This window comes from Pinus tabuliformis, chromosome 9 (genome assembly GCF_031772625.1).
Source record: "Pinus tabuliformis cultivar Carrire ecotype Pingquan chromosome 9, CPIR1, whole genome shotgun sequence".
Lineage (NCBI taxonomy): Eukaryota > Viridiplantae > Streptophyta > Pinopsida > Pinales > Pinaceae > Pinus > Pinus tabuliformis.
Window position 1 is genome coordinate 1,323,602,893 of NC_142307.1, and position 288,358 is coordinate 1,323,891,250.

Sequence of the window (288,358 nt, forward strand, 5' to 3'; positions counted from 1 at the left end):
TGGACCCCAAATGTTTCTTTTGAATTGGCAATGACATAAAACTAATATTTTGCATTATTTTCCAATCTTTGGAACATACAAAGGCTGAATATCGATAGTTAGGGTCAAGAATAAATGAAACAATGATATAGGACTAACTTGAGATAAAGCATAAGGTAAAGCAAAGTACAATCCTACAACCTTTATTTGTAGAACACAATTCTCTCTATTGCAAACACATGTTGTATAGTTGAACACTCATTAGGCCCTAATAATGTAGTAACCACTCCATAGAAGGCCCCTGCAACAATAAAAATATCAGTGATGTTGTCCCTGATATCGTATATTCAGTCAAGCTCTTTCTTCATAGTTGAGAAGATGAGTCTTAACCATAAAAAATAACATAAGAAAACATTTTTGTAGTTAGTAAACCCAAATAACAAAACATTTTGAAAAGTAATCTTTCTTACATAGTTATATCTTAGGTACACACCATTTTGTGCCAGCCTTCCAAAACATTGTTCCAATGACCAAAGCATAATCAATGTGAAGATGAATCTAATAGTGTTGTAATCAAGACTTTGGCAGTGAGTCCACCCTTGCTTCCAAGAAAATACATTGAACTATCCAAAGAATGATTTTGAATATTGGGTTGCAAAGTAAATATATTTTACTTTTGGATATGTAGTGATGAGCTCATTCATCAATGCGTTGTTCTGACTTTATTGCCAAAGAAGGGATGATTGTTAGAATGTGAGTTTGAATCTTATATATTTTATATTAATGCTATAAATTATACGCGTAAGGCTTCTAGTGGCAAAATATCGATGTGTTTAATGCTTACTTATAAATGGAAAGAGTTATTGTAATGCTCTGCAATAGAGGTAACTTCCAACATCCATATAGTTGGGTTGTATTTATCTTTGATCTTTGGTACCCCTGGAATAGTCATATAAGTATTCCCATACAGTAACCTGCGGAGAACACATATCATTCTATTCACAGTAACCTGAAACACGAGAACGTGTTTTTTTTTTTTTTTTTTTAGGGAAATCCAAAGATTCAGATATTACCCTCAATGTATCCTCAAGTCTTTCTTCTAGCTAAGATATCTGAGAGAGTTGCCTTACTAGTGCCACTAACTCCCATTGGTGCTATAAGAACACCAGGCTTGAATTCCCTAGTAACATCTTGGAGCAATTGAAGTCTACCTCCAGTCAATTTTTGTTCCCCCCATTAGATAAGCATCCATGGTTTCCTTGGGGATATAACATCCAAGAAAGTAAAGGGACCAACACTCTTTGAGGACATGACAGGTATCCAAGATAGGAGTGGGTGAAGAGGACCAATATTCTTTGAGGATTCAAGGCCAAGAATCCAAGATAAGAATAGTCCTAAAAGGAAATACTTTTTGGACATCTGTATGGGGTATGTGCCTTGTAGAGGTCATGCACTATCACGTAAAGCCTCCCAGCATAATGGTGTTCAATGAAGTAGAGCTTGTCCATTTAGGCCTCAAAGACAGTGATGGTTGATCATAATGTTGATGCTTACAATTGGCTTATCAATCTGACACTTCTTATGAGAACTTTTCAAGGGGAGTATTGTCCTTATACCAGTTGGACAATTATGAATACCTCCCTAGTTAAGAGGGAGCGTTGAAGAATGTAACTAGTTTCAGTATTCATAATTGTCATTTGAATCATGTAATGATGTAAATATTATTTAGAGAAAGAAAATGATGTAAATAATTAAAAAGGTTTTTTTTTTGGAGAATGGGTTTCATGCTCAAGTCATTTTTTCATTAGGTCAAGCATTCATTGAATGCTCGTAGGGATTTTCATGAGTCAGGTGTCATTCTCACTTTATAAAATACCCTTGTGGGAACTTGTATCCAGAAGAAGATAGTTTATTTTGTATTTAGTAGTGTCTAGAGGGATCCAAAGAACAAGTCGGCCAACCAAGTAAACTCGACCTAGAGTGGGCTTAAATAACCACTTGGAATGCTATATAAAGGAGTAAATTTGACCTCCTTGGACGCATATCAAGCATCAAGTTTGGGTTTGACCTGCAATTAATAAGAAGTGTGAAAAAACCTATAAAAGAAGGAGAAGGAAAACAAAAGAACGAAGAAGCTTTAGAACAAATCGAAGGTCTGAAATTTGTCCCTTGTTGACCACACATGTGAGTGCCCTAGGGTTTATAGGGTCTGAAATCACATAGAAAGTTGGAGACTGATTGGGTAAGGATGTAAGACTAGAAGATGTTGCTTCATTATCCTTGGAAGAGTCTTGTCTTGTTTTGTAGAAGAAAGGGTGGTTAACTGGCTTAGTTTTTGGTGGGAGCCCTGGTCTAGGGTTTGGTCTTGGAAGTCACCTTTGAAACTGATTCTATAAGAAGATAGGTCTTTTGGGTTTTCCGCTTGGAGGGGTTTTTACATGACTTGGAGCCTATATCTTGTGTTTATGTGATATTCATTCTTTTTCTTTTGGCATTGATTTCCTGATAAGAACATAAGCATAAACAAAACAAGAATAATATAATGTCACAAACAAGGTCAAAGCAAGGAAAGGGGAATTAATATGCTCCCCTAATGATTTTTCCAACAAATCTAGGGGCTCCTTTATCTTTATCCAATGATCCCTTTAAGGGGATATCATTTTTTATTTTATTTTTACTTGTCTATTCACAATTTTTTCATATTTAAATCTTAGCTATGTAATAGAGTATATGAAATAAGGGAATAGGTTCAAGCAAGTGCAATGACAAAGTGAATAAATGGACATATTTTCAATATTTGGTAATAAAACAAATTCCTAATAACAATAATAAAAAATTGAATGCTAAATGTAATGTTACCATTTTGAGCTATTTGCTTCCGATAGTTGTTCCACTTCAACATCTGAATTGATACTAGTTGTCCTACACATATTCATGAGACCAATGAGGAAAACTTAGATTAAATTTGACCAAATATTAAATTTAATTGCATGAATAAATAATAATTAAAAGGAATTGATTGCATGAATACCTGAATGAGCTCCTCTTAGTTTCGAGAATAAAATTTTGAGTAGTTTAATCTTAGAGCAAACCACCCTCCACTTGACGAAGCAACAACGAAGTCAACATTGACTTTGTTGTTGCTTTGTTGGATTGAGGGTGTTTTTCTCCAAGGTTATCCAAATCCTAATTTATTATCTACTGAACATGGCTAACCTCGTGAAGGTGGAAGATCTCATGGCCCCTCCCCCCCTCACATCACTCTCAATTCCCCAATACCCAATCTATGTACTAGGAAATAGTTTAAATCAAGACATTAAGATACATAAAGAAATAAATAGAAAACATTCATTCATTCGTAGATCCACAAAATATTTCATCTCAACAAATTTTATGATAAAAAATATGTTTACATAATATGAAACAAGATTGTGTACATAAAGAAAGATATAACAAGTATTCATAAACATATAACATTCATTCATTAATCATAGACACAAAATAATTCATCTCAATAAATTTTATCATAAAAAATATGTTTTCATAATATAGTACATGATGTCTCTAATGATATAACTAGTAGAATCATTTCCTTTTTTATTTATTTATTTTGACGACCTAGCCATGTTCTCATGACGTCGTCGAGGCTACCGCAAGAGGGGTGGATCATCAGTTGTAACAAGATAGAAATGTTAAATTGATATGTTTTGTTTTATTATTACAAGTATTTCATTAATAAAAAGAGCATTAGAGTTTTCTTTACCTTATGCACTAGTCGACACTGGTTGAATGGTTTCCTTGTGCTCCTCTTCTGGAACAGGATCCTCATGTATCACACTCTGTGCCATTGAAAGCTGGCTCGTGGTGTTCGTATGTTGTGGTGTGAACTCCATCAAAAAATCCTCTATAAGAAAGAAAAATTATTTATTTATTTATTTTATTTTATTTATTTATTTATTTTATTATTATTATTATTATTTATTTTTATTTTTATTTTTTTATTTTTTTATTTTTTATAATGTAAAAGTTAAAAAATAAACATTCATAATTGAACGTATGACATAAAAAAATCACTTTAAAATATTGTTATTACTTGATATCTCTGAAGATGTTGGTTGAACATGTCGATCCTATCTTTAATCTCATAACTTTTATTTCTAATGTGAATCAAATGAACAAGTTCTTTGTTCATTCTAACCACAAGCTTATTCATTGTTACGATTGGGTCGGGAGAAATGAACACGATCATCATCATTAAAGAAATTAGGATCGTTGTCGTCATGTCCCCTAGAATACATATTTCAACAAAATAAAAGAGTTTTCGAATATCTAAAAAAATAAACAATCTCACATCAAGTTATTTTAATTATTTAAACAAATAATTTCCTACCTTCTTCTCAAACCTTACCAATATTTCTGAAATATATATTTAACGAAAGAAAACATTTTATTTTCTTGTCGTAAACATTCATGTAAGTAGTGAAATAAAGAAAACATTTTATTTTCTTTTCATAAACATTCATTGAAGTAGTGAAATAAATAGATTGCAATAGCCTATCTTGCATATAGTATAGATATCAAGGAAAGAAGTAAAGAAGAGATAGAAATGAAGCGTTGTTAATTACTATCAAACAAATTCTACGAAACAATGGCCATTAAACCTCACTTTTAGAACTTTGATCCCCTTAAAGGAGGCACGACTCCCATGCATTACTTTTGAAGGACAATACAACTAGAATAAGATCCGATCTAGAAAGGGTAATTTATGGGCTACCTTTGTGTAAATAGTTGATGATGACAAGATGAAATAGTTGAAAGAAAGATATTGAGATACATAAAGAAACAAATAGAAAACATACATTCATTCATTCATACATCCAAAAAACATTTCATCTCAATAAATTTTATCACAAAAAATATGTTTACTTAATATGAAACAAGCTCTTTCTATTTTTTTTCCAAGCGAAAAATCACAACTTTTTATTAAGATAGTAAAAAGTTACATGTGCACATGCCATGACGCATTCAATTTGTCAGTAAAAAATGTGGCACTAAAAAAACCAAGTTGTAAATAAACAAGTAAAGTCATTTATTACTCAGTATCTTTCTATTTTTTAGGTATTTTTCAAGGATGTCATCTTTCCCTTTAGTTTTTACGAGCTTTGTATGCCTTGCTCCCAACCTAGTCATACGTCTATGCAGCTCCAAAGGGGGCAGAGCATCAACTGCAATAATTAATAAATGTTAAATTCATATTTATAGTTATTATTATTACAAGTGTTTTATTAATAAAAATATTAGTAGAGTGTTCTTTAGCTGCTTCGGTAGTGGAGGGACACAAAGTATTTTCATACGTGGCCATATGTTCCTCCTCTTGTATGTCCTCATCCCATAGATGATCTGGAGTAGAAACAAGAAATGTTATAATTAATACACCATTTGCATTTAAATATTTTTAATTGCAATCCATACTACAATTTTTTTATAACAATACCTCCAGTACTGAGCTGGACATCGGTTTAAAGAGGCACTCCATTGTCACTAGTCCCATGTGTTGTATCTATATTGCTTGCTTGCTTTTTACAATTAAGCACATTACTTTATGGAAAAAAATAATAACCATAATAGATTGTACAAGTGATAATTTATAAATTCTCTTTGTTGCTTTTATTTACTTGAGTATCAAGTTGGGTGTCGGAAGGATGTGTAGACCCCAAGCTTGTCCTACATTCAACCACGAATTGATAGCCTTGCTTGAAAGCAAGATTGAGGTCTTCCTTCGTGGGAGCATCTCTGAATTGTGACCCCTACAATTTTTCATGAGAACATGAATTTTTCTTCTTCTTCGATATTAAATTAAAATTGTTGAGAGTTTATAATTTGGATGTAAATTTTATTTTTATACTTACAATTTTTGCAGCTAGTTTTGAGTAATTTCTTGGGCCAAGATGATGCTGCCCATGTCTAGCTATTATAGTCATCGTGGCTTTGGATGTATCTAGGATCCTCTATTGAAAATATTAAAAAACTTAATTAGATGTCGCAATGATGATAACACATCATAATTACATTATTAAAAGTGCCTCATACCTTCCTGGTCCGAGTGATGTCTTCCCTACTTTTCGAAGCACCTTCTCGATTGTATTTTCCATGAGGGATTTCCACTCCCTCTCTGGAATCACTGAAGGGTGCTCATATGAAATTTTCCTTTCCAAATGACTGGTCTTGACGATGTTTTAATTGTAAGCCTCCCTTGGAGGTAACTCTAGTTTTGTTAAAGGTACCCTCACTAAAGAGGCCAACCATATTGCTAATAAGTTGATCCTTCAAATTGGAACTTTGGGATTTCCAGTTTGTGCGAATGGTGAGCCCAAAGAGTTCCAAGGTTGGGTTATACAAGTGCCTATAAAATACATCAATTCCTGCAAAACCATATTATCATTAGTTTAAAATAATCCCATACTATACGCAAATTTCAATTAGATTGTACTTAATATTGAAGACACTCCTTAAGTACTTGGAAGCTTCTCTAATTTCATAGGGACATAGTGATAATCTACCAAAAATTTAACTGGTAGTGTTCCCATGCTAGTAGCATGGGAAGATCCAAGAAATCTCGCTTCAAAATCTACGATGGGATCACGCTCTGCATCCACAACATCATGTGCAGATCCTAGCGTATGTTGTTAAGGGGGTGAAAATCCTAGAGTGTGTGGTTCAACGAGTGTACCAGGATCAATTATTAGTGCATCACTCACAGATGGAGCATCAACACTGCTACCAATGTTGAACCCCATAGTCACACCATGAGGTTCGTACTCCCTCAAAAACTCCTGTAAAATAAAGATTTTTTTATAAATGACGAGATAATTAAAATCATAAATAAATAAATGGGATAATTAAATGAGTTTCTTACCCCATAGTGTTTAATTTGGCCCACCAGGGTTTTGATTTGGCCTTTTGTCTCTTCTGTTTATGACTAAATCAAAATTAAAGAACTTAGTTTCTTGTTTAATTTCATTTGAAGCTTCCTTAATCTTTGGATCAAATCGACGGACAAAAAAATTGCTTCTTTACTAAGCACTTCCTCAGGAGCATTTGTGGGCTGCTTTAAGGCTGGTGCCTTCCCCTTGTTACCCTTTTGATCAAATAAGTGTAATTTGTAATTTTTTTCCACCATCCTCAACTATAAATATTCAAAGATTTGAATTTGAAAAAACATTTTAGATCAATTTTTTTTTCCTTGTTTTACATAAGAGGGGGAGTTTAGCCAATTAAATACTTGCTCGTAAATATTATGATATATTGAAATTTCATTATGGCACATTAAAAAAATCAAGCAATTCATCCAAAATTAATCATCATTATATTAATAAGAAAACCACTACTGGCATATGTCTAAAGTTGGGTAAAATAGAATACATACTTCCCCCATAATAGCAATATTTGTATCTATTCAATTCAAATTGTAATCTTCCTCTGCATTTATTGATTTTATGGCACGTACAAATACATAATTTCCTTCAATCCCCTCAAATATGAAATTGGATTGCTTATTTGTGGTCACATGCTGTGTACTATTTATAAACCCTACAATATTCCCTATTGCTTTTGGCCTTCCATCAATATACATAATTGCGCCTTTATTTTGATCATTTTATTTTAAGATTATATAATTTGCAACCACACCATATCTTCACATACTTTTGGTATATTGTACTAGTTGTACCCAATCATTATAGACATAACAGGGTCCGACATACTCCATCAATTCAGTTAATCCGCCATAACATACCTTTACGCCATCCATGGAAAATAACCGCAAACCATGTAATGACTATGGGGCAATGCGGTATATCCCTTCATTGACAAAAAAACAATGTTTATTTGAGGAAGATCCTTGGGTACCCATTGTTTCACTAGATGTTTGTACCTTAAGGGCACCTCAATGTCATCTATGCTCTCATTATCATAAGAAAATGACTCTCCTTTAGCGAGAAAAAATTCCATGCGCCTATGGATTTTTATTCTAAGATTTTCACCTCTAGTTGATCTTTACCTGCTAGACAACGTAGCCTATGTTTGGTCAATGTTTTCTATCCTAACTGAACTTCCATCACTCAATGAAGATATATTTGACAAATACTTATTTGTTTGAAAGTCTTATAACAATCCATCAAAGGAGAGAAACTGTTGGTGAGTGTCATAAGGGATGTTGAGAAATGTCTTGACGAAACCCCAAGAACATTATAATAGTACAAGTGAATGACAAGGAAGTTCTTTGCGTTTAAAATATTAAAGTAATATTTAAAAACTTGAGAACTTGAGAACCTATTCATCCTAACCAATGAACTCACTCGATAACTTGAGAACTCAACATAATATGAAATAGGCTAAGGCAGGGAAATTTTTAATAAAGGGGACTTAAATTTGCCTAAGGACTTCGATGTTGAAACTAGAAACCCTAGTTTGGATTTAAGAGTGAAATGACTCAGATTTCATCATTAAGCTTGAATGGAGCAAAGCATTTTCAGTGAATATTAAGGTATTGAGCTGTTATTAGTTGATTTTATTCATTGATTTTGTGTTTTTCATAAATCTTCTCTTACAGGTGATGGCCATGGAAAAATAAGGAATTTTTGTGTATAAAAGGAGGGACCATTAGAGCTATAGGCACCAGAACCCTGGGAGGAAGAGTTCCCTTGATTCCAAGTTCAAATATGACAGAAGATAGTTCAAGTTTCTTGTGCCTAAATGCTGGAAGACTATCTTCGTAAGTGGAGAGTTTCAAGGGAAGGGAAATCAAGAACCCTCATTTTTGCTACTGAACGAGACAAAAAACTCATGGGATGTAACTTAGTTATGGAGGTTTCTTGCCACAATATATTTGATCATAGTGAAAACATGATATACAACATGTGACATGTAATGTCCCCGACCACTTAGGAAGCTTATGACGAAGTTCGCTAGCCTAAATTGGTTCCCATAGGCTAAAGCGGGGAAATATTTAATAAAGGGTACTTAAATTTGCCTAAGGACTTTGGTGTTAAAACTAGACACCACAGTTTGTATTTGATAGTGAAATCACTCAAATTTCACCACTGAGCTTCAATGGAGCAAAGGATTTTCAGTGAATGATGAGTTATTGAGGTGTTATCAGTTGATTTTATTCACTGATGTTGTGTTTTACATAAATATTCTGTTACAGGTGATGGCCATGGAAACATATGGAAGTTTTGTGTATGAAAGGAGGGATCATTAGAGTTATAGGCATCAAAAACTGGGAGGACGAGTTCCCTTGATTTGAAGCCGGGTTTTTCACCCTTCTGGGGTTCGAATATGAGAGAAAATAGTTCAAGTTCCTTGTGCCTAAATGCTGGAAGACTGTCTCTGCAAGTGGAGAGTTTCAAAGGAAGGGAAATATTTAATAAAGGGGACCTAAACTTGTCTAAGGACTTCATTGTTGAAACTAGACACCTTATTTTGGATTCGAGAGTGAAATCACTCATATTTCACCACTAAGCTTCAATGGAGCAAAGAATTTTCAGTGAATATTAAGTTATTGAGGTGTTATCAGTTGATTTTATTCACTAATGTTGTGTTTTTCATAAATCTTCTCTTACAGGTGATGGGCATGGACAAATTTGGAAGTTTTGTGTATGAAAGGAGGGACCATTAGAGATACGTGCCCTAGAACCCTGACACGAAGATTGATCTGACAAATACTTGTTTGGCTAAAATTCCTATAACAATCCATCAAATGAGAGAAACTATTAGCAAGTTTAAATCTTTTTGTTTCATTTTAATGTTTAGAAGATTCTAGAAAGACCCGAAGATCAAGTCAGCCAAAAAATATGAAGTCGGCAAAGGGAGGCCTAGTTAAGCCCTTGGAAGACTATATAAAAGGAATATCCTAGAAGAGAAAATAAAAACACACACGTATCTAGTCCAATCTGTGAGCAAGAGAAGAGTGCGAGGACTTAGAAGAGGAAGAGGAGTCTAGCAAAGAAGAGAATTACTCTTGGGAAGTCTCAAATCTCTAAATTTTTTCTGTAGAACGCACACATGTGAGATATCTGAAGCTTCTAGGGTTTGTACAGGTCTGAGAGGTGCAGGATGACTATAGGATCTGTTTGAAGGCCAAAAATCTTATTGTGAAAGAATATTCCTTTGTTGACATTGGTGGCATTATCTTGTCTTGAAAGAAATTGTTGGTGGCTGGCTTAATCTTGGTGAAGGTGTATGTTCTTGGGTCTTGGGTCTTGGAAGTCTCCTTTGAAGTTATTTTTATAGAAGAGGATTTCTTTTGGGTTTTCCCCTTGGAGGAGTTTTTCCCTAGCTTGGAGCATATCTCTGGTGTATCTTTGTTTCGTTTGTGATCTTCATTGTTTGGAAATTATCTTGATGATAAGAACATAAGAATCAAAAGAAGAAGTAATAAATAATCACAAGTAATTTTCAATAATAGAGTAATCAATTTAATAAGAAACCCTAAATGCTTCCCTAATGATTTCTTAACATGGTATCAGATCTAAGGATAGTGGCATAAGGCAACTAGAAGATCATTGTTTGAAGGACAAAGGGCTTCAAAATCTATCAAAAGAGCATTCTTCACTCTTTCCTTAAAGATCGAGCCATATTATAGCAATACTGAGCTTAATAACATAATTCTAGGTTTGATTACAAACCAAAATTACAGTGTTTAGGCCGCAGACCTAGGCTAGAAGGCTGAATATAGTGAAGGTTCCAAGAAGCATTATCTAAACATTAATTGTCATCACTTTCAAAGAATCCAAGAAACCTAGACAAAGTCGAGGGTCCTATAAAGAAGTTTGAATTCATGAGCATAAGAACAAGCTTCTTGACATCATCTCAGATATTCGAGCATCATAAGGTGACTGAATCAAAAGTTCAAAGTGTCTCTAGTAGACCATAAGTAGTCCTATAATCCAACGAAGAAGTAAGTTATTCAAGACCAAGAGTACTATGCACAAATTGTAGTGCCTTAAGATCAGTCTCATAAATCCGAAAATATAAGGTCATATGCATGCTTATATAAGGAAGACCGAGATATTACAGTGACATAGAAGCCGACCTTAATCCAACGATAAAAGTCTCCTAGAAAATTGAAAAGAATATCAGTCTTTGAAAAGCGTATTAGGCTTATTTTCAAGGTCTACTTTAGTAAGTAAAAAAATATCTAAACAAAGGAACATTTTCGGTCATTACTAAGGCTAGTAACAACCCTATCATTCATCTTGTGATGGCATGTTGAAAAGGAATCAAAACCACAATTTTGAGGAAGCATTTCAAAATCATTTGTGACTGTTGAAAATCTTAGCTTGAGGATCAAAGTAGCAAAAAAAAGGCTATAGGTTTCTTTGATATTTAGTAGGTACCATACCTATTAAAAAAGTCCATTAAGACTTGGAGCCATAGTGAAACAAGGCTTGAAGACTTGTAGTAGCATCTACAGGTAACACTAACTAGATTTGGAAAAAAGGAAGTAGATATTCTTGTTTGGAATTGGATGGTAGTATCTAGAAATATCAAGTATCTTGGAGTATAAATATCTAAGACCCATGGTAGAATTTGATAAGAATTCAAGAAAGAAGAGAAACATAATTATCTCATGGAAAAAGTATTCTTGTTTAGATATTCAAAGAGTCATTGAAAGGCAATCTATGTTGGAAGCATCAAGAAATATCATCGATAGGTTGATATAACAAGCTCCTGAGATGCTATACACCCCTTTTCTCTTAGGACCTTACAAACCCTAGCCTCTACAACACAAGCAATGAAATTCCGATAGGGTCTAGATCTGGGAGACTTGTGTTAGGTTTCCTACTCAGATCAACCTATCCCCATTATATTGAAATACTGTGACCACATCTAGATTTCAAATCCACTCTTTACAATAGTGTGGATTTCACAGCGCAAAACCATCAAGGTGTGGAGCCGTCCCATCCTCTTCCATTGAAATATCTACATCATTTGCATCATAATTCCTCATGGTTGATCCCTACACTATTATGGTCAAAATTATTCTTGTCATCATGCCTTACCTTCTTTTCACATCCCTTGGTGATATTTCATAGCTTATTATCATTTTCCTTAGTCCTTATGCCCTTGACTAAGTGAAACATCATGTGAGTACCTAGCCGTGGGAACATGTCATAAATGGCTATCTCTATGGTGAGATGGAGTTCCGTATTAGGGTCCTTTGGTGTGGAGGTATTGGTGAGGATTCAAGCTAGAGTTCCTACTTACCCAATGACCTTTGTTACCTTGGACGAGGTGTGTGTGTAGGTGATTATCCTGCTCTTCGTATCAGGGAGGCTTGGGGGTGATTCTATGAGGGTAGGAAATTCCCATTGGTATCTCATTTGTTTTCATGGTGATAAGAGAGAGAGAGTGAGATGTGTGGGATGAATGTGAAGGTATTTGACCAAAATCATTGTCATATATTTAAGTCTCAATACAAAATGAAGCCACAGGAATCTTACTACCATATTTGTTACCTGTGAAGTTATGTGTCTCTGCCACCACTTGTGGACTCACTGTTGCACCGCCTGCAACCACCTACTCGAATACCCTCGTTCCCTTGACATACCACTTTTCATGCCCTCAAGTGCTCTTACTCCACATACATGATAGACCGATGCTTTTCAAATGCTTGAATGCCCTTGTGCTTTCGACAAACCACCTCGACATTTCTCTCGAAAATTTCCTCGACAAACCGCTTGCATAATGTTGAAATGTTTGGATTTTCAAATTCTCTTGCTAAATAATGCCCTCGGATATATATATTATATATATATATGTAATATATATATTGTATACTATATATAAATATATTGTATATTATATAAAAAAAAATATTATATATTATATATAATATATATTATAAAGGTGTATATATATTATATTATTCTCAAAGGTGTATGGTAATAGTCAACATGTGTTGTTCTCATGTTGTGAATTCATCAATTAAATGGCCAAGATGAATTTCTTACTATGATCTTTAGGCTTTATGAATATATCTTGGTCAAAATTGGGTAGTATCCTATCAAGATGTTTAGAAAAAAATGTATTACTTCAAGGATTGCAATTGTGTCCTTGGCCAACCAAGGATGATTTAAATCTCCCATGTTATCCCCAAAATGAAATCTCCTTTTCAACGTCCTGGAAATCAATCCTATATCCTTTTGATTAGATTAGTAATATCTATTGTTTTCTTCCTTTGATTATATTCATAATATCTATTATTTTCTTCCTCTCTGGAACATTCTAATTTAAATGGGCCTATATGCAATGGAGGGATCTAATTCATAGGGTAGTGTATATTAAAGAAAAATATATCTACCATATATTTGACATTGCAAAGCAAGATCTAGCCTCTCTATGATCTCTTAGGTACTCTTCTCCTAATCTAGTGAGGGAGGAGAGGAGTGATGGGAAGCTTTCCAAGTGTCTTGGCATATTAGCATGTAACTTGTTGAAATATATTTTCTTCATGAGTTGGGACTTCAAATTCATATTCATTTCCTTGCAGTCTTAGATGAACATTGTGAGTGTCAAAATATTCCATAAAAAGTTTCATAGGTTTATCCCTCTTTCTAGTGCCAGAAGAACTATTGAAGGGAAGGATGCACAACCAAGTAGTTCAAGTGACTCAACCCAAAATAGAGGCCCAATTAGACTCTCCCATATTTGGGATAGTTGAGTATTCTAGATGACGTGACCTAGAAACTAGTTTTGATGGGATATAATGATAAGGAAAGAATAGGAACAACAAAAAATAAACAGGATTAGTCCACATTCCCTAAAACACAATTCAACAATTGATATACAAAGAAACAAAGTAAGAGAAAACTATAAAAAAAGTTGTAATTCAAAAAATAGGATGAGTCAAGGTATAAATGATGACAACTTATAATTCTAGATTAATTGTAGAAGGGAAAATAACTAATCCATTATAAAAAAATAAATCCATACTAAATTGATAAGGAAAGTTCATTTAATCTAACATGTGAAGGAACATGTGCTTGTATAGAATAGTTTGTTGACACACAAATTATTATCACATGGGTTTATTGGATTCATATTCTAGAATAACCCTTATGTGGAATCCAAGGACTAATGTTGATTTAAAGGAAAATAATAAGAATACATATATATATATATATATATATATATATATATATATTATATATACCATACAAAAGAAATTAGTGTTAACAAAATAATCCAAGGAACATGTAAATCTCTTAAGCAAAGCAATTAATATAAGAAATATAAAATTGAACCAATTTAAATTACAGAATAAAACCATACTATTCCTAGAATAGTCTAGATAGAATTCTTCTACAAATATTGGCCAAGAAATTGGCTTCTTAATATTAATAATGGAGAAAAAATAGTTACTATAGTATACTTAAGTTCCCTTGAATGTGAAATTTCCCGACCCCTAATCCATGGGACGAACCCATCTATATAGAATTACAAAATATCCCCCCTTGTCAAGAATCTAGGAGGTCTAATCATGACACTAAATTTGGTTCCTAGGTTTGTCATGTAAATGTGAAGAACAACCTCAGTCAACTAGAGGAAGTCAGGTAGTTGTGCTATGCATGTTGGCCATGTGGCATCCATAGCTCCTTTAGGTAACTTACATTGCTTAGTCATGATGAATGCATATATGATGTGTCATTGATTGATATTTCATCATGCCTCAAATGTTGAGTTCTAATCCTTAGTCCACTTCCTTTATAAAGTGTGTCCATCAATGAACTCTCACATTGTTGGTCTTTAAATTCTATTTTCTATGTTGTCATTTTTTGGTCACCATCTTCACCTAGTCTTTTTTTTTATTGGACTACCACTTTGAACTTCATGATGCTCAGTTACTCTCACTCATATGGCACACTATTTTCATGTCCTTGCACCTAATCTTGTTGAAGAATAGTCATCATAGTTCGAGCTTGTTATGCTAATAAATAGGTGTAATACTATTTCAGGGTGTATAGTTTTGGTAAATAAGATATATATTTGATTGTGATTATGGAGGTTATAGTTAGTAATGATGGGGATAATAAGGGTAAAAAAGTGATAATGACAAGAATTATTTGTGATAAAGGACGTTGTAACCAAAATGGTTAGGGCTTAAAGATGTGTTCTATAAGGGCTAGGGATTATATAAGTTACATGATTAAGAGTTTCATAGTTTTACATTATATGACTTAGTGATCAAATCAAAGGGTCAAGGAACATCAAGGTTACAATAAGAATGGTTATAGGTGATACAATTTATAATGACTTGGGTTATAAGGATTAGTGGTATAGGGGTAAAGGTTGACAATAGTTTAGGGTTAAGGATCATTATACATATTCTAAGGGTTTAATTAGGCTATTTGTGTTAAGGGTCATATTACATGTGATATAATTAAGTGTTTAGGGTTAGAAGTGCTATGTTTTCTAATAGTTAATGAATACAAAGGTTAATGGTTGCTAATTAAGGTTATTGATGTAATTCAAGGGTTATGAGTGTCAAAAATGTATTTTTTGAGGCTATAATAAATGTTATAATTATAAAATCTCATAGAGGTAATAGGTAAGGGGTTATAATAGTTAAGGTTAAGGGTTATATGATTTTAAGGTTGAGTGTTAGTGCTCAATGGCTATAAGAATAATGTGTTAGTAGTTAAGGTTAAGGGTTATATGATTTTAAGGTTGAGTGTTAGTGCTCAGTGGTTATAAGAATCATGGGTTAGAATTTTAATGAAACTTAGAATAACTATTCTACATGATTAATAGAGTGAACACTAGAATTAGATATAACATGATAATACGTATAAATATTTATACAAGATTTCATACCATGAAATTTTTTATGGGACATTGTTAATCAAGTCTTAGTTTTTAAAGCTTTGTTAAACCAAATTTTAGAGAGTTGTTTCCTTACTAGGATGTCCTAGGTGCTAGTCTTTGTTATTAGGAACTTCTACATATTATCGACATAATTAGGATAACACAAAGCATTAAAATAGAGAATGTTTTTATACCTCCTTTAATGAGTGTCAAATATCATAGAAGCCATTAATATCAACCCTATTATGTTTTAAGAAGTGAAACACCGCTCCCCCCCACCCCTCAAACACTAATAAGTACCAATCAATGTAATATGATATCATCTCTCCCTCCAAACAATTAACAAACAATAATTTCTCAAATGCATTAGCTTGTAAAGCTCATAATTAAGGGATAATATGAAATATTAGTGTTAATATTGTAATTTTAAATAAACAACAAATCTAATATGGCATCCCAAGTAGGCAATTTTCATTAAAGACATTTACATCTGAAATATCTAGAATCTACACAAAAAAGAATTGGTTTCAAGCATTGTTGATCTTAAAGGACACTCAAATATAAGATTTATTTGGTAAAAAATGTGTTACATCTCTAATGGAGATACATTCCCTAATATACAAAAAATAATGTACAAAAAACATCACTATTTGTAAAGTGAAAATTCAACATAAGATCATATGAAAGTAAATCATGAACCTAGATAAACTAACATAAGCATAATTATGAAGAAAAAAATGATTAGGAAAAAAAAAACACGAACAATCTAAAAGCTTAATAACATAAACCAATGAAATTGAAAGGATCTTTGAACTTCTCAAATGGAAGGGTACCTTTGGACTATGAAGTACATAATAAGCTAGTTGCTTCCATTATGTAAAGATGCATAATATTATTAGTAGAACCATTATCTATGACGACGACAGCGATGACTATGTTGATGATGACAACAAAAATGAATATGATTATGATGATGACAATTTTGACGATGACGACGATGATGTTGACAATAATGATGATGATGATGACGACGACGATGATGATGTTAATGATAATGTTGATGAAAAATATGATTATTATTATCACGACAACGATGATGTTTATGAAGATGACAAAGATGATGGCAATGGTGATGATGACGATGATGACAAAGATGACTATGATGGCATTAATAATGATGATGATGGCGATGTAAATAATGATGATGATGATGACAATGACATGGACGATGATTGAAATGATGATGGTGATGAAGATAAATATGCGATTATATAGTGATGACGATGATAATGATGATGATTATTTTCATAATGATGTTGATGAAAAACATGATGATGATGATGAAAAAGACGATGGCGATGATGATGATTTGAACGTAGGTTTGTCATGTCATTTTGATTTTAACTTAGGTTTGTCATTTATGAACTCTACAAATTAGTCATTTGAACTTAGGTTTGTCTTTGGCCCCATTCATAGGTTACCCTATGCAGGGTCAAAGCATAATTTATACTAATTAGTAAATGGAAAACCTTGGAAATTATTAGATGAACAAAAGTTAAAATTGGAGATGATGGTATAAACCTAAATGAGCTTCTCTTCATTTCAAGAATAATATATTCTCTACTGAAAAAGATCAACCATGTGAAAGTGGAAGATCATATGGCCCCTCCCCCCCACATCACTCTCAATTCCCCAATACCCAATCTATATACTATAATATATTTGAAAGAAACACATTAATAATCAAACATAAAAACTAGGAAAATAAAAACCTTAAAGAGAACAAATCAACTAAAAAATACATACCTCATACATTTTAACATTTTGATATCATTAATATTCTTCCTCATCCAACTCATCATCTTTACCATCTGGTTCAGAATTCATGTTCAAAGGATTCACCATATCAACATCATCATCGTCTATATCATCATCCAGAACATGTTCTTATACATTTGGTTTGACTTCTTCAATTTCTTCGTCCGCCACAACATCAAATATATCATCTAATTCGTCCAAATTGACATTCTCTCAATTAACATATCCTTGAAATTCTTCGATGTCTTTGTCTGGCACATGAACCCCCTGCTCCTCTACATCACATTCTTCTGCTACATTATACTTCACTGACCTTCCTCTTGGATCATATCTAACAACATATGACCAACTCGCTTTACTTGGAACCTCTACGTAAAATACCTGTTTGCATTGGATTGGAAGAACATAGGGCTCTGATCCTAGCTCAACATTCTTTGTATCAACCTTGGTAAATCTGTTAGCATGCTTAATAACATTTCTATCATGGCGACGTTCATGGATTCGTAGCCTAAATCATTTGACATCGAACAAAATTATTTTGAAGGATTCAAAGTCAGACTCAAGTATATCATGCAGATACCCATAGTATCGATTGTCAAAGACTTCTAGATGCTTGCCACCTCTAGAGGAAACATTGATAACCTGAAATACTGTAGTTATCCATTTATTAAAAGTTTTAATCTTTTTATCCAACCTTTTCATGCGAAATTTGTGGCCATCAAACCACATTTTGTTAGGGTGTTTCAACTGCAATATGTCAAACAAATAAAAAATGCATTGTCAATTGATAAGCATATTTATACTTGGAAAATTTACAAATTAAGAAAAAAACATGCCATATGCATCAATATAATTGTAAAAAAACTAATTAGTATGGGTGAATATGCTTTCCTGATAATCTTTTAAACCATATGCTAAATCAATTCTCCTTTTTGGAAGATTGGTATCTCCACTACGTTCAACTTCTTTGACCAATATAGACACAACATACCATGATAACCTACCATTATTGTATTATTTGCATCATTCAATTCATACCTTCATCCAATCAAGGTTGTTCGAAATGTATAAATGTATTGCATCCCACTCTCGACCGACTGTATTAAAATAAAACAATTCACACATATATAATTAGTTACCATGTTATACCCTCATAATAATGGATTATGCAAGAAGACTAAAAATTAAATATGTATGATATACACAAAAACAAAAAAGTCAAATGCACTATAAATCTCCACTATCTACTCACATCTCACTTTCCTCATTCTACCTTTCTCGAATAGGTTCTCCCCTTCAAATTTGTTCATGGAGTTTATGTCCCAAATGTGACCCAATACATTAATACTTTTTCCTATTGCAGGACTATATTGATGAATATAAACCATGGTTTGATATACCATAAATCCCTCTACCATATAACCCTTAGGGCATGTTCTTTTTCTGACCAAAGCCTTAAGTGATTTCAAGTGCCTCTCAACCATCCACATTGATCTTGTGTGTACATGTCCACACTTTTCAGTCTCCTTGACTTGGTGTATGAGGTAGTGTTCTTGTGCATTGAAAATTCCAGAGGTAGATACTTTTGCATTTCACACATTAGACGAGTAATTTGTTTCCTCTAGTACTTTATATCTTCTTTATCAATTTCTTTAGATGACAACCATATACAAATGAAGTAAGAAAATCATAGGTAGTTTCAACCAAAAAATATATAGTACATTATGACAAGTAAAACTCATGCAATCAAATATAATTTGTACAACAAATTTCTGAACAAATTACAATGTGCACACAAATCTCCACTTAGCTCATGTATTTGCCAATATCATATATAACTTGTTTGACATTGTTGTCAAAGTTGTCTGGGAGAGATAGAGGTAGAACATACTGTAACAAAAATAATGAGCGATCATTATTCATTCCCAAATTAGTAGAAAAAAAACACTAGCAAGTTGTTTCACCAATGTTAGCAAGTTGTTTCACCAATGTTTTATTAATTTGTTATATTATCCGATTTCACATCTCTTCATTATAATATTTAATCAGCGGTGTAACATTTCACAAAAACAATGGATAACACAATAGGATAAATTAAAATGTATTTTTATTAGATATCAACAAGAGGCTCTTTGTCATACAAAACGATCTTGTTATTGGTAACCCCTTGTCTTTAAATTGGGACACTATGTCCATTACATTAAACAAAAGTTCTGATTTTCACAGACAATTATTTCAAAAAATACAAGAAGTTGCATTGGTATCCAAGTAGATCATCATTATTCACTAGATCTGTTGTCAATGCTCGAGCTACTTCCATGAATTGGATTATTTTGAGGAATGTTTTGTTGATTGCATCGATTTTTTTTGTATTTTTCAAGTTCCATTAGCAAACATAAAAATAAATAGTAATGAGTGTATCTACATCGGTGAGAATAATTAAAATTGAAATAAATAATACACATTAATCTAAATTGAATAGAAATGTACCATACCAAAAAGTGACTCATAAAATGTGCACATGGTTTCAAAACCAAGTCTCATGCCTTGTTGCAACAAGTCTTTTGCTGGCGTAGTTCCATGGTTTGTTTCATGCATGTTTTAAACCCCATTATAAATCATAGATTTAATATAAAGGATTTTTTTGTTCTATTAATTATAAAATCAAAGAAATAAAACAACATAGATACTTACAAATTCCACAATTAATTTTTGATATGCCAACATATACTCACAACCCTTATTTAACCCAATGTCAATTAATTCCTCCAATGGCTCTTCTTTGTATGTTAACACCTATTTGAAGACATTCAAGGGTGGTTTCTATAAAAAAACTTAAAATATACAAAAATAAAACCTTGAGTTGTTATAAGGAAATATTAACAATTAATCACAAACTTTGTAATCAACTGTTTTCTTCCTTGTCGTACTGTTCTATGCTGAATGAGTTCCATTTTGTTTAATTTTCTGCAAGAAAATACTTGAAAATTAATATTTAATGTTAAATTATTTTTTTATATCTACAAAGTCAATCATGATTACATACATTTGAAGCACGTTGTTGAGATGGTCCCTCCTGTGATGCAATTGTGGCCATTTCTTTAATCATCTTCTTGTACACTTTTTTGGACATTCATAGTGGCATGTTTTGCATATCAACTCGTTGATCATTTGGGATTTTCATAATTTTCCTGAAAAATGTAATAAACTATTTTTATATCATTATATATGAAAATTAAATATAACAAATCGATATTAATAATTGAATGGTTTGTAGTAATATATACATATAATTCTATCAAATCATTTTAATTAGGAATATTGTTGTTGTATGTTTTGTCTATTGCAAGTCTGACATGTATCATTGACCATTGCTCTGGAAACACTTCCCATAGTTTAGATATAATTTGGTACCTCTATACATTCGTTCCACTAGATTTGCCATAGTTTTGTAAATCCCCTCCACCCCCCCTTTATTTAACCTACAACACCACTTCAGATGAGCTAAGGACCAATTCATCGTCATTTACATGTTCTATAATTTTTCTTTTCTTAGAATGACATTAATCTGTTCGTTTGTAGTTGCTTCCTGTAAAACATTAAACATATATGAATTAGTAGATTGTTTGAAACATGTTATCTAATATTCATAAGTATATTATTAGTGAAAAAAAACTCATATTGAATAGTATTTTTTCATTCACTTGATTCATCTTTCTGCAATTTTTCTATCAGGATTTTACATTTTTCTGCACTTAGATTAGAAATAATCTTACTGACCTTCTTCACTTTGTGGCTCTGCATGACACACGCTTACTAGTACATATTAGTTAAACTTACATATAGTTCAAACATGTTAATTTTGTAAGTAATTTACAAAGAACTTGCCTTCTCTGCTTTTGTTGATGTGCTATCATTGTGTCAATTAATATTTTTGTTGATTGACACCTTCTGAGGCATTTTTTTTATTATCAAAATACAACTTGTATCATTCAATACAGAAGCCATTAAATATATTTTATAAATAAATCAAATAATTTTCATCCAAAAAGAGCTCTGGTAACTGATGCATTTGTCTAAATAAACACACATGTGCATTTATCCCATTAAACACACTGGGTGTTTAATTGTTTAACACCGTAATGGAAACTTTTTTAAAAAATGATTTTAAATTATAACGGTGGGATTTGTCAGGCTAAACGCTCTATAATGATTTAGTGATGCTATTTGGAAGAGACACGCTAATGTGTTATATTACACCAGGAGCAACAATGAACATACTAGACATAATCAACAATGCTATAATATACTGGTGTGTTGCATTACACAGGGTGCACCGGTACATTATATTACAGAGGGAGCACCACAGAACATATAGTTGTCTTTTAAAAAAGAGAGAGGGTGGACAGGGTTTGCATCTAATTTAATAAGTGATTCCCCTACTTTAGATGTCCAATGCCCTATATATAGTAAGTACACAAACCCATTAAATCTAAAATGCCTTAAATGAAAAATCCTAATTGTGAAGCGGTAGAGGAAGTTAAACCCCAAGGTGAAATTTTGCAGGAAGAAGTAAGGGTTTAAGGTAAACATTGGATTTTTTTGTTTTTTTTTTTGAATTTTAATTAAATTGAAATAGGAACAGAGACCGTAAAAATTTTTACTAGTAAAATCTATAGTAAATTTTTTATTATACAAGGTTTTAATTTTTTTTCCCGAATTGTGAATAAATCTAACAGAAATTGTAAAACAATTTAACAGTAAAATCTGAAGTTTTGGCTATCCAGGATTTTGAATGAATCACCATACCTTTCAAATTATGATCTTTCTGTTGTTCCAAAATATTGAATCACCATTACTTTCAAATTATGATCTTTCTGTTGTTCCAAAATATTTTTCTACTCCACAGTGCTCCTAGTATGTCTCTTTTGCAAATGATCTCTCTTTTAATAAAACCCTAACAAAAATTGCAAATTTTTTTATTAGTAATATAAATAATAAAATTTAAATTTTTTAGTATGAAGGGTTTTGTGTGAATCACCATACCTTTCAACTTCTGATCTTCTGAATAGTTCCGTTGCTCCAAAGTATTTTGTTGCTACACAGTGCTCCTAGTATGTCTCTCTTGCAAATCATTCCCTTGAAACTTTGGGTAAAATAATGAAACAATGAATACATTTTTACTATTTAAAAGACTTTATGAAATTAGATTTCGAAAATGGTTGTTTGTTTTTGAATTTTAAAAGATGAAAAAAAATTGTGTGTGTATTTTTTTTTTCAATTTCTCTGCACATCGGTGCGTTTACAGGAAAATAGCACCGACATTGGCGAGGCACTAAATTTTTTCAATGCACTAACATGATGCCATTTTTTTCCATATCCTGAACAATTAATTTTTTTAATGCAACAACGCGGTTTCTATTTAAAAGCATCGGTGCTCTAATTGTTATAAGAGTACCAAGTTGGTTGAATTCATTTTTATTTTCTAAAGTCCGGAAGTAGGTGCGTAGAGGTGATGTTTTTTTTGAAGTGCATTGATGCATTTTCATACAAGAGCACTGATATGATAACATATTTTTTTTCGGAATACTAGAAATCGGTACGGGTATTATTTGAATGCCCCAGTACTGAAATTTTTTAAATGCATCAGTGTTCTTTGTTCTGACAAGTGCACCAGTAGGGTTTAAAAGCTATGTATTACAGTAGTTCATAGTATACATTATAAGAGCATTGAGTTGGTTGAATTCATTTTTATTTTTTAAAATTCAGAAACAAGGGGCATATCGATACTATTTTTTTTGATACGCATCTGTGTGTTTTTGTACAAGAGCACTGATATGATAACATTTTTTTTTTGGAATGTCAAAAACTGGTGTGGGCATTATTTAAACACCCTGGTGCTGATATTATTTAAACGCATCGATGTGCTTTGTTCTGATAATCTCACCGATCTGGTTTAAAAGCTATTTGAAATTTTATTTTCACATAAAATGGCATATTAATCTCAAATTATCTTTTACGATGCATCCACATGAATTAGAATAGTTCATAGTATACATTTTTTGCTTAAATTCGCCTTATTCTTGAAAAATGGCTTGAAAACTATATTGAAATTCAAATTGTGGTTATATGGTTCTTGAGATTAATTTTTGATATGCACACAAAATTTTATTTCTATTTTTCTCAAATGCAGGGACAAAATCTCAATAATATCAAATTACCAATTCTTTAAATTCCATCTCGTTCCATATTGTTGATCAAAGTCCTTCACGGAGTTCTCCCTTTCCATATCTAGAAAGTTCATATTTGATTTATATTCCGATTATGTAATTGATTTTTTTTTTAATCCATGTCAATTTGAATAAAAATGTATCCAAATTTGTAGGATCCTGATACAAGATCGAGTTTAGATGACGAAAATATTCCTCCATTTCAAAAACGTCAGAAGCTCTTATCAAGAGAAACATATTGCAAGTAGTTGGTAGATGAAAATGGATAGCCTCTTCACCTTGCCCATTAGAACATGACATCTTCCAGCCAAAATCATGTATCAACGATGGTAATAATTGTTTGGTATAATGTAATTTCAAAAAACCAATTGCATTGAAGTGCTTACTAATATAATTGATATTGTACTAATGACGTTTAATATTTTTGTAAATTAGGATTGTAGTGATGATGAGCGACCCACCTACCATATTCCAGTGCACCCCACTACAATTTCAACTCAAGAGAAGGCTACATTAAGATTAAGAATCAAAGAGGAAGCATACAAAGAATAGTTGAATCAACCACCTATTCAATTCCCACTACATCCAGATTCACTAATTAGGAATAACTACAACAATTATAGTTCTTCATCACAAGTTGGCAATGGAGGCAATCAAATAAAGGATGGTATCGATGATTACTTACGGGATACGAATGCCATGGAGGAAATGTTGTTAAATTAATTCCAAAATGATGAGCTAGGGGATGATGCTCATATCACTGATACCTTATTTGAAAGCCTGAAATTTGCTTCCACCGCCCCTCTCTTTGGACCTGGCGGAAAGTAAAATTCTACTCAACTAGGGATAACGATGTTGTTGTACAACGTGAAAGCAAAATTGGGCATGTCGAATGCATGTTTCTCAACAATATTTAGTTAATTGACCTACATGATCGATTAAGTTCCTTATATTTTGCCACACAATCAAAATTAAAAATTGTCAATTTTATGAATGTTAAATATTGACATTGTACAACTATATGCCCCACCAACTAAATGATATTCAAAGATAAGGTTCTTCCGAGTCATAATGTATTGCCAGGTAGTTGCGAAGAGTAAAAGAAATTGTTGAAAATGTTGTGTGTTCAATACATATCATATCATGCATGTCCAAATTATTGAAGTCTATATAGAGGAGAATATGCAGACAAAGAGATATGTTCGAAATGTGGGCATGACAGGTACCATAATTAAAAAAAACGGGTAAATCACATGTCCTCCTTATAAAGTATTGAGACACATTCCTATAATCCCAAGGATTCAAAGACTCTTTCGTTGCCAAGAATTAGCTATGTTGCAGGGATGGCATGCCTCACACAGAAGTGAGCTTGGATTTATGCGAATCCCAATAGATTTAATAGCCATGAAGCATATAGAGGATACATGGACTGAAAAATTCAAGGATGAAGTATGAAGTCTACGACTCAGCATAGCCATGGATGGCGTCAACCCATATTCCCTTAAAAAAATAGCTATTATATTTAGCCTGTAGTAGTGATCAATAACAATATCCCTCCATGGTTGTCTGTGAAGAATGAACATCTTATGTTCTCTCTCATAGTACCTCATAGAAGACAAGTGAAGAATATGGATGTCTACTTACAACCATTAGTAGATGAATTGAAGGAACTATGGGAAGGGATACATGAGTACAATGTATCAAGACCCATCAAAACAGAGAGGAGTTTCGCATTGTATGCCATATGTGCTTACACCATACATGGTTATCCAAGCTTAGGATTTTGCTCTAGTAAATTACATTTTTATTGATTTGTTTATATATGTAACAATGTTTTTTTCGCATATCACTTTAATTCGCTACAATTGTTCTGATCTTCATGGCCGCTAACATGTCATCTTGTATATAATAATTTCGCAGGTCTTGTAACAAAAGGGTATCATGGATGTAAATGTTGTGGACCTTCTCTAAAGGCTAGGTGGTCCGACTGCCTACGAAATCCAGTGTATGACTACTCTAGGGCATTCCTCCCAAAATATCACCCTTACAAAAGAGAAACATCCGCTTTCAATGGTAAACTAGAGAGAACCCAAAGGCACACAATAATGCCACCAACTGAATGACTTAGGGCATATGAGAGAGAGAAGGAGAAGGAGTTTGCAGAAATGTTCGATTCAAATGGGGAGCCTATGTTCAATGATCCAAAATTCATCAACACTTATGTTGAGAAATTTCCCATTAGGATGAAAAGGAATTCTATATTTTATGAGCTCCCATATTGGGAGCATATTAAGATTTCCCACTTACTAGATCCCATGCATATATTTAAAAACATTTCATCTTCTTCATGGAGGCACATATGATTAAAATAAAGTGACACATTGGCTGTTAGGAGATATCTTATTTCTTCAAAACCTAAAAATAAACATTGGCCATGATAAGAAACTAGAGGAGATGCTGATCCATCTTGGACTTTCAAAGAAGGTGATGTCCCATGGATTTAAAGAAAGATGATCTTTCTTTGGAAAAGGAAGTTATAATGAGTGTGAAGATGCCTTCTCTATATGGGTCTTCACTACGATGTTGCTTCACTGTGGAAGACCGTTTGTCGGGGTTGAAATCGCATGACCATTTGAACCTTCTAAGAGTACATATGTCAAAAACATGATTTTATTATTTATTATTTATTATTTTTATGTAATGGGATATTTATAATTAATTTTTGCATAATGTACTATTTATTGTGCATTTTCATTACCCTTTGCTCGTGCGTGGGTGTGTGAACCATAAATTCCCCCAAGACCTATGGCGTGCCATATCTAAATTATCTGCGTTTGTACATTGGATTACATCAAAGGAGATTGATATGGCTAACATTCCACAATGACATCAATATATAGCTAAGATTTTTTGTATGTTTGAGAAGGAACTTCCAACGAGTTTCATGGAACTGCAGGTTCATCTTCTAATTCACCTAGTAGATAAGGTTGAATTAGTTGGGGTGGTTTCTTGTCATTGGATGCTCTTCTTAGAGAGGTGCATGAAGAAATTGAAGGGTTTTTTGTTTGACAAAGGGAAAAACCCAAGGGGTCTATGGCAAAGGGGTATATATCGTATGAGTCTTTCTATTATGCCAATGAGTACATAAAGAAGATTGACAACACACTAGGTGTGATGGTTTGCGATGACGAAAGTGATGAAGGCAAAAGAGAAGAGGAGCTTCTCGAAACAAATGGAAAGAGCCAAATGATAAAGAGTAAGTGCAAACTTATCATTTTTCAAATTACTACACAATAACTATTCACACTGAACTTCATGTTAATGCATATTTTGATATCATATGTATTATATCTATATATATATATAGATATGTTGTTTGAGTTCATCAACGAATTAAAAAATTGAAGCCATCTACAAATTCATTCTTTACAATATGGAAATGACACAAACATGGGTCACATAGTACAAACATAAGAGGAGGAAATGGGATAGTGACAATAAATATTTCAAATGGTTGAATGGTAGAAGCGTGCCTTACCCTAATCATTTAAAATAAAATATTCCAATGAAATTCCCTAATAGTTGGGTTGCTGATCAAGTCAGAGAGAAATACGGTGCATCTGGTCGCTACCCTCGTGCTGAAGAGGATGCACTAAGCATAGGGAATCGGGATTGGGTGTAGAAACTCGGTAATTATAATCTCTTTCTGTACAATTTTAACTTCATACTGCACCTTTGAATTGTAACATACTGCACTTTTTTTGTAGAAATTCCTTATAGATTCAAACTACTAATTGTAATTTACTAAAACAATAAACTTGAATCTACTCTACATATCAGCAGAAACAACTAAACGATCGCGAAATCACGAAGCATACAAGAGAAATAATTCAATCAACACATTACACAATGATTTTCTTGGGGAAAGCCACAACTAAAAATCCCTGCTATCCATATATTGCATTAGTAAAAAAATATGAGAATATTACAATCCATTGCTCAAGCCCAAGCAACCTATGCACTATCTCTATCTGTCTCACAACTTCCTAGATAAGCCTAGTCCAATACTTAACCAATTTATCACTTGCCTAAGTCCCTATTTCCTTGCATCGTTTCCTTGGGAGTTAGCCCCCTATTAATTAGGGAAATTCTTCAATATGAATTGCACAATCCTCATAGGCCTTCCTCTGACTGCATGCACCACCTGTACAATTCAGATGATTATACAACTAATAGTACACTACCCTTGAACTCCAAACTCAATTGGGGAACTCTCAGATTTGGCATGCATGAGTTATTTATGAGTGAATCATTAGTTAACTGGTTGAACACATGAAGTAACACCCCATTGTCTGACCTTCTACTAGTTCCTCAATTAGTTGGAACTAGTTTAACTAACTTTAACTCAGTTAAACTGAATTAATTAATTACAACTCAAAATAAACTGAACCAGGATCCTATAATGTAGGAGACACTCTATGTGGCTCTAGTTAGACCCTCAACTTGATTTAACTGAGCCAACGAAGTCAAATTAACTTAGTTAACACATACAAGTTGTCTTGTGATGTGGAATTACAATTTTGTTCCTAATTTAACTCAAGGAAAAAATTAAATTAGGATTTTCATGTTGCATTTTCAACACTCCCTCTCAACAAGAAAGGGATTATTAGATATCCTAATCCTACCTCTATGGAACTCAAATTTTCCTCTTGACAGTGCCTCAGTCAAGATGTCTGCATCCCGTTCCTCTATAGGAATGTACTCCAACAACATGATTCTCCTCTACACACAATCTCGTAGATGGTGATATCAGATGTCGATATGCTTGGACCGATCATGAAAAAATGGATTCTCAGAGAATTTGATACAACTCTGATTGTCACAATAAATCACTATAGGATCCATCTACTGACCAAATAACCCAACAAGGATATTCCTCATCCAGATAGCCTACCAAGCTTCTTGACTAGTAGCCATGTACTATCTTTCTTCTGAACTGAGTGCAAATGATCTCTACTTCCTATTGTACCATGAAATTGTTATTGACCCAATACTAAAGAACCCCCCTGATGTGCTCTTCCGATCGGATGGAATCCCTGCCCAATCTGCATTTGTGAAGCCTTGAAACTTCACTCCCTCTATTCGTTTGTACCAAAGACCAAACTGAGTGATTCCTCTGCGGTATATCAACACATATTTAACTACCTTCCAATTAATTTTGGTTGGCTTAACCATTTCTTGACTAAGCTGGTTAACTGAAAAAACATATGTTTGGTGATGTATTCACCAAATACATAAGTGAAACCACAATCTGCCTATAAATAGGAGCCTCCACTACTTCACTTGAAGTATCCTCTTCCTTCCTCCAATTTCCTGCTAGAGGAGTCTCCATGGGTTTGCTGCTCTCAATGTGGAACTTCTTTAGTATCTCGTTGGCATACTTTCCCTGACAGATAAACAATTCCCCAACTCCTTCCCATATTTCCATACCAAGGAAATAATGCATGAGCCCTGGGTCCTTCATCTCAAATTATCTTGCAAGATCCTCTTTGCAAGATTTTACCAGCTTCTCATCACCTATTAGAATCAAATAATTGACATATAATACTATAATCAATAATTTACCTTCAACCTCAATGCTACAGTGCGTAGAAGAGGCGAACAGGCTAGGTCATGCTGCTGCTGAGCGTCGACCAGTTCTTATGGCCTTCGGCCCTCTGCCATGGCCCCTCCGGATGCAACCCCGGAGGTGGCTGCTGCCCAACAGGCCTTCTCTGCCTAGTTAAATCCTTACCACCTCAGCGCCCTCACCCAACAATCTCTAATTTTGTTAAGAAGTTCGATGTTCTGCAAGAGGTGATTCTTCCTCTTGCTCTCCCTCGTATGATAGCACTTTCTCTGGCGAAACGAGGTCTCATCGGACAATTCACTGGTCTCTGGCCCTCTCCAAAGACAATGCAAAGGTGGGTCGAATGAAATTGGTCTGATAAAATACAAGGCAAAATTTCCATCCGCTTCTGTGGGAAAGGGTATTTCACCTTCCACTTTGAATCAAGAGAAGACAAGGATCTAATCTTTAGAAACAAACCATATTTCATGGACTCCAGAGGCTTATAACTCAACAAATGGACTCCAGATTTTGACCCTGAATTGGATGTCCCTAGTGCAGTCCTGGTCTGGGTTCAGCTCCCTCACCTCCCTCTCCACTGTTGGGGAGATGAATCGGTTCGAGCCATTGGGAATGCTGTTGGTAGATTTATTGATCACAGTGAGCCAGAAGACAACATGCAAGCTTGCGCCTGCATATGTGTTGAAGTTGATCTCGGCAAAGGCATCCCTGAGGCCATCAAACTCAAAGTGGATGACTAGACGCACATCCAACAGTTGGACTATGAGCAGATCCCGTTTAAATGCAATGTATGTCACGAATATGGCCATTTTGCCAATCGTTGCTCTAAATTAATTGATGTTGAAAATGCTTCACAAGATGATCAATGGGAAACGGTCAAGAAAAAGAAGACTGCTTCCAACCCCAAGGCAAACCCTGAAGCTGTCCCTCCCAAGGCTAACACAGCCTTCCCCTCCACCTCTTCACCGAATCCTCCTCTCTTTATCTCTTCCACCCCCTCCCCTACCCATCCGCTCCCTCCCCCTACTTCATCCAACCCTTTTTTCGCCATTTCCCCCCCTAAAGATAACCCCCCTTCCATGACCCAAGCTGATGCTATTGATCCCACCCCCCTCTGCTAATCTCCTCCTCCTTTTCCCACGATCCTCCCTCCTCTAGATCTACCAGGAGTTCTTCTAAAGAGCACGGTGTAACTCTGGACACACAAAAAAAACAAGGGCCAGGAAGGAAGTCTACAAAGCAATAGAGAGATGAAAACGCTCAAAAGGATATTGCCATGGGTACGCAGAACCCCATAGAGACCTACATTATGGGGCAAAACAGTAAAGAAGAAGTGCATAAGGAACAAGGAGGGCGAGAAACTCTCCGTACCCCTCACACTCAATGATGAAAGTTCTATCCTGGAATAGCAGGGGACTAGGGCACCCCTCCAAAATTGTTGCCCTAAAAGATCTAATAATACATGAGAAACCAGAAATCCTATTGTTACAAGAAACAAAACAAGGACACCAGGAAATGAAAGAAATCATTGGTCAGCTCAAGCAGTATAATGGATGCATAAGCGAATCAAGGGGAGCCTCCGGGGGAATTGCAACCCTTTGGAACCACAGCATTTGGAAACACATAACAGATACAGTCAGCCAGTACTGGATTAATGTCACCCTAGAGAGCTCAATAGAGAACAAAAGGATTGTTATCTACAACATCTATGTGCCAATACACTATAGAGACAAAGAGCAGTGTTGGAATTCCCTCAAAGCAGACATAGATGAAGAAGGAACCAACAATATTATTCTTGGTGGAGACCTCAATCTCATACTCCACTCCAACGAGAAAAGAGGAGGTCATTTTTCTCATGACCCTTGCAGAACACAGTTGGAGATCATCATGCAGGATTATGATCTAGTTGATGTTGTACCGAAAAATTGCAGATATACTTGGAACAATCACAGACTGGGCAAAGGGAATATCATGGAGAGGCTAGACAGGATTTTGGTGAATGTCACACTCCTCTCATCTTACTCCACCGCTTATGCTGTTGTTCTCCCTTATTCAGCGTTTGATCATTACCCCACAAATCTTGTTCTCGAAGCCCACTATCCCTTAGGGCCCATACCTTTTAAATATAGTCCACTGTGGAGTAGCATCCCTATTGTTGAGGAGATTGTCAAAACCACATGGAGTCAGCACATAGAAGGGTCGCCGGGATACATATGGGAAAACAAGTTAAAAAGGATCAAAAGTGCCTTGAAGGAATGGGAAAAAAACTACTATACGGAACCTGAGAAGGACAAAATTGAAATAAAAAACAAATTGGAGAAAGTTCACATCATAACAGAGGCATGAGGGCTTTCACAGGAATACAAAGCACTCGAAGGCGATCTCTACTTCCAGCTATATCGTGCCAATAGAGCAGAGGAACAAAATTGGAGAATAAAATCAAGGCAGCTATTGTTGCAAGGAGGTGATAAAATTTTTGCTTTCTTCCATAAGCAGGCCACTGTCAGGAAAATTAGGAACAATTTTACCTCCATCATCGATGCTGAAGGAAATCTCCAAACCACTCAAGGTGCTATTAAAAAGGCAGCCTCAGATCATTATAGTGCCCTCTTAACTGAAATGAAAGAGGTTGAAGATTACTTAGATCTACTGCAACACCTCCCCATTGAGATCAGTGAGGAAATCAATGAAAACCTGATCAAGGAGATTGAAGAAGAAGAAATAAGAAGAGCTATATGGACGCTTCAACCAGACAAAGCTCCTGGCCCAGATGGTTTCCCCATCTACTTCTACTGAGCTTATTGGGGAATAATAAAAAAAGACCTTGTCAAGATGATAAAATGGACTCAACGCAAGGGCAAAATTGGAGGTTTCACTAATGCCACCCATCTTGCCCTCCTCCCTAAAGAGAATAGACCTTCATCCTTCTCCCGATTTCGACCCATTTCACTCTGCAATTCATCTTACAAAATTCTGACCAAAATCCTCGCTTCTCATCTTAAACCTCTTCTCCCCTCGCTCATCTCTGAAAATCAAGGAGGCTTCTTGGCCAATAGACAAATTTCTGACTCCATTCTCCTTGTCCAAGAAGCTATACACTCCAGCCAATCTAGAAAAGAAAAAGGCTTCATTCTAAAATTGGACTTAGCCAATGCCTTCGACAGAGTTAGACACTCATTCCTCTTTGTTGTTCTAAAGAAAATGGGATTTGCTGCGCCCTTCCTTGACCTCGTCAAAGCTTGCATTTCAGGTCCTTTGATCTCTCCTCTCATTAATGGCAGACCAAGGCCTTCCTTTCAATCCTCTCCAGGGCTAAGACAAGGCTGTCCCCTTTCTCCTTACCTGTTCATCTTGATGGCTGAGTCCTTCAATAAGGCCTTGGACTATAATTGTCGAATTGGTCTTATCACAGGTATTAAATTTGGGAATGGAGTCAAAAACATAAATCACTCCCAATTTACTAACGACACACTGTTAATGGGAGGAGCCTCCAATATCATAGCTCGTCGTTTCAAAGCCCTCTTAGACAAATACATGAGCTACTCAGGAGGTATGGTCAACCATCTCAAGAGCTGCATCTATGGTTGGAACACTTCTGCTCAAGTTCTTCATAATATCGCCAGCACATTTGAGGTCCCTTGCAAGTTAGACTGGGGACATTTCACTTATCTGGGCATGCCAGTGAGTGCTAGTCCTCCGAAAGCTGAAGTAAGGGATACTATCATAGATAAAATGAGAAGGAAAGTGCAGCAGTGGGGCTCCTCTTGGCTTAATCCAGTAGGCCTCCTAGTTCTTATAAAAATAGGTCTTTCTTCTTTTCCCTTATATCAATTCATGCTTCTGCAAGCTCCTACCAATTTTCATCACAAAATGGAAGCCATCCTCCGTCATTTTCTCTGGCAAGGAGGGAAAAATGAAAAGAAGAAGTACAACATTATAAATTGGAAATAGGTCATTCAAGCCCAGGAATGTGGAGGTTTAGGAATAAGATCACCCAAGCTCTTAAATCTGGCGTTTGGTGGCAAGATTGTTTGGAGACTCATTAGTGGCCAATCTACTTGGTGGAAAAATGTGCTGGAAGCCAGATATCTTAAATATCCAAGACAACACCTCTTGGATTATGATATCCCTAACAGAGCTTGCTCTAAAATATGGAGGTTGTGCAAGAAAGAAATCCCCTTTATTTCCCAAAGCATTTCCAAAGTTCCCGAGGGAGGCAACAATATCAGAATCGGAGCAGACAGAATAATCGGTCAGTAGCCCATCAGCAGCAAACCTGGAACTGGTTAGATTCTATCCTTCTTTGACAGCATAGGGCTTCATTATTTGGACCAAATATCTTAGTGGGACACCCAATCACAGATTTGGATAGGATGGATCTTTCCTAACATACCCATTGATCTCGAAGCAAGTTTTGCTAATCTCCAAACCCATCTCCATAGCATTGCCCCAATAAAAAAAACAGTAACGATGGCTTCCGTTGGGATCCCTCAGGCTCTAATTACACAGTCAAAGTTGCCTACCAGCATATCTGTAATAATGAATATCCCGTGCCCATTTGGGTGCATTGGAAAAATGCCTGGAAATAAGAGACCATTCCAAAAATTAAATTCTTTATTTGGGTCCTCCTAAAAGGGAAAGTTCTCACATCTGATAATTTGCAAAAATGAGGCATTATTGGTCCATCCTGCTGCCCAAACTGCCAAGCAGCTGAAGAAACCATCCAACACCTTTTCATCGATTGCCCCTTTGCTACTGCCTGTTGGAAAGAAATCTTTCTAAACACCCATCTCCCCTGGAGCTCCCATAACTGCATTGCTGAAGTTTTGCATCTTTGGAAGAGGAACTATCCATGGCAACGAAAGAAGAACAATATTGCTAGAAGAGTTTGGGATGCTCTTCCCTACTCTCTTTTGTGGAACATATGGTTGGCAAGAAACCGTATGGTCTTCAAAGACAAAGAAACCAACATCAGGAAATTATGTAGCAAGGCAAGGAGCCTAACTTTGGAAGCTATCTCAGTCAAAAGTCAAAAGAAAATTGACATCGCTGATCTCTGTGTTGAAGAAAGGAATTTCATAGGGTACTTGTTGGATAAAAGTAACAGTGGCCAAAGCGGGAATGACATTAGCAGCTAGCGCAACAACTCTAATCACAGTTGGAAAATAAGAATGAAAGATGAGGAGTTTTCCATCTGGCTCAGAAACTGTAACATTCACTATCTCTTCTTCGATGGGGCCTCCAAATCTAATCCAGGAATGGCAGGGGCTGGTGGAATCATCTGCAATGCCAATGGAGATATCAAAATGGCTTATGAATGGGGATTAGGCCCCCTCTCCAATAACAGGGCTGAAGCTCTTGCACTATACCAAGGGCTCATTCAGCTTCAAAAACTTGGCATAAGCACTGCAATGATCCTTGGAGACTTGGCCATTATCATTAGTCTAATGGTTTATAATCAGAGAGCCTCCAATGTGCTCCTGCAACAAACTATTAATCGTTGTCAAGCTCTGACCCAGAAAATGAAAGAAGTCTGTTTCTTCCATGTTCTTCGCTCCCTCAACAAGGAGGCCGACACTCGTGCAAATAGAGCCTGCTCCAAATCCATAGGCAATCTCCTATGCAACACCATCGAATCACAAAATTACCTGCCATGATCAGAAGCAAATCAATTCTCAGACCGGCCGCAGAATTTTTCAATAACATTGGGTACCTTTTTACTGTTGCTCGCAGCGTCTCCAAGCGGAATCTGATCCTTGTTGCAGCAAAAATCTTCATAGAAATCTATAATGATGATGACTCTACCACCATATCTCTGAATTCGATCTACCAATCCCACTTCTGTCCCATCATCCAAGGTGCTCTGGTTCTCTCATCCCTTTCCCGTGATTTATCTCTCAATATACCCGTGACTCCCTCTCTGCTCTTCCTTATCCCCCCGTTGGAGCCTGCCTACATATTCACGCTCTCATTAACTCAGAATCGCAACTCTTCCTTTCCTTGGTTGCGTTCGCTCCATCCCTCGTTTGTTCTCGACCGATCCTATATTGCTCTGAGCCTTCATTCTCCTTCCCTCAGGTTCATTTCTGTTAAACCTCCACCAAGATTTTCTCCCCAAGCTCTTTGGAACAGCAAGCTTGCAGCACTCTACCTTCACTGCGCACAGAGGATTTAGTTTGGCCATACGCAATGGCGAGAAGCAAGGACTGCTTACACTATGCCGATCTGCAAGCAGAACTGGAGCAAATCCGAGCTTACCAGAAGATTTTGGACACCAAAATCGACACCCATGCACGGATAACTAAGGAGAAGCATGAGACTGACCTCAATCTCTTTCTTCACTGAGTTTCTTCTCCTTAGGAGCAGTTCAATGACCTTTCAAATAGATGCAGTCATGTCCAAAAGTCCATTGACATCTTGAAGTTCATCATGGAAGAAAGTAACGCTCCTAGCACCAGCTCATCCAATTTAAGGAATGAAGGTGTTGAAGGAAATCCTGAAGAATCTACAACCCACCAAATCAATCATACGAACATTCATCAAGCATGACTTGCAAATTCTGTTTCCTATTACTTCAGTTTATTAGAATCTATACTAGTTTAGGTTTTCCAAAAGTCAAGAATGACAGAAGCAAAGGGAAATTTTGTCCCTCCTGTAATATTTCCTTACTTTGCTTCCCAGGCATAACGCCTTGTAACAATGGAGCTTAGCCTCCCCAAACTTTTTTGGAATACAAACAGCAACCGATTATGTAAAAAAAATAATTTACCTTCAACCTCAATATTGTAAAGGTTCGCATTTTCTTCACTTTTGGTGAAACCCGAGTTGGTGAAATAACTGTCGATGCTAGTGTACCAAACACGGGGTGTTTGTTTCAATCCATACATCACTCACTTGAGTATGCACACATGCGAATCTACGTTGAAGGTATCAAATCCTTCTAGCTGCTAAATGTACAACTCTTCCTCAGTCAATCCATTGAGGAATGTTGTCTTCACATCCATCTGATGTATCTTCCATCCCATCCACATTGAAAGTGCTAGAATAGATCTAATTGAAGAGTACCTTGCTACTAGAGCAAAGGTCTCCTCATAATCAATTCCCTCCACCTAATATAAACCTCTGGCCACAAATCCAACCTTGTGTTTCTCGAAACTCCCATTTTATACTTGCTTTACCTTGTAAATCCATCTGGAACTCACCACTGACTTGTCTACTAGTCTTGGGACCACTTCACAAACACTGTTTTGAATAATGGAGTCATACTCCTCTACCATGGTGCCAATGCCTAATGGTTGTTGCACTGCTTCCTCGAATGAGGATGGCTCAATATGTACACTCTCGCTCATCAGAGCCATGTAGCCATTGTACCGATCTAGTGACCTCCTCTACCAACGCTGTGATGCGATTGCTCCCACATTCTCTCTAGCATCATGCATCAATATGCCAGCTTCTCCAGTGTGATTCCTTCCGTCTCTTGAAGTCTATGCACGAGTGTGCGATTCCACTCTCTGCTCCTCTGCATGAGTGTGTGATTCCACTCTCTGCTCCTCTGCATGTGGCTACTCCACATCATACTGAGGTTCTTCCTTTGGAGCTAAAAGCTCCTCATCTACATGCAACTGAAGCTCCGTCTCAAGGGATCATCTCATGGGCTTCTCTTAATCAAAATTCACATCTCTACGAACCACTGTCATCCTTTGAGATGGCAAGTACACCCGATAGTTGTGAGGTGTATCAATGTACCCCAAAAATATGCCAAACTCAACTATCAGTTATAGCTTTTTCCTTGCATCCTTGGTAACATGATAGTAAAATGATGAACCAAATATCTTGAAGTGTGCCACATCTGGTTTCTTACGTGAAAACGCTTCTTCTGGTATACTCATCCTGATAATCCTATGTGGACTTATGTTCTACACATATACAACTGTGTTGCATGCTTCAGCCCACAAGTGCACCGATAGGCCCTGATAATTTAACATGGCCCATGAAACTCCCACAATACTTCTGTTCTTCCTTTCAACCACCCCATTCTGCTGTGGGTTATGGGCTGCTATTAACTGCTGTCGAATGCCTTCTAATGCACATAAGTTCTTGAATTCATTCGACACATATTCTCCATCATTATCGCTCTCGAGAGCCTTCACTTTCCTGCCAGTGTCTTTCTCAACAAGTTCTTTAAATTCACAAAATTTAGAGAACATTTGATCTTTCTTATACATGAAGAAAATACAACACTTACGTGAGAAATCATCTACACATATTACATAATACCTGTGCTTGGCTGTGGAGGTTGTTGAGAATGGTCCATGCACATCTGAGTGAATTCTTTCAAGGATCACTTGTGCTCGAATATCCTTATCATGAAAGGTGGCTTTGGTGTAATTCCCCAGGGTACACCCTTTTCATATATCTCTCTGCTCTAGTGCATCCTTGGGAAGTCCTGTAGAAATATGTTGCATGATCTTCAAAGCTCTGTGGTGCAAGTGACCCAATATTTTATGCCACAATTCATCGATGTCTCGACTTTACACCTTCTCTACTTTTGTGCTCAATGCTGCACAATCTTCTACATCCAATTTTTAGATTTTCTTCATCCGAACCTCGATCTACTTCACTTGTCCTGTGGCTATGTGACAAAGGAAAGCCTTTCCTTTGCTAAATATCACATCATACCCACGACCTTCCAACATAGCAACTGAAACTAAATTCTTCTTCAGACCTAGAACATACATGATATCTTTTAATGTGAGAGGAGAACCAAACTCCCTCTAAAAAGTAACCTGTTGGTCACGCTATACCTTCCATCATCTCCCATATTGATGTGCATCTGGAGGTCCTTCTCCTCCAAGTCACTGAAAATTTTGTTGTCGATCATATGGAATGAGGCTCCACTATCCAGATACCACACACTACCCATCACCGATGTCACCATGCAAGCAATGAGGGTGGAATCCAACTCGAATTGTGAAGAAAGAGTTTCACATGCCGCTCCTCCTTAGGGATTCTTGTCAGCCTTATTGTACGGACACTTTGTGGCATAGTGTCCCAACTCATGACAATGAAAACATTTAATCTTCAGAAAGTTATTCTTCTTGCCACCCTAACAGGAATCTCCTTTGGATTTGAATTTCTTTCATTTCCCTTTCTTCTCCATTCTAGCTAAGGCACAATTCTCCTCATCATCATGCTTTGGATGAGGTTCCATGTCTGGTGCTTCGCCTGATCTCTTCTTGTACCAAGTCATACCACAAACACTCCCAATTTGGTAGATGCTCCCTCCTATTCACCGTATCCTGGTAGTTGTGCAAACTCTTGGGAAGGCCTAGAAGTGCTAGGTTGACCATCATCTTCAACAACTGTAATATCGAAACTCCCAATCTCATCTCGACATTGTGTGAATCTGCTAAATTATTGTGGTATTGTGTCGCCCTTCTCCATATTCATCTTCCGAAGCTTGTCCTTCAGTGCCAACTTCCTATGGTCACTGATGTTCTAAAGCAAGTCGACCAAGGCTTACCACATTGCATATGGTGTATCCTTCCCATGGAGGTTCGAGACAATATGATCTAGAACTCCTTCTAGTATGATCCTTCTCGCCTTTGCAACTCATTTCTTCCACTCTGCCAGATCTTGAGCATTTGTTGTTGGGGGCCTATGAATATCATTGTCTATGAATTGATTTAGCCCATTTTCTTCCAACACTACCTCCATCCTATCCTTCCAAGCAATATAGTTCGAACTACCCTCAAGGGAATATTCGAATCTCAATTCGTAGAATGACATCTTGCTGGCTCTAAAGAATGATATTGAAAATTCGATTTCACCTGAAAAATACAAACTCGTATTCTCCTCTTCTAGAGTGATTTCTACTCCGATACCATGTAGAAATTCCTTGTAGATTTAAACTGCTAATTGTAATTTACTAAAATAATAGACTTGAATCTACTCTACTCATAAGCGGAAACAATTAAACAATCGTGAAATCACGAAGCATACAAGAGAAATAATTTAATAAATACATTACATAATGATTTCCTAGGGAAATCCACAACTAAAAAACCCCCGTTATCTTTATATTGCATTAGTCAGAAAATATGAGAAGATTACAATGCTTTTCTCAAGCCTGAGCAACCTTTGCACTATCTCTATCTATCTCATAGCTTCCTAGACAAGCCTAGGCTAATACTTAACCAATTTCTCGCTTGCCCAAGTCCCTATTTCCTTACATTGTTTCCTTGGGAATCAACTCCCTATTAATTAGGGAAATTCCTAAATATTAATTACACAATCCTCATAGGCATTCCTTTGACAACATGCACCACATTTACAATTCAGATGATTGTACAACTGATAGTACACTGTCCTTGAACTCCAATATCAACTGGGTAACTCTTAGATCTGACATGCATGACTTATTTATGAGTGAATCATCAGTTAACTGGTTGAACACATGAAGCAACACGCCACTATATGACCTCCTACTAGTTCCTCCATAAGTTGGAACTATTTTAACTAACTTTAACTCCGTTAAACCGAATTAATTAATTATAACTCAAAATAAACTCAACCAGGGCTCCTATAATGTAGGAGACACTCTACATGACTCTATTTAGACCCTCAAATTGAATTAACTCAGCCAACTAAGTCAAATTAACTTAGTTGAATTGTAAAAGTTATCTTGTGATGTGGAATTACAATTTTATTGCTAATTTAATTCAAGGAAAAAATTAAATTAAGATTTTCTTGCTGCATTTTCAACATTTTCTTACCTAGATGTGTTGGATAGGGATTGATGGTTCGTATTAAGACATGACCCTAGATCAAAACATATTTTTGAGAGCAACAATGTTATCGTTCCAAGCAAGGAAGATAATCAAGGTGATGGCAATGAAGAGTAATATGTACTTGTGTTATTTCATTATTTATATTATTGTTTTATGTTTTTGTTTTCTTTATTTTTCTAATTATATTATTTTTTTATTTGTCTTGTTGGTATTTTATAACATAATTGGTAAGATTTACAAATGTTTTTATACTATTTTTTGCAGTGGAAATGTTTTTACACTTAAAACTAAGTATTTCCAATTGTGTACAATATCTATGATAGTAAGGATTCAAGGTCACAACTCTTCTCAAATAGGAAAATGAGAACAAAATAGTTAATTTAGAAATAACATTGAATCTTTAGTCTCGATTTATTAATCAGTTCACATGTTTTTTCTTCTTGTTTAGTTCAAAATAAATAAGAGGCATTTGTTTGACTTTCAAAAAGACTCGGTGATGCATTTTTCATTACTATTTAGATTATGTAAAGTAAATATCTATTTTTATGTATTTATAAGTTAATTATATAAAGTAGATGTATTTATAAGTTCGTAATAATAAGAGATAAGGCTACATAATAAGGTGTTGCGTGTGATATATTATTAAAATATATCCTACCCAGAATGATCATTGAAGGTCACAAGCCCAAGCCATATACATCATGTCATTGAAAGTCATGAGCCTAATCCATATACATCACGTCACCGGTTTGAAGGACATCAACTGTACGATACGACAATGGCGTGAAAGGCACGCCTACAAGTTTTCACGGTGTTTGGTGTGTGATTGATAAGACCCATGAAACCTTAATCTAATATCTTTTCTCCATACCACTGCCTTCTAATTTCACTCTTATTTTACCATTTGAATCGACAACGTTTAAGAAAGTATAAACTTTTCACAGTTCCATTTCTGAAATCCATGGCGCCATGGCGGTTTGTAGCAGGGACCTCTGAGATCCAGGTAAGACACCTAGAGTGTGTATTGTAGGACAAAAATTAGGTGTTCTCCCTCTCTCTGGCCTCCCATGGTTGGACCATATTGTATGGGTCCACCATTTTCTCCTGCTCTTGCTACTGCTCCCTCTGCTGATGTCTTTGCTACATGATTGACACATAAAATACATCAACCTCATACATAACATATAATTTTTTTTTATTAAATGAAAAATGTATTTATTAATATGGAAACATAACTTTCAATTAAAAAAAAAAATCATCAGTGCGCCAAAAACATAGTCATGCACCATCTCTGGTGCGCTATCAAACATAACCATGGCAGCATTGGTGCACACACACGTATGACGCACTTCTGTTGGTTCACAAATTATAAATTTTTATAGCAGTGTGTCAAACTTACGCATCGATGCGCAGGTATAACCTTAGCGCATCGATACAGAATGTTCACATTATTGAACACACTAAGTTATAGCTATATTTTTAAATATTATTTTTACGATGTGTTTGGTAAATATGATCTCTCCGGTCCGTGCAAAACATATCAAGCACACCACATTTGTGATGGCGATTAAGAGGCATTTGTTTAAATTTCAAATAAACTTGGTGATGGATTTTTGTTTCCTATTTAGATTATGTAAAATAAGTATCTATTTTTATGTATTTATAACTAAATTATTTAAAGTAAACATATCTTTATGATTGTGAACATGATGTAATATTAGCTAGGATAAATGTGAAAGCATGAATTTTAGTGACTATCTCATGATAAGTATGTGAAAATATAGTATCAATTTTGTATTATATTACTCATATTTATTATTAGAAAGAGTTAAATTTAAACTAATACAATAGCAAATAAAGAACCAAAATAACATCAAAATGTTATATCTTTATTATTACAAAGAAATGCACTTGCCTCTTTAAGGGAGAACTTCCAATAGAGAAAATCCCCAACTACAAGTAACTTCACAAGCCTTATTTTACATTTCTTGATCCCCATCTTTAGAGAGAGAAATTTCTAATTTAAATTGGTAAGAGTTGCTATAAATATTAAATTTAAATTGCTTGAAAATCTCATAACTTTAAAAATAAATTAAATTATATAGAGATGAGAGATGTCAAGTAAGTTACTTTAAAAATAGTAAAACAATAATTTAAATTAACAAATTAAAAACAATAACAACAAAATAAATTAATGTCTACCATAACTACAATATTTAAATTTACACTTTAATCTTATATAACTTTATATAGAGATATAAAATAACTGAAAGTAAAAAAAAAAAATTTAGCTTTTCATATTACTAGGAAGAAATGTAATGAGTAAAAAATTATAATTTACTTTTTACTAGAAGGAAGAAATGTAATTTTTTCACTTGACAGTAAATAACATTATTGTTATTACATTATGTGTAACTCATTTTACGTTCCATTTACATGTGATATTTAAAACAAAAATATATTTATATCAAAAAATATTTTATTGTCAACCATAAGTAAAATATTTCAATTTCCATATTTAATAACACAATTTTATAGATACTTTATATAGAGAAAAATAAAGTAATTTAAATTGAAAATTTTCTTATATTTTCACTTTAGTGAGAAAGGTTGAGAGAATTCTTATTCCATTAATAGTTGCTTTCTAATTCAATGCACGAGGCATATTTGGAAAATTTTCAATGTTTAATATAGATTTGATATGTAATATTTTAGAAAATATTAATAATAAAAATAATTAAATGTATACATACTGGAAAAAATATGAGAAAGCATAATTTAACATTTTAATGTGGAGAACGAGAATTATAAATAAAATATTTCAATGTCAACTACATATATATTATACAATCCTAGATCCATCTTAACTCCATATCTACCAAGGGCCTAGAGGGATCAAATCTCTAAACTTTCACTCTAAAAGATGTTTGCATCTCAAGAGATTTGATCCCTCTCGGCGCTTGGTAGATCCAGAGTTAAGATGAGTCTAGGCTGGTTATAATTTTTTTTTGACTTAAGTTTTTAAAATTTAATACTAACTAAGTTAGATTGAATATCAATGAATTATCTAAGCAATATAAAAATATTTATCGTAATATTACAATCATAGTATCAACCATACTAAACTTCGCAATTTATAAAAAATCTTTGCATTTTTTTTTAAATAAGTAGTTTTGCATGCAATTTCATATATAAAAGTTTGATATATGTTCACTAATACATAATCTATAATAAATATTATTTCATAAAAATAAACATCATGATGAGAACCATCTAACAAACATAAACATCCTCTAAGATACACATTCAAATTCACTAACATCATTTAATTATATACACCTCTAACACATATAAACGTCATTAGCTAGCACACAAATCTAATAATCTAACAAGGCATCATCATTGTGATCACATCTAACAAAACACAAACATTGTAATCTAACATCATCACCACACATCCTCAAATTAATATAAATCTCATGTCAAATAATTGCTATCACATACACATCTATCTACAAGCACATTAAATGAACATATCTAACATGACCTAACAATATACACATCAACACCAACATATAAATTAAGTACATAAACATGAACAAAAAAAATGATATATATATATATATATATATATATATATATATATATATAAGTCAAATAACTACATCAAGTCAAATAAGTGCAATAAAAAATCTGTCGATACAAAAGACATATTAGTGCCAGACTGATTTGCAATAGAAGACGATGGATGCTCAACTACTCCCTCAATGTCTGTCGAACTCAGCTGAGGTGAATTAGGAGGAGGTGGCTAGTCTGTAGTAGAAGATGGTGGGTAATCAAATACTACCTCAACATGGTTTGTTGAACTTTGAGGTGGAGGAGATGGCTACTCTCTGCTCTGTCAAGGGAAACATAAGGCATATCCTTTAGCTTTGGCATCTCAACATCAGGTGAATGAAGAGGAAGTGTACTGCTCGAAGGGTCACCTCTACCTTAACAACCATGATCTGATGGGGTGGTACTACCAAAAGCATCATGATCACCACCCTCATCATCATCATCACCACCCTCATTTAATGTATCTGTCGTTGCATGCCTTGCATCCCTTCTCGTTGCTAGTATCATACTAGCTTTGACGATATGACGCATAAGAGTCATCGTCTCTCGCAGATAGTCCCTCAAGAGATCCACGAACCTAGGATCTGGCTTGATATCTTAAGCCCTTGCAGGGTACACTCCCTCGTCAAACAAAACTCTGGCTAATCTGTTGCTGTAGTCCATCCGAAATCACAGACTAGACCTACGACCTCGGATGCCCATTACCCCTTGAGGATGTGCCTCACCCTCTTGGGACTCGCCCATCTCCTCACATCCTCCATCTAGTGGGGGAGGAGTCATGTCCCCATAAAATGTGTTGATGTCTACAAAATATATTGTACACAACAATAATTAGACAATTTCAATATTAAAAAATTTAGTAAAACAAGTTAAAGAATGTGCTAGAATAAATTTTATTCTAATTAATTAAAATAATAAAATAAACTAGATTACTTTAAAGAAAACACTAATATTACCTTTATCATCTGGAGGCTCAGCCGTTGTGAAGAGGATGTTGGGACACTATCTCCAATCAATCCCCGTGTATGGAAATACCAACGTAACAAACACATGGTCATCCTCACTGGCCATAGTACTAGTGCCTTGGAGGAAATCCTGGCCGGATACTTCGGTAAGCCCCTCTTAGGAATCATTTGCCCCACATGTGCATCTGGACCTCAGTGATCGACCTAGGAGGGAAATGGTCAAATGTGGGCCTCATCTTTGGAAACCTCTCCAAAAATAAACAAAATAGCTTTGAGGCGAAAGGGAAGGTTGCCCTCCCCTGTCCCAACGCACGACATCTATCTAAAGCCATGCAAAACTGTCTCAAAGAAATGGCATACCATCTGATACAACATGGCTCCCGAATGAAAGAATCAACATAATACGAAAGAGGGAAACTAATGCACTTCCCATCACTACTAGAGTGTGAAATGGTGGTGACTAATAAAGAGAGACACCTAACTTCATGTGCAACAAAAGAAGAAATATGTAGTTGTCCACCATGCACCTAAAAATCTGCTGAACATACTGCATGAGGCCCACCATATCTCTGAGAGTAGGAAAGTTGACTCTCAGCTACAACCCCATGGGGGACATCAGGGAACTGGGGAAAATCCTCCCCTCTCTTGGATATGCCAGTGATAAAGTATATGTCCTCCTTAGTGGGCCTATACCACACCCTAGTACCAACATGGAAAGTCTGCTCCTAGGCACTCCATCGGCGGATCAAATGCGCCAATAAGACATAGTGCACCTTCAGGGATGTAGCCTCCTCATAGTACTTGAGGAGGCCTACATTAATTAAGAGTACTCAAGTCACTGCAGTAATAGGGTGAGGGTATAAATCCCTCTCCCTCTTTATGGCCTCACATGTTCAGTACATATTGTATGGGTCCTCCTACTGCTCTTTCTACCTCTACTAATGTCTCTGCCATATGATTGACATATAAAATACATCATGCTTATACATAAAATACAATTTTTTTATATTAAATGAAACATGTATTTATAAATATGGTAACATAACATTCAATTAAAAAAAAAAATCAGTGCGCTCAAAACAGAGTCATGCACTGACTCTGGTGTGCTTCCAAACATAACCGCACCAACATTGGTGCACACATAAGTATGACACACTGTTGTTGGTTCACAAATTTAGTTCTTCACAGCGGTGTGTCACACTTGTGCACCGGTGCACACATATAACCTTTCCACACCAACACAGAACATTCAAGTTATCAAATGCACCGAGCTGTAACTATATTTTTAAATATTATTTTTGTGGTTCATTTGGTAAATATAAATGCAGTGGGAATAACGCACCGACATACAATTTATCGTATTCCTGGTGCATTTTTTTTTACGAAATGCATTGCAACAATCATGGGATGTTATGTTCATGCACTGAAATGCAATGCACCATGTAAATTTACAGGGTGCATTGCTATCGGTGTGAGACGAATATATCGAACGTACCGCAGAGGGAGATTTTTTTTCTAAAACAATGGAAAATTTAACCTAATTTTCAATTCTAATTTGCTAAAAAATTAAATTAGAGAGAAACGTAGACATTACCTGGACATTTTTTCATTGGGGAGGCATTGTAGATATATAATGGAGAAAAACAAATTTTAGCAGGGTTTGAAAAAATTGGAAAGTCAAGGAGTGACCATGGTACGAAATGATGGTGAGCAAGAGAAGCACTAACGCCAGGGTGCTTGCATGAGCCAAGATTGGCACCGATGCTTCAGAGATCTCCAACACTATAGATGGTAAAATGAAATTTACAGTCGGGAGGGGTTTTTTTTATTTAACCCTCCTCCAATTCATGATGCTAAACACACTGGTGCGGAAGAGATCCAAGATCACCATATTTTTTTAAAATAAATAATTATTTCACGGTTCTTTTCTTAGGACACCCTGGGGAATTCTAATACAGGTACCACACCGATTCTTCATCTGACTACAATACCGCTCTATTTTAAAAAATAAAAAATCACCTAGTGTTGCTATTTCGTAGACGCCTCAAGGCATTTTAGTAGCTCTACTACATCGGTGCGTCGTTGGCACATTTTTCTGAAATTTAAAAACTATAGCGATGTTACTTAGTTGTATGCACTGAGATGCTTTACTACATGAAGGGAACTAGTTCTATCGATTATTCAAGCACCGAGGCATTATGTTATTTAGTGCACCATGTTTTTTTATTTTATAAAAATAAGTTTTCCACGGTGCACCATGTTATATACAACACCTGTGCTTTTATGGATAGTAAAGCACCAATGCATTTGTATATTTTAGATGCACCATCCAAAAAAAATCTGCTAAAACATCCGCTCGCCCACCTATGCTAGTGACCTCTACTACAAACAAATTTTTGGGCTATTTTTATAGGGGATTTCGTAAAAACCTCCACTAGAAGGTCTTTTCCTTATAGTGAAGGTGAATCATAGTTAAAGATATTATAACAAAAAAATAACCTGTCAATTAGTACAGTGAAGAGAATGCCATAAAAATCTAAAATAATCCAAACATATCATGTATATTGATACATAGATAATTCGATCCATACCTTGAGAGACTTTATTATATTGCGACTTCCATGCATGAGGTGTCATTCTCTGTGGCCTTAATCCAGTCTCTTCTTTCCCATTGAAAATATGTTTTTTGATACTTCGATACCCATGGTTCTTAGAAAGAAAGTTCCTATACTCATAAAACACCTCCTTTCTTAAGCTTCTTGAATGACGAGTTTTAATCTTAGGATCATAAACAAGACAAGAAAATTTACCCTTTGTTTGAAGATCTACAAGAGATGGAATAATTTTTATATCAATTATTTTAAGTATGTACAATGAAGGGAGTATTTAAAAAACATACATGAAATGAAATTCATAAAATTAAACATTATTGAAGCACGGGATAATGTTATAACATACCACACAAATGTGTTAGCCCTGGGGCATCATGAATTGTCCATACAAGCATTGCATGGAATTAAAATTCCCTTTGTGCATATACTAGTCTAGAGATATCATACATAGTGATATCGTTCCATAAATCCAATAAATCATCGATAAGAGGTTAGATACATACATGCATATCTTTGACCTGGTACTTACCTAATTGATTGAACATACAATACATAATTACTACATATAAGAGTAAATAAAAAAAGTATAAGACATAATTGAACATATATGAGTAAACAAATTAACTCTTAGAACAATATATTGTGTTAATTTTTTTATTCTAAACAAATCAATACTTGGAACAATCATTGTCAACATTATGTGCTACCTCTTTATTGACTTCCACAGAGGAATGTTATTATTGATAACACAAATGGGAAAAACTGAGTAAGTAGATCTAAGCTCTCCAAATGGATTGACATCGTCAGTTATTAATGAAAGCCTAAGATTATGAGGTTATGTTTTAAACTTTTGCCACCTTTCCTCTATATTTCTAAATGTAGATCCATTTGTAGGCATTCAAAGAACACCATCTTCACTTCTATTCGTTGCATCGTAATCCATAAGTTGTGATATGCTTTTGAACCCGAACAATTATCACAGATGTGGAATTGTGGGAATCTAATGAAGAACCTTGCGAGGCACCTTTTTTGTTACTTTATCGGTTTGATATCTACTTTCATCACATTTTGGGCATTTGTCTTTCGATGCATGTTCTTTATAATGGAGAATAGCATCATTAGGACATGCATGCATAACTTGATACTCCATTCCAATATCTTTCATAATGGCATGTAAATCTCGGTATGTACGAGGTAAAACATTTGACGGTGGTAACATAAATTCACCTAACAATCTACAACACAAAAAACAATTGTATTAGTTATCGTACTAAGCAATATTAATCATACATATTGCATCAAAATGTTACAAATTAATTAAATGATGATCAACATACTAACATTAAAAACAAAAGAAAAAATAATTGCTTTAACATGTATATAGTACTAAATGTCATGTTGTAACATTTTTTGACCCCAATTATTTTATTCTAAAGAAAATTCTAAAAAAAATGGGTTCTTTTTATGCACTTTGTAAATATATGACATAAATTTATAAATTCCATATACAATAAATATTTAATTTTCAAAATAAAATATAATTTATTTACTTTTTCAAATAAAAGGCGCTTGGTAAGCATCGTGCATATTCCAATGGTGATAATTGCACCCTCAATGATCTATGGCCAATATTCAATTAGGGGATCCCCTTGTATGCCTAACGTTTATTGGGGGGTGTTGACGGTGTTGGACCCGCCAACATTTAGGGGATCTCCCTGATATGAAGTCCCAACTAGACCTCACACCATTTGGAGTAGGAGTCCTAGTGGTGGGTTGTGATGTTATGCCTTGACTGCATAAATGCGTAGAGGGAAGTATGATAACTTTGGGTGAGGGCAATTGTGTGACCCTGTGGAGAGTCAAGTGTGATGCATGAAGGTTCCAACAAATGAAGGGAAAAGGGAGTGCGCCCCTTGGAACCCTATAATAGTACGCAACTTGAAAGGAACACATGAATGAAATGACATCACAAAGTAAGATGCGAAATAGTCCACAAGTTAAAGTGATGAGTTGATACAACAACACGCATTAAAAAAGATTCATATAAATGCAAAAGAAATAGTTCATAAGCATAAGCATAAGTTAAATAATGTACATTTCAAATACAACAAGAATAGTCCTACTATATTCACAACATATGCATGAAAGCATGTTGGCTCTGATTTTATTATTATAAGTTAAAGTTCCATTCATACATACACCATTGACGACCACTAGCCCTAATAATGGAACATTACAGTCAAGAACACTTTCTCCTCCAAAGAAGTATACTCACTCTATGCTATGGAGAAGCCAAGACTATTCACAATACTCCCCAGCTCTTTCTAAGCCTAAGCTTAACCAAAATCTTGGCTCCCAAAATCCCATGACATGAGTTATGATGTTCTATTTATAACAAGATGGGTTGACTCTTCAACTCCCCTTTGTGACATTTGGACTACCTTCATGACTCTTCAACTTCTTTACAAAATGAAACATTATATTACATGATGACTCTTCATATTCCAATACACTTGGAATTTCACTTACAACATAATTACAAATAATATTACATTTTACACTTGTACCCATATAAGACAAAATAGGGTAGAGACAACTTGACAGCCTAACAAGACACAACACTATGATGCTTGAGGTTGGGTTAAGTCTAGCTCAGCAAGCTCCACTTGTTACTTCTCGGTCACATATTAGTGCTAAGCTTGGTATTGTGTGATGGTGACCTAAAAATGCGTGATGGTGTCTGGATAGAAGTGGACTCTGGCCTCCATGGCATTCGGGTACACTGTCTTGGAACATGTGTCCAACTCATTCTGAAGCATGATAAACATTTTTATGACTTTGACAGGACCAACGATGAAATTATGCATGTTATGTCTGTTGAGGTCCAAGTCTTCCTTGGTGGCATTCTGTCTTAGCTGCTCCAAGTACTCTTTGACCTCCTGCTAGACCTAGTTCTTGGGTTTAGCTTTGTTGAGTGAACTGAGTGATGGGATATGGTGTGTTCTAACCAGGACATCCAAACTACTAAATAACCGTACATATGAGGCCTCAATGCTACTAATGAATGAGGCGAGATTCTTATTGTTATGAATCAACATTCGGACCTTTGCCTTCTTCAGCTCTACATGTGGCTTCATTTTCTTCACTAAGTCAAGTGGTGCCCATTTGTATCACAATGTCCACTCTTGTACATAAGCAATGACAACTTGTATGTTCTTGAGAGTTTTAACAAACTCTTTGCTCTGTTGTTATAGGCCATGCAAACGGACAACTGCTTTATGTATGGTGACAAACCCCTCATAGAGCTTCTACATGGTTTCTCCAAGTGTTGATACTTCATAAAGTATCACTACTCTCATCTCCTCCAAGTAAACCTGTGCGAAAAGGGTGCAGTAGAATATTTTTTTAAATAAAACCCAAAAGGATCTTTAAACCCACAATCACCCCTCCTCACTATCGGGACCAAAACTGTAAGGACCTGCGGTCCTTAGGCATCACCGGCGAGATGTGCGACGAGTTTGGAGGCAAACGAGCTCGCGGTTGAGCGAACAAATAGCAGAACGATCACTTGGAGCATGCGTGCGAAAAGTGAAGGAGCGAGCATGTTTATACGATGGATAGCGTGGGTGTTCATCCTTGGTGGCCAACGGTGATGAAAGGTTGTGTTTGGGGTGTTGGCAATGGGCCGACCGAACGATGAAGCAAACGAAGGGCGTCGGTTGGGAGAATAACGCAGGTCGGCCATGGAGATGGCTTACTATGTGTGCAACGTATATATTGGCACGTTGGAAACTCATTTGATCATCATTCAAACTTCGCTCAAGGCACTCAAGCAAGAAGAAGAAGTGCGTAGTTCAAGAATGAAGCCGCAACTTGAAACGTGAGCCACAGTTCTATGCGCCCAGCTTTGGGCAAGGCCGCATGGAGGTGAAACGCATGAGTCTTTAGTCTTGGGTGAGAGCGCGGGCAGGAGCGCTCGTCGTTCGGACGAAGGAGCGTGGGTGAGACTTGGTGAAGTCACCCGGTGTAACGTGGTGGTGTTGGTGTGACCATCGTGCGAAGGAGACGAGGGTGTCTTGGTGACTTGGTGGAGTCGCCCGCCCATCGTACACAAGGTTCGGTTGTGAAGTGCGGAAGGCAGCTCGTGTGAGGGCGCGCTCGCCTGACTTGGGTAAAGGATCTTGGTTATCACACGGAGGTGTGATGAAGTTGTAATTTTAGCTAAGTATGAAACTTGGTGTTTCTAAGTATACTTGTAAAGCTTTGTAATATTGAAAGATTGCATAACATATTATTCGGGCAGACTCATTGTTCAGGGAGTTGCCCCTCCCTTTATACTGTGCAATTGTTTTCTTCATGTATAATTGCTGATGATAATGAATGTGTATGGGTGTTCATTGGTATAAAGGAAACATAATAATACTTGGTTGTGAAAAACAAGCTAAGTAGACAAGTGGTTAGGCGTAGTCCATGAACATAAGTATTGGTGAAAAGAAAGTGTTTGGTGGTGCCGCACCTCGCCAAGAGTGGTTGAAAGACTACCACCGGCCTGGGGGCGTGACAAAAACGCTTTAAAATAATGCTTTCCCCTTTCTCGGGACCGAACCAACCCTTCAACGTTTAATTGGCGCTTTAATCCTTTTCGGGACCCAAACCTTTGCAAAAGGCTTAAAGAAGGATTTTTCTGCCTTTACAAGCAAATATATGTATTAACACCACACATCCGGATCTAACCGATTAGACGGTCAGGATCCCATCGCAATATCGGCGGTCCGCTCTCACAAGGTTTCCGCTATCGGCACTCTCCCTTGGTCCGATGTGATATCTCTATCGCTATTGGTAGTTTACAAAGGTCGCTTTAACACATATGTCATCTTCACTCTGAAATGCCGATGCGATATGTTGGCGTTCGCATATCGCCAAGGTTCGGGGGCAGGACTCGCCACTCGCTGAACGGTTTGAGCGATGTGATAAATATAGGAATTACCGGACCCGATAACATTTGACAATCGATTACATAACCTTTCAAATCCGCTAAGTGTTTTAGAGTGATTTCCTGTGTAAATGGGATTTTTGCTTGCGGAACCAAACTACACAAAATCATTCTTAAATGCGGAGATTTCCACTATGAACTATGAAACCACATGCCAACATTGGAGTGCTTAAAGACAAAGAAAGGAAGACAACATTTAAAGCCTCCATGGGCTACTCAGATGATAATGCACGCAATAGTGTTTTATTCATAATAAAACAAAGAACAGAGTCTCGGCCTTCGCCTTGTTATTACAATAAAGACCTCTGTCTCCAAAGGAGTGCAAACCACTCGCTCTATCCTCACTCCACTCAGCAATCCTCTCTCCAAGCTCCCGCTCATTACATTTTTCCTTCTTTTATTACTCAAATAATATCTCTAACAATATCTAACAACAATCTTCTATTTTTAAGAGATCTAACACCAATCTTCTATCTCTTAGCTCTCATGCACACCTATGCTAACAACTCTATTTCTAAATCTAAAATAAGATAATCTCTAACTTATTACAATTAATGAATTATAACAAATTATTTGAGAGATCCAACCCTCTCAGTAAAACCGATTTTGACCCAACAGTTAATGAATTTCACCTTGTTTAGCCACAACATGTGAACAAGTTTTCACATTGATGGCTAATCCCGATGCTCCTGCATCAGACTCCCGGGGAAGAAAAGACTTGTCCTTCAAGCTGTCAGGACTTACTCCATATTTCTATAGTTTAGCTGCTGTCAACCAACTGGAATCTTCCACTGGCTACTCCTTCCACTTGAATAGATACTGGAAATATGTCTGCCCTCTAGTTTTCTTGGATATTCTTTGATCCAAGATAGCTTCAACTTCCTTTTTAACTGCTTTTGGTACCTGTTCCTCCCAGTTCACAGGTTGAACTTCATCATCTGTAGCTTCATTTCGCAACTTTGTTTCTACCTCTCTGAATGGGCATAAGTCTTCAACATTAAAAATGGTAGATATGCCCATCCCTTATGGTAACTCAATTTCATATGCATTGGCTAAAAATTTCCTTATAATTTTACAAGGTCCTATCTTTTTCATTTTCAGTTTGTTATAATTTTTTGTAGGAAATCTCTCTTTCCTCAAATGCACCATCACTAAGTCTCCCACTTGGAACTCTTTCTCTCTTCTTTTCAGGTCTACTCTCTGCTTGTATCTACTGCTGCTTTCCTACAATTTACCTTTGACTTCTTCTTGTAACTTCTGCATTTGTTCGGCAAAATATTCAGCACTTGCACTCCTGGCTTCCTGTTTTCCCAAATCTCTAAGCTCATACACTCCTCTCAGATGCATTCCAAAGACAATCTAAAATGGACTCATTCCAGTGCTTTGGTTTGGTGTATCATTGTAAGCGAACTCAGCTTGAGCTAATGCCAAATCCCACTATTTGGGATTCTGATATACTAAACTCCTTAATATATTCCCCAAGATCCTATTCACTACTTCAGTTTGTCCATCTGTCTGAGGATGGTATGTTGAACTAAAACTGAGGTTAGTTCCCAGTTTCTTCCAAAGTGTCCTCTAGAAATGCCCCACAAATTTGGTATCTCGATCTGATACAATACTTACAGGTAAACCATGCAATCTTACAATCTCTGAAAAGAATAAATTAGCTATGTGTGTTGCATCACTAGTTTTCCTACAAGCAATAAAATGCGCCATTTTAGAAAACCTATCTACTACAACATAAATAGAATCGTTTCCTCTATGAGTTTTTGGTAAACCCAGAACAAAGTCCATGCTAACTGCATCCCACGGTCGATCTGGTATGGGAAACGACTGATACAGTCCTATATTTTGACTCCTTCCTTTGGCATACCCTGCATTACTCAACAAACTTTTTAACATCAGTTTGAATTTTAGGCCAGTAATAAAAAGCATTCACCTGAGCGAAAGTTTTATCTTGTCCAAAATGACCAGATAACCCTCCACTGTGCTTTTCCTTGATGATGTTCTCCCTCATTGAACATTTGGGAATACATAACTTGTTGCTTTTAAATAACAGGCCTCCTTGGATGAGGTAGTCCATCCACTGATTTCTGTTATGGCTTACTGGATTTTGAACTGTTGTGTAGATGTCTCTAAAATCTTCATCATCCTTGTACATTTCTACCATCTCCTCAAAACCTACAACACCCACTTTATACTCTTGCAAAAGAAAACTTACCTTGCTCGATGCATCTGCTACTTTATTAGACTTACCACTCTTATGCTTTATTACAAAAGTGAAACTTTGCAGAAATTCCACTGCTTCTGATTTAACTTTGGCTGGTTATTATTAAACTGTAAAGCGTGATTGTTTGAATATAAGATGAAGGCAGTAAGTAATGCCTCCACTTTTTCAATGCCTGCACAATAGCGTAAAACTCCTTGTCATAAGAAGAATATTTCTTCTTCGCATCATTCAGTTTCTCACTGAAATACGCTATTGGCCTTCTCTCTTGACTCAGTACCGCACCAACTTCTACTCCACTTGCATCTGTTTCTACTTGAAAGATTTTCTCAAAATTAGGCAATGCTAGAATTGGCTCCTCTCTTATCTTCTTTTTCAACAGATTAAAGTTTCTATCCGCTACTTCTGTCCATCGAAATGGCTAATTGACCTCCTTGATTGTCTCAAGGATTGGTGCACAAACTTGACTAAAACCTCTTATTAACTTCCTGTAAAAACTAGCAAGTCCATGGAGCTTCTTACCTCAAATACGCTTTTGGTAGTAGGCCAGTTCCGCATTACTTGTACCTTCTCCGGTTCTATCTTCAAGCCCTCTTTGGAAACCACAAATCCTAAGTACACCAGCTCCTCTTTCATGAAACTACACTTCTTCAAATTTATTAGTAGTTTCTCCTTCTGTAGAGTTCTCAGGACCAACTTAAGATATTCTAAATGCTCCTCTTTACTTTTGCTAAAAATCAAAATATCATTAAGGTAAACAATAAAAAATTTACCTGCATACTCCTTCAACACTTCGTTCACTAGTCTCATGAACGTGCTGGGTGCATTAGTGAGCCCAAAAGGCATCACCAACCACTCATATAGTCCACTATTTGTTTTGAAGGCAGTTTTCCATTCATCGCCTTCCCGAATCCTTATCTGATGATATCCGCTCTTCAAATCTATCTTAGTAAAGTATCTGGATCCACTTAAATATTCCATTAAATCATCCATTCTGGGCAAAGGAAATCTGTACCTGATCGTTATCTTGTTGATAGCTCTGGAATCAACCCCTCTCTGATCAGCCTCTCTCTGATCAGCCCCTTGTCCATCAGTTCCTGTACTTTCCTTGCAACCTCCGTGTTTCCCTGAGGAGTTAGTCTATATGCAGCTTTATTGGGTAGACTTGCCCCTGGTATTAAGTCTATATGGTGGCTAACACTTCTAACCGGTGGTAATTCATCCATGATGATATCCATAAAACTATCTAACACAACTTTAATTTCTTCAGGCAAATCATTTAAATTCGTAGAGGTTAAGATTACCTTGGGCCTCCCTACGATAGCAAAATGCAACTCCTCGCTTTTGTCAACCTCCTGCAACCATTCTTTCCCGCTTATCAACATAATACTATTCTCAGGTGTTCCTTTATCAGCATCATTCTTCAATGGCAACAACGTGTGCTTGTTCCCATCCTTCTCTATGGTATACGTGTTCCTTCTCCCGTCATGAACCGCTTTCCGATCAAATTTCCATGGTCTCCCTAATAGTATATGACATACATCCATGGGCATTATGTCACATAGAATCACGTCTTTGTATGTACCGATCTGCATTTCCACCTTACATTGCTCCGTCACAATGACTTGATGGCCCTTCTGTAACCAATACAATTTGTAGGGAGCAGGATGTGCCATCCTTGCTAACCCAAGCTTATCCACCATCTCTGTGGACACAAGATTGTCAGTACTCCCACTATCAATTATGACCTTACAACACTTACCCTTTGATTTACATGTAGTTATGAACAAGTTCTTCCTTTGCGCAGGTTCTCCACCCTCCTTTTCTGCTCTAAGAAAATTTCTTCTAAATAGTAGTGATTCACCTTCTTCAGGGGGTTCTTCTTTCTCCTCAAGTCGAGGTGGTTCTGGCTTTGCCTAAACCAAATTTTCACCCCTCTGGCTTGCTGATTTGTTATGAGGATAGTCCCATGACATGTGTCCCCATTCTCCATAGGTATAACACCTAACATCTCTTCCTCACCCTCTTCCTCTGGGTGCGAATCTTCCTCTACTAGATTCACCCCTTTGTGGTGATCTGCCACTCGAACTTCCTGCTTCATGCTGATGCTGTGTTCCTCTGGATCTGGCAGCTCCTCTACCTCTCACTGAGCTCTTTCCTCTATTCCTTTGACTCTGTTTCCTCAATATTTTCTCCTCTGCCTTTAGACTTGCTTGATAGGCATCCTCAACAATTTTCAGACTTAACAAGCTAATCTCATCTTGTATCTCATACCTTAACCCATTTATATATCTAGCTATCTTTTCCACATCATCTTCTACATGTCCTGCTCTAATACTTAGTCTATAGAATTCTTCTGTATACTCCTTAACAAACATTCCTTTTTGTTTCAAATTTTGCAATTGCTTAAAAAGATTCAAATGATAATCTTTAGGCAAAAACTTGGCTTTCAGTTTGCTTACCATTTTATCCCATTGCTTGATCTTAGATTTCCCTTTCCTCGTTCTTGATGTCTGTACCTCGTCCCACCAGATGGCTGCATGACCCTTCAATCTGGTGACTACAAACTTCACCCTCTTATTCTCCTCAACCTCTTCATAGTCAAAGTATTGATCTATGGATCTGATCCAATCCATAAGCTCCTCCACATTCAGACTCCCTTCATACATAGGGATCTCCATCTTGGGTTTGCTTCCTACTTTTTCCAGCATCTTGAGGACTTTGGCAGTTTCATTGTCTTCTTCTACTTCTCCCACATCTGTAGCAGATTCTTCTGAAGAACTCTCAGCTCCATCATCAGGCGCTCTTCTTTGGGCTGTCTCCATTGTTTCCATTCGTGCATGTAAAATTCGCACTTCTTCCAACAAAATTGCATTTGGTTATGGTCTTCCTCGACCAATTCCTCTCCTCGGTGGAATCTTCGTTGCAAACACCTCTTTCTTCTGCTCTGATACCAAAAATGGTGTAGACGAGACAATGGTCTTGATAAAAACCAAAAGGATCTTTAAACCCACAATCACCCCTCCTCACTATCGGGACCAAAACCCTTTAAAACAATGCTTTCCCCTTTCTCGGGACCGAACCAACCCTTCAACGTTTAATCGATGCTTTAATCCTTTTCGGGACCCAAACCTTTGCAAAAGGCTTAAAGAAGGCTTTTTCCGCCTTTACAAGCAAATATATGTATTAACACCACAGATTCGGATCTAACCGATTGGACGATTAGGATCCCATCACAATATCGGTGGTCGGCTGTCACAAGGTTTCCACTATCGGCACTCTCCCTTGGTCCGATGTGATATCGCTATCGCTATCGGCAGTTTACAAAGGCCGCTTTAACAAATATGTCATCTCCGCTCCGAAATGCCGATGCGATATGTCGGCATTCGCATATCGCCAAGGTTCGGGGGTAGGACTCGCCACTCGCTGAACGATTTGAGCAACGCGATAAATATAGGAATTACCAGACCCAATAACATTCGACAACCGATTACATAACCTTTCAAATCCGCCTTTCGAATCCGCTAAGTGTTTTAGCGTGATTTCCTGTGTAAATGGGATTTTCGCTTGCGGACCCAAACTACACCAAATCGGTCTTAAACGCGGGGATTTCCACTATGAACTATGAAACCACAGGCCAGCATTGGAGTGTTTAAACACAAAGAAAGGAAGTCAACATTTAAAGCCTCCATGGGCTACTCAAATGATAATGCACGCAATAGTGTTTTATTCATTATAAAACAAAGAACAGAGTCTCGGCCTTCGCCTTGTTATTACAATAAAGACCTCTGTCTCCAAAGGAGTGCAATCCATTCGCTCTATCCTCACTCCACTCAGCAATCCTCTCTCCAATCTCCCGCTCATTACATTTTTCCTTCTTTTATTACTCAAATAATTTCTCTAACAATATCTAACAACAATCTTCTACTTTTAAGAGATATAACACCAATCTTCTATCTCTTAGCCCTCATGCACACCTATGCTAACAACTCTATTTCTAAATCTAAAATAAGATAATCTCTAACTTATTACAATTAATGAATTATAACAGATTATTTGAGAGATCCAACCCTCTCAGTAAAACCGATTTTGACCCAACAGTAAATGAATTTCACCCTGTTTAGCGACAACATGTGAACAATTTTTCACATTGCTGGCTAATCCCGATGCTCCTGCATCAGACAACTACATTTTGTGCTTCTACGCAGATTTATTCTGCCTATTTCCTAGAAACCCGCAAGTTCTATGCCAGTTGCTCATTCTCGGCCGTCAAATACTGAATGCTTGATCTTGTTGCTCCTGCATAGGCCAAGTTGGCTTCGGCAATGGCATTTGGATGCTTCCTGGTGTCTGACACTATCACCCTTTCTCTAACGCATCCAGGTGATGCATGATCATCCAGAAAGTGATTTCTCCATGCTTTTATAATCCTCCTTTGGAATTCATCGAATGATAGATTGTACAAATCCATTATCGGATCATCATTAAGGGGAAAAACATCCCCTTTCTTGCTTGGGAATGACTCTATTACTGTAGGTGGTGGAGACTGAGGAATGACCCGTGGTGCTCTCGGCATCAAATCAAGATCTTCATTCTACGACTCTTGTTCCATATCCATGTCTGTCACTTCAATCAATTGCTCAATATACTGAGGAAGCTCCCAATCCTGCATCTGTTCACCTTCCTCCTCAGCTATTAGTTTTTCATGTTCCTGTTCTTCAACTTGTATCGGTGTTGTTTCCTCCGTCATCACACCTTTCCTTTTTTCTTCTTCCTGCTTTTGCTTCTCTTCTCGTTCTCTCCTCCTCAAATCATGTTCTTTCTTTAGCTTATTATCTATATCATGCAGCTTCAGTTATTCTTCATGCAATCTCTACTTTTCTCTCTTCCTCTGCTCTGCTCTCTATATCCTCTGCTTCCTCTTCACTTCTGTTTCCAAAGCTACTTTGATGAGAATAGGATCTGCCTTTATCTTGCAGCTTTGTTCTCCCTCTGAACTGTCAACAATCTTCATCTTTACCTTGACCTGCATGGGATTGATGTCTTTTGCTGCTGCTACTTACAAAGTTGCTATTGTCTGTGGAGCAACTTGCAAATTCCCTGCTAAAATGACCAGCTCATGGAGTTTGGAGGCATTGTAGCAGTACCTCCAAGGATCCTCCTCTGGCCAATGGAACTCCCCATCGATCCACGAAAAGTAAACTCTTGCACAGTGTGCTTTACAAATACTGCAAGGATCATACAAATTAAAGTCCTAAGTGCCGAACTCAAATCTCACTATGTCCTTTTCCTTGACATCTGCAAATTTCAAGTTCCTTATTTCATATAATCCAATTTGCAAAGGAAGAGTGGCTCATGGTGCTTTCTTGTTCCTGTGCAGCGCTGCTGATAACCCTGTGGCGAGATGGTATGATACTTCTTGCATGACAAGTTTGTTAGTGGCATACCTTGGTAAAACACGCAGAGGTTTCTCTCTGCCAAACACTTTAATGAAGGTGCCACCTGGTGAGGAATACCAATTTGCGATGTCTTCTATCACCTCCATTGCTTCTCATGACATGCAAGGTGGATATTCTTCAAAGATAAGCTTGTACAACGGGATGATGAAGTGGTCAGTTAGTCATGCCATTACTCCTCGATAACTGCATTCTGAAAGCAAATTGCAATAGATGTTCACGACAATTTCTCATGGTGTCCATGTCCAGTTCATGATAGGGAACTGCTGTTGTGCACAAATTGCATCTAGTAAGTATGTGGACATATAGAATCTTTCTCGCTCACCCTTGGGAGGATTCCGAGCCTATGCTACATGGGACTTTAACTGTCAAGCCAATAGATCTGACCAGTTGAACGACTTCCCATCATTCACCACTTGGTATAATAAGACTTACCACCCTTCAGGAAAGGTTTCCATCCTCTATTGACCATGGATCCTACAAGAAAAGATAACCAAGAGTTGGTAGGCCTTCCTGAGGGACTTTGTCTTGTACACATGGGTGGGTGTTTGGAAATTTCAATGACTCTTTCCCCCGACCTTTGACAATGTCTCTTTTATTCACATGGCTATGGGTGGCACAAAAGATTGAGTCCATGCGCTCTATTGGCTCGGGAAAGTGATACATTTGCTAAAAGTCTCCTGCCTGAAAGGTGGCAAGCTTATGTCCGCTGAGACTGCTCAATGTCATGGTTTTCTCATCAATGTGTGAGATAATCTAGCTGATGATATCTGTGCATGGGAAGGATGGATACCTGCATGCAGCCTTGCATAACCCTTACTTCTGGATGCTAAGATAAACCTACCAGTCCTCTAAGTCTGCCTCAAAGTCCTTTGCAAAAGCAACTTTAATTTGCTACCATCTCAATTATGAGCCCTTTTCTATAAACAACTGAGTATCTACATACACTGGAAAATCAACTAATGTTTGCTCAACTTCTTCCCCAGTACTTCTCTGAATGGTTTCCTTTGAAGTAGCTCTCTTAGGTTCCATGGTAACGGTCACTGTTGGAGAGGTGCTAAAAAACTGCTATACCTATGGGACAAAAAGGACACTCATGGCAAACAAATTTTAGTCTTAAGAAAATATACTTACAACACAAGTTCAAGCAATAAATTGAGAAACTGATGGGGAGGATTGTGTAATTTTATCTTGAAAGAGGGACTGGATTCCTTTGGGAACTGTGCACTGCACAATCCCAATAGCGAAGATGGAAGCTTGTGGCTTGAAACTACGCAATGGGCAGTTCAACCTGGGGAGAGGCCTGGGAGAAACTTTCTCCTCCAACTACATAGTGTGCAATTGGAGCCAGCTTGGACTATGCACTACGAAATTCTAGAGGCCAAGCTTGTGGCCTCAACCTTACGATTGTGCAGTGCTAGCTTACAAAGTGAAAATCAACCAAGGGGAATGCAAATCTGCCTAAGGGAAGTGTGGAAAATGAGAAGATCTGAGAAATAGTGTGAAGATGAGTGAAAATATGACTAAGTGTAAGTAAATGCATGTGAATCAAGTGCATCACATAATCAAACAGAAGGAAAACAAAGTATGTGAGGAGAGTTGCTGCAACGACCATCATAGGTGCAAAAATAGAAAAACTAATGCGACACTTAGGAAAGACAATCTAAAACTTAAAAAAACACTTCTACAAGTTAAAAAAAGTTAAAACACCAACAAAATTGAAGAGAAACAAGTGAAACAACACTCGCACAAGCCAAATGACAAAAAGTGACAGAAAAAGCAACAAAGGATGGCAAAAGAAAAACTCACCCAGAAAATTGACGACGATCGCACTGAAGGTTCCTTGATCTCGTCAAGAATGATAGAGCTCCAAGATCGAGTGTGCAAATGATATCTGTAAGTGTAGATTAAATAGATTTGGGAAAATTATGGATTATGATGCACATGCCTAAAATCAAGGAAAAATTAACACTTGGCTGAATTTTCTAAAAATAATGCAAGTTTCTCCTTTGGGATACTAAAATAGATCCCTATTTTTTAGGGATTCTTTTTACTTTTTTACTTTTTTTTTTTCATGGAAACTTTCCATGCACCATGTCGAGAAATATTGCGTCGTTCTCTAGAGATGGGAAACTTTTCGGCTTAGTGCATTGCGCAGTTTATGAGCTTAGTGAGGGTTACATAATTTCTGGGCTCAGTGTTGGGTTTCCTCCCATGGATGCACAATTTTTGAGCTCAAGGATGACTGAAAGTCAAGACTGTGCAATTCCTATCATCAATGCTACTTTCCCTCAAGGATTGTGCAGTTTCTAGAGGTAAGCCAAGAACTGTTGTGAGACCAAGTTGGGAGATCATATTGTGACTTATAAGAATCAGCTAAGTGAGCGAACACAAGAAAAACCAAAATGATAATTCTCAGTCGAAGCATGAATACCTGGATCAGTGCAAGATGAGCTACTGTGGATAAGAAGTGAGGCTCCAAAATCAAAGCATAGCAAAAATTTTGGAGGGTGATTGTAGCCACTACAACACTGACAACACACTAGTAAAACTCCAACTCTCTATATGGATCTTGTCTCATGCAAATCAACTCTAACTCTTCTAGAAGTATTGTTCAATTATTTGATTATCATAACTTCTTCACTTAGCTTGAGTTAAATATGTAGTCCCTACCATTCTCTTAATTGGCAACACACATACCAAGCCAAGTCAAACTGATTTGTTTCGATTTGGGATGAGGAGTATTAGATGCATAAGTAAAAGAGATTGTTAGAGTTTTAGTTTTCATATCTGGTGTTGCTCTGCTGCCAGCAGGCCTGGACGGTACCCCGACAGGGTCACTTTAGGAACATAAGCATTGCTTCACTGCCAGTGAGCCTGGACAGTACCCTGGCGGAGTTACTCGCTTCACTTCTCTGCTTAGAAACCCTTTCTCATTTTTCATTTTTCATTTTTCATTTTTATTTGTTCAAAGAACTGTGCATAGGCACTTATTTATTTCATAGGGCGGAAGAGGGATCTTGACTTATTGAGAGAAGAAGACGTTTTCCCTTCAGAGAAGGATGTTTATATATAACTCTAACATATGTGTTAAGGTTTTCATCCCCTCCTTTCTCTACATGACTTAGTTGACAAGGGTTAACCGAAAATAGAAGACCAATTAGAGTAGGCGATACTAGTTAAAAATGCAAGTATTGTGATTTCACCATGAATCTCTCTAAAAGGGACGTATTTTCCATCAGATTATTATCTACTAAAAGAAATACAAGATTCCCATAAAGAGAGGGAATATACAAATAACCAAGTGTTAACAACAGTACAAATTTCTCTTGGATTTCACCGAGCTTGTTTGAGAAGCCAAACACAGTTCCATGTGGAAAATAACCTATAGCTGAAAAGAAAACAAACAAAGGAAAGAATAATAGTGAAACCAAAAAAAGGTAAAGCAAATCAAAAGAAACAAGAAAGAAAGCAAAACTACTCCTAAGAAATACAAGATTCCCATGAAGAGAGGGAATATACAAATAACCAAGTGTTAACAACAGTACAAATTTCTCTTGGATTTCACCGAGCTTGTTTGAGAAGCCAAACACAGTGCCATGCGGAAACTAACCTATAGGTGAAAAGAAAACACACAAAGGAAAGAATAATAGTGAAGCCAAAACAAGGTAAAGCAAATCAAAGGAAACAAAAAAGAAAGAAAAACTACTCCTGCTCCCAACCTAAATAGAGTATAGGCCAAAATTACGTAAAGTGATACTTCCAATGCAGCCACCGATGCATTGGCTATCCTATGTAGGCGAGAGAATGCATGTCAAGAAAAATAGAAAAGCATACCAACAAAAGAGAAAGATAATCCAATACAAACCAAAATGTCCGAAGTTTGAATGAACTTGCAGAAAAGAAAAAACAAAAAGTGCATGAAAGGCACTCTGTGGATATACCATGGTGTTCAACACATTACTAGCTGAAGACATGCAGGCACAAACTTTCGAACTTGAAAAATGAGAAAACATGAAGAAAATTATAAAATAGATTGATTTTCAATGTGTACAACCGAGTGATGAGGAGCCTGAAAAGATTCAACACATTTATGATTGGAAGTGGAACTGACCTCAAGGCTACGAGAACCTGACATAACCATCAACTCGGGCTGAAGTGCCTTGACAACTTGGGGATGTTCCAATTCATTAGAAGATGGATCATCGAAGACCAATGGCTTAGAAAGATCGATAGTGGAAGAATCAAAATCGTGATCAAGTGAATCAATGAAAATATCATGACAACCACGATCAGAAAGTTCAAGATCACAAACAGAGGCATCCTCATGATCTGATGAATCATAAAGAGGGGATGATGGAGAACGAGAAATTTCACCCTCTATGTTCCTAGAAAGATAAGATGAGATATTGGGAGGATCAGGTAGAAAAGATTTGTCCTCTCCACATTCAAATGAAAAAATGGCATTCCACGATTTCTATGAATGATCGAAAGTAGTAACATCAGAAACTGAATTTTCACAAGATTGAACAAGAATGACAGAATCACGGAAAATTTTAGGATAATGCAGAAGAGGTGTGGAAAAAAGGAGGCCATCCTTCACTGCAAACTCTTGTTCAGACTCCCACACATACTCATAAAAAATGATATCTCAAGTTGGCTATTCAACACCAACTCCATCCAGAACTTGATCTTCGTGGACTTCAAAAGAGAGACCTGAGAGCGGTGAACACAACACATCACGATCTAGAGGACCAGAGGGACCAAAGGATGGAGGTCGATGAGATAGCACTTCATCACAACCATCAGAGTCGCAGTATAAACTTGCACTAAAATTATGAGTAAGTGGGGTAGGAGAAGATGGTGGTAGATCAACAGATGAGTTCTCAACTTCTCCCACCTCAACCTGCAGAACTAGAGCTATTTGTTGAGAAGGTGATGAAGGGTCACTTGGAAAAATGACCTTGTCCATCTAAAGTTTAAAAGCTCTAACACTGAGGTATGTTGGGATAGGTTCAAAATATTCTAACTTGTGTGGATTTTCTAAAATGTGAACAAGATATATAAATCTATCTACCAAGAAAGACCATTCAACTTCATCTTTAGGAAATTCAAAGCAATAATGGATCAAATGATCATGAAAATCCTAAACGGATTCATTAGGTGCTTTTCACAATTTTAAAATTTTCTTATTAACCGCTTTACGTCATAGAGATTGAAAGCACAACATGAATCTATGAAAAGTTGTTCGAAAGAGTGAATGGAGTCAGTAAGAAATGTGTTACACCATTCTTGCACGTGCCCTTCAAACATGAGAATGAACAACCTACAAACAACATCCTCATAGTGGATATTGTGCTATGTGCATAAATAAAGAAACTGTGCGGTATGTTCAAATAAGGTTATTTCACCCTCGCCATTGAATTTCAGATTGGATAAGTCATCAATAATTCTTGTCAACACTTTCAGATATGCTTGTGTGGAAAAACATGTCAGGTTATGATTTGATGAGAAGTCATTAAATGTGTGCAGAAATTCAAAACAAACTTCAAGGGCTTAGCTTGTCATTTGGTGCTCCTTCTAGCGCCAGAAATGTTGACGGTGCTGGACCTACCAACATTCAGGGGATCTCCTCGATATGAAGTCCCAACTAGACCTCACACTATTTGGAGTAAGAGCTCAGTAGTGGGTGGTAATGTTATGCCTTGACTGTGTAAACGCGTAGAGGGAAGTACAATAACTTTGGGTGAGAGCATGTGTGTGACCCTTTGGAGAGTCAAGTGCGATGCATGAAGGTTCCAACACATGAAGGGAAAAGGAAGTGCACCCCTTGGAATCCTGTATTAGTACGCAACTTGAAAGGAACAAAAGAGAGAAATGACATCACAAGCTAAGATGCAGAATTTTCCACAAGTTAAAGTGATGAGTTGATACAACAACACAAATTCAACAAGATTCATACAAATTCAAATGAAATAGTTCATAAGCATAAGCGTAGGTTAAATAACATACATTGCAAATACAACAAGAATAGTCCTACTATATTCACAACATATGCATGGAAGTGTGTTGGCTTTGATTTTATTATTATAAGTGACAGATACATTCATACATACACCATTGACAACCACTATCCCCAATAGTGGAACATTACAGTCAAGAACACCTGCTCCTCTAAATAAGTATACTCACTTTACGCTACGGAGAAGCCAAGGCTCTTGAAAATACTCCCAAGCTCTTTCTAAGCTTAAGCCTAGCCAAAAGCTAGACTCCCAAAATCCCATTACATGAGTTATGAGGTTCTATTTATAACAAGAGGGGTTGACTCTTCAACTCCCCTTTGTGACCTTTAAATTACCCTCATGACTCTTCAACTTCTTTACAAAATGACATAGTGCATTACATGATGGCTCTTCATATTCCAATATTGACACTCGGAATTTCACTTACAACATAATTACAAATAATATTACATTTTACAATTGTACCTATATAAGAAAAAATAGGGTAGAGACAACTTGGCAGCCTAACAAGACACAACACTATGATGCCTGAGTTTGCGTGAAGTCTAGCTCAACAACCTCCACTTGCTTTTTCTTGGTCACATATTGGTGCCAAGCTTGGTACTATGTGATGGTTTCGCCAAACTGCGTGATGGTGTATTGATCTGAAATGGGGCACTTAGGCTTCTTGTCTAACTTGCAAGAACCTCTCCCACTTCCAAAGCTTAAATATTCCCAAGTCTTATTGATTAACCAATGTGGAATTAAATGTGTGCTTGACAATATAGGTGTATGCTTATGCCTATTTTAGAATTGTTTATGTGCTGTGAATTAATTTGCTTAAACTGATGTATAAATACATATAACAGTAAATAATTGCAGCAGTAAAACAAACACATACAACAACAATTTAATGAGGAGTTCACCCAAAACTCTTGGGCTACATCTCCTTGAGCTCTAGTCAACTCGACTATGAGCTCTAGTCAACTCGACTAGGCTCTCTGGGATTATGGCAAAGTCATTTTACAAGCTCTTAACTCAACTCCACTGTTTTACATAGGAACAATGGGCTCAGAACACCATCTCTCCCTGGCTCTGAAGCTCTTGGCTTTTTGGCCCTCAGCTCTAGCTCTGGCTCTCGGCTTTGGCTCTAGCTCTAGCTCTTGGCTCTGGCTTCTTCGGCTCTCGGTCAGTTTACAACCCTCTGGCTTTCCACTTGAACTCCAAGTGACTCCCTTGGCTGCTCTGCGCTTCAACTTTTGCTTTCTGCGCTGCTTGTTTTCGTTCCTTCTCTCAATTGAGTTCTCTGTCTCCTTTGAGGCATTTTCTAGGATTTTCAGCTTCCCTGGCCGTTTCTCTACGTATCATCTTCCCTCTGCAACTCTGCGGCTTTTCTGCTCCCTGTCTGTTATGAACCATCTCAAGAAAAGATAGAAAAGAGAGATCAACGCCTTAGAATTCAGCCTCTCGAGGGGGCAACCTCCTTTACATTACATAAATGAACAATTCTTTGATGATACAAATGAAAAGGCCTCCTTTCTATATATAGGAGTCTAAGGGGTCATAACATAATCAGAGTCGACATAAAAATAATAATGTAAGGGCACAATAATAACAATAGTGGGCTTCTATGGGGCACAATAGTAACAATATGGGCACTACATGGGTACATCAATATAATAAGTGGGTTATACTAATAACAATAAGGGGTTACACTAGTAGTATAGGGGCCTAACGTGCCCCTATCCTTCAAAAAGCATTGTCCTCAACGCTTGAGTAGTTCTTGATGCTTCTGTATAAAATTCTTGTCCTCCCATGTGGAATCTTTAGTGGGTAAGTTCTTCCACTTGATGAGATACTCTGAAATTTATTGATTTCGTAGCTGTCGGGTTCTTGTTTCTGTGACTACTCTAGGTTCCAATATGATTTTTCCTTCCTCTTCAATTTCTGGCAATATTGTTTGAATTGAGATCTTTTGCAACTTTTGAATAAGTGACCATACTTCTTCGTCCTTCTTCCATTCATCCCTTGCTTCTTCTATCCAATCTGGTTGGATAATAGAAATAGCACAAAACAATGCTTCCACATCCTCATCCTTGAAGAGTCTTCCCATTCGGTAAGGTCGCCATTTTTTAAGTGCATGTAGTATTGCCAACATTTCCTTCTCATAAATAGCTTGCTTGAGATGTAGCAGTAAAAATACCCAATCACCTACATCAAAACATTTTTCACTACAATGTTGATCTACCTGTTGTTTCGTTTGATTTTGCATTGAAGTGGTGTTATCCTTTAAAAGTTGGAGAACTTGTTGTTGATGCTCGATGTGATCTTTCACTACTTGAACCTTTTTCTTCTTGATATGTCCTTCTATCTCTAGAGTTTGAGGAGTGGTAATTTCTTCCAATCCTTTACAAGATATGGTTGGATTCATTTCTTGATGCTCGATGTGATCTTTCACTTCTTGAACATTTTTCTTCTTGATATGTCCTTCTATCTTGATAGTTTGAGGAGTGGTAATTTCGACCAATGAATTACAAGATATGGTTGGATTCATTTCTTCTTTCTTGATGTGATCTTTCACTTCTTGCACCTTTTTCTTCTTGATATGTCCTTCTATCTTGAGAGTTCGAGGAGTGGTAATTCCTGCCAATGCTTTACAATATATCGTCTGATTCATTTCTTCTTTCTCTGGGGTGGGGTCCTGGCGAATATCTTCTTCTTTTGATTTTTCTTGATCCTTTTCTTCCTCCTCTTCATATTCTATGTAAAATAATTTCTTCTCAGCACACTTATGACCTTTAGTGCATTTGCTATCACAATTGTAACAAAGCCCTTTTTCTCTTTTTTCTTCCAATTGTTGTGGTGTAACCCTTGTAGGTTGTTGAAGGCTAGGAGAAACAACACTTCCATCTTTATAGTTGTGAGGGGTATGCTTCCTGGTTTCCATTATTTTGCTTTCCAATATGTCACAAAGCCCTTTTACTCTTTCCAATTGTTGTGGTGTTGCTCTAAAGAAGGTGTTGCTCTTTGTATCCTCATAATGTGCTATCATTTCCTCCGTGAAAATTGACCAAGTAACAAGTTGTTTACGAGAACAAAGCCCTTCGTACCATAAAAATTGATCTGGTTCTAAATATGAAGATGCAATACATACCTTTTGTAACAGTTGTACACCATGTAGATCAAAATATTGCTCCATCTGAAGTATCCAATTTACCGGATCCTTGCCATCAAACTTCCTCATCTTGTTTTTTCTTGATTTTAGGAGCTCGACCTTGAAACAACTATAACTCTGTACTTTTGGATCTTTAAGCTCTAAAATTGTGACCTATAGTAGCCCTCTATGTCCTCTTTCCAATGCCACCAGTCTTATTCAAATTGGATTCTCTAAGAAATAGTTATGCACAACCTCCCACAGTGACTTGATTATAGATTAGTTCAGTAGAGCGAACTTGTACGATGTGCCACGAGTCACTGGTTCAACCTTTGGATCTGAAAAATGCATACAAGAAACTACAGTTCGTCCTCTTTCTGTACCTTCTTATGAAATTTCAATCCGATCCTCAGAGAGAAAGTTATGACGATTTTCCCCAGGTCACCTGTTTTGAATGTAATTCAAGAGTCTGCAAAAAGACCAACTTCCTCAGATCATATCTCCGAAAATATCGCGCTAAAAGCTCTAAAATTCGGACCCAAGGTTCAGCGCAATTTCTTCTCAAATGGGTTTTTTTTGCAACTTTTGAAATGTCACAGAAAAAAAGTTATAGTGAAAATTCCACGATGACCTGTTTGGAGCAGTGAAACCCTAGAATCCAAAGCTCTGATACCAAATGTTATGAACCAGCTCAAGAAAAGATAGAAAAGATAGATCAACGCCTTAGAATTCAGCCTCTTCGAGGGGGAAACCTCCTTTACATTACATAAATGAACAATTCTTTGATGATACAAATGAAAATACCTCCTTTCTATATATAGGAGTCTAAGGGGTCATAACATAATCAGAGCCGACATAACAATAATAATGTAAGGGCACAATAATAACAATAGTGGGCTTCTATGGGGCACAATAGTAACAATATGGGCACTACATGGGTACATCAATATAATAAGTGGGTTATACTAATAACAATAAGGGGTTACACTAGTAGTATAGGGGCCTAACACCGTCAGTTAGACTGACCACCTGGCTCTGTGGCTGTAGAATGCCTGCTTGTAGCGTGGCATGATGATTAGGAGCTGTTACAAAGGGATCGTGGTCGTTTCTCTGGAAAAACCCAAAAATTGGGAAAATCCCATTACATAGAGAATTTCTGAAAATACACTATCGGGCGTGATTTCCGGACCTGAAAATCCATTAAATCGCCCTTATAACCCTATCAGGTCTGCCATTAGGTGTAATATCGCATCGCTTAAGCATATGGGCTAAATTCCAAATACACAGGAAATACATTGAAAAATCAAATTCCTGGACTTCAAAAATTATAGAATCTGCCCTATAATCGTATCGGGTCTGGCTATCGCTATCGCAAATCGCATAGCCCTGCTATCGGGGATTGCCGATTTAATCCTGGCCGTCGATCCGATCCCGCGATCCGACGGTCTAGATCATATCACATCGCTTCGGGGCCTTCTTCCTTTGTATTTTGGTTTTTACACCGAAACGCGTTAATACATGGAAAATCCCTTTTTACCAGATTTCAAATTTTATCAAATCGGGTTTATAAAACCCATCGGGTCTGGCTTCCGCTAGTCGCTAGTCACATGCATTATCGCCCCTTTTATATCGCCGCGAGGTGACATTGCAATGCGATATATTGCAATCACTCGTCGCATAGCCCCGGGGGTCCGTCCCTTGTCTTATGCCGTCGCTGATTGTGATCCGTCGATATTAGCGATCGCGATATCGCATTGGCCCGGGTTTCGCCTTAGGTTATATACACACAAGCCTGCCTCCAACCCGATATGTCAGGGATTGGCAATCGGGGGTGCTTCCCTTCTCCGCTTAAGTCCACCTTGGACCTCCTTCGATGCGATTTTTCTTCATAAATCCTTTTAGGCCATTTTAAAGAAGATTTGCCTCTTTTTCCAAAGAACAAAGGGCATCTTCTTTCTGCCATAACTTTTGCATCCTAACTCCATTTTTTCCCATTCAAGTTGTAGTAGATTCAGAATGAAAATATCTATGCAATGGGGCTATTTCTAGGAACTTCCTTGGAATTTCATTTTCCTCAGTGGGGAACACTTAGACTTAGGAGTCTATCCAAAATCCATTTTTGATCACGCCTTCCCACTAAAAGAACTTTTGGTCTCCAAAAGATTGATATACTGATCTAAACAGTACCTGAGAGTAACAACACCCTCTTCTTTCAGCCTCCATACACTTTCATTTCATAGTGCCTCCGAACCAAAGCCTTTGACCACTTTCCCTCCTGGATATGTTGGTCTTGCTGGGAAGAATTGCCTTCCTCCTTGCCTTCCTGCAGAACTCCTGCTTAGATGGTCATAAAAGGTAGGTTGAACTTCTCTGCCTTGATCATTGATCCAAGGTGGCTCAAACAAATGTGAAGTACACCTGCTCCACAAAACTTTCATTTGTACCTGTTTGAAAAGCTATCAACAACAACTGTTAACAACAATAGGAATACAGACAACAACTGGATGGACTAAACTCCTGCTTCAAGAAAAGAAACAGATTTCACATCTTGTGAACACCTCCATGTCTTACATCTGCATACAAATGATGGACTAGATACCAAGCCCACAAAACATGCCTTTAAACAAATGACCCTTCAAGTCAAGCATGTAGAAAAAGACCATTAGGACTCTTTTTCCAAAAGATGAAACACTTCATCATTATCTCCATTTGGAGGCCAAGTTAACTTCTCCCAAGTCAACATGGCATCACATGCATGTCAAAGCAATCAACCCTGCAAGATAATTACACAAGCATGTTCAAAAACAAGGAAATCATCAACATCCTTGTGTTCATGCATCTCATGCTCATGCATGCACTTCATCCTTCAACTTTCACTTAAGCACACTGTACTCTCGAAGCTAAAATGAAATATAATGTTGCAACAAGAAATGCAAACAGATGCATCAATAGACATGCAATATTAATCGGATAAGAACTCTAACCGTTTCTTACCAATCGCTTTCAAAGGTACTACCTTTGTCTGCACATCGACATCATCATGTGAATCATCCTGAGACACATCATCCATGGAATCTTCCTTTGCATTTCTGCCATCTTCTCTTTCCACTTTCTTCAGGTTTTGTGGAAGCATTGTTGGATTCAGAGTCCAACACATTTCAGCAAGATGCCCTTGCTTATGGCAGTAAGTGCAACACATGTGCATCCTCTTGTCAACATGATTTGCCTTATCCAATGTACCTTTGGCTTCTTGCTTCCTTTCCTTCAAAAGTTTCCTATATGTGGCCATTCTCTTCCAACATCTAGAAACATGATGGTTATCCAAACCACAAAAGGAACATGCAATTCTTTTCCCATGCTTATGTGGAAATTTACCATGCTTTGCAAAATCAAAAGGAATGTGTTTAGAACCAGATTTATACCTGCCTCTTTCACCTTTATTGCCTTCATGAGGAGGTGAATTGAATGAAGAAGTGGCTCCCTTTGGAACACCATCAATCTCTTCAAGGCTGTCAGAGTCTCCCCATCTCTCTGGTTCAAGTGTGTGCCTCTGAACACCTGGATCCTGCAAATGATGTTTCAAGCTATTGCATTCTTCCAGAATAGACACACTCTGCAATGCAACCCCTTCTTGGAGCTGTTTCAACGACCTTCATGGCAGCTTTGGAACTCTCTCCATAAGACTGTCCATAGCCAAGACCCAAATACTTAGGCCTTTCCTCAACCACTATTGGTTCAACAATACCTTGTGAATGCTTTCCCAAGCCCTTCCTTCATAGCCCATCTTGGACATTAGATTGGAACCTATGCCTCTAGTATGTTTTTCAAAAGAACTAATATAAACATTCTTAGAGGAATTTGAAGAGAAACTGGAATGGTTTACCTCTTCTTCAAGCTGATACTTGACCAAGGCTTCTTTGGCAACAAAGATCTGTGACTCCAACTCATGCATCCTTTTTAGGTTCATATTTGCAATATGAAGTTGCCTCTCCATTTCCTACAGTCTTTCAGCAAGCAACTGCTTCTCTTCCTTCATGGAATTCAACTGCTCTCTAAGTATGCTGCTCTTCCTTCCATCCTCATACATTTCTCTCACCTTGTCCATCATGATGAACAAGTCTTGCTTCATGTCTCCATTAAAGAGTCTTGTGATGGAGGAGGAATTTGAGGATAAACTTGTAGAAGTTGTCATTATACCAATGAACAAAAGAACTTCAAACAAGATTATTAAAGAGCTTATTTAAGCAACCTTTTGCAACAAACCTCTTGTGCTTCAAGGATTGCTTTGGGGTCCTTTGGGATAGAAGAATTCCTTTAGCCCTTCTTCCTTCTTGTCCTTCCTGGACTGAGCTATCAATAGCTTTCCCTTCACCTCTGCAAACTTAAACAATAGTCAGTCTGCAAACCAAGCATACAATCAGCCTCTTGCTGTTTAAACACCTTTCAGACAAGCAATCTTTGCTTTGTTAATCAAGCATTCTGATATAACCTTCTTTGAAGGTGGGGTTAACCAAACTTAGGCTCCGATGCCACCTGATATGAAAATGGGGCACTTAGGCTTCTTGTCTAACTTGCAAGAACCTCTCCCACTTCCAAAGCTTAAATATTCCCAAGTCTTATTGATTAACCAATGCGGAATTAAATGTGTGCTTAACAATATAGGTGTATGCTTATGCCTGTTTTAGAACTATTTATGTGCTGTGAATTAATTTGCTTAAACTGATGTATAAATACATATAACAGTGAATAATTGCAGTAGTAAAACAAATACATACAACAACAATTTAATGAGGAGTTCACCCAAAACTCTTAGGCTACATCTCCTTGAGCTCTAATCAACTCGACTAGGCTCTCTGGGATTATGGAAAAGTCCTTTTACAAGCTATTGGCTCAACTCCACTGTTTTACACATGAATAATGGGCTCAGAGCACCATCTCTCCCTGGCTCTGAAGCTTTTGGCTTTCTGGCTCTCGGCTCTTGCTTTGGCTCTCGGCTCTCGCTCTGGCTCTCACTCTTGGCTCTAGCTCTTGGCTCTAGTTTCTTCGGCTCTCGGTTAGTTTACAACCCTCTGGCTTACCGCTTGAACTCCAAGTGACTCCCTTGGCTGCTCTGCGCTTCAACTTTTTCTTTCTGCACTGCTTGTTTTCGTTCCCCCTCTCAATTGAGCTCTCTATCTCCTTTGAGGCATTTTCCAGGCTTTTCAGCTTCCCTGGCTGTTTCTCTGCGTATAATCTTCCCTCTGTGGCTCTGCGGATTTTCTGCTCCCCATCAATTAGATTGGCCACCTGGCTTTGTGGTTCTGTGGTTGTAGAATGCATCATTTCTTGTAGAATGCCTGCTTGCAGCATGGCATGATGATTAGGAGGTGTTACAAAGGGATCATGGCTGTTTCTCTGGCAAAAACCTGAAAATTGGGAAAATCCCATTACACAGAGAATTTCTGAAAAATACACTATCGGGCGTGATTTCCGGACCTGAGAATCCATTAAATTGCCCCTATAACCCTATCAGGTTTGCCATTAGGTGTAATATCGCATCGCTTAAGCATATGGGTTAAATTCCAAATACACGGGAAATACATTGAAAAATCAAATTCCCGGACTTCAAAAATTATAGAATCCGCCCTATAATCGTATCGGGTCCGGCTATCGCAAATCGCATAGCCCGGCTATTGGGGATCGCCGATCGTCGATCGTTGATTTAATCCTAGCCGTCGATCTGATCTCGCGATCTGACGGTCCAGATCATATCGCATCGCTTCGGGGCCTTCTTCCTTTGTATTTCGGTTTTTACGCCGAAACGAGTTAATACATGGAAAATCCCTTTTTACCACATTTCAATTTTATCAAACCGGGTTTATAAAACCCATCGGGTCCGGAATTTCACTTACAACATAATTACAAATAATATTACATTTTACACTTGTACCCATATAAGAAAAAATAGGGTAGAGACAACTTGGCAGCCTAACAAGACACAACACTATGATGCTTGAGTTTGGGTGAAGTCTAGCTCAACAACCTCCACTTGCTTCTTCTTGGTCACATATTGGTGTTAATCTTGGTACTATGTGATGGTTTCGCCAAACTGCATGATGGTGTATGGATGGAATCATACTCTGGCCTCCATGGAATCTGGGTAGACTGTCTTGGAACCTGTGTCCAACTTGTTATGAAGCATGAGAAACATTGTTCTAACTTTGACATGACCACCGATGAAATTTTTCATGTTATGTTTGTTGAGCTCCAAGTCTTCCCTGGTGGTATTTTGTCTTAGCTTCTCCAAGTAATCTTCAACCTCCTATTGAACTTGGTTCTTGGGTTTAGCTTTGTTGAGTGAACTGACTGATGAGATCTGGTGTGTTCTCACCAAGACATCCAAACTACTGAATAACCGTACATATGAGGTTTGAATGCTTCCAATGAATGAGGCGAGTTGCTTCTTGTTCTGAATTAACATTCTAACCTTTGGCTTCTCCAGCTCTACTCGTAGCTTCATTTTATTCACTAAGTCAAGTGGTGCCCCTTTTTATCGCATTGTCCACTCTTGCACATAAGTAATGGAAGATTGTATGTTCTTGAGAGTTTTAACAAACTCTTTTATTTTCTGCTGTAGGCCATGCAAACTGAAAAATGGTTTATGTACGGTGACAAAACCCTCATAGAGCTTCCTCTTGGTTTCTCCAAGTGTTGATACTTTAGCAAGTATCACTGCTCTCATCTCCTCGAAGTAAACCATTGCAGAAACTACATTTTGCGTTGCTGCGCAGAGTTGTTCTCCCTCTTTCCTAGGAGCCCACAAGTTCTGTGCCAGTTTCTCATTCTCGACCATCAAATACTGAATGTTTTATCTTGTTGCTCTTGCATAGGCCAAGTTGGCTTCGACAATGGAATTTGGATGCTTCCTGGTGTTTCACTATCACCCTTTCTCTAACGCATGCAGGTGATGTGTAATCATCCAGAAAGTACTTTATCCGTGTGTGTACAATCCTACTTTAGAACTCATCGAATGATAGATTATACACATCCATTATCAGATCATCATTAAGGTGAACAACATCCCCTTGCTCGCTCGGGGCTGGCTCTGCTACTGGAGGTGGTGGAGACTGAGGGATGACCTATGTTTCTCTCGGCATCAGATCAACATCTTCATTCTATGGCTCCTATTCCATCTCCATGTCTATCACTTCAATATTTTGCTCAATTTGCTGAGCAAGCTCCCAATTCTACATTTGTTCACCTTCCTCCTCAACTACTGGTTGTTCCTGTTCCTACTCTTAAACTTGCATCAACGTTGTTTCCTCTGTCGTGACACCTTGCCTTTTTTATTCTTCCTCCTCCTTCTTCTATTCTCGTTCTCTCCTCATCAACTCTTGTTCTTCCTTCAACTTTTGCTCTATCTCCCACAGCTTTCGTTTTGCTTCCTGCAACCTCTGCTTTTCTCTCTTCCTCAGCTCTGCTCTCTGTATCCTCTGCTTCCTCTTTGCTTCTACTACCAAAGCTTCTTTCATGAGAATGGAATCTACCTTCATCTTGCAGCTTTGTTCTCCCTCCGGACTATTAGCAATCTTCCTCTTTCACTTGTCCTGCATGGGATTGTTTCCTTGTGCTGCTGTTACTTCTAGAGTTGCTACTATTTGTGGAGCAACCTGTGAAGTCCCTACTAAAATGACCTGCTCATGGAGTCTGGAGGCACTCTAATAGTACCTCCATGGAACTTCCTATGGCTAATGGAATTCCCTGCCGATCTACAGAAAGTAAACTCTCACATAATGTTGTTTACAAATACTGCGGGGATCATACAGATTAAAGTCCCGAGTGTCGAACTCAAATCTCACTATCTCCTTTGCCTCAACATCCATGAATTTCAATTTCCTTATATTGTATAATCCAATATACAAAGGAAGAGTGGGCCATGGTGATTTCTTCTTCATGTGTAGCACTTGTGGCTTCAAACTGCGCAATGTGCAGAGGCCTGGGAGAGACTGCACATTGTGCAGTCTAAGTGGCCAAGGATGACAGTCTGACTCCTGGAAATGCGCAGTGCGCAATTGGAACCAACTTGGACTACACACTGCGCAATCCTAGAGACCAAGCTTATGACTTGAGCCTTATGATTGCGTAGTGCCAGCTTGGCAAAGTGAAAACTGGCTAAGGGGAATGCAAGTCTACTCAAGGTAAGTGTGGAAAACAAGCAGATTTGAGAGATAGTGTGAATTTGAGTGTATATATGACTAAGTGTAAGTAAATTCATATGAATCAAGTGCAACAATTAATCAAATGGAAGGAAAATGAAGTATGCGAGGAGAGTCGTCGCAACAACGACCATAGGTGCAAAAATTGGAAAACTAATGCGATACTTGGGAAAGGAAATCTAAAACTTAAAAAAACATTTCTACAAGTTAAAAACCAGAAACCATGAAGAGAAATAGGTGAAACAACACTCACATAAGCCGAACAACAAAAAATGACAAAAAAAGCGGCAAAAGACGACAAAAGAAAAACTCACCCGGAAAAGCGACGATGATCGCACCGAAGATTCCTTGATCTCCTCAGGAATGCTAAAGCTCCAAGATTAAGTGTGAAAATGATCTCTAGAAGCATCGATTAAATAGATTTTGGAAAATTATGGTTTATGACATGCATGCCTAAAATTAAGGAAAAAACGACACTTGGTGGAAGTTTCTAAAAATAACGCAAGTGCCTCCTTCAAGATACTAAAATATATCCCTATTTTAGGGATTTTTTTTTTTTAGGGGAAACTTGCCATGCACACTGGTGGGAAATATTGCATAGTTCTGGGGAGCTAGGAAACTTTTCGGCTCAGGGCACTACGTAGTTTCTGAGCTTAGTGAGGGTTTTGAAATTTCTGGGCTCAATGCTAGGCTGCCTCTCATGATTGCACAATTTTTGAGCTCAAGGCTGACTTGTAGTCAAGACTGCGCAATTCCTATCATCAAGGCTGTTTGCCCTCAAGGATTGTGTAGTTTCTGGAGGCAAGCCCTTGACTTCCGTGAGACCAAGTTGGGAGATCAAATTTTGACTTAGAAGAATCAACTAAGTGAGCTAGCAAAAGTAAAATGAAAAAGATAAGTCTCAGTCAAAGCATGAATACTTGGATTAGTGCAAGATGAGTTATTGTGGATAAGAAGGGAGGCTCCAAAATTGAAGCATAGGCAAAATTTTGGAGGGTGGTTGTAGCTTCTACAACAAGGAGGTACACAATGAATGCCCAAAACCTGAATAAAACAAATGGTGCGCAGGAGAATTGCGAACCCCCCACTTAATTATGCTTACAACCCTACCCCCAACAAACTACCTCCAATTTTCATCATTTGCTCTGCGAAAGTTTGCTTTCTGCTACCTTTCCATCATAATTATCCTCTGCTAAACATATGGCATAAATTTATAAATTCCAAATACAATAAATATTTTATTTTCAAATTAAAATGTAATTTATTTTATTTCCAAAAATAAAAGGTGCTTGATAAGCACTGTGCAGATTCCAACGACGAGAATTGCTCCCGCGATGATCTATGACCAATATTTAGTTGCTGAACCCCCCCATGTCTGACGTTTAACTTGCGAGGGGGGGGTCCACAATGAATGGTTTCCTCGAAACCGGGAAACCTCATGTGGCGCACACGAGAGAATTGTGCACGCCCTCCACTTAATTCCGCTTACAACCATTACACCCCAGCAAACCGCCTTCGATTTTCATAATTCTTTCTGCCAAATTTAGCTTTCCGCTACCTTTCCGTTATAATTATCCTCTGTTATAATTCCTGCTACCCAATTGTATATGATGTCGTTTAGTTCTGTTGCCATCTTCAACTAGCTATTACGGGCAATTCGATTGCATTTATTTTACTTGCCAACGATGGATTTCTGTTATCTATTCCCATCCATTTAATTTGAAAATGGATAGCTACCCCCGTATAAAACCATAACAATTCACAATTGTCATACAAGCCATTTGTATCTATTCAAACCGATTATCATAAACGATAGTTATAAAAAGCAACAAGGGATATTAGTTACAGGTCTGCACATCATCTATAACTATTCTGGTATTTCAATTTTCCTCATTTCTTCGCACTCAGAAAGGGAAGGGGTAGTCTCATTCTAAAAACCCTGTGTCATTTACAATTTTGAAAATTAATGAATTACCTTTGGTAGATTTAGATGCCGAAATTGTAGAAACCAAGTGTGAGTTCGATTTGTATGAGTTGCACAATTAGGCATTTTAGAGATTTGAAGATAACAATGATGAATTTAACCTATGGGAGTCTATGTTACCGCAATTCAATTTTCCTCATACACACTACTTCCCTGAATTTGTAACCTCGTGTGTAGATAGGTATCTACCTAGTGAAAAAGAAATTATAGCTAGGAATGGTGAACCCCTGTTCTACATAATCCTTGAGTCTATCCTCCAAGATTTGAATATAAATGTTCCAAGTTATCTACACGTATTTTCAACTGAAGCCTTATTGGAATTTTATCAAAAGCTCACATTCCAACAAAGAGCTTCCATTTTTGAGTTTTTCCTGTCAGAGGGAGTTGAACTTCCTTACCACAATCAACTCTACTCTTCAACTATGTTTCATGAGATGTATGGAAAATTATTTCTATCCTTTGTTTCCTATTAGGATATCATAGTGATGAATTGGTCGATGAGGCTATTTTGGGTTTTTTGTCATTTTTTGCATCTAGAAAGATGCTTTTTTATTTGGCTTTAGTCAGTTTATTTCTAATAACATACATGAGAAATTTTTAAAAATTGGGAATGAGAGGGCCTTTAAACATCAATCTATATTGGTTTAATTATTCCTATACTATCAATTAAAAATATTTAGGATGCCACTACATAAATAGGACATGCAGGGTAAACATAAGTTTGTCATTCACTAGGCTTCAATGGTCTAGAAGAATTCAAAGGAATTCTCTTTAAGTGACTTTGTTGATCAATTATTGCATGTTTCACTTTATCTTGTCAACACTGATATAGTTCCACGAATTCTAGTTGAAATCAAAAGAATTCTACAATTGAGTGAACAAATCAGAATTGGAGACTGGTACTTGTACAAAAATTCCATAGAGATCAGAGTTTATGGTTGTGAACTGCCACCATATAAATTACCATTATTTCTCCCAATGCAAATTTTTTCCCTTGAGTACATAAGACAAAACTTAACTGTTGATGAAATTCATTTTGTGTCAAGGGAGAAAAAAACTCAGTTCAAACTCAAGGCTCAAGTTGGTCCTTTTGTTGTTAATACTAGAGCTGCTAATAAAGAGGTAGATAATTTACTAGCATAGATGAAGTTCAAGTTGATTTTCAGTTTTCCCTATGACCTAATAAGGAGAATTTCAACACTAAGAGTTGAGAAAAAATCTTCTCCTTACATTAATGTGTTTAAACTAGAAATAGAAAAGTTTGCCAACAAGGAAACCTGGGAAGAAAACGCACTACACGAGTTGAAAAAAGAGAAAACAATGGAACAATCAATGGGACCAAAGGTATTAACAACATCTCAATTGAAAGAAAAGGAGATTAAGAGGACAATTCTAAGTGTATCAGAGTCATAAGCGGATCAATTCAGAGTATATAAGAGGCACAAAACAAGGAATGTGGAGGGAACAATGTCATAAATTGTATATTCTGATATTTCTTCACCTGCTACAATGATGCTTTCAGGCGAGCCTGTATTAAGATTGCAAGAAAGAGAAATAATAGAGGAAAAATCATCTCCTTCTTCTTCTAACCAAAACATATTTTCTAAATTCTTGGAATTGAAGAAAAATAATGAGTCTCTGAAAGCAATAAGTTATACTCAATTATAGAAGCAGACTTCTTCCACAAAAAATAGGTTGCTTTCAACTTTAGATATTGAGAAAGGTGAATTTAAATTAGCATTTCTTGAAGGTAAATTCCCTAGAGCTAGAGTTGCTGAAGATTTTAAACCTTTGTGCTTTATTTTGATACTAAACGAATTCATCCAATTGATCAGATAGATTTGCACATACAAACTAGTGAGATGATTTACTCCACTCTCACTAGTTCTTCCAGCAACATGTCCAAATTACATAATTCTTTAAATAATACTCTTTTAGAGCTTAAAATGGAAAGAGCATCCTATCTTGAAAAATGTACTAGAATTAAATCTCTTGAAGATATTGTGATAAAATTAGGCTTGAATCCTAAAGATAGTAATGCAACTTAGGAAATTATTAAAAAGAAGAATGAAGACATCTAGGCTCTCCGAAAGAAATTGAGACTTCCTACAACAAAGCGTCCACAAACTCTGGAAGTAGGGGAATTAGAAAAGGAGAAGGAATATTTATTATCCATTATAATTGAATGAAACATGAAAATACAAAATATGGAAACAAATATGGTGGAATTATTAAAGGAGAAAGAACAAATTGGCAGTACATTGATTCCAACAATGGGGACGTGTTCAACAAGATATGGTACTACAAAAATATTGACTGAAGCATTATCTTCTCTCACATTAAATAATGTAGAGATTGATAAATTGAAAGAAAAAATTGACAAAGCAAAACAAAATAAGATCAAGTCAGATAATGCTTTAGTGGTCGAGTTATAAAAAACTTATAATTTGCAAAAACAACTAGAGCATTATTTGAGTAGTTCTAACAGTGTTCAGTGTTTGACACAAACAAAAGAGAAAATCTGGATGGAGATTATGTCATGTGTGTCTGATCTATGGCATTATATTGAAATCATTGTGGAGCAAGAAGACTTATTGGAAAGAACAAAGGAAGCTATTGATGAAATAAAAATTGAACTAGGAAATAAACCTGGATTAACAAGTCAAATCATTAAAGCTTTGATGAGAAAGTCAAGAGAAAAACTGGAACAGTTAAGGATTGAGGATAGAACTGACAGAGTCATTCAAACCATGAAAGTTCTTATGAAGAAAACTCTTATGCTTAAGACCAAAGAGAAGTGTGAGAATTTGCAGGTAAAAATTAATAAATTTTATAGAAAATTTTCTTTTCTATAGCAGGAAAGTCTTCCCTCTTTCAAGAATTCACAAGGCCATATGCTAACAGAGGAGCATTATCAAATATTATTGAACAATGAAGTGTTATACATGTCAAAGTTTGTTGGAATAAAGGGGGAACGAAGTGGTCAAAGCTTACTTTAGATGTTCGTTGATGATCTTTTTATTTTCTATGAAATCAAACATTTATTGGCAGTAAAACACTCTTTTGAAAAATATGCTAAAGTAGATGAATAATACAGGAAAATGATTGATATAGGTTATCCAATGGATGAAGAATGGGAACAGTTAGTTAAATTGATTAGATAAGTTCAATCTATGAATCGAGTATATCAACAACTAACCAGACTAGTTCAATATTTCGAGTGACAAAGACAGAACAAAATCAGATACATCGAACCCAAATACAGTCACCAAGCCACAATAGGAGACATTAAAGGAACAATTTCTATTTTAATTCAAGTTGTTATGAACATTATCCAAAGTTTTGGATAAAGAAATATATATATATATATATATATATATATATATATATATATATATATAGATGATATGATATTTTTGTATCACTCTATATATATTATTTTTCTATAATGAAAAAGGGTTGATACTTGGAGTAAATTTTTGTAATATTGTTGTAATACTTTCAACTTGGAGATAACCAAAGGGTTTTGGTTTCTACTTATGACAACATTGTGTACATGTGAGTGTTTCAAGTGATTTCATAATCATTTTTTGCATATATTTGAGGTAATATAGATATTTGGGGAAGGCTAGGTTGAGTATCAACCTCCTTGACATCCTTCTACAAAGTTGTGTTATGCACTGAGTAATACATTGAACAATATGTTTAATTGATTATCCAAAAATCATTAAATTGTTTCTTCTATGCTATACTTAGATGCATTAATTTTCACTACATAGGTTCTTCTATACATTTCTTCTCTTCTTAGAGGATTAGATATTTAGGGAGGATGCTTGATCTTCAAGTTCTTCTTAATTCTTCTTTCAAAGAACTTGCAAGAATTTCATGTTGTTATCGTGGGATACCAAAACTTTGATTGATATTAAGTAGTAAGGATTATAAGAATAAAGAAGGTTTTGTATCTTTGACTCTTTTATTCAATACACACCCCTCAGATTGATGCTTTGTCATAGTTCTTTAGTCGGGGACTATCTACAAAGATACAACATGTCACAAAATATATTACATACCTTATGAGTTGTGTCACACATGTCATTGAAAAACCATTCACCACCTTTAATTTGGCCAACAAAAATACAACAAAGGGAAGAGATGTTTTTGAGCCTTCATAAAAAGGTTCAATTTACCTCTCAAGTACATGTTTATCAAAAGCACGGACATCATACTGGTTGCCATCGTCATCCATTCCAACATTATTAAATGTCTCCTGGATCAAGCTATTTGTCCCATCTTCTTCAACTGTGTTATCAACCTCATTATCTTCTTCCATAGGATCATTAGCTTTATCCTCAATATTTTCTCCATTTTCTTAAACATGCACTTGTACTACAACCACCTCTTCCTCGTCAAGAAATTCCCTAGGGGACTGATACTATACAATTCCAATCAATAAAGTTATATTAGTATATATATATAAAATATTTAAACGTCGATACAAATGTTTACAAATATAATATAGGAAAATAAAGACAACAAAGATAAAGTAAAAGACAACTAATTAGGTGAGAGCAAGAAACAAAGATAACAAATCAATGATGATGCTTGTGCAATTTATCAAGATATTTAAGAATATGTTGAAAAAATATAAGAAAGATGTTACTTTTCTTGACATGTAGTAAGAAAGACACTTTCTTAGATATATAGTGACAACCATAATAAAAAACATATTTATCTTATTTTTCATTCATCATTATAATGTCATATTATTTCTTGATTTCACTTAGAGACCAGAAATTTTAAGAGGAGGGGTGAGCAACCATGAGCTTGGGTGAGAGCAAGAAACAAATACAATAAATCAATGTGATCATGAAGCTTGTGCAATTTAGCAACATGTTTAATATTATGTTGAATTTTTTAGGAACAATCACCTGAAAATCATCAAACCCTTTTCATTCCATCATATTTACAAATGTACTCAAAGTACAAGACTCAAACAATAATACCAATGAATCCAGGAAATACCAATTAAGTTCAAGAAGGAAAACCTCAAGGTAAATACTACAATATTGTTCATAATGGCTTCCATAAGACAAGAGAATGAGAGGGGAAAGGACACAAAATGTATTTTATCCCCAGCTCCTCTCAAATCTTCGATTATGACAAGTGGAGGGTGGATCTTATATTATTTTTTTAATCATTTTTTAATTAAAAAAATTATTTCTAAAGAGGATGTGGACTTTTAATCTTATATGAAAGGTATTCTCACAATGAAAGTTACTACTAAAATTAGTTGGTGGCTAGATGGATCTATGAATGTACGCCAGGAAGATAAATCTTTCTTATTCTTTATTGTTTAGTCTTGTGTTTGTCTCTAATTATTCTTTCTATACCCTTTTATTCCTATTTTTTGCATCATTGCTCCTAAATAGGTAGGTCTCATATTGTCTATGTTATCTTATCAAAATCAAGGCAATAATGTGTTTGTTGATCTAACTTATTAGTTGCATTTTATTTTTTATTTTCATCATATGTTTTCACTTATAAACTTTGAAATCAATAACCTATGTAAGAAAATTAGATAGGATCCCCTTTTTTATTTAGGCAAGTGGTAGGGAACCCACCAAAGACATTTTTCATAGGAAACCATTTTTTACTAAGGCACGGCGTCAATCTCTCCTTCTACACAAAATGGGGTATTATTTCTTTTTGACTAGTTAGTTGATTTGATCAAAATGTCAAAAACTCACTCCTTTGTACTTAGTGGTAAGTGAATGTTATAGAATAAAAACATTGTGCCTACTTCAAAGGACATTCAAAATTGAATGTTCTACTTTGCATGAGTGATAGCAAGTAAGATAAATTTGGAAAAAATAACCATTAATGATTTAGCAAACATTTCATTGATACACCCTTTTCCTAGAACTATTATAACTATTATAGCTTTGATATTACTTCAAGTTTTCTCATAATTTATAACAATAAATGATCAGACCCTTTACTTATCACAAAAGGAGACTTTATATAGAGAATTATTCACTCTATATCATCTGGGCTTTAAAAGTTCATTGTCACCTAAAACATTTTTAAACACCAAGTGCAAGGCTTGTGTCCCGTACTTTTTTCCTTAAAAAATGATAAATAGCCTCTTTTACAAGTGAAATACATTGTGGTTAGAAACATAACATTTTAATAAATTGTGGTTTATAAATTTAAACTTTTTAATAAATAAAGTATTTTTTTTGTATAATCTTTTTCATAAAAAATGGTTTTTTTTATTAATTATCATCTTACCTAAATTAATAAAATGGACTCCTTTTATCTTCATTCAATCATCCTTTTTTTTATAATAATTTTATTTTTAATAAATTTTTATTTAATTAAAATTTTAATGATATTTATATTTTTAACTTTTGTCTTATATCTTTTTATTACAATATATTATTTAATTATTTTCTTTTTTCTTATAAAATTGTATTCACTATCTTCATCTTTTAAATGTGCACAATGTACTTTAAAATATTATTAATAATTCTCCCTAAAAATCCATTAACCTCTAAATCCTCTAGGTCCAAATTAACCCCATAAATATACATTAATCCCCTAACACCTTAACCCCATTCCCCTAAGCCCTTAAACCCCTAACCCCTAACCCCTTAACCCCTAACCACTAAATCCTTAAACAATAGCCCCTTATCCCTAAGCCCATAAACTACTTAACCCCTAACTTGACCTAACCCCTTAATCAACCCTAACCATAATAATAAAATAATATTTCTCCACATCAAGATGATACTATAGGTCAAATATCTCCTAAAAGAATATAAACATTCACAATAGAAAGACAATACAATTTACAAAACAAAGACATACAATCTAAAATACAATATACATATAAACATTTACAAAAAAATCTACAATACAAGACGTATAATGAATAACTTACTAATGGATGATATTCATGCCCGCCTTCAGAGTGTCCATAGTCTCTACAATGCCTTTTGTTTTTATTAGAAGTCTCCTTATCTTCAAGCCCTTGAATCTTTTACAAGCACAATAACATTTTTGACCCTTCGAAGCCCCCGATGCTAATCCCATGTCTCCTTTGCCTCCTTGAGGAATGTCATGTGACATTTTGCTCGCAAACTTCCAGTGATGATTTTCTTCAAAAATTAACCTCAAAATAGGCCTACAACTTTTCAAAACAATCACAAAATAATATAGAAACTATGTTGATGTTATATGATATTTGGGACTATATATATTATAATTATAATAATATATTATATAACTTTATATATATAATTTATATTATAATTATATAATATTATATTAATAAATATATTATTGATATTAATATTAATATATATATTAATTATATATTTATAGCATTATATATAATTATAATATTATATTTATTATAATTAGTTAAACTCAATGTAAAGTGGTCCCAAATTAGATGTTGTCCAACAAAAATAAGTCATTAATGGTGGAATTGGCCATAGTGACAACAATTCTCCGACATTCATTGGATATTCGACCAAACGTCAGATATTCAATGGTAAAGGAACTCTCGTCGAATATTTGATGACCATCAAGATATATATATAACTTCCGACAATTTTTTTGATTTTATCCCTTCCGTTGGATTTTCCGCCCATGTGTACTAGTACATCGAGTAAATTCCCTTCCATTTAAATTTTAGATAAAAATATGATATTTTTCTTTTTGTTAGATCTAAGACTTTTGTGATCCATAATGTAGATAAATGTCTTTCAGATTAATCATATTATTAGGATTTGGTCGACATTTCGAATCAACTAATGTGTTTCATCGTCAAGACAAGGTGAAAAAATCAATCGATCTTTAGGAATAAATAGCATGGATGCATCATTGCCCATAATTAGCCGTTGGAAAATTAGTTAATAAGGTAAGTAAACTACTATTTAAAAACCGGTAGTTAGGAGTTATCTATTAAAATATTATATATTTAGTTAAAAATTAACTGTTAGGAATAAATAAATATAAAATATTTATTTTAATATAGTGAGAGAGAATTGATATTATCAATTTATATGATATTATTTGTTAGGGGTTAACTTATTCCAATTAAATAAATATATAATCATGTTGAATTATATAAAACTAGAGTTATATGTTAAGAATTGTATCATAAAATGATTAAAAAGAGGTTACATATTATTATTTATATATAAAGAAGTTATTAAGCGTATACATATTTTAGTTATATTAACTAACTACTGAAAATAGCAATAAGAAATGCTAAATATAGAAGTGATAAAATTAGCATTACTATAAATAGCATTCCGGGATACATTCCAATTTTAGTTAGTCCCTGAACTAAAATTGAGAATCAAAATTCAAATTTGATCTTAGCAGCTATTTGAAAAATAATTAATTAATTCATATTGAGTTAATTAGTTGGAGAAAATTCCCGGATGCGGGTGCCCATCAAAGATATTAAGGTGAGGGCAGAACAGGACAGCAAGTGGCCATGCCACTTGGCCCTCCGTAATCTTGCACATCAGTCTATAAACTGTATTAATGCTAGCCATAAATGGCATTTAAGTTGGCACCATCTTCAACCAGCCTACAACTACCCGCCTCGGTTCTGCGAAATGATGAACTCTGGTGATATTCACTCCACCGCCCTTGTCTCTTATCCCCTGCCTCTGCAATGTTTATGCCCTCAGGCAGCTGTAGCACCTAGCTCTCGCACTGCTACGGGGAGGCGCTGCAGCCTCCTTTGTTGCACTGATCTAGGCCCGGGAATTCACTTCACACAAAGCTTGGTCTGCAATCTCATTTTCCACTCGGCCTCTACAGCTAATCCCTCCTCTGAGCCGGTCGCTGAACCTTCTGTGCCTAATCCCGACAGAAATTCTCATACTTCTGGTGTCAACATGCCGAGAACACACCATCGAATGCGTAGTCACAGAGGCGGCAGCAGAGGAAGATTGACTCGTACCCCTCCTTCTCCGGCCTTTGAAACCACCTCATCTTCGGCTCATATGACTACAGGTAGCTACCCAAACACTCGTAGTGGTAGAGGCCGCTCATGACCTCTCTGCCTCCATCCAATCCCCCCTGCTTCGCCACCCAGCAGAATTCCCTCCAATCCACAACTGCCCCTCCATTCCACCCATTTCCTCTACCACTGCTCCCTGAACAAGCCCATCATTACTGCCACCATATCCATTTCCTTTCACGAGGAGGAGCAAGCTACAGAGGGCGGTCGCCATTCCAGAACAACGCTAGCCAGAGTCGCCGGAAGCTCACATTCCATCGCCTTTCATGAGGAGGAGCAAGCCACACCAAAGCGGAGCTAGCCATGGTCAAGAAGAGCACTCACTACACTGGGATGAAGCAAACTAGGAAGGCGATGGACCAAAACCAGCATGACGACAAAGACATGGATCCTTACCGCTGTTTTATCGTGGAGGAACAATCGACGAAGCAGGCAGACGACACGGAGGCTTCGAAGAAGGCAGATGTCAACATGGAGGATTACAGGTGCTTTGTTGTTGAGGAACACCCGTCGTCTCCGCAACGCACCTGATCGGCCACACAACCTGCCACGTGTCTGCTATTCTTAGGTTATGGGAATTATGCTTTCTGGTTTCTTTTAAGGGACTTTCAGGAAAATTTGCTGTTATTTGGTTACTTGGTAGTTTTTTGTTTTTCTCTGGAAAACTGATTAAAAACTCTGCATAATTGCTGGTTTCCCATGCGTGGGCAGCAAGATAACATTGGTAATCTTATTTTGATTCGGACTGGTTTCCCATCTTGGGCAGTCTGGACTCTGTTTTTGCTGTTTTTGCCCTACACTCAGGCATGGACATGCACAAGCTAAAGCCTCAGTGTACTATATTTCCTCAGTAATAGAATTTAGCTTAATTTAGAAAAAAAAAAATTAGTTAGAGAAAATCAAACATGAAGTCTATGTGAAGACATGCAACAGTTTTCCCTTTGATTGAGGAAGTTATCCCTTAATTAAAGTGATCAAGATGAGTTGTACTTTGAGTTGTAATTAGTTAGCTCAGTTAACTGAGTTAAGTCCAGTTAGATTAGTTCCAATAGTTTGTGGAAATGATTGTGAGTTCAGTTAGTTAATGCATGCATGCATGTAACTACTGCACTTCAGATAACCGAATATTCTCTCATAAATAACTCATGCATGTCAGTTCACTTAGAGACCCAGTTGAGATTAGATGATGGGACAGTGTACTATCAGTTGCAGGAATATTCCATTGAGGATATCTCTTGCATGCAGAAGGAATTCATTCCTTGGAGAATACGTAGTTACTTCTGAGTTTGGTGAGTTGTGTGAGAGGTGAATTCACACAGGTGGTAGCCAGAGGACCTAGGAGAAACTGCACAAGGAAATAGGAGGCTTGGAGGACTGAAGGAAGGCATATGTGTTGTCTATTTTGTCTATGAGCAGTAGTGAGGGATTGTACTGAGAGCTGGATAGCTTGTGAGCTAAAGCTTTGTGTAATCCTGAGATATTTCCACTTGTATGATAATACAGATAGCGGGGTTTTTAGCTGAGGCTTTCCCCATAGTATTCTTCTGTGTTCATGTGTGATTGATTTCTCATTCTCTGTTATATGAGTTCTAATTGATCTTGCTCAAAATTGATTAAGCTTCCGCAAGTTTGTTTGTAGAAGTAGATCAAGTATTTTGCTTTAGTATATTGCATTATTAGGTGATCTACAGTGAGAATTTCTACACTAACTTAATAATAATAGTGAAAAAAATAAATAGTAATGAAGGACTCAACATTTATATATATAAATGTGGAAGTGATTGACTCTAGAGTCTTTAATGCAGACATGGTGTTTAGATTTCTCCGCATGTTCGGCTAGGGCTGATGAGCATGAGCGATTGTGCCTAATGTCTGCTGCACGTTCATGGATTCTCTGTTTAATAGACCACCCCATTTCTCCAATATAAGGAATACCACATGAGCAAGGAACAAGGTAGACACCCTTCGTGTCCTTAGCGTCAATAGGGTCTTTCATAGACCCAAGAAATTTTTTAATGGTATTGAGAGGCCTAAACGAATAAGATACATTAATATTCCTAAGGATAGGGGAAATTCAATCTATGGTTCCTTGGATATATGGGAGATGAACCTTGGAGATAGGATTAGCACGAGCACATTTAACTCCTAACACTTTGCAAGCCCTATGAAAGGCCTTGAGGCCTTGAGATATGCTATACCCATTATTTTTAAAAACCTCAAGAAGATGTGATTTCTCCTATTCAAGGAGGTTTTCATCATAGATTCTTAGAGCACGGGTAGCAAGAGTGCTGAGAACACTGAATTTCTGAGGCGAATAAATGATGAGAACTAGAATGGAGATACTGTTTCGTGTGAGTTTACTTTCAAAAAATGTTGAGTCCTTCATTACTATTTATTTTTTGCAGTATTATTATTAAGTTAGTGAATATAACTAAAATATGTATCCGCTTAAAAAGTTCTTTATATTTAAATAATAATATGTAACCTCTTTTTAATCATTTTATGAACCAATTCTTAACCTATAACTCTAGTTTTATATAATTCAATGTGATTATATATTTATTTAATTGGAATAAGTTAACCCCTAAAAAATAATATTATATAAATTGATAATTTCAATTCTCTCTCACTATATTAAAAATATTAAAATATTAAAATAAAATGTTTTATATTTATTTATTCCTAACAACTATTTTTTAACTAAATATATAATATTTTAATAGATAACTCCTAACTACCGATTTTTAAATAGTATTTTACTTACCTTTTTAACTAATTTACCAACGACTAATTTTCAACGGCTAATTCTGGGCAGTGATGCATCCATGCTATTTATTCCTAAAGATCGATTGATTTTTTCACCTTGTCATGAGGATGAACCACATTAGTTGGTTCAAATCATCGACCAAATCTTAATAATGTGATTAATTCGGAAGACATTTATCTACATTTTTCCTTTTCTCTCTTTCTGCAAAAACCCTTCTTTTGATCTAAATATGCAGTCGTATCTACATGGATCTCGGATTCGGGAGGTGGAGAGACGTGTAGATTTGTGCATGTAGGACTAGATCCACCCTCAGAAACTTGTTGTGGGTGGATATGTTATTTTAATGTCCCCGCCAACCCCAACGAGATGGGGAAAAAGGTTTTTACAAACAGATCGACTTCGATTTGGAGGCAATAAGGTGATAAGTCTTGAGGAGATCCATATTTGATGAACTAGGGGGTTTTTGGTGGTGGATTTGCAACATTTTGAGTAAAAACAACGCATCTGGTGCATTTTATCTGCCATTTGTGACCTTCCATAGCTGCAACATGTTGTATGGACTATCATAACTCTGTAAACTTGAGCCAAAACGGGCCTCTTTTAATGCCATTGGTGGAAGTAACCTCATCAACCTTAGACCTTAGATCCCTATCTGTGATCCATGGCTTGAAGTCAATGACAACATCCTGCAAAGAAACTGCACAGTAAACCCTATCACCACTCATAACCTCCATCACTCCCAATTATTTCTTCTAGTGATCCATTTTTATTATATATATATATATATATATATTTTTTTTTTTCATGAGAAATATCTTTATATTCCATGTGAGAAACATAAATGTTGTGGTCCTTCAAGGAATGCTCACACAAGAAGGCTTGAAGTGATTATGAGAAATACTCATCATGAGCTCACCATGTCAAATATAGGAATTTAACATGGGTGTGGATGATAACTTTCTCCCAACCACCCGAGCTAAATGTAATTGACAAATTTTCACATTGACATATAAAATGACATGGTATTTTCATATAGGAATTTATACAAAAAGCTTCAGGATTGTTTCCTCACTAAACCCATAGTTCATATTCTTTTTCTTACAAACATGCTTTCTAAAGTAGAAGTTATTACTACACCGTGTTGGTATCCAAAACTTGCAACGTAAGGATGATCTGGTTTAGTGAAAATAAATTCAATCAAGCCATATTTCAATGCATAATATTGATATTTTTTTGATACTTTGAATAACGTAGAACTATGACATTATTTAAGTTTTTTTTTTTGCCACATCATTGTTTTGCAGACTTAATTAAAAATCATGACTCTTGTGATCATGATTCTCTGACATGATGTAAAGTTGGAAATATAAAACTCATGCAGACTTAATTAAAAATCATGACTCTTGTGATCATGATTCTCTGACATGATGTAAAGTTGGAAATATAAAACTCATGCTATTTTAGTTTAGTGTCTATCCAAGCTAACTTTCCCCATATTCATGAAAGTCTAGTCAAGAATAAACGACTAAATGAAATAAGCAAATAACCTTCAATATATATATAATTGTTGTCAAAATAGTTCTTCAATAATAACTTCTGCTCAACCAACCAATGTTGATATTATTGACTATAGGGAAGCTGTTCCTTGTAAAATATCATAGGTGAATTTTGGAAACATCATTTTCACTCGTATTTTTCCCTCTCTTTTTTAAGCCATGAAGAGTACAAACAAGATAGCGAGGTTTCTTGATGCGGTAGCTAAAACCAACAAAAACCTCTCTCTAATTTCAATCAACAACTTTCAAATGTACCATCTATTACTTGTATTTTGCAATCTATATTAAATAAAATTTTGAGTTCTAGTATATTCATTTCCAACATGCTTATATCCCCAACTTTTGTGTAATAACATTGTTAAAGAATGCATCATAATTTTTTTTTGTTGCAACCATAACACTTGTGATCATAAGAAGGTCAACATTCAAGGAGGGCACATGAACCTCTAATTATTGATTGATGAAGATATCAATTTACTCATAAGAAATGTACTAACAAAACCTTGGAATTTCAATGAAATATCTATTATTCCATAATGATGTGTGTTATATCGTATTCAAATATAAGTTGTATGGAACACAAAGTCATCATGCCCAACAACATCTCTATTTGGGTAGTGCCATTGAAATCATAGTTTGAGGAATAGATGCAATGTCCATTGCTCCCTATACTAATAAATGATGAAGTATTTTGTCAACTGATTTTTTGGTTAATAGCGAATAGAAATATCAACAATGACAATTAATAGGTATTTAGTAATAGCATAAACATCATTGGAAGCATAGAACCGATATGCACATCTGTGGGTTATCAAGGTCATCATGACTCCATCTTTTATGGGATGCAATAATTAATTTTTTTGGCCACATTGATGAGGTGAAATACATTCATTCTGTATGTACTATTAACCTAGGTCTCAACATTGAAAGTACTTTGATTTAACCTCTTCACCAAAACCTTCTTGACAGTTATAATTCCTATTTACATGAGCATATACCTATTTTTATTTCTAATTTATAAATCATAGATGTGTAATGGAGTGGAATCGTCTCTAGTCTATTCCTCAAGATTTGCATATTTGTTATATAGTCTGTCGAACTTTTTGACAAGTAGCGATCTCTTAAAATTATTCTTTCCAAGTCCAAACCAAGGGACGTTGAGATTACATTTATTCTCATCAGCTCCAAGTATATGCACTCGATGAGGCATATTCTATCTATATTTCTCCTTAGTTTCCTTGCCTTAGTTATCATTGCCTTATCGATCTCAACTAGATTTTAGATTTGTTAATGGTTGATGATTACCTAAATCCTAAACCACTTTCCCTCTCTTCTCTCAACTTCTAAATCTATATTATTATATAAGAATTCCATCAATTAGTTTTCAAAGCATCACATTTCTCTTGCGATGTATTATGTTGCTCCCATAGTTATAATGTAAGTTGGAAAGATTATGTACATTGACCCCAAATCCCAACCCGCTATACCTCTATGAATTTCACTCTCCCCTTACATTATTATGTCATTTCTGGATCACAATGCACATCACATAGTAAAATAGCTAAGAGTTAAATTCAAAATATCTAACAATGATAAACATCACAAGATAATTCACCAGAAGCACTCAACTTAATGATCATAAGCAACTCGTGGATTAATTATATCCTTTTGCGGTGGGCATATCTTATCACATTCGTGACCTGTTTCCAACTTAAAAGATTGTATTGTCAACACCATCTAACATATCACTACTCTTTTCGATATTGAAGAAGCCTAGACCATTGGATACATCAAAAGGACTAGTTTGTTAAAAGGGCATACACTACAAACAACCCTGAAATTTGATTAGCCAAATTTTTAAAAGAGACATGATCAATTGCACAAAATTTATGTTTGGTATGGTTACAAGATTGGGTTATATCATCAATAGTAGATCCAAGGTGCAAAAAGCTAATCGTTGGACCTTAAGTAAGCCTTTAGTGAAAATGAATGAAACTTGCAACATTAATCTATTTTTTTCAACTATGGCATCAATGATATTTCCTTGTATTTATTTTAAATTTAAAATCATAATGAAAAATTTCCAACTTATTTGGAATTCGCTAAAAAGACAATCACATAACCCATTATGTTACAACAAGATCGATATAAAATACTTTGAGTTGCAGTGCTTGTACTTCCATGAGTTAAACTGCTTGAAAAAACAAATAAACATAAAATACCTAACATACAACCCTCTCTACAACCTTTTGTTGCAGATTCATTTCACTACTAAACCCTCTCCCAAGGGAAAAGATAATTCCTCAACAAAATACCCTCTCTACAATTTTTCGTTGAGTCATTTCACTACCAAAGTCTCTCCCTAGTGACCATAAAATAACTCAACTATCAACCCTCTCTATAATCTTTTGTTAAAGTTGATTTCACTACCATACTTTGCCAAATAGGTTAATCTGAAATACAAAATTCATCCAAGGAATCTCATCTTTATAGAACTGATGAAGAGAAAAAACCTTAGGATTCTTGTAGTGTTATATTATACATCAATTTGCTAAAGTGGGCATAAATAATACTTACAAGACCATCCTATACTAAGAAGCTGCGCCAAATGTAATGTATCTAAAATTAACCCTTTGCATTTGTTTAATTTTTTGTAGAAAATCATCAAAAACATAAACATAAAGAACCTCTTATGCTTGCAGAAACTTAAAAAGGCTCAGCATGGCAAAAATAAAACTCATTCTCTATAATATGCACTATGTCCATAACATACACTATGTGATTGTGAGACTAGTAGGTTGACATGTTTGGAAACCTCCATTCGACAAAAAAATCAACTCCATGCAGACTCATCATCTTAGTTGAGAAAGCTTTGGACACATGTCCTCAACGATTACTGTGTGTTAGCTAGAGACTTCATTGCATATGATAGCTTGCCTATGCACAAATCCTATAGTTTTTGTAGTGTTTTCTCTCTTGTGGTAATCTGAACCTTAATTGACATGTTTAATATTTAATTTAGCGGTCTATCTTCATATGTGGCACATTAATATATGATTTAATCATGTATTGCTTACTATTTTGTACATGAAATATAATGCACATGTCTACAATTGTATCAATCTAATGCACAAGTCTACAATTGTATCATTGATACGATGAGTGGTAGGATTAGACTCAGTGTTTTTAGTGAAGTTAATCAATTTAAAATGATCCCTTAACTCATGTGATTTTATTTTTCATAAAATTTATAATGTATCCTCTAACCCAATGTGATTCGGTAAGGTTACAATGATTGTTACTTAGTTGGATTTAACTATTTAATATGCAGACCATTGTATCCTTATATATATATGTATATATATATATATATATATATATATATGTATATATATATATATATATATATATATATATATATATATATATATATCTATATATATATTGATATTTTACATCGTGTTGTCAGTCTCATGTAACGATCTCGTGTTTAAAGAGTTATGAACTATAATTAGGAATAACTGGACCAAAATCTAGCCTGTATCATTCCCAATTGAAGTGTCAACATGTAATGAGGTGTTCAAGCACCTACTCAGGCTTCCAATGACTTATAGGTAACCATATGTTAGTGACTGAGTAATATCATTCAATAACTTGATACTAAAATAGTGAACCGATCATTGTATTATGTTAGTGGTGGGGTTGTGACAAGATTTTACCAATAGTTGTGGTTTATCAAATACATGCTATTAGTTATAATCAACTTCTTAACCCCTCCGTGGAGTCTATATAGATGATAATTGTATACTGACACTTCAAGGCGATCAATCATTGAACTCTTCTAGCTAGAATCATTACAAGTTCATACTAGTCATAACGACGATTGATATCAGAGTTAGCATCACAAGTAATATCATGATTTAGATTGGGGGTAGAAAGCCTAGAAAAATGGTTAGTTAGGTAATTTCTTGTTTCTTTTACAATCAATTTCAGTTAATAATATAATTTTTGTTTAATTTGACAAATACTGCAACCAAGCATGTCATACTAAATATTGTCTAACTCTATTTTATGTTGATTTAACATTAATAGTTTTAAGACATTCAGAAAAAGTCCCCTAGAGTTTTGGGTCAACACCCTAGTAGAGCGGGGGTTATCTACAGTAAAAAACAAGCATTCCACACAGCCATGATACTTAAATAAGCAAACTACGCGAAGAGAGGTGCACCTAGGGGTCCTTCGTTTGGGTAGATCCAGCCAGGGTTCAAACCCTCTTGGAGTTCCTCTTGATCCTTGAACCTGCAAAACAACCAATTCAAAGAAGCATAACAATATATGGACCAAGTATCATATAGAAATCAACTTCATAACATATTGAAAGATGGTTAGTTATACAATTGAAACAATTATTCATATGTAAACCATAACAATAACATCATATGCATAAAGAAGATTGATTTCGGGAACAAGACAAATGTTTCTTTATTGTAGATAACTAAAACAAAGCAAGGAATGATATCACCTGAATCTTCCTCTTGCTGGCTCCAAGCGGAACCGTCCTCCGGGTCCGTCCAATCCCAAGTCTTCAAAAGGCTCCTTCCATGACTCACACAAAGATATCTCAACTAGTGAAATGACATCATAACTCAAGGAAACAAGGGTTTCCTGTAGTGGGGGAAGTGCTAGAAGCACAAGGATCTTCAGACCTGATCAGGGATAATCTTAGCAAAGTAATTCTCTCTCTTCTCTCCTCCTTAAGGCCTTCCCATTGAAGCCTTTTTATACTTCTCCCAAAGTAGTTTTTTAGTTGGGAATTCGTTGGGAACAGTTGGGCCACAGGCACTAATAGGTAATCAACAGGTAAAACCCGTGATCTCCACCCGAAATTAAGGAGATTTAATTTTTTAAAGTGTTTTAAGACATATACGCGGGTTGGGTATACACTGACCCGCGTACACACGCGTTTAGCTCAGGGCAATGTCGCGTACAGGGAGTAAAACACTGTTTTTTAAGTATTTGGACCAAGTTTGGAAGGAGGGGTTGCCCTAGGCCATAAATGCAGCATCACAAATATCAAGGGTGAGATTTGGAGCTATAATAGATGCCCCCTAATATATGAGGTTAGAAGGGGTACATGATGGCCGAAATGTATTAAGTACATGGAAAGGAAACCTGTCAAAAACTGAGAAGGACTTCACCAGATTTCAGCCTGCCAAGCCACAAAAGGAGATCAGAAAGAAACACTATCTAAGGCAGGCATACCCATGCTCAAAGAAAGTAAAGCATGTTCGCATATCAAGTACAAGTGGATCCACTAAGTATACAAGTATAGAAGACTGGAAATACATAATGGATCATCTGATCATGATCGAACAAGTACATGTCTGAATATCACATATAAGAATGTCAATGATGTTGAAGGATGAAGCTGATCACTGATATCAAAGACTGATCCCAATAGTACCAAATGAACATGATGGAATAAGATGGTACTACACTACAAACTCGGGTGCCAGCATATAGAATGTCACCATGAATGACTGCAACATATAAGGTGGAATGGTATCAACTAGCAGCAACAAGAGCAACTGTCAAGTGAACCAATGAATGTTGATGCAACCCGAGGTCTTCACCGACCACCGTGGTACATTTCTACACAATGGGAATGAATGAGCTGAAGTTGACCATGTGAGAAATCGTTTGATTACCGGTCATTGATGTATACCGTTAACAAATGCGAGACTACTCACCGATGATGATAATGAGAGTCAAGGTACCCCAGTACAATCTAACAAGTGTGAATAAATGATCTGAAGTTGAACACTTGGAAGAATCTATCGATCAGGAGACAATGATGGTTTCCCACTGTCAATAGCAAAGGATCTGCCACTAATGACTGCAAACCCCAAGGTACTGCCAAATGGACTCTAGACCTTTGCCCCAGAGCAATGAGTCGTAGTCAATGGGGAAAGATCTACTAGAAGGAAGGAATTAAGGCATCCTTCATCAATCTAGTGCGAGTGTAACCCGCAGGCCAATAATGTGGAAGGAATCAGACGAAAAAGATGTAGTAACCCAACCGAAGCACGTTTCTGGCGTACACAAGATGTGGCTAGCGTACGATAGAAACCCTCTGAACCAACCAAAAATGAAAGTTGACACAGAGGCGAGGTATCCACCAATAGGGTCAAATGGAAACCAAGGTACTGCACGAATCCCAATGTGTGATAATGTAAGCTGATGTAAAACACAAGGGAAACCACTCAGTCAAAGACCCATGATATTGAATGATGCTGAGCACAAGGTAACCTATCAATAATGAAAATAGGGCCAGGGTGCGACTCTAGGCCTGTCCTCAGAGCAAGATGTCGTCGTCGATAAGGACAAGACTTGCCAGCAAGAAGTCAATGGAGACCTTCTCAAACTAGCACGAGTAAAGGACCAATATAACTGGTGTGATGATAGACAAGACATTGAAAATCAGGGATGGCCAATCGAAAAATGAGTTAAGAGATATCGCAGAGAGGCTGACTCAGGCTAACTTCCCTTGAACAAAGGCACGATTCAATGATGACCATGTGGCAGCATATGATGACTCTGTATAAGTTCGTCATGTAGGAGGCACGAATGAACTCTCCATATGATTGGAAGAGATAACCAATCGGAGGAGAATTGACTCAATAACAAGGTTAAGGCGTACCTAAGTCAAACTAAATCCCGCCCAAATGGAGGAGAGACTTTCTTTTGAGTGCTTTGTTCAAGGGCGACACGACTGACTCTAGCTGCCAACAATAAATGGAAATATTGTCCCGTTCCCACTCTTTTTTGGAATATATAATTTTTTTGTCTTTTTCTTTAAGCTGGAAAAAGAATAAAAGAATGCTATAATACAGTGGAAATAACGAGTGTCGGTGAAGCAGATGATCTAGTTCCTGGGATTGGAACAATCCTATGCTCAATGAAGGGAGGCGAAAACTGGTCAAAGACACTCAAAGGTATGTTCCTTCCATGGGTCATAGTGTGTCAAGTTGCAGAAGTTAAGGGATTGCAAGTTTGATTTTTGCATAAGACATGGTCAAAAAGTGGCTTAAACATGAGTCCAAGTGAAACCGGCTCAATGCCAAAAGGTGAAAATGGTCAAAATGCAATGCAGTAGTACAACTCAACACAAAGGAGCCTCTAGGGTATAACGCCGGAAGGAAATGAAGAAGCAAAGAGGAATGCGTCTTCAACGCACAAGTCATGGCGAGACTAGAGAGGACTCCTGAGCTTAGGAACAAAAAATCAGCATGGGTGCCAAGTGACAAAAAGGTACTATCTAGGGCACCCATGATAATGTAGGCTCTACCACACAAGTCATGATACTTCTAAACAATGAGAAGGTTCCGCACCATAACTTGGTGGGGTCGATCCTAAGGCCAAAATGGGAATGGAAACTGATAAGTGCACAATGCAGGTGAAAACCTAACCTATATGCCAATTTTGAAACCAATACCTTTCCGAACGGATCAACCATAACAATTTCCAAAGGAGAAATCTTCCAAGTTCTGTAGACATAAATAGGAACACTAGAAAAGAAGTTAATACATCCCACATATAAACTTCCTATAAAATCTTGTGTTATAGAATACAAAACTTGAAAATGCGTAACTTATATATACAATATGGTATAGGGAACCACACAACCATACGACTTACGCATAATAGTTCTTCTAGACAAACCCCTTGTAGGGCTCAGGCCAAGGACTCCTTCGGTAGTCAAAACTCATGGCTTCAAAGAGTTCCCCTTGTGAAGGCAAATCAAGTTCTGAGAAATCATGAGAACTACAAGGATCAAACAAGGGAATTAAGGGGTCCCATGTCCCTATAGGAAGAATCTCTTGGTCAACTTCTGGGACCAAGTCCCAAGAAGGAGAATGATAAGTCAAAGGATCCTTCTCCGAAGCGATTGAAAATTGAAGATTTAATGCCACATAATTCACTCGTGGCGGGGTAGAGTCTACTTGAACACTTGGAAAAAACCAAGGGGTATTCTGTAGTAAATTCGAATTAGGGTGGTAATTATCATATGCAAGCTGATCAATAGTGACAATATTCCCTTTATGAGGAAAGAACATCACTCGAAAGAGTGAAGACACCACAACATTCATAGCATAGACATAATCACGCCCAAGTAGCATATTAAAGTCTAAAGGGCTATCAACCACCATCATATCGATTAAGATAGTCTTCCCACCTAAAGTAATAAGCAACTGAGGAAGAACACCCATAGATTCACCAGGTCTTCTATCATAGGCTAACAACTGACTCTGAGCTGTCAACAACTTTGGGGAACCCAAAGCTTTCCAAGTCAAAGAGGATATAATACTTGCAGAGGATCCTTCATCCACCATACATCGATAAATGTTTGTGGAATTAACTTTGACCTTTATTTGGAAAGGTGTAGCGGAAGGAAGACGAGGCTCGAAAAGACTATCCCAATCAAAGGAGACACTCCTAGAACTTGGAGGGGGAACATTCAAAGAAACTGGAATGCCCCCTATACCAGAAGACTCTGTACTAGAAATCAAGCAGACTCTTTTGTTAGGCACTTCACCCCCCAAAAGAGGAGTGTAATCGGCCAGAGATTGCACTGACTCTACCACATTATCAACGAATGGTTGATGGGATTGATGAGAAACCATATCAAATCTGGGAGTAGAAGAACTTTCAGACTCGGACCATATCCTTTGTACCTCTGGAATACCAGGGCATAAATGAGTAAGATGGCCTCCCTTGCATATCTTACAAGGGAACTTCGGTTTAAAACTTCTACGTCCAGGTTTCTTATCAACCTCCATTCCGCCAACATGACAAGCAGTGGTTTGCGATGAGTCCTGAACATGACTTGCAGAGGTCGGTGACTCTTTGCTAGTATGACTTGTAGTGACTAGACTTATGCCCCCAGCATGACTTGTAGTGGCTGAAGGCTCATCTTCAACATGACTAGCAGAGGTTGATGATGAATTGCTAGTATGACTTGTAGTGACTAGACTTGTGCCCCCAGCATGACTAGCAGCGGCTGAAGGCTCATCTTCAACATGACTAGCAGAGGTTGATGATGAATTACTAGTATGACTCGCAGTGACTAGACTTGTGCCCCCAACATGACTAGCAGCGGTTGAAGGCTCATCTTCAACATGACTAGCAGAGGTTGATGATGAATTGCTAGTATGACTCGCAGTGACTAGACTTGTGCCCCCAGCATGACTAGCAGCGGCTGAAGGCTCATCTCCAACATGACTGGCAGAGGTTGAAGATGAATGGATAGAATTATTCTTCTTCTTTGACTTCCTCTTTCTCCTCTTTTTAGATTTCTTATTACAAGAAGGAGGAGAAAGAGGAATCCCAGATTTCTCTTTGAAAGAAGATGAACAATTAGCACCCATGTGATGCCCCTGAAATAAAGCATTCATCTGAGAAGCTTCAAGAACATCAGGAATATTCGGAGTGGACCACAGCCAAACGGGTAGTCCAACATTCAATCCAGGAATATTCAAAGTGGCCATCAAGGGAGTACCAACGTTTCCAAAGAAAGGAAAAGCACAAGGATCCCCTTTTGGGAGGGTACCTTGGTTGGTTTCCACAGGAATATTGGCCATATCTAACTAATTTGCAGACCCTTCCCTTACGGGAATGTAGAAATGACTTTTCAAGGAAGATAGACACACAATCAAAACCTTTGCCCTTGAGGAGGCAACTCCACAACTTCCGAAGAACGACCAAAAGCCTTTCAAGATCGGTGGAGTGGTAAGTCAGTCACTCAGAATACAAAGTCCAAAAAGTGACTAGAAAAAAATACCTAAAGCCAACTATATACAAGGAGCAAAGAGCACTCAACTATAAAGTCCCTAAAAGAAGTCAGCCAGTCAAACAACTTTCAAGTATTTTCACTCCGGGTGATGAGGACTGGACACCAAAATATAAGAAAGTGAAGTAGGGGCCTTCCAAAGATAGTCTAGGATAATGACGACCCAGGCCTACTAGTGAAGGTATCAGAGGAAGTTACGCTGACCTCCAAACAACAGCTTGTGCCAGTGCAAGCCCCCGAGCTTTGCAAGGGTGCCCTCCAGAAGTACTACTGAGAGTGATACAACGTCGACCTCAGGTGCCACGGGATTCCCCTCTGCAGCCACCTGTGTAGATCCCTAGGATAAGCAACTAAGGTTACCAACTCGTGTTAGAAGCCAGGCGGAACAGTCTTGAGGTAATATTCGACAAGTAGGAGAGGGGGTATCTCTCTTCCTTATCTTCAAAAACACTCATGCTTAACTCCCAGATCCAGAGCTTTCCTAGTCTCCCTAACGCTATTGGATTTGCACTTGTTATTCAGACTTCTATGTTTGACAGTTTAAAATGGCCTTGGAGAGTTTTCTCTCCACTTGCCTAATCCAAGGCCCTAAATATCCTAAAACTTGTTGTTGTTTTTAAATGCTGTTCTTTTAAGTCAAGGGTATGGGAGTGAAACTGATGATGTGTGTATGACTCAACCAAAATCAAAGAAAAAGTAACTACATGAATGCAATCATTTTTCTTTCAATGAAAAGCAACTTCTACTAGGTTCTAAGGAACTTCTAAGAAAGCAATAAATTTCTCTTTTCTTTTCTTTCAACAAGCTTCACACTCACAAAAACTAACAAAAACTATGGATGCCCTAAAAGATGCACAAACTATCCTAATGCAATGAGTATATGCTGATGCAAAAAACTTAAGATTATTCTAAAGCAAAGAATGAAAGTACATTTTTTATCGCTTCTATGTAGCCACTTTAGATGTTTAGATAGAATATAAGTTCCTAATGCTCATTTTCGTCCAAACACTAAAAGCAAATCTCAAGACAAACAAAATTCACTTTCACTCGCAAAAAAAAACCAAATCAAAACAAGGCAAAAGAAAGCAAAAACCAAGTTTTTAAGAAGTTTTCTTTAAAAGTAAGAATTTTTTTTTTCAAAAGCGCTCTAAATACTATTAAAAAATTTGAGACCGAAGAATAGGCAACAAAAACACTTTGCAAGTTATCAACTCAAAATGGGCGAAAAATCAACAAAATAGGTGTTTCAAGATGCCCTTAACGACCAAAAAGTAGCAAAAAGAGCTTGGTGACAATGATCAAAAGACCAAGAAAGACAACTTTCAAAATCGTCACTCAACAACTTTCAAAAAGCGAGAAAAGCAAATGGCCACAAGATGCAGTTTTGACACAAAGCAAGAAGATCACAAAGATAAAGTTTGTCACAAAGATTGAAACCAATCTTTCTGCTCTGGAAGACCAGAAAAACCAAGATTCTCAGAAAGAAATCTCGTGTGCTCAAACACAAATGATGACACTTGCGACAAAAAAAAAAAACAAGACCAAAACTTTCCACAACAGGAGAGAATTCGAAACCGGAAACTTGCTGCAAAACCAAAGACTGACAATAAAAATTGACTGCTTAGGAAATACTTAGACTAGCAAACAAATCTTGTGAAACAAAAAGACTTGACAAAATCTTGGAAAATTAGGGTATACGCGACTGTGTCAATACACAGTTGCGTGTATACGCGATTCAACCCAAAGAAACCTGCGTATACACGGGTTCATATGGGGAAACTTGCGTACATACACTACTATAACTTGACAAAACTGCGTATATAACGGTTCACAAGAAAAATAAAAAAAGAGGTCTGAAGAAACTGCTTAGACTTAAAGTCTGAGTTCCTACAGGAACAGACAAAATAGTTACAGCAAGAACACCAATGGTTGAGCCCTGATTGGCTTAAATTAACCCAAACTAGGAACAACGATACTGTTGTCCCCAGTGGGGTCGCCAATTCTGTTGAGGGGCAAAGTCCCCTAGGGTTTTGGGTCAACACCCTAGCATAGCGGGGGTTATCTACAGTAAAAAACAAGCATTCCACACATCCATGATACTTAAATAAGCAAACTACACGAAGAGAGGTGCACCTGGGGGTCCTTCGTTCGGGTAGATCTAGCCAGGGTTCAAACCCTCTTGGAGTTCCTCTCGATCCTTGAACCTGAAAAACAACCAATTCAAAGAAGCATAGCAATATATGGACCAAGTATCATATAGAAATCAACTTCATAACATATTGAAAGATGGTTAGTTATACAATTGAAACAATTATTCATACGTAAACCATAACAATAACATCATATGCATAAAGAAGATTGATTTCGGGAACAAGACAAATGTTTCTTTATTGCAAATAACTAAAACAAAGCAAGGAATGATATCACTTGAATCTTCCTCTTGCTGGCTCCAAGCGGAACCGTCCTCCGGGTCCGTCCAATCCCAAGTCTTCAAAAGGCTCCTTCCATGACTCACACAAAGATATCTCAACTAGTGAAATGACATCATAACTCAAGGAAACAAGGGTTTCCTATAGTGGGGGAAGTGTTGGAAGCACAAGGATCTTTAGACCTGATTAGGGATAATCTCAGCAAAGTAATTCTCTCTCTTCTCTCCTCCTTAAGGCCTTCCCATTGAAGCCTTTTTATACTTCTCCCAAAGTAGTTTTTTAGTTGGGAATTCATTGGGAATAGTTGGGCCACAGGCACTAATAGGTAATCAACAGATAAAGCCCGTGATCTTCGCCCGGAATTAAGGAGATTTAATTTTTTTAAGTGTTTTAAGACATATACGTGGGTTGGGTATACACTGACCCGTGTACACACGTGTTTAACTCAGGGCAATGTCATGTACATGGAGTAAAACACTATTTTTAAAGTATTTGGACCAAGTCCGAAAGGAGGGGTTGCCCTAGGCCATAAATGCAGTGTCAAAAATATCAAGGGTGAGATTTGGAGCTATAACACCATGGTAGTTGCATGCTTCATGTAGAGAATCATCATAATAGAAGGCTTACTGGAGAAGCCATAAAATGATGACTATGATGGTTGTGAGTTCATCATTCCAAGCATAAGAAAGAGAGTCTAGGAGAAAAAGAGTAGAAGACCCTCTTCATTAGATAGTGCTCTGAAAGAGCTTTCCAATGGTGTGTGGAAGTCTAAAAATGGACTCTTGGATTAAAAGTGATGGCCTGTCGAAGTTCAGAGACTTGAAGTCCTAAGAAGGCTATATCGAAGGTTGGAGCACCTCGAGCCAGATATCAGAACCCCAGAGACTAGAATATCGGAGCATTAAAGCAGGCTGGATTAGAGAATTAGACCGAATGATATCGAAGGCTGAGATATGAGAATATCAGAGGTCATTGGAATATCATAAGTCTTGGATATAGGAATATAAAAAATTCTTAACAGAGGTATTTTAAAAAGTTACGATATCCAGTAGGGTTGATAAAAGGACCGAGGAAGGCCGAGCCAAATTAACAAAGGATTTGATGCAAAACTAAGGTTGATTGGGACTCTTTCTCTCTCTTCCCGTAGGACGCATGGCAACATGTCATTGGATCCGAGAAACTGAAGTGTCTAATGATGTCAGCATGACATGACCGTACATTAGACACATGGCATCTTGTCTTAGCATTTTCAGTGGCCCAATGGGGTAAATCAGCGTGACATGTATCACCTCTCAGGAGTTGCCACATGTGGAAGTGACATCAACATACCAAAGGGTGCAATATCAGAGGATAGGATATCATAACTCCTGTGCAAAATATGGTTGAGAATTTTCGATATAGGGGGCCTCCAATATTTCCTGGCACATGGTCATATGGAGCTTAAGGGGACCAAGGGATGAATAAGGGAGCTAAGGATATCAGAATGAGTAATATCGTGTAGTGTCCCACCTTGGAAAGGTTAGTTTTGTGACACTTAGAGAGGGCTATTTTGATGTAATAATATAATATTATGCATGACAAACTTATATACATGCTTATATGCTATAGACCTGGTTTGGGTCACCTGATTGCTATGTGCTTATGATAATATCTATGTTTGTGTGTATAAGAACTGATTTTGGTTCAGAGCATATTATCGATGTTTTCTCTTTTGGTATTTTAGTTTGTACATAGGTGTATGAAATGGATGGTGATCTAGTATTGAGACACGTAGATCCATGGATGATCATGGTTATGTGGAACATACAGTTAATTATGATTTATAGATGATATATGATTTGTATAATTATACATGCATAATCGTATACTAAGCAGGATGTGCCAGGGGACTTGATTATTTGCAAACAAGGATGCTCAAATTATAAATGATTGTGGAAGTCATGATACATGATTTGTATGATTATATATGCTTAATCTTGTATTAAGAAAGATGTGGCAGGGGACATGATTATTTGCAAACAAGGATGCTCAAATTATAAATGACTGTGGAAGTCATGATACATGATTTTTATGATTATATATGCTTAATATTGCATTAAACAGGATGTGACAGGGGACGTGCTTATTTGCAAACAAGGATGTTCAAATTATAAAAGGCTGCAGAAGTCATTTCTCTAGAACCAAAATGACTGTGGAAGTCATGCACAATCTTTGGTAAAATATGAATAAGTTAAATATGAAATTCATTTGATTCCTTTGATCTATGAGATTGTGTTGTGTGCAGGTCTTGGAACAAGGCCTTACCAACGAACCATCAGATGGGTAGGAGCTCATAATTAGTACCTTAAGGTGAAGCACGAAGTTTCAAAGTAGAGTAGATGATAAGCCATGGAAAGTAGGGCGTGGAGTCCTAAATCCATGAAAGATAAATACGTGGAGTCTTGGATCTATAATAAAAGGATTGGGATGCAGAGTCATAAATATTTAAAAGATCAAGGTGTGGAATCTTGGATCCTTGGAGTAGATTAGGGCGTGAAGTCCTCAATCTACTAAGGCACGAAGATGTATGAAATAGGGATGCATAATCCCTATTCTTCGGAAGAAAAATACCACTCGTGGGTAGCTTAGGGATGAATTTCCTTAATAAAATTTCATTTCTGACAATTCTGGAGTGACTTTCTAAAAATAGAAATTCATGTTAGAATCTCAAGTACGACTTTCCAAAAATAGTAAATCACCTTCAATCAATGGGTAATCAAGTATAGTTGAAGGAAAATCACTTAACTTATCATTAATCAATCCTAATAGCTTAGTCTCGACTTAATCCTCAATATTATTAATACTATTATTATCTTTTATGAGACTATGCTATTATTATTAAAAGGGAATTACAAGTCACCTTCATCTCTTCAATCTCTTCACACCTCTATCCTTGATGACTCTCATCACTCTATGTAAATATCTCTCTTTTAATAATATATTACACTCTCTTTTATGAACTCATCAAAGAATGGCATATTCCTCTTACACTCATTAAAGACATGTCATAAAATATTCCTCTTACGCTCTATTTGATGAATAAGTTACACTCTCCTTAACTAAGACACACATACCTCTCCTTAATGGCATGAGTTACACTCCTCTAAATGGAATACAAGGCATGCATATTACTCCTCCTTTATGAAAATAATTTGTTTCTCCTCCTATATATGTGTCTCATGTGTTCTCACTTAAAGGGTGGGAGGTGCATTGTAATACCAAGAGTTGGAGAGACTTGAAGAGAATTATGCGAGGGAGAGTCTTGGACAGTAGCCAAATGTTGTTGAAATGAATATGAAATTCCTAACCTAAATTACTAAGTAGTTCTTCTTGGTGGAGTTGTCCATGAGTGGTATTGAGAGGAAGTGAAACTAATCTTCCTCAGTTTTCCTTGTATATCTGTCTACTGCTATATTTTGGTACTTCTTAGGAGCTCTTATAGTTTGGTGGTTCCAGGGGGAGAAGTTCTCCATGGATACGGTTGGGTGGAAAACCGGATGGTTCACAATGAGTTGGTAAGGATATGCATACTCTCATTAGAGCTGAAGCATATTCCCATCTTTTTGGAGTTGTATAAATACACAACCATGTATGTTCATAAGCATTCTTGAAATTTTAGTTATTATTAGTTTGAAGTGTTGTAAAACTTTCAATTTATTGGAACTTGCTACTTGTGAATGTTTATGAGATATTTACAAAGTTAATTCTAAGCTAACCAATAATGAATGGAAGCATAGTTGAGAATGTTTATGAGATATTAGCATAAATTTGGGTTTTCTTTCTCTATGTACAACTTTAGTTGAAATTTGCAAACTAAGTGTTTGACAAAAGTGATAAATGAGGTAGTAGGAATTTTTGTTGTTGTTGTTTTAAGAAATCGCATCCCTGAGCATTTCTGTTACGATTCAACTTAAAATCAGGGGCATCCATACCATATGAACCTGTAACCACCAACTTGATTCCAAAAAAACACTTTTTAGAACCCAGATCGTAAATCTGGGCGATTTTGCAGATTGTTGTTGCCAACTGTCTGCGCATGTTATCAAGTTTTGTGTGAAAGAATTAGATGATTTAGTCCATGTTTTAATATTTTGTCATTTGAAGAATTAATTTATAAATTTTATGAGCTAAATAGGTTGAGGAAGAATCTTAGATTCATGTCAAATTGCCTTAAGAGATTGCGGCTTCCAAGTGTTTGACAAAATGCCTCAATTGTTGTAGATTGCATGCTTGCAAAGTCTTTGTCAAAAAACATCCATGGCTGTAGATTGCATGCTTGCAAAATGTTTATCAAAATGCCTCAATAGCTGTAGTTTGTAGATTGCATGCTTGCAAAGTGATTGTCAAAAGGCCTTAATGTATGTAGCTTTTGTGCATATAAATTGTCAGATAAATGTCCTACTTACTGTAACTTTTATGTACTAGAAAATTTATGAATATATTATTTAATGGATGTAGATTCCTATGTTTGCAAGTTTTTATATGAAAGTGAAAATGACTTTAATAAGTTGCTGAAGTGTGAATAAAGAATATGATAGTTGTTACTTTTATTATCTAAAGCTTTCATTTAAAAAAGAGTAGTTGTTGAAAACATTTTTACAGTGACTAATTCTGTAGGATTTTTTGCAAGCGAGCATAATAAGTTTCATCTGAGCTGTATGTATTCATGGGTGCAATCTTATGTTTTAATGGTTGTAGAAAAAAACTAGTGTGCCCAATTTTAGCAACTCTATTGTTTTATTTGGCACTTTTTGAAGAATAATATGCTTCTGAATTTGTAATAGTGGTTTCTCTTACTGCAACATTCATTATAAGAGTCTGATGATTGAAGCAATGCTATTGGGAATTTCTAATTGATGAATCAATACACATATCATATTTATTAGATTTACTGATGAAGAGAGGCATATTCCTCCTTTAGTTATCTTGTTACAAGTAGGTTAATACTCATACCCTTATATGTGATTTTTGTGACAGAAGCATAATATCTTAGGTTCTTGTGGAATACTTTTATGGTTATGATGTCAAGAGTCAATAAGTAGAAATTATTTAGCATAATCTAGGAGATCAAATAGGTTGATCTAGCTTAATGCTCACACATGGAATTATGGTGGAATTTATTTCAAGTCTTACTTAGAGCTCACATATAAGTATGAAAAGAGCACATGCTTCTTAAACTTGAGGAGAAATGTGTTTTGGAATTGGTTTTAAGGGAAAGTTATCCCCAACTTCTTGTGTGATATTCTTATATTGAAATAGATGAAGGGACAAGATTACATGATAACTAAGTCAGTAATGTTACAAAAAAAAATGAGTATTAGTGATTAATGTGAACTCTACTTCTCTATATTAGAGATGGTTGGTAAGGTGGGACCTTCCATATGGTATCAGAGCCAAGTTAAAACACTAGGGCCTAATGGGCCAACATTTTTGCTTGTAGGTTGATGCATCAATGTTGATTTTGCATGCATGTTGAATTATTGTGTATGTTGTCTTGGAATCATATTGGTTGCATAAATGAAATTATTATTATTATTATGTCAATTAGAAACTCATTATTGTTAAGACAAATTATTAGAAATATGATAAAGGACTTAAAGACATGTTAGGAAAACATGTGCTTGATAAGTTGTGGTTAAAACCAAGCATGTGAATGGCTTGATTGTCAATGGGTGAGTGAGATATGTGGAGTTGATTCCTAGTTGCATATATGTTTAATGCATCATTATCAATGTGATATGGGCCTACTAACCATCTTTACTAGTTGAAATTGTATCTACCAAGAAAAATATTGGCCTAATCTAAACTATAGTATGATGACATTGGTGTGTATGATTTGGGAATGTGTAACGAGTGTAAGGCCAAGATTCAATTAACATGATGATTGAGTTAATCATGTTAATTTTGACTCTTTTCTTACCTACACTAATGGAAACTTAACAGAAGCTACCTTGAAGGATGCCACTTTTAACTGTGAATGTAGATTCAAGAGTAATGTATGTGCATTAATTTGATGTGTTAAAATATGATTTGGGAATACATTCTTGATGAGTAAGAATGGAATTCCTATGATTTATTTGACATGATTTTGTGTAGTTTGGGTTGACATTATACATCAAATAACTTGAAATTACTCAAATACTAAGTTGAGGTATGACCTTCCTGATAAACAAAGGATTAAATGATTGGTGCATGAAGGGTTGTGGAAGCCATTTTAAGGAACACTTGAAGGTTATGTTTTCCTTAAGTTATGTATGGGTTTGGAATCCATACTAGCATATATCTATGAACTAATGTATGGGTGTGGAATCCATAATAGCATATATCTATGAGCAAAATTATGGGTGTGGAATCCATACTAACATATATGTATGAGCTAAGTAATGAGGTAATGTATGGGTTTGGAATCCATACTAACATATATCTATGAGCTAAGTAATTTTTTTGGTTAGAATTAACAAAAATATTTTGATGGAATCTCATAGACATGATTAAGGAGGATTGATTATGTGTAATTAAAGTTATTTGGATAGAGATTCATAACATGAATTTGCTTGAGATTTAAATCCATTATTTTATTTTTATTACAAATGAAGATGCTAAGATTGGTATATTGAACATCAATAGGTGATTTAGAATGTTTGGGATAATTGATTTTGATATATGGAGTCAAGTGTGAACTAGGTATCTATCCTATAGTATTGTAATTCTTTTGTATGTGTTGGATTTAGGTAGAATTAAAATGATTTTCAAATGCTTGAAATTTAGAAAAAGACTGTTGTGATAAGTTGATGAAATATTTTTTCTAGTGACTTAAGACAAATTAGGTCTAGGAAATCCATAATAGTCTCTTTAATGATTTTATCAGTTGAATATTGGTTGAATTATATTTAACCAAATTAATTAGAGAAATTATGAGGATTGAACTCATGAACTGCTCTAAACTATTGTTAGTTAGGTGATCGAGTCAAAATTCATATTGTTTATGAACTTGATGAACTGCTTTCTTGGAATTTGATTAACTTGTAAATTGTTAAGAGAATAACATGTTTAGAAGATAAACATTTTATGTGGTGAGAACTTTGTTTTATTTGAACTTAAAGAAAAATGTATGTGATTAATGAAAAGCTTAGTTGAGTTCTTGTTTTACAAGAATATGTGCTTGTGATATTTTTTAGGGAGAAATTGAAGGAGAGTGAGATCACATTTTGATGAATTGGAATTCTTGCATGATTTAGAAGCCTAAGATGATTGTATTATATGTGGAATGGAAGAGATTGATGGATTTAGGAATTTTGTGCTTGGATGTATAGTTGTATGAGTAGTTAGTAATCTTGCAAAAGGTTATAATCTTTTGAGAGGTAGTAAAAAAAAAACTTATCTTTAGGCTAGAAATGCCTTTATGATAGTCTAAATATTATTTAAAATCAACAAGATTCTTCATAGTTTGAGAAATGTATGGTTTTCATAGCTTGTTTTTGTGTGTATTAATAGTAACGAGTAATACATGAAACCAAATGAATTGATTAATTATTGAATATAAATCATGAGTGATTTTATAGTGGGAAAACAAGTTAACTTACAATTATCAAGATAGATTAAATAATATAGATATTGTATTTGTATAATTACGAAAGTTGTTCTTGATTACAAGCCACTTTTGAAAATATATATTTAATTGTTTTTGGAATGAATATCTTCCAATTGAGTCATTCATAATTGATTCTCAAGTAAGAGAAGTGAATAATAATGAATATTATGGGAATTAAAGGAATGGTCTATACTATAAAAGTGGGTCAATGAGGACTGTATGGAACCTTCGTTTGTTTCGAGGCATCCCGGGAGGTGAAGACAAATTTTGAAGCACATATACAATATCAGCATACCAAGGAGAAGAAACAAAGATGTCAGATACTTGTAGTGCTGAATTCTCCTCGTCTTCATCGGATAGGGCAGCAATCAAATTAATGTCTAGGACATGGAGATTTGTTTCAGCCATCAATTTAGCGAGACCTTGACCCTTGATCAGCTTGGTAGGCTTAATTTCCACATCATATTCTAATAGTGCAGCAATCCACTTACCCCGCCTTCCTTCCGGTTCCGCTTGTACCAAAACATCTTTAACAGCTGCGTTAGGAACATATGCCACAATGTGAGAATTCAATATGTACACACGGAAATCTTTCAAGGCTTTTACCAGCGCCAATGCTTGTTTTTCAATGATATTATACTTCAGCGCTCCGTCCCTTATGATACGACTGAAAAAAGCAATGGGCTTCTCAACTCCATCTCTCTTTTGCATCAACATAGCTGCCAATGTATGCTCAGAAGCAAATGAAAATAAAATAAAATCTTGTGTATAATCCGGGCTGATTAGAGTTGGGGCTGAAGATAAAATTAACTTTACCAAATTGAAAGACTTTACCGCCTCTTCGGTCCATTTGAGTTGGCTGTCCTTTTTTAGCATGCTAGTGATTTCTCTGAGGTGTTCGGCAAGATTCAGAATAAAGCGACGCAGAAAATTCAACTTACCATTAAAGGACTGAATCTCCTTCTTGTTTCGGGGCTGCTCTAATTGCTGAATAGCTTCCACACGTGCAGGATCTATACGAATGCCATCTTTGGAAATGATGTGGCCCAACAGCTTGCCTTCACTCATGGCGAAAAGGCTCTTCTTCGGATTCAATGAGATACCATATTTTCTGCACTTTTGAAACACCATTGTTAAATGATACAAATGTTCTTCATCAGATTTAGAAAACATAGTTAAGTCGTCAAGATAAACGACCAAAAAGACATCCTTCTCATTAGCAAAGGCCATGTCCATAGCCTGCTGAAACGTAGCACCTGCATTTTTCAATCCAAACGGCATCTTGGCATAATGAAATGTCCCCCATGGAGTAGTGAATGCAGTCTTGTCGCGGTCATCCTCATGCACCAAAATCTGATTGTACCCGGAGTACCCATCAAGTAACAACATCCTAGATGCCCCAACTACCCGCTGCAATATATGATCCATCTTGGGCAGCGGATAATTGTCCTTTAGTGACACCTTATTCAGATTTCTGAAGTCTATACACAAGCGGATCTCACCGGTCTTCTTTCTCACGGGCACCAAGTTGGAAATCCAGTCGGAAAATCTGATTGAAACTATAATTCCAGACTTGTACAACCTGTTAACTTCTTTCTCAATCAAAGGCAACAACTTAGGATTAATTCTTCTCAACTTTTGTCGGAAAGGCTTTTGATTTGGCTTTATGGGAATGGTATGCTGAATGATACTTGTGTCATAAGTTTTCAAATCTAAATAATCCCATGCAAAAACATTAGAAAACGAAGACAACAATCTGATATATTCTTTCTTTACCTTTGGGGACAATGCTTTCGATAGTTTCACCATCTTTGGATTTTCAACTGTTCCGACATTCACTTCTTCAACACCTTCTTCCGTTGGCCTCAAAGTTGGTTTGCGGGCCACGTCATCTTGATCGAACAACTCCTCCAAAGGAATTAATCCTTTAGGAATGAAATTATCTTTAAGTTGCAATACATCCATTTGATTTACTTCCTCAGGTTCTGTGTCTATGGAGATGTCTTTGAACTCACCTTCAACTTGCCGAAAATCCTTGATTTCTTCGTCATCTTGGAAAACTTGCCAACATATTTGATTGTCTGGAACCGTAGGACGGTGCTTCACATAAATCTCAAACTTATTGTTGGAATTCATGGGGATTTTTAGATTGCTTGCTGCCTTAGCCAATGCATCCGCAACACCATTTTGGATACGGGGCACACATGTCAAAGTATGTTATGAAAACAGCTTCAAGATATCTAGGACAACATTTCGATATGCTCGCATACGAGGATGCTTGCCCTGGAACTCACCTTTCACTTGCTTTATAACCAACTTGGAGTCGCCATATACTGCTATCTTCTTTGCCTTCAACTTCCGAAGGATTTTCAGGCCAGCAATGAGAGCCTCATATTCCGCCTCATTGTTTGAACAATCGAATGACAATTTGTAAGAACACACTCGTACCTTGCTTGGGACTTTGTTTCGGACAGAAAATGGACTTCGAATCCACACACCTATACCAGCACCATCGCTGCCCACATCGCCATCAAAATCCATGGTCCAAAGACCATCCTCATCGTCTTCTAAGTGCTGAAAATGTGATGTCTCTGCATTTTCTGTTTGCTGCCCATTGATTTCAGCTGTTGGCTCCATGACAGCGGACCTCTCTTCACTTTCCTTTCTCAAAATTTCTCTGAAATTTTCTGTAATGTCTGGTATATCTTCTGCTTGAACTAACTGACTATCTATCTCATTAAAATTATCCGCAAACAAAACAAATGACTCTAAATCTGTATGTACATAATTTACATGATGATTAACTGGCTTTTCCTTACTAGTGATAATGTATTTCATCTTTTGTTCCCGATATAATTTCCTCATTTGACCGAAGACCGGGATTGTAGCATAAGAAAAATCGAGCTGAAGTGTACCTTTGAGCTTAGCTCCCCAAGATCTCGAAAGCAACATTCCGAATCACGGAGGAATATCCGCCACCACCACATCCATCAAAACATTCTTTGCTGGGATTTGATCTAGGCTCACTACCAAGTGCTTGATCAAACCAATACATTTTACCCGGCTGGAATCAAACGAATACAAATCATGATATTTCCTCGTGATGTCTAGTCCCAGCTTTTCCATGATTGCTTTTGGCATCAAATTATGCGAAGCTCCCGAGTCAAACATGGCATTATGTAAAACATACTCATGCAATCGCAAACTGATATAGAATGGAGGAACATCACTTTCGGGAGACTCACCATTTAAAGCGGGCCCAAAAATCAATTCCGGCTGATCATCTTCTACATTCACCGTGTCTAGCATTGGATCAAAATTCAGCATCTTGGAGATTTGGCCTCGGTAAGTGCTGTTCTTCATGATTTCCGTCAAAGGAATGGACACTTTCAACTTTGAAATTTCATTCTCCAAACTGAAAGCTGAAACCTTCTCACCTTCTTTGGCCGGAACTTCTCTTCTTTCGATTTTATCCTTCATTGTACCTGGTAGCTGATTTATCTTATCTGCTGAAGATGATTGACTTGCCAAGGGATCAATTATGTCTTTTCCTTTTGTCTGTGGGGAAGCTGAATCATTTTTTGCTGAAATATCTTTCCTTTTCTGAATGGGATTTATGGGAACAGCTCGGTTTCTTAATTGTCTCTGCTGAGCGGACAAAGAATTGAGATATCCTCTTTGGTATTCCTCCGATTCTTCCTCAAGTACTGCCTCATGTGATAAGATATAATTCTCATCCTGATGTATGACTGAATTTCTCACAAATTCTTCTTCTTCTGTAATATAGGTAGGTAGATCATCAGGAGTGAAAAAGTGATTTTCCTCTCCTATAGTATCACCTTCATCCTCAGATTCTTGGCTAACAAAATTTTGCTGAAAAGGAGGTTTAATTTGCTGCTGAACTGCTGCCTCTTGTGCCCTTGTTTCACGCTGCTTGATTCTGTATTGTGGCTGCTGTGGACCTCGGAAATTAGGATTACGGATCTGCGGTTCCGGCTTGCTGAGATGAGTATGTTCAAGTGCCCTTTCAATCTTTTCAACCTTACGGAGGAGCTGATCTGATGTAGAAGCTTCCTCTTTGATTGTGACTCGCTTTTCCGCCTTCATCCTTGCTCTTTTATCATTCAAATTCGCTTCAACACTAACAACAATTTTCTGCATATCCTCCAAGGTAGGCGGATCTCTATCTCTCAATGAATAAGCCATCTCCGGATCAAAACCATCCAGGAATTTGAGAAGTGCTGATTTTCTAGATGGCCTTAAATCATCTGGAATAGCATTGTAAACTGTATTAAATATGATTATGTAATCTTGAACGGACTCACCATGATTACGCTTGAGGTTGTTGTACTCAGCATTAATCTGAAGTGGATCCTTTCTGATTTCCCATCAATCTAGAAACTGCCTCTGAAGTGCTTCCAAGGTGGGTATGCTTCTAGCTGTCAAACCTCTGAACCATTTTCTTACTTCTCCATCAAATGTTTGTACAAACAAACGCATAGTTACATCCTCTTCATCTATCTCATATAGATCAAAGAAAGTCGTAATTTTGTCTATATGTTGCTGAGTAGAGATACTTTGTGGAGTGCCATCAAACATGGGAATTTTACTCTGATAATCGGCTGGCATATCATGCAGATTTTGGGGAAGAGCAAGGGGAGCAAATCGGGCAGCCATTGCTTTAGATAAATTGGGTCTAGGAGTAGCAGGTGGAGTAGGTGTAGCTGTAGTATGAGGAGTATGAGGAGGAGAAGTGGTATGGGATGTAGAGGGCGGACCAACTGTAGATTCTGGATAAGTGATTATAGGAGAAACATAAATAAAAGGAGGATTGCTCTTCTCATGCGCCGTGATAGTGGATCCAATATGAACAGATATAGTTTCAACGAACTCAGCAAGATTGGTAGCGTGAATATCTGACTGAAGAGATCTTAGGATGAAATTGGTAACCAATTTGTTGTGTCTCTCAATGTCAAGGGCAGCTGCAAAATTAGGGTTGGGAACTAGAGAATCAAGTGCACTTTCAGATTTGGTTTTGAACAAGGACAACTCAAAACTCTCGTCAAAATCAATATCTTCAAGATACTCAAAAATAGCTGGACATGAATGAGATTTGAATATATGACCAGAATCAGAAGCCAGTTTGGATATCAAGGAACAAATAACCAATAAGCCTGTGAAAACTCTTAACTAATCATCCAAAAGTTCAGAGTTTGCAAATAAACTCGGGTAAAATGCAATCGAAGTGGCCGTATTCACAAGCTCACGGAGATTGACTGAAGCAGCGTTTATCTACTTGCGCTTATGCAAAGCAAAAGCGTTTCGAAGGCTACCTGGCATAACTTCAGGCTTCGTCTAAGACTTATGAAACAAACACATCAATCCACAAACAAGTTTGTTCTCCCCAGTATGGTCGCCAATATGTTAGCGCTTGAAATTTCACCTCAGGCTGAAAAAGGTAAACTCCAAGGCAACATCAAACCACTTAGCCTCGTAGCTAGCCCTACGGGGCAGGAGAGGGCTCTCTTCGGTCTATCTCAGCAAAGATCTTCAACGGGCAGAGATAACCAATAAAGAACACTGATTTTAGGCTAGTAAACTGATAAAAAGGTTTGATTTGGGATTTTTAGGGTTTTGGTGGAAAATTGGGGAAAGGCAATTTTGGGTGCGGGGATTGGACACAGTTTTCGCAGGGGGTTCTTTGGGGCAAGGTAGGAGACTGTATTGATGCCTTTGAAAGAGTCAGATGGGCAAGAATGACTGGTGAGGAGCTAAGGAGAGCAAGTAAACACCTTGAGTTCTCCTTAAACAGATGAAAACATTGATATTAAGCAAACTTAAAAGCAGAGCATGGCAATCATGAATTCTACTTTAACACTTCATTTGCCTAATTTGCAGAAGGAAAAGTAAGAAGATGATTCACATAAAAAACTTACAAGTACAAAGAGAAACACACCATCAATACATGTAACCACAGGAATCCCAAAAAGGACTGCAAAACCCTGGTCTTTCTTCCTTTGCCAAAATTGCAGAGATGCAATGAGTAATACAATAGAAGCTTTTCTCCCTCAAGAGTCCAACCATGAAAATGACCAAGAAAGTACATAATATAGGAAATCTAACATCTTTCCTTGCCTCTAGGGGTCGAGCTCACTATCCTAGGAACTTCTTCAACCAATTCCAAACTAAGCACTAAAATCTAGGCAGTCAAAACAACTTGCCTCTATAAGCTAGGAAACCAATTCATTCATTAAATTTCTGCTATTTCATGAATGAATCTTCTAGAAGAGATAAATAAGTGTCAAAGTATCATAAAATTACATCATTTACATCAAGGAGGATGAAAATCCACTCCAAAAAGTCAAACCTAGTCAAAACTGCGTTTTGCTGAGCTGTAGGTGCATTTCTGTGAAAATAGCCTGATGCGTAGCGCCCTAAATCTCAACGCGTAGCGCGCCTTTGGGCCTGCTTTTGATGCACTTCCCGGTCTCCAAATGAGGCAAAAGTGGGCTTGTTGGAAAGGTCTGGATGTCTACTTTCGAACCCAAGTGGAATTTTTGAATTTGGTGACCATTTGCCCCTCCAAAATTGCAATCTCCCAAGACTGCTTCCTGTGTGTCAAAAAAGTGGCAGAAAGTCATTTTTTGCATGTTTTTCGACCTTCTGGAGGCTCAAAACTTGATGAAATCTCTTGGCAATTGCTGAGCAAGTGTATTTTTGCATGAAAAATCCAAAAATGCTGAGTTTTCATGAAAAGGAGTTGCCCATCTTCAGGGTAGTGCGCGGCGCGCTACGCGTTGGGGAAGAAAACCTGTTTTTGCCCAAAAAATTCACAAATGACCAAAAATGCTCAAAATTTTTTGAAATTTGTGTTGTAGGTAAGTCATTTAGCACCATGCTCCTTCAAGGAAGCCTCAGCCAAGATGTGGAGGGGATCGGGCCTTTTTCTTCGTTTTAGTGCCTTGGCCAACCGTCCTTTGAGCACCTTCATTTTTGCCTTACATACGTGCATTCGAGCCCAATAATGATTTTTCATGTTCCGGAGCATGTCCTATATTTGTTAGCCTTGGCCAGCAACCTCTCCAAATGAGCATTGACTTGGAGAAGCATAGCCTCTCACTCAATGGGTACCAAATCACCGGGTCTCTTACGAGCCAAGTTGCGGTCTTCATGGATCCTCCGCAACTCATCGAGAGTGTGCTCATCCTCTAATTGCTTGTTGCGTTGTTATAAATATGTGATTGTCCATTGTGCCATCTCTAATTTTTCTTGCAACAAGCGATTTTCAGCCTCCCGTTGCTGAATGATCTCCTTAAGCTCCGGGCTAGGAGAAAGGATGTCAAGATCAATGATGTCAATATCAGGATCACCTGACAATCCCTCCTCAATCATGGGCTGCTTGCCCCTCTCTGATACCTGTGCTATTGTCGGAAACGAGGCCCCTTCCACCTGGTGTGGAGATAACACTCGCGGTGCTGATGAAGAAGGCGAGACCCCTTCCACCTGATGTGGAGAAAATACTCGCCGAGTTGATGCAAATAAGGCCCTGTGGCCTCTCTGATATGTGGTCAATGAAGGGGAGCTGACATGTCTGGGCTCAGGGATGTCATACTGCTGTGAAGGTCCTCCCTCCTCACGAACAACCTCAGGGGGTGGCTGTGGCACTGTGAAGAAATCTCGAGAGATGAAATCCTCCCACGGAATACCCTGCTGTGCCAAATGATGCATGACCACAATCTTGATCAAAGCATAATGGTAGATGCTCCTGTGTTGCTGTGCTGGGCTCTTTCTCTGCACCAAGGGCACCATCCTCTCAATATTCCGGCACATGAAGAAAGGAATGTTCATCATCCGTACCCGTGTGAAATGCATCAACAAGCGGATATGGTACGAATACAAACGTGAAAATCTGCCCTCATAGGTGAAATAGCGAATGATGACCCTCATCAAGGGTGCATATTCATTTCTCAAGAATCTGAAAGGAAATACACCAGTCATGTGCCTCATATATACAGGTTTAATGTAGGGCTCATACTGAAATCTGTCCAACAGCTGGCGCTTGTTCCATTCTTCTCCAACATTGGGTATCCCTGTTGCTTGAGCAACCATCTCAGGTGACAATGTAAAATCCACCCCTGCAAGATTCACATGTCCGTTGTGCAAATGTAATACAAACAAGCGGACCAATTCCCTGTGGTGCTGCATTTGAGAAATTCTTTCTCAATATTCATAGCATGCTTGATGACGGAAACATGTGACTGCAAGTGGACAAGCTTGCAAATAGGCCCAAAGAGGTGGGCTCCTCTATCACATGCTGACCACCCTTACCACCCCTGTGAGGCTTCCTTGGCACCTCAACCTCCGGTGTTGACTCACGGTCATCACTTTGCTCATAGTCTGTTTCGGTTTCTGACATGATTTCAAGAGCAAAATGGCTGAAATGTACTGCTGCTTCTGCTAAAATGACCTGCTGTTTTGACTGTTTGAATGCTGCTCCAAGGGGACAAAAACACAAGGGAGATGTTAGGGAGGGGGACTTTTAAGGGGACTTAGGGAAAATATATATAAAAGGGAATTTAGGGAAGGAATTATGACACATACACCATCACATAATCATAGTTTGCAGGGGTTTGATAGGAGGTAAAGTATAGGGAGATTTTATTGAAGTTTAGGGATAGGTAGGGTTTTAGGGCTTTTGATTTTTTGTTAGGGAAATTAGGTGAAGATGACAAGGGAGGTGATAATGGGAATGTGGGGAAATGAGGGATTGAAAAAGAATGACCTTGGGCAGCAAACTCAAAACCCTAGCTTCACTTGCAATTTGAAATTTTTAACATGATACATATGATTTTCTTCATGCTTCACACTTGCTGGTATTAGACACATTTTCCATGCTCATTTTCTTTAGGCAAGCAAAAAAAAATTGATGATTGGAGGCCTACCTGTAAAACTTAGGATATTTGAGGTCATTTTGAAGTTTCACTAGCGGTTTCTGTAGGTGAAAACCCAACGCGTAGCGCGTGGGTCCTGACGCGTAGCGCGCGCCCAACGCGTAGCGCCCGACCAAATCTTCCACTGCAGAGTGTGCCCTGACGCGTAGCGCGTGCCCAATGCGTAGTGCGCAGGCCCTGATGCATAGCACGCAGGTGCTGTCGCTCAATTCGCCCAGTTTCACACTAAATCGCCTTTCACACTTGCTCTTGGAGTCTTGGAGGCAAATGATTTGCAAAATGAGGAGAGAGGGGCTTTTATAAGGTTGATTTAAATTAATTTCCCTTCAAACCCACTTTATAATGTTTATGCAATGACACTTTTTAAAACTAATTACTGCTGACTTGTGGTTTCCTTTTTGTCATGAAATTGGTTGAAATGATGCTTTTTCTTGAAAATTTTTGCAGGGATAGCTTCTGAGGAGTCTTGGCAAAGGAGACCAGGGCTGCATGCCAACTTCTGGAGAGTTTGAATTTTTTACAAATTTTTACAAAAAATGAGAAAATGACCTTGCCTTCAAAAACAGGGTTTTTGAACTCAAGGTAAAAATTAGCTATACAATATGAAATCATTTGAAGTGATGCTTTGCTGGACATCCCTCTAGCCTGCTGGGCATTTATTGACCTCAAAAGACATGACCTCAAAAGACAAAATTGGACTAAACCCTAGACCTAGGACCTTCATTTCAAGACAAGACCAATGACCCTGTAAGGAATTTATTGACTGAAACAAACTGGATCCAACAGTGCCAAGAGGGGAATAAAGACACAAGCTCCTCCATCAGGGTTATGGCATGCCTAATGGAATGCAATAAGATGACACTGATGAGACACCTACTTATGCAAATGCAAAGAGCTTTGATCGCTGGTGGAGGGCTACTAGACCGACTCTAACAGTGTGTATAAGAACTGATTTTGGTTAAGAGCATATTATCGATGTTTTCTCTTTTGGTGTCTTAGTTTGGACATAGCTGTATGACATGGATGGTGATATAAAACATAGACACATAGATCCATGGATGATCATGTTTATGTGGAACATATGGTTAATTATGATTTATGGATGATATATGATTTGTATGATTATATATGCTTAATCTTGTATTGAGCAAGATGTGGCAGGGATATGGTTATTTGCAAACAGGGATGCTCAAATTATAAATGACTGTGGAAGTCATGAAACATGATTTTTATGATTATATATGCTTAATCTTGCATTGAGAAGGATGTGATAGGGGACTTGGTTATTTGCAAACAAGGATGTTCAAATTATAAATGGCTGCAGAAGTAATTTGTCCAGAACCCAAATGAATGTGGAAGTCATGCACAATATTTGGTAAAATATGAATAAGTTAATTATGAAATTCATTTGATTTATTTGATATATGAGATTGTGTTGTGTGCAGGTCTTGGAACAAGGCCTTACCAACGAACCATTAGATGGGTATGAGTTCACAATCAATACCTTAAGGTGAAGCGCAAAGTTTCAAAGTAGAGTAGATGATAAGACATGGAAATTAGGGTGTGGAGTCCTAAATCCATGAAAGATATAGACGTGGAGTCTTGGATCTATAACAAAAGGACTAGGGTGCGGAGTCTTAAATCCATGAAAGATAAAGACACAAAGTCTTAGATCTATAATAAAAGGATTGGGATGCAGAGTCCTAAATATATAAAAGATCAAGGTGTGGAATCTTGGATCCTTGGAGTAGATGAGGGCGTAGGGTCCTCAATCTACTAAGGCACGAATATGTATGCAATAAGGATGCAAAATCCCTACTCTCTAGAAGAAAAATACCACTCATGGGTAGCTTAGGGATGAATTTACTTAATAAAATTTCATTTCTGACAATTCTGGAGTGACTATCTAAAAATAGAAAGTCATGTCTATAATCTCAGGTATGACTTTCAAAAAATAGTAAATGACCTTCAATTAATGGGTAATCAAGTATAGTCGAAGGAAAATAACTTAACTTATCATTAATCAATCCTAATAGTTCAGTATCAACTTAATCCTAAATATTATTATTATATTTTATATTATTATTAATAGGGAATTACAAGTCACCTTCATCTCCTCAATCACTTCACACCTCTCTCCTTTATGACTCTCATTGCTCTATGTAATTATCTCTCTCTTTTAATAATATATTACACTCTCTTTTATGCACTCATCAAAGAATGGCATATTCCTCTTACACTCATTAAAGACATGTCATAAAAGATTCCTCTTACGCTCTCTTTAATGCATAAGTTACACTCTCCTTAACTAAGGCATACATACCTCTCCTTAATGGCATGAGTTACACTCCTCTAAATGGAATACAAGGCATGCATATTACTCCTCCTTTATGAAAAGAATTTGTTGCTCCTCCTATATATGTGTCTCATGTATTCTCACTTGAAAGGGGGGAGGTGCATTGTAATACCAAGAGTTGGAGAGACTTGAAGAGGATTGTGAGAGGGAGAGTCTTGGAGAGTAGCCAAATGTTGTTGAAATGAATATGAAATTCCTAAACTAAATTACTAAGTAGTTCTACCTAGTGGAGTTGTCCATGAGTGGTATTGAGAGGAAGTGAAACTTATATTCCTCATTTTTCCTTGTATATCTCTCTACTGCTATATTTTGGTACTACTTGGGAGCTCTTACATCTCAGGGGTTCTAGGGGGAGAAGTTTTCCATGGATATGATTGGGTGGAAAACTAGATGGTTCACAATGAGTTGGTAAGGATATGCATACTCTCATTGGAGCTAAAGCATATTCCCATATTTTTGGAGTTTTAAAAATACACAACCAGTTATGTTCATGAGCATTCTTGAAATTTCAATTATTATTAGTTTAATATGTTGTAAAACTTTCAATTTATTGGAACTTGCTACTTGTGAATGTTTATGAGATATTTACAAAGTTAATTCTAAGCTAACCAATAATGAATGGAAGCATAGTTGAGAATGTTTATGATATATTAGCATAAATTTGGGTTTTCTTTCTCTATGTATAACTTTATTTGAAATTTGCACATTAAGTGTTTGAAAAAAGTGATAAATAAGGTAGTAGGAATTTTTGTTTTTGTTTTAAGAAATCACATCCCTGAGCATTTCTGTTGCAATTCATCTTAACATCATGGGGTATCTATACCATATGAACTTGTACCCACTGACTTGATTCAGAAAAACACTGTTCAGAACCCAGATCATAAATTTGGGCAATTTTTCATATTGCTGCTTCCAGTTGTGTGCGTCTGTTGTCAAGTTTTGGGTGAAAGAATATCGATGCAGTGAAATATTGTAACATTCCACTAATGTTAGTTACGATATGTTGAATTTCCGATCAAGAAGTACAATAAGATTAATGGATGATTTAGTCGGCAACTAAAAAATTAAATGCAGATCGACAGAGTTGGTTGTCTGAGTTAGCTAAATATGCAAAAGGCTCTGAGATAAGGCAACAAGGATGATAGTTCACAAAGAAGAAATGGAGAAGTGGAGAAAGCAATCAGTTGTTTTACATACACGTCTGGGAGAGTTAAATGAGGAACATAGTGGCCATTCCTGAGTGCTATCAAGATTTGTGGAGCAATAAATAAGCATGGGAGTCTCGGTAGAGTGTGCAGGCCGCTTGAGATTAAATTCTCAGCATGGATATTTACGCAAGGAGTCAATGGAGAACTTGAAAGCTCATCTCTATGTTTAATGCTATAACAGAGTTCAACCAACAGACACAACTACAACAGAAGGAGCCATGCCGAAGTACACTTGGACAATATGGACACATGTAGCAGAGAAAAATTTGTGCAGTGTGCATCTATGGATAAAAACAATCGATTTCCATTGAGAAACGCGGGGAATAGAGCATATTGTTGAAGTGCTGAGACGTGAGAGTGGTGTGGGAAGGCAACATGGTCTAGGATCCGATAGAAGAGAGAGTGCTTGTGCAGCGAGAGCAACATTGTTGTTGTGAGAAGAACGGTGAGAGCAGAGTTAGAGAGTGTCCAAAAGAGAGCTTGTGCGAGAGAAGGCAAAGTGTTGAGAATATGTTCATGTGAGAAACAAGAAAAAGAATGCTACATGAGACCAAAGGGAGTAAGTGGAACAACAATGAACTGAGAGCAGAATTTGATTTTGCAGCCAACCATTTTGGTATTTTACTTGTAATGTATATGCCTCTGTTTTCAGTTTGAAAATTGTATGAAATAGTAGAACAGTGGTAAGAGCAGGTTGGTTCCTACATTCAGAAGAGGTTGGTGCCTCTTGGAAAGTTGGTTCTTGCTAACCTAAGGGGTTTGGTGCCTCCTATGAGTGGGTGCTCACAAACAAACAAATGTAATTAAGTAGGTGCTTAATTTACATCATAAACAAACAACAATTTGGTTGTTTTTTTCCCTCTAGGTTTCCACGTGAGAAACACAGTGTCAAATGTGTGTGCTGCTCATGTGCTTGGTTGTATGGACATGAATGCTTAAACTTGTTGCTCACTTCCTTTATGAATGAATTCTCTCACAAGTAACATAATATAAAAAGGGACTGTAAGCATATTATAAAAAGAAAATAATATTACTATTACTGATTCACCCCCCCTCTCAGTAATTCCTTATTCCAACAATTGGTATCAGAGTGGGTTCCTTCAGGAACAATCTAACCACTGGAAGGTAGATCTATAAGGAATTATGTCTAGGCAAGAGAGTTAAGAGGCTTACTCAAGTAGAATACCAGTCTTTGATGGGAAAAACTATGCCTTTTGAAAAGTTAGAATGGAAGCATACCTTATGTCCCTAGGAGTAGATGTTTGGACTTTAGTGCTAGTAGACTACAATGTCCTTGATATCCCTCCCACTGATTAAAATGGTAAAAAATTATATGGAAATAATTATAAAGCCAAGAATTCCATTCTATTTTGTCTTAGTCAATCAGAACTTGTAAAAGTTATGCACTATAAGTATGCTAAGGAAGTGTGGATAAATCTTAATCAGAGTCATGAAGGAGATGACAAAGTCAAGTAGGAAAAACTTCAAACTTTTAGAATGGAGTTTGAGAGATTGAGAATGAGTGAAGATGAAATCATAACAGAATACTTCCTCAGAGTTGATGAATTAACTAATACGATTAGAGGACTTGGTGAAGAGGTCAAGGAAGAGATGATTTTTCAGAAAATAGTAAGATCTCTGCCCATGATATTTAATGCCAAAGTCTTAGCTATTGAACAAATGGCTAATTTGAAGTATCTAAAGATGGACCAAATGCATGGTACTCTCACAACCTATGAGATGTGAGTATAAAGAGAAAAGTATGAACCTAAGGAAGCAACATTCAAAGTATCCAAGGAACACAAAGTTCATCAAGACTACTCTAGTTGTGAATATGATGAGGAGTTGGTTCAACTGGCCAGGAAACTAAAGCGTGGCTCAAGAAAATATAAAGGGAAGTTTCCCTTTAAATGTTTTGACTGTGGAAGAGTTGGACATTTTTCATCCAAATGCCCTTATAAAGAAAAGGTTGAAAATGAAGATCATAAATTTGGAAACAAGTCTTAGAAACATCAGAAGAAAAATCTCTATAAGAAAAAGGGGTTCTTCTCCAAATAGGACAACTCAACACAAGAGTTAGACAATGAAAACTCTTCGAAGAATGAATTAGATAAGTATTTACTTATGAATTTTGAAACAGACTCCAAGAAACAAGGTATTATGGACTCTGAAGAGGAAGAGGAAGAAGAAGGAGTAGGGGACCTTGAAGGGGAACTCATCAATGCCCTTGATAAGTTAAAGAAAGCGAGGAAGAAGAATAAGTAGCTGAAGGAACAACTACAACATGATGAAGAAGGTATGTATAACTTTGATAATGTGGAGTTTTCTTATCAAAAGGAAAATTGAAGAAGCTATCAGGAGCAAAGAAAGTATAGTCCTTCTATTAGAAAAAAAACAAGGAACATGTGATAAACTAGAAGAAGAGAAAAAGCAATTAAAACAGGACCCACTCAAGTTAAGGAAGGAAACGATCTCAAAGACATGAAAAGATGATATTCTATATTTGAAAGTTAAATTGGAGGAAGCTAAATGAAAGGAAGAGGTTCTTCAAGAATTGATCCATGAATGGGAAGAGAAATGTTAGAGTCTTGAAGAAGAGGTTGTCTCTCTAAGAACTAATATTGAGGGAATAAATACCGAGAAGGGTTTAAATGAAATATTTGTAGAAGGCACAAGGAAACTAGATTAGATTATAAATGGCCAAAGGTCCTTAGAAATCAAAACTGGTGTGGGATATTGAAAAAAAAGGAATATTCCACCGAGAAGATAAACTTCAGGTCCTCAAGATTCGAAGAATCACATAGCTATGTGAATAAGCATCAAGGGAGAATCAATAAAGACAAAAGAGAAGTAGTGCAAAGAGGAGACCATCAATGGAGAACAAATCAATCAACCAGATAACCAAGGCACCTTCATGCATAATCTCATAAGACTTCCAACAATAGGAATGCCTATTTACTTTATGGTAATTTTTATAAGTGTCATATCTTTGGACATAAAGTTATTGATTGTAGAAGGATCAAAGTTGAAAGAGATGAAAATCTTAGATATAATAAATATCATAATTTTAGATCTCAAAACTCTTCTCTCAGAGATCGAAATGTTTTTTCTCCCTTGCTAAGCGAAGTAGAATGCTTCAAATGCAATAATTTTGGGCACAAAGAAAGTGATTGAAAAAGTAGGTTTGAATACCTGTTTAAGTCCCAAAATATTAGACAGTCAACTATCCGAAAAGGATAAGGGGAGTTGAAACGAAAGACTAAAAATAGCATGTAGTGTGGACTAACTTTATTAGCTCATAATTAAGAAAAAAAATGGTATGTGGATAGTGGTTGTTTCAAACATATGACTAGGGGTAAAATAAAATTTCTATTGCTAAAAGAAAAGGACAGAGGGAACAATGTCACTTTTGGAAATGATGCCCCAGCAAGAAAAAAAGGGTAAAGGCATAGTTAGACTTGATAAAAAAACAAAAGAAAAAAATGTGTTGTATGTGGAAGGTCTCAAGCACAATCTAATTAGCGTTAGCCAAATGTGTGATAATGGCTACGATGTGAGATTTCGATACAGATACTATGAGATCCGCAACATGAAGAATGGAAAGCTGGTGGGAAAATAAATAATAATGCACAATAATGTATATGTGATTGATGATTCCAGGGTCAACTGTTATTTAAGAAAAACAAATGAAGCATGATTCTGGCAGAAGAGGCTTGAGCGTATGAATTTTGATAGCTTGATCAAAGTTAGCAAGATGGGAGCCGTGAGAGGATTACCAAGACTGGCAAGGCCCAACAACTCAATATGAAATTCATGTCAAGTTTAGGAAGTAGACTAGAACTCATTTCAAGTCAAAATAGTTCTCCACATCTAGACCACTGGAGCTCATTCACACAGATATTTGTGGCCCAACTAGAGAAAAAAACCACAAAAGGAGAAAGGTATTTTATGCCGCTCATTGATGACTTTACCAGGGCCATTTGGATTGTGATATTAAAATAAAAGTTGAAAGAATTTCAAGAAATTAAAGCTCAAGTAGAAAATGAGAAAGAATTAAAGATACAATGCTTACAACCAGACATAGGAGGAGAGTACACCTCAAGAGAGTTTGAGGAATTATGTGAATAGAATGACATCAAGAGGCAATACTCAATGGCTAGAAATCCAAAGCAAAATGGAGTAGTGGAGAGGAATAACAGAAAAATCCAGGAAATGGATAGAAAAATGTTGGATGAAATAGGTATGTATCACATTTTTTAGGGAGAAGCAACACATGCAACAATGTATCTGTCAAACAGAACTCAACTCAGGGCTATAGTAATAAAATTCCCTATGAGTTGTGGAAAGGAAGATCTGCATCAGTTAAACACCTCAAGGTGTTTGGAAGCAAGTGCTTCATCAAAAGGAATGTTAAGAATCCTGGAAAGTTTGACTCTCACACTGACACGGGAATATTGCTCGGGTACTCTGATCGAAGTAAAGGATATAAGTGTTACCAGGCAAAGGAGATTGCGGATTGCATTGGTGTCGTAGTTGATGAAATAGCTTCACAACCTGAATCCTCTAAAAGAAGTATGAACTCATATGATGAAGAAAATTCAGATACGAGGTTTGCAGATATAGAAGAAACAAATTCAGATAGTGAAGGTGAGGAAGTAGGCACAACTCCAAGGCCAAATACACCTTCCAGGTATGTACATAAAGAAAATCTTGAGAGTCATATTCTTAGATATCAAAGACATGGTGTCAAAACCAGGAGAAAACTTGTCGACAATACAAGTTATGGAAGTCTGGCTCTGTTGTCACAGATTGAACCCAATAATCTTAGCGAAGCAAGTGAAGGCAAGTTCTAGGTGAAAGCTATGAATGAAGAACTTGACTAGATCGAAAAAATGACACTTGGGAGCTTGTTCCAAGGCCTAGAGAGAAAAATATTATTGGAACCAAATGGGTTTTCAAAAATAAGTTGAATGAGTAAGGTAAAATAATCAAGAAAAAGCTAGATTGGTCTGCAAAGGGTATGCCCAAATAGAAGGAGTAGATTTTGAGGAAACCTTTACACCAGTAGCATGATCGAAGACTATTAGAATATTTCTTGCTCTTGCCTCCCATAAAAACATCAAGGTATATCATATGGATGCGAATTCTGCATTTCTCAATGGAGATTTGGAATAAGAAGTTTACATTAAGCATCTAAAATGATTTATACTCACCACATATGAAGGGTTTGTATGAAAATTGAAGAAGGCCATGTATGGAATGAAACATGCTCCCAAATGTTGGTACGAAAGGATAGATAAATACCTTCAGTAATAAGGCTTTAAGAAAGGAACAATTGACAACAATTTATATGTAAAGTCTGAAGGCGACCATCTACTAATCATAGTTGTGTATGTGGATGATATAATATTTGGCAACAACATGGAACAATTGGGGCATAAATTTGAAAAATGTATGCAGATAGAGTTTGAAATGTCCATGATCAAAGGGTTTTCCTTCTTCCTGGGTTTTCAAATTACTCAATCTTTACAAGGATTGTTTATATCCCAATCCAAATATCTTAAGAAAACTTTGAAGAAATTTGGGCTAGAAGATTGCAGTCCAGTAAGCACACCTATGACTACAGGTTGCAATTTGTGAAAAGAATATGGGACACCGCTGGTAAATCAGACTAAATACAGATCCATAATAGGAAGCTTGCTGTATCTTACAACTTCGAGGCCAAACATCATGCAAGATGTGGGTCTTGTGGTTAGATTTCAGGCTTTCCGCGTGAAAGTCATGTTGTTGCTATCAAAAGGATTTTCAAACATATTCAAGGAATAATAGAATATGGATTGTAGTATGATAAGAGTGAATAATTTAAGTTAAAAGCCTACACTGATGCATATTGGGCTGGAAGTCTTAATGACAGGAAAAACACCTCTGATGCAACTTTCTTCTTATGGAAATGCTTGGTGTCATGGGTCAACAAGAAACAAGCCTCCATTTCTTTATCGACTGTTGAAGCAGAGTATGATGTTGCTGCTACCTGTTATACGAAGATTCTATGGATGAAGCAGCATTTTAAAATAAATCCAGGTAGAGATGACTGATCCTATTCCAATAATGTGTGATAAAACAAGTGCCATCAACATGTCCAAAAATCCAATCACGCATTCAAAGACCAAGCATATTCCTATCAAGTTTCATTTCTTGAGGGAACAAGCTGCAACCAATACTGTTAGACTTGAATATGTGGCCACTAAATAGAAAGTTGCAGATATATTTACTAAGCCACTGGCAAGATAACCATTTGAATATCTCAGGAAACATATAGGAGTTGTGACTCCTCCTTCAAAATCACTTCATTTTGGTAGGTGGTGGTAGCTACTCAGCATGTGGGATCCATGGAAGAGTAGTTTGCAATGGTTAAGGGGGAAAATTCAAGAATTATTCCTTTCCATTGATTCCAAAGGGGGAGAATATTATTGGGGCATCAGAGAATACCATGCCTAGCTTGAGGGGGAGCTTATGGTGTTGCCATCAATTCCAAAGGGGGATATTGTTGGACAATTGGTGGTGTCTGGATGGCTAGTGGCTGTGTTAGTGTTGGAATTGATGTCAACCAGGGTCAACATGATGATTGATGTCAACCAGGGTCAGCATGATGATTGATGTCAACCAGGGTCAGCATGATGATTGATGTCAACCATGGTCAGCATGATGATTGATGTCAACCAGGGTCAGCATGATGATTGATGTTAACCAGGGTTAGCATGATGATTGGGAGTCCAGAAGGAATCCCATGGTAGTTGTAGGCTTCACGTAGAGAATCATCATAGTAGCAGTCTTACTAGAGAAGCCATAAAATGATGACTATGATGGTTGGGAGTTCAACATTCCAAGTACAAGAAAGAGAGTCTAGGAGAAAAAGAGTGGCAGAAGATTTTGCATCCATATTAGAGGTAGAAAATGGGCTCAAAGCCTACATCAGACCCTCTTCATTGGATAGTGCTATGAAAGAGCTTTCCAACGGTGTGTGGAAGTCTAAAAATGGAATCCTGGATTAAAAGTGATGTCCTACTGAATTTCAGGGACTTGAAGTCCTAAGAAGGCTATATCGAAGGTTGAAGCACCTCAGGACCTGATATTGGAACCCTAGAGACTAGAATATCAAAGCATTGGAATAGGCCAGATCAGAGCATCAGACCATATGATATCAGAGGTTGGGATATCAGAATATCGAAGGTCATCGGAAGATACGAGGTGATTGGAATATCAGAGGTATGGGATATAGGAATAACATAACTTCTTAACAGAGGTATTTTAAGAAGTTATGATATCCAGCAAGGCCGATATTGCTAAAACTTCTGAGGAAAGCTAAGCCAAATTAACAAAGGATTTGATGCAAAACCAAGGTTGATCATGACTCTTTCTCTCTCCTCCTGTAGGACACATGGCGACATGTCATTAGATTTGAGAAACTAAGGTGTCTAATGACGTCAACATGACGTGACATACATTAGACACATGGCATCTTGTCTTATCATTTTCAGTGGCCCAATGGGACAAATCAGCATAAGATTTTCACCTCTTAGAAGTCGTCACGTGTGGAAGTGACATCAACATACTGGAGGGCAAAATATCAGAGGATAGGATATCTTAACTTCTATACAAAAGATGTTTGAGAATTTCTGATATAGGGGGGCTCTGATATTTCCGAGCACATGGTCATATGGAGCTTAAGGGGACCAAGGGATGAACAAGGGAGCTAAGGATATCAGACTGAGTAATATCATAACATTCTATTTGTGCATGTTACGATAGAGAAGGGCTATGATAAAACACTAAGCCAATAGTCACAGGGCTCAGTCCTCTAAGAAAGAAAATGCCAAAGGAGCTAAAGGAAAAGGGGGCGAAGGATATCAGAGCAGTGCAATATCGTAACATTCCACCTGTGTTAGTTATGATATGTTGAAGTTACAATGGAGTAGTACATTGAGATTAATGGATGGTTGAGTCGGTAGCTGTAAATTTAAATGCAGAATGACAAAGTTGGTTGTCTGAGTTAGCTGAATCTGCAAAAGGCTCTGAGACAAGGCAATGAGGACGACAGTTCACAGAAGAATTGAAGAAGTGGAGAAAGCATTCGCTTGTTTTGAGTACATGTATGGGAGAGTTAAGTGAGGAACAGATTGGCCATTCCTAAGTGCTGTCAAGCTCTGTGGAGCAATAAATAAGCAAGGGAGTCTCAGTAGAGTGTGCAGGCCGCATGAGATTAAATTATCAACATGGATATTTACACAAAGAGTCAATGGATAAATTGAAATCCCATCTATGTATTTAATGTTATGACAAATTTAAACCATCAGACACAACTGCAGGAGAAGGAGCCATGCCGAAGTACACTTGGACAATACAGACACAGGAAATAGAGACAACTTTGCGTAGTTTGCATCTGTGGATTAAAATCATCGATTTCCATTGAGAAACCAAGGGAATAGAGCATATTGTTGAAGTGATGAGTCGCGAGAGAGGTGTGGGAAGGCAAAGTGGTCTAGGCTCCGAGAGCAGAGAGAGTGCTTGTGCAACGAGAGAAGCGTTGTTGCTGTGAGAAGAATAGCGAGGGAAGAGCCTGAGAGTGTGCAACAGAGAACCCGTGCGAGAGAAGGCAGAGTGACAAGGATATGTTCCTGTGAGAAGCAAGAAAAGAAAAACTGCATGAGACCAAAGGGAGTTTGTGGAACATCAGTGAACTGAGAGCAGAAGTTGATTCTGTAACCAACCATTTTGGTATTTTACTTGTAATGTATATGCCTCTATTTTCAGTTTGAAAATTGTATGAAATAGTAGAACAGTGGCAAGAGAAGGTTGGTGCCTGCATTCAGAAGAGGTTGGTGCCTCTTGGCAAGTTGGTGCTTTCTAACCTAAGGGGGTTAGTGCCTCTTGTGAGTGGGTTCTCACAAACAAACAAATGTAATTAAGTAGGTGCTTAATTTACATCATAAACAAACAATAATTTGATGGTTTTTTCCCTCTGGGTTTCCACGTGAAAAACATTGTGTCAAATATGTGTGCTACTCATGTGCTTGTTTGTATGGACATGAATTCTTAAACTTATTGCTCACTTCCTTTATGAATGAATGCTCTCACAAGTAACATAATACAAAAAGGCATTGTAAGCATATTAGGAAAATAAAAGAATCTTACTATTACTGATTCACCTCCCCTCTCAGTAATTCCTTATTCCAAGAGCTATTATGCATGATATAGAAGCTACTAGAGTTAAAATATATGTTCCTCTCAAACCTTTCGTCAAGGCACTATATCCCACATATTCTCATTATCTTGAATCATGAAAAGCTAGTGGAAAATTAAGGAGATTTCCTTTGACTCTCTTGTGGAGAAGTTTTCCAAAAGAGAGAATGCTTTTGGGAAGAAGAAGATAACTTCTTAGTATTCTAAAGAACCTATGCACCTTGCACAAAAACAGAAGAATCAAGCACAATATTCTTCTAGAGTAAGAGGTGGGAGAAGAGGATGTGGAAAGAAGAATAATAGAGGCAGGGGGGAAACATTACCAAGGAGGAAGACTTGATATTCATTGTATATGGTGCAACAGAAATGGACATGATGCTTCCACATGTAAGCTCTCTTGGGACAAAATCAGACAAGAAAGGAATGAAGAGAAAGGAAAATCACCAGATCCAGGGAAAGGTAAAGCACCCGAATCCACTCATTATATTGTGGCACATTGCAATATTGGAGTAATTGAAGACTTGTTTAATGCTTCACTTGCTTCATAGAAATATGCATGGTTGTTTGATTTAGGAGAAACTTTCCACATGAACTTTTAAATATATTTCTTTGAAGAATTCAGTGACAATGTTGATGGAGCAATCTACTTTGCAAACAAGTCAAAACTCAAGCCATTTGGGCTTGGCACCATCAAGCTCAAATTTCCTCATCTCACTGACTTTATTATATATATTTTCTCTACCTCTCGGAGTTGTAGAGAAACTTGTTTTCCTTGGTTCACATCCACCAGCAAGGACACTCCATTCACATGTTTGATGGAAAGGTCGAGGTAATAAAAGCATCATAAAACTCACTTGTCATGACTGGAACAAAAGAAGAAAGACTCTTGAAGCTACAAGGAACCTTTTCTCATGCACAAAAATTTGCATAAAATTATCAATTTGATGAAAAACACTACCATCCAGTCTCTTATGGCATGCAATATTTGGACATTTACTATGAAAATATTCATTTATTGAAGAGAAATGGTGTTACTGGTTTGCCAACCATTCCTAGGAAACTTAAGCAATGTGATGCCTGTATCTTAGGAAAACACATCAAATAGTCTTTCATGATTCTCATTCTAGAGCACATGGAAAGCTTGAAGTGGTTCATTATGAATTATGTTTCCCTATGCATGTTACTTCTACAATTTGTAATAAATACATGATGACTTTTAAAAATGAATACACCATAATGTGTTGGGTATACCTATTGACGAACAAATTTGAAGCTTTTGATTATACTTTCAAAAATTTTTATGCATGGATTGAAAATGATACACAATCTCATATTGTCACTATTAGTACTAATAATGGAAAACAATATACTTCAAATGAAATTGAAAACTATCTTCGCTAGCATGGGATCAAACATCAAACAACTGTGCCTTATAATCCTCAATAGAATGGTGTAGTTGAAATAATGAATAGGACAATCTTAAATATGGTACGTTCAATGATGTTTTTCAAAATTGTTAAGCTAATGTTCCAGGTTGATGCAATTTTATGTGCAATGTATAATAATAATAAGTGTCCATCTCATGCTCTAAAACACAGGACTCCATGTGAAATGTGGTATGAACGCATTCATTCGATGAGGCATCTCAGGGTTTTTGGTTCCACCTATTATGCCTTCATACTTAAGGAACATAGAAAAAAACTTGATGCAAGGAGTCAAAAATGTATCTTCTTAGGGTACTTGGATATCTCCAAAACATATCGTCTTTATAATGAAGTAAATAAAGAGTTTATATTATCTAGAGATGTGAGATTTCTTGAATCTTCCAAGACTAACAATGTTGTTGAGCGACAACTTGATCACTTGGACATATTTAGTCATGAAAAATATTTTTAGGAATTTGATAATGAGATTCCAAATCTTGAAGGGGGGATCTCTATACTAGATAAATATAATCTCCTTCTTAAACACTTTCTCCCCCTCATGAAGCTCCAACCACTGATCAAGAAGACGCTTTGAGTGATGTGATTGAGAGAACTGGAAGGATAAGTCCTGATTATGTGCCATCTTAGTTAACTGAACATCTTGGGCCATCTAAGAAAGGTCCTCCAAAATGGCTCACAAAGAAACTTGAATTTTTTCATCATGATGAGCTTGGAATGACAAGAACAAGAAGATCTACTAGAAAAAATGGAGGTGATATAGACAATTCTGATTTAGTTGTTGATATGGCTGTTTCCTATGATTGTGAATTAAATTTGTCTACAGATTTCAAACCAAATTCCTTCAAATAAGTTTCTTCTCATGATGCATGGAAAGAAGCAATACAAAAATAGTATGATGCTCTGATAAAGAATGAAACTTGGAAGCTAGTGGACCCTCCATTGGGAACCAAATTGATTAGATGCAAGTGGGTATTCAAGAAAAAGTACAAAGGAGATGGCTCACTTGACAAGCATAAAGCTAGGATTGTCGCAAAAGGTTTTGCATAGAAAGAAGGGGTCAATTATGAGGAGAATTTTGTCCCCACAACAAAATTGGCTACCATCCAGACTCTGTTTTTCTTGACAGCTCAGAACAGTTGGAAAGTCCATCAAATGGATGTAAAAATAACTTTCTTGAAAGGAGATTTGAAAGAGAATGTTTTTATGTCTCAACATAAGGATTTTTTGTGAAGGGGCATGAGAAAAAAGTATGTAATCTTGTCAAATCCTTGTATGGACTCAAACAAGCACCCCGAGCCTAGTATGAGAAACATCAACTAAGCATATTTTGAAACTAAATTTCAAACACTATGATCTTGATGATGTAACTTTGTTTGTCAAGAAAGTTGGAAAAATTGTTGTATATCTTGTGGTGTTTGTAGATGATCTTCTGATGACAGGGAACAATGAAAATTACATTGCATCCATAAAGAATTGAGGAAAGGTTTTGAAATGACAAATTTGGGATACATTCACTACTATCTGGGTATTAACGTAACCCAACATCCAAAGTTTATATTTCTCTCTCAAAAGAAGTATATTGGAGATCTATTGAAAAAATTTGGCATGGATGAGTGCAATCCTTTTACCACTTTAATGGAACAAAATTTAAAGCTCACATCCACAAAAGGAAATGAATTTGAGGATGCAACAAAGTACAAACAATTTGTAGGAAGTCTTAACTACCTAATTACTACCAGACTGAACATTTCATTTGTTGTTGGAGTCCTCTCCAAGTTTATGAAAAATACTTGTGAGGGTCATTGGTATGTTGCAAAAATATTTATAAGGTACTTGAAGGGTACTCAATACTTTGGGCTCAAGTATACACAGGTGGATGAATTCGTTTTGTTTAGATACTTTGACTTATATTTTGATGGAGATAAAGAAAATGGAGTATCTACTTCAGGTTATGTTATGAGTCTTGGATCAAGACATGTCTCCTAGAGGTCACGAAAAAAGTTAGTTCTACAAGATTTCACAACAAAGGCGAAATATGTGGCAGCAGCAAAAGCGATGAAGGAAATTGTGTGGCTTAGGAAAATTATTGAATATTTGCAAGAGAAACAAGTGCATTCTACTGCTCTTTTGATTGACAATACTTTTGCAATAAAATTGGCCAAGAACCCAAAGTTCCATGATCAAACCAAGCATATAAATACAAAGTATCATTTGATTCGACATCATGTTGAGGCCAAGACTATTCACCTAGGCAATTTTTCCACAAATGAATAGATTGCAGACATCTTCGACGAAGAGCTTGGAAGAGAAAAGTTTGAAATATTTAGAATGATGCTTGGACTCACCAACATCCCTTCAGATTAAGGGGGGAATGTTGATACCTAATCTTTATGGATTAGGAAATTATTGTAAATACACAAATGAGAAGATGAAGAAAAATTTGAATACGAGTTCCAATAGTCTCCCCCTCCTTGTATATATTCATGATTTACTATGATAGAATGCATAATTCATGGAGTTTCCCAATCTTGGCCTGCTAATATCCAAGAGAAAAACATATATACAATGAAAGCTGAGCAGATGGGGCTCCTATCCCAAACGACATTTGGTCTAATTAGGACTTCATCCTGGGGAGACCCCCTTGTGTTGCCGGATTTCCAGCACCTTTAATAGGGTCTTGAAATACTTGACTAGCAAACTTGAAACATTAGATCATAAGGTGTAGGAAAATTTCTGGGCACAAACACGCACAGATAGTGCATAAGTGTCACATAAAATAACACATGATAGAAAAGGTGTAGACTTAGTGCATAATCCCACAAAAATAGGTGCAAATTCAAACATTGTGCAAACCCAAGTGTAGAAACAGGGAGTTTTCCTGAAAACAAATCCAAGAGTAGTAAAGTTATACAGGTAGAGGAGCTATATAAAACATACCTATAATATTTTTTTTTTGCTACCAAAACTTTGTATGTATGGCATATATGCAGAAACATTATGTTATAAACTAGTGATTAGAAGATGGTTGTAGTAGCAAAAGTATTGCAGTGTTATATGGCACAACAAAAATTCTATTAAAGGTTGTTGGTTATAACAATAGGTAACAATAATTCAAAAAATCTGGAGGCAATGCTTTATTGAAATTTTGAGATTGAAGCATCTTTTTCTTGTTAATGTAAAAATTATTTTTGTTCATCATTTCACTTTCAATGAATCAATATTTTTTCTTTATATAATGTGGTCTACAATAAAAATATTAGGATGGATTTTTTATCTAATTAAACTTAATTAATCTACCATTGTCAAATGACATTTATTTAATATACTTTGAAAAATTTAATTCATTTTGATCTCTAGATGCATGGAGTGTGAAACGACTCCAATTCAAAACTTCAAAAATACTACACATTTTTCATTTTTATTTTCTTGAAGATCCACACACACACACACACACACTAAGTGCAGTTGATTTTAAGATATATGATGCACAAAGTGATCCCAAGTGTTAACGTTAGAAAAATGTAAAACAAAACTGCATTATGAAGTTGATACTAAAGGGCCACTTTGCATTGACAACTGGCTATTTGAGCATATTATTTAAAGAGAGTATATTGGTTAATCTATATTGGTTGCCCCAAGTGTTTATAAAACGGTAGCTTTATTTCAATTCAATGTGAAGCTAAATCACAACAAACAATCCTCTACCAACAAGCAAAAGGAAAAGGAACACACATGTCATTATAATTGTAGTTTCAATGAGAGTTTATCATGACAATTATGCAGTGTAAATTTCAAAGGGTCCATAGGTCCTAGAGGCTATACCTAAGCTATGATAACAATTAAAGGAATGATTCCTAACGATGCAATATACACATTTATTCTTGTTCAAAAACACAAGATAAATAATAAACAAATTTTTCATACACAAATCCATTTATCAACAAATATGTTACATTTTCCAAGTCATCGAGTTATAAAAATAATAAGAAATGGGAGATTTTATTTTTACATTAAATCATCCTATAGATAATAACAACCAACCATAAAGAAATATACAAGTAGTTCAAGATACATATAAAGTAATTCACAACTATACATCATGTATTTATTACAATAATCATAATAATATACAACTTTTTCTAAAACCAATGATACTGTACACCAAGGGAATGGAACTTGATCTCTGATCTGTTAATTTCTTATGCTCCCTTGATGTAGTCCTCGTGCACATGTGGAAAATTTTGCATCTTGGTGAAACGTTGCTGATTCACTGGTTGACCTCCCAACTTACTCCTTGGGTACATTTTTTCCCCGTAGACTCTAGAGATGCAATAGTGATGTATAGGAGAAAAACACTAGCAAGTGGGGTAGAGAACTCCAAATCAAGAGTTTCCCACTCGAAGAGCCTCCACTTCACCAAACTCATGATAGAACTCAGTAGTCACTCTAAATACACAATAGAATTATGATTGTCATCCAATAGTAGGGCCAAGAGAGAGTCCACTATCTCATAACTTGCTCCTTTTATAGAAGGCTTCATAGATGACACTTGTCACTTCATGTAAAAATAATTGTTTTTATTAATACAATAATTTGAATATTCACCTATCCTTGTGTCAGTCTCTCATCAAGGATGTCCTAAAATTATTTACTTAATTTTTTTATTATTAAAAATGATATTTTCCCTCATCCACACATGATTCACTATTTATTCTCCTAGTTTTCCATTGATCCTCTTTTATAGTCCCTATTTTGTGTTCATTATTGAAGTCAACAAGAAGGTCTCAAATTTTGTTCCCCAACTACTCCTTAGTTTATCTCAAGTTGAAATATTGGATGAAGATCTTTGTGTTGTGCTCTTGCCACATGGAGGTTCTCTCATGAAAATAAATTTATCTAATTTTAAATTATTATTCTTTAATTTCATACATAACCCTCTTTCTTTAATGATGGTAAATTATCCCTGGATCAATGTTTCTAATATAATTCTATGTCCAGTTTCCATTTTTTTATTAGAACAACTTACATATTTTGTAGTTATTTTAAATACACATTATATATTTAACATATTTCCAATGTGAGGAGGGAAAAATTACTTGTTTGGTCCAATTTTTATAATTCTTCCTATTCTCTCATTTCCTAAGGTTTTCTTCTGATTTAATTAATTTAATTCTAAAAATACACTTACTACATTAGGTGAATTAGTTCTCATCATTGCATGATCATTAATTCTTAATTATCTTTTACCTTAATCTTCTTGATGCCAAGGCTGCCAAATCAGTCATACCCTTCAATAAATTCTCTTCAAAGTCCCAAGGGTGCCACATCGCTTTCCCTTTAGGTATATTGTGACTACGAGGGGAAAAATGGGTGCGACAACAGATACCATTGTCATCTCTTGTGTCACCCTCTATGGTGAGACTAATTGTGTTGGAGATCAAGGAATCCACCTTGATGCATGCCCCCTAGTAAATCCTTGTGAGCGACCCAATCCAAGGTTCACCCTCACGAGATCATGAGCTTGAAAGCAAAGGTATCCAAACACTTATATCTCAAGTCATGACGAGAGTGCTAGAGGGTGGAATCAAGGATGTTGTTCCACCCTTCCCATGAAGTTCCATCTATCTTGTACATCTCCATCACCCATGTGTGAATCATTCAACTAAGAAAATGACCTGTGCCTATAGCCACTATCATCCCATTAGTAATCATAAAAAAATATTAATTAGAACATTGAATTTATAGTTTCAATAATATGTAATCAATCAAACCATAGGTTGTAGACCCATCACATGCAGTTGCATCTAGGTGGTCTCCAACCATACTCAACAATCATTAGTAATATATGATCATAATGCTAGTAATTGATATAATTATACATGCTAAGTTATCATTATGACATAATCATCAACATAATTGCTAATTGTGAGCAAGAAGCTAAACCTCAGAATATGTAAACAAGACAACTTATAGCGAATGCTTACAAATAGTCATTAAATGAGTCCATCACAACCATCTTCATAACCAAAATAACATGAAAATGATACAACATAATTAATATCACATCCACTAGTAATAAAACTAAAATCATTGGATCCTCAATCTAAGGTCCTCAAAGAATAAGGTATGAGCCAGAAATCTATATCAAGGTCAAGGTAACATCAAATTCGGTCAACTAGAGTAGGGAACTACATACACCCCCTCTTAACTATAGAATATGTCTCGAAGTCCTCAAAATAGGAAGGGAAAATGGTGACACATCTCCTCGGTATCCTCCCTTAAAATCCATCTAGCCTCCTTGTACCAAGTGTTCTCAATTTGTAATCTAAGTAACTTATCCCTTAAAGTTGTCACTAAGGGAATCACCAAATTTGTATTCGAGATTCTTAGACTAAAGTTTCACTTGTAGTTTTTTGAATTTTAACTATGTTAGAAATTAACTTTGGAATTTTTGGTAACACCCAAAGGTAAACTAATATTGTAGCAAAACATTATGGTGCTAAAGAATCCCCTTATACCCTTTTAGAAGAGAGAAATCCTAATCTTCAACATAATATGGAGAGCTCTATATTTGATGAGTTGTTGATTCTAAAGGAGGAATTCTTCAGCCACTTAATCCATGCATGGGAGGTTGTAGGGTGAGTAGTGTTGAAATTTGGGCAATCGTTGGGATGAATTTTCCCATAGGAACCCAAAGAAGCCCATCTCGCCCCAAATATGAATTCAAATTGAATAAAGGAAATTATTATTGGTTTGGTACTTATTTTATTATAATTTAATGGTGTGACATATGTATTTGGGCAAGGTTTAAAATTAGTAAATTTGAATTGGTAATTTTCCCTCCAAATATTTCAAGTCGGCCATCCAAATTGACATGTTGGCTTGCGCAATGGTGGTGACCCTTCGCTCAAACGATCAACTATAAATTGGTGTCAATCTTCCTCCATTTGACACACATGAATTCAGAGTTCCGAGGCTCATATTTTTATGAGACGGCTCACACTATTCTTTCTATGACTCACTATTTTATTTCTGGATCACTCTTATCTATGACTCGCATTACACCAATAGCTCACACTTGTTTCTATGGCTCAAACTCTATCCTTGTGGCTCAATTTATATTTTCAATGGCTCACATTATACTTATCTATTGCTTGTATAATTTACATTGGATTGCATTTGTGTCTCACACTCTCCACAATGGCTTGCATTAACACTCTGTGATATATTCTTATCGATCACATACATATTACAGTAAAGATCACATTTGATATATTATAGTGGTTTGTATCTCATAACTCTGTGGCATTCCTCATGGATCACACACATATTAAAGCGAAGGTCATATTAGATATATTACAGTGGTTCGTATCTCATAACTTTATGGATTTCTCTTCTGGATCACATACATAATACAATGAGACTCACATTTGTCATTACAACGAGGTTCACTATATTTCATAGGTTTGTTATATTTAGTAGCTTCCTATACTCAGAGGTTCATTATACTTCTATACTCGATGGCTCGATACATTTATATGGCTCACATTATGACTTGCATACTTCTTTGTGTTATATATGTTGACAGTGATAGTAGGGTTGTGTTAATGATATTTGTTAGAAGCCTTTGATCTTCATGAAAATGTTCTTGGTATATGACCAGTGAGCCTTAATATGGAGGTAAAATTATATCACAGTGATAACATACATGACATGACAATGATCTATATAAACAATAACCTTGATGTGTGACTATGATAGTGACCTCAGTGACCTTGATGAATGACATGACAATGAACTTAATGAATGGCATGACCTTGATGAATGACATGGAAGTGACCTTGATGAATGACATGACAATGAACTCGACGAATGACATGACAATGACCTTGATGAATGGCATGAAAATGACCTTGATGAATGTCATGGCAGTGAATGTTGGTATATGACACTCGGTTGTGACAACGCCTTTATGAATGAAATGTAAGGTTGTTCCTTATGTGTATAATAGTGAAGTATTGACAGTGATATGGAGGCAACATTGAGGAGGACCTATACTTGTCTGTTGCTATCTTATGAGGATATCATATGATTCAGGATTGGCCTTAGGTGGCCTAATGCGATTGATGATAAAATACTTATGTCTCATGATGATTGTACCTTGTATCTCAGCTGAGCATTTGATGAATATCTAAGAAGAAGAATTTGGTTGGGTTTTCCCCTTATGGGGTTTTTCCCTGGTCTCTGACCTAAATCTTGGTGTCTTTATTATGTATGATTTTCTTCTATTGTTATTTACTGTTTCATTGTATTTTTGATGTTATTATTCTCTCAACATAATTTTTAATGATGATATGCTTTTATGGGGTGAATGTTATATGAAAATGTTGTTTTTTTTAAAATGCAATTATATACAACAAAGAACAATCTAGACCTAAAAATTAACATGGTATCATAGTTGGGCTGTAGAAATTCCCACTGTAGATCAACAGATTATGCAATATACTAAAGAAAAATACAAGATCTAGTTCTACAACAAACTTTGCGGAAGCTTAATCGAATATGAGCAAGATCAAATAGAACACATATAACTGAGAATGAGAAATCAATCACACATGAACACAGAAGAATAACCCGGGGAAAGCCTTAGCCTAAAACCCCAATCTCTGTATTATCATACAAGTGGAAATATGTTTATATTACAAAAAGAATCAGCTCACAAGATATCCTGCTCTCTCTGCAATCCAACTGCTGCTCATAGATAGTCAAAGGCTTCTCACAAACCTTCTCCTCTGCCCTCCAAGCCTCCTATTTCCTTGCGCAGTTTTTCTTGGGGTCCAGTGCTTCCACTTGTGTGAATTCCCACCTCACACTGCTCCCTTGGCTCAGAAATAACTGCACAAACTTGAAGGAGATGATTCCTTCTACCTAGATGAGTTTACTATATTGGAAAAATCCTCCAACTGATAGTACATTATCCCTTCCTTTGATCTCAACTGGGTCTCTGACTGAACTGACATGCATGAGTTATTTATGAGAGAATATTTAGTTATTTGGAGAGCATCAGTTACATGCATGTAAGCATTAACTAACTAAACTCACAATTAATTCTACAAACTGTTAGAACTAATCTAACTGGACTTAACTCAGTTAACTAAGCTAACTAATTACAACTCAAATTACAACTCATCCTTATCTCTTTAACTGAGGGATAAATTTCTCAATCAATTGAGAAACTGTTGCATGTCTTCACATAGACTTCATGTTTGATTTTCTACAACTAATTAACTCAAGATGAATTAATTAATTATTTTACAAACAGTTGCTAAAATCAAATTCGAATTTTACTTCTCAATTTTAGTTCAGGGACTAACTAATATTGGAATCTATCCCGAAATGCTATTTATAGCAATGCTATTTTTAGCACTTCCATTTTTCATTCCTTGTTGCTATGTCCAACACTAGTACCTGAACTGCTATTTATACTACTAGTGTTCTAAAAAGTATTTAATGCTATCATGATCCGTTTTTACCTTGAAGTGTCTTCCCATTAGGTAGGGTCGCCATTTCTTAAGTGCATGGAGTATTGCCAACATTTCCTTCTCATAAATAGCTTTGCTTAAAAACTTTCCCTTGATTGGACGACTTTCAAAAGCAATGGGTCTTTCATCTTGCATTAGAACAGCACCAATTCCATTTCCTGAAACATCACATTCCACAATAAAGGTTTTTGTGAAGTCCGGTGTAGCTAAGACCGGTGCTTGGCACATTGCCTCTTTAAGATGTTCAAAGGCCTTTGTTGCTTCCGGAGTCCATGAAAATGAATCTTTCTTCAATAATGTTGTTAGAGGTGCTGCTATTCTCTCATAATTCTTAACAAACTTGTGATAATACCCTGTCAACCCAAGAAATCCTCGCAGATGCTTTATGGATGTGGGGATTTTCCATTCCTCAATGGCTTTAATTTTGCTAGGGTCTACCTTAACTCCTTCATGAGATACAATATGACCCAAATATTCCACCTCCTGGACTCCAAAGAAACATTTGGATCTTTTTGCATATAATTATTTCTCCTCCAATAGTTGTAGCACCCTGTCAACATGTTCAACATGATCCTTCCAAGACTTGCTGTAGATTAGTATATCATCAAAAAATACTAACACAAATTTTCTAAGGAATGGTTTGAAAATTGAATTCATCAAACCTTGAAATGTTGAAGGTGCATTGGTAAGGCCAACAGGCATGACCAAAAATTCATAATGACCCTCATGAGTTCTAAATGCCGTTTTCAGAATGTCTTCAATCTTCATTCTGATTTGATGATATCCCGAACGAAGATCCAACTTGGTGAAGTAAATTGATCCATGCAATTCATCCAGTAATTCATCAATGATAGGAATGGGGAACTTATCTTTAATAGTGAGCTTGTTGAGCTCCCTATAATCCGGACACATGCGCCATGATCCATCCTTCTTGTGCACCAATACTACTGGAGCTGAGAAAGAACTTTGACTCGGTTGAATTATACCAGCCTCTAGCATTTCTGCAACCATACGTTCAATTTCACTTTTTTGGACATAGGGATATCTGTACGGCCTGATGTTTGGAGGAACACTTCCTGGAATCAGATGAATAGCATGATCATGATCACGCATAGGTGGGAGACCTTTGGGAGTCTCAAATACCTTGGAATGATTGTCCAGGAATTTTTGGAGATCTGGAGAAATAGATGATTCCAATGTGGAAACATCTGGCGAACATAATTGTGCAATTACACCTCTTTTCTCCTTTTTTAGAAGCTTAGTCATGCCATTAGAGCTGATTATATTTCCCGGTTTCCCTGCAATACCCCTTAATTCAACTTCCTTTCCTTCCATAGAAAATTTGATGAAAAGTTCTTGAAAATTAAAAGCTATTGTACCCAAGGATTGTAGCCATTGGACTCCTAGTACAACATCAGCACCTCCCATTGGAATGGAAAGCATTGGGCTATTCAATACATATTCTCCCATGGATAGCTTGATATTATGGCACTTTCCAGAGCAATTTATTGTTCCTCCATTTGCAATCATCACTTGACACTCTGGTGCTGGATATAGGAAGCAATTCAATTCTTTTGCTACCCTACAATGAATAAAATTGTGGGTGCTTCCTGAATCAATCAACACTATTACCTTTTTCTTCTTGATTTGTCCTTCTATCTTGATGGTTTGAGGAGTGGTAATTCCCGCCAATGCATTACAAGATATGGTCGGATTTATTTGTGTTGGGTTGTGTTATATTCTTTCCACGTAGTTAATAGGGGGTTTGAAGGGCACCCGTAACCCCACTTTATGGGGTCCGGGGCAGCGCCCCGGAAAATTTTGGTTTTGGACCATATGTTAGGTTGGGCAGACCCACCTATGGTTTTGTGCATGATTTTCGCACATGTTTTTTGGACGCGATGGTTTTCGGTCCATGGTATTGGATGCTTCGGCATGTATAAATATGTATTGTAACATTGAAAGGAACATAATGAAAAATCAAGCTGGTAGTCCCGGTTTTGGGATCCAAGGAAAAATCTCTGTGCATATGTGTTTTATGGGTTATTCTCTCGCATTGTTTATTTTCTTTGTTTAAGAATTCGTATGTAGGTAATTTTTGTACAGGGTTAAAACCTACATTTGGTATCAGAGCTGTTTTGGCTTCAAGGGGACGCCTTTGTTGCTGAGGGGTTTCTCTCGGGCCTGTGGTAGACCCTGTTCAGTGGGAGATCTGCGAGATCGATTCTGGTGGTGAAAGAAGATGGCGAGCAGTGGAAAGATAGAGATTGAGAAGTTCAATGGTCAGAATTTTGAGTTGTGGAAACTCAAGATGGAGGATTTGTTGGTGGATAAAGATCAGTGGATCGCGGTAGATTCGGGTACTAAACCATCGGGAGTGACCGATGAAGAATGGAAGAAGTTGGATCGGAAGGCAAAGAGCACAATACGATTGTGTGTCTCGGATTTAGTATTGCTGAATGTATCAGGGGAAGCTACGGCAAAGGCTTTGTGGGTCAACTTAGGGACTTTGTACCAATCTAAGTCTCTGGTGAATAAACTGTTCCTGCGGAAAAATCTGTATAACCTGAGGATGAAAGATGGAGACTCGGTGACAGAGCACCTGAATGCATTTAATACTGTGGTAAGTCAGTTATTATCTGTTGATATTAAAATTTCAGATGAAGATAAGTGCATCAGTCTGTTGTGTTCTCTACCAGATTCGTGGGATAGTCTGGTTATTGCAATAGGTAGCAATGCAACTGCTTTGCAGTTTGATGAAATAGTCTCAGCCTTGCTGACGGAGGAGATGAGACGGAAAAATATGGACAACCAGAATGGTGATGCCTTGTCTGTACGAGGACGGTTCCAGAACAGTAATAAAAATAAGTCATCGAGTGGGAGATCTAAATCTAGAGGGAGATCTAAATCTCCAGGAAAACCTACAAAGGTGGTGTGCTGGAAATGCGGAAAGGAAGGGCACTTCAGAAGGGATTGTAAATCTAAAGCTCCTGATAAAGGAAAGGGATATGATGATGCTCCTTCTGCAGAGGCGAAAACCACCTCAGATGAAGGTGGGGATGTGTACTTGGCTTCTTCAAGTACACATGTAGATCATGAGGCATGGTTGATTGACTCAGGTGCATCCTTTCACTTCACTCCCCATAGAGAGTGGTTCTGCGAGTATGAGAAATACGATGGTGGTGATGTCTTCTTAGGAGATGATAGGAAGGCTAGAATCATTGGTCGGGGAAAAGTAAAGTTGAAGTTGCAAGGTGGAAGGGTTAGAACACTTCCGGATGTTCTACATATTCCTGCATTGGCCAGAAATCTGATTTCTGTAAGCAAGTTGGATGATGCAGGTGTAAAGACGGTGTTCGAGAAAGATACCTGCAAGATGGTTCAAGGAGCACTGATATTAATGCGGGGAGTTCGGATTGGAACTCTGTACAAGCTGCAAGGTAGCACTGTTGTTGATGGGTGCAATAGTTCTATGGTTCCTGAAAATGGAGTAGAGAATCTAGTGGTCTCTGGAGAGAAGACCATGTTGTGGCATCAAAGGCTTGGACATATTGGAGAGAAGGGCCTTCGAATACTTCATGGTAAAGGTATGGTAGAAGGTATGAATAATAGCTCTCTGGATTTTGATTTCTGTGAAAATTGTGTATATGGGAAGCAGAATCGGGTGAGTTTCCCCTCTGGTGGTAAGAGGACGAAACAGATATTAGAGCTTGTGCACAGTGATGTGTTTGGACCTGTGAAGGTTCCATCACTGGGTAAGTCTGTGTACTATGTATCATTCATAGATGACTTCTCAAGGAATACATGGATATATTTTCTTAAGAAGAAATCTGAAGTCTTTGACAGGTTTAAAGAATTTAAGGCTTTGGTGGAAAATCAGACAGAGAAGAAGATAAAGGTGCTGAGGACAGATAATGGTGGAGAATTTTGCAGCAAGGAATTTGAAGAATTTTGTAAGAAGTGTGGTATAGCACGGCAGAAGACTACTCCATATACACCTCAGCAAAATGGAGTCGCAGAAAGAATGAATAAGACGTTGATGGAAAGGGCAAGAAGCATGCTCAGTGGTGCCAGGTTAGGATAGGAATTCTGGGCAGAGGCAGTGGATACTGCATGTTACCTGATCAACATATCACCTTCATCAGCGTTGGAGGATAAGACTCCACAAGAAGTATGGACTGGTAAGAAACCCTCTCTTTCACATCTAAGGGTATTTGGATGTGATGCATATGTACATGTTCCAAAGGAGAAACGAACCAAGTTAGATAGTAAATCTGAAAAGTGCATCTTTATTGGGTATAAGGATGGTTTAAAGGGTTATAAGCTTTGGAACCCAGTCACACGGAAGGTTGTGTACAGCCGAGATGTGTTGTTTAGAGAGGTAAAAGATGTTATTCAACATGAAGTCCAACCAAAGGAACCTGAGAAGATAGAGTTTGAGCCAAAGGAGGAAGAATCAGATTCTGCAGCAGAGGAGGAATCAGAAGATGAAGAGCCACAAACTCCAGCTGTGAGAAGATCAGTTCGAGAAAGAAGGCAGCCAGAAAGGTATAGTACATCTGCTTTCAGTTCAAATTTTGCTTTGTCTGTTACTGATAATGATCCCAGAACTGTGAAGGAAGCAGTGGATTCAGAGGATGGAAAAATCTGGAAAGAGGCCATGGTCGATGAAATGGCATCTTTGCACAAAAATGAGGCTTGGGATCTGGTGGAGTTGCCGGCTGGAAGGAAACCCATTGGCAGCAAATGGGTGTTCAAGAAGAAGACAAATGCAGAAGGAAAGGTGGAGAAATACAAAGCTCGGTTGGTAGCAAAAGGTTATTCCCAGGTCCCAGGAATTGATTTTGGTGATATTTTTTCTCCTCTTGCCAAGGTAACTTCTATTAGATTACTTTTATCTGTTGCTGTTGCTTTTGATTTTGAGGTAGAACAGATGGATGTGAAGACAACATTTCTTCACGGGGATTTGGAAGAGGAAATCTACATGAAGCAGCCTGAAGGCTTTGCGGTGAAGGGTAAGAAAGAACTGGTATGCAAGTTAAAGAAGTCTCTGTATGGGTTAAAACAGTCACCAAGGATGTGGTATCAGAAATTTGATACATTTATACGGGGACTTGGCTTCACCAGAAGCAAAGCAGATCATTGTGTGTATTTTAAATTAATTGGTGACTGTATTATTTATCTGGTCTTGTATGTGGATGATATGTTGCTGGTTGGAAATGACAAAGAAATTATCCAGGATTTGAAGACCCAATTGTCCTCCAAATTCGACATGAAAGATCTTGGTGCTGCAAACTATATTTTGGGCATGGAAATTAAAAGAGATCGGTCAAAGAGGAAGCTCTGGTTAAACCAGAGGAAGTATGTCGAGACAATACTCCAGAGGTTTAATATGCAGGATAGTAAACCGGTGAAGGTTCCTATTCCTGTAGGTGTGAGGTTATCTGCTGAACAGTGTCCCAAGACATAAGAAGAGGAAGAGGACATGTCCCGTGTTCCATATGCAAGTGCAGTGGGTAGCCTGATGTATGCAATGGTCTGTACTAGACCAGACATTGCACATGCAGTGGGAGTATTGAGCAGGTTTATGTCAAAACCTGGGAAGGAGCACTGGACAGCAGTGAAGCGGGTTTTCAGGTATTTGCGTGGCACTAGTGATTATGGTTTGTGCTACCAAGGAAGACCAGGATTTGACAGAGTGTTGGATACTCATGGCTTTGTTGATGCAGACTGGGCTGGAGATCTGGATCAGAGAAGATCTACAAGTGGGTATGTGTTTAACCTATTTGGAGGTGCAGTCAGTTGGATGAGTAAGAAACAATCTGTAGTGGCACTATCAACTACAGAGGCAGAATACATGGCAGCCACTCATGCAAGCAAGGAAGCAGTTTGGTTGCAGAGATTGTGTTCAAGTATGGGGTTAGTACAGGGAGCTATAAGAATAGACTGTGACAGCCAAAGTGCAATTTTCTTGGCAAAGAACCCTGCTTATCATTCAAAGACAAAGCACATTGATGTTCAGTATCACTTTGTGAGGGATATGATAGAAGACAAAAAGGTGTTGTTGGTAAAGGTGGACACTTTGAAGAATACTGCAGATGCATTGACAAAATCTGTGAGCTCTGAGAAGTTCTCTTGGTGTAGAGAAGCAATGGGAATCTCAGGGTTGAAAAATGACTAAGCTCTCCTGTGGCCCCCTGTGGAAAGAAAACAACAAGTGGGAGATTGTTGGGTTGTGTTATATTCTTTCCACATAGTTAATAGGGGGTTTGAAGGGCACCCGTAACCTCACTTTATGGGGTCCGGGGCAGCGCCCTGGAAAATTTTGGTTTTGGACCATATGTTAGGTTGGGCGGACCCACCTATGGTTTTGTGCATGATTTTCGCACATGTTTTTTGGACGCGATGGTTTTCGGTCCATGGTATTGGATGCGATGGTTTTCGGTCCATGGTATTAGATGCTTCGGCATGTATAAATATGTATTGTAACATTGAAAGGAACATAATGAAAAATCAAGCTGGTAGTCCCGGTTTTGGGATCCAGGGAAAAATCTCTGTGCATATGTGTTTTATGGGTTATGCTCTCGCATTGTTTATTTTCTTTGTTTAAGAATTCGTATGCAGGTAATTTCTGTACAAGGTTAAAACCTACAATTTGTTCTTCATCTAGGCTTTGTTCCTGGAGTATATCCTCTTCTTTTGACCTTTCTTGCTCCTTTTCTTCTTCCTCTTCACAATCTATGTAGAATAATTTCTTCTCAACACACTTATGACCTTTTGTGTATTTGCTATCACAACTGTAACAAAGCCCTTTTGCTCTTTTTTCTTCCAATTGTTGTGGTGTCAACCTTGTAGGTTGTGGAAGACTAGGGGCAACAACACTTCCGTCTTTATAGTTGTGAGTGGTATGCTTCCTAATTGCCATAATTTTGCTTTCCATTTTTCTTGCTAACCTGAATGCCTTCTCTAATGAATCAGGTTCCCAAAGGCGAACATCATGTTGGATATTATCCTTTAAAGACCCTATGAACACATCAATCCTATGCTCCTTTGGAATATCTTTTACCCTTATGTTCAATTTTTGGAACTCCTCAATGTGCTCCATTATTGAACCCTTTTGTTTGAGACTTATCAATTGGCTAAAAAAAGTGTTGCTTTTTGTATCCTCATAATGTGCTATCAATTCTTCCGTAAAAATTGCCCAAGTGATAAATTGTTTATGAGAATAAAGCCATTGATACCATACAAACTGATTTGGTTCCAAATATACAGTTGCCATATGTACCTTTTGTGCGTTTTGCACATTATTGAGATCAAAGAATTGCTCCATCTGTAATATCCATGTGGCGGGATCCTTGCCATCAAACTTCTGCATATCGATTTTTGGAACATGGTGAGTCTTTGATCCAACATTAGAGTCTATGGAATCATGATTAATATTTCTTTTGTTCTCATCATGAGTTTACTTTAGTACCCTTTCACCCTTACTGACCATTTCTTGTAGCAACTTATTCATATTTATCTTCAACTCTTCCATCTTATCATCCATGCCATCAATTTTAGCGTCCATGCCATTCACCTTAGCTTCCATGCCATCCATCTTAGCTTCTACACCTTTCTTTAAACCATCCATCTTAGCTTCTACATCTTTCCTTAAACCATCCATTTTAGATTCTGTTGCTTTTTGTGCAAGTGACACTCGTTGCACTTGTTCTTGTAATTTTGATATATCATATAGCATTTCTTCTTCTTCTTCATGAGTCATGCTAGAGCTTTCAGGTTCCTTACTAGGTGTTTGCATTTTCTTTTTTCACTTTGTAGGAGCTCAATATTGCCTCTGATGTATCTCTGTACTTTTCAATCATCTAGTTCTAAATTTGTGACCTGCAGTAGCCCTCTATGTCCTCTTTCCAATGCCACAAGTCTGACCGAAATTGGATTCTCCAAGGAAGAGTTGTGTGAAATCTCCCACAGTGACTTGATTATAGACTAGTTCAGTAGAGCGAACTTGTACGACGTGCCACGAGTCACTGTTTCGATCTTTGGATCTGAAAAATGCATACAAGAAACTACAGTCCGTCCTCTTTCTGTACCTTCTTATGAAATTTCAATCCGATCCTCAGAAAGAAAGTTATGACGATTTTCCCCAGGTCACCTGTTTTGAATGTAATTTAGAAGTCTGCAAAAAGACCAACTTCCTCAGATCATATCTCCGCAAGTATCACGCGAAAAGCTCTGAAATTTGGACCCAAGGTTCAACGCGATTTCTTCTCAAATGGGTTTTTTTTGCGACTTCTGAAACATCACAGAAAAAAATTTATAGTGAAAATTCCACGATGACTTGTTTGGAGCAGCGAAACCCTAGAATCCAAAGCTCTGATACCAAATGTTATGAAACCAGCTCAAGAAAAGATAGAAAAGATAGATCAATGCCTTAGAATTCAGCCTCTTCGAGGGGGAAACCTCCTTTACATTACATAAATGAACAATTCTTGAATGATTCAAATGACAAAACCTCCTTTCTATATATAGGAGTCTAAGGAGTCAGAATATAATCCAGCCGACCTAACAATAATAATATAAAGCCACAAAAATAACAATAGAGGGATTCTATGGGGCACCAAAATAACAATATGGGGGTAATAGGGGCACAACAATATAAATAAGGGGTATAACTACAATAGTAATGGGGTAATCACTAGTATTATAGGGACCCAACAATTTCGTGTTGCCATTTTCAACATGGGCCGTAGAAAATTCATTGAGATCACCCCTTTTATAGACATGTATGTTGGAATTCATGGTCAAGCATAGTGAAAGAGATGAAAATGTTGGAGACTAAAAGAATGCTAGGGTTTGAAGGAAACCCTAGCAAGCCTTTGTTTTTGCAAATATAAGCTAGGATTTGAGAGAAACCCTAGGAGCGACCTTGATATGGAAAATACCTGGTATGATTAAAATTTTTTCATATGATGTGATCAGTAAGAAGTCATTTAGTTATTCAAGTACTTGCAAAAGATTCATAAAAACCCTAGATGGACTTATCTCCTACCCAATAGGAGATGATATGAAACATATCCAGTGAAAATCTTGTACAAGATAAGTTGGGCTTGGCTGTCGTTGAAAGAGATAAAGGATACAAGTGGGAGGAAGCATTTATTATTCTACATATGACATTGACATATGGATGATGGACAATGGTCATTCATGGAGGTAGGATTAAGAGGGATTTGATAGCTTCCTACAATCCTCATTAAAGATAAGTACTTTCAAGACTTATGTTATTTCTTTATGATTGATTGTTTTAGACTATTATTTATTCTTCCTGCATGAGTATTTGAAGGATTATTTCACTAACTTCTTGGATGAGGATGTGATCCATATTGAGGATCATCTAGATGAAAAAAATGCAGGAAAAGAGGGAACTGGTGTAGGATAACAAAGAAGTCACTCTCATATCCAGAGAAGAAAAACAATATGGCCTTATCATTAGGTACATTTTAATTATGTTTATTTAATTTTCTATTCTTGCTCTTTCTTTTATTCTGGGGTCAACATGCACATCAAACGGGTGTAAGGACCTAGTCCTCAATATCAATATTGAGAAAAATGCAGAGCCATCCCATGATTAGAGTGGCTATATTGAAGGAAGGATCTTAGTCTCCCAGGTAGATAACTATGATTGAAGAGGCTTCCTATTCAAAGGGAGTAGACTGTCATGCAACTATCAAATAAGATGTTCTAAGATACAGAAAATATAAGAAGCAATATGTCCTTCATGAAAGGACTCTTTCTAGATGACAAGATGTTGCAGTGTCAAATGTTTCCATAATATTAGAAAATGATAAAGAATGTGATCTCAATAGGAGAGGAATATGATGAGATCCTAACTCATGTGCACTATTATCAAATGTATGTGAAGTTGGCTTCCTCCATGATGTACTTAAGAAAGAATCACACTTGGAGTTGCCTCAGGTATTTAAGACGCATGAGAAAGAGACTCATGATTACAGATTGAAGAAAGTACCGTATGGACACAAGAAAGTCCCCCAGACCTGACATGCTCAAATTAATGGACATCTTATACAAAATCCAATCCCTCGTCAAGATTAAAGGTATGTATTTGATATTTGGTTTTACATGCTACAATTTATATCTGACAAGAACAAATCATCTTCATGTTCAATGCCAGAGGAAGTTGACCTATGAGCCTTGATGATCAACTAATTTTACAAGAATGACAAAGAGATGATGACGAATTCCTTGTTAAGGGAAGTATGATGTTAGAGATTTTTGGCTTGATAAATATGACTGAAGTAGTTAAGAGAGACTCCTCTTCAGATTCAGATTTGATGGATCCTATGATGAGTTGGTAGTTAGAAGGATCCTTGCCTTGCATCATATACTATGAGCCAGATAGAGCTTTAACATGTATATTGGGTTGTTGCCAAACATGTGAGACTATTAATCATGGATTGAGATATACTATCAGAGATGTGTGACTTCATGGATACACAGATGTTTATTTGGTTGAAAATGTTGTTGAAAGGAAGAGCACATTGTGATTAGACTTGCGGGGTTGGAAAGAAGACTCATAGGGCTATCACAGGCTAAAACTTCAAAACTTGGAGAACTGGAATTACAAAGTTACAGGCATTTCCAGATCGAGCTCATATAAAGTAGAAAAAAAAGGGTGTAGTTTTTTTTTTAAATTTTACATAAGCCTTGTTTGAGAAAGTAGTTTGAAGTGATTCAAAGGGCATTGTGAAGCACAATTATCATTCATTGATGACCCAAAGAAAGAAAATGGAAACACCTAGTAAGCAACATCAAAATCTCTACTATGACACATGAAGAAGAGGAAGAAATGCAACATGATATATCAAAATTACGAGACCAAGTGCAACAAATTTCACTCTCACCAAAAGTAACTGAAGCTAAGATGGATTGTTTAAAGAATGGAATGGAAGCTAAGATGGATGGTATAGAAGCTAAACTTAAAGGCAACATGGAAGATTTGAAGATAGATTTGACAAAGTTGTTACAAGAAATGCTTAATAATGGCGAAAGGGTAGTAAAGGAAACTCGTGATGAGAAAAAAAGAAATGTTTGTCATGATTTCACAGGCTCTAACATCGGATTGAAGACCTACCATGTTCCAAAGATCGATATGAGGAAGTTTGATGGCAAGGATCCTGTAACATGGATACTACAAATGGAGCAATAATTCGATCTCCATAATGTGCAAAGCACACAAAAGGTACGCATTGCAACTTTATATTTGGAACCCAATCATTTTGTATGGTATCGATTGCTTTGATCTCGTAAACAAATTGTCACTTGGGAATTTTTTATGGAAGAAATGATAGCACATTATGAGGATACAAGAAGCAACACCTTTTTTAGCCAATTAATAAATCTTAAACAAAAGGGTTCAATTGTGTAGCACATTGAGGACTTCCAAAAATTGAATATAAGGGTAAAATATATTCCAGAGGAGCGTAGGATTGATGTGTTCATAGGGAATTTAAAGGATAACATCAAACATGAGGTTTTCCTTTGGGAACTTGATTCATTGGAGAAGGCATTCAGGTTTGCAAGAAAAAATGAAAGCAAAATTATGGCAACAAGGAAGCCTACCACTCACAACTATAAAGATGGGAGTGTTGTTGCCCCTAGCCTTCCAAAACCTACAAGGTTGACACCACAACAATTGGAAGAAAAAAGAGCAAAGGCTTTGTTACAGTTGTGATAGAAAATACACTAAAGGTCATAAGTGTGCCGAGAAGAAATTATTTTACATAGATTGTGAAGAGGAGGAAGAAAAGGAACAAGAAACATCAAAAGAAGAGGATACACACCAGGAACAAACCCTAAAGAAAGAAGAAATGAATCCAACCATATCTTGTAATGCATTGGCCGGAATTACCACTCCTTAAACTATCAAGATAGAAGGACATATCAAGAAGAAAAAGGTAATAGTGTTGATTGATTCAGCCAGTACCCATAATTTTATTCATTGTAAGATAGCCAAGGAATTGAATTGATTCCTATATCCAGCACCAGAGTGTCAAGTGATGGTTGCAAATGGAGGAACCATAAATTGCTCTGGAAAGTGCCATAATATCAAGCTATCCATGGGAGAATATGTATTGAATAGTCCAATGCTTTCCATTCCAATGGGTGGTGCTGATGTTGTACTAGGAGTCCAATGACTACAATCTTTGGGTACAATAACTTTTAATTTTCAAGAATTTTTCTTGAAATTTGTTTCAGAAGGAAAGGAAGTTGAATTAAGGGGTATCACAGGGAAACCGAGAAAGATAATAAGCTCTAACAACATGAAAAATCTTCTAAAGAAAGAACAAAGACACGTAATTTCACAATTATGTTCGCTAGAGGTTCCCACATTGGAATCATCTATTTCTCTAGATCTCCAAAAAGTCTTGGACAATCATTCTAGGGTATTTGAGACTCCCAAAGGCATCCCACCTATTCATGATCATGATCATGCTATTCATTTGATTCCAGGAAGTGTTCCTCCAAACATTAGGCCTTACATGTATCCCTATGCCCAAAAGAGTGAAATTGAACGTATAGTTTCAAAAATGCTAGAGGCTGGTATAATTCAACCTAGTCAAAGTTATTTCTCTGCTCTAGTAGTATTGGTGCATAGGAAGGATGGATCATGGCGCATGTGTCTAGATTATAGGGAGCTCAACAAGCTCACTATTAAAGATAAATTCCCCATTCCTGTCATTGATGAATTATTGGATGAATTGCATGGAGCAATTTACTTCACCAAGTTAGACCTTCGTTCAGGATATCATCAAATCAGAATGAAGACTGAAGACATTCTGAAAACAACATTTAGAACTCATGAGGGTCATTATGAATTTTTGGTCATGCCTTTTCGCCTTACCAATGCACCTTCTACATTTCAAGGTTTGATGAATTCCATTTTCAAACCCTTCCTTAGAAAATTTGTGTTAGTATTTTTTGATGATATACTAATATACAACAAGTCTTGGAAGGATCATGTTCAACATGTTGACAGAGTGCTCAAATTATTGGAGGAGAAACAATTATATGAAAAAACCTCCAAATGTTTCTTTGGAGTACAAGAGGTGGAATATTTGGGTCATATTGTATCTCATGAAGGTGTTAAGGTAGATCCTAGCAAAATTAAATCCATTAAGGAATGGAAAAACCCCACATCCATAAATAATCTGCGAGGATTTCTCGGGTTGATAGGGTATTATCGCAAGTTTGTTAAGAATTATGGGAGAATAGTGGCACCTATAACAACATTACTGAGGAAACATGCATTTTATTGAACTCTAGAAGCAACAAAGGCCTTTGAACATCTTAAAGAGGCAATGTGCCAAGCACCAGTCTTAGCTACATCAAACTTCACAAAAACCTTTATTGTGGAATGTGATGCCTCAGGAAATGGAATTGGTGCTGTTTTAATGCAAGAAGAAAGACCCATTGTTTTCGAAATTCGTCCAATCAAAGGAAAATAGTTACACAAAGCTATTTATGAGAAGAAAATGTTGGCAATACTACATGCACTTAAGAAATTGTGACCTTACCTAATGGGAATACATTTCAAGGTAAAAATAAATCATGATAGTCTTAAATACTTTTTAGAAGATTATATTCAGAAGAGCAACAAAGTTGGGTAAAAAAGATGTTGGGTTATGACTTTGAAATCATCTACAAAAAAGGGAAGCAAAATGTTGTTGCAGATGCACTCTCAAGAAAGGACGAGGATGTGGAAGCATTGCTTTGTTCCATTTATATTATCCAACCAGATTGGATAAATGAAGCAAGGGATGAATGAAATAATGACGAAGAAGTGTGGGCACTCATTCAAAAGTTGCAGCAAGGTTCTAGTATATATAATACATTTAGCTGGAAAAATGATTCGTTATGGTACAAATATCGCTTATACCTCTATAAGAATTCCCAACTCAAACAAAGATTCTTATGGAATTGAACACATCTCCCTTAGTAGGGCATTCATGATTTTTAAAAACTTACCACATGGTTAAGAAGGAATTTTTTTGGGATGGCCTTAAATCTGATATTCAAAATTTTGTGGTGAAATGTTTGGTTTTCCAACAAAATAAAGTTGAGACAATTAATACCCCATGTCTATTACAACCTTTATCCATTCCAAGTCAACATTGGGAGGAGGTTTCAATGGATTTTATCATAGGTTTACCCAAGTTCGAAGGAAAGAGTGTCAACGTGGTGGTAATTGATAGACTTACCAAGTATGCACACTTTTGTACATTATCTCATCCATTTAAAGCCAATACAGTTGCTACTGCATTTATGGAAACAATTCAAAAGCTACACGGAAACCCAAATATTATTGTAAGTGACATATATCCTATTTTCACTGGAAATTTTTGGACATACTTATTTTCTTATCTGGGTACTCAGTTAGCTCATAGCTCATCTTATCATCCTCAATCTGATGGGAAAAATGAGATAGTGAACAAATGTTTGGAAGGATATCTCCGTTGCTTTGTATCTGATAAACAGACACAATGGGTCAAATGGTTGCCTCTCACTGAATGGTGGTATAACACTTCCTTCCATACTGCAACAAAAATGACCCCATTTAGGGCGCTTTATGGATATCATCCACCACCCATCACATCATATTTAAGAGAAAATTATAAGGTTCAAGCAGTGGAAGATCACATCGAGCATCGACAAAAAGTTCTCCAACTCTTAAAGGATAACCTCACTTTGGCACATAATAGAATGAAACAACAGGCAGATCAACATCACAACGAAATAAGTTTTGATATAGGTGACTGGGTATTTCTACGGCTACAACCATACAAACAAATGTCCCTAAAGCAAGATAATAAGGATAATAAATTATCACCAAAGTATTATGGTCCATACAAGGTGTTGCAAAACATTGGTACTATGGAATACAAATCGGAACTTCCTGCATCTTCCCGAGTGCACCCAGTTTTCCATGTTTCATGCTTAAAGAAGGTTATAGTTGACAAGCTCCCAGTTCAAACAATATTGCCAGATCTTGATGAGGAAGGAAAAATCATATTAGAACCTAAAGCAATCACAAAAACAAGAACTCGACAACCGCAAAATCGATCAATTTCAGAGTATCTCATAAAGTGGAAGAACTTACCCGCTGAAGATTCTACATGGGAGGATGATAATTTTATACATAAGCATCCAGAACTACTCAAGCGTTGAGGACAACACTTTTTGGAAGGAGAGGGGCATGTTAGGTCCCTATAATACTAGTGTATTCCCTTATTATTATTGTCATTATACCCCTTATTGTTATTGTTGTGCCCATGTTGTCCCCATATTGTTATTATTGTGCCCCATAGAAGCCCACTATTGTTATTGTTATGCCCTTACATTACTATTGTTACATCGGCTCTGATTATATTGTGACCCCTTAGACCCCTATATATAGAAAGGAGGTCTTGTCATTTGTATCATCCAAGAATTGTTCATTTGTGTAATGTAAATGAGGTTGCCCCCTCGAAGAGGCTACATTTTAAGTTGTCGATCTATCTCTTTCTTGTATTTTGTGAGCTGGTTGCATAAAACCCTTACTCATGAAACCCATGAAGCAAGTCAATATAATAATTTCTTTTTTATTATTTACATCTCATTACATAAAATCATAATTATATGTCATTATGAAGATTGAACCTAGTTACACCTTTCAACACTCCCTCTTAACTAGGGAGGTATTCATAATGGTACCTTGGACTTTCTCAATCTAAAGAATCTCTCATAAGAAGAATTCAGTTTTGTAACTGATTTGTATAGCATCATACCAACCAAATTTTTTATATAACAAGGCATTAACTAACAACTCTATCTCTCCACAAGATCAGAGCATAATGCTGTCGAGACCAATGATTTATAGACATACTCATCATTTTTTCTCTAGGAACATACTCCACCCAGGTTCTCTCAGGATATCCTCCATAAGGACTATTCTTTTCTTTGACTCCCCAGTCCCAAAATAATACCAGTCCTCCATGACTACTCTTTCACGGGATGCCCTATCTCATCCCATATGAGCATCAGAAGCCAAATGATTACACAATCCTCCATTATGTTTTCCCAAGTGAAGAACAGAACAACATGTCTATCGCTCCTTTTTGTACCAGGAGGTTTTATTCCATTAAGGAATGTACTCATTCCTATCACAGAGGAATGTACCTAAGCTTCTGGCTTAGGAATTTCTGAGTTTCTTCCATGTAAGAAGCTTTTTCTCGTGCTCCCTCTTAAGTAGGGACCTATAGAAGCTCTTCATGTGAAAGATCCTAAAACAATCAGTTGCATGAAGAGCTCCTTTCTTTGATGTCATGAATTTATTTAAGGATTCTTTAAACTTTTGGGAACTTTTATATATAGGGCATAGATCATTCATCACTTTTGTTCATGAGTCAGTCATGTCCTCAACTCATCAGAAAGTGATCTATTAGATTTTCCATCTGGATTTTCTTCATGTCATTCTGCTTTCATGCCATATTTCCGGAAGGAAATTACATCCTTCTTTATGGTTTTCTTGGAATTCATTCACATATCTTCCCTTTGACAGTCCTACATAAGCCCATCCAGATGTTAGTTCAAAAATAATCAATGAATACTTTAAATCAGAGTTACCTTTTTGATGATCTTTCACCATGACATCTTCCTGTAAGTATCAACATCCTACATGAAAATTGACACATCCCCCATAGATATTTAGTGTCAAGGGTCTCTATCCTTTTCCGACTTCCATCAGAGTCTTCACATCCTTCCGGGAGATATTCTAGTCAAATCTTCTTGGACTTCGGATGTTGAATGCCTTCTACCATTGTTGTGTATTATCATGATCTCTTCCTCTCTTTTTACTTCATTCCCAGGAGATTTCAATTAGAGTTCCTTGATTGTAGTCAACTTCCTCATGATTCATATATTATGTTGATTTCATCTAGTGTGACTTATGCTATTATGCAATTCTTCGGAGGAGGAGATCCTTTCTTCTCTTGATCAGATTTCCCAGGATGGAAATAGTGATCCATATTATCTTCAACCATATGACATGACTTTCATAACAATCTATGCGAGCATACATACCTCATCTTTCTTTCGGTCATCAAACTTCTTCATTCTCTTTCATTCAAAAGGACCAAATTTTCTGTTATGTTATCATATCATCATTCCTTGAATCCCACTAGTTGGAATTCCTAATGAAAACATGTTGCTTCTTTTCTACATCGGTGAATCCTTTGATGAGAATTCTATCAGAGAAACTTGAGGATATTTCATATCCTCACCTGGCATATGTTTTCTTCTATGATGATCCTAGTCGATGATGACCTTTGCTTTTATAAATACTCATGAGGTTTTCTAAGAGCTTCCTAATTTTTGAAATCAGTAGGATTTGTACTAGACATATTCCCATGTCACGAGCTCTTATTTAATGCTTCTATGCTATTTTCTAATGAGATGAATCCTATCTAGTTTAAACTGCACCAAGACCATAATTTACAAGTGGAAAGTACATTCTTGAGAAGAAGATCATCTCAGTCATAGTAGAGATCTTTTACTTCTTCATTCTTAGGCTACTTTGAATCGCTCTCTTCCACTTCTTCAGTAATGTGTGCTCCTTCTCTATTTCTCTTGTCCTTACCACAATTAGGACAATCTCTTTTATAGTGTCCAAGTTCATGACATTCAAAGCACCTTATCTTATCCATGTTCTTCCTTTTCTTTGGAGGACCAAACTTTCCATTTTTTCCTTTTATTATTGTCATTGTAGCATATGCTTGATTTTGTTCGCTTGGCCCAACATCAATCTTTGTCTTTAACCTGGGTTCTTCGATCGTACAGAGTGACCATAAATCTTGAAATGGAGTAATCACTTTCTTCCCATATAATCTTGAAGTGAAGTTACCCCATTCTTTTGGTAGTGCATTTAGTACCATTGTGGTCATCTCCCTATCAGACATAACTTCTCCTAGTTCTTGTAGTTGATCTCAAATTTTTGATATCCTCATGAAGTATGAGGCTATTCCATGTTCCTTAGATATATTTAGTTTGTAGATTTCTTGCCTTAAGGAGATTAATTCTCCTGTAGTACTTACAGAAAGCAAATCTACCAATTTTTCATATATATCTTTTGCAATTTCTAGTTTTGATACATATGGGATTAGAGAGTCTTTTATAAATTCTATAAGAATCCTTTGGGCTCTCACTTCTACCTTCATGTATCTAGCATGAGCTTGAGTATATTCTTTTGGAGGTTGGGTTATTGATCCCTTAATGTGAACCATGACCTCATTCTCAATAAGATTGAGGTAGTCCTTTTCTTCCATGCAAGGAAATTTACAACCCCAACCAGTTTATTGCTTTCCTTGAAAAAATAAATTTTGATATTATCGGATATAGTCATAGAATTACCTGTAAGATCGCTGCTTGTTTCCTCCTTCTTCGATCTAGGGTTTCTATGATGTAGATCTTGAACTTGTTGATAACCTTTGAATTGATTTGATTCCTTCTTTGAAGATTGATTCTTGTGTGTCAACTTTCTTTGACTGCCCCTTCTTGTCTTCAACACCTAAGCTTCGATACCATGTTGAGAAATCTAGGGCATTCAATGTTAACAATTTCTCTGCTTGATAATTGCTTGTGATATTCTTTGTACTTCTTATCTTGTGATATTTTCTTTTTTAGCTTATTAGTGTTTTCTTTTCATCAAGTAAATTATCAAAATAAATAAAGACAAGTGACACAGGATATAGGCTTCTCCAGCCAGGGCCAAAACCTCTCACCTCTTGAGAGGAAAACCCAATCAAAATTATTCTTCTAGATCTTCAATTGATAAGTACCAAGACCATGACACTTGCCCTTGACTCTAGTATCCTCTACAAGAACCTTGTCACCAACTTGGTCTTCCTTCCTTTCTTCTTGATCTAGACCTGCTCCTTCTTTGCTCCTTCTAGAGAAACTCGGTCTCTATTTCTTACACTGCACCTTCACAACTTCCCTAGAGAATCTCAGTCTCTAGGTCTTCTAGAGAAACTCAGTCTCTACTTTGCTGCCCCAAAAGATTCTTTCCTTCGCTATCCCAGAAGAAACCTATTCACTGCCTCCTTTGCTTGATCCAAAAGATCCCTTCTTCGCTGCCCCAGAAGATACCACCAGAAGATCCTTCTTCACTGCCCTAGAATATCCTTCTTCGCTGTCCCAAAAGATTCTTCTTCGCTGCCCCAGAATATTCCTTCTTCGCTACCCTAGAAGAGTGTCCTTTGTAGCCTTAGAGAAAACCCTTTTCACTGCCTCTTTTTCACACTTCCTTCTGCACTTCTCTTCGCTGAATTGAGATCAAACTTCTTGCTTAGAATGGAGGCTGAGTTCCTCTATTTATACCCCTCTTCACTAGGTCTTTAGGTCAACTTGACAGTTGGATGTAGGCCAACTTGTTCTGTTAGCTTCTTCAACATTTGTAGGCTGACTTGAAGAGGTTAGGTGACAAGTTCTTTAGAGGATACTTTACATAGACAAGATGACCCTTCACAAATTGTAACATGACTTCATTTACATGACAATGACCCTTATATTTTATGACTAGATGAAAAATAAATCCTAAAGACTCTCAATGGGAGTCTAGACTCAAAAGAAAAATCCCTTGCTCATGAAACCCATGAAGCAAGTCAATATAATAATTTCATTTTTCTTATTTACATCTCATTACATAAAATCATAATTACATGTCATTATGAAGACTGAACCTAGTTACACCTTTCGACACGAATGAGTCTAAGTATATTGTTACTAGCATGACTAGCTGTGAGGCAGTGTGATTAAGGAATCTCTTTGGAGAGTTGTCTGAGTAAGTAGTGAATACGACTGTGATATACTGTGATCACAAGAGTGGGATCCAACTTTCAAAGAATCTTGTGTTCCACGACAGGTCCAAGGAAATTGAGATCATACATCACTATATTTGGGATATGGTGCGGAGAGGAGCAATGAGACTCCATCACATTTCAACTGATGAGAAAATAACTGACACTCTTACCAAGCCTTTGCCGAAAGGGAAGTTCTTGGTCTTCAAAGAGAAAATTGGATTGATGGATGTGACTCTTATGGGCAGAGGTCACAACTGGTCGAGAACACCAATCTATGCTCTCCCCCCCCGTTGAGCTGCAGGGAGGGGAATGGAGCTAGGGAGCTCCTGGGGTTGAGGGAACGAATGGATAATAGGATGGTTGTGATCCTTACCTCTCATGGTAAGTGGTATCCTAGCTATTGTCATAGTAGGATGTGCCTGATCCTTACCTATGGTAAGTGACATCTACCCTATTGTTGAGTATAACCTAGTATGCATCCTACCAACAAGATGGGCTTGTTGGGATTGCCACCCATCTGGCCAATGAGTGAGGAGAATTCAGATTTGCCTGATCCTTACCCTTGATGGTAAGTGGTATCTCCCCCAAGTTAGAGGATGCATGTGTTCTACCACTTGATTCTTGAGGGTCAAGGTGGGAAGATGAGTGGCCAATAGGATAATTGTGATCCTTACCTCTCATGATAAGTGGTATCCAACTTATTATCAATATCAACGGGAAATAGGATGGTTGTGATCCTTACCTTTCATGGTAAGTGGTATTCCGCCTATTTTCATTAGATATAGGGTGGCAGATTAATATACACTATGATGATTCTTCTTCTTTAGATCGAAACATCATTGTTCAACTGAGATGAAGGTCATGGAACTTACCTAGAGACCAGTAGGGTTTGGAGGATCTTTACCCTTATGGTAAATTTATCTCCCCTATAATCGGTTATGGATTATTATTCTTCTACAAGACACAATGATATGAGATGAGACGAGATAAGACATGATGCAACAATGATGAGCTTCTTTTATATAGAGACATGTACTTTTGAGACAAGACTTATGATGCAGATGGAGATTCCTCCCTAGCTGAGAGGGAATTTTGAAATTTAGGCAGCTATGGGGCGAATTTACCCATAGGAATCCAAAGAATCCCATCTCACCTCAAAGAGGAATTCAAATTGAAGAAAGGAAATTATTATTGGTTTGGAACTTCCCTTCTTATTATTTAATGATGTGACAAATGTATTTTGGAAAGGTTTAATTAGCAAATTTGAATTGGTAATTTTCCCTCAAATTTTTCAAATTGACCATCCAAATTGACATGTCAACTTTCCCAATGGTGGTGACCCTTCGCTCAAAGGATCAACTATAAATTGGTGTCAATATTCCTCCATTTGACACACATCAATTTAGACTTATAAGGCTCATATTTTTCTGATATGGCTCACACTATTCTTTCTGTGGCTCACTATTTTATCTGTGGATCACTCTTATCTATGGCTTACTGTTACACAGTAATTTTTCACTGTCCTCATCTCAATCCCTTTGCTGTGTCATACATCAAATAAACATGTCCATATCTTCCCACTCATGCAAGAAGATTAAGCAAATGCTCTCTAATGCTGGATATTGAACATTTTTTACTAAGTTCCTACATCATCGCTAGTAAACCCTTAAAATGCGCGACGATTGCTCCAAATGCATTGCCTCCTTCTGATGTCGTCGCTAGTCCCTAGTTCATGACTTGCGATGATCCAAATTTGGCGAATTAGTTCAAACAGCCGGCCTTATGGATGTTTCTAGAGCTGGTTGTTGGGTCAGTTTGGGTCGCCTTTTCGCCTCTGGGATGGTGGTTCCACCTTTTATGCAACCTCCCTTGGAGATAAGTTCCCTCCCCCTCATTTCATGGAGAGTCCTTCTCCTATAAAATCACTCACCATTGCTATGATCTGCTAGTTTTTTTTTAGTTCTTTAGTTGGACAACGCTGCTAGTTCTTTTGAGTTTGGTAGATAGCTTTGGTGTGAGTGTGACAAGTGTGGGATTGCTAATAGTTTGGTAAGAGGTTGTGGAGTGCCTTAACCTTGTATTAAAGCTTGTGAGTGAGAGAGAGATATTGTCTATTTGGGAGACCCATTCCTGAGAGTGAATTCTTAAAAAAACATACTGGCTAGACCCTCCAAGAAGGCTTGCGACGTCAAGACTTGGTTGTAAGCTTTGCTCTTGATTCATCTTAATACAATCAATGATGATTTCCTATATCTTGTGTACAATTTACTTGATAGCTTATGATTTCTTGACTTTATAAGTAAATAGATCATTGTTGTTCTTGGTTATGTGCTCTATTGTTTTCTTGTGGTGTTTCAGGTTGATTGCTCATTGAGGAGAAAGAAACGGAAGCTGGAGCAGTGCAACGGAACTTCATCAACCATCAGTTTGAGGTAGGCCTCCAACGATGACTATTTAAGGGAATCGATTGTTGTTTTGTCTTTGCTATGACTAGACCCACTCTAGGGCTAGAGGGGTTTCCTCTGTCTGCAGAGGGAACACTTTCCTACTTCACAAGTTGGCGACTCCGCTGGGGAGTCCTTTGTATGTTTTTTCTCTTGTTTGCTTTTGTTTGGTTTTTGATTTAGTGTCTTTTGAATTTTGGGGTTAAACCATCAGTTTTTTGGGTTACCTGGGTCAATCTGGGAAGTCCCCTTACTGTCTGGAAGAATAGTCTGGTGTTTGTTTGGGAGTTTTCATTCGTTTTCCATCATTTTTAAGTTCGTCGCTGGAAAAAGCTTGACAGTTGCGACGACGTCGCCCTGTCTTTGTTTTGTAAACCTGTGCGTCGCTGAATCCTGTCGTACAGTCGTGACGATTCCTGAAATCGGCACGTCGCGGAAGATAGGTGTACTCTTGTGACGACGTCGCTCTGTTGCTGCGACTATTGGCTGATCGTCACTAGTTGCTGGTTTTATACCCGCGACGATTCTTGTGTAAGTTGTTTTTACAACTTCACCTCCTGAATTCACCCATCTTGTTTATCCCCTGCTGTCTTCCTCTTGCCCATCAGTTTGTTTTAAATGTTGTTGGTTGAAGGTACTGTCTCTTTGGTTTCATTGAGTGAATCTTGTGTTTTTAGGCCTTGTGACCTAGCTCTTTCAAGTTTTTGAATTATCTGTCTGGGTTGCTTGTCTATCCAAGGTTCATATGCAACTGTCTTATTGATTTGCTTGATGCTTTTTCATTACTTGTTTTCTTGCTGATCTATTTTTGGTGTCGATTATTGAAACAATTTCTTATGATTGATTCGGTGTCTTCACTTCCAAGCATAGATTACAATTGTTTGGATTGATCAGTTTACACTTGCTCGCTTGTCTCTTTAAATTCAAAACAAAAAAAAATTAAGGGATTGCATTCACTTGATATACGAAAGTGAAAGTATATGTGCATTTCAAATTTTCATGTTTGAGAAATTGAAAAGCGAACTCTAAATCTCTCATTAGTAGTATCGATGCATCATGAGATTAGTGTATTGATGCATTGTGTTTCTTAGTGTTTGCATTCACTTGTGTTTGCTTGGGAATGAGCTTTATACCCTCCTTTAAGTAGGTGTTCATCGAAATAATTGATGCTTTACTCATTATAGCTACATCCTAGGAATTGTTGAGATACATACAGTAGGGCCTAAAAAACTGAAACCTAATTCAAGATCAACTTTAAAATTAACTGAATGAACTTAACAATGCATTGGAACTTAACACACATTATTTAGAGGTCTAGGCTAGAGACGTGCTCTGGTGTCGTTAAACCTAGTCACTATTGTTTTCGCTTAAGGTTGGGTGATTCCTCCTTCTATGACTCAATAGCTGCTAGTATAGACTTGTGCTCCCCGTATCGTCGAGTATATATCAAGAGACCCCACTAGGTTATCATCCTACATCCATAGGAAGCCGTGTCTGCCACCTTACAAACCGTAATGCACCAAACACAACATTCGGGAAGATTGACTGTCGTATGGAAAGTCCTTGGTCATTTCTCTTTCATTTGATCACCAAGGTGTATATGCAATTTTACGGTTTGTCTGGTAAACCTTTTGCCTAGTTCTCCAGAGTAGTCACTTTCATTCCTTTTCAACTCCTTAAAAGAAAAGGTCCATCTGAGCACTTGTCCTTTCAGGCTCATTAAACCTCGAAAGAGATAGAGTCACCTTTTCATCCTTTTCTCGACTCTTGAAACATGAAAAGGTCAAGTTTTGTTCCTGTGTCATAAAATTTACTGCCCACGAAATATTCCTGGTAACAGTTCAAGTTCTTGATTATAGTGCAAGTGTTTTTTAGGCTCGTTCCCGATGGCAACCTTCCTCGAGTCTACCAGCCAAGGTCTTCCCCCAGATGGAACTCCTGGTCCGTTTCCTCCATTTGGAAATGCTGGTGCTCCATATATGGCAACATTGTCTTTGCCTGGGTTAACCATCGGTTTGCCTGTGTGGTTGTTTTCAACCTCGGTGGTCCCGAGCATCATGACCCATGTTCTGCCATCTCCTTCATTTGAATCACGACACAATGATTCCAAGGTTGAGCCTGCGCCTTCTTCCCCTGTTTCTTCATCTTCATCTCCTACTTCGCCCGATGAAAAATTCCACATCCAGTAACCAGGTGGCTAAGACGAAGAAGAAGAAGTTGGATAAGCGAGAGGCCACCCATCCAGCTCATGTCCCAAGTACGTCACCAGTCGTGACACCTTCTGCTCCTCTGTAGAAGGTTAAGTTTCCTTGTAAATTGTGCAAGGATGACCATCTTCTTCTTGATTGTCTTGCTATTCTTAGGATCTTAGAAGTATGGTCTCACGATCTGACTCGTCCCTCATCGTCCTATAAAGCTCATGATGATGCTACCCTATCAACTGGCAATGGTAAGAAGAAAGGGAAGATTCGATTCCCCTGTAGACTGTGTGAAGGCAACCATCCCCTTCACCTTTGTCCGCTCATGGATAAAGCTTCCGCCGTTTTGGAAAGTCTTACAGCTTCTTCACCCCAACTTCCCATTGGTTATCAGAGGCTCTCTTTAGACCCTCTCCCAGTTGACAACGAGATTAGCTTAGATTCTGCTCTTGTCCACCCTTCTCTTCCCGAACCTAGCTGTGCTTAGCCTATTCCTGACCAACCATTGGTCGGAAAGAGGGTCGACTTGGATTCACCACTAGTGGTCCACTCTATTCCCAAAGAACATCATGATTATGCTACTCATGTTCTCCTCGTCTCATCAGATTCCCTGAGTCCGAGAACGACCCTCCTATCCCAGCTGATTCAGAGAGTCCTTCTTTGGTTCCTGTAGAGCATGGGGGCAATCATATGATACCCCGACCAAGTAGTTCGGTCATTTCTTTCGACTGGAGTCACTTGATTGCTTTTTTCCTTCCATCTTATGTGCCTTTCCAAGTTACAGTACATGCCTATGATATGAGGGTGCGTCGGTTAGCCTCATGCCTTCCACTACTTGGCAAGCTTTGGGCTCCCCACAGCTTGTGCCAGTCACACAGAATCTGTTGGCATTTGACGGAGGAACCAGTCAACCTTTAGGGATCCTTCCGAAGTTCCCTGTTACTTTGGGAGGCAAAACCGTCTATATAGACGTGATGGTTGTCCAAGGTGATTTAGATTTCAGTCTTCTCCTTGGCCGTGACTATATTAATGCCATGGAAGCTCTCATTTCTTCACTTTTTCGTGTGGTTTGTTTTCCGCACGATGGAAGAATGGTGACTATTGATCAATTATCATTCTTTAGTCACTCGGTGCCTTCTGTACCACCATCACCCCCCATTGGTTCTCATCCACAAGCAGTACCTTCGTTGCCAGAGGTAAATTATGTGGCTAACCGTTCTGTCTCCGCCTCGGCTGATGATCATGCAGATGGTCTCGTACATCATGTACTGGGGGCATTGGAACCCAATTTGTCATTGGTGTCTAATGACATGTGTTTCTCCCAGAGCATGCTTCTTCCATCCCGCGAAGACCTCTTGGGAGCCATGTTCTCATATGGCCCATGAAAAGGAGTACAAGGATAGTTTGTTCCTGTGTCAACCTCATTAAAAAATGAAACAAGGAGTGACCAGCATAGTTCCTGATCTTGTGTCAAGCTCGTTAAAAAATGAATCAAGGAGTTCTAAGGAGAGTTCTTTTACTGTGTCAACCTCATTAAAAAATGAAACAACTCGCTTTTCCAAATCGAGTCTTTGATTAAGATCTCGTAAAATATGAGTCGAGTTTGTCCAAGATCTCGAAAGTGAACCTTCATTCCATCCACCTCGTTGAATGCAATGAAGCTTGGGGGGCATGTACCTCGATTTGCGTCATTATGCTGGGGGCATGCGAACTCATAACAAGCATAGTTTTTCGTTTCAAGCTTGTGTGAACATGAAACCGAATCCAAGCAAAGTTCTCCATGCTTCAAGCTTGTGTAAACATGAACCCATACCCGATTTACACCTCATGATTGCCGTTTTTATCTGCTAAATTCTGCTAGATGAGCCTTGGTTGTTTCGTTCCATCATTGCCATCTCTTTGTCTGATCATATGCTTTCACTTGGTTGATTTTCTTGAGGAACCGCAACGATGAGTGGATTTATTAGCCAGCCTCTTGACCATTACATGTTTTGAGCAGTTCCACCATTGTCGGAACCCGTTGCTACCCTTTATACCACTCGTTCCTTTAGGACGAGTATCCTTTAAGCTCTTTTTTGACTTGTAAAAGATGAAAATATTGCCGAGTTTTTCCCCTTTTACTCGTTAAATGGAATAAAAGGTAGTCCACTTTCAGCTCTTTCTCTGATCATATAAAAATGAAAAGATCGATGGACTTTTGTCGTTTCGAGTTCGATACTGGTTATGAAACGACGTGCCTTTGATCGCTTTTTTACTTTTTTGGATCGAAGCCACTAATTACGAAAAGTACTCCTTAATCGTAATGGTCAAGCGGTTCTCTTGGGTATTGTTTTCTACTTTTTTGGGCTCGAGGGACACAAATTTATGAAAAAGGACCCCCTAGAGTTTTCTTTTCTATGTCTTTTTCAAACTCTCTAAACATGAAAAAGACTTCGAGTTTTACCTGTGTCGGACTCGTTAAACCCTGACGACATTGGACTCGTCACCATGACGAGACTCGAGCTTCTCCTCCCTAGGGCTCGTTAAACTATCACTAGGTTGGATTCGTCCGAAGGTCGAACTTATATTACAAGCATATGCTATCCCCTTCAAGCTTGTTTTTAAAAAATAATTGGGGTAGGAAAATTTGGAAGTCGTCATTGGTTGTTTTCGGCAGCTAGTCACTCTTGAACATCGAAACTTTTGCTTCTTGTCAGGCTGGGAATTCCTCACATTGTCATTGGCGTTCCGGGGTTTGGGTTTCCTTTTTTCCTCATTCCATCTGATCCATGTTGTCTTTGTCAAACCCCCGATCCCTTGGTATTAAAAGGCTGCTACATTCCGGAGTTGTGTCGCCGATGTTAAAGAGTATAATCCTTCTGTAGTTCATACCCTTACCTCCTCCTTTGATGCTCTTTTTCACCATCTACCACTTGTTCCTTATCTCTCGTCGTTGATTGGGGAAATAGCCCTCCTACGACGGATTGCCTCCTGTTGACACCAACTCATTATCCAGGAGGTTGTTCCAGAGATCCCTTTCGTTACCTTGGAGCTTGCATGCCTTAATGGCAAGTTCTTCGTGCTTGACGACAGACTTTCATCATTGGTCTTCGATTGGGTGATTCCACGAGTGTTCGACTTTAGCTCATTTTTCACACTTAGTGGATTATACTGGACAGTACGTTGAGAGCCATTGGCATTATTGGTGGTTTCTCTCGCGCTTGTTAACGGTTTTCATTATTGGCCAGTAATCAAGTGACTTTCTATCATGCTTGACCTCAGCACATCTGTTCGCATGCAATAATTTGTACTAAGATCGGTTAGGGTTTCAAGACCCCGAACTAATATTACATATGTTCGGGCTATGTGGATTGGTTCGTGATTACATACATGACTCTTTGATTGGATGGCTGTGACCATACCTGAGTCTTCATGGATGGCTGTGACCATACCTTTATCATTATATATGGTCTTATCAACTGGGTGGCTGCATCCATACCACAGACCTAGTTTCATATATCTTTTGGATGGCTGCTCCCATGCCTAGACTACATGTATTTCAATATCAGAGATATCAGTTGTACTTGCGCCTGCAGGTTCTTCAAGGTGGTGTTCCAGTTCAGATGGTTTCGTAAAGCATTTCACCCCTCCCACTCTCTCAGGCTTCATGCTTTAGGGGGCATCTATTACACAGTAATTTGTCACTGTCCTCATCTCAGTCCCTTTGCTGTGTCATACATCAAATAAACATGTCCATATCTTCCCACTCATGCAAGAAGATTAAGCAAATGCTCTCTAATGCTGGATATTGACCCTTTTTGACTAAGTTCCTACATCATCACTAGTAAACCCTTAAAATGCGCGACGATTGCTCCAAATGCATTGCCTCCTTCCGATGTCGTCGCTAGTCCCTAGTTCATGACTTGCAACGATCCAGATTTGGCGAATTAGTTTAAACAGTCAGCCTTCTAGATGTTTCTAGAGTTGGTTGTTGGGTCAGTTTGGGTCACCTTTCCGCCTTTGGGATGGTGGTTCCACCTTTTATGCAACCTCCCTTGAAGATAAGCTCTCTCCCCCTCATTTCATGGAGACTCCTTCTCCTATAAAATCACTCACCATTGCTATGATCTGCTAGTTTTTTTTTAGTTCTTTAGTTGGACAATGCTGCTAGTTCTTTTGAGTTTGGTAGATGGCTTTGGTGTGAGTGTGACAAGTGTGGGATTGCTAATAGTTTGGTAAGAGGTTGTGGAGTGCCTTAACCTTGTATTAAAGCTTGTGAGTGAGAGAGAGATATTGTCTATTTGGGAGACCCATTCTTGAGAGTGAATGCTTGAAGAAACATACTGGCTGGACCCTCTGAGAAGGCTTGCGACGTCAAGACTTGGTTGTAAGCTTTTCTCTTGGTTCATCTTAATACAATCAATGATGATTTCCTATATCTTGTGTACAATTTACTTGATAGCTTATGATTTCTTGATAGCTTATGATTTCTTGAATTTACAAGTAAATAGATCATTGTTGTTCTCGGTTATGTGCTTTGTCGTTTTCTTGTGGTGTTTCAGGTTGATTTCTCATTCAGGAGAAAGAAATGGAAGTTGGAGTAGCGCAACGGAACTTCATCAACCACCGGTTTGAGGTAGGCCTCCAACGATGACTATTTAAGGGAATCGATTGTTGTTTTGTTTTTGTTGTGACTAGACCCACTCTAGGGCTAGAGGGGTTGCCTCTGTCCGCAGAGGGAACACTTTCCTACTTCACAAGTGGAGTCGCCGACTTGTGAAGTAGGAAAGTGTTCCCTCTGCGGACAGAGGCAACCCCTCTAGCCCTAGAGTGGGTCTAGTAACAGAAAAGACAAAACAACAATCGATTCCCTTAAATAGTCATCGTTGGAGGCCTACCTCAAACCGGTGGTTGATGAAGTTCTGTTGTGTTGCTCCAGCTTCTGTTTCTTTCTCCTCAATAAGCAATCAGCTTGAAACACCACAAGAAAATGACAGAGCACATAACCGAGAACAACAATGATCTATTTACTTATAAAGTCAAGAAATCATAAGCTATCAAGTAAATTGTACAAAAGATATAGGAAATCATCATTGATTGTATTAAGATGAATCAAGAGCAAATCTTACAACCAAGTCTTGACGTCACAAGCCTTCTTGGAGGGTCTAGCCAGTATGTTTCTTCAAGCATTCACTCTCAGGAATGGGTCTCCCAAATAGACAATATCTATCTCTCACTCACAAGATTTAATACAAGGTTAAGGCACTCCACAACCTCTTACCAAACTATTAGCAATCCCACACTTATCACACTCACACCAAAGCTATCTAACAAACTCAAAAGAACTAGCAACACTGTCCAACTAAAGAACTAAAAAAAACTAGCAGATCATAGCAATGGTGAGTGATTTTATAGGAGAAGGAGTCTCCATGAAATGAGGGGGAGGGAGCTTATCTTCAAGGGAGGTTGCATAAAAGGTGGAACCACCATCCCAGAGGTGGAAAGGCGACCCAAATTGACCCAACAACCAACTCTAGAAACATCCAGAAGGCCAACTATTTGAACTAATTTGCCAAATTTGGACCGTCGCAAGTCATGAACTAGGGACTAGCGACGACATTGCAAGGAGGCAATGCATTTGGACCAATCGTCACGCATTTTAAGGGTTTACTAGCGACGATGTAGGAACTTAGTAAAAAAAGGTCAATATCCAGCATGAGAGAGCATTTGCTTAATCTTGTTGCATGAGTGGGAAGATATGGACATGTTTATTTGATGTATGACACAGCAAAGGGATTGAGATGAGGATAGTGACAAATTACTGTGTAACACTTGCATTGCACATGTAGCTCACACTTGTTTATATGGATTGGGGTTTATCCTTGTGGCTTTCTTTTTCTTTTCAATGTCTGTTATGAAACTAGCTCATAAAAAGATAGAAAAGATAGATCAACGCCTTATAGTTCAACCTCTTCGAGGGGGAAACCTCCTTTACATTACACAAATGAACAATTCTTGGATGATACAAATGACTAAACCTCCCTTCTATATATAGGAGTCTAAGGGGTCACAATATAATCAAGCCGACATAACAGTAATAACATAAGGGCACAACAATAACAATAGTGGGTTTCTATGGGGTAAACTAATGACAATATGGGGACAATACAGGCACAATAATAACAATAAGGGCTACAATGACAATAGTAAAGGGGGAATCACTAGTATTATAGGGACCTAACAATGTCTCACATTATACTTATCTGTAACTCACATAATTTACAATGGCTCACACTCTCCACAGTGGCTTACATTAATACTTTGTGGCATCTTCTTATAGATCACATACATATTACAGTAAATCTCACATTTGATATATTACAATGGTTCAGATCTCATAACTCTTTAGCATCCCCTTATGGATCACATACACATTATAGTGAATCTCACATTTGATATATTACAGTGGTTCATATCTCAAAACTCTGTGGCATTCCCTTATGGATCACATACATATTACAGTGAGGCTCGCATTTGTCATTACAATGAGGTTCACTATATTTCATAGGTTCATTACATTTAGTAACTTTTGATACTCAAAGGTTCAATATATTATTTGGCTCGCTATACTTCTATACTCCATGGCTTGCTACATCTTTATGGCATGCACTGTGACTTGCATACTTCTCTGTGTTATATATGCTAACAATGATAGTAGGGTTGTCTTAATGATATTTGGTAGTGAACCTTAATATGGCAGTAACCTTATATGATAGTGATAACATACATGAAATGACAATGATCTATATAATAATAATATTGATGCGTGACTATGATAATGACCCTAGTGACCTTAATGAATGACATGACGGTGACCTTGATGAATGGCATGATAATGACCTTGATGAATAACATGATAGTGACCTTGATGAATAACACAATAGTGACCTTGATGAATGTCATGGTGGCGAACGTTGGTATATGGAAATTAGTTGTGACAATGCCTCTATGAATGAAATATGAGGTTGTGCCTTATGTGTATAACAATTAAGTATTGACAATGATATGGAGGCAACATTGAGGAGGACTTGTACTTGTCTACTGCTATCTTATAAGGATCTAGTATGTTTCAAGATTGGCCTTAGGTGGTCTAATGTGATTGATGACAAAATATTTATGTCTCATGATGTTTTTACTCTGTATCTCAATTAAACATTTGATGAATATATCTGAGAAGAAGAATTTGGTTGGGTTTTCCCCCTTGTGGGGATCTTCCCTAGTCTTTGACCTAAATTCTGATGTCTCTATTGTGTATGCTTTTCTTTTATTATTTTTTATTGTTTCAGTGCATTTTTCATGTTATTGTTCTCTCTACATAATTGTTAATGATTATATGATGTTATGGGGTGAATGTTATATGAAAATGTTGAAAAAGTTTGAAAATGCAATTATCTACAATAGAGAACAATCTAGCCCTAAAATTAACAAGTAGAACCTATGTCAATTGACAAATGATCTGTCCATACTACTCAAGTTTCCTCATGAGAACTCTCCTGCCAAATCCCATTTCTCTTAGGTCACTACCAATTTCATGCTACAATATGTCTACATATGTATACCGAAATTCCATAGTGCACTAGAAACCAAAATGCTTGCTATTATATAGAAGCCAAAAGGTAAGAAGTAAGCGCATGCTCGTAGTCGTGAAAGTTTTACCTACTATAATAAGCTTTACTAGAAAGTATCCAAAAACATTATAGGTGTAATAATCATTAAAATGATGGATATATTTCATGAACTAGAATATTTCCACAGAATGATATTTGACATGAACTAGTAATGTGGGATTTGGTATTTGTACATGTTTTTACTATATAATGTCGTTTTAATGAGAAAATATGATTTTTATTGGTTGTTTGGCTCAATGTATAACACTCGTAAATGGAAGCTCATAATGATCACATCTTTTGATGCTAAATCTGTAGCTACTGGGGCTACCAAGAGATGTTTTCAGCTAACTGAATATACTACTAAGTCATCTTTCCTTTCCATACAAATCAAGTAATGACTAGAATCTTGCTCTCGGTGTAGAATATGCATTATTTCACCTATTCCTCCACATCATGTAGCACAAATTTTGTGGTAGGAACATACCATTCCTCCTTTGAATTACCTAATAAGAGCTTTAGTGTTGTGTAAACATTCCCATATTGATGGTGTGATCAGTCTTAGAAAATAAATTCGTAAACCTTATAGTCTACCTCTGTCATGTTACATATCGATGGATTTTACACCCTCTTTCCTTTCATCTTTTATCTAAACTTTGCTCCCTCATCCTATCTTCTAGATGAAAAATAGACATTGGACAATAGTACATAACTGCCAACTTTTATCTAGTTTGAAATAAAAAAGGGTACTATGATGCACATTTCCCTTGCACAATATCATAGTGAACTTTGTAGGCCCCCCACAAGGCTCCCCACATAGTATCACCAAGGTCTAATGCACTTGTTTTGATAAATCTTGTTCCCCATTAAATTGATTAGCATGACCAAGGATAGTCATATAATTTTATATGATGTGTCCTTATGAACTACTCATTTATGAAAAATATGGTAAGATGAGGGGTAAGGATTAAAAAGCACACTCCAATTATCACTCCAAGGAATTTCTCTTACTTGTGAGACCTATGATGATTGAGTTATTAAGGATGCACTTGTGCTAGATTTGGATGGTATGCATTCACAAGTAGCGAACTCTTAAAATTCTACTTTCCGAGTCCAAGCCATGGGACATTGGGATTACATTTCTTCTCATGAACCTCACGTATCTGCATTCGATGATGAGGAACATTATATCTGTACTGATCCTTAGCTTCCTTTCCTTGGTTATTATTCCCTTATTGATCTCAACTAGATTTCCTAATTTTTAATGGTTGATGATTAGCTGGATCCTGAACCAACTACCCTTCTCTTCTCTCAGCTTCTACATCTATATGATTATGTAAGACTTCCATGAACTAGTTTTTGAAGCATCACATTTTACTTGTGATATATTATATTTCTCCCACCCTTAGTTATGATGTAAGTTGGAAAAATTATGTACATTGACCCCACATCCCAACCTACTCTACCTCTATGATTTTTCTCTCCCCTTTTATTATTATGTCAATTCTGGGTCACGATGCATATCACATAATAAAATAACCGAGAGTTAAATTTGAAATATCTGACAACATCATACATCACAAGCTAATTCATGTGAATCGCACGGCTCAATCATCACAAGCAACTCATGGATTATATCCTTCTGCAGTGGGCCATACATTTTCACATCCATGACCCATTTCCCACTTAAAATATTATACTATGAACACAATCCAATAGATCACTACTCTCTAGATATTGAAGAAGCCTACACCATTGGATATGTCAAAAGGACTAGTTTGTTAAAAGGGAATACACTACAAACATCCTTGGAATTTGACATGATTAGCCTAGTTTTTAAAAGAGACATGATCAATTGCATCAAAATTATTTTTTATATGGTTATAAAATTGGATTATATTATCAATAAAAGATCTAAGGTGCAAAAAGCTACTCATTATTTACTTTAGTAATCCTTAAGTGAAAATGAATGGAACATTTTTTCAAATAAATTAATGCATTAATGCTATTTACTCATATTTATTTTAAATTTACAATCATAATGAAACATTTCCAGCTCATCTAGAATTTGCTAAAAAGAAAATTACGTAACCCATTCCATTACAACAACATCTATTTCATTGCTCTAAGTTGTAGTGCTTGTACTTTCAATAGTTGAAGTGCTTGAAAAAAAAAAACATAAAAGACCTCAAAAAACAACCTTCTCTACAACCTTTTGTTGAGAGGTCATTTCACTACCAAACCCTCTCCCAAGTGAAAATATAATTCCTCAATAGACCGCCCTCTCTATAATCTTTCATTGAATCATTTCACTAGCAAACTCTCTCCCAAGTGAGCCTAAAATAGTTCAACCATCAGACCCCTCTACAATCTTTGTTGAGTTTGATTTCACTACCAAAATATACCAGAGATGCCAATTCGAAATATAAAATTAAGTTGAGGCAAATCATCTTTATAGAACTGATGAAGAGCAAAAACCTCAATATTCTTGTAGTGTTATTACATACAATAATTTGCTAGTGTGGGCATAAATAATACTTACAAGACCAACAATTTGAACCCAAACAAAATGCATCTGAAACCAACCATTCACATTTGTTTAAATTTTTGTAGCAAATAATAAAAAATTGAAGGAGAAAAACATAAAGAATCTCCTTTACCTGCAGAAACTTAACATGGAAGAAATAAAACTCAATCTCCATAATATACACTATGTCCATAGCGTACACTATGTGGTTGTGAGGCTGATAGGTCTGACCTCTTCACAGGTTTACAATTGTATCATTGATATGATGGGTGGTAGGATTAGACTCGACGTCATTAGTCAAGTTAATCACTTTAAAAAAATCCCTTGACTCATGTGATTTTCTTTTTCATAAAATTTATAATGTATCCTCCAACCCAATCTGATCCATCCAAGTTACAATGACTGTTACTTGAGTTGGAATTAACTATTTAATATGTAGACCACAGTAATTTATATATATATGTGTGTGTGTGTGTGTGTGATATTTTACATTGTGTTGTCACTCTCATGCAACGATCTTGTGTGTTAGGGTCCAACTCTAACCCCTTTATTTATGTAATAGGGTCAAGTCATATTTATAGTTAGTTAAAGAGTCAATAAATCCCATATTAATAATTGTAAGTGGTTGACCCGCATTTAAGAAAGGGACCACAGTTAGTTGCAAACAGGCCATGGTGTTAGATAGATGGTATTAAGAAAACCATGGTATTGTATGTATGGATCCTATATAAAGGATAAAGACTCCCCATTGTGAAATGTCGTGTCTTATTTTGAAATCGAGCTCTGCTCTGCTGGAGGTTGCCTCCTCGAAGAGGCAAGTGAACATTGCTTTCATCTCTGAATAATAAAATACTTGTTGTTTTTCTCATTTTGTTCTGTGTTCTGGGTTGTATTTTTGTGCATATTTGATATTCTGGAGATGGGATATTACCACCTAAAGACCCACATGTTTGCAATTAACATGGGTGGTTGTGACATTATCTTGGGTGCTGAATGGCTTCGCACACTAGGCCCAATCACCATGGACTTGTAGGAGTTATATATGAGCTTTAAGCAGAATGACCACATGCATACCCTCCATGGACTCCAGGAAGGTGCTCCTTCTATCATCAGCTCTCATGGCATCGAAAAGTTGTTGAAAAAGGGCCATCATGGAGTTATCGCCCAGTTTAATGCCATCCAGGCCATTGAGCCCACTACTCTTCATATTCATCCTGACATGCAACAGGTCTTGAATCAACACTAGCAAGTGTTTGACAAACCTAAAGAGCTTCCACCCTCTAGAGGGAAACATGATCATAGCATCACTTTGGTCCCAGTGGCACAACTGCCGAATGTGTGGCCATATCGATATCCTTTTGCCCAAAAGAACGAAATTGAAAAAATCATCAAGGAACTCCTTGAAGCCGATGTCATTTGTCCTAGCATCAGTCCTTATTCATCACCAGTGGTCATGGTGCTCAAGAAAGATGGGGAATGGTGCATGTGTCCAGACTTCAAGGCCCTCAACAAGCTCACAGTCAAAGAAAAATTCCCTATCCTGGTTGTTGATGATCTGTTGGATGAACTACATGGTGCTTAATTCTTTACCAAGCTAGATCTTCGCTCTGGCTATCACCAAATACACATGAAAGAAGTAGACATTCCCAAGAATTATTTTCGAACTCATCAAGGTCATTATGAATTCTTGGTCATGCCATTTGGTCTTTGTAATGCCCCATCCACTTTTCAAAGCCTCATGAATCACCTGCTGAAACCATATCTCCGAAAATTTGTCGTCATTTTCTTTGATGACATTCTCATCTACAGTCTCACCTGGGAAAAACATATTCAACATGTATACCTGCTCTTGCAGCGACTCTGGAATCATAAATTATTTATCAAATTTTCCAAGTGCTCTTTTGGCATGGAAGAACTCGAGTATTTGGGCCACATTGTGGGTCGTGAAGGTGTCCTGGTGGATCCCAAAAAGATATAAACAATGTAAGATTGGCCCCAACCAAAAAACTTGAAGATTTTGAGGGGATTCTTGGGTCTCACCTCTTACTATCGCAAATTTGTCCGTAATTATGGCCGCATTGCTAGACCCCTCACTAATCTTTGCAAGAAAAATTCATTCCTCTAGACTGATGCAACACAATAGGCGTTTATGGCTCTCAAACAGGCCATGTGTTCCACTCTGGTATTGGCACTGCCAGACTTCACCAAATCTTTTGTAATTGAATGTGATGCTTTAGGTATTGGTATTGGTGTTGTCTTAATGCAAGAAGATTGACCCTTGGCTTTCACTAGCCAACAACTGAGTGGGAAACATTTAGGACAATCTACCTATGAGAAGGAGATGATGGCCATCTTACATGCAGTCGATACTTGGTGACCATACTTATTGGGGTGGTGTTTCCAAATCCGCACAAACCATCAAAGCCTCAAATATTTTTTGGAGCAATGTATATCCTCGCCCCAACAAAATAAATGGTTGGCCAAAATGTTGGGATATGATTATGAGATCATTTACAAGAAAGGGCGTGACAATGTAGTAGCAGATGCTTTATCACACCAATTTGAGGATGAAAGCACCCTTCTATCAATCTGTCTTTCCATACTAGATTGGATTAAAGAAGCCCGCAAGGAATGGTTTTCACATCCCTCTCTCTCCCAACTCATTAATAACTTGAGAGCAGATTATCATTCCTCAGTTGGCTACTCTTGGAAAGATGAAATTATTCGCTACAAGGATAGAGTAGTTATATCGCCGACAACCACCCTCAAAATGCACATTTTGGCAGAGTTGCACTCATCTCCCACTGTAGGTCATGCAGGCTTTCAGAAGACTTATGCTCGCACTCGTCGTTCTTTCTTTTGGACATGCATGAAAACTGACATTCTTATTTTTGTAGCTGAATGTGATGTGTGTCAACGCCACAAAGGAGAAACAGTCAAGTCACCAGGCACCTTACAACCATTTCCCATCCCTTCTTCAATTTGGACGGATGTTTCTATGGATTTCATTACTGGTCTTCTAAAGTCAGGAAACAAGTCAGTCATCATGGTGGTTGTGGAAAAAATTTCTAAATATTCTCATTTTTGCACTCTACCCCACACATTTACCCCCACTTTGGTGGCTCAAGCTTTCATGGAACAGATCTTCAAACTACATGGCATGCCCACTTCCATTGTATCTAATCGTGACCCGACTTTCACTAGTAACTTTTGGCAAGAAATTTTCAAGATACAAGGCACCCAACTCCAACTAAGTACTTCCTATCATCCCCAAACTGATGGTCAAACTGAAGCAGTCAACAAATGTTTGGAGACATACCTAAGGTGCTTCACTTCAGAAAAGCAACATCAATGGGTACAGTGGCTACCTCTAGCTGAATGGTGGTATAACACTAACTATCATGCAGCCACCAAGATGACTCCATATGAAGTAGTGTATGGTTAACTCCCACCTTCACCTACTTCTTATATCCTTGGATGCTCTAAGGTGCAAGCAATGGATCAACTCCTACAGAACTGTGCAGCCATGCTAGCCCATGTCAAAGATAATCTCCATCAAGCTCAGAATCGCATGAAGCAACAGGCAGACCAACATCGTTCAGAGCACACATTTCAAGAAGGTGATAAGGTATTCCTGCGGCTACAACCATATAAGCAAACATCACTCAAAGAAAAGGGCTGCCAAAAATTAGCTCCAAAATTCTACGAACCTTATCAAATACTTTAGTGCATTGGAGCAGTCGCCTACAAGCTAGCATTGCCACCAACTTCAAAAATCCATCCAGTCTTCCATGTATCATGCCTCAAGAAAGTGGTGGGGAACAATTGTAGAATTCAAACCAGTCTACCTGAATTAGATGAAGAAGGTTCACTCTGGCTCCAACCTGAACAGGTCCTCGATACACGAGAACGACATTTGCGTGGCCACACGATCAAGGAAGTCCTCGTCAAGTGGAAAGACACCTCTCCAGAAGATGCGACCTGGGAACCAACCACTATTCTTCAGTAGTTTTTGCAGCTTCAGCCTTGAGGAAAAGGATAATTTTTATGGGGGAGGGAATGTTAGGGTCCAACCCTAACCTCTTTATTTATGTAATAGGGTCGAGTCATAGTTATAGTTAGTTAAAGAGTCAATAAAGCCTATATTAACAATTGTAAGTGGTTGACCCGCATTTAAGAAAGGGACCACAGTTAGTTGCAAACGGGCCATGGTATTAGATAGATGGTATTGAGAGAACCATGGTAATGACCCATGGTATTGTATGTAAGAATCCTATATAAAGGATAGAGACTCCCCATTGTGGAATGTCGTGTCTTATTTTGAGATCGAGCTCTGCTCTACTGGAGGTTGCCCCCTCGAAGAGGCAAGTGAACATTGCTTTCATCTTTGAATAACAAAATACTTGTTGTTTTTATCATTTTGTTCTGGGTTGTATTTTGCGCATATTTGGTATTCTGGAATCTTCTCGCAGGTCAAGAGCATAACATTGTGTTTACAGGGTTATAAACTATAGTTCAAAATAACTAGCCCAAAATGCAACCCGTCATTCCCAACTAAAGTGTTAATGACTAACAAGGTGTGAAAACACCTAGCTGGGATTCCAACGACTTATAGGTAACCATATGTTAACGACTGAGTAATCTCGTTTAATAAACCAATGCTAAAATAATGAATAGATCATTGTGCTATGGAAGCAGTGGGGACATGACAAGGAATTTTAATAGTAGTTAAGGTTTATGCAATCCATGTTATCAATTACAATCAAGCTCTTAACCAATCCATGAAGTCTCTACAGATGATAACTGTATACTGACACTTCAAGGAGATCAAACATTAGAATATTTCGGCTAGAATAATTACATTTTATACTAATCCGTGATGATTGATATAAGAGTTAGCATCACAATTATTGTGATAATTTAGATTTGGGGTAGAAAGCCTAGAAAAAATGTTTGTTAGGTATTTTTTTTGGCAATCAATTTCAATTAATAATATACTTCCTATTTAATTTGAAAAATATTGCATCGATGCATGGCATACAAAAAACTATCTAACTATATTTTCTATTGATTTAACATTAACAATTTTAGGAAATTTAGAAAAATGTAAAGGCATATTCTATTTATTTTAATATGGTTTTCACTATAGTGTATTTCTGTCTTTATTGGACCATGTGGTGGTTTGAGGGTCTTAGAATACTTGATCTACAAACTTGCTACTTCATATCACAGGGTGTAGGAAAGTTTCTGGGCATGAACACACATAAACAATGCATTCGTGTCACATAAACATAAAATAACACCTGATAGAAAATATGTAGAGGAAGTGCACAATCCCACAAAAATAGGTGTAGATTCAAATATTGCGCAGACCCAAGTGCAAAAAAAGGGAGTTGGCCCAAAAACAAATCCATAAGTAGAAAAGTTATACAAGGAGAGGAGCTATACATAATATACTTATGATATTGTTATTTTGCTTTCAAAATTTTGTATCTATGGTAGATATGCATAAACATCAGTTATACAGTAGTGGTTAGCATATGGTTGTAGCAACGTAAGTATTGCAATGTTATATGGTACAACATAAATGTTATCAAGTGTTATTTGGTGTTAATAGTAGGCATCAATCATTCATAGAATCTGGAGGCCATGTTTGATTGAAATTTTGAGATTGAAGCATTTTTTTCTTGTTAATGTAAAAATGATTTTTGTTCATCATTTCGTTTTTAATGAAAGAATATTTTTCTTTATATAATGTGGTCTACAAGAAAAATATCAGGATGAATTCTTTATCCAATTAACCTTAATTAATCTACCATTGTCAAATGGCTCTTATTTAATAAACTATACAAAATCTAATTTAATTTAAATTTAATTCATTTTGATCTCTAGATGAAGGCAATGCGAAATGGCCCCAAGTCAAGTCAAATTTTCCAAAATTCTGCACGTTTTTCATTTTTATTTTCTTGAAGTACAACTTAATCTACCCTAAATCTTTTGCATTTCTCTCTCTCTCTCTCTCTCTCTCTCTCTCTCTCTCTCTCTCTCTCTCTCTCTCTCTCTCTCTCTCTCTCTCTCTCTCTCTCTCTCTCTATATATATATATATATATATAACACCAAGCATAATTGATTTTGAGATATACACTACACAAAGTGATCCCAAGTGTCAAATTCAGAAAAATGTAAAACAGAACCGCATTACGAAGTTGATACTAAAGGGCCACTATGCATTGTCAACTGGCTATTTGAGCATATTATCTAAAGAAAGTATATTGGTTGCACCAAGTGTTCATGCACTAGTAGCTTTATCACAATCTAAAGTGGAAGATAAATCACAACGAACAGTCCCCTATTAGCAAGCAAAAGGAAAATAAACACACATGCCAATATAACATTGGTTTCAATGAGAGCTTATCATGATAGTTATGGAATGTAAATTTCAAAGGGTCCATAGGTCCTAGAGGTTGAACCTAAGCTTTGATACCATGTATGAACCACTCCTAACTATGCAATATACACATTTTTTGTTTTTTTGTTTGTTTGTTTGTTTAAGAACACAAGATAAATAATACACAAATTATTCATACACATGATGTTATACACAAATCCTTTTATAAAAAAATATGTTATTCCTTCCAAGTCATTGAGTTATAAAAATAATATCCAATGGGATATTTTATTTTTACATTAAATCATTATGTGGATAATGACAACCAATCATAAAGAAACATACAAATAGTTCAAAATACATATATCCACATCCAAGGTATTCACAACTATACATCATGTCTTTATTACAACAACCATAATAATATAGGAAAATGTTTTCTAAAACCAATGATACCATGCACCAAGTGAATGGAACTCAATTTTTGATGCACCGATTCTTGCACTTCCTTGATGTAGTCCTTGTGCATGTGTGGAAAATTCTGCATTTCGACCAAACATTTTCGACTCACTAGTTGACCTCCTATCCTACTCCTTGGGTAGTCTTCTTTCTTGTGGATGCCCGAGCTGCAATGGGGTTGTATGAAAGGAGAAAAATACTAGTAAGTGGAGGAGAGAATTCCAACTCAAGATCTTCTCACTTGAAGAGCCTCCACTTCACCAAACTCATGATAGAACTCAATAGTCACTCTAAATTCACAATGGAATTAAGATATTTCATAATTTAGGCTTCTGCGATTTAGCATTGGATGTAAAATAGCTTTAGGATTCATCGCATTGGATTTAGGATTTCAACGTTTCGAACATAGTGGTGTAGTTCATCATTAGGAAAAAATTAAAATAGTCATCCAACAGTAGCGCCAAGAGAGAGTCCCCTATCTCATAACTTTCTCTTTCTTCTATAGAAGGCTTCATAGATGACACTTGTCACTTCATGCAAAAATAATTATTTTTATTAATCTAATAATTTGATTATTCACCTATCCATGTGTCAACCTCTCACCAAGGCTCTCCTAAAATAATTTATTTAATTTCTTATTAAAACTGATATTTTTCCTCACACACACATGGTTCCCTATTTCTTATCCTAGTTGTCCCTTGCTCCCCTTTTATACTCCCTATGTTGAGTTCATTACTGAAGTCAACAAGTAGGTTTCTCCTTTTGTTCCCCACCTACTTCCTAGTTTATCTCAAGTTGAAATCTTGGTTGGAGATCTTTGTGTTGTGTTTTTGACATATGGAGTCTCTTTCATGAAACTAATTTTATCTCATTTTAAATCATAATTCTTTAATTTATACACAACCCTCTTTTTTTAATGAGAGTAAACTATTCGTTGATTAATGTTTCTAATTTAACTCTATGTCCCCTTTCCCTTTTGTTATTAGAACAACTTACATATTTTGGAGTTATTTTAAACAAAATTATATACTTAAGGCCTTTCAAACATGAGGATGGTATAGTTACTCATTTGGTCCAGTTTTTATAATTCTTCCTATTCTCCCTTTTTCCTCAGTTGGATTACAAGTGTTTACCTATTCCCAATTTTCCCAAGTTTTGCTTCTAATATAATTAATTTTATTATGAAAACTAACTTACTACATTAAGTTAATTAGTGTTAATCATTACACGATCACCAACCCTTAATTATCCTTTAGCTTATTCTTCCTGATGCCAAGGGTGCCAAGTTGATCGTGCCATTCAAGAACTTCCCTTTGAAGTCCCAATAGTTCCACACCACTTTCCCTTTAGGCATCTTGTGACTATCAGGAGAAAAATTGGTTATGAAGACAAAGATCATTGCCATCTCCTATATCATCCTTCATGATAAGACTAATGATGTTAGGGATAAAGGAATCTACCTTAATGCACTCCCCCCAATAAATATTCATGAGCAACCCAATTCGAGGTTTGCCCTCACGACGTCGTGAGCTTCAAGGCAAAGGTATCCCAATACCTTCTAGCCCAAGTCATGACGAGAGTGCTAGCGGGTGGAATCAAGGATGTTGTCCCACCCCTACCAAGAAGTTCCATTTGTCCTATATAACCCCATCACCCATGTTTGAGTCGTTTGACCAAGTAACTGACTTGTGCCTACAACCACTATCATGCCATTAGTAATCATAACAAAATATTAATTAGACCTTTAAATTCTATTGTTAATAGTATGGAATCAATCAAACTAGAGGTCGTTGACTCATCACATGCAGTACATCTAGTGGTATCCGACCACACTCATTAATCACTAGTAATATCTATGCATAATGTTAGTCATTCATATAATTGCACATGCTAAATTATCATTATGACATAATTATCAACATAATTGTTAAATGTGAGCAAGAAGATAATCCTCAGAATATGTAAATAAGACAACGCACAACGAATATTATTTTCATAGTAATATTGGATAGTTAAAATCTGTTTCTTCATTCATTTCACTAATTCAAGCTCCCCCAATTGATTCCATATGCTCAGATAGGGGTTTTTCATTTCAAAATGAAAAATAAATTCATCATCCATGGAGGAAAAAAGTTGCTTATTGGTTTTCTTGTATGTATGATTCTAATGGTCCTACAAAACCACTAGATCCTCATCATTTGATTCAAGAAATAGTTTCATATTTACTCTCTGGGCATCCAAAGCTTCAACATACTAATAAAATATTTGGATATTCCCCTATGCAAAGCTTTAATCTTGAAAAATTTCCTATGGATTATGGGAAACTACAAACATTAGATGCCTTGCTAAAATACCTCTATGTGGAAACCCATCAAATTCTCCTATTGCACCAATGACTAAAATTCTCACTATTCTTGAGGACTAAATGAATTACAAAAAGTACAAATGTCTTCATTGGTATAGAAATTCAATCATAATACATCATTTTGACATGGTTAGGAACTTCCAAAACAAGAAAGATATTTTTCCTTTTGCTAAGCCTAAGAACAAGGGCCTTGGAATAAATGTCACAACTACTAATATTATTACATTTTATGACAATTATTAGAATCCAACCTTGGAATTTCAATCCATGAACAATGCACATTGGCATAGACAAACAAAGTAGGCCACAATGTGTAAACTGATTGTGAGTAGACAATTGAAGAGAAAATTTGCAATGAGCTAGTAAAAAAATAACATTGTTCAATAGCTGGTTATAAAAGGAGGGTCATGCATAAGGTGAATTATAGTTCGATGAAGACATCATTTCCTTATTTTTGGGTGATGCTCGGTTGGAGGAAACTATAAAGGAGTGAGTATCTGTACGGACCATCCCTATTTTTTTTTAACTAAGAATACAACCATAAGAAACTAGCATTGGGAACTCAAGAATATTAAGCACTTATATAAAACATCCATGAATTTCACTGCATTACACATATCATCTATTTTACATGTTATTAAGTAAAGTCATAATGAATTCATATAAAATACCATTATAATAACATAGGTACCATTCACCAGGAGACGAGATTCAATCTTGACTTGCTGCTACTTGCACTCCTTTGTTGTCGGTCGCCTCCACGTGTGAATATTGACATGATTAATCTAAATGCAATGACCCATCGGTTGACCTCTCAGCCTACTCCTTGGGTACTCTCATTCCCTGAGGACCCCTGAGCTGCAATGGGGTTTTACAATGGAGGAAATGTATTAGCTGGTAGAGGAGAGCACTCTTTGGCTCAAGAGTCCCCTCTCTAAAGTCCTCTACCTCACCAAACTCACTATAGATCATAGTCACTACTCTGACATAGTCTCATCCATCCAAAAATAGGGTAAAGAAAAGTCCCTTCTCCCATGGCCTGCCCCTTCTTTTATAGGAGTCTTCATAGGTGAAACTTGGCATTTCATGCATAATTAATTATTTTTGTTAATCCAATAGTTTGATTATTCACCCACCCATGTGTCACTCTCTCACCAAGGATCTCCAAAATTATTTACTTAAATTTTAATTTAGAATTATATTTTTCCTCCCCCCAACAAGACATCCTATTTATTCTCCTAGTTGTCTCTTAATCCCCTTTTTCTACTCCTTGTGTTCATTACTAAATTCAATTGATAAGTCACAAATTTGATCCCCTAACTACTCCCTAATTTAACTCAATTTTCCTCTTAGATGGATATTCTTATGTTGGTTGTTGCCACATGGAGGTTCTCTAACTTTAATCTATTAATCTTATTTTAATTCACCACCCTCTTCTCTTAATTAGGTTAACTATTTTAGGATTAATATTTATACTAACATCTATGTCCCTCTTTCCCCCTTTTACCTAATTAAGTTACTTAAGTACATTATCTACCTAATATTTTCCAACATGGGAAGGGTAGAGTTTTCAAGGTAAAATATTTTATTTCTTCCTATGATCCCCTTAACCCAAATTTTATTCTTGATTTAATTACCTCGGTTCTTACATCAATTACCGCTTGATGTGAATTTACAGGGTTTTCATATCTTGATTATATTTATTAATTTATTTATTTTTAATGATTCCAAGGGTGCCAAGTTGGTCATGCCCTTCAAGAAATTCCCTTGAAGTTCCAAGGGTGCCATGCCTAATAGTTTATTTGTGATGCCAAGGGTGCCAAGTTGGTCATGCCCTTCAAGAAATTCCCTTGAAGTTCCAAGGGTGCCATGCCACTTGCCCTTCAAGCATCCAGTGGCTACGAGGGGAAAGTATAGGTGTAACGACACAGACCATTATCATCTCTTATGTTTCCTACCATAGTGAGACTAATGGTGTTAGGGATCAAGGAATCCACCTTGATGCGCGCCCCCTAGTAAAATCCTCATGAGCGACCCAAATTTGGGACCTGCCCCATGACATCGTGATCTTTAAGGCGAAGGTGTTTCAACCGTTCTAGCCCAAGTCACGACGGGAGTGCTAAAAGGTGCAATCATGGATACTATCCCACCCCTCCCATGCAGTTCCATCCAATTGTACAACTCCATCACCCATATGTGAGTCATTCGGCCAAAAAACTATTCTGTGCCTACAACCACTAACATATCATCAGAATATATATATATATATATATATATATATATATATATATAGCAGGTTTCAAAATTGACTTAGAATTTCAAAGACAAAATATTAATTTTCATCAAACCAGGTGTCATCAACTCATCATATACGAGTGCCTTTGGTAGTTTCCTATCATACTCAATAATAATCAGTAACAAAGTTTTTCATTGTTAGTCATTTCCATAATAGCATCATCAACATCACCTAGTCATTCACATCATTGTTCATTATGAACCAGAACTAATGTAAGTAGCTAACATAAGGGACACATCCATCATGGCTATCATCATCATAACATCAATGGAACATACATATCCATCAAATCTATCATCATCGTAACATCAATAGAAAACATACCTATCCATCAAAGCTATCATCATCATGATATCAATAGAGAGCATACATATCCTTTACTGCTATTATCATCATAATTTCAATAGAGAACAAACATAACCATTTATGCTACAGTCATCATAATATCAATAGAGAACATGCATAACCATTAATGCTACAATCATCACAATACCAATAGAGAACATACATAACCATTAATACTATCATCATCATAATATAAGTGGAGAATATGCATACACATCACAACCACTAATAATAGAGTCATGTGTCCAGATCCTCAACCCGAGGTCCTCAAAGAATAAAGTACAGGACTTAGGGCTAAATAAATGTTAATGTCATATCACTGTCAGTCAACTAGAGCGGGGCACTACAGTATCCATGCAAAGTAAGGATAGGTGGAGAAAGTGAAAGGGAATGTCCAATGGAGCAAGAATTATTCAAATTAATGATGAAGGTGATGTTACTTTGAGGATTCTACAATAGAACAAGGGAACGCTAATGAACTAGATATTGGAAAGGAAGGAACTAGAAAAATAAAATTTAATTCGAAGAGGAATCCATCTTAAAAACCTAAAAATGCACATAAAACTATCAAGGATTTAGAGGTGCCTCTAGAAAAAATTGATCCTAACTTTTTAAAATAGATGGAAATTCTAAACAAAAAGGAAGACTTGGGAAGAGAATGAAGAATAATTATATAGGATTGATTAGGTAATGGTAAGGTTAACTCAAATAATAATGGTGATAAAAATCTTGTAGGGTCACAAGTGGTGGTAAGGGAACACACCAGATGGTGTGGTTAATGCCAACGCCATGTTTCCTTCACTTGTAAGTATCTACCTAACATAATAATCAATGATGAAAGAAGAAGAAATAAAAGCACTTAGTATATATTGTTAATATAGACCATAGTAATGAAAACTAAAGTAGATAAATGAAACTTAAAGTCAAATTTATGTTCTTTATACCTTCAACTATTAGTCAAGTGAATATCTGATTGACTACTGCTGGAAATGGTATCTCTATCTATGAATAAATTATAGTGTGGTATCATCCAGATCCACCAAACATTGCATCAGGTGTACCACTGATGGTAATCAACCATCATAATTATTAAGCTAAGACTGAACCATTCTTGCGTGATGAATAATATCTTGGAACTCAAGGTAATCTATGGTAAGGAAATTTCTCATTCGGTCCACTTATACTTAAAATTAACTTTTTGATATATGAACCATAATGCAATACATAGAAATAAAAAGATATAAATTTAATTTAATTATTTATAACATATATAATTACATAGTCGTGATGGGTATCCTGGTTGGTTGAAGCCCCTTGCCAAGTCTTTGTCCCTCTGTCATAAGGTGTGGGTTCAATTCTTCCTAGGTCCATCAGGGTCAGGCTCCTTGTGTTGAGTACACTAGGCATGCTATATGATTGAAATTTTGATGTATTTTTGCCCTATTCTAACAAGTTAAATATATAATTAACTTGAGAATATCTTAAAAGGTTGCAACCTAAGAGTTTCATTACAAGTTTTTTATTATTCAAAATTTGTGTGCAACTAGTATTAATATTGGTGGGTGGGTGAGTTGTAAGTTCAGTTCCTTTCCTTATACTAATGACTAGGACCCTCAAGGATGTAGTTCATATTGTAAGTATCCCAAGCAAGGGTGCTCAAGAATTTATAGTAGATTCTATCATAATGTGATCAAGTGAAAATAACTTATTAAGTTATCATTAGAGAAGTAAAAATTAATACATGATGTTTATGTCTCTAGTATTAGCATGAATAAGTTAAGGTGTCAAAGTGTTAAAAGTTCTTTTATGTATTGAATTAACATGCTTATTCACATCTTTGTTTTACTCCTTATGCTGAAATGAATATGATGGATGTTAAAAAAACAAAAAACAAAATAAAAAAATGTTGAGGGTAGTATTATGGGTGTTACATGTTTGTATCAGACTGTCTAGTTCACACATTAGACCTTGGAACCATTATCACATTCCATAATGATTTTAATTAACTGATTGAACTTATGTATCTTAATGATGATTGGAACATGAATCATGGTTAGAATAGGAGCATGAGAGAGTGCGACTGTTAGAGCATGTAACATGGTGACACCACAACAACCAACTGTTTTCACCTTTCCAATTGATGGCTATCCAGTTGCAGTGTAGGAATAGATACCTAAAAGAGAAGTTTTGAACATAATGAGATCATTCCAACATATGTTTTAGGTGTTCATGAAATGATTGGAATAGGAATATGGAGGACCCATTGCTCCGAATGAAAGGCCCCAAAATCCAATGAGTAACAATGTGCACCAAGAACTCGAAAAGGTAAAAATTTCCAAAATTTTAGGGGTCCACTAATGGACAAGTTGCTGAAGCATGGCTAGAGAACATGGCCATGTGCTTCGCCTTAGGGGATTATACCTTAAATATGAAGGTTAAGATGGTTGCGTTTCAATTAAAATGAAGTGCATTTCTATGGTGGAAGACACTATTTCCCCAACAAGGGATGGATATTTCATAGGCAACCTGGGAATTGTTTAATTTTTTTTAGAGAACATTACTTGTATATGGAGTTTATTGAGAGGGAACTAAATGCTTTTAATTTACTAAAGAAAGGTAGTCGATCAATACCTGCTTTTAAAGCCCGATTCATGGAGCTTCTCTGATATGATTTGCACCTAAACACAAAGAAGCTTTGAGAGAATAAGTTTGTTTGTGGATTGAATTACAACATTTGGGCAAAGGTTAGAATTTTGATGCCTTGTACACTACATGAGGTAGTTTAATAGACCATCATCGCTAAAGATGAAATTTTAAGTAGTGGGGAAAGAACCATCAAAGGGGATGAGTTCACGATCCTTGAAGCTAGTCAGCAAGAAACCAAATGCTACCTTATTGGCCTCTAGTGCAATAGCCATACACAATATCTCAGCAAGCATGATCTACTGCACAACAGACAGGTCATGCATGAACATTTAAAATTCGTTTTGCAGTGCCTTAGAGAGAACCAACTATATGGGAAATTATATCAGTGCTCATTTTACCAATCCAAGATCTATTATCTTGGACACATTATCTTTGGGGAAGGTATTGCAGTATATCCTATGAAGATTGAGGCTATAATGGATTGGCCAACATTGACCAATGTCTACAAAGTACATAGTTTTATGGGAATGGTTGAATATTATAGTAGGTTTTTTGAGGGATTTTCGAAGATAATAACCCACATTATTGAACATTAATGAAAGAATAAAAATTTTGTGTGGATGGAGAAGTGTGAAGAGGTGTTCAATAAGTTAAAGAAATTGTTAAAAATTTCACCCATTCTAAAATAATTGGACATGGAGCATTTGATGCATCAAAATGAGGACTTGGGTGCATATTGATCCAAGATGGAAGACTAATAGCATATGCAACAAGGAAGTTCATAACCACGAGGAGAATTATACAATGCATGCACTTGAAATGATCACTATTGTATACATATTGAAAATTTGGAGGCATTACCTGCTAGAAAGGGGGTTTTAACTTCAGATTGATCATTGTAGGCTACAAAAAATATTCACGCAAGACCACTTAAATGATTAAAAAGAAGGTGGTTAGAGTTAATTAGTGAACATGATTTTAATATCACCTACATTAAAGGGACAATGAACAAAGTGGTATATGCCCTAAGTCGGAGGCCACAAATATTTTCAATAATTCCCTTGAAGATGAATTTAAGGGAGAGATAATCAAGATTGTAAGATAAAGGTGATTGGTGCAAGGAGGTTTGACTGAGTCTAGACGAAAAATAAATGGTGCTTTTGTTGGGTCCCTATAATACTAGTGATTACCCCATTACTATTGTAGTTATACCCCTTATTTATATTTTTGTGCCCCCATTGCCCCCATATTGTTATTAATGTGCCCATAGAATCCCTCTATTGTTATTTTTGTGGCTTTATATTATTATTGTTAGGTCGGCTGGATTATATTGTGACTCCTTAGACTCCTATATATAGAAAGGAGGTTTTGTCATTTGAATCATCGAAGAATTGTTCATTTATGTAATGTAAAGGAGGTTTCCCCCTCGAAGAGGCTGAATTCTAAGGCGTTGATCTATCTTTTCTATCTTTTCTTGAGCTGGTTTCATAACATTTGGTATCAGAGCTTTGGATTCTAGGGTTTCGCTGCTCCAAACAGGTCATCGTGGAATTTTCGCTATAACTTTTTTTCTGTGATGTTTCAGAAGTCACAAAAAAAACCCATTTGAGAAGAAATTCCGCTGAACCTTGGGTCAAAATTTCAGAGCTTTTCGCGTGATATTTTCGGAGATATGATCTGAGGAAGTTGGTCTTTTTGCAGACTCCTGAATTACATTCAAAACAGGTGACCTGGGGAAAATCATCATAACTTTCTCTCTGAGGATCGGATTGAAATTTCATAAGAAGGTACAGAAAGAGGACGGACTATAGTTTCTTGTATGCATTTTTCAGATCCATAGGTCGAAACAATGACTCGTGGCACGTCGTACAAGTTTGCTCTACTGAACTAGTCTATAAGCAAGTCACTGTGGGAGATTTCGTATAACTCTTCCTTGGAGAAACCAATTTGGGTCAGACTTGTGGCATTGGAAAGAGGACTCAGAAGGCTACTACAGGTCAAAATTTCAGAACTGGATGATCCGAAATTACAGAGATACATCAGATTCAATATCAGGCTTCTACAAAGTGAAAAAAGGTGTGTAGTTTTTTTTTTTAATTTTTGCATAAGCTTGGTTTGAAGGAATTCAAAGGGCATAGTAAAGCATTATTATCGGTAACTGATGCCCCGAGGAAAGAAAATGCAAACACCTAGTAAGGAACCTGAAAGCTCTAGCATGACTCATGAAGAAGAGGAAGAAATGCTACATGATATATCAAAATTACAAGAACAAGTGCAACAAATGTCACGCTCACAAAAGCTAACAGAAGCTAAGATAAATGGCGTGGAATCTAAGATAAATGGCGTGGAATCTAAGATAAAGGGCATGGAAGCTAAGATGGATGATTTGAAGATAGATTTGAGATAGATTTGAAGACAGACATGGCAGATTTGAAGACAGATTTGACAAATTTTCTACAAGAAATACTTACTAATGGTGAAAAGGTAGTAAAGGAAACTCATGATGAGAACAAAAGAAATGTTAATCATGATTCCATAGACTCTAATGTTGGATCGAAGACCCACCATATTCCAAAAATCGATATGAGGAAGTTTGATGGCAAGGATCCCGCCACATGGATATTACAGATGGAGCAATTCTTCGATCTCAATAATGTGCAAAACACACAAAAGGTACGTATGGCAACTTTATATTTGGAACCAAATCAGTTTGTATGGTATCAATGGCTTTGCTCTCGTAAACAATTTATCACTTGGGCAATTTTTACGGAAGAATTGATAGCACATTATGAGGATACAAAAAGCAACACTTTTTTTAGCCAATTGATAAGTCTCAAACAAAAGGGTTCAATAATGGAGCACATTGAGGAGTTCCAAAAATTGAACATAAGGGTAAAAGATATTCCAGAGGAGCATAGGATTGATGTGTTCATAGGGTCTTTAAAGGATAATATCCAACATGATGTTCGCCTTTGGGAACCTGATTCATTAGAGAAGGCATTCAGGTTAGCAAGAAAAATGGAAAGCAAAATTATGGCAACTAGGAAGCATACCACTCACAACTATAAAGACGGAAGTGTTGTTGCCCCTAGTCTTCCACAACCTATAAGGTTGACACCACAACAATTGGAAGAAAAAAGAGCAAAAGGGCTTTGTTACAGTTGTGATAGCAAATACACTAAAGGTCATAAGTGTGCTGAGAAGAAATTATTCTACATAGATTGTGAAGAGGAAGAAGAAAAGGAGCAAGAAAGGTCAAAAGAAGAGGATATACTCCAGGAACAAAGCCTAGATGAAGAACAAATAAATCCGACCATATCTTGTAATGCATTGGCGGGAATTACCACTCCTCAAACCATCAAGATAGAAGGACAAATCAAGAAGAAAAAGGTAATAGTGTTGATTGATTCAGGAAGCACCCACAATTTTATTCATTGTAGGGTAGCAAAAGAATTGAATTGCTTCCTATATCCAGCACCAGAGTGTCAAGTGATGATTGCAAATGGAGGAACAATAAATTGCTCTGGAAAGTGCCATAATATCAAGCTATCCATGGGAGAATATGTATTGACTAGCCCAATGCTTTCCATTCCAATGGGAGGTGCTGATGTTGTACTAGGAGTCCAATGGCTACAATCCTTGGGTACAATAGCTTTTAATTTTCAAGAACTTTTCATCAAATTTTCTACGGAAGGAAAGGAAGTTGAATTAAGGGGTATTGCAGGGAAACCAGGAAAGATAATCAGCTCTAATGGTATGACAAAGCTTCTAAAAAAGGAGCAAAGAGGTGTAATTGCACAATTATGTTCGCTAGATGTTTCCACATTGGAATCATCTATTTCTCCAGATCTCCAAAAAGTCCTGGACAATCATTCCAAGGTATTTGAGACTCCCAAAGGTCTCCCACCTATGCGTGATCATGATCATGCTATTCATCTGATTCCAGGAAGTGTTCCTCCAAACATCAGGCCGTACAGATATCCCTATGTCCAAAAAAGTGAAATTGAACGTATGGTTGCAGAAATGCTAGAGGCTGGTATAATTCAACCGAGTCAAAGTTCTTTCTCTGCTCCAGTAGTATTGGTGCACAAGAAGGATGGATCATGGCGCATGTGTCCGGATTATAGGGAGCTCAACAAGCTCACTATTAAAGATAAGTTCCCCATTCCTGTCATTGATGAATTACTGGATGAATTGCATGGATCAATTTACTTCACCAAGTTGGATCTTCGTTCAGGATATCATCAAATCAGAATGAAGATTGAAGACATTCCGAAAACGGCATTTAGAACTCATGAGGGTCATTATGAATTTTTGGTCATGCCTTTTGGCCTTACCAATGCACCTTCAACATTTCAAGGTTTGATGAATTCAATTTTCAAACCATTCCTTAGAAAATTTGTGTTAGTATTTTTTGATGATATACTAATCTACAACAAGTCTTGGAAGGATCATGTTGAACATGTTGACAGGGTGCTACAACTATTGGAGGAGAAACAATTATATGCAAAAAGATCCAAATGTTTCTTTGGAGTCCAGGAGGTGGAATATTTGGGTCATATTGTATCTCATGAAGGAGTTAAGGTAGACCCTAGCAAAATTAAAGCCATTAAGGAATGGAAAATCCCCACATCCATAAAGCATCTGCGAGGATTTCTTGGGTTGACAGGGTATTATCGCAAGTTTGTTAAGAATTATGGGAGAATAGCAGCACCTCTAACAACATTATTGAAGAAAGATGCATTTTCATGGACTCCGGAAGCAACAAAGGCCTTTGAACATCTTAAAGAGGCAATGTGCCAAGCACCGGTCTTAGCTACACCGGACTTCACAAAAACCTTTATTGTGGAATGTGATGCTTCAGGAAATGGAATTGGTGCTGTTCTAATGCAAGATGAAAGACCCATTGCTTTTGAAAGTCGTCCAATCAAGGGAAAGTTTTTAAGCAAAGCTATTTATGAGAAGGAAATGTTGGCAATACTCCATGCACTTAAGAAATGGCGACCCTACCTAATGGGAAGACACTTCAAGGTAAAAACGGATCATGATAGCCTTAAATACTTTTTAGAACAAAGATTATCCTCTGAAGAGCAACAAAAGTGGGTCACAAAGATGTTGGGTTATGACTTTGAAATCATCTACAAAAAAGGGAAGCAAAATGTGGTGGCAGATGCACTCTCAAGAAAGGATGAGGATGTGGAAGCATTGTTGTGCGCCATTTCTATTATCCAACCAGATTGGATAAACGAAGCAAGGGAGGAATGGAAGAATGACGAAGAAGTGTGGGCACTTATTCGAAAGCTACAACAAGATTCCAGTACTTCTGATACATTTAGCTGGAAAAATGATTCGTTATGGTACAAAGATCGCTTATACCTCTGTAAGAATTCCCAGCTAAAACAAAAGATTCTTATGGAATTGCACACTTCTCCCTTAGGAGGGCACTCAGGATTTTTAAAAACTTACCACAGGGTTAAGAAGGAATTTTTTTGGGATGGCCTTAAATCAGATATTCAAAAGTTTGTGGCGGAATGTTTGGTTTGCCAACAAAATAAAGTTGAAACAATTAAGACACCGGGTCTATTACAACCTTTATCCATTCCAAGCCAACGTTGGGAGGAGGTTTCAATGGATTTTATCACAGGTTTACCCAAGTCTGAGGGAAAGAGTGTCATCATGGTGGTAGTTGACAGACTTACCAAGTATGCACACTTTTGTGCATTATCACATCCATTTAAAGCCAGTACAGTTTCTACTGCATTTATGGAAACAATTCAAAAGCTACATGGAAACCCAAAGATTATTGTAAGTGACAGAGATCCCATTTTCACTGGAAATTTTTGGACAGAATTATTTTCTTGTCTTGGTACTCAGTTAGCTCATAGCTCATCTTATCATCCTCAATCTGATGGGCAAACTGAGATAGTAAACAAATGTTTGGAAGGATATCTTCGTTGCTTTGTATCTGATAAACAGACACAATGGGTCAAATGGTTGCCTCTGGCTGAATGGTGGTATAACACTTCCTTCCATACAGCAACAAAAATGACCCCATTTATGGCACTTTATGGGTATCAACCACCATCCATCACATCATATTTAAGAGAAAATTCTAAGGTTCAGGCAGTGGAACATCACATCGAACATCAACAACAAGTCCTCCAACTCTTAAAGGATAACCTCGTGTTGGCACAAAATAGAATGAAACAACAGGCAGATCAACATCGCAGTGAAAGAAGTTTTGATGTAGGTGATTGGGTATTCCTACGGCTACAACCATATAAGCAAATGTCCCTCAAGCAAGCTAAGAAGGATAATAAATTATCACCAAAGTATTATGGTCCGTACAAGGTGTTGCAAAAGATTGGTACTATGGCATACAAATTGGAGCTTCCTGCAGCTTCTCGATTGCACCCAGTTTTCCATGTTTCATGTTTAAAGAAGGTTATAGGCGACAAGCTCCCAGTTCAAACAATATTGCCAGAACTTGACGAGGAAGGAAAAATTATATTGGAACCGGAAGCAGTCACAGAAACAAGAACTCGACAGCTACGAAATCGATCAATTTCAGAGTATCTTATCAAGTGGAAGAACTTATCCGCTGAAGATTCCACATGGGAGGATGAGAATTTTATGCAGAAGTATCCAGAACTACTCAAGCGTTGAGGACAACACTTTTTTGAAGGAGAGGGGCATGTTGGGTCCCTATAATACTAGTGATTACCCCATTACTATTGTAGTTATACCCCTTATTTATATTGTTGTGCCCCCATTGCCCCCATATTGTTATTAATGTGCCCATAGAATCCCTCTATTGTTATTTTTGTGGCTTTATATTATTATTGTTAGGTCGGCTGGATTATATTGTGACTCCTTAGACTCCTATATATAGAAAGGAGGTTTTGTCATTTGAATCATCCAAGAATTTTTCATTTATGTAATGTAAAGGAGGTTGCCCCCTCGAAGAGGATGAATTCTAAGGCATTGATCTATCTTTTCTATCTTTTCTTGAGCTGGTTTCATAACAGCTTCCTATGTATAATGGGAATTATTTAGATGGTGACGTGTTATTATGATTCCATGGGAGGATATATGAACCACCAAATGAAGAGGTACACCAACTAATCCTAAGAGAAGCTTATTGAGTAGTTTACATGGCATACCATAACATTAAAAGGATGAATGAAAACTTGAAACTGCTATTATTTTGGAAGGGGAGAATAAAGAGATTGTGAATTTCGCGGCTAGTTGTTTAGAGTGTTAGTGGATAAAGGCAAAGAATAGACATCTAGTAGGGCTATTGAAAAATTATGCACTACTGAGGTCTAAGTGGGAAGTTATATCAGTGGATGCCATCGTGGGAATGTTAATAATGGCAAGGTGACATGACACTATATTTGTGGTAGTGGAAAATTTGACCAAAAGTTCTCATATCATACCAGTTAAGACTATGTATAAGGTACCTAAGATAGTCAAAAGGGCAATTTTAGTCTTGGATTGGTCGCTTGGGAGGACGTTGAGGAGATGTGTCATCACTTCCTTTCTTGTTTTGAGACTTCATGATGAAGTCTATATCTAAGAGGGGGTATATGTAGTGCCCCATTCTAGTTGATAGGAGATTTACACTATCTTGATCTTGAGACATAATTTGACTTATATATTACTCTTTGAGGACATTACTATATGATCCAAACTTTTCATTTATTCTGAGGATACATGTATTCATGATATTATGATCTTTTACCTTCATTTGATGATGATGTCGATTACAAATTTTGTATGTGATCATGTATGATTCTTAGTGGATAATAGTTATATTATGTTTTTTCATCTTTTATTGACTACTTCCTTAATGTTGCAGGAAACGAGGACTATGGACACAACCCATACCATGATGATTTGAGACACATTATGATTTACATTTATGTTTTGAAATTTGATATTGATGTAGATGGTGGGTATGCTTATATGGATTACACTGATGGATGTTCTCACAGGTTCTTTTAGTAGGCATTGATAAGTGCTAACCGGATGCCCCACATATGGGTAGTAGGGTTATAAGGAAATAAGACTAGACATATTTGGAGGGTATGAGAAACATCCTTGATCTTGCCTACTAGCACTCTAGTCATGGCTCAAGATGAAGTAAAAAGATACTTATCCTTGGAGATGCATGATGCTGTGAGGGCTAGACCATGGATATGGTTGCTCATGAGGTACTACTAAGGGGCACGCATCGAGGGGAGCTTGATCTTCAATCTATTGGGAAAAATAATTGGGGGGGGGGGGGGTTGAATCAATATTTTCAAATCAATATCTTTTTCTTTTCATATTCATATTTCCATAAGTGACTTTAGTGAAAGTAACTCGTGTGTGTAAGCAAATGTTCTTAAGATAACTACCGTACATCTAGTAAACTTATGATTCAATTAATTCATAATATGTTTGTCTTCAACTAGTGCACCAGTACTTTATTAAACATTAGATAAATAGTAACCATATGTTGTAATAAAAAAATAAACCATCACACATAAGCAACACACATGAACACCAAGATTTAAGGTGGAAACCCAATGCGGGAGAAAACCACCTGTTGTTGTCATCTCTGTATTCTTTTTAATATAAAGAAAAATATGTTTACAATCTTGTAATGGCACAGACTCATACCAGTATGTAGGCACCCACCTGCAGAAGGCTACAACCTTCACTTGTTCTCCAACTTCTACTGGAAGGGAGCTACAACCCCCTGGTTCTTGTACTGGCGTAAACTTGTACCAGTACGCAGGCACCAACCTGTAGAAGGCTACAAAATTCACTTGTTCTCCAGCTGCTACTGGAAGGGAGCTACAACCCCCTAATATAATCATGAACTACTACTGGCAGGAAGCTTCGACTTCCTCACTGAAGGCTCCAACCCTCAGCATCTTCCATGGACCACGTTTCATCAAATTTTCAGACTGGATCCACCTGCTTCAACACATCATAACTTGTAGGCCACGTTTCATCAAATTTTCATACTGGACCCATTATCAACACTTAAGCTCAATATCAATAATAAAATTGTAACTTGTCGTTGTAACACATTCATCCATCATTGACACATCTGAATCAATAAATCACTAAAATCCAATCATCAATCTCTGACATAACTGAAACCCAATCATTGAAACTTCTGACACAACTGAATCAAACAATCACAAAAACCTCTGACAACACTGAATCACCCAATCATCAATTTCTGATACAACTGAATCAACCATTCAATCAAAACACAATCAATCGACACTTAATCAAAATCCAATCAACTGGAACAGTCAAATCACTATAACCAGTACACAGAACTGAACTCATAACACTGCATCAACACCTAGAACCAACTACAACATCAAAAATCATATGTTAGAATGTATACACTACTTTAATGAGGACAACCTGCGTGTATACACTACTTTCTGTAACTCAACTTGCGTATACCTCTAAACATACTAAATCATAAATCTTCTGAACCAAAAACTGTACCAACCAATGACATTATGAAGATCTACTGTCATATTACAGAGTTATAAACAGATAGTAGCAAAGATCACCCTTCTTACCCAATCAATTAGTCAACCAGACTCAATCTCCTTATACAATTAATTTAACTTCAGATCTAATGAAGATATCATTGAAAAATAATAGTAAAATAGCAGCATTGAGCAGATAGATCAGTCATTTCTGAACTACAAGCCCTTCCTTTGCATATGCTACTTAGAAGTGCCGAATCCGTGTGTATACGCACCTTCAACAAGGAAAACTTGCGTATAGATCTACAAATAATGACTTATAACTTCACAACTTTTCAAGACTTTAGATATACCCAGATCATAACATTTAAAGGATAAAACATGTGTTAGCACTCAGATCTAGCCTATCCATTATTAAATCATACAATGATAAGTCATTTCAGGTCTCATGATCCTGATCCATCATTAGTGCATAATTATTTCAGATCTATTAGATCTCATCCATCATCAAACACTCAGGTGCATACTTAGTTCAAATCAAGCAAAGCATCAAAAACCCATAACATGCATATTTTATTTTGATCTAACTCTTCATAAGATTTTCATCACTTGCACACCTAGCCCTTTGATTTTCTCCTCCTTATATACTTAGAGCCTTTGACAATACCATGCACCAAAAAAACACTTAGAACCTATGGTATTCTTAGACGGGATCAAGTAATCGTTTTTCCGCTCAATATTGTGGGATAATACCATGGTATGGACCCTTAGTATTCTTTAACCTTTATTTTCCATCCCATACACACTTTTCCTTCTATGAAACTGAGTGCATACTTATACGCGCCTTTTATTCTATGTACCCACGTCTATACGTGACTTGGACTAGGTTAAAAAACATATACAACTTAAAACATTCTCTTTCCTCAATTTCTTGATTCTGATCTGTAATCCTTTGTCCCATCATCCTGTTCTTTTGTGCCATTACTCTGTTACCTATGAATTGACCTGTTACAATGTGAGTTGCCATCACTTTATCATTTCTGAACTGATTCCTTCGTATTGCCCTGCATTTTGTCACATTTGTAAACACAACTTCCATGAATTTTGTCACATCTTGTTTATACCTTTATCAAGTAGTCCATTCATCAAATAAGTTGTCATCAAGGACAACTCATCAGGTAGGTTGCCATCAAGGAAAACACCTAATTCATAATGCCAACAATTTCCCGTATCAAGCTTCTAATTCTGATCTGTAAACCTTTGACCCATTATTTTGTTCCATCATTCTGTCACCTCTAATCTGACCTATAGATTCATCTAGTTACCATATACTTGTTCTGTTACAAGTGAGTTTCCATCAAGGACAACACATGCATCATAATGCCAACACAATCATCATGGGACTCTCAACAAGGGTGATGAGGATACTATTGATTTTCCATTCCATCATTATTTATTTCCTCTACTTGGATCACAAGTGTTTGAAGGATAATCCATGGCACCCTTGGAACGAGAGGTTCTTAAAGGGAACAAGAGTTGGCACCCTTGGCACCAAATAGAGGATAAAGAAATGTATGATTTAGTTAATTCATAAGAACTTAAGGATTGATATGTTATTGAATATCAAGTTAATATTAGGTTTAATAAGTGAAAACGGGAACCCTTGATCAAGGTGTGAGCCGGAATGATGGACTCATTGGGATTGACGCCATGATTAATGCGATGAAAGGAAAGGTTGGAGGGTGGCTTCATTCCAACCCTCACACACTCAACCTATATGGAAAGGTGGAATTGTGCATGCAACTCATTTATGGCACAGGGGAGGGTGGCAGGGTCGCCTTCGCGTCGGGGTTTTATGAAGGTAATTATTCAGTAATGATATGCAATTTTCCTATTATGAGCGAGGATATGGTTACAGGGTTCTCAAAAAATGAATGGTTGAACATGAAGGAGATCCAAGCAGTCCACCACCCTGTTGTAAACGACTTCCTCCCTTCAATGGTTTACATCAGCGGGTATGTTACTTTTCTAGGTTTCCCTTGTATCCCTTTCCTTGAGCATTTAGTTTCTTTGTTTTATCACCGGGGAAGTGCTTATAATTCGATGCCTAGAGTCAGCTAGAAGCTCATCCATGAATTCTAGAAAGAAAAAGTGGGTTTTCATGATGGATTTTCTGAATACTGCAATATTGTTTCTGTTTATTTTGGAACCTTGCTATCTCGCATGGGGATGTATTTAGGTTTTTTGGTCTGGCATTCAAAATATATCTCATGCATGGATGAATGTGTTCCTTTCTTTGTCTATTCACTACTTTTTACTAGTTGATAAGAATTGGGATTTCTTGGATATGTTTTTCCTAATTTGTTTCTATATCCTTCCCTAAGATGACTTGGGGAGCCTTGGTTTATTGTCTTTGGATTCCTGCGACAAGACCAAAACATTTACCAAGGAAATTGTTGGGTATATAGCCCTTGTACTCAATGTTATATGCATTTACGTCGTGGTATATTTACATGTTTATTTATACAGTGTGAGTATCGAGAGCTTAAGTTTGTAACCCGCCGCGAGCTCGAAGTTTTAGCATTCTGTCCCAAGGTCTGTTATCTTCGCGGTGTAGGCTTAAGTAATAATATGGCTTGCCCCTCCTCTGTCAAAGGCTACTCGATTGGTGGACGCCATGGGCGCAATTGAAAGACGAGGCCAAGTCACAAAGGTAGACAAACCCAACCTTGCCAAGCGAGGGGTAGAGGCCGCAAAACCACCTCGCGACTCATCTGAGATGCAGCTCAAGCATTTCAGACAGGTACTCTAATGCAGGTCCTTCAATTAATTTTAGGTTGGGAAGTTGAGTTAAACCATCAGGCAACAGACGCAAAAATTGATTTGGAAGAATGGCAGGACTTGGTGCTAGACCCGAGTCACTCTAGAGGCAGGTCCTCCCAATATAAACAAACAATCTATCTCTATTGGTTAATGAAGAATATAGTATCCAAAGCCTTGGATAACCCTCCTATTGATTCTTCCAAGTATGATCATGGAATCTCGAAATTTCATAAGAAATTTCAGTTGATTCAATTCCAGATCTAGCAACAGAATGCCCGCCTCAATCGCATTGAGAAACATATTTTGTGCCTCCCACACACAAAATTACTTGGTTTGAGTGCAAAGCATCCAACTCCAGTGGATTCATCTAATGAATAGTAGCTTGCTTGGATCAGTTTTGGTTTTTAATTTTTTCATATGAAGTATTTGCATATTATGCTATCTGGTTTTAGTTATTTAGAATGTAGAAGGTTTAAAGATACTTAGACATATATATCTTTGCTAGACAGTCTTAAACTTTTCTATTTTTGGATGACCTATAAATAAGTTAGGTGGCCAACAAATCTGGTTTCCCATTGGGCAGGTTGAGGCTACCTAACCACTTGAATTCTGGTTGTAACCTGTCTTTTTTGAAGAAAATGAATGAAAAAGGTCTTGCAAAGCTTGCAAAAAAGAAGAAGTGAAAACTAGAAAAATAAATTAAATGTAATAATATAATAACTAATACCTAAAAAGGGGTTAATGTAGGTTAGAGATAAGTGAATGATAGATACCAAATTTATTTAGAATATATCATGGTTAACAGGGATAATAATCTAAATTTAATTTGGTGTAGACATGAGTGGACAAAAATATAAATAGATATGTGCAAGATTCAAATTATTTAAATAAGTAATTCTAGGAAATTAAAATCGAGAGAAACTCACCTAATTGAGAAAATCCTAAAAAGGTAACTTAAGATGAAGAGAAGAACTTAAAGGAAGTAAATACAACTAATTATGACTCTTGGTAGGTAACAAAGATTGAAATAAAAAAATTTAGCAAAAGTTAAGAAAGGTAAAAAGGGCATAAGGGAACATCAAGGAGTAAATTTAGCAACATGTGAATCTTGAGTGAAATAAAAAATTAGTTTAAATAAAATAATAGGAAATTACATGAAAACCAAATTGTGGATAGGACATGTGGTTGGGTGAATAATCAAATTTATATAATTTAATAATTAGTTATTTTGCATGTGAAACAAGTGTCACATCTAAGCCTCTTGAAAAATACTATAAAATGAACACATGGATATGAAGGGGACATCTTTGAGCTCCATAGTGCTAGATGGGTGGTGTAATGAAATTCTAAGTTCTCTAGTGATAACTTGTGATTTGTTGTAAATTAGTCACCTTGAGCATTGTTGATAGTTTGGTGGATAGGAATTGTTGATTTGGGGAGATCAGGGTTGTGGCCCAAATATCTATTAACTAACATTATTCTCTCCTTCTACATACAACCCCTTTGCAGTTCAAGGGGCCAAAGGGAAGAAGAATACCTTGGCATTGGTAAGGTGGACAACTGAGGGGGTCAACAACTTCAACCAAGAATGGTGGAAATTGTAAAATATTGATCGCGGAGCCACAATGAGCAAGGAATGAGGATTGTGACAACCCACATTGATGATACCTTATGTTGGGTGAACAATAACTTGTAATTTGTTCTATGGATTATTTAGTAAAATATTTGACCATTCTTCATTATATTTCATGCATTATTTGTTTTTTGTTGTTGTATAATTTAATAGTAATGGTGTGCTTGAGTATTAAAGTTATAAAGATTGCATTTATATTTATAAATGTATTTAGCCATGTTTAAATTTTTTTATTATTAATAATAATTTAGCCTAAATTTGGGGTCACATGGAAGGGTCCTACAAAATGCACTTAGTAAGTGAATGTTCTCATACATATCCTTGAATTAGCCAAGATTGAAGCTCAAAGATGTAAAATAAGGAATATACTTCATAAAGAGCCTGAGGATAATCCTATAATTTTACAAAATATGCATTATGGTAGAATAAATGGAGGGCACACACCTTGCTTTATCACATTAGTTGTAAATGATTTACTTATGAACAGTTGTATGCTTGACAGTGGTGCTTTCTATTAATGTGATGCCTCTAGAGGGCATGAGTTAGTTATAATTACAAACTACAAAACCTTATAGAAATGTGTGTGGTTTTGATTCAAAGTCTATCCAAGTTCATGATCTTGGCAAGAATTTGAGGGTTTTCCTGACATCTAACTCTGACATTATTATGCTTATGAATGTTATTTTAATAGATCTAGCCAATGTTTAAGGTATGCTCTTACCAAGAAAGTGATCTGCCACTTTATTTGGGCATTTGTAGATGGACTTGTCCTATGCTACAATACTTGCTTTTGATGGAAAACCATTTACCCTTTATAGAGAACCTGTGGTGAGATACCACATAGAAGACATTAAGGAGGCTAGTAATGAAATATCTACTTTGGATTGGTGGGATTATGAGATAACCATAATCCCGCCAATCCAAATACATCAAGAAAATATCAATCTGAAGACTTGTCTTTCCTCCCAGTTTCCCTTGATGATATGAATGATGCCATTGAAAGGAAAGATGGATTGACAAACCTATAACTTTGAAATATCTTGGAGTCATTTTGTACCCAAAGTCCTTGGGAAATTTGAAAATCCTAAAGAGAAGGTGAATGGAGGAATTAGAAGAAATATATTCCATCTAGACATCCCACCTCCCCCTAGGGATAATACTAGCAATTAGAGAATTACAAGGAAAAGAAGGAATATGGTCGAAAGGAAACTTGATCATGTGATAAATGATTTTCAGATAAGAGACTTTGTGCTCATAGGAGATGACCCTTACCATATAATATACATGGAAATGTTGGAATTGATTAATTTTATTTTTCCAATCTTGATAGAGTGAAGCCACTATTATTTGATTGTTTAATTTTATATGGGTTAGAGTAGGTAGGATTGTGTATCTTGAATTTTTTTATTCTGCATCCTTCTTTTCTTTCTTTCATGATGATTTACTTGCATACTTAATTAGATTTTTATGTCTTTTCATATCTTAGTTAAAATCTTGACTTTCCCCAATCACAAGGCGAGAATTAGCACCCTCATCCTTTTGTTTCTGATAGCTTATTTAGAGTGATATAGGTAATAGGTAGGTATTGTTGGGGTTCTCATGCACTCCTTTTTGGAGCATAAGGATCATGTGCTCTATAGTGAAAACATGTCCCCAAGTTGGAGCCAAATGTTACCTATCGATGTGGGTAGCACCTAGGAGAAAAATGTTCTCCTATTGGTCAACTTGCCAACCAACAACCCTATAATGACCCACATATAGGTAGCCTTAGATGCCTATCATCCATGTTCTGGTTAGTGCTTTCCTTACATCTATCCTGCTCATTTGATGAAGGTGGGTCACATAAAAGGTATATTAACCAAAATTGTATTCAATAGATTTCCTTTAATGTTTAAGGGCATTCTAGTATGGCTCATAAGTTGAATTGGATGATAGACTACTTTTGGTTGTATTATTTTTCCCATACTTCACCTTGGTGGTTATCATTTTCCCCTAGTACAATGTAACCGTCCTTGAGGCCTTTCATTTATTGTCTAGAAAGGCCACAAATAGGAGGGCCTGGTTGATGTTGCATGTCTATGGTAATATATACTTAACACCTTCCATCTCATTTGTATCCACATCCCATATTCAGGCTGATTTCTATTTGTCACCAGCATTGGTTTCCTATTTTCCTCATCCTTGGGGAGGGGACTCGAAAATTCTCCCCAAGAGGTTGATGCAACAAAAATAAAGAAAAAGCATGAGCCATAATGTTAGAATGAAAAATAATGGTAGGGATAAAATCAAAGTACGTAGACAAAATCCTACCCTGAGTTGTACCCCCTCATTAAGCCTCACCTAGTTCCTGGATAAGGCATGGGATATCTAAATAAAATGAACTTTGAATATACCATCCCTAATGAGCAATGAAACACTTCATTTATAAGGAATCAATAATGAATCATTGAAAGTTTGTAACCTAAGTTATATCTGAAAAGAAAAATAAAATCAATGAAGACAAATGCAAGAGGGGTGGTGAAAACATGCCAAGGAAATGGGTAACTTAGGTCCCACTATTTCTCTCTTAGAATCATAATGCTCAATGATGTTGGAATTTGATAGTTGGTAAAAGACAGGGGCATCTTCCATGAAGTAAATCTCATGTCATGTCATTTATTTCTTGCATCTACTAATTAATGGATTGGCCTAGGAATTGTTCCTCCCCTTAGCATTAGAAGTACCTAATAGAACCTTAAGATAAACCCCCCATATATAAGCATGAAAACTTGTTTAGAAATCACAAGCTAGGAAGACATTTGAAGATGATGCTTGTGAAAATAATTTTGGTGCCTTTTACATTGTATATGGCCCACTCTAAAACTCTTAAGGTTTGTGCCTCTATGATGTTGATCTCACTTGAATCTATGAGTTGTGTTAGATGTTTGGTCCTAGGTACATATGTTTGCTCATACCCCAAATATGAGTTGAATATACCCGAAATATGACTTGGGGGATTTTTCTAGTTGGAAGGAAATACTAAAATCCTATTTCAACTAGCAATGGATGCATGCTATATTCTTACACTTTTTGACATAAGTTAAGTATGGGACATATGGGTAGTTGAATGGGTTATCAAATCCCAAAAGTAGCCATGGTAGAAAGCACATAGAGAATTTGTCATGTTATCACCCAAAATAGTGGTCTTGGTAAGGTCATCACGGTATGCTAAAGTGGTAGTATGCATGATAAGTTCCCACTGTCACCTCAGTATGAGTCACAACGTTTTAGGAAAACTCCTACAAAGCCAACGGAAGCTTCCCTACACTAAATAATCTCCAACATAGGTTAATAGACCGATCCCGAATAATACCTCTTTAGTGATGGAGTATAGGAGTTAATTTTAAAGGTGTTATGAATTTGGAAGAGAGAAATTGAATGTAGAAAAACATAAACCAACAAGAAAAATAACACTAACTACAATAAATAAACCTTGTAATAGCACAAAATTGAGTGTCAAAAGCCCTTACCAATTTAGACATGAATACCTTGTTGTAGACCTTGGTAAATGATGGCAGACGAAAAATTAGGTTGTTGTTTTACAAATTTAGATATGTAAAAATGAATAAAACAACGCGATAAAATAATGTTGAAAAAGTTGGCATAGGGAATAAATACAAAAGGGTCTGAAAAATGAATAAAATTATAAAAGTTGGGAGAAAAATTGGTAAAAATTAGTGAAACATCTGCAAAGTTAAAAAATAAAAAAATATCATTTTTTTACAACTTTTTTAGCATATAAAGTATCCACACCATCAAACAAATGCATTGCCACATAAATATGGAAATAAAACTAATATATAAGACATGTAAGAAGTCTAGTACTATATCACATATCAACAATGAATCATGTCTTGAGTCCCGAGTCCTGACTCAGCCTTAAGAGCCAAAATATCAACAAAAAATATAATAAATTTAGCTAACCATCATGAGTCAGATACAATTTGTTGAATTTTACAAAGTCTTCTCAACTGATAATTATATTTGATGATTATGATATTTTTCTCATTTTTATTCACTAATTCCATCATTCAATAATTATACAAAAGGCATCAACCATATAGTAAATAAGACAATAGGATCATAAAGAGACATTCATTCAAAGAACACACGATATTTCCCTGGGAAAACCCCAACCAACCTTTTCCTTAGAGAATCAATGCAACAAGAGATACATCCAAGTCAACTACCCAGAAAGATGGTCAACCATCAAAGACCAAGTCAACCCTCCATTGTTTCTGTCCAAAGAAGCTCTGCAACATGACCTCTAAGTCTACTTCAAAACTTTCACAATACCACATAGATCAACCTCTTTCCATAAAATATTTTTGGCCTCCTTTCCTCTGATGTATTCCTTAGGGTCTTAGCCATTTACCTCAGAGTCTCGACCTCTTTTACCTTTGAAACAAGCCTTAGGTACTTGACCCTTTACCACATAAACAAGCCTCATAATTGCGCATTGTTCCACAAAATATCAACCTCAGAAGTGTGCACTAATCCATTGAGTATGAACCTCAGAACAGTGAGTTGTCCCACATAATATTGGCCTCAGAATTGTGTGTTGCCTTATCTTAGATTAGCGAGTGTTAGATCATATCTGAATGGTGTCTTTTAGAGAGAAAGTTGGCTCTATTTATAGCTATTTGTCCATGTGAAAGGTTACGTCTTTTGGGCAGGTCGACTTGATCCTTGGAGGCTCGACTTGGCCTTAGTGGAGGGAAAATTTAAATTCAAAATATTTCATTTTCTTTCTCTTTAATGAGTCTTATACTAATTTTCTTTCGAATACAAAATTTTTAAAATTGGCAACTAGGGCCAAAATCCATGTGGGTCACCTCATTTATGGAAGCTAATATTTTCCTTGGATTCCTCTCGTCGAGAGGTGTAGGATTGATCTAACGATCATCCGATTCGAACATGTATTCATGGAGATATGAATTTCTTTGTATTTCTTGACAATTTGTCAAGGTCGACCAGCAAGTAAAATTGTGTTTTCCACCCCCAGCTAAACCTCAACGTGGCATATAAGAAGAGGAGACCTTGAGGCATTAGCACACTCATCTCACCATCTCATTCCTCTCTCTCCTAGTCTCTTGGGTATGCGTAGGAGGAGGAAGACACTCACGTGGGAGAAGGAACGAAGGACGCAAGCCAATTTTGGGAAATGTTGACCTAGGGTTGACTGTGGAGCAGTAGGGGTATATTATGCATGTGTTTGATAAACGAAAAGGAAGTTGACTACATTTTTGGGTTGGGCAACCTCCCCTAGGCTAGCCACATTGTTGGACAACCTGCGTTGACCTATTCAAGGACCTATTTGGGACAACGTTGACTGGTTAGGGCTAGCTGCAATATTGTTGTAGCATTGACTACTATTTTGACCTCCTTGCATTGACTGTTTTGGGCTGCCATCTATTGCTGTTGGAGGCCGAGTTCTCCTAGGTTGTCTTGAGGTCTTTTGGGAGCTGTTTGACCAGATTTGACCTTGCTGATCAGAATTACATTGCTGCTGTTGTAAATCACAGATTTGTGATATTGTACTATCTCTCTCTCTTTACTGAATTATTGAAGAATATAGAAGAATTGATCAAAGGGTTTCCCCACATTGGGGTTTGTCCCTGGCTGGTGCCACATCTTGTGTCTCTTATCTTGGCTTGTCTTCTATTGTTTACATTTATGTTCTATTTGCATTTTACTATCATGTTGATGTGATTGCAATATTGGAAATTGACATTGGACTAATAAGAAGATCTGAAGTAAATTGCTCTTAAGCATAGAACATATCATAATTTAACATGGTATCAGAGGTGAGGTGAAGACAAAGCCCAAACAAGAGGAAGAGAAATCACCTAAGACAATTGGAAAAAGTCAAAAGGCTTCATGGGTTCCTCATCACACTTCCCCGCCGAAGACAAGCTCTATGAGAAGTCTGACTATCACGGATGGAAGATGTCTCTTGATCTGACATTGGAAGAGCAGGAAGTGTTGGACCATGTGAGGGGTAGAATTACGTAGCCTCCATCAAATGCATTGGCTGCTACAAGGAACAAATATACTAGGGATGAAGTCAAAGCAAAGAATATCATCCGAGATTCAATTGATAAGTGTTTGGTGGCCTACATTTCCGAGTTGACCACCTCCGAGGAGATCTATGATAAACTGGTCATCATGTTTAAAGTTAGTGATGAAAATAAATTTTTCTTCCTCAAAAATAAGTTGAAGGATTTTAAGAAGGGCAAGGATGAAGATATTCAATCCTACTTCTTAAGGATCACTGAGATCAAGAATGATCTCCTATCGATTAGAGAAGTCATTTCTGACAGGGAACTAACCATCACTACCCTTGGAGGCTTCCCATCCGAATGGTATGTATTTAGAACCACTCTTCTCAACAATGATTGAATTCGAAGATTTGAAGAATTGATGGCGAGATGCATTCAAGAAGAGACAAGGATGGTAGAGCAAGAAATGCCTTCAAGCAAAGGCGACCCCACTGCTTTCTCCTCTCATGCCAAAAGGAGAAATAATTCTGGGTCCAAAGGTCGTTTCAAAGGAAAGCTCGCTTCAAAGGTTGGAAGGAAAGGAATATGTTTTGTTTGCAATAAATTTTGCCACTATGCAAGGGAGTGTCCAAATAGAAAGGAAACATCAAATGACGATGATCAAAATCACTCTTGGGGCAACTCCAACCATAATCAAAGGAATTTCAGGTTCAATGGAAAAGGAAAGAGGAATGCGGGAAATCAAGGAAGTGGTCAACCCTCTAAGAAAGAAAGGGACTCTAGGTATGAATAAAATGTTGTTAAAAATAAGAAAGATGAATATTATCTGATATCGTCCCTCTCCACTACCTCTCCTCCGAACTTGTTGGGAAATTGGATTATTGATAGTGGTGCCTCAAGGCACTTCACTGGTTACAAGGAAAATCTCTCCAATTTGATAGAGAAGGAGACAAACTTGGAGATTATTCTTGGAGACAATTCCACCTATCCTGTAAAGGGTGTAGGAAATGTTACTCTTCAATTAAATCAGGGTAACACAATTCATTTGCTAGACGTCCTATATGTACCTGATCTCAAGAAGAACCTGGTGTCCATTTCAACAATGGAAGAGAAAGGCTACAAGGTGTCCTTCATCGATGGCAAGGTACATGTGTGGAAAAATAATTTTAAAGATGACTTCACTCTTGGGTTTTGGGTTGACTCTTTATATCAAGTTGGAGGAAGTCCGTTGGGAGTCATGTCTTGCGACACAACTCTACAGTTTGATCTATGGCACCGGAGGTTTGCCCACCTTCATTATAAATCTCTACCTAATGTGAGATAGATGGTGAAAAGGATGCCCAAGTTTAAAGTAGAGCATGAAGGTGTATGTTCAAGATGTGCCGAAGGAAAGCTCAAAAGGGGACCATTCCCCTCAAGCCATAGCAAGACCTCCGAAATTTTGCAGTTGGTTCACTTTGACATATCTGGTATGATGCCTGTGAACTCTTTGGGAGGATATTTATATTATCTCACTTTTACAAATGATTATTCTCGCAAGCATTGGATATACTTCTTGAAAAAGGAGGATGAAGTGTTATCCTAGTTCCGTCACTTCAAAGCCTTGATTGAGAATCAAACCGAGAAGAGGATCAAGATCTTAAGGACTAATAATGGGACCGAGTATGAATCCAATGAGTTCCATGACTTTTGCAAGGAAGCTGGCATTAAGAGGGAGACCACAACACCATACACTCCTTGTTGGAAATAATACTGAGAGGGGGGGTGAATCAGTATTATCAGATCAATAATTTAATTTTCAAAATTGATTTGTATACGCTACTTCAGCTCAGTGAACTAGCGTGTATACGTGACTGTACTTAATGCAACCAGCGTATATGCTGAGATCTTTTGATTTACCCAAATTATCTTGTATTAAACTTTAATCAGTATATCAGGAATTCATTAGACAGTGTAGTAAAAACAGATTAAAGCATCACACATAAGCAACACACATGAACACCAAGATATAAGGTGGAAACCCAATGTGGGTGAAAATCACCTGCTGCAATCGTTTCTGTCTTCTTTTAATAAGAAAAGTCTGTTTACAATTTTTGTATTGGTGCAGTCTTATACCAGCACGCAGGCTTCTACCTGCAGAAGGCTACCACCTTCTCTCGTTCTCCAACTTCTACTGGAAGGGAGCTACAACCCCCTTGCTCTTGTACTAGCCGATGTGTTTTACTAGTACGTAGGCGCCAACCTACAGAAGGCTACGACCTTCTCCTTTTTCTTCCAGGGACCATGTTTCATATATTCTCAGACTGGATCCATCAACAACATCACATCAAATATATATGCATCAATCAATCACTTTTCGAACCAACCACAACCGAATCAATCAATCACTTTTACAACCCATCAATCTGATCATTCAGAATACTGTCACCAGAATATAGTAACCAGAACCCAAGCCAAAACCCAAGCCAAAACTGAGAACACTTCAACAGCAAATAGAAGCAACTAAAACATATTTTATAAGGTATACACTACTTCCATGTGTCGAACCTGCGTGCACACACACTTTCCTCAAGGCGAATCAATGTACAAATCAACCAAATTTATGATGTATACGTTGCTTTGATATGCAAGCCTAGCGTGTATACGCTTCTTTTCTAAAGTGAACCTGTGTACAGATCTGTAAATGATGATTTAAACATTACAACTATTCCAGACTTCAGTCATACCTAGATCATCATATTTACAGACTACAACATGCGCCAATTATTTAGATACATGATCAAATCACATAAAGATAATTCACTTCAAGTCTTGAGATCCTAATACATCATTAGATCTTATCTTTCATCAAACGCTAAGGTTCCTCCTTGGTTCAGATCCAGCAATGCACCATAACCCAATAACCTGCATACTAGATCTCACACTTCATCAGATATTCAATGCTTGTGTATCTTGGCCTAATGATCTTCTCCTCCTTTTATAGTTTTAGGCCTTTCTTAATACCATGGACCAAAACCACTTAGGACCAATACCTTGGATCAAATACCTAGGGTCAATACCTCGAACCAAATACCATGGACCAATACCATGGATCAAAATACCATGGACCAAATATTTCGGACCAAAAACTTAGTTTTCCAAGGTATACACGCTTTTCTTTTTGTGAAAGTGCGTGTGTACGTATACGCGACTTGTATACAGTGAACCCGCGTGTATACGTGGCTTGGCCAATGGTGAACCTGCGTATACCTCTCTTTCTTCATTCTATGCAGTCTGATCTGTAACTCTGTGCTGTTAACCTGGTATAATGTGATCTTTCATCTGAGTGAGTTGCCTTCTGAACTGATTCCTTGAAGCTACCTTGCATTTCGTCACATATGTAAACACTATTGTCATGCATTTTGTCACATCTGATATCTCTTCTGTACAAGTGAGTTGTTCTGCTATAAGTGGGTTGCCATCAAGTACAACACATACATCATACAAGTACAATACATACATCATAATGCCAACAATCTCCCCCTTTGGACTTGATGGCAACAATAACCACACCAAGTCACTCTCCCCCTTTAACATCAAGGGCAAAGGGTCATGCTCCCCCTGAGTGCATGCTGAAATCTCTGATATGGTGAAGTGTGCTGATTGAGCTCCCATGATCGAGTCCATGCTCCCCCTGAGCATAAGAAAAGTCTGCAAAAAGATGTTCTAAAAGAAGAACATGACTCTATACATACAAATGACCTTCCTATCACCAATGAATCATACATACATCCATCTCCCAACCAAGTGGGGATATACCAAATTTGACTCATCCACCCAACCAAGTGGGGATATACAATTGTTTATACATGGAAAAATACAAACATTACATCATCCATCCCATGCATAGTGGGGTTACAAATTAGGTCTTTTCATGACCTTTACATTAAAATATGTACATGACTTATATAACAGAGACCAAACATCTAAAACAAGACCATGATAGTCATCAGCAACTATCATATGATCTGCACCATCAGCAACATCTATCAATCAGCATCCAGACCAACAACTTATATATGTCCATCATTAGTTCCCAAAATATCATCAACCATGTTCTCCCCCTGAACCTGTTCCACCTGTTCACTGTCAGATCTGATCATTGCATATGTTAGTAAGAGATATCAAAGCATTATCATCAATCAGATATTCATCAAGTTATCAACAACTTTATGAGAACCAATATATTTCCACATGTTATCAGCAGAGTGAAACCATCATCAAACAGAGCAGATAATTGACATAACCATGGCAGACCCCTTTTTCTCGAGTCTATCCCACTGCTTTTCCTCAAACCAACATATACGCGACTGTGCCCATAGAAACCCACGTATGTATGCGACTACGTTTTATGAGACTCGCGTATAACCACCTTTCTTTGAAGAAGATTGGATTTAACAGCAGGATGATGTAGCAACTACTCCCAACTTTTGTCTGAGATATTCAAATGTCTCTCTGGGCAGTGGTTTAGTGAATATATCAGCAACCTGTTCTTTGGAGGGAACATATTCCAGTTTGACTTTTTGTTCAAGCACTTGTTCATGTAGAAAATGATATTTGATGGGTATGTGCTTGGTTTTGGAGTGCATGACTGGATTCTTTGAAATACTGATGGCACTTGTATTATCACATAGAATGGAAATAGGTGGTGTACATGTGATCTGAATGTCTTGCAAGGTTTGCATCATCCAAAGTAGTTGAGTGTAGCAAGATGCAGCAGCTGCATATTCTGCTTCAGCTGTAGATAATGCAATTGAACTTTGTTTCTTGCTGAACCAAGACACTAACCTGGAACCCATATAGAATGCACCACCACTAGTGCTTTTTCTGTCATCAACACTTCCTGCCCAATCTGCATCTGTATATGCATGAAGTGTAAGATCGGTATCTCTAGGATACCATAAACCAAAGTTCTGTGTTCCTTGGAGATATTTGAAAATCCTTTTGACTGCCTGAAGGTGTGTTTCCTTAGGATTTGCTTGGAATCTTCCAACTATTCCCACTGCATGCACCATGTCTGGTCGGGTACCTGTTAGATAAAGCAGACTGCCAATCATGGATCTGTAAGTTGGTTGATGTACTGCTACTAATTCATCATTTGAGCTAAGACTGCATCTTGTTACCATTGGGGTACATATTGGTTTAGAATCTTCCATGCCGTACTTTTTCAGGATCTGTTTGAGATATTTGGTTTGTGAGAGAAAAATACCATCTTTATTCTGCTGAACTTGTAGACCAAGAAAGTAGGTGAGCTCACCAAGCAAGGACATTTCAAATTCTTGCTGCATTACTGAGGCAAAATTTTGACTCATGGATTCTTCATTGCTACCAAAAATGATATCATCAACATACACAACAATTATTAGAAATTTATTAGTGTCCATCTTTGTATATAGATTTCTATCTGCTGACCCCTTTGAAAAACCTTGTTGGTGGAGATATTTGTCAAGACAGTAATACCATGCTCTTGGAGCCTGTTTTAGACCATAGAGAGCTTTTTTGAGTTTGCATACAAGTTTTGCATCATTTCCAAGAATGAATCCTTCTGGTTGTTCAATATAGACTTCTTCTTCTAAGTCTCCATTAAGAAATGCAAATTTTACATCCATTTGGTATACTTTGAATTTTTGAAAACTAGAAAGAGCAAGAAACATTCTTATGGCTTCAAGTCTAATAACAGGTGCAAAAGTTTCTTCAAAATCTATACATTCTTGTTGAGCATATCCTTTGCAAACAAGTCTGGCCTTGTTTCTAATAACTTCTCCATTTTTGTTCAGCTTGTTTTTGAATATCCATTTAGTTCCTATGATATCCTTATCATGAGGTCTAGGAACTAATTCCCAAGTATTATTCTTTTCAATTTTCTCAAGTTCTTCATTCATGACCTTGACCCAACATTCATCTCTGCATGCTTCATTCACATTTTGAGGTTCAGTGGAAGATAGTAATTCTAGATAGCTTGAGGTTTCGGCAATAGTTCTTCTTGTCTGCATACCTGCCCCTTTTTCACCCAAAATTTGAGTTTCTGGATGATTCTTCTGAACATACCTAGACGGAGTCTTTTCTTCTATCGTTATCTCTTATTCTGGTGCCTCATTAGTTTCTTCTTCAGAATCAGTGTGATTTGATGTGGGAAAATGATCCTCATCTTCTTCATTGTCATGATCTTCGAATTTTATCTATTTTGGATTTTTGCATGCTTCATCAACTACAACATCAATACTTTCAATAATTTTCCCAGGTATTTTGTTATAACATTTATATCCTTTACTTCGGGAAGAGTAGCCAAGGAGAATACCTTCATCTGCTCTAGGTTCAAACTTACCAAATTTTTCATCAGTGCTTTTGATGTAACATTTGCTTCTAAAAAATTTGAAGTACTTTACCATAGGAGTTTTACCATACCAAAGTTCATGCGGAGTTTGAGTGATGTTTACTCGAACATTTGCTTGGTTGAGAATAGTGACAGCGGCAAATGCAGCTTCACCCCAGAAGGTTGCAAGAGTTCTAGATTCATCTAGCATAGCACGAGCCATTTGTTGAACAGTTCTGTTCATCCTTTCTACCACTCCATTTTACTGAGGAGTCCTTGCAGTGGAGAATTGCCTTTTTATTCCATGTTGTTCACAGAAGTCAAAGAATTCATCCGAGGTAAATTCCCCTCCTCGATCAGATCTAAGGCATTTGATTTTGCGATCTGATTCATTTTCAACCAAAGCTTTGAAGGCTTTGAACTTTTAAAATGCTTCATCTTTATGCTTTAGAAGACCTATCCAACACATTCTGGAAAAATCATCAATGAACAATATAAAGTATTCTTCTCCACGAGGTGACTTTTTCCTTGATGGTCCATATAAATCAGTATGAAAAAGTTCAAGAGGCTTACTAGTTGATCCTTCCTTTTCGATGAATTGAGATCTGGTTTGCTTACCGAATTGACATGATTTGCATATGGTATTTTCAGGAATGTTGATATCTGGAAGATCTTGAACAACCTGGAATCTGCATGCTTTTCTTATTTGAGAAAAGCTTAGATGTCCCAATCTTCTATGCCATAGCCAGTTTTCATCATTTTTTCTTAGATAACACTGTTGTTGTCCTCCCTTGAGTATGTATAGGTTGTTTGGAGTTCTTGTACCTTTAATCACGGTTTCTCCTGTATCAAGCTCACGAACAACACATCCATTTGATCGAAACACTACTTCATTTCCTTGATCACACATTTGACTCACACTCAACAGGTTATGTTTTAAGCCATCAACATACATAACATTTCCAGCTTTAACTTTTTCTTTCAAGAAAATAGAGCCTTTACCTTTTATGACAACAAGAGTGTCATTTCCAAATGAGACACTCTTTTCCTTTTCTAAGGCATTATATGAGTGTAGTTTTTCTCTGTCACCTGTCATGTGTTTTGAGCATCCACTGTCGATGTACCACTGGTTTTCTTGTCCTTCTGCATACAAGGCTATACCACATCTTTCTATTTGCGGTTCTTTCTTTCTCCATATTTTGGGATTTAATGGAGTTTGCTTCTTTTGAGATATTTGCCGAAATTTACTCCTGCATTCATATTCTTCATGGCCAAAGTTGTTACAGATTGAGCATTCTATTTCATTTTCAAGAAGAGAAAAGTTATTATAGGAACTTTTCTTGATCCCTGTCACATTCCTTTGATTTCGTGCTTCTCTAGTCATGATGGTTTTGTAAGCAACACATTGAGCAGCTTTATGTCCAAAGTTATGACATGAGAAACATTGACCATTAAAGAAGTTCTTGCAATTATATAATCTACTGGCCTGGTGATTGTAGTTTCTATTGATATTCATCTTTGAGGCAAATTGAGTACGATTTACCTGAGTTTGGTTGTGGTTTCTGTTCATCGTTGACGTAAATTGAGCCTGATTTACTTGGTGATTTGATTTATGCCTTTGCTGACGACTGTCAAACTGTTCACTGCTCTTTGCTGCATCAAGATAGATTTTAGTGGAGGTTGACGGCTTCTGTGATTGAGATTCTTCTTCAGTATATCCAAGACCTATCTTTATCAGAGGAGAATGCTACACTTTGATAATTTCATTTAAGGTTTTTGATCCTTTAGCAAATCTAAGATTGAGAGCTTTTGTTTTCTCAAGATCCTTTCTTAGACCCACAATTTCACATTCTAGTTTTTCATTGTGTTTTTCTCTTTCTGCAAGTTGGTATGTCAAGGTATCTATAACCATATTCTTTTCTTCTAAACAGATTTTGAGTTTAGAGATTTCTTCATAAAGGTCATCTTCATCTAAAGCATCCAAAAAGTCATCATCTTCATAAGCCATCAGAAGTCTATAGTCATTACTATTTTCATCTTCATCACTATTTGATAAACCATCGCTATCTTCATGAGTATAGTAGCTCTTTTTACTTACACTTTGTTTTCTATTCCATTTTTCAGATTCCTTCCCTTTATCATATTTATCTTTATGAGGACATTTGGCAGCATAATGACCGACTCTACCACAGGCAAAACATTTGAAAGGTAGTTTACCTCTGAATCTTCCGAAACCCCGTTGAAGGTTCTTGACAAAGTTTGCTTCTTCTTCTCCTTCTGAAATATGTCCTGATTCATTGAGTTCTTCTTTTCCTTTTGCTGAAGCTTTAAATGCGGCTTCTCTCATATCTAATGGACCTCCTTTTCTCATCTCAAAGGCAGTTAAGATTTCGTGCAGCTGTTTCATAGTAATAGTCTATAGATCCTGCTTTTCTTCTATGGCAGATACTTTTGACTCAAACTTACCAGACAAAGATCTTAAAACTTTTTCAACTAAAGTAACTTCCTTTTATCTCTTCACCCAGATTCTTCATGCAATTAACAATCTCATCTATATGTAAGAAGTAACTAGCTATACTTTCATCATTGTGCATCTTCAGAGTTTCATATTGAATTCTGAGAGTTTGTAGTTTAGCACGTTTTACCTGAGAGTATCCTTCGTAGCTTAGAACAATTTTGTCCCATATTTATTTGGCGGATTTGAGCTGCATAACTTTGAAAAACTTTGATTGTGACAGACTTCCCAATAATGTATTGACAACCTTGGCATTGGTTTCATATTGCTTTTTACCTGCTGTATCTGTAGGAATTGCTGATGGAAATGTATATCCTCCTTCCACTATTTCCCAGACATCTGTTCCAAGAGATTGAAGATAAGTTGTGGTTCTTACCTTCCAATAAACAAAGTTGCTCCCGTCAAAGATTAGTGGTTTGATGGATCCCCCGCTTTCTTGATTACTCATGATGATGGATCTTCCTTCAAGCGATCAAGCTTCTTCTAAAGGACCTACTCTGATTCCAATTGTTGGAAATAATACTGAGAGGGGGGGTGAATCAGTATTATCAAATCAATAATTTAATTTTCAAAACTGATTTGTATACGCTACTTCAGCTCAGTGAACTAGTGTGTATACGCGACTGTACTTAATGCAACCAGCGTATATGATGAGATCTTTTGATTTACCCAAATTATCTTGTATTGAACTTTAATCAGTATATTAGGAATTCATTTGATAGTTCAATAAAAATAGATTAAAGCATCACACATAAGCAACACACATGAACACCAAGATATAAGGTGGAAACCCAATGTGGGTGAAAACCACCTGTTGCAATCGTCTCTGTCTTCTTTTAATAAGAAAATTCTATTTACAATTTTTGTACTGGTGCAGTCTTATACCAGCACGTAGGCTTCTACCTACAAAAGGCTACAACCTTCTCTCGTTCTCCAGCTTCTACTGGAAGGGAGCTACAACCCCCTTGCTCTTGTACTAGCCAATGTGTTTACTAGTACGTAGGCGCTGACCTACAGAAGGCTACGACCTTCTCCTTTTTCTTCCAGGGACCACGTTTCATATATTTTCAGACTGGATCCATCAAAAAAATCACATCAAATATATCTGCATCAATCAATCACTTTTTGAACCAACCACAACCGAATCAATCAATCACTTTTACAACCCATCAATCTGATCATTCAGAATACTGTCACCAAAATACAGTAACCAGAACCCAAGCCAGAACCCAGAACACTGCAACAACAAACAGAAGCAACTAAAACATATTTTATAAGGTATACGCTACTTCCATGTGTCGAACCTGCGTGCACACACGCTTTCCTCAAGGCGAACCAACATACAGATCTACCAATCAAATTTATGATGTATACGCTGCTTTGATATGTAGAACTAGCGTGTATATGCTTCTTTTCTAAAGTGAACCTACGTACAGATCTGTAAATGATGATTTAAACATTACAGCTATTCCAGACTTCAGTCATACCCAAATCATCATATTTACAGACTACAACATGCGCCAATTATTCAGATACATGATCAAATCACATAAAGATAATTCACTTCAAGCCTTGAGATCCTGATACATCATTAGATCTTATCTTTCATCAAATGCTAAGGTTCCTCCTTGGTTCAGATCTAGCAATGCACCATAACCTAAAAACCTGCATACTAGATCTCAAACTTCACCAGATATTCAATTTCTTTTGTATCTTGGCCTAATGATCTTCTCCTCCTTTTATAGTTTTAGGCCTTTCTCAATACCATGGACCAAAACCACTTAGGACCAATACCTTGGATCAAATACCTAGGGTCAATACCTCGGACAAAATACCATGGACCAATACCATGGATCAAAATACCATGGACCAAATATTTCGGACCAAAAACTTAGTTTTCCAAGGTATACGTGCTTTTCTTTTTGTGAAAGTGCATGTGTATGTATACACAACTTGTATATAGTGAATCCGCGTGTATATGTGGCTTGGCCAATGGTGAACCTGCGTATACCTCTCTTTCTTCATTCTGTGTAGTTTGATCTGTAACTTTGTGCTGTTAATCTGGTATACTGTGATCTTTCATCTGAGTCAGTTGCCTTCTAAACTGATTCCTTGAAGCTGCCTTGCATTTCATCACATCTGTAAACATTACTGTCATGCATTCTGTCACATCTGATATCTCTTCTGTACAAGTGAGTTGTTCTACTATAAGTGGGTTGCCATCAAGTACAACACATACATCATACAAGTACAATACATACATCATAATTCCAACACTCTTGAGCAGAATGGTGTGGCAGAAAGGAAGAACTGTATGATTTTGGAAGCTGTTCGTTCCATGCTCCATGATCAAAGGCTTCCAAATTTTCTATGGGCTAAAGCTGCAAACACCGCCGTATATGTTGAAAACCGATGCCCTCATCAAGCATTGGATTCCAAGACTCCCAAAGAAATGTTCACTGGTAAGAAACCTGATGTGTCTCATTTTAGAATTTTTGGAAGTCCCGTATATTTTCATGTGCTGAAAGAGAAAAGAAACAAATTGGGTGCATTTGGCAAGAAGGGAATCTTCGTGGGCTATAGTGAAAATTATATGGGCTATATAATCTATGTGGCTGGCCAAAGGGAAGTTGAGATAAGTCATGATGACATCTTTGACGAAGATATGGCTCTTAGCAAGGTTTACAATCTTCCTATTCTAAGGAAAGATAAAGAAGCTGACACCAGGAAGCCAGATGAGAAGGAAGATGATACAATGCTCGATATGGAAGAACTTATGGATCCCATTGATCTCCCTCCACAAGAGTCTTCCTCTTCTAGGAAGAGGCCCTCATGGCTTAGGAGGACACTTAATGATGCCAAGGGACATATTTCACCTAGAGGGACTTTCGTTGAAAGTAAGAAGCCAACCACGTATCAAGGATACTTGACCATTATGAGCACCATCATTTAGAATGAGCCTTCATCGTTCGAAGAAACCATGAAGCATCAAGTATGGAAGGATGCTATGAATGAGGAATATGAGTCCATCATGAAGAATGATGTCTGGGATGTGGTCCCCAGACCCCAGGACAAAATAGTTGTCACCTCGAAGTGGCTTTATGAAATCAAGCATAGAGCCGGTGGGAGTGCTAAAAAGTACAAGGATTGTTTTGTTGCTCGAGGCTTCTCTCAAAAGGAAGGTGTGGATTATGATGAGATATTTGCACCTGTTGCCCAATACACCACCATACGCTCGATCATAGCCCTTTCCGCTTCGCAAGGATGGAACCTACATCAGATGGATGTTAAGACCACGTTCTTGCATGGTTTGATTAAAGAAGAAGTCTATGTGGAACAACCTAAGGGGTTTGAGATTCATAGTCAGGAATCTCACGCATGCAAGTTGAAGAAATCCCTCTATGGGCTGAATCAAGCACCCCGAGCTTGGTATGAGAGGACCGATAGCTGCTTGATGAAGTTGGGATTCACTAGGAGTGAAGCTGATCCAAACCTTTACCTTAAGGTTGAAGATGATAAGCCTCTCATACTGGTGTTGTATGTTGATGACCTTTTTCTGACAGGTGCAGACCCTCTCATTCACAAATGTAAGAGGGAGTTGGATTCCGAATTTGAGATGAAGGACCTAGGACCGATGCACTATTTCCTAGGGCTGGAGGTATGGCAAAAGCGGGGAGAAATTTTCCTATCTCATGGAAAATACGTGGTAAAGATATTGGAGATATTTGGTATGGTGGACTGCAAGCCCGCGACTACCCCGATGGAGCTTAACTTCAAGAAGTTATGCGGTAGTGCTGCTAGAACTGTTTTGGGAAATTATTCTGAGTATCATCAACTCATAGGAGCATTGATGTTCTTGGTGAACTCCCGTCTGGATATATGTTTTGCAATCAACACGTTGAGCCAATATATGGTTGAGCCTCATCACTCTCATTGGATTGGTGCCAAGAATATTCTAAGATATCTTCGGGGCACAATCACTCATGGGTTGAGATACATTGCCAGAGATGTGAGGCTACATGGATATTCTGATGCTGATTGGGCAGGCAGTGTGGTGGATCGAAAGAGCACTTCCGGGTGTTGTTTCTCTTTGGGTTCTGCTTTGATTTCCTGGATGATCAGGAAGTAGAAGTCGATGGATTTGACCACCGCTGAGGCCGAGTTAATTGCTGCGAGTATGGCCTCCTGTGAAGCTGTCTGGTTGCGGAAGCTCTTTAGTGAGCTGTTTGGTCATATGCTAGATACTACTGTGATCCTCTGCGACAACCAGAGTGGGATTCATTTATATGAGAATCTCGTATTTCATGATCGCTCCAAGCACATTGATATCAGGTACCAATTTATCTGGTATATGGTACAACGAGGAGCAATAAGGCTCCATCATATTGGGACTGATGAGTAGGTCACCGACATTCTAACAAAGTCCCTGGGAAAGATAAAATTCTTGACTTTCTGAGAATGACTAGGAGTCATGGAGAGACCCTCTTATGAGGGTCCTGTATGATGCATACATTGAGCTCTGGGAGCTCCAGGGGGTTTTGGGTACTTCTTGGAGTGACGAGCAACCATAGGGTGACTCACCCTCCCCTAATGGTGCGCTGCGTACAAGGTGAATGGTTTAGCCTTCCCCTGTGATACCCCGTGGCGACATGTAGGTAGGAAGAATGATTCATCCTTCTCCTGCTGAGACATCCTACCCATGTTATCGGACGCATGGGAAGTACCTCTCATCTAGCCAATAAGTAGGGAAATGAGGATAAGGACCATAGTAGTACCGATGGACGCATCGTGTATCTACCGTACTCCCTATGCTAGGATGACATTGATCTGGGATCAATTGGAACTGACTTTGGGTCAGTAAGAGTGGTATGAGACACTCTCTTTATTTGGAACCGATTTCAGATCAGTAAGAGTGGTGTGACACACTCTCTTCATTGGGACTGACTTCAGGTCAGTAAGAGTGCTATTGGACACTCTCTTTTATCTGGGACTGACTTCGGGTTAGTAGAGGATGGATGATACATTCTTGATCATTTCTTCTTCTTCATAGTTTAGCAGAGCAGAGTAGAGCCTAGCAGTGCGAGGCAATGCATTTGATGGCAAAGATAGTACTGACAGACGGATGGAGTTCTCCCTAGTTGAGAGGGAGTGTTCAAATTGGAAACTAGGGACATACTCCATGTGGGTCACCTCATTTACGGCAGCTGGTATTTTTCTTGGATTCCTCTCATCGAGAGGTGTAGGATTGATCTAGCAATCATCCGATTCAGACATGTATTCATGGAGATATGAATTTATTTGTATTTCTTGACAATTTGTCAAGGTCAGCCAACAAGTAAAATTGTGTTTCACACCCCCAGCTAAACCTCAACGTGGCATATAAGAAGACGAGACCTTGAGGCATTAGCACACTCTTCTCACCATCTCATTCCTCTCTCTCTTAGTCTCTTTGGTATGCGTAGGAGGAGGAAGACACTCATGTGGGAGAAGGAAGGAATGACGCAGGCTAGTTTTGGGATAGCATTGACCTAGGGCTGACTATGGAGCAACAAGGGTATATTATGTGTGCATTAGACCAACGAAGAGGAAGTTGATTATGTTCTTGGGTTGGGTAGCCTCTCCTAGGCTAGCTGCATTGCTAGACAACCTGCGTTGACCTGTTGGGGGACCTATTTGGGACAACGTTCACTAGTTAGTGTTGGTTGCAGTATTGTTGTAGCATTGACTGATGTTTTGACCTCCTTGCGTTGACTGTTTTGGGCTACCATCTATTGCCGTTGAAGGCCAAGTTCTCCTAGGTTGTCTTGAGGTATTTTGGGAGCTGTTTGACTAGCTTTGACCTTGCTGATTAGAATTACATTGCTGCTATTGTAAATCATAGATTTGTGATATTTTACTATCTCTCTCTCTCTCTTATGAAATATTGAAGAATATATAAGAATTGATCAAAGGGTTTCCCCGCATTGGGGTTTGTCCCTGGCTAGTGCCACATCTTGTGTCTCTTGTCTTGGCTTGTCATCTATTGTTTACATATGTTCTATCTGCATTTTACTATCATGTTGATCTGATTGCAATAATGGAAATTGACATTGGGCTAATAAGAAGATTTGAAGTAAATTGCTCTTAAGCATAGAACATACAATAATTTAACAAAAATAATCCTTTTTCTTGCAAGCATGAAGAACATGCTTCATATAATTTTATTTTACAAATATAATTATTTTCTCATTAGTACAGCTACAAAAGAATATTATGAAGATTGACCATAGCTACAAAATTAAACACTCCCTCATAGCTAGGGAGGTATTCATAATGACTATCCAAATGTTCTCTGTATACATGATCTCTCTAAGGAAAGGTATAATTCATTCATAATCTAGGTTGACACCCTTGACCTACATCAACATCATCTTATCATCAACATCATTATCTACCATCAATATCCACTAATGGCCATATCCGAGGTGGTACCATACCCATGGAAACGCCATCAACATATCAGGAATCACTCCTCCGAAGTGACTGATCCTTAAATCCCATGGCCTCTTCCTAGGCCAAAATGATGAGACCTCAACTAGAAAGCACTCACTCACATTTCTTGGTGAGCACTTTGGGCCAATACCTTACTCAACCCCTCCTAGTTGGTGATTGGGTCTAGATGCTGAAAGGACCTCACTCCACCCTTCCTAGTGTATGATCAAGGTTCAAGACCTCACTCCACCATACCTGGTATGTGATTAGGGTCCATATGTTGAAGGACCTCACTCCACTATTCCTAGTGTGTGATTAGGGTCCAAGACCACACTCCACCCTGCCGAGTGTGTGATTAGGGTCAAAATGCTGAATGTCCTCACTCCACCATTCCCGGTGTGTGATTAGGCTCCAGTACCTCACTCCACCATTCTTGGTGTGTGATCAGGGTACATGACCTCACTCCGCCATTCTTGGTATGTGACCAGGGTCCAGGACTGCACTCCACCCTACTTGGTGTGTGATCAGGGTCCTCCTTCGAGAGGAATTCATTCAATCCTGCCTGTTGAGCACTTTGGGCCTCTTGGACCCATTCTCCCTACTAGGATAATTTCAATCTATGCAACAATCCTCATTAGCACTCCCTCTCAGCTTGAGGGGTGATCTTCACAAACCCCATCCTATATTTGAAGTGCACAAACTTCTCCCTTGGAAAATATCTTGTCAAAACATCAATTTCCTGCTTGTCAACGAAGATATGCTTGAACCTTATCACTCTCCTCTGCATCATGTTACAAATTTAGTGGTACTATATCTCAAGGTGCCCTGACTCGCCATCATGCTTGTCACTTACACATGATCAACCAATCCTACAAGCTATAGTCATACTTATTCATAGCTTGCCTTTTAAACTACAACATACTAGACATTTGAGTACAACACATGACTTGCTTCCTACTCATCCACAATATCAGAGCTCAATTAGAAGCGATATACAAACCTCCTCTGTTTTTAGCACTCCTTTCCTTGTAGCTAAACCGTTTGACACTGACTATGCCATGACCAACTGTACCGTGATATTACTTCAACCCATGTTGAGTAATATTTCTTGGAACAATCATAACTAATATGCTTCCTTTTCTTGATCCATCATCCTATCTAGGTATTCCACCTGAAACAGATCTTGTCATAGCAATATTGATTTTCTCTCTTTGTCATTGATGTTATTAGCTACGTAGTCAAGATCCTTCATCTGAGGTCAACTCTCTTCTAAAGCTGAGCAAGGGTTCCTAGAGAGACCTCTTCCTCTAAAGAAATTCTTCCGGTCAATGTAACTCCCTCTGACATATGAGCTTTTCTTCTTTCATCAACAAATCATGACGGATCAATCACCAATAAGAGTGCATTAACTCAGAGGAGCCTATACAAAGCCTTCTTTCTGCTTACAAGTGTAGGAATTCTTCTTGTACTTCACCATCTTATGGTAGTAAACTTTTCTTTTATCAAAGAAGATGATCTCAACATCCAACAAATCAGAAATAATAGAAGTGTACTTCACAAGACATTCCTTCATAGGCTTATCTCCCTTTGCAGAAGTAATCCTTAGACTTATACTTCTTGCCATCCAGTCATATTTTGTCTTGACATAAATCAAAGGCATTATGCTCCCTCTGAGTCCATATCTTGAGCATCACAATATCTCTCAACAAAGAGAGTCTATTTTTCTCTGTTCTTCCATCTGCTACCAAGGCTTCAACCTTCATAATGTACTTGCAATCCTTATAGGAGGTCATGGAAGAACAATTACAATCAAGAAAAGAATTTAAAGATAAGAGACTATCTAATCAATAACAAAAATAATAACAGTTACGAAAGAGAGATATAAAATACTTATCTTTTGAGAGGATGTCAACACCCTCTTGAAATTTATACTCCACATCATCATCATCATGTCATTCACTTTTAGGGTTTCTTCTTTAAGCGAAAACATTTGAACCTAGGGCTTTTCCCATGAACCCTAGACTTTATTCTCCAAGCTTTTAAGGTTTACAAATGTCTAGCTAGGGTATTTAAATTCAAACCCTAGACTATTAAAATTCCATAAACCCAAACCCTTTCTGCTTACTAGGGTGTAAAAAAACATTGGAGTGTCCAATCTTTCATACCTTAGATTTTCATAATCCCTTGAGAGAGTCTAGGGTTTACAAACTCATCCTTGCATTTATTTGCAAGTCAATATAAAAATGTCCAAGATCATTTTTTGTGCTTGTAATGTATCTATCATACCAAGCCTATTGCTTACTAGGATTTACAAACCAAATGTTAGATTCCTAGAATTGACAATTCCTTTACACATCCCATCATTGTCATTAACTTATCAAGGTTATTCAATGATGATCCAATACATTTTTATTTTTCATAATCATACTGTGCAAGTAGCAAATATTAACTTATTCAAGAACTTTCATTATGTGTTTGTCCTACTGCAAATAATTTGATTTCATCAAGAGAGGCTAGAAAGCGACTAGGCCTCTTTTATAGACTTAGTCACTCATGTTGATTTGGGGTAGCATCGGATGTGATCTAGCCATGAAAATTGGTGGAGAGTCTATAGCATATGAGATATCCAAGACCCAGAAATAGTTTGGGAAGATTCTACCCGCTTTAGGAGATATTAAAATAATTAATATTTTTAATGAAGTTCCTAAGTCTAAACTTAGGAAAAATAAAATATTAATGGGTATTAATATAAAAATGGGTTAGAAGGTTCTAAAGGACATGGATCAAGCCAAATCTAATCTTAGACTTTGATTAGAGATTTAATCTCGGTCGTTGAAGGACCAATAAGAAAAGTATAAGAGGAGGCTTGAGGGTCAGTTGGAGAACACACTAGAGTGATAAATCATTCGATTCTCTAGAGTGGGGTTTGCTAAGAGAAGTTGAATAAGTGATCAGTTTGCAACAAGGGGCAGTGAGTATGAGACAGAGAGGCACAGATAGTGTCGAGAGACCAGCGCAAAAGCATAGAGAGGCAAACGCTGAGCTAGAGGGAGCCACGCAGAGGTAGAAGGGACTTTGCAGAGGCCAGAAGGGCCTGCGTCATCCACGTAGAGGCTACAAGAGTGACACAGAGGGCTAGAGAGGCTGTACAGAGCCTCAAAGAGCTGATGCAAGGGGTTTCAAGCTGACGCAGAGGCCAAGAGGGCTAACACAGTGCTTCAGTTGTGTTGGAGAGGGTTTCGTGGGGCAGACTTTCCTAATATCTGCTCCCGAATAAAGAGGTATTACTGCCGGATTATTTTCTCTGCCGGGTGAGATGGTTTGGTACTCGGTTGTACTAAGAAAGATTGCATAATAATAAAACCCTCATATCTGCTGCACCAGTTTTCTCGCATTGGGTTTTTACGGGGACGAGTTGTCCAAAAATAACGGTGTCCCTTGTGTGTTTGTCTATTTCTTTCAGCTGTTGATATGTAGATGGTTGAGACTGTATTGTGTTTATTTCAGTATTTATATGTTTAAATAACTTGTTCGTAATTAACAAGTAGGAGAAATAAACCAGAGAATACAGATAAAATTTCTAATGGGTAATACTTAGAAATTTCAACATGGTATCAGAGCATTACAGATCACAGGAAGGCACTAGTTGTCTCAGAGAATTTGCAGCAGAAAGGAATAGAGTAGGATTGACGCAGTTGGCTAGTTGAGCAATTCAGCTAGTGTTGGGATTGCGCAGAGCCTAGAGGCTCAGTTCTTCAGTTTCTGGGGCATGGGAAGCTGTGGGTAGATTGTAGAGAGTGAAGCCAGTGGGGTGTTGTTGCTATCGAGGCAGAAAAATACCTAATGGAGAAAAACCAAGGTAGGAGGCTTTGGATTCTAGGGTTTCGCTGCTCCAAACAAGTCATCGTGGAATTTTCGCTATAATTTTGTTTTTGCAACGTTTCAGAAGCTAAAAAAAAAACCCATTTGAGAAGACATCGTTCTGAATCTTAGGTCTGAATTTCATAGCTTTTCGTGCTATATTTACGGAGATATGATCTGAGGAAGTTGGTCTTTGTGCAGACTCCTGAATTACATTCCAAACAGGTGACCTGGGGAAAATCGTCATAACTTTCTCTGAGAATCGGATTGAAATTTCGTAAGAAGGTACAGAAAGAGGACGGACTGTAGTTTCTTGTATATATTTTTCAGAGCCAAAGCTTGAAACAGGGACATGTGGCATGTCGTACAAGTTCACTCTACTGAACTAGTCTATAATCAGGTCACTGTGGGAGATTTGGCATAACTCGTCCTTGGAGAATCCAATTTGGATCAGACTAGTGGCATTGGAAAGAGGACGCAGAGGGATACTATAGATCACAATTTCAGAACGTAAAGATCCAAAAGTACAGAGTTACAGTTGTTTCAAGATCGAGCTCCTAAAATTAAGAAAAAGCAAGATGAGGAAGTTTGATGGCAAGGATCCGGTAAATTGGATACTTCAGATGGAGCAATATTTTGATCTACATGTTGTACCACTGTTACAAAAGGTATGTATTACATCTTCATATTTAGAACCGGATCAATTTTTATGGTATGAAGGGCTTTGTTCTTGTAAACAACTTGTTACGTGGTCAATTTTCACGGAGGAAATGATAGCACATTATGAGGATACAAAGAGCAACACCTTCTTTAGAGCAACACCACAACAATTGGAAAGAGTAAAAGGTATTTGTGACATAGTGGAAAGAAAAATTATGGAAACCAGGAAGCATACCCCTCACAACTATAAAGATGGAAGTGTTGTTTCTCCCAGCCTTGCACAACCTACAAGGGTTACACCACAACAATTGGAAGAAAAAAGAGAAAAAGGGCTTTGTTACAATTGTGATAGAAAATGCACTAAAGGTCATAAGTGTGCTGAGAAGAAATTATTTTACATAGAATATGAAGAGGAGGAAGAAAATGATCAAGAAACATCAAAAGAAGAGGATATACGCCAGGACCCCACCCCAGAGAAAGAAGAAATGAATCAGACCATATCTTGTGAAGCATTGGCAAGAATTACCACTCCTCAAACTCTCAAGATAGAAGGACATATCATGAAGAAAAAGGTGCAAGAAGTGAAAGATCACATCGAGAAAGAAGAAATGAATCCAACCATATCTTGTAATTCATTGGTCGAAATTACCACTCCTCAAACTATCAAGATAGAAGGACATATCAAGAAGAAAAATGTTCAAGAAGTGAAAGATCACATCGAGCATCAAGATATGAATCCGACCATATCTTGTAAAGGATTGGAAGAAATTACCACTCCTCAAATTCTAGAGATAGAAAGACATATCAAGAAGAAAAAGGTTCAAGCAGAGAAAGATCACATCGAGCATCAAAAACGAGTTCTCCAACTTGTAAAGGATAACGCCACTTCTGCCCCAAAATCAAATGAAACAACAGGTAGATCAACATCATAGTGAAAAATGTTTTGATGTAGGTGATTGTGTATTTTTACTGCTACATCTCAAGCAAGCTATTTATGAGAAGGAAATGTTGGCAATACTACATGCACTTAAAAAATGGCGACCTTACCGAATGGGAAGACTCTTCAAGGATGAGGATGTGGAAGCATTGTTTTGTGCTATTTCTATTATCCAACTAGATTGGATAAATGAAGCAAGGGATGAATGGAAGAAGGACGAAGAAGTATGGCCGCTTATTCAAAAGTTGGAAAAGATCCCAATTCAAACAATATTGCCAGAAATTGAAGAGGAAGGAAAAATCATATTGGAACCTGGAGCAGTCACAGAAACAAGAACCTGATAGCTACGAAATCGATCAATTTCAGGGTATCTCATAAAGTGGAAGAACTTACCCGTTGAAGATTCCACATGGGAGGACAAGAATTTTATACAGAAGCATCAAGAACTACTCAAGCATTGAGGACAACGCTTTTTGAAGGAGAGGGGCATGTTAGGCCCCTATACTACTAGTGTAACCCCTTATTGTTATTAGTACAACCCACTTATTATATTGATGTGCCCATGTAGTGCCCATATTGTTACTATTGTGCCACATAAAAGCCCACTATTGTTATTATTGTGCCCTTACATTATTATTGTTATGTCGGCTCTGATTATGTTATGGCCCCTTAGACTCCTATATATGGAAAGGAGGTCTTTTCATTTGTAACATCCAAGAATTGTACATTTATGTAATGTAAAGGAGGTTTCCCCCTCGAAGAGGCTAAATTCTAAGGCGTTGATCTATCTTTTCTATCTTTTTGTGAGATGGTTTCATAACAGAGGCAGTCACTACTTAGGAGGATTTCTAGCCAAGAAATCCAAATCAGTATTACAGGTGCATAGGATATCGGAGAGGTGCGACTCGACGTTTGGCAGATGGATTTCTAGGAGGGAAATCGAGACTCAGAGGGAGTCTAGCAGAGAACTTCCAGAAAGGAAGTAGCAACTCAGAAGGAGTCGAAGAGAGAACTTTCAGAGGGAAGTAGAGACTCGAAGGAGTCGAAAGAAAGATCAGAGAGATGGACATGAATGGACTGAGAGATTAGGACATGCTGGATGGGGCATCCAACTTTGTTGTCTGGAAGGCCAGGATCTTGTCCATTCTAGATAAACATCGCATCAAGGCCTTCGCCTTGAGGAAAGTGGCTATCCTAGTTGACCCAGCTGAAAATGAAAAGTACGAGGAAGCAATGGCCAAGGTGAAATGCATCATCCTTGATGGGGTCAAGGATCATGTGGTCCAACATATTGCTGAGAAGGAAACGAAAAAGTAAATGTGGGACGCCTTAAAGAGGCTGTATCAGCACACTTCCGTGCAGAGGAAGATGTTACTTAAGAATCAACTGCGGTCATACTAGATGCAGAAGGGGGAGCAGATAGATCATTTCCTTGGTAGATTGAAGGAGATCCGAGACCAATTGACTTCCATAGGGGCCATGCTGGATCAGGTGTTCATGGTGAGTCCTGCCCTAAACACAGTCTCCAAGGAGTGGGAGACATTTGTGGAGAGAATTTTGGGCAGGGCGAATCTTCTAGATTGGGAAGAATTGTGGGCAGCTCTTTGCCAAGAAGAGATCAGACAACTGTCCAAGATGGGAAGTAGCAGCAAAGGAGTCTGGATCAAGAAAGAGGAGGAAGAGGATGCAGCTCTGGCATTTACGGGGAAGCAAGATAAGAGGAAGAAAAAGGACCTCTCCAAGATTAAGTGCTTGAACTGTGAGGAACTGGGGAATTATGCGAACCAGTGTCCAAGGAAGAATAATAAGGGAGAGGTGTTTGACTCCAAGGAAGCACCAACAAAGGCGAAAAAGGAGGTAGAGGAGGATGATGATTGTGCCATGAGTGCTCATGTACCTCTAGAGAATAGGTGGGGAGACATCGAGCTATAGTTAGGAGGACTATAGAAGATGAGGGGCATGATCCTTAAGGTACCCAAACTCTTGGATTATACCTGGCTACAGGAGCCCCAAAGTGAGAGTAGCAGGATGGCGAATGTCGTTAGAGATGGATATGGATGAAGCAACAAAGAGTGTTACAGTGCAGTAGTCCCTGACAGTGTAGTAGGGTTTTCAGCAGTCTGAGAGGAACGGTGGACGTTGCAACAGTGCAAGATGGCACAAAGAGGTTATGCAGCAGTGCGAGAGGCAGGAAGTTGTTACAACATTGCAAAGATTGCAGAGGGAGCACATGATAGCGACATAGAGATCTTCAGTGTCGAGAGTGTTTCTAGCCTGATAGGGATGTCAGTAGTTGGGTGGATCAGTAACTGAGTTGCAGTGCAGTAGCAGTTGGGAGTAGCATGATGCAGCATGATGAGAGGGGGTTGCAGTGTAGATGCAGTGTTGGGAGAAAGGACCAGCAACAACATGGATGTAGAGGAGTTACCGTACAGATGTAGCAGTGGTAGTGGAAGAGCCATGGGCAGCAGTACAGGATACAATAGTGCAGAGGATGTTAGGCGGGGAGGCTTAGCATTAACACAGGTACCGGTGTCGTATGATCATAGCGATGCTTAGTGTGGAGTATTACTAGAGCACAGTCCTTGCTGAGAGGGAGTTTTGATTTGGGGTAACATCAGATGTGCTCTAGCCATGAAAATTGGTGGATAGGCTAAAGCACATGAGATATATAGGACCCATAAATGGTTTGGGAAAATTCTACCCAGTTTAGGAGATATTAAAATAATTAATATTTTTAATGGAGTTCCTAAGTCTAAACTTAGGAAAAATAAAATATTAATGGGTATTAATATAAAACTGGGTTAGAAGGTTCTAAAGGACATGGATCAAGCCAAATCTAATCTTAGCCATTGATTAGAGATTTAATCTTGTCCATTGAAGGACCAACAAGAAAAGTATGAGAGGAAGCTTGAGGGTCAGTTGCAAAACACACCAAAGTGATTAGTCATTCGATTCTCTAGAGCGGGGTTTGCTAAGAGAAGTTGAATTGGTGATCAGTTTTCAGTGAGGGGCAGTGAGTATGAGATAGAGAGGTAGAGATAGTGCTGAGAGAACAACGTAGAAGCATAGAGAGGTAGACGTTGAGCCAGAGGGAGCCACGCAGAGGCAAAATGGACTGTGTAGAGGCCAGAAGGGCATGCGTCATCCACGTAGAGGTTGTAGGAGTGATGCAGAGGGCCAGAGAGGCTGCGCAGAGCCTTAGAGAGCTGACGCAGGGGGTTTTCAGGCTGACATAGAGGCCAGGAGGGCTAACGCAGTGCTTCAGTTGTGCTAGAGAGGGTTTCGTGGGGCGGACTTTCTGAATATCTGCTTCCGCATAAAGAGGTATTACTACCGGATCATTTTCTCTGTTGGGTGAGCCAGTTTGGCACTCAGTTGTACTTAGAAAGACTGCACAATAAGAAAACCCTCATATTTGCTGAACCGATTTTCTTGCATTGGGTTTTTCCGGGGATGAGTTGTCCAAAAATAACGGTGTCCCTTGTGTGTTTGTCTATTTCTTTCATCTCTTGATCTATAGATGGTTGAGATTGTATTGTGTTTATTTCAGTATTTATATGTTTAAACAACTTTTTCATAATTAACAAGTAGGAGAAATAAACTAGAGAATACAGATAAAATTTATAACGGGTAATACTTATAAATTTCAACAACTCATGCCTTTTCACCAGTACACTTGATGCATCTTTTGAGGGCCTTCAACAATTGAAGCTTTAATTCCTTGCTTATAATGCGATATCTTTAAGAAAGTATGAAATTTTTATATTATTTTAGTATTGTTCTTTGAATGACAATGTATCTAGAACATTTAGCCAGTATTTTAAAGAGCACATACCTTTACAGTATACTTAGCTTCATTGAACCAGAAATCGTTAGTTTAAGAGAACTACAAATTGGAATTTAGACTTAGATCTCTTTAAGATATAAAAACAAAAATATCATACCTCATAGATTGAGTGATAACCTTCAATATTATGCTGATCTCTTGCATTTTAGTCCTAGTATGTTTTGCTTCTTATTGTGGAGTGTCTGAGGTAATATTTTAACCTTACTCAAAGAGATATTGGGTTGGATTCCTTCATATTACTAGATTATCATTACAAAATTCTTGAAGCCTTTGAATCTTCCTGAGATTATCTCTTAGAATTTTTTAGTAGGAATCTTGAACAACGATTTTGCTTTTGTCCTTTTCGAAAGAAAATGGGGTTTTGAGCTTTGATTCTTTTTCCACGAGAGAAAAAAAAAACTTTTTCTAACATTGAAGCAATTCAACTTTGATTTCATTTGAGAACAGTCTTGAACATCTTAAGATCTTCAAAGGTACTTTCTTCCTCCTGAAACATTAATCTCAACAAAAGTGCATTATTAAAATAATTCGACCTATAATACTAAAGTTTAGACAAAGGGATTTTGACCTTAGAGATAATTCTGAGAATTTTGGTTTAGAAGGTTTGATGAATGAGATTCATATCTTAATCAAGACCTATAGACTTAAGACAAACTAGAGCACCTATCCTTTGCAACCAAGAAAGAAACTAGGGCATCATCCTTTTTAGAGAATTTGACGTCTAAGATAGGTTTGAACTGAGGCTCTGATTAGGGCATCGGTCATTAGAAGGCATGCTTAAAAGGATACAGTCTGAGATCTTTAGATCTCCTAAGGTATGACTTTTACTTTATTTCAACCTGAATAACCACTATAACAAATGTTTCTATTCAGTTCAAATTGTTTGAGATACGGAAAAATGGAAGAGGGTATTTTGTTCTCCTGGTCTTGAGATTGGTCATTGAGGATTCCAAGAATTCACCATAGCTCTGATACCATGTTGAATTTTACAAGGTCTTCTCGACTGATAATTATCTTTGATGATTATGATATTTTTCTCATTCTTATTCATTAGTTCCTTCATTCAATAATTACACAGAATACATCAACCATATAGTAAATAAGACTATAGGATCATAAAGAGACATTCACTTAAAGGACACACGATGTTACCCTGGGAAAAACCATAATGGGGAAAACCCAACCAACCTTTTCCTTAGAGAATCAATGCAATAAGAGATACATCAAAGTGAAATAACTATAAAGGTGGTCAACCATCAAATACCAAGTCAACACTCCACTGTTTATGTCTAAAGAAGCTATGCAACATTACCTTTAATTCTACTTCAGAACTTGGACAATACCACATAGATCAACCTCTTTCCATAGAATATTCTTGGCCCGTTTCCTTTGATGTATTCCTTAGGGTATTGGCCCTTTACCTCAAAGTCTTAGCCCTTTCTACCTCTGAAACAAGCCTCAAGGACTCGGCCCTTTACCACAAAAACAAGCCTCAAGAGTGCGCAATGTTCCATAAAATATCGACCTCATAAGTGCGCACTGTTCCACAAAGTATTAGCCTTAGATCAACAAGCTATTCCATAGAATATTGGCCTCATAATTTGTTGTGCAATTCAACAACCCCCCCATTTATTAATTTAATAGTTAATATTCTATTAATAAATTGGGACCCTTTACAAAAAAATCCTCGAAAAAAACTTACCACTTAAGCGCTTTCTTTTTGAGAATTTTACAAATAAATTAAGGTATCAAGTCAAATCCCTTTAAGACTAGCAATTCTTGCTTTATCGCATATCGCTGGACCATGTGTGTCAAAGGTTAATCAACAACCAGGATCCGTGAATTGCAATGGAAGGGATCACCATAATAAACTTAGGATATCATTGAACTTTCCATTTAAAGCTAAGACTTAAGGAATTTATTGTAAAATGAAGTGCTTATTGCAATCACATATCGACTTTCATGAAAATCACAACTCACAAAGCTTGTTGGAATATGTGAACTGCGATATTGCAGTATAGCAAGCCAATACTTATCACATCACGACGCTTTACTTAAAGGCCAATCTTGTGAACTACAAGAAGTTTGTGAAACATGATATGACCCAGACCCGATAAAAATAAATGTTATAAACTATAAATTATTTCTGACGCTTATTATAAAGGCACTTCATGTAATAATTATTCATTTAGGCAGAGTATACTCTAAACAACGAAAAGTATGTCGCTTACCTTGCATCTCGCAAAATTCTAAACAGTTCTGAAAAATGCACAACCAAAAATGCGACATTGCGATTTGCGATATTGCGATGGTCTTATCACAATCGCAAAATCAAAATTTCACACTTTAAACTCACCACCTTTAATTTTTTCCCTTCTCGTTTGCGATGCAATAATTTAAATGAGTAATAAAGGCCATGATAACAGATCTTAGTGTGTATTTAATAAGTTTAAATGTTAAGTACGACTCGACGTGATTTGATATATTTTCATCTGCATTTCGAATAAAATCTCCTTTCTTATCACCTTTCGGGGTTAACTATATCATTTAATTCTCATGGTCATTCTCGCTTTGTGTTTATTAGATAATTTCCATTTGCTCCATTTCAGGAAACCTCTGCAGACTACAACATTGGAAAGAACGACGAATAGGGGAAAGGCGACTGCATCTGAGAAATCAGACATGATAGATCTTTTCTCCGATACCACATTCAATAAAGACGGAGGAAACATGACATGGGAAGCCATGTATAACCTGTTAGAAGAAGAGAAGCCCAGGCCACTGGTAACAAAGGCCACGACTGATGCTCAGGAATCATTTGATGCCTCCTATTTTGATACAACATGATCATTCTTGCACTGAATAGCTACGAGGCCAAAGATATTACCATACACAGATATTGTAAAATGGGTAATTGATGAGGTAGACGTCTCAGATAGAACTTTTAGGAATAAAAGACAAGAAGTCATGGGGTATTTCTCACTAGACAATCTACACTAATGTACCAGCTATCAGAGCCTCAGAAGCTCTATAACAAAGAATTCCTTGAGCATTTCGCCAAAGAGAACGAATACCCGTTGGACATTACACAAACCTGGAGGTCAAGCGGAGGTAAACTCAAATGGGATAAAACTGGTATGTACTCAATAGAACCCATCTCGCCCCCTCATAGTTTCACAGCAGCAATGATGTGTAGGTTATTCGGTAAACCTGATAGAACCAAATTTTCTATGGAGTGGCTCCCGTTAATTGATGCAACAGTTAATGCAACAATTATGAACTGGGGTCATATTTTATCAGACAATTTAGCAAATACCGTTATGGAGTATAGAAGGAAGAGAAGCGTTTCTTCAAGGTTTTTTCCCCCTTTCTTTATGAGTGCTTTTGTTATGGACACAATTTATTTTTGTTCTAAGTTTCCTAACATGGGATGGAAGTGGGTTGCACAGAACCTGCTTCCCATCCATATATACCATAAAATTTTGTGGGAATCTCAATTCCATCTCCATTTTTACAAAATCTGCCAAGGTGTTATGCTACCTATTCATAAAATTGTTTTTGATAGAACAACCCCTAGGTTTTCTGAAGAGGCCAAAGTAGATATCTTTACAGTAGCTAGATGGTTCGGAGAAGAGACATTCACCTAAATTAGAGTTTTTGGGAGCATTGCTTCTTTGCATGTCCTCCCATATTATGTCCCAGACAAGCTATTAGCCAGAGAAATAGCTTACCAGACAGCAGGGGAGGGCAGTTTAACCAAAGGATTGAAAGAACAAAAGAAATCCATTTGGCCAGCCTTTCCATTACAATGTGGTGCTTTCACACTACACGACTATGGACATGCAGTAAAAGAAGCAGAGATTATTATGTCTCTGAAGTTAGCCACAGTTCCAGGGAGACAATATGACCTGAATCACATTGCTAAAGAATTTACCACTATGGTGAAAGTCAAATAGTTCACCCATGAAGAGGATGCCTTTGATGACCTCTTTCAAGAAGCAGAAACATTTTCACAAGTCCTACATTTGGCATCATTACTGTTGAGCCCAGAAGATATTAATTATTTTCATGTGTATAGGAATAAGAGATTGTTAAAGGTCCCATTGGACCTATTACAGATTGAACCAATAAGAGAACCAACTCCTAGCATAAGCTTGGAGGGAAGTTCAAAAGAAAATTCTGAAGAAGAAACCCAAGAGAAGTCGACTCATGAGTCAGAGCACTCAGAACGACAATCTCAAAATGGAGGAGGAAACACAAATAAAGAGTCTGAGAAAGATACAATTGGAAGTACAGAGGAAACGGTCAAACAGGCCTTGGCAAAGAAGCAAGCAGAGGTTGCTTCTACTTCAACTCAATTAGGTAAGGCTCCAGTCATTGACCTGGAATAGGAATGGGAGAAATTCAATAAGAAGCTCCATACAGACACAAATCTTGAGGAAACATCTGAACTACAAACCCCCAAGCAAACCCAACATAAAGAAAATCCAAAAACAATAGAGCAAGGAGCTACAAGTACTCAGGATATTGAGATTATTCCTGCTGTTCCTACTTCCGAAATTGTCTTGAGAATTGAAGAGATACCTCCATTAGATATATTCTATAGTCCTACTCATAAGGATGTAGTTAAAAGATAAAGGAAGAAAAGGAAACTAGACACCACTGCTGTTATAACCCTAGAAAATGAACCAATGGATGTTGTGTGGAAGGATACCACTGTTGACCCATTAGAGAATCTCACAAAGTTGTCACAGTTCATAGGAGATTATGCCACAACAACCATCAATAAGGCAATGGAAGTCCAAATGCTGCTAAAGGAAAAGGAACAAAAAGTTCTGTTGCTTGAACATCAATTAACACAAGAAAAAACTAATCAATAGGTAGAACTACAGGTAGCCCAGCTTCAGAGGGAATTCGAACGGATGAGATTACAACACTAGGCTAGCTTATCAGAAAAGGATTTGCAAATTCGTTAAATGCAAGCCATAGTCGATAAATTCAAAGATATTCTGCAAATTGACCAATTCATCAAAGAAGTGGTTAGCCTCAATTCCCTATTAATGCAGCAAGAAGAAATATTCTGCCAGAAAATCTCACAGATAAATCCTTACTGTGAGATCAGTGATAAATTGACAAACCAAGTAATTGATATGAAGTTTGAATACGAAGAAATCCACAAAATGGTTTTTGAATTTATCACTTGAGAAGAATCAGAGGATGGAAGAAAGGCTGACTTACCAACAGTGGAAGAATCCCACAAATATATTTTGTTTATAGACTAGGATTCACGATTGAAACTGGCAGAAAGGGTGACAACGATAAAAGTAGGAGTAACAAGAATTATAATAAAAGCCATAAATGAAAACCTCCATGGTGCCAACCTTGTCAAAGAGTGCGTACTAGGGTTTCTACCAAATGTCAAACAACTAGAGCAACAGTGGAAACAGACAACACAAGAAAAGGAAGAGGCAATTAAACAGCTAACCAGGCTGAATTGGGGAAATTAATGGCAGTTTCTAGTAAAACCACATAGCCAATGGATGACTCTGTGTTGTTTAACAACCTCTACACTAATTATGGTGCCAGCTTTATCAGATGCCATATTTGCTGGGCAGTTAAATCCGCAATCAACTAACCGCTTTAGCTCAAGCCAATGTTTGACATTTGCAACCTCAAAGATCAAGTTACCAGATTAATTTAGTTCAAGTTCAAAGGAGCTAGTCATTAGTTTAGTTCTATTTTTAGTTTTATTTTTGCCCACTCTGAGGAAGGTTGTTTGAAACCTCCTCAACTATTTTTGTAATAATCTATTTTGAGGCATGTATTTTAGTATTTAAACCCCTCTCATGCATTTAGAGAGGGGTCCAGAATTTTATCAAAAACACTTTTCAAGACATTACATTTCTATACTTTTGAGAAGGTTTTGATGAAATGAATGGAACAAGATCTATTTTTCTTTGAATATCTAGTATGCTCTACTGAAATTACACTTTTGTACTCTTAGAGTTTATTGGATTGGATAAAATTGGGTCAATATTGCTGAAGCACATGAGAAGAACCTATCATATATGGTACTTTTATCGTATGATTGTGTTTTATTTATGTATTAACGATAATTCTTCCTTTGATTGTTTTATGTACGAAAGTCTGAATTATAGTTTTTCATTATTGCACTTTTTTATGATGTTTTAGCTGTGATTTCGTTTTGAATACATAAACGATTTTTATATGCAATATATTTCTCTCAATTGTTTTGTCTAACTATTTATCCAAAACAGTTATCGTTAAACGATTTCATTTCTTTTGGCAGTTGAATGATCTTTATTACCAATTGCTATGAGACATCATTGTAAATCGCATATCTTATTTTAATTCCCGGGTATATTTATAGTTAGATAATGTTATATTAAGATATATGCATGCATTTATTATTTAGATTAGATTATACTTAGTTGAATCATCTTCCGTTACATCCTATATCATCCCATCAACGTTATAAAATCAATCCTCTCTAGGAAACTAGTCCCATTATCCCCAGTCAGAGCCACTATACCAAATGGAAAAGGAGCAGCTTTCAAGGTCAAAACCGAGTGGTTATCCCCGCAGCGAATTTTGAGGCTTCAACATTTTGGCGGTAGAAGGAGGGCTTGACTATGAATGGAAAGCAAATCTAAATCAGAAAGCCATTCTAAGAGTAAAACTCCCTCACTATCACCTCCGACTTCTCGGTCACATTCCAAATCCCCAAATCCTAGGTGTGAAGTTGTGAAGAAATCCTTAGAATCCACTACTGTTTTTCCAAAGAAATCAGATCAATCTTCTTTTACAAAAACTCCCGAAGTTCAGCCTTTAATCCATAAATTGCAACGGATTTCCTTGTCTCAAGGAGAATTTGAATTATGCCAATCCAATGTTTCTTATTAGTTTCCTTCCTCTCAAAGGGTAACTAGATCACAAAGTGAAAAATGTGGGATTCCCCCATTTGAATTTCCTCTACCTTGTTAGCACTTGAAATTTCACCTCAGGCTGAGAAAGGTAAATTCCAAGGCAACATCAAACCACTTAGCCTCGTAGCTAGCCCTACGGGGCAGGAGAGGGCTCTCTCCGGTCTATCTCGGTAAATATCTTCAATGGGCGAGATGACCAATAGGGAAACACTGATTTTAGGCTAGTAAACGGATCAAGAGGTTTAAATTTGAGATTTTTAAAGTTTTGGTGGAAAATTGGGGAATGGCAATTTTGGCTGCGGGGATTGGACACAGTTTTCGCAGGGGGTTCTTTGGGGCGAGGTAGGAAACAGTATTGATGCCTTTGATAGAGATGGATGGATGAGAATGACCGGTGAGGAGCTAAGGAGAGCAAGCAATAACCTTGAACTCCCCTTAAACAGTTGAAAACATTGATATTAAGCAAACTTAAAAGCAGAGCATGACAATCATGAATTCTACTTTAACACTTCATTTGCCTAATTTGCAGAAGGAAAAGTAAGGAAATGATTCACATAACACACTTACAAGTACAAAGAGAAACACACCATCAATACATGTGACCATAAGAATCCCAAAAAGGACTGCAAAACCCTGGTCTTCCTTTGCCAAAAATTGCAGAGATACAATGAATAATACAATAAGAGCTTCTCCCTCAAGAGTCCAACCATGAAAATGAGCAAGAGAATACATAATATAGATCATCTAACATCTTTCCCTGCCTCTAGGGGTCGATCTCACTATCCTAGGAGCTGTTTCAACCAATTCTAAACTAAGCACTGAAAACTAGGCAGTCAAAACAACTTGCCTCTATAAGCTAGGAAACCAATTCATTCATTTAATTTTCACCTATCTCACGAATGAATCTTCTAGAAGAGATACATAAGTGTAAAAGTGTCATAAAATTACATCATTTACAACAAAGAGGATAAAAATCAACTCCAAAAAGTCAAACATAGTCAAAACTGCGTTTTGTTGAGCTGTAGGCTGAAATCCTGAGCAATTTGCCTGATGGGTCGCGCGCCATTCCTGAACGGGTCGCGCGCCTTTGAGAGCACTTTTGGGGCACTTCCAGGTGTCCAAATGGGGCAAGAGTAGGCTTGTTGGAAAGGTCTGGATGTCTACTTTCCAACCCAAGTGGAATTTCTGAATTTGGTGGTCATTTACCCCTCCAAAATTGCAATCTCCCAAGACTGCTTTCTGTGTGTCAAAAATGTGGCAGAAAGTCATTTTTTGCTTGGTTTTTGACCTTCTGGAGGCCCAAAACTTCATAAAATCTCTTGGCAATTGGTGAGCATGTGTAACTTTTCATGACAAATCCAGAAATGCTAAGTTTTCCCGGAACGGAGTAGCCAAACGAAAGGGTCGCGCAGGGGGTGAGACCCGTTGAGGGGACAAAACCTGTTTTTTGCCTGAAAAAACCAAAAATGACCCAAAATGCTCAAAATTTCTTGGAATTTGTACTGGGGCTGAGCTATTTAGTGCCATGCTCCTTCAAGGAAGCCTCAACCAAGATGTGGAGGGGGTCGGACCTTTTTCTTCGTTTTTGTGCTTTGGCCAACCGCCTTTGGAGCACTTTCATCTTTGCCTTGCACACGTGCATCCGCCCCCAATAATGATTTTTCATGTTCCGGAGCAAATTCTTATCTTGGTTGGCCTTGGCCAGCAACCTCTCCAAATGAGCATTGACCCGGAGAAGCATAGCCTCTCGAGAGATAAAATCCTCCCATGGGATACCATGCTGTTTTGACTGTTTAAATGTTGTTTCAAGGGGACAAATAGCACAAGGGAAATGTTAGGGAAGGGAGACTTTGAAGGGAAATTGGGAAAAATATATGAAATAAGGAGTTTAAGGGAAGGAAACATGATATATACCCCATCACATATTTATGATTTGTAAAGGCTTTATGAGAGGTAGGGTTTAGTTTGAGATTCTTGATTTTTAGGGATAGGGGTAGGGTTTAGGGCTCTTAGCAAATTTGGAAGGGAAGTTTAAATAAAATGATAAGGAATATGTAATGGGAGGTGGACAATAGGAAAGAAAAGGGATACCTCAAAACAACATAATAAACCCTAGCAATTTTGACAACTTCAAGCCCAAAAGCACAATGGAGACTTTTACTTGCAAATGAAGACCTTTAAAAATACAATCATGATCTTCTTGAATTGTAGCAAGCAATAATTTTTCATGATTGAGGGCCTACCTTGCAAAATTTAGTAACTTGTGGTTCCTTGGTAGCTTGCTGGCGGTTTTGTGTAGAGGGAACGCTGATAGGTCGCGCGCCTCACCCAACAGGTCGCGCGCGCTTGACGGGTCGCGCCCGTTGAGAATTAACACTGGCGGAGGTGGCCTGACGGGTCACGCGCACTGCCCAATGGGTCGCGCACCCTCAATGGGTCGCGCCCGTGTAATTTTTGCACTGGCAAAGGCACTCTGATGGGTCGCGCTCACCCAACAGGTCGCGCGCAAGGCTCAACGGGTTGCCCTTTTTCAGGAGGCTTTTGGAGGCCTTCCCGGTGTCAGAATCGGGTGCAGGATAGCTCGTTGGAAAGGGCTTTGAGTCTACTTTCCAACCCAACTGGAATTTTTTAATTTGGAGTTTATTTTCCTTGTCAAAAATCAAATCTCCCAAGACTGATCAAAAAGTGCCAAATGAGGCTGCCTCAAGGAAGAGTGCTGTTGCAGTCAACTTTTTAATGCCTTCCTCAACCCCAAATTGAGCTCATGATAGCTCATTGGAAATATATTTTTGTGTAGTGATCATTTTACATATCAAGCAAATCATTTGGCCAACCAAGCTAGGAGAAAACTTGATTTTCCCAAGGTCACTTTCAGAGGTGTCTTTGATTCTCCTGAGGCAACGGTATTCTTGACATTTCTCTCAAATCATGACACCTGTGCAAAAAGTGAAGGAATTTTTTCTTCTTTGGCATGTTTTGGACAAAAACCTCTCTCAGTTTCCCAAAATTCATCTTTGATTGCTTTGAAACGGCTTTTGAGTGAAACTTATCCTGATGTGTGGAACAAGGGATTTTGTCGAAATGAAGCGAAATGAAGGGGATAAGGGGCTTCTAAATTCTTGGGGAAATTTTTGGAAGTAGGGAGGGATGTTAAGAAGCAGGGGAAAGTGGAATCGTGGAGATCGAGTGAAGGGAAGGGGTCCAAAAGGGCAAAACACAGGTCAAACCTAGAAAATTGCCAGGTTGTAGCTAGAAACTAGGGTTTGTGCAAAAATGAAGAATTTGGGGGATCTCAGTGATGGGAAGCATTTGATAAGGTAATTTAAGGATAGGGGAAGGTGTATGAACATCAGAATACAAGTTTCGCTAATGATTTGACCGTCCAAGAGATATTGCCTTCAAAACCCTAGGAGAGGGAAATGACCTTACCTGGGTGCAACTGAAGCATGAACAAGATGTAAAATGACTCATTAGACACTGACATGATAATAACAACTATATGAATGATGATAGACTCAGCTGAATGATGACATGGACCGATATTTGGACAACTTTAGAAGGAGTGAAAGCAAACCCTAGACCTAATGCCTAGTGACCAAATTTTGCTTGAAGACTCACTGAAATGACAAAATTTGACCTTGACACTTTAAAATCACTTTGTAAGAGCATATTTGATCACTGGAGGAAGGCTGGAAAGACTGACACTAACATTGGCTCCAATGGGGATGGTAGCTCCTCGGAGGTGCCAAGAACGACAGATCTTTGGGAGAGCAGACCAGTGCCTTCATCCATTGGGCGATGGAGTCAAAAACTCAAGCTGCAATGCATGACTGAAAACTGATGACTTGACAACAAAAATTGACTCTCACTCAACTAAAAACTGACTCAATACTTAAACGCAACCGACAAACTGAAAATGATGCTCAAAGAGGAGCTTATTCATCACAACCTACTCTAACAATTTCATTCATCACTTGATCAAGTGAAATGAAACAACCAGTGCAACCAAGTAAGTATCCCATCTGCTGTTCGAATTCTCTGCAAGTGCTCACTTATGAACAACAAAAGAGAACTACTGAAAGGCAACTCCCATGACAATTTGGAAACAGATCCGTAGAATGATATGAATTCTCTATCCACCTCCAAAAACATTGCATAAGGATCTTGAAATTCAAGCACACTGGAACTTAGCTCATCTAATGGATTACTTCTCATTTCCTCATACCATGAATGCAAACTTTGATCTGAGCCTTGTGACGAGACCTCTGCTGAAAATGACAAAGAAATTGGCTGCCGGATCAAATTCATATCAGCACATGTTTCAAGCTCACATGTTAATGGAGAAAGACTTTGACTGCAAACCTCATCCAAAACATCAGCTATTGGATCATGAAAAACTTGAAAAGACTGCTGTAATGTATCCATTGAAAATGCATGACATCCTTCTAGCTGTTCATCTTTTTCTTGAGAGATTTTACGAAGATTCTGCCTTATAAACTGAAATGTTTCGAAACAAAAGGGTATAGAATCTTCCTGCATCATCAAATCATGTATTTTGTATTCCACAACTTCATCCGTAATCTGCCCTTCAATTTCATTTGGTGGCTACAAATCTGATGCTACAGGCTGCTCAAGAATTTTGTGATCTGTCTCATCCTCAACATTAACACTGAGAGATTGCTGATTTGTTATAGGCTGTTCATTTGAAGATCTACTATGCAATCTACCCTTCAAAAACTGAAATGATTTAAAACAGAATGGTACGGAGTCACCTTGAATCATTAAATCATGCGTGTCCACTTCCAAGTCTTCGGCTACTTCTTGACAATCAATGGCTTTCGGGGGTTGCAAATCTGAATATGAGAAGTCTTGAACAAAATTTCCATTGCTCTCAAGATGATTCAAATCAAGACTTGTTGACATTTGATTTCTGATTGCATGGTAGTTATCTCTGATGAACTGAAACGAATCAAAACAAAAAGGCAAAGATCCATCACTTCACACTTTCCTCGTCAATGTCATAGCTGATATGTGATGGCTGAATATTGTATTCAAGCTGCTGAAAATGAACTTTTTCCTCCCACAAACTAGCTGCTTGTTTGATTGCAAGATTAGCTTCTCTTTGGAGAACATAATCATCATCATACTGATCAAAATGAGGCAAATCATCACTATAAAACACATCATCAAGCATGCAGGTCATATCAACAGTTCTCTCTTCGCCAAGGTGATCTACAAAATAATCATTATCAGATCTATGACAACTAGGATAAGAAACAAAATGTTTTGGATCAGCAACTTGTTCTTCTTCAATCAGCGTGCCATGGGCTTGATCATCATAAGCATTTCTTGTGGTGACCTTCTCCATCATCTTTTCCACTGCACTTACCAAAATGTCAAGCTTCACCTCTAGAGATGTTGATTCGGCCGGATCTATGTTTTTCATCTCTTCTTCCTTCAATCTTGCCCTTCGGATCAGCAGATGCGCCTCTACATTTACTGCACTGTTTTGCATCTCATGAAGCGTTGCAATATCCCTTTCTCTCAGCTGAAACTCCATCTCCGGATCAAAGGCACCCGGATAGTGCAAGAGAGCAGATCTAGGAGTAGGCCTTATATCAACTGGCATCGAATAATAAACTTGATTAAATCTGGCTGAAAACTGTTGTACTGTCTCCCCTGGCAATCTTTTCAGTTGGTTATACTCTTCTACAATCAAGAAAAGGTTCTGCCCAATCATCCACCTATCGAGAAAAACTTTGACGAACTGCTGGAAATCTGAGATGCTCGCATCAGGCAGGGTTTTGAACCAACTCTTCACTTTGGCTTGCAAAGAAAGAGCAAAAAGCCTAATACTAACATCTACTTCATCAACTTCAAAAAGATCTAGAAAATTCTCAAAATTCTGCACATGTTGCTCAGCGTTGACATTCTTACATTCACCATCAAACCTCGGCAAGTATAGATCGTAGTTTTTGGGGAAAGCATGGAGAACAGAAGGTAAAACAAGAGGTTTATACCGATATGGAATTTTACAAGGTGTAGGGGTATGTACAGCAGGTATAGAATCAGTCTTGGTCTTTTGAGGTTCATCAATTTGAAGATGGTCATTACAAAATTTAGAAGAAAGGTCTTGATCAAGCTCAAAGGCATGCAAATCTTTGGTATTTACAATCTTCAAAGGGAAAGAATCAACTGCAGGTTGAGGATCTCTTCTCAAATACAATGTACTTTGCAAAGCCTTTTTGACATTCTTGGGAAAAGAGAAGAAATAATTTATGACAAGGAACAAAATGTCTTGGATGAAATTCCAACTTGAGTACCTGATCTGTCCATGTTGTCCTTTCATGTTTTTGTTGGTCGGGATCATCCTCCAGTGGAGTCTTTGGATCTGATCTTGAAAATGATTTAGAGTCGCCAAGTGAATGATTTCAGCCTTTCAAGTGTCTGATCGTTGTCCACCATCAACAATCAGATCTGAACTTGATACATGTACTGGGGTAATTAACAAGTTAGATGTCACGATTACAAGCTAGACCGGAGATTGACTGAAGCAGCGTTTATCTACTTCCGCTAATGCAAAGCAAAAGCGTTTCGAAGGCTACCTGGCATAACTTCAGGCTCCGTCTGTAGCTTATAAAACAAATGACATCAACAAGCAAACCATTTGCTCTCCCCAGTATGGTCGCCAATATGTTAGCGCTTGAAATTTCACCTCAGGCTGAGAAAGGTAAATTTCAAGGCAACATCAAACCACTTAGCCTCGTAGCTAGCCCTACGGGGCAGGAGAGGGCTCTCTCCGGTCTATCTCGGTAAAGATCTTCAATGGGCGAGATGACCAATAGGGAAACACTGATTTTAGGCTAGTAAACGGATCAAGAGGTTTAAATTTGAGATTTTTAAAGTTTTGGTAGAAAATTGGGGAATGGCAATTTCGGCTGCGGGGATTGGACACAGTTTTCGCAGGGGGTTCTTTGGGGCGAGGTAGGAAACAGTATTGATGCCTTTGATAGAGATGGATGGATGAGAATGACCGGTGAGGAGCTAAGGAGAGCAAGCAATAACCTTGAACTCCCCTTAAACAGTTGAAAACATTGATATTAAGCAAACTTAAAAGCAGAGCATGACAATCATGAATTCTACTTTAACACTTCATTTGCCTAATTTGCAGAAGGAAAAGTAAGGAAATGATTCACATAACACACTTACAAGTACAAAGAGAAACACACCATCAATACATGTGACCACAAGAATCCCAAAAAGGACTGCAAAACCCTGGTCTTCCTTTGCCAAAAATTGCAGAGATACAGTGAATAATACAATAAGAGCTTCTCCCTCAAGAGTCCAACCATGAAAAAGAGCAAGAAAGTACATAATATAGATCATCTAACATCTTTCCCTGCCTCTAGGGGTCGAGCTCACTATCCTAGGAGCTGTTTCAACCAATTCTAAACTAAGCACTAAAAACTAGGCAGTCAAAACAACTTGCCTCTATAAGCTAGGAAACCAATTCATTCATTTAATTTTCACCTATCTCATGAATGAATCTTCTAGAAGAGATACATAAGTGTAAAAGTGTCATAAAATTACATCATTTACAACAAAGAGGATAAAAATCAACTCCAAAAAGTCAAACATAGTCAAAACTACGTTTTGCTGAGCTGTAGGCTGAAATCTTGAGCAATTTGCCTAATGGGTCGCGCGCCATTCCTGAACGGGTCGCGCGCCTTTGAGAGCACTTTTGGGGAACTTCTAGGTGTCCAAATGGGGCAAGAGTAGGCTTGTTGGAAAGGTCTGGATGTCTACTTTCCAACCCAAGTGGAATTTCTGAATTTGGTGGTCATTTACCCCTCCAAAATTGCAGTCTCCCAAGACTGCTTTCTGTGTGTCAAAAATGTGGCAGAAAGTCACTTTTTGCTTGTTTTTGACCTTCTGGAGGCCCAAAACTTCATAAAATCTCTTGGCAATGGGTGAGCATGTGTAACTTTTCATGAAAAATCCAGAAATGCTGAGTTTTCCTGGAACGGAGTAGCCAAACGAAAGGGTCGCGCGGGGGGTGAGACCCGTTGAGGGGACAAAACTTGTTTTTTGCCTGAAAAAACCAAAAATGACCCAAAATGCTCAAAATTTCTTGGAATTTGTGCTGGGGCTGAGCTATTTAGTGCCATGCTCCTTCAAGGAAGCCTCGACCAAGATGTGGAGGGGGTCGGACCTTTTTCTTCGTTTTTGTGCTTTGGCCAACCGCCTTTTGAGCACTTTCATCTTTGCCTTGCACACGTGCATCTGCGCCCAATAATGATTTTTCATGTTCCGGAGCAAATTCTTATCTTGGTTGGCCTTGGCCAGCAACCTCTCCAAATGAGCATTGACCCGGAGAAGCATAGCCTCTCGAGAGATAAAATCCTCCCATGGGATACCCTGCTGTTTTGACTGTTTAAATGCTGTTTCAAGGGGACAAATAGCACAAGGGAAATGTTAGGGAAGGGAGACTTTGAAGGGAAATTGGGAAAAATATATGAAATAAGGAGTTTAAGGGAAGGAAACATGATATATACCCCATCACATATTTATGATTTGCAAAGGCTTTATGAGAGGTAGGGTTTAGTTTAAGATTCTTGATTTTTAGGGATAGGGGTAGGGTTTAGGGCTCTTAGCAAATTTGGAAGGGAAGTTTAAATAAAATGATAAGGAATATGTAATGGGAGGTGGACAATAGGAAAGAAAAGGGATACCTCAAAACAACATAATAAACCCTAGCAATTTTGACAACTTCAAGCCCAAAAGCACAATGGAGACTTTTACTTGCAAATGAAGACCTTTAAAAATACAATCATGATCTTCTTGAACTGTAGCAAACAATAATTTTTCATGATTGAGGGCCTACCTTGCAAAATTTAGTAACTTGTGGTTCCTTGGCAGCTTGCTGGCGGTTTTGTGTAGAGGGAACGCTGATAGGTCGCGCGCCTCACCCAACAGGTCGCGCGCGCTTGACGGGTCGCGCCCGTTGAGAATTAACACTGGCAGAGGTGGCCTGACGGGTCGCGCACACTGCCCAATGGGTCGCGCGCCCTCAACGGGTCACGCCCGTGTAATTTTTGCACTGGCAAAGGCACTCTGATGGGTCGCGCTCACCCAACAGGTCGCGCGCAAGGCTCAACGGGTCGCGCTTTTGCAGGAGGCTTTTGGAGGCCTTCCCGGTGTCGGAATCAGGTGCAGGATAGCTCGTTGGAAAGGGATTTGAGTCTACTTTCCAACCCAACTAGAATTTTTTAATTTGGAGTTCATTTTCCCTGTCAAAAATCAAATCTCCCAAGACTGGTCAAAAAGTGCCAAATGAGGCTGCCTCAAGGAAGAGTGCTGTTGCAGTCAACTTTTGAATGCCTTCCTAAACCCCAAATTGAGCTCATGATAGCTCATTGGAAAGATATTTTTGTCTAGTGATCATTTTACCCATCAAGAAAATCATTTGGCCAACCAAGCTAGGAGAAAACTTGATTTTCCCAAGGTCACTTTCAGAGGTGTCTTTGATTCTCCTGAGGCAACGGTATTCTTGACATTTCTCTCAAACCATGACACTTGTGCAAAAAGTGAAGGAGGTTTTTCTTCTTTGTCATGTTGTGGACAAACACCTCTCTCAGTTTCCCAAAATTCATCTTTGATTTCTCTGAAACGGCTTTTGAGTGAAACTTATCCCGATGTGTGGAACAAGGGATTTTGTCGAAATGAAGCGAAATGAAGGGGATAAGGGGCTTCTAAATTTTTGGGGAAATTTTTGGAAGTAGGGAGGGATGTTAGGAAGCAGGGGAAAGTGGAATCGTGGAGATCGAGTGAAGGGAAGGGGTCCAAAAGGGCAAAACACAGGTCAAACCTAGAAAATTACCAGGTTGTAGCTAGAAACTAGGGTTTGTGCAAAAATGAAGAATTTGGGGGATCTCAGTGATGGGAAGCATTTGATAAGGTAATTTAAGGATAGGGGAAGGTGTATGAACATCAGGATACAAGTTTCACTAATGATTTGACCGTCCAAGAGATATTGCCTTCAAAACCCTAGGAGAGGGAAATGACCTTGCCTGGGTGCAACTGAAGCATGAACAAGGTGTAAAATGACTCATTAGACACTGACATGATAATAACAACTATATGAATGATGATAGACTCAGCTGAATGATGACATGGACCGACATTTGGACAACTTTAGAAGGAGTGAAAGCAAACCCTAGACCTAATGCCTAGTGACCAAATTTTGCTTGAAGACTCACTGAAATGACAAAATTTGACCTTGACACTTTAAAATCACTTTGTAAGAGCATATTTGATCACTGGAGGAAGGCTGGAAAGACTGACACTAACATACCTAACCCTCGAAGGAAAAGTAAGAAAACAAAATCTGAAACTCGTAATGAGATTCTCTCATCATCACCTAAGCACCATCATGCATTCCATCATCTTCATCACAAGATCAATCATCCACCTCACAACTCCAGATTGTGATTTACACTGGTACTGGAGCACAGTCCTCCTCCACCCAATCACCTTCAACTATTGGAACATCTTCCTCTACATAGATACCCACAATGGCTTAAAGACCATGGACAAATCCAAGGGCCATTCGAATGGCGGGACCATTAAATACACTACTTGCCAAAATTCAACCTTGATGATGGTCTCCCCGCTGAAGAACACATAAATAACTTCATGTTGTCCATAAATCTGAATGCAGCGGTAGAAGAAGATGCAATTGTAATATTATTCCCTTATACTTTACAAGGATCAACATGAACATGGTATTTTTCATTACCATCTGGTTCCATCAATAGTTGGGATGCATTTCAAGAGCAGTTCCTAACCAAGTTTGGAGATGACCGTTCGACAACTACTCTTCTCAATGATCTCTCCAACTTGAAATCTAAACCTAGAGAACCTATTAAGGACTTGAATTCAAATTTTAATAAGTTATTAAACAATATCCCAATGACATCCAAACCCAGTGATGAAGTTAAAAATGAATGGTACATTTCTTCTCTTCCCTCGAATGCAACTATTTTTGTCGATAGGGCTGCCAAACCAACTTTGGCAGAAAACATGAAAGAAGCCATAGTTGTAGAAAAACACATTTTAGATTTAGATAAGAAGAATGCATTAGAAGAAAGAAAATCCAAGAAGGTCACTTTTAGGGACGAATCCAAGAAGAAAGAACCTAAAGATCCTTTTGATCTTGAAGGTCTACAAAAGGTCCTTAAAACCATGTCTAATGAAATGGTCGATATTAAAAAGCAGGTATCTGAGACTTCTTCAAGGAAAGCTTATAGACCTTACAAAAGAAATCCTTCCTTTGATCCTAAGCCTCCAAATACAATATCAAATGTTGAATCAGATGTGGAGGAAGAAGAAGTATCAACAACCGAAGAACAAACCGATGATGAAGAGGTAGTTGAATTACAAGGAATGTGGGATTTCATTCTTCCTGTGTCAGACAATGAAGAATCACAAGAAGCATTACCTGTCGCAACCAGAAGCAGGAGCACTGTTGATTTGCCACAAACAAATCAAAAACATAAATCATCAACTCCAACTCTCAAAGATAAAGCAATAGGTAAGAAATCTTCTCCCAAATCCACTCAAATGACTCCTCCTCAATCAAATTCTTCACCTTCAACCAAAACCCTGCTAGTATATGATGAAATGGAATACAACATCATCAAAGATATGAAAAAGACTAGAGCTAATATTACATTCCATGAGCTTAGCAAATTAAAACATCAACAAAATCTATTGCTCAAAGAATTAAAAGCAGTCCCCACTTCTCCTCTTCTCGCTGCTGTAATCTCTCAGGCTGCTCAAGAAATGGGTAGGCCTCCCAGTACTTCATCAGACAAAATGAGTTCAACCGATATTTCTTTAATAGGTGGTAGATATAAATCCCATACACCTCCATTTATTTTGACTTTTGAAGTCTTCAATAAGAATTTGCACAATTGTTTAGTAGATTCTGGAGCTTCATCCAACATTCTACCAAAAACTGTTTGTGCAAAATTGAATGTGGAACCCCAAAAATCTGTTGTTCGCATTGTGCAGCTAGATCGATCTCAAGTCGAAGTTATAGGAGAAATCAATTAGGTCACCATTAGACTCTCATCAAACCCGAAAGTGTGTCAAGTAATTGACATTCTTGTGGCCGATATCCCTGAATTCTACGGTTTGATCCTTAGTAGAGACTGGTCCGAAAAGCTTCATGGCTATTTCGCAATAGACTAGTCCCATATGTGGCTTCCTTATAATGGTAAGACAAATTAGATAAGGGTCGACTGTGAAAAACATTTAAAGTATATTGGCATAGAACTGGAGGGAGAAAATGAGCCCGTTGCATACAGTAGCAATATCATTGGAAATTATTCGGTTGAATCATTTCTAGGCAATTTTAATGCAAACACTTCACCCTTTTTGGAAAATTTTGTTATATCACAAGTCGAAAACTATTATCAAATAGATTCTTCTAAATGTATCAATTTTGTAGATAAAACTATAGTTAAGTATTTATTTTGGAAATTATATTTTGACGGATCTAAATCTAACGATGGGGTTGGAGCAGGTTGCATATTGGTTAGCCCCGAAGGGGAAAAAAATATGTTAGTATGCAGACTTGAATTTAAATGCACAAAATAACACTGCCGAATATGAAGCATTAGTTCAAGGGTTGTACAAAGCTATTGGCCTTGATATCAAATATCTTCAAGTATTTGGAGATTTGGAAATTGTAATTAAACAAGTGAGAAATACTATACACTGTCTCTCTGGACATTTGAAACATTATCAATCACTAGTCTAAGATCTCACCTCACATTTTACAACATTCAAGATTTCCCCAATTCCAAGACTTCAAAACGTAAGTGTCAATCTTTTGGCTAACGTTTCATCCATGCTCATTCTACCAAGAGATTATAGTCGTGCTCATTTTTCTATAGAATTAATTTTTAGGCCTTCTATTCCCGACAACATCACCAATTGGCGAGTTTTTAATAATGATTCAGATATCATAAATTTTCTAACATCTGATGGCTCTTATGATGGCCAGATAATAGATGAATATCAGCATGATAGCCAACTTAAGTAGGAAACAATAACAAATTTCATACCTAAATCTGTGGTTAAGATGGAAGATTTATATGATCTTAAATACATATTCAAGAAACCTACTAACTCAAAGCTTCAAAGTTCAACTTTGAGGTTTGAATTAGTTAATGTTGGAACTGACCTTAAACCTCAAAATATTAATCTGAGAATTGGTCTTACATCTGATGAAAGACTAGCCTTTATTCATTTGTTAAATAAATACAAAAATGTTTTTTCTTGGAATGATGAAGATCTTAAGACATACGATACTTCCATCATTCAACATACCTTTCCTATGATATCCGATGAAAAACCTATACAACAGAAGTTGAGAAAGATTCACCCAAATTTAGAAAATCAAATCAAATCTTAATTGAATAAGCTTCTCAAAGCCAAAATAATTTTTCTTGTTAGGCATTCAAGGTGGGTTTCCAACCTTGTTCCAGTTAGGAAAAAGAATGGTGATATTTGAATATGTATAGACTGTCGCAATCTCAACAAAGCTTTTTAGAAGGACAACTTTCCATTGCCTCCTATGGAACAGATACTGCAATTAGTTGCAAGCTCAGAGATGATGTCATTTATGGATGGATTTTCAAGTTATAATCAGAGTCTAGTACATCCAGATAATCGGCTAAAGACCACATTTCAAACCAAATGGGGAACATATGTTTATCAAAAGATTCCATTTAGGTTAATCAATGCCAGTGCAACATTTCAGTGAGCCATGGATATAACTGTGTATTCCAAAAAGTGCGGTAATCATTTAAAGGATTTAAAACAAATCTTTGAACGTTGTCAGAGATATGGAATTTCTCTAAATCCTAAGAAATCTTTCTTTGATTTAAGTGAAGGAAAACTTCTTGGATTTATTATATCTAAAGATGGCATTCACATAGATCCTAATAAGATAAGAGAAATTTATGAAATCTCTTTGCCTCATAATAAAAAATCCATGCAATCTTTCCTAGGTGAGATAAATTTTGTCAAGAGATTTGTCCCTGACATTTCACGAATTGTTTTACCCCTCCAATCTATGATTAAGAAAAATTATGTTTTTAAATGGGGACATATTGAGCATGAAGCTTTTAATCTTATCAAACAAGCAATCATAAATGCTCCTTCTTTGGCAACTCCGAATTTTTCTAATCATTTTTTTTATATACTTTCACTTCCGAGACATCATATGAAGCTATATTGACACAAGTCAATGATGACAAATATGAAGCACCGATTTCTTTCTTTAGTTCCAATTTGCAAGGGCCTGAATTAAATTATTCAGATGTTGAAAACAAACTTACGTTGTTTTCAAATTAATTAAACATTTCAGACCCTTTCTTCTCAAAACTCACACTAAGGTAGTAGTTCCATTATTATCAGTGACAAATTTACTAATGCAAAGAGAAGTAGGTGAGAAAATAGAAAATTGGATAACAACACTGCAAGAATATGACATTGAGATTAGACCAACGAAAATTGTTAGAGGTCAAATTTTTTGCAGAATGTTAGTCGAGGCATCCAACTTACCAGCACTACAAGATTCAGGTGATGATATACAAATATGTGAGGCAAGCCTCAACGATACTAAATCTAAATATGCTGATATCATCTTTTATTTGAAAAATGGATATGCCCCTATGCAACTCAGTTACAAAAGAAAAAGGGCTTTGAGGTTAAAAGCTAAGCAATATGAAATCATCAATGATGTTTTGTTTAGGAAGAGTTATGATTCTGTTTTACTTAGATGCCTTGAAAAATTTGAGGCAAAAAAGGTTTTGTCGGAACTCCATGATGGACCAGCTGGTGGACATTTTGGAGGAGACACAACAACACATAAGATCCTGCATGATGGCTATTATTGGCCAACCTTATTCAAAGATGCACACGAATATGTAAGGAAATGCAAAATTTGTCAAACAACTGCTGGAAGACAGAGGAAACCCGCATTACCATTACATCCGGTCAACATTGAACAACCATTTGAGCAATGAGGACTGGACATAATAGGTGAGATCGTTCCTCACTCTTCAAAACAACATAGATATATCCTTACAACAATTGATTACTTCAAAAAATGGGTGGAAGCAATTCCACTTAAAGGTAGCCAATTCTAGAAACATCATTGAATTTATTGATCAGTTTATTATTACCAGATTTGGCTTATCAACTGCCCTCATGTTTGATAATGCATATTATTTCACAGGCAATGCTATGACAGAATATGCTCTTAAAATAGGTTTCAAACTTAAATATTTTGCTAACTATTATCCGCAAGGAAATGGTTTGGCTGAATCTACAAATAAAAATCTCATAAGGATCATCAAACGAACCATTGATCAAAGTCAGAAAAACTGGCATAAATCTTTAACATTTTCTCTTTGGGCAGATCAAATAACATAGAAGGCCTCAATAGGCACTTCCCCTTTCAATTTGGTATATGGGAAAGAGACCATTCTTCCTACAAACATAGCTATTCCCTCTTTAGCCCTAGTTCAATTTATTGAAGAAAATACTTCCTCTTCCATGCAATTAAGGCAATTACAAATCCCCAAACTCGAAGAAGAAAGAGACAAAGCCAAGATCATACATGCACATCATCAACAGTTGGTCAAGTCTTCATTTGATGCAAATTCTGTAAGTCCTAAATCCTTTCAACTCAGAGACCTTGTATTGAAGTGGGATAAAGCACACGAGGAAAAATGTAAGCATACCAAATTCAAAAGAATGTGGCTTGGCTCATTTCAGATTGCAGAACAAATCAGCCCATCAACTTTTCTATTGCAAGATTTATCAGGCAAGAGAGATTCTCTGCCTGTTAATGGGCAGATTTTGAAGAAATATTTTTCATAGAAGATAACCTCTTCCATCCCTTGTACACTATTGGCTTTACTTTTCCTAGGAAAATAAAAGTTAAATAGTATTTACTTTTGGCCTTTCAATTAAAATCTCTTTTATATTTTGATTTTTCGCTTGTATAAGTAGAGATTGTTAAGAAGATAATTTTGAAATTTGAGACATAAGCTAAGTTCTATTTCTCTGAAACTTGCTTGTTTTTCACCAAAATCATTTATCCTTTGTAAAACCTCAACTTTATAACAAGACCTTTGTTCTACCATCAGTCAAGAAAAGTATCTTTAACAAAACAAAGACCCTCTGCAGATAAGCACCTTTAACTCTATAATTGTCATCCAAAAACTCTTAAGGAGTCAACGATTCTCCCCATCTAGTAAACTTTTATCTTTTTAGAGTGTAATTCTAAAATATACTAAAACTTAAAGGATAAGAGGTCTCATTGAGAGTCGACTTACCATGTTCATAAGGAAATAATAAACTGACATTACCAATACTGCATATCAAAACAGGGTAATGGATTGAGGTTATTTTAATCGAAAGACAAGGGGTCTCATCACGAGCCAACTTGTTTAGTTGAATTACAACCAGTGAATGGCATTGTCACTTTTGGCCACCAAACCAATACAATGACCTTTAAGTAGAAAAAAAGGAAAATTTTAGAAGAAAAGATAAATTGTTTAAAAATAAAAAAGAAAGAAAAGAGAATAAGTATGAGTCTGGATTTATCTCTAAAAATTGCACTCTTATCTGGATGGGATACTGAATCATTGATGGTTAAAAGGAAACCTTGTCGAGACTATGGACGCCTATTGGAAGTAAAGGCTCTACTTGTAACAAATGAGTATATCTAAATGCTAATATGCAAGAGCCCCCTACTTTATCTTTAGACCAAGTAAAGACTGATGTAGACAAAGGAATTTTCATTTTGAAGAGGATATCAAGTGGATGATAATTAGGTGAATTTTGTTTTTTTATTCAGAGAAATGTTACTTATCTTAGATTTCATGAAAATTCTTATTTTCTTAACTATCATTATTTTGGAAGTTTTAGAAGTTTCAAAAGACTATCAAAGATAACTGTTCTTCCAGTGAATCGCCAATTTTTGTGCCATTCAACAACCCCCCCATTTTGTTAGGCCCCTATACTACTAGTGTAACCCCTTATTTTTATTAGTACAACCCCCTTATTATATTGTTGTACCCATGTAGTCCCCATATTGTTATTATTGTGCCCCATAGAAGCCCACTATTGTTATTATTGTGCCCTTACATTATTATTGTTATGTCGGCTCTGATTATATTATGACCCCTTAGACTCCTTATATATAGAAAGGAGGCCTTGTCATTTGTAACATCCAAGAATTGTTCATTTGTGTAATGTAAAGGAGGTTTCCCCCTCGAAGAGGCTAAATTTTAAGGTGTTCAATTATCTTTTCTATCTTTTTGTGAGCTGGTTTCATAACATTTGGTATCAAAGCTTTGGATTCTAGGGTTTTGTTGCTCCAAATAGGTCATCGTGGAATTTTTGATATAACTTTTTTTCTGTGATGTTTCAGAAGTGAAAAAAAAACCCATTTGATACGAAATCGAACTGAACCTTCGGTCTGAATTTCAGAGCTTTTCGCGCTATATTTGCGGAGATATGATCTGAGGAAGTTGGTCTTTTTGCAGACTCTTGAATTACATTCCAAACAGGTGACCTGGGGAAAATCGTCATAACTTTCTCTCTGAGCATCGGATTGAAATTTCGTAAGAAGGTACAAAAAGAGGACGGACTGTAGTTTCTTGTACATATTTTTCAGAGCCAAAGGTCGAAACAGTGACACGTGGCACGTCGTACAATTTCATTCTACTGAACTAGTCTATAATCAGGTCACTGTAGGAGATTTGGCATAACTCTTCCTTGGAGAATCTAATTTGGATCAGACTGGTGGCATTGGAAAGAGGACATAGAGGGATAATGCAGGTAACAATTTCAAAACTTAAAGATCCGAAAGTATAGAATTACAGTCATTTCAATATCGAGCTCCTAAAATCAAGAAAAAGCAAGATGAGGAAGTTTGATGGCAAGGATCCGATAAATTGGATAACTCAGATGGAGAAATATTTTGATCTACATGGTGTACCACTGTTACAAAAGGTATGTATTGCATCTTCATATTTAGAACCAGATCAATTTTTATGGTATAAAGGGCTTTGTTCTCGTAAACAACTTGTTACGTGGTCAATTTTCACGGAGGAAATGATATCACATTATGAGGATACAAAGAGCAACACCTTCTTTATAGCAACACCACAACAATTGGAAAGAGTAGAAGGGCTTTGTTACATAGTGGAAAGTAAAATTATGGCAACAAGGAAGTCTACCCCTCACAACTATAAAGATGGAAGTGTTGTTTCTCCTAGCCTTCCACAACCTACAAGGGTTACACCACAACAATTGGAAGAAAAAAGAGAAAAGGGCTTTGTTACAATTGTGATAGAAAATGCACTAAAGGTCATAAGTGTACTGAGAAGAAATTATTTTACATAGAGTATGAAGAGGAGGAATAAAAGGATCAAGAAACATCAAAAGAAGAGGATATACGCCAGGATCCAACCCCAGAGAAAGAAGAAATGAATCAGACCATATCTTGTAAAGCATTGGCAAGAATTATCACTCCTCAAACTCTCAAGATAGAAGGACATATCAAGAAGAAAAAGCTGCAAGAAGTGAAAGATCACATCTAGAAAGAAGAAATGAATCCAACCATATCTTGTAATTCATTGGTCGGAATTACCACTCCTCAAACTATCAAGATAGAAGGGCATATCAAGAAGAAAAACGTTCAAGAAGTGAAAGATCACATCGAGCATCAAGAAATGAATCTGACCATATCTTGTAAAGGATTGGAAGAAATTACCACTCCTCAAACTCTAAAGATAGAAGGACATATCAAGAAGAAAAAGGTTCAAGTAGTGAAAGATCACATCGAGCATCAACAACAAGTTTTCCAACTTTTAAAGGATAACGCCACTTTGCTGCAAATCGAATGAAACAACAGGTAGATCAACATTGTAGTGAAAAATGTTTTGATGTAGGTGATTGGGTATTTTTACTGCTACATCTCAAGCAAGCTATTTATGAGAAGGAAATGTCGGCAATAATATATGCACTTAAGAAATGGCGACCTTACCGAATGGGAAGACACTTCAAGGTAAAAATGGATCAAGATAGTCTAAATACTTTTTAGAACAACTATTATCTTTAGAAGAACAAAAAAAATGGGTCACAAATATGTTGGGTTATGACTTTGACATCATTTATAGAAAAGGGAAGAAAAATTTTGTTGCAGATGCACTCTCAAGAAAGGATGAGGATGTGGAAGCATTGTTTGTGCTATTTCTATTATCCAACCATATTGGATAAACGAAGCAAGGGATGAATGGAAGAAGGATGAAGAAGTATGGCCACTCATTCAAAAGTTGCAGAATATTCCAATTCAAACAATATTGCCAGAACTTGAAGAGGAAGGAAAAATCAAGTTGGAACCTAGAGTAGTCTCAGAAACAAGAACCCGACAGCTACAAAATCGATCAATTTCAAAGTATCTCATCAAGTGGAAGAACTTACCCACTGAATATTCCACATCGGAGGACAAGAATTTTATACAGAAGCATCAAGAATTACTCAAGCATTGAGGAGAACATTTTTTGAAGGAGAGGGGCATGTTAGGCCCCTATACTATTAGTGTAACCCCTTATTTTTATTAGTACAACCCCCTTATTATATTGTTGTACCCATGTAGTCCCCATATTGTTATTATTGTGCCCCATAGAAGCCCACTATTGTTATTATTGTGCCCTTACATTATTACTGTTATGTCGGCTCTGATTATATTATGACCCCTTAGACTCCTATATATAGAAAGGAGGTCTTGTCATTTGTAACATCCAAGAATTGTTCATTTGTGTAATGTAAAGAAGGTTTCCCCCTCGAAGAGGCTAAATTCTAGGGCACTCAACTATCTTTTCTATCTTTTTGTGAGCTGGTTTCATAACACATTTATTAATTTAGTAGTTAATATTCTATTAATAAATGGGGACCCTTTACAAAAAAGGCTTCCAAAAAAACTTAGCACTAAAGCTCTTTCTTTTTGAAAATTTTAGAAATAAATTACGCAAGTCAAATCCCTTTAAGACTAGCAATTCTCACTTTATTGCATATCGTTGGACCATGTGTGTCAAAGGTTAATCAACAATCGGAATCCGTGAATTGCGATGGAAGGGATAGCTGTAATAAACTTAGAATATCATTGAACTTTCCATTAAAGCTAAGACTTAAGGAATTTCTTGTAAATTGAAGCGCCTATCACAATTGCATATCGGCTTTCACAAAAATCACAACTCACAAAGCCTCTTGGATTATGCGAACTACGATATTGCGGTATAACAAGCCAATACTTATCGCATAATGATGCTTTACTTAAAGGCCAATCTTGTGAACTACAAGAAGTTTGCGAAACACGATATGACCCAAACCCGATAAAAATAAATGTTATAAACTATAAGTTAAGTCTGTCACTTAGGATAAAGACACTTTACATAATAATTATTCATTTAGGCAGAGTGTGCTCTAAACAGCGAAAAGTATGCCGCTCATCTCGCATCTCGCAGAATTCTAAAAATTTCTAAAAAACACACAACCAAAAATGCGATATTGTGATTTGTGATATTGCGATAGTCTTATCGCAATCGAAGAATTGACATTTCACACTTTAAACTCACCACCTTGATTTTTTTCCCTTCCCGTTTGCGATGCGATAATTTAAATGAGTAATAAAGGCCATGATAAAAGATCTTAGTGCATATTTAATAAGTTTAATGGCATTTATGTTAAGAACGACTTGACGTGATTTGATATCTTTTCATCTTCATTTCGAATAAAATCTCCTTTCTTGTCACCTTTTAGGGTAACTGTATCATTTAATTCTCATGGTCATTCTCGCTTTGTGTTTATCGGATAATTTCCATTTTCTCCATTTCAGGAAACCTTCGCAGAAAACAACGTTGGAAAGAATGGCGAAGAGGGGAAAGGCGACTGCATCTTTGAAATCATACATGATGTATCTTTTCTCTGATACCACATGCAGTAAAGATGGAAGAACCATGACACGGAAAACCATGTATAACCTATTAGAAGAAGAGAAGCCCATGCCATTGGTAACAAAGGCCATGAATGATGCTCAGGAATCATCTGATGCCTCCTATTTTGAAACAACATGTTCATTCTTGCGCCGAATAGTTGCGAGGCCAAAGATATTACCATACACAGATACGGTAAAATGGGTAATTGATGAGGTAGATGTATTAAACAAAACTTTCAAGAATAAAAGACAAGAAGTCACGGGTCTTTCTCACCAGACAATCTACGACTAATGTACTAGCTACCAGAGCCTCAAAAGCTCTATAACAAAGAATTCCTTGAGAATTTCGCCAAAGAGAAGGAAGATTCGTTGGACATTACATAGACCTGGAGGTCAGGCAGAGGAAAACTCAAATAGGATAAAACTAGTATGTACTCAATAGCATCCATCTCTCCCCCTCATAGTTTCGCAGCAACAATGATGTGTAGGTTATTCGGTAAACCTGATAGCACCAAATTTTCTATGGAGTGGCTCCCGTTAATTGATGTAGCAGTTAATGCAACAATTATGAACTAGAGTCAGATTTTATCAGACAATTTAGCAAAGGCCATTATGGAATATAGAAAGAAGAGAAGCGTTTCTTCAAGGATTTTTCCCCCTTTCTTTATGAGTGCTTTTGTTATGGACACAATTTGTTTTTGTTCTCAGTTTCCTAACATGGGATGGAAGTGGATTGTACAGAACCCGCTTCCCATCCATATATACCATAAAATTTTGTGGGAATCTCAATTCCATCCCCATTTTTACAAAATCTGCCAAGGTGTTATGCTTCCTATTCATAAAACTATTTTTGATAGAACAACCCCTAGGTTTTCTGAAGAGGCCAAAGTAGATATCTTGCCAGTGGCCAGATGGTTCGGGGAAGAGACATTCACCTACATTAGAGTTTTTGGGAGCATTTCTTCTCTGCATGTCCTCCCATATTATGTCCCAGACAAGCTATTAGCTAGAGAAATAGCTTACCAGACAACAAGGGAGGGTAGTTTAACCAAAGGATTGAAAGAACAGAAGAAATCCATTTGGCCAGCCTTTCCATTACAATGTGGTGCTTTCGCACTACACGACTATGGACATGCAGTTAAAGAAGAAGCGATTATTATGTCTCTAAAATTAGCCACAATTCTAGGGAGACAATATGACTTGGATCACATTGCTAAAGAATTTACCACTATGGTGAAAGTTAAATAGTTCACCCATGAAGAAGATGCCTTTGATGACCTCTTTCAAGACGCAGAAACATTTTCACAAGTCCTACATTTGTCATCATTACTGTTGAGCCCGAAAGATATTAATGCTTTTCATGTTTGTAGGAATAAGAGACTGTTAAAGGTCCCATTGGACCTATTATAGATTGAACCAATAAGAGAACCAACTCCTAACGTAAGTTTGGAGGAAAGTTCAAAAGAAAATTATGAAGAAGAAACCCAAGAGAAGTTGACTCATGAGTCAAAGCACTCAGAACTACAATCTCAAAATGGAGGAAACAAAAATAAAGAGTCTGAGAAAGATACAACTGGAAGTACAGAGGAAATGACCGAACATGCCTTGGCAAAGAAGCAGGCAGAGGTTGCTTCTACTTCATCTCAATCAGGTAAAGCTCCAGTCATTGACCTGGAACAAGAATGGGAGCAATTCAATAAGAAGCTCCATATAGACACAAATATTGAGGAAACATCTGAACTGCAAACCCCCAAGCAAACCCAGCATAAAGCAAATCCAGAAACAACAGAGCAAGGAGCTATAGGTACTCAGGATATTGAGATTATTCCTGTTGTTCCTACTTCCGAAATTCTCTTGAGAATTGAAGAGATACCTCCATTAGATATATTCTACAGTCCTACTCATAAGGCTGTAGTTAAAAGACAAAGGAAGAAAAGGAAACTAGACACCACTGTTGTTACAACTCTAGAAAATGAACCAATGGATGTTGTGTGGAAGGATACCCTTGTTGACCCATCAGAGAATCTCACAAAGCTGTCACAGTTCGCAAGAGCTTATGCCACAACAACCATCGATAAGGCAATGGAAGTCTAAATGCTACTAAAGGAAAAGGAACAGAAAATTTTGCTGCTTGAACAACAATTAACACAAGAAAAAACTAATCAGCAGACAGAACAACAGGTAGCCCAGCTTCAGAGGGAATTCGAACAGATGAGATTACAACACCAGGCCAGCTTATCAGAAAAGGATTCACAAATTCGTCAAATGCAAGCCATGGTGGATAAATTCAAAGATAATCCACAAATTGACGAATTCATCAAAGAAGCGGTCAACCTCAATTCCCTATTAATGCAGCAAGAAGAAATATTCTGCCAGAAAATCTCGCAGATAAATCCTTACTGTGAGACCAGTGATAAATTGACAAACCAAGTAATTGATATGAGGTTTGAATACGAAGAAATCCACAAAAAGGTTTTTGAATTTATCACCTGGAAAGAATCTGAGGATGGAAGAAAGTTTGACTTACCAACAGTGGAAGAATCCCACAAAGATATTATGTTTATAGACTGGGATTCACGGTTGAAACAGGTAGAAAGGGTGACAATGATAGCAACAGGAGAAACAAGAAGTATAATAGAAGCCACAAATGAGAACCTCAATGGTTCCAACTTTGTCAAACAACTAGAGAAACAGTGGAAACAGACAACGCAGGAACATGAAGAGGCAATTAACAACTAACCAAGCTGAATTGGGAAACTTATTGGCAGTTTCTAGTAAAACCAGATAGCGAGTGGATGGCTACTACAGTGTTTAACAACCTCTACACAAAAGATGGTGCCAGCTTTATCAGATGCCATATTTGTTGGGCAGTTAAAATCCACAATCAGCCAGCCGCCTCAGCTCAAGCCAATGATCGACATTTGCAACCTCAGAGATCAAGTTACCAGATTAACTTAGTTCAAGTTCAAAGGAGCTAGTCATTAGTTTAGTTCTATTTTTAGTTTTATTTTTTCCCACTCCGAGGAAGGTTGTTTGAAACCTCCTCAGCTATTTTTGTAATAATCTATTTTGAGGCATGTATTTTAGTATTTAAACCCCTCTCATGCATTTAGAGAGGGGTCCAGAATTTTATCAAAAACACTTTTCAAGACATTACACTTCTGTACTTTTGAGAAGGTTTTGATGAAATGAATGGAACATGATCTATTTTTCTTTGAATATCTAGTATGCTCTACTGAAATTACACTTATGTACTCTTAGAGTTTATTGGATTGGATGAAATTGGGTCAATATTGCTGAAGCACATGAGAATAACCTATCATATATGGTACTTTTATCGTATGATTGTGTTTTATTTATGTATTAGCGATACTTCTTCTCTTGATTGTTTTATGTATGAAAGTTTGAATTATAGTTTTGCATTATTGCACTTTTGTATGATGTTTTAGCTGTGATTCCATTTTGAATACATAAACGATTTTTATATGCGATATATTTCTCTCAATTGTTTTGTCTAACTATTTATCCAAAACAATTATCGTTAAATGGTTTCATTTCTTTTGGCAGTTAAACGATATTTATTACGAATTGCTATGAGATATCATTATAGATCACATATCTTATTTTAATTCTCGAGTATATTTATAGTTAGATAATGTTAGATTAAGATATATGCATGCGTTTATTATTTAGGTTAGATTATACTTAGTTGAATCATTTCCCGTTACATCCTATATCATCCCATCAACATTATCAAATCAATCCTCTCTAGGAAATTGGTCCCATTATCCCTAGTTGGAGCCACTATACCAAACGGAAAAGGAGCTACTTTCAAGGTCTGGACTGGGTGGTTATCCCCCATGTTGTAGCAACAAATTTCGAGGCTTCTTACACATTGTCTTGCCTCAGATTAACAAGCCTCAGATAAGATCCGAATGGTAATTTGGAAAGAAAATATGCTCTATTTATAGTTGTTCGTCCATGTGAAAGGTCATGTATTTAGGGCAGGTTGACTTGATCCTTGGAGGGTTGACTTGGTATTTGTGGAGGGAAAATTTAAATTCAAAATATTTCATTTTCCCTCTCTTTGATGAGCCTTATACTAATTTTCTTTTGAATACAAAATAATCCTTTTTCTTGCAAGCATGAAGAACATGCTTCATATAATTTTCTTTTACAAATATAATTCATTTTTCATTAGTACAAGTACACAAGAATATTATGAATACTGACCATAGCTACAAAATTCAACACAATCAAATTAGGTACATAAAATAATGAGTTCCTCTACCCCTTATCCGAGAATAGGTAATGGATTTTTCTTTGGAGGAAGAAGGCCTTGGGTTGGAATTGGGCTTTGATGTCCTCTAGAAGAATAAATGAAGGTAGCCTTTGATGTCTTCTATTGGTGACCATGTTAGGTGGTGTCACCTTCTCGACCTCCTGCTCCTCCTCCTTATCTCTCTCTCTCCTCCACCTCTCTCCTCCTCCTCCACCTCTTCTCCTCCTCTAACCAATCGGGGACATATTCCATGACAACCCTCTCAGTCTCAACGCTCCATGTAGTAGTGGTGTCAATCTGATCCAATGAGATGGCATCCATGTCAGGGGTTTTCAGAAGTTGCCTCACCCACAATCAAGGATTATTGTAGACATAGACCATGTCATTCAAGTGGATAGACTCCAACTCGTATGAGGGTCATAAATTATAAAATTTAAATATTAAAAATTAAAAATTATGATTTAGAATGAATTCATAATTTTTTTTTTTTATTTTTTTTTTTTATTTTTTAACTTGTTGCACTTCTTACTTTGTATTTTCAAATACACTCCAATTGTGCTCACATCCAAAGGAAATACGTTTTGCTGAGCACTTAAATGGAAATAAGGACATAATTTGTAGCATTGTACGTTATGACTTGGAGAACATTATGTGGACATAACTCCTGAATGAAAATGCCCAACAACTCACATAATGATTGCACATATTTATTATGTGCAAATGCATCAATAAATTTCATAAACATTGTCCCCTTGGGATAACTAACCAAGAAGTTAACACGAGTCATACACTTATGATTAGCCCAACCATCCAACATCAAAATGTATCCAATGTTCTTCCATGATGCCTTAAACTCCTCCAACCTAGTAGTGCAATCAACCTTTTTATTTTGAATAATATGCCCTCTCAACTCATTATAGGAAGGGGCTTTGTACCCCGGGTCAACAATAGAAACAACATCAAACATAGGATGGTAGAATGGGTTTTTCTTGGCAATGTTGAAAGGAATGTCACTCCATAGAAAACACCTATCCACCAACTTGTTAGATTCTTTTTTTTTTAAGTGTTGACCTGATCAAAAGGTTGTGCACCAGGTGTGGTTCTAGGAACAAAAAATGATGAGGTAGCTTAGGGGTTGGGCACTGTGGATGTGGGAGGTGATGTTAAAGAAGCACTCTCACTTCCCCACTCCTCCCCTTGCAATTTGACTTGTTACAATTGTCATGTTACCTTTGGATTCATCTTTTTATTGCAGTGATTTGATGGCCTTATCAATGATTTATGGACTTGCATTTGGGAAAAGTTATATATTTTGTCCCTGAATTTTCCTTAGATGATATTTCAATCTATTGATGCCCCATGACATATGCTTCCCACAAAACTTGCAATTAAAAAATTGTCTATTGAACTCCCCCTCAGGCTGACCATATTCCCACAAAGGTTCCAAATGGCTCGACATTTTGTTTTCAATGTAATGGTTGGAGTTTGAACCTATGGCACACAAAATATTGAAAAATAATAAAGACTAACATTTTTAAAAATTGGAATCAAGATTGAAAATATAAAAAAATTGAGAAAATAAATCTATAATTTAGTAGTTTACCTCACTATAGGTCTCCTACAATCCCAAAAAAAAAAATTCATCCGAGGAAGTTGGGTGTTGTTGGGAAACCCACTCCATTGAAGGAAACATGTATGGCTGAAAACACACTCATCTTCCTAGAAATTTCATGAGGAAAATAATGGTCATTGGAATCCCCATAGACACTAAAAGAACTAGGGAAAAAAAGGGGAAAATCGCTTCCCATACCTGTAAGTTCGAACTGTTGGAGAGAACTCATTGAATAATGGAGAATAATTGATCATCACTCCAAAAATCTTGATTTTCTCATCCTCGGCACTTAGAAACCCTTTGCTTCTACTTAGAGTTAGAAATGCATCATTGGGCATGCAAATTGATCCAAAAAAACATCAAAAGCTAATTTAAATCGCCTTGACAACAACTGTGATTTTTCCCATCAACTCTGGAAAAATGTGCAACTTTTAAGATAAAATCAAGAGTTTATCAAATAAAAGAAAATCGTCAATAAGATTGGTGCTCCAAGAAAACTCGTGAGTCACCCATTTTATCGCAATTTTATTGTGACTTTTGCAATACTGAGATAAATCTCCTCTTAAGGGATTGGGAAACCTCTCTCTCTCTCTCTAAAATCATTTCCGTTGATCCTCTTCCATAGATATTTAGCTTTAGATTCCATTAGCCCTTGATTAAGAAAGTCACTAGTGTATTCTCCTGTGTCAATCCCACTAAATAACAAAACATAAAACCCTAAACTTTCTTTTTTATGTTTCCTAGGGTAAATAAGCGTTATGTTACAACAAAATCAACATTTTTTTAACTCTATTTTTTTGGACCTAACTGTCCCGGTGTTAGGCTTTGCATACACTAAAATGGAAGTGAAATTATTATTTTATATACATTTTTTCATCCATTAATTAGGGTTGATGTATACAGTTTTTGTTGTTGTTTTATGTGTTTTTAGCCATTGAAATTGTTATAATATATTTATTAGTTTATTCTTGAATAACCCTTATTTTTCAATTGTATATTATAAACTTTGGGTTGCTTTGATATTGTTGTTATAAATATTTTCATGTTGTAATTGTGATGATTGAAATCCTAATGTATTGCAACAAGGTGTAATTTCTAGATTACATGTGTTTGGGAGCATATTTGAGCTTCTTTAGGACTTAGTAAGCTTTCTATATTTAGAAATAGGGTCCTTTGAACTTGATATTTTGTAATTATACTTTAACTCACCTGAAACCATAACTTTTCAATATTCATCCTCGGGTGAATTTTGTAATAGAGCCCTTAGGGGGTATTTAGTTTAATTTACTTGGGTTATTTAATCCTTAAGATTTAATGGGGAGGCCTCCCTTGTGGGGATTGTATCTGACCACAAAACAATACATGAATAAATGTTATGGTGGTAGTGGTGACTAAACCCATTGTTTCTCGAAATCTATATTTGTTAATGATATTTTCCACCAATGTGTTGGATATTGCAATAACAAGGACAAACAATATAATTTAGACAAGACAAAACCAAAATATTTTAAAATAGAATTGGGAAATATAATTATCCACATGCACAATGATGATTGTCTTTAGAAGCTTAAATGTAACAACAAGAAATCAATCAGAGAAGGCTACCTAACAAGTATAATGACATATTCAAGCATCACATAGGAAAAACTATGGGATAAGATCTAGGCCTTGAACCTTCACATAAAATTTGTTTTCTTTTGTTGGTTGGAAGGAAATAATAAAATTCTATTTCAACTTGTAGAGTCCTATTTTTTTCCCTAGTATAGTTTTGTCACTCCTATCAAGGGTGATTTTTGATGAGTTATATATATGACAGATTGATCACTTGATTGAGGAATAATGTTTTATATACATAGTTATATTTCTTTTTATGTTTATGTATGGGAGATTGATCAATGGATTGGGGAACAATGTTTTATATAGTTATATTTCCTCTTATGTGTGGTATCTTTGATTATCTGTACTAGACGGATTTGGTTAAGTAAATGTTATACATATGTTTCTCTTTTTGCATCTGATTTATGAAGCAGGTGTATGACATGGATGGTGATCCAAGATTGAGACACATATACCCATGGATGCTCATGGTTATGTGGAATAGATGGTTAATTATGATTTATGGATGATACATGATCTGTGTGATTATATATGTCTAATATTATACTAAGCAGGATGTTGTAGGGTACCTGGTCATTTTCCAACAAGGATGTTCAATTATGAATGACTGTGGAAATCATTTCTTCAAAACCAAAATGACTGTCGCAGTGATGCACCATTCTCGGTAAAATGTGAATAAGTTAATTTCATTATGAAATTCATTTGATTCCTTTGATCTATGAGATTGTAATGCATGCAAGTCTTTGAACAAGTCCTTAACAGTGAACCGTCAGATGAGTAAAAGCTCACAATCAGAACCATAAGGAGAAACACAAAGTTTCAAAGAACAATAGATGAGGGGGCATGGAAATTAGGGCGTGGAGTCCTAAATCCAAGAAAGATAAAGACATGGAGTCTTGTATATTTAAGGCGCGTAGTCCTGAATATTTAAAAAGATCAAGTTGTGGAATCTTGGATATTTGGAGTAGATCAGGGCGTGGAGTCCTCAATCTACTAAGGCATGAAGATGCATGAAATATGGGTGCGGAATCCCTATTCTCCAGAAGAAAAATACCACTCGTAGATGAATTCCTTTAAATAAAATTTCATTCTCACAATTTTGGAATGACTTTTTAAAAAAAGACAGTCATGTCCAACATCTCAAGCATGACTTTCCAAAAATAGTAAATCGCCTTGCATAAATTGGTAATCAAGCGTAGTTGAAGAAAAACCACTTAACTTATCATTAATCAATCCTAATAGTTCAATCTTGACTGAATCCTCAATATTATTAAAATTATTATTATCTTTTATGAGACTATGATATTATTATTAAAAAGTTTTTACAAGTCAACTTCATCTCTCCAATCAATTCACACCTCTCTGTCATGACTCTCATGGATCTATGTAACTTTCTCTCTCTTTTACATAATACAATACACTCTATTTTATACACTCATAAAAAAATGGTATATTCCTTTTCACTCATTAAAAATATGTCATAAAATATTCCTCTTACATTCTCTTTAATGCATATGTTACACTCTCCTTAACTAAGGCATGCATACCTCTCCTTAATGGCATAAGTTACACTCCTCTAAATGGAATACAATGCATGCACATTACTCCTCCTTTATGACAAGAATTGGTTGCTCCTCCTATATATGAGTCTCATGTATTCTCACTTGGGGGTGTGGATTATGATGCCAAGAGTGGAAGAGACTTGAGGAAAATGGTGAGAGGGAGAGATATGGAGAGTAGCCAATTGCTTCCAAAATAAATCTGAAATTCTTACTAAAATCCTAAGATCTCTAGCTATTGAGGTTGGCCATGAGTGGTATTGAGAGGAAGTGAAAATTTGCTTCCTTAGTTTGCCTTGCAAATCTCTCTACTGTTGTCTTTTGTTACTGCTTGTGAGCTTTTACAGCTCGGGGGTTCCAAGGGGAGAAGTTCTTGCTGGATATGGTTGAGAGGAAAACCAAGTGGTTCACAATGAGTTGGTAAGGATATTGGCACTGAAGCATACTCCCATTGGAGTTGGAGCATACTCCCACCTTTTTGAGTTGTATAAATTCACTGCCAGGTATGTTGACATCATTATATTGTGTTTTTTTTTGTAGCTCATTACATGGTTTTTGCTTATTTGGTTGTTGACTGAAACTTAGATGTATATCAATTGCTGCACACTAAATGTTGAAGGAATTTTGAAATAGCTGCGGTTTATTTTATGTAAGTTTTTTTTTGTACAGTTTTGTTGTAAGTTGATTGACATCATGTCTTAATGGCTGAAGCATTCAGGTTGCCATGAGTTTTATGAAAACATATTAATAGCATAAATTTGGTTTTTCCTTCTCTTTTTATAGTTGTAGATAAGTTTGCACATTATATGTTTGACAAAAGTGATAAATGAGATAGTAGGAATTTGTTTTTGGTTGTGGTTTTAAAGAATTGTGTTTTTGGGCATTTCTATTTTGATTAATTTTAACTTCAGGGGGTATCTTTGCGTTGTGGCCATGTCACCCTAACTCTGATTTCAAAAAACAGAGTTTCAAAATCTGGTTCTTTAAGCTAATATATTTTATAGATTTGCTGCTGCTGCCTGGTGGTTTGTTTCGCTGTTTTTTTATTTGTGATTTACCTAGTAATCTCTATTTATGAAACCATCATGTTATATAAACTTGGAATTCTTGTTTTAAAGTCTCAATGGTTAATACATTGATAGTTTAAATAACTTGTGATTGCTTGTTTGATAGTTTAATAGTTAGTAGCTTGTTTTGTGACTGCTAACTGTTGTTCAAAATTATCCAATGGCTGTAGCTACATCACTGCGAGCTATTTGTAAAATTTCTTAAATGTTTATAGTCATTTATGTGCCTAAATTTTTGTATATGCAACAATGAAGATGGATGATAGTTCTACTTATGTATTAGGTTCACTTATTGGCATTACTGACAATGAAAAATAAGTTATGTAATCTTAGATTCATGTTAGTTAATTGTGGTGAAATCGCCTTAAGGGTTATGGCTGTAAGTGTTTGACAAAATGCCTCAATTGATGTACATTTCATGCTTGCAAACTGTTTGACATAATGCTTCAATGGTTGTAGCTAATTACATCTATGAATTGTCTATAAATATGACCAAGTGAATTTAGGATTTGCAATGAAGGTGTTTTTGGAAATATCTCAATGAATAAGCATGATGATTCCATTGAATTAAAAATCCATGGAAGTCAAATTGGGTAGGTGAATTGTTGTAATTTTTAGCTCACATATGAATTCATAATAATTGGAAACCACTCCTTTAGAAGTTGAATTATCTTGTTTTTCTTTTCTTTGTTTTACCAAAGAATTCATAGGCATATTATTTATAACAAAATCAAATTAGTCACTCTTAAACACATTTAATTGCAATAGAATGAACAATTAGCTTATTGGAAATTGTGGTTTGTAAATATTGATATTATTTATCCCATTAAAGGCTCTATCATTTAAATGTGATTTTAAGACTTATGGTTGTAAGTTTTGGATCTTGACGAACCATGACCCTGTAGCTTTGATGAGAAGATTAAAATTACCGTGGGTTGGTTAGTTAGTAGAAATTAGTGTGTAGTGTAAAAAATACTAATAATAATAATAAAATTATAGATATATGACCTTGCATTATATTTTACGTCTTAAAAGAAAATAAAATAAAATAAAATAATATTGCATTTTGAGTCAGCCTTAGTATAATACTGATGGTTGGTAAGGTGGGACCTTACATATGGTATCAGAGCCAAGTTAAAACTCTAGGACCTAGGGATTTCCTGCTAATATTTATTTACTTACTTGAATTTTTCCTTGGTCAGGTTAAGTAATCATGGAGAGAACATCAAGGAGGAGGAAGGAAGTCTCATCTCCACCTCCCCAAGCTAAAGAATCTGAGCAAATATCCATCAGGGAAGTAAGGGATATGATGTTATCTTTCCAAAAGATGACTGAAGTCTTGATTAGTAGGGTTGGGGGAAATCCTTCAGTGCCTGGTTCTTCATCTCAAGCAGAGAGGCAAGAAATACCATCTGATGGAGATGTACATAGAGAGTTGGAAAAAGTTAAGCTTCCTATCTTTAAGGGTACCACAAAAGGGGAGGTAGTAGAAGCTTGGTTGGAAAACATGCGCCTATGTTTTGAGTTGCGGAACTATTCTAGCAACCAAAAGGAAAAGTTGGCTATATACCAACTTAAGGAGAGTGCACTATTATGGTGGAGGAACTTAGAATCCCAATTGGGATACTCCATGTCTACCTTGACATGGGAATGATTTGAAGAGGAATTTCAAGCAAAGTACCTTTCTGTTGAATACTTGGAGAGGAAATTGAATGAGTTCCATGATCTTAAGCAAGGAACTAAGACAATCCTTGAATATGAAGCACGATTCATGGAGTTGCTTAGATATGCTACCCATCTAAATACTGAAGCCCTCAAGGTAAACAAGTTTTTGTATGGGTTGAATCCTATTATAAAGGAAAAGGTGCACATTTTGAGGCCTACTACGTTGCATGAGGTAGTGCAACAAGCAATTATAGTTGAGGAAGAATTATTGGGGAACAAAGGTGGGGATAAAACCCCAAATCTATCATTCCATGGGAAACCTCCTCGAAGGGGAGGCCAATATGTAAGACATAAGTCAGGTGGTTCACATCATCAAGGATTTCAAAAGAATCATACTTTTAAGAACCAAAGAAATAACCCAAGGAAACATCTTCAACAAAGTAATGCTCGCACTCAAGAATCACCTAATAAAAGGGTCAAATTTATGAAAACTGCTCCCACTAATGGATGTTGGACTTGTGGAGGACCTCATTATGAGTGAGATTGCCTTGAAAAGAAGACTGAAGCACAATCAGAGCAGGAACAAGCCACTGTTAGAGATATGGGTAGAGCCCATAGGATTCATGTAGTTGTGCAAAATCACCAGGTCAAGCATCAGTCTACAGTGCTTGAAGCATCTGGTAAGCTAAATGGTATGGTTGTTACTATTTTGATTGATCCTAGTGCAACTGAAAGTTTTATTTCTCCTAATGCTTTATTGAAATGTAAATTGGTGGAAATAAAGCAAAATGATTTTGATGAGGCTGAGATAGCCTCAGGGCGATCTCAAAAGGTTGAATGCTTAGTGCAAGAGTGCCCTTTAGACTTGGGAGTGTGTGCCACAAATGTGAATCTTTATGTGACGCCACTTGGACACTATGATGTGATAATTGGGATGGAATGGCTCGAAGCCCACTGGTTTGTGCTTAATTGTCGAAGAAAAACCCTTCATTTTTTGAGTGATGAGAGCCAATCTATGGTTCTCCATGGGGAAAGGAAACCTGTTTCTTTAAGACTTATCTCATTCTTGCAGATGAAGAGAAGTTTTAGGAAAATATGTCAAATGTATGCTATAATGACTTTAAATGAGGGAGATCTTTCATCCTTTGAACAATATCCTTTCCTTTCAGAATTATCTGATGTCTTTCCATAGGAGTTGCCTAGTTTACCTCCAAAGCGAGAGATTGAATTCTCCATAGAGCTAAAGCCTAGTACCGAACCTATATCCAAATCTCCCTACCGAATGTCTATTGTTGAACTTTGTGAGTTACATGTGCAACTTCAAGAGTTATTGGACAGGGGTATGATTAGACCTAGTGTTTCACCTTGGGGAGCTCTAGTGATATTTGTAAAGAAGAAGGATGGATCCCTTCGGCTCTGCGTTGACTACAGGCAATTGAATCGAGTAACTATTCGAAATCAATATCATTTGCCTCACATTGATGATCTATTTGATAAAAAAAATGAAGGGAGCCACCGTATTCTCCAAGATCGATCTTCGATCTAGATATCATCAGCTCAGAGTTAAAGAAGAGGATATTTCCAAAACTGCTTTTCGAACTCGTTTTGGTCATTATGAGTTTGTGGTTGTTCCTTTTGGGTTATCTAATGCCCCAAGAGTGTTTGAGTCTGATGAATGGTGTATTTCAGAATTACTTGGACAAATTTGTACAAGTGTTCCTCGATTACATCCTAATCTATTCAAAGTCCCCAAAAGAGCATGAGAAACACCTGAGATTGGTGTTACAATGCTTAAGAGAAAATGAAATTTATGCAAAAATGTCAAAATGTTCTTTTTTCCAATCAAAAATCCATTTTCTTGGACACACTATCTCCAGTGAAGGCATTGTTGTTGACCCAACAAAGATCGATGCAATTTCAGAATGGCCAACGCCCTCTAATGTACATGAAGTGCCTAGCTTCATGGGTATGTCAGGATATTATCAGAGATTTGTGGAGGGGTTTTCAAAAATATCCAGCCCAATCACTTCATTTCTTAAGAAGGGAGTACGATTTAATTGGACAAATGAGTGTAAGCAAGCATTTTCCAAACTCAAACAATGTTTGACTACAACTCTGATACTTAAGGTTCTAGATATGGATAGACCATTTATAGTATGTACCGATGCGTCAAAAGATGGATTAGGTGCGGTATTATCACAAGATGGTAGGGTGATTGCATATGCCTCTAGGAAGTTAAGGCCGCAAGAGGAAAACTATGCAACCCATAATCTAGAACTAGCAGCTATAGTTCATGCCTTACGACTTTGGTGACATTATCTGGTAGGCAACAAATTTGAATTGAAAACAAATCACAAAGGTTTGCAACATATATTTACTCAAAGTGATCTAAATGCTAGGCAAAGAAGGTGGTCAAAACTCCTAAGTGAATATGATTTTGACATAACTTACATCAAGGGTACATTGAACAAAGTAGCTGATGCACCCAGTCAAAGACAACGAATATTTTCAGTAATTCCATTGAAGATTGATTTACGAGAGCGCATCTTGAGGGCACAAGATGTAGATGAATGGTGCAAGGAAGTTAAAGTTTCTCTTTCTGGGGAGGGGGCTAAGAAAAGCAAGGTAGAAGGGTATTCTTGTGATGGCGACGATATGGTGAGATTCATGTAAAATATTGTAGTTCCAGATCAAGATGGGCTTCGTGAGTTCAGTTTGAAAGAAGCTCACTGTGCAACATATATGGCTCACCCGGAGTCTAAAAGATGTATGCTGATTTAAAGAAAAATTTCTTTTGGGCAGGCATGAAGAAGGATGTAGCAAATTTTGTGGAAAAATGTTTGGAATGTCAGCTAGTTAAAGCAGAACATGGTCATCTAGCAGGATTGTTGCAGCCGCATAACATTCCTGAGTCCAAATGGGAAGAAATATCTATGGACTTTATTGTTGAATTACCTGAAACAACCAAAAGGCATAACTCCATTTTGGTGGTGGTAGATAAATTTACTAAGAGTGCCCATTTTATACCTGTTAGAGATACTTACAAAGCATCTGAAATAGCACAAGTATTTATCAAGGAGGTGGTTAGACTTCATGGTTTTCCTAAGAAAATCATATCAGATAGGGCCTCTATATTTACAAGAAGATTTTGGACTAGTTTCTAGGGAGCCCTTCAAACACAATTAAATTTCAGCACAACTTATCATTCGGAGACTGATGGCCAAACTGAAAGAGTAAATCAAGTGTTAGAGGACATGCTTAGAATGTATGTAATGGATCAACAATCTAAGTGGGAAGATTATCTTCCTCTAGTGGAGTTTTCTTACAATAACAATTATCACTGCTCCCTTGGTATGGCACCTTATGAGTTATTGTATGGAAGACCATGCATAACACCTTTAAGTTGGGATAGATTAGAGGACAAAATCTCAGTAGGTCCTGAAATGATTCAAGAAATGGAAGAACAAGTGTGTCATATAAGGCAAAGATTAAAGGAGGCATAGGATAGACAAAAGAGCTATGCTGATATGCATAGAATGGGTTGTAGTTTTAAAGAAAGGGAGTTTGTTTTTCTTCGAGTAAAACCTCAGAAAATTTCTATTAGGTTTGGGAAAGGATCTAAGCTCTCTCCTTGATTTGTTGGGCCTTTTGAGATCATCGAAAGGGTTGGACCTGTGGCATATCATCTTGCTTTACCACCAGTTTTTCATCGTATGCATGATGTATTTCATATTTTGGTACTACGTAAGTATGTTCATGATCCTTCTCACATTTTAGATTGGCATCAATTACAGGTAATAGATGAAGGGAATCTGAAGGCAGAGCCAATTTTCATTTTGGACCATCACACTCGACAGCTCAGACGTCGCATGGTGGACCAAGTAAAGGTCCAATGGGACCCGTACAATCCTAATTTCGCCATTTGGGGAGATGCATATTCTATGCGTCTTGAGTTTCCTTTTTTATTTAGTTAAACTTTGGGCCAAGTTTACTCCAAGAGGGGGAGTCTGTAGTGTCCTATTTTTTTTCCCTCGCATGGTTTTGTCACTCCTATCAAGGGTGATTTTTGATGAGTTATATATATGACAGATTGATCACTTGATTGAGGAATAATGTTTCATATACATAGTTATATTTCCTTTTATGTTTATGTATGGCAGATTGATCATTGGATTGGGGAACAATGTTTTATATAGTTATATTTCCTCTTATGTGTGGTATCTTTGATTATCTGTATTAGATGGTTTTGGTTAAGTAAATGTTATACACATGTTTCTCTTTTTGCATTTGATTTATGAAGCAGGTGTATGACATGGATGGTGATCCAAGATTGAGACACATAGACCCATGGATGCTCATGGTTATGTGGAATAGATGGTTAATTATGATTTATGGATGATACATGATTTGTGTGATTATATATGTCTAATATTGTACTAAGAAGGATGTGGTAGGGTACCTGGTCATTTTCCAACAAGGATGTTTAATTATGAATGACCGTGGAAATCATTTCTTCAAAACCAAAATGACTATGGAAGTCATGCACCATTCTCGGTAAAATGTGATTAAGTTAATTTCATTATGAAATTCATTTGATTCCTTTGATCTATGAGATTGTAATGTGTGCAGGTCTTTGAACAAGGCCTTACCAGCAAACCATTAGATGGGTAAAATCTCACAATCAGTACCATAAGGAGAAACACAGAGTTTCAAAGCACAGTAGATGAGAGGGCATGGAAATTAGGGCGTGGAGTCCTAAATCCAAGAAAGATAAAGACATGGAGGCTTGTATATTTATGGCGCGAAGTCCTGAATATTTAAAAAGATCAAATTGTGGAATCTTGGATCTTTGGAGTAGATCAGGGCACAGAGTCCTCAATCTACTAAGGCATGAAGATGCATGAAATAGGGTGCAAAATCCCTATTCTCTAGAAGAAAAATACCACTCATGGATGAACTCCCTTAAATAAAATTTCATTCTCACAATTTTGGAATGACTTTCTAAAAATAGAAAGTCATGTCCAACATCTCAAGCACGACTTTCCAAAAATAGTAAATCACCTTGCATAAATTGGTAATCAAGCATAGTTGAAGAAAAACCACTTAACTTATCATTAATCAATCCTAATAGTTCAATCTTGGCTGAATCCTCAATATTATTAAAATTATTATTTTCTTTTATGGGACTATGATATTATTATCAAAAAGGAATTACAAGTCAACTTCATCTCCTCAATCAATTCACACCTCTTCGTCATGACTGTCATGGCTCTATGTAACTCTCTCTCTCTCTCTTTTAAATAATACATTACACTATATTTTATAAACTCATAAAAGAATGACATATTCCTTTTCACTCATTAAAAATATGTCATAAATATTCCTCTTACGCTCTCTTTAATGCATATGTTACACTCTCCTTAACTAAGACATGCATACCTCTTATTAATGGCACACTCCTCTAAACGGAATACAATGCATGCACATTACTCCTTTATGACAAGAGCTGGTTGCTCCTCCTATATATGAGTCTCATATATTCTCACTTGGGGGTGTGGATTATGATGCCAAGAGTGGAAGAGACTTGAGGAAAATGGTGAGAGGGAGAGATATGGAGAGTAGTCAATTGCTTCCAAAATAAATATGAAATTCTTACTAAAATCCTAAGATCTCTAGCTATTGAGATGGCCATGAGTGGTATTGAGAGGAAGTGAAAATTTACTTCCTTAGTTTGCCTTGCAAATTTCTCTACTGTTGTCTTTTGGTATTGCTTGTGAGCTTTTACAGCTCGGGGGTTCCAGGGGGAGAAGTTCTTGCTGGATATGGTTGGGAGGAAAATCAGGTGGTTTACAATGAGTTGCTAAGGATATTGGAGCTGGAGCATACTCCCACCTTTTTGAGTTGTATAAATTCATTGTCAGGTATGTTGACATCATTATATTGTGTTTTGTTTTGTAGTTCATTACATGGTTTTTTCTTATTTGGTTGTTCACTGAAACTTAGATGTATATCAAACGCTGCACACTAAATGTTGAAGAAATTTTGCAATAACTATAGTTTATTTTATGTAAGTTTTTTTTTGTATAGTTTCATTGCAAGTTGATTGACATCATGTCTTAATGGCTGAAGCATTGAGGCTGCATGAGTTTTATGAAAACATATTAATAGCATAAATTTGGTTTTTCCTTTTCTTTTTACAGTTGTAAATAAGTTTTCACATTACATGTTTGAGAAAAGTGATAAATGAGATAGTAGGAATTTGTTTTTGGTTGTGGTTTTAAAGAATCACGTTTATGGGAATTTCTGTTTCGATTAATTTTAACTTCAGGGGGTATCTGTGCTTTATGGCTATGTCACCCCAACTTTGAGTTCAAAAAACAGAGTTTCAGAATCTGGTTCTTTAAGTTTATATATTTTACAGATTTGATGCTGCTGCGTGGTTGTTTGTTTTGCTGTTTTTTTTAGTTGTGATTTACCTGGTAATCTCTATTTATGAAACCAGCGTGTTATATAAACTTGGATTTCTTGCTTTAAAGTCTCAATGGTTAATACATTGATAGTTTAAATAACTTGTGACTGCTTGTTTGATAGTTTAATAGTTAGCAACTTGTTTTGTGACTACTAACCATTGTTCAAAATTCTCCAATGGCTGTAGCTACATCGTTGCAAGCTATTTGTAAAATTTCTTAAATGTTTATAGTCATTTATGTGCCTAAATTTTTGTATATGCAACGATGAAGATGGATGATAGTTCTACTTATGTATTAGGTTCACTTATTGGCATTACTGACAATGAAAAATAGGTTATGTAATCTTAGATTCATGTTAATTAATTGTGGTGAAATTGCCTTAAATGTTATGGCTGTAAGTGTTTGACAAAATGCCACAATGGCTATACATTTCATGCTTGCAAACTTTTTGACATAATGCTTCAATGGTTGTAGCTAATTACGTCTATGAATTGTCTATAAATATGACTAAGTGAATTTAGGATTTGCAATGAAGGTGTTTTTGGAAATATCTCAATGAATAAGCATGATGATTCCATTGCATTAAAAATCCATGGAAGTCAAATTGGGTATGTGAATTGTTGCAATTGTTAGTTCACATATGAGTTTATAATAATTGGAAACCACTCCTTTAGAAGTTGAATTATCTTGTTTTTCTTTCCTTTGTTTTACGAAAGAATTCATAGACATATTATTTAGAACAAAATCAAATTAGTCACTTTTAAACACATTTAATTGCAATAGAATGAACAATTCGCTTATTGGAAATTGTGGTTTGTAAAGATTGATATTATTTATCCCACTAAAGACTATCATTTAAATGTGATTTTAAGACTTATGGTTGTAAGTTTTGGATCTTGACGAACCATGACCCTGTAGCTTTGATGAGAAGATTAAAATTACCATGGGTTAGTTAGTTAGTAGAAATTTGTGTGTGGTGTATAAAGAATACCAATATATATATATGTGTGTGTGTGTGTGTGTGTGTGTGACCTTGCATTAACTTTTACGTCTTAAAATAAAATAAAATAAAATAATATCGCATTTTGAGTTAGCCTTAGTATAATACTGATGGTTGGTAAGGTGGGACTTTACACACCTAGCATTAGATGCATGCCATATTTTCTACTTTGTGGCATAACTTAAGTATGGAACACATGGGTAGTAGAAAGCACTTGTTACCATCCAAAATAGTAGTCTTGGTAAGGTCCTCATGAGACACTAAAGTGGTAGCGCACAGGGTAAGTGTCCACTGTCACCTCGGTAGGAGCCACCACTCTTTAGGCGAAATCCTTCAAAGCTAAGGGAAGCTTCCTTACACTAAATCCTCTCGTGCATAGGGTAATAGACCAGTGCCTTATAATATCTCTTTGTAATGGATTACAAGAGTTAATTTTATATGTCTTGCTAATTTGGAAGGGAGAAACTGACTTTAGAAAAATGCAAACTAAACAAAAAATATAACACTAACTACAATAAATAAGCCTTGAAATAACATAAAATTGAGCTTTAGAATTGCTTACCAATTTAAACATGAATACCTTATTGTAGACCTTGGTAAATGATAAATTAAAATCTTGTTTTACAATTTTAGATCTGTAAAAATGCATAAAACAACAAAATAAATCAATGTTAAAAAGGTTAGCATAAAAAATAAATCAACAAGGGTCTAAAAAATGAAAAAATCATAAAAGTTGATAAAAAAAATGGTAAAAATCTGTAAAACATCGATAAAATTAAAAAAAAAAACTAAAAAAATACTCATTTTTTCCATCTTTTTTAGCATTTGAAGTATCCACAACATTAGGTAAATGCATTGCCACATAAATATGGAAAAAACAACTAATATATAACATGTATAAGAAGTCTCATGCTACATCACATATAAAAAATGAATCATGTCCAGAATCCTGAGCCCTGATTCAACATTAAAAGTCAAAATATCAACAAAAATTATAATAAATGTTTCTCATCAAGTCATATACAATCAAATAGGTACATAAACTAGCGAGTTGCTCATTTTACAGGAGAAGGTAATGGATTTTTCCCTAGAGGAAGAATTTCCTAGGTTTGGAATTGGACTCTGATGTCTTCTAAAAGAAAAGATAGGAGGTAGGCTCTAATGTCCTTTGCTATTGACCATGCTAGGTGATGTCACCTCCTCCTCCTCCTCTACCTCTACCTCCACCTCTCCCTGTCCCCTGTGGCTGCTACCTCTTTGGTGCCTCCTCCTCTAACCAATTAGGGACCATTTCCATGACAACTCTCTTGGTCTCAATCCTCCATGTAGCAGTGGTGTCAATATGAACCAATGAGATTGCATCCATTTTAGGGTTTTTTTGAAGTTTCCTCTCCCAAAATCAAAGATCGTAGTAGATGTAGACCTTGTCATTAAGGTGCTTAGATTCCAACCTATATGAGGGTCATAAATTATAAAATAATAATTATAAAATTTAAATAATAAAAATAATAAATTATAATTTATAATGAATTCATAAATTTAATTTGAATTTTTTTAACTTGTTGCACTTCTTATTGTGTATTTTTCAAATACACTCTAATAGTGCTCACATCTAGAAAAACTAAATGT

At 37.0% G+C, this 288,358-nt stretch overlaps 1 protein-coding gene across 1 annotated transcript; it reads right to left on the minus strand.

The window, feature by feature from the left end:
• Positions 1 to 55,753: 55,753 nt before the first annotated feature.
• Positions 55,754 to 56,434, minus strand: LOC149153402 (uncharacterized). Its single transcript, XM_089443812.1, has one exon. It carries the CDS (start codon positions 56,432 to 56,434, stop codon positions 55,754 to 55,756), a length of 681 nt encoding a protein of 226 aa, XP_089299938.1.
• Positions 56,435 to 288,358: the final 231,924 nt, after the last annotated feature.

Coding starts and splice junctions, on each gene's coding strand:
- LOC149153402 (XM_089443812.1), bottom strand. CDS start 56,434: ATGGTGGATAAGCTTGGGTTAGCAAGGATGGCACATCCTGCTCCCTAC.